The sequence below is a fragment of the Drosophila subpulchrella genome, chromosome 2R (assembly GCF_014743375.2).
Source record: "Drosophila subpulchrella strain 33 F10 #4 breed RU33 chromosome 2R, RU_Dsub_v1.1 Primary Assembly, whole genome shotgun sequence".
Lineage (NCBI taxonomy): Eukaryota > Metazoa > Arthropoda > Insecta > Diptera > Drosophilidae > Drosophila > Drosophila subpulchrella.
Window position 1 is genome coordinate 1 of NC_050611.1, and position 260,356 is coordinate 260,356.

Genomic DNA, 260,356 nt, shown 5'->3' on the forward strand with positions numbered 1-260,356 from the left:
CCGCTTTTATATTTTTCAACGCAATCTGAATAGCATTTTTCGCTGCAAATTCAAAATTCAAATGAAAAATTTATCCAGAATTTCAATTTCGACTATTTCAAAATTATTTCTTGCACTGATTTTTTTCTTAAAGCACACGACTCCAAACCGTTTCAGTCCATTTATTTCGATTAAAAGCATTTTTAATATTGGCCGAAGGTAGCAGGACCGAAATTCCAATTCAGAGTATAAGGCCAACGCTCAGCCCTCCGACTTTCGCCAACGACCATACCACGCTGAACACATCGGTCTCGTCCGATCACCGAAATTAAGCAGCGTCGGGCGCGGTTAGTACTTAGATGGGGGACCGCTTGGGAACACCGCGTGTTGTTGGCCTCGTCAACAAACTTTTTGCCGCTTTTATATTTTTCAAACGCAATCTGAATAGCATTTTTCGCTGCAAATTCAAAATTCAAATGAAAAATTTATCCAGAATTTCAATTTCGACTATTTCAAAATTATTTCTTGCATGATTTTTTTCTTAAAGCACACGACTCCAAACCGTTTCAGTCCATTTATTTCGATTAAAAGCATTTTTAATATTGGCCGAAGGTAGCAGGACCGAAATTCCAATTCAGAGTATAAGGCCAACGCTCAGCCCTCCGACTTTCGCCAACGACCATACCACGCTGAACACATCGGTTCTCGTCCGATCACCGAAATTAAGCAGCGTCGGGCGCGGTTAGTACTTAGATGGGGGACCGCTTGGGAACACCGCGTGTGTTGGCCTCGTCAACAACTTTTTGCCGCTTTTATATTTTCAACGCAATCTGAATAGCATTTTTCGCTGCAAATTCAAATTCAAATGAAAAATTTATCCAGAATTTCAATTTCGACTATTTCAAAATTATTTCTTGCACTGATTTTTTTCTTAAAGCACACGACTCCAAACCGTTTCAGTCCATTTTATTTCGATTAAAAGCATTTTAATATTGGCCGAAGGTAGCAGGACCGAAATTCCAATTCAGAGTATAAGGCCAACGCTCAGCCCTCCGACTTTCGCCAACGACCATACCACGCTGAACACATCGGTTCTCGTCCGATCACCGAAATTAAGCAGCGTTCGGGCGCGGTTAGTACTTAGATGGGGGACCGCTTGGAAACACCGCGTGTTGTTGCCTCGTCAACAACTTTTTGCCGCTTTTATATTTTTCAACGCAATCTGAATAGCATTTTTCGCTGCAAATTCAAATTCAAATGAAAAATTTATCCAGAATTTCAATTTCGACTATTTCAAAATTATTTCTTGCACTGATTTTTTTCTTAAAGCACACGACTCCAAACCGTTTCAGTCCATTTATTTCGATTAAAAGCATTTTTAATATTGGCCGAAGGTAGCAGGACCGAAATTCCAATTCAGAGTATAAGGCCAACGCTCAGCCCTCCGACTTTCGCCAACGACCATACCACGCTGAACACATCGGTTCTCGTCCGATCACCGAAATTAAGCAGCGTCGGGCGCGGTTAGTACTTAGATGGGGGACCGCTTGGGAACACGCGTGTGTTGTTGGCCTCGTCAACAACTTTTTGCCGCTTTTATATTTTTCAACGCAATCTGAATAGCATTTTTCGCTGCAAATTCAAAATTCAAATGAAAAATTTATCCAGAATTTCAATTTCGACTATTTCAAAATTATTTCTTGCACTGATTTTTTTCTTAAAGCACACGACTCCAAACCGTTTCAGTCCATTTATTTCGATAAAAGCATTTTTAATATTGGCCGAAGGTAGCAGGACCGAAATTCCAATTCAGAGTATAAGGCCAACGCTCAGCCCTCCGACTTTCGCCAACGACCATACCACGCTGAACACATCGGTTCTCGTCCGATCACCGAAATTAAGCAGCGTCGGGCGCGGTTAGTACTTAGATGGGGGACCGCTTGGGAACACCGCGTGTTGTTGGCCTCGTCAACAACTTTTTGCCGCTTTTATATTTTTCAACGCAATCTGAATAGCATTTTTCGCTGCAAATTCAAAATTCAAATGAAAAATTTATCCAGAATTTCAATTTCGACTATTTCAAAATTATTTCTTGCACTGATTTTTTTCTTAAAGCACACGACTCCAAACCGTTTCAGTCCATTTATTTCGATTAAAAGCATTTTAATATTGGCCGAAGGTAGCAGGACCGAAATTCCAATTCAGAGTATAAGGCCAACGCTCAGCCCTCCGACTTTCGCCAACGACCATACCACGCTGAACACATCGGTTCTCGTCCGATCACCGAAATTAAGCAGCGTCGGGCGCGGTTAGTACTTAGATGGGGGACGCTTGGGAACACCGCGTGTTGTTGGCCTCGTCAACAACTTTTTGCCGCTTTTATATTTTCAACGCAATCTGAATAGCATTTTTCGCTGCAAATTCAAAATTCAAATGAAAAATTTATCCAGAATTTCAATTTCGACTATTTCAAAATTATTTCTTGCACTGATTTTTTTCTTAAAGCACACGACTCCAAACCGTTTCAGTCCATTTATTTCGATTAAAAGCATTTTTAATATGGCCGAAGGTAGCAGGACCGAAATTCCAATTCAGAGTATAAGGCCAACGCTCAGCCCTCCGACTTTCGCCAACGACCATACCACGCTGAACACATCGGTTCTCGTCCGATCACCGAAATTAAGCAGCGTCGGGCGCGGTTAGTACTTAGATGGGGGACCGCTTGGAACACCGCGTGTTGTTGGCCTCGTCAACAACTTTTTGCCGCTTTTATATTTTTCAACGCAATCTGAATAGCATTTTTCGCTGCAAATTCAAAATTCAAATGAAAAATTTATCCAGAATTTCAATTTCGACTATTTCAAAATTATTTCTTGCACTGATTTTTTTCTTAAAGCACACGACTCCAAACCGTTTCAGTCCATTTATTTCGATTAAAAGCATTTTTAATATTGGCCGAAGGTAGCAGGACCGAAATTCCAATTCAGAGTATAAGGCCAACGCTCAGCCCTCCGACTTTCGCCAACGACCATACCACGCTGAACACATCGGTTCTCGTCCGATCACCGAAATTAAGCAGCGTCGGGCGCGGTTAGTACTTAGATGAGGGACCGCTTGGGAACACGCGTGTTGTTGGCCTCGTCAACAACTTTTTGCCGTTTTATATTTTCAACGCAATCTGAATAGCATTTTTCGCTGCAAATTCAAAATTCAAATGAAAAATTTATCCAGAATTTCAATTTCGACTATTTCAAAATTATTTCTTGCACTGATTTTTTCTTAAAGCACACGACTCCAAACCGTTTCAGTCCATTTATTTCGATTAAAAGCATTTTTAATATTGGCCGAAGGTAGCAGGACCGAAATTCCAATTCAGAGTATAAGGCCAACGCTCAGCCCTCCGACTTTCGCCAACGACCATACCACGCTGAACACATCGGTTCTCGTCCGATCACCGAAATTAAGCAGCGTCGGGCGCGGTTAGTACTTAGATGGGGGACCGCTTGGGAACACCGCGTGTTGTTGGCCTCGTCAACAACTTTTTGCCGCTTTTATATTTTTCAACGCAATCTGAATAGCATTTTTCGCTGCAAATTCAAAATTCAAATGAAAAATTTATCCAGAATTTCAATTTCGACTATTTCAAAATTATTTCTTGCACTGATTTTTTTCTTAAAGCACACGACTCCAAACCGTTTCAGTCCATTTATTTCGATTAAAAGCATTTTTAATATTGGCCGAAGGTAGCAGGACCGAAATTCCAATTCAGAGTATAAGGCCAACGCTCAGCCCTCCGACTTTCGCCAACGACCATACCACGCTGAACACATCGGTTCTCGTCCGATCACCGAAAATTAAGCAGCGTCGGGCGCGGTTAGTACTTAGATGGGGGACCGCTTGGGAACACCGCGTGTTGTTGGCCTCGTCAACAACTTTTTGCCGCTTTTATATTTTTCAACGCAATCTGAATAGCATTTTTCGCTGCAAATTCAAAATTCAAATGAAAAATTTATCCAGAATTTCAATTTCGACTATTTCAAAATTATTTCTTGCACTGATTTTTTTCTTAAAGCACACGACTCCAAACCGTTTCAGTCCATTTATTCGATTAAAAGCATTTTTAATATTGGCCGAAGGTAGCAGGACCGAAATTCCAATTCAGAGTATAAGGCCAACGCTCAGCCCTCCGACTTTCGCCAACGACCATACCACGCTGAACACATCGGTTCTCGTCCGATCACCGAAATTAAGCAGCGTCGGGCGCGGTTAGTACTTAGATGAGGGACCGCTTGGGAACACCGCGTGTTGTTGGCCTCGTCAACAACTTTTTGCCGCTTTTATATTTTTCAACGCAATCTGAATAGCATTTTTCGCTGCAAATTCAAAATTCAAATGAAAAATTTATCCAGAATTTCAATTTCGACTATTTCAAAATTATTTCTTGCACTGATTTTTTTCTTAAAGCACACGACTCCAAACCGTTTCAGTCCATTTATTTCGATTAAAAGCATTTTTAATATTGGCCGAAGGTAGCAGGACCGAAATTCCAATTCAGAGTATAAGGCCAACGCTCAGCCCTCCGACTTTCGCCAACGACCATACCACGCTGAACACATCGGTTCTCGTCCGATCACCGAAATTAAGCAGCGTCGGGCGCGGTTAGTACTTAGATGGGGACCGCTTGGGAACACCGCGTGTTGTTGGCCTCGTCAACAACTTTTTGCCGCTTTTATATTTTTCAACGCAATCTGAATAGCATTTTTCGCTGCAAATTCAAAATTCAAATGAAAAATTTATCCAGAATTTCAATTTCGACTATTTCAAAATTATTTCTTGCACTGATTTTTTTCTTAAAGCACACGACTCCAAACCGTTTCAGTCCATTTATTTCGATTAAAAGCATTTTTAATATTGGCCGAAGGTAGCAGGACCGAAATTCCAATTCAGAGTATAAGGCCAACGCTCAGCCCTCCGACTTTCGCCAACGACCATACCACGCTGAACACATCGGTTCTCGTCCGATCACCGAAATTAAGCAGCGTCGGGCGCGGTTAGTACTTAGATGGGGGACCGCTTGGGAACACCGCGTGTTGTTGGCCTCGTCAACAACTTTTTGCCGCTTTTATATTTTTCAACGCAATCTGAATAGCATTTTTCGCTGCAAATTCAAAATTCAAATGAAAAATTTATCCAGAATTTCAATTTCGACTATTTCAAAATTATTTCTTGCACTGATTTTTTCTTAAAGCACACGACTCCAAACCGTTTCAGTCCATTATTTCGATTAAAAGCATTTTTAATAATGGCCGAAGGTAGCAGGACCGAAATTCCAATTCAGAGTATAAGGCCAACGCTCAGCCCTCCGACTTTCGCCAACGACCATACCACGCTGAACACATCGGTTCTCGTCCGATCACCGAAATTAAGCAGCGTCGGGCGCGGTTAGTACTTAGATGGGGGACGCTTGGGAACACCGCGTGTTTGGCCTCGTCAACAACTTTTTGCCGCTTTTATATTTTTCAACGCAATCTGAATAGCATTTTTCGCTGCAAATTCAAAATTCAAATGAAAAATTTATCCAGAATTTCAATTTCGACTATTTCAAAATTATTTCTTGCACTGATTTTTTTCTTAAAGCACACGACTCCAAACCGTTTCAGTCCATTTATTTCGATTAAAAGCATTTTTAATATTGGCCGAAGGTAGCAGGACCGAAATTCCAATTCAGAGTATAAGGCCAACGCTCAGCCCTCCGACTTTCGCCAACGACCATACCACGCTGAACACATCGGTTCTCGTCCGATCACCGAAATTAAGCAGCGTCGGGCGCGGTTAGTACTTAGATGGGGGACCGCTTGGGAACACCGCGTGTTGTTGGCCTCGTCAACAACTTTTTGCCGCTTTTATATTTTTCAACGCAATCTGAATAGCATTTTTCGCTGCAAATTCAAAATTCAAATGAAAAATTTATCCAGAATTTCAATTTCGACTATTTCAAAATTATTTCTTGCACTGATTTTTTCTTAAAGCACACGACTCCAAACCGTTTCAGTCCATTTATTTCGATTAAAAGCATTTTTAATATTGGCCGAAGGTAGCAGGACCGAAATTCCAATTCAGAGTATAAGGCCAACGCTCAGCCCTCCGACTTTCGCCAACGACCATACCACGCTGAACACATCGGTTCTCGTCCGATCACCGAAATTAAGCAGCGTCGGGCGCGGTTAGTACTTAGATGGGGGACCGCTTGGGAACACCGCGTGTTGTTGGCCTCGTCAACAACTTTTTGCCGCTTTATATTTTTTCAACGCAATCTGAATAGCATTTTTCGCTGCAAATTCAAAATTCAAATGAAAAATTTATCCAGAATTTCAATTTCGACTATTTCAAAATTATTTCTTGCACTGATTTTTTCTTAAAGCACACGACTCCAAACCGTTTCAGTCCATTTATTTCGATTAAAAGCATTTTTAATATTGGCCGAAGGTAGCAGGACCGAAATTCCAATTCAGAGTATAAGGCCAACGCTCAGCCCTCCGACTTTCGCCAACGACCATACCACGCTGAACACATCGGTTCTCGTCCGATCACCGAAATTAAGCAGCGTCGGGCGCGGTTAGTACTTAGATGGGGGACCGCTGGGAACACCGCGTGTTGTTGGCCTCGTCAACAACTTTTTGCCGCTTTTATATTTTTCAACGCAATCTGAATAGCATTTTTCGCTGCAAATTCAAAATTCAAATGAAAAATTTATCCAGAATTTCAATTTCGACTATTTCAAAATTATTTCTTGCACTGATTTTTTTCTTAAAGCACACGACTCCAAACCGTTTCAGTCCATTTATTTCGATTAAAAGCATTTTTAATATTGGCCGAAGGTAGCAGGACCGAAATTCCAATTCAGAGTATAAGGCCAACGCTCAGCCCTCCGACTTTCGCCAACGACCATACCACGCTGAACACATCGGTTCTCGTCCGATCACCGAAATTAAGCAGCGTCGGGCGCGGTTAGTACTTAGATGAGGGACCGCTTGGGAACACCGCGTGTTGTTGGCCTCGTCAACAACTTTTTGCCGCTTTATATATTTTTCAACGCAATCTGAATAGCATTTTCGCTGCAAATTCAAAATTCAAATGAAAAATTTATCCAGAATTTCAATTTCGACTATTTCAAAATTATTTCTTGCACTGATTTTTTTCTTAAAGCACACGACTCCAAACCGTTTCAGTCCATTTATTTCGATTAAAAGCATTTTTAATATTGGCCGAAGGTAGCAGGACCGAAATTCCAATTCAGAGTATAAGGCCAACGCTCAGCCCTCCGACTTTCGCCAACGACCATACCACGCTGAACACATCGGTTCTCGTCCGATCACCGAAATTAAGCAGCGTCGGGCGCGGTTAGTACTTAGATGGGGGACCGTGGGAACACCGCGTGTTGTTGGCCTCGTCAACAACTTTTTGCCGCTTTTATATTTTTCAACGCAATCTGAATAGCATTTTTCGCTGCAAATTCAAAATTCAAATGAAAAATTTATCCAGAATTTCAATTTCGACTATTTCAAAATTATTTCTTGCACTGATTTTTTTCTTAAAGCACACGACTCCAAACCGTTTCAGTCCATTTATTTCGATTAAAAGCATTTTTAATATTGGCCGAAGGTAGCAGGACCGAAATTCCAATTCAGAGTATAAGGCCAACGCTCAGCCCTCCGACTTTCGCCAACGACCATACCACGCTGAACACATCGGTTCTCGTCCGATCACCGAAATTAAGCAGCGTCGGGCGCGGTTAGTACTTAGATGAGGGACCGCTTGGGAACACCGCGTGTTGTTGGCCTCGTCAACAACTTTTTGCCGCTTTATATTTTTCAACGCAATCTGAATAGCATTTTTCGCTGCAAATTCAAAATTCAAATGAAAAATTTATCCAGAATTTCAATTTCGACTATTTCAAAATATTTCTTGCACTGATTTTTTTCTTAAAGCACACGACTCAAACCGTTTCAGTCCATTTATTTCGATTAAAAGCATTTTTAATATTGGCCGAAGGTAGCAGGACCGAAATTCCAATTCAGAGTATAAGGCCAACGCTCAGCCCTCCGACTTTCGCCAACGACCATACCACGCTGAACACATCGGTTCTCGTCCGATCACCGAAATTAAGCAGCGTCGGGCGCGGTAGTACTTAGATGGGGGACCGCTTGGGAACACCGCGTGTTGTTGGCCTCGTCAACAACTTTTTGCCGCTTTTATATTTTTCAACGCAATCTGAATAGCATTTTTCGCTGCAAATTCAAAATTCAAATGAAAAATTTATCCAGAATTTCAATTTCGACTATTTCAAAATTATTTCTTGCACTGATTTTTTTCTTAAAGCACACGACTCCAAACCGTTTCAGTCCATTTATTTCGATTAAAAGCATTTTTAATATTGGCCGAAGGTAGCAGGACCGAAATTCCAATTCAGAGTATAAGGCCAACGCTCAGCCCTCCGACTTTCGCCAACGACCATACCACGCTGAACACATCGGTTCTCGTCCGATCACCGAAATTAAGCAGCGTCGGGCGCGGTTAGTACTTAGATGAGGGACCGCTTGGAAACACCGCGTGTTGTTGGCCTCGTCAACAACTTTTTGCCGCTTTTATATTTTTCAACGCAATCTGAATAGCATTTTTCGCTGCAAATTCAAAATTCAAATGAAAAATTTATCCAGAATTTCAATTTCGACTATTTCAAAATTATTTCTTGCACTGATTTTTTTCTTAAAGCACACGACTCCAAACCGTTTCAGTCCATTTATTTCGATTAAAAGCATTTTTAATATTGGCCGAAGGTAGCAGGACCGAAATTCCAATTCAGAGTATAAGGCCAACGCTCAGCCCTCCGACTTTCGCCAACGACCATACCACGCTGAACACATCGGTTCTCGTCCGATCACCGAAATTAAGCAGCGTCGGGCGCGGTTAGTACTTAGATGAGGGACCGCTTGGGAACACCGCGTGTTGTTGGCCTCGTCAACAACTTTTTGCCGCTTTTATATTTTTCAACGCAATCTGAATAGCATTTTTCGCTGCAAATTCAAAATTCAAATGAAAAATTTATCCAGAATTTCAATTTCGACTATTTCAAAATTATTTCTTGCACTGATTTTTTTCTTAAAGCACACGACTCCAAACCGTTTCAGTCCATTTATTTCGATTAAAAGCATTTTTAATATTGGCCGAAGGTAGCAGGACCGAAATTCCAATTCAGAGTATAAGGCCAACGCTCAGCCCTCCGACTTTCGCCAACGACCATACCACGCTGAACACATCGGTTCTCGTCCGATCACCGAAATTAAGCAGCGTCGGGGCGGTTAGTACTTAGATGGGGGACCGCTTGGGAACACCGCGTGTTGTTGGCCTCGTCAACAACTTTTTGCCGCTTTTATATTTTTCAACGCAATCTGAATAGCATTTTTCGCTGCAAATTCAAAATTCAAATGAAAAATTTATCCAGAATTTCAATTTCGACTATTTCAAAATTATTTCTTGCACTGATTTTTTTCTTAAAGCACACGACTCCAAACCGTTTCAGTCCATTTATTTCGATTAAAAGCATTTTTAATATTGGCCGAAGGTAGCAGGACCGAAATTCCAATTCAGAGTATAAGGCCAACGCTCAGCCCTCCGACTTTCGCCAACGACCATACCACGCTGAACACATCGGTTCTCGTCCGATCACCGAAATTAAGCAGCGTCGGGCGCGGTAGTACTTAGATGGGGGACCGCTTGGGAACACCGCGTGTTGTTGGCCTCGTCAACAACTTTTTGCCGCTTTTATATTTTTCAACGCAATCTGAATAGCATTTTTCGCTGCAAATTCAAAATTCAAATGAAAAATTTATCCAGAATTTCAATTTCGACTATTTCAAAATTATTTCTTGCACTGATTTTTTTCTTAAAGCACACGACTCCAAACCGTTTCAGTCCATTTATTTCGATTAAAAGCATTTTTAATATTGGCCGAAGGTAGCAGGACCGAAATTCCAATTCAGAGTATAAGGCCAACGCTCAGCCCTCCGACTTTCGCCAACGACCATACCACGCTGAACACATCGGTTCTCGTCCGATCACCGAAATTAAGCAGCGTCGGGCGCGGTTAGTACTTAGATGAGGGACCGCTTGGGAACACCGCGTGTTGTTGGCCTCGTCAACAACTTTTTGCCGCTTTATATTTTTCAACGCAATCTGAATAGCATTTTTCGCTGCAAATTCAAAATTCAAATGAAAAATTTATCCAGAATTTCAATTTCGACTATTTCAAAATTATTTCTTGCACTGATTTTTTTCTTAAAGCACACGACTCCAAACCGTTTCAGTCCATTTATTTCGATTAAAAGCATTTTTAATATTGGCCGAAGGTAGCAGGACCGAAATTCCAATTCAGAGTATAAGGCCAACGCTCAGCCCTCCGACTTTCGCCAACGACCATACCACGCTGAACACATCGGTTCTCGTCCGATCACCGAAATTAAGCAGCGTCGGGCGCGGTTAGTACTTAGATGGGGGACCGCTGGGAACACCGCGTGTTGTTGGCCTCGTCAACAACTTTTTGCCGCTTTTATATTTTTCAACGCAATCTGAATAGCATTTTCGCTGCAAATTCAAATTCAAATGAAAAATTTATCCAGAATTTCAATTTCGACTATTTCAAAATTATTTCTTGCACTGATTTTTTCTTAAAGCACACGACTCCAAACCGTTTCAGTCCATTTATTTCGATTAAAAGCATTTTTAATATTGGCCGAAGGTAGCAGGACCGAAATTCCAATTCAGAGTATAAGGCCAACGCTCAGCCCTCCGACTTTCGCCAACGACCATACCACGCTGAACACATCGGTTCTCGTCCGATCACCGAAATTAAGCAGCGTCGGGCGCGGTTAGTACTTAGATGGGGACCGCTTGGGAACACGCGTGTTGTTGGCCTCGTCAACAACTTTTTGCCGCTTTTATATTTTTCAACGCAATCTGAATAGCATTTTTCGCTGCAAATTCAAAATTCAAATGAAAAATTTATCCAGAATTTCAATTTCGACTATTTCAAAATTATTTCTTGCACTGATTTTTTTCTTAAAGCACACGACTCCAAACCGTTTCAGTCCATTTATTTCGATTAAAAGCATTTTTAATATTGGCCGAAGGTAGCAGGACCGAAATTCCAATTCAGAGTATAAGGCCAACGCTCAGCCCTCCGACTTTCGCCAACGACCATACCACGCTGAACACATCGGTTCTCGTCCGATCACCGAAATTAAGCAGCGTCGGGCGCGGTTAGTACTTAGATGAGGGACCGCTTGGGAACACCGCGTGTTGTTGGCCTCGTCAACAACTTTTTGCCGCTTTATATTTTTCAACGCAATCTGAATAGCATTTTTCGCTGCAAATTCAAAATTCAAATGAAAAATTTATCCAGAATTTCAATTTCGACTATTTCAAAATTATTTCTTGCACTGATTTTTTCTTAAAGCACACGACTCCAAACCGTTTCAGTCCATTTATTTCGATTAAAAGCATTTTTAATATTGGCCGAAGGTAGCAGGACCGAAATTCCAATTCAGAGTATAAGGCCAACGCTCAGCCCTCCGACTTTCGCCAACGACCATACCACGCTGAACACATCGGTTCTCGTCCGATCACCGAAATTAAGCAGCGTCGGGCGCGGTTAGTACTTAGATGGGGACCGCTTGGGAACACCGCGTGTTGTTGGCCTCGTCAACAACTTTTTGCCGCTTTTATATTTTTCAACGCAATCTGAATAGCATTTTTCGCTGCAAATTCAAAATTCAAATGAAAAATTATCCAGAATTTCAATTTCGACTATTTCAAAATTATTTCTTGCACTGATTTTTTTCTTAAAGCACACGACTCCAAACCGTTTCAGTCCATTTATTTCGATTAAAAGCATTTTTAATATTGGCCGAAGGTAGCAGGACCGAAATTCCAATTCAGAGTATAAGGCCAACGCTCAGCCCTCCGACTTTCGCCAACGACCATACCACGCTGAACACATCGGTTCTCGTCCGATCACCGAAATTAAGCAGCGTCGGGCGCGGTTAGTACTTAGATGGGGGACCGCTTGGGAACACCGCGTGTTGTTGGCCTCGTCAACAACTTTTTGCCGCTTTTATATTTTTCAACGCAATCTGAATAGCATTTTTCGCTGCAAATTCAAAATTCAAATGAAAAATTTATCCAGAATTTCAATTTCGACTATTTCAAAATTATTTCTTGCACTGATTTTTTTCTTAAAGCACACGACTCCAAACCGTTTCAGTCCATTTATTTCGATTAAAAGCATTTTTAATATTGGCCGAAGGTAGCAGGACCGAAATTCCAATTCAGAGTATAAGGCCAACGCTCAGCCCTCCGACTTTCGCCAACGACCATACCACGCTGAACACATCGGTTCTCGTCCGATCACCGAAATTAAGCAGCGTCGGGCGCGGTTAGTACTTAGATGGGGGACCGCTTGGGAACACCGCGTGTTGTTGGCCTCGTCAACAACTTTTTGCCGCTTTTATATTTTTCAACGCAATCTGAATAGCATTTTTCGCTGCAAATTCAAAATTCAAATGAAAAATTTATCCAGAATTTCAATTTCGACTATTTCAAAATTATTTCTTGCACTGATTTTTTTCTTAAAGCACACGACTCCAAACCGTTTCAGTCCATTTATTTCGATTAAAAGCATTTTTAATATTGGCCGAAGGTAGCAGGACCGAAATTCCAATTCAGAGTATAAGGCCAACGCTCAGCCCTCCGACTTTCGCCAACGACCATACCACGCTGAACACATCGGTTCTCGTCCGATCACCGAAATTAAGCAGCGTCGGGCGCGGTTAGTACTTAGATGGGGACCGCTTGGGAACACCGCGTGTTGTTGGCCTCGTCAACAACTTTTTGCCGCTTTTATATTTTTCAACGCAATCTGAATAGCATTTTTCGCTGCAAATTCAAAATTCAAATGAAAAATTTATCCAGAATTTCAATTTCGACTATTTCAAAATTATTTCTTGCACTGATTTTTTTCTTAAAGCACACGACTCCAAACCGTTTCAGTCCATTTATTTCGATTAAAAGCATTTTTAATATTGGCCGAAGGTAGCAGGACCGAAATTCCAATTCAGAGTATAAGGCCAACGCTCAGCCCTCCGACTTTCGCCAACGACCATACCACGCTGAACACATCGGTTCTCGTCCGATCACCGAAATTAAGCAGCGTCGGGCGCGGTTAGTACTTAGATGGGGGACCGCTTGGGAACACCGCGTGTTGTTGGCCTCGTCAACAACTTTTTGCCGCTTTATATTTTCAACGCAATCTGAATAGCATTTTTCGCTGCAAATTCAAAATTCAAATGAAAAATTTATCCAGAATTTCAATTTCGACTATTTCAAAATTATTTCTTGCACTGATTTTTTTCTTAAAGCACACGACTCCAAACCGTTTCAGTCCATTTATTTCGATTAAAAGCATTTTTAATAATGGCCGAAGGTAGCAGGACCGAAATTCCAATTCAGAGTATAAGGCCAACGCTCAGCCCTCCGACTTTCGCCAACGACCATACCACGCTGAACACATCGGTTCTCGTCCGATCACCGAAATTAAGCAGCGTCGGGCGCGGTTAGTACTTAGATGAGGGACCGCTTGGGAACACCGCGTGTTGTGGCCTCGTCAACAACTTTTTGCCGCTTTTATATTTTTCAACGCAATCTGAATAGCATTTTTCGCTGCAAATTCAAAATTCAAATGAAAAATTTATCCAGAATTTCAATTTCGACTATTTCAAAATTATTTCTTGCACTGATTTTTTCTTAAAGCACACGACTCCAAACCGTTTCAGTCCATTTATTTCGATTAAAAGCATTTTAATATTGGCCGAAGGTAGCAGGACCGAAATTCCAATTCAGAGTATAAGGCCAACGCTCAGCCCTCCGACTTTCGCCAACGACCATACCACGCTGAACACATCGGTTCTCGTCCGATCACCGAAATTAAGCAGCGTCGGGCGCGGTTAGTACTTAGATGAGGACCGCTTGGGAACACCGCGTGTTGTTGGCCTCGTCAACAACTTTTGCCGCTTTTATATTTTCAACGCAATCTGAATAGCATTTTTCGCTGCAAATTCAAAATTCAAATGAAAAATTTATCCAGAATTTCAATTTCGACTATTTCAAAATTATTTCTTGCACTGATTTTTTTCTTAAAGCACACGACTCCAAACCGTTTCAGTCCATTTATTTCGATTAAAAGCATTTTTAATAATGGCCGAAGGTAGCAGGACCGAAATTCCAATTCAGAGTATAAGGCCAACGCTCAGCCCTCCGACTTTCGCCAACGACCATACCACGCTGAACACATCGGTTCTCGTCCGATCACCGAAATTAAGCAGCGTCGGGCGCGGTTAGTACTTAGATGGGGGACCGCTTGGGAACACCGCGTGTTGTTGGCCTCGTCAACAACTTTTTGCCGCTTTTATATTTTTCAACGCAATCTGAATAGCATTTTTCGCTGCAAATTCAAAATTCAAATGAAAAATTTATCCAGAATTTCAATTTCGACTATTTCAAAATTATTTCTTGCACTGATTTTTTTCTTAAAGCACACGACTCCAAACCGTTTCAGTCCATTTATTTCGATTAAAAGCATTTTTAATATTGGCCGAAGGTAGCAGGACCGAAATTCCAATTCAGAGTATAAGGCCAACGCTCAGCCCTCCGACTTTCGCCAACGACCATACCACGCTGAACACATCGGTTCTCGTCCGATCACCGAAATTAAGCAGCGTCGGGCGCGGTTAGTACTTAGATGGGGGACCGCTTGGGAACACCGCGTGTTGTTGGCCTCGTCAACAACTTTTTGCGCGCTTTTATATTTTTCAACGCAATCTGAATAGCATTTTTCGCTGCAAATTCAAAATTCAAATGAAAAATTTATCCAGAATTTCAATTTCGACTATTTCAAAATTATTTCTTGCACTGATTTTTCTTAAAGCACACGACTCCAAACCGTTTCAGTCCATTTATTTCGATTAAAAGCATTTTTAATATTGGCCGAAGGTAGCAGGACCGAAATTCCAATTCAGAGTATAAGGCCAACGCTCAGCCCTCCGACTTTCGCCAACGACCATACCACGCTGAACACATCGGTTCTCGTCCGATCACCGAAATTAAGCAGCGTCGGGCGCGGTTAGTACTTAGATGGGGGACCGCTTGGGAACACCGCGTGTTGTTGGCCTCGTCAACAACTTTTTGCCGCTTTTATATTTTTCAACGCAATCTGAATAGCATTTTCGCTGCAAATTCAAAATTCAAATGAAAAATTTATCCAGAATTTCAATTTCGACTATTTCAAAATTATTTCTTGCACTGATTTTTTTCTTAAAGCACACGACTCCAAACCGTTTCAGTCCATTTATTTCGATTAAAAGCATTTTTAATATTGGCCGAAGGTAGCAGGACCGAAATTCCAATTCAGAGTATAAGGCCAACGCTCAGCCCTCCGACTTTCGCCAACGACCATACCACGCTGAACACATCGGTTCTCGTCCGATCACCGAAATTAAGCAGCGTCGGGCGCGGTTAGTACTTAGATGGGGACCGCTTGGGAACACCGCGTGTTGTTGGCCTCGTCAACAACTTTTTGCCGCTTTATATTTTTCAACGCAATCTGAATAGCATTTTTCGCTGCAAATTCAAAATTCAAATGAAAAAATTTATCCAGAATTTCAATTTCGACTATTTCAAAATTATTTCTTGCACTGATTTTTTCTTAAAGCACACGACTCCAAACCGTTTCAGTCCATTTATTTCGATTAAAAGCATTTTAATATTGGCCGAAGGTAGCAGGACCGAAATTCCAATTCAGAGTATAAGGCCAACGCTCAGCCCTCCGACTTTCGCCAACGACCATACCACGCTGAACACATCGGTTCTCGTCCGATCACCGAAATTAAGCAGCGTCGGGCGCGGTTAGTACTTAGATGGGGGACCGCTTGGGAACACCGCGTGTTGTTGGCCTCGTCAACAACTTTTTGCCGCTTTTATATTTTCAACGCAATCTGAATAGCATTTTTCGCTGCAAATTCAAAATTCAAATGAAAAATTTATCCAGAATTTCAATTTCGACTATTTCAAAATTATTTCTTGCACTGATTTTTTTCTTAAAGCACACGACTCCAAACCGTTTCAGTCCATTTATTTCGATTAAAAGCATTTTTAATATTGGCCGAAGGTAGCAGGACCGAAATTCCAATTCAGAGTATAAGGCCAACGCTCAGCCCTCCGACTTTCGCCAACGACCATACCACGCTGAACACATCGGTTCTCGTCCGATCACCGAAATTAAGCAGCGTCGGGCGCGGTTAGTACTTAGATGGGGGACCGCTGGGAACACCGCGTGTTGTTGGCCTCGTCAACAACTTTTTGCCGCTTTTATATTTTTCAACGCAATCTGAATAGCATTTTTCGCTGCAAATTCAAAATTCAAATGAAAAATTTATCCAGAATTTCAATTTCGACTATTTCAAAATTATTTCTTGCACTGATTTTTTTCTTAAAGCACACGACTCCAAACCGTTTCAGTCCATTTATTTCGATTAAAAGCATTTTTAATATTGGCCGAAGGTAGCAGGACCGAAATTCCAATTCAGAGTATAAGGCCAACGCTCAGCCCTCCGACTTTCGCCAACGACCATACCACGCTGAACACATCGGTTCTCGTCCGATCACCGAAATTAAGCAGCGTCGGGCGCGGTTAGTACTTAGATGGGGGACCGCTTGGGAACACCGCGTGTTGTTGGCCTCGTCAACAACTTTTTGCCGCTTTTATATTTTTCAACGCAATCTGAATAGCATTTTTCGCTGCAAATTCAAAATTCAAATGAAAAATTTATCCAGAATTTCAATTTCGACTATTTCAAAATTATTTCTTGCACTGATTTTTTTCTTAAAGCACACGACTCCAAACCGTTTCAGTCCATTTATTTCGATTAAAAGCATTTTTAATATGGCCGAAGGTAGCAGGACCGAAATTCCAATTCAGAGTATAAGGCCAACGCTCAGCCCTCCGACTTTCGCCAACGACCATACCACGCTGAACACATCGGTTCTCGTCCGATCACCGAAATTAAGCAGCGTCGGGCGCGGTTAGTACTTAGATGGGGGACCGCTTGGAAACACCGCGTGTTGTTGGCCTCGTCAACAACTTTTTGCCGCTTTTATATTTTTCAACGCAATCTGAATAGCATTTTTCGCTGCAAATTCAAAATTCAAATGAAAAATTTATCCAGAATTTCAATTTCGACTATTTCAAAATTATTTCTTGCACTGATTTTTTTCTTAAAGCACACGACTCCAAACCGTTTCAGTCCATTTATTTCGATTAAAAGCATTTTTAATATTGGCCGAAGGTAGCAGGACCGAAATTCCAATTCAGAGTATAAGGCCAACGCTCAGCCCTCCGACTTTCGCCAACGACCATACCACGCTGAACACATCGGTTCTCGTCCGATCACCGAAATTAAGCAGCGTCGCGCGGTAGTTAGTACTTAGATGGGGGACCGCTTGGGAACACCGCGTGTTGTTGGCCTCGTCAACAACTTTTTGCCGCTTTTATATTTTTCAACGCAATCTGAATAGCATTTTTCGCTGCAAATTCAAAATTCAAATGAAAAATTTATCCAGAATTTCAATTTCGACTATTTCAAAATTATTTCTTGCACTGATTTTTTTTAAAGCACACGACTCCAAACCGTTTCAGTCCATTTATTTCGATTAAAAGCATTTTTAATATTGGCCGAAGGTAGCAGGACCGAAATTCCAATTCAGAGTATAAGGCCAACGCTCAGCCCTCCGACTTTCGCCAACGACCATACCACTGAACACATCGGTTCTCGTCCGATCACCGAAATTAAGCAGCGTCGGGCGCGGTTAGTACTTAGATGGGGGACCGCTTGGGAACACCGCGTGTTGTTGGCCTCGTCAACAACTTTTTGCCGCTTTTATATTTTTCAACGCAATCTGAATAGCATTTTTCGCTGCAAATTCAAAATTCAAATGAAAAATTTATCCAGAATTTCAATTTCGACTATTTCAAAATTATTTCTTGCACTGATTTTTTTCTTAAAGCACACGACTCCAAACCGTTTCAGTCCATTTATTTCGATTAAAAGCATTTTAATATTGGCCGAAGGTAGCAGGACCGAAATTCCAATTCAGAGTATAAGGCCAACGCTCAGCCCTCCGACTTTCGCCAACGACCATACCACGCTGAACACATCGGTTCTCGTCCGATCACCGAAATTAAGCAGCGTCGGGCGCGGTTAGTACTTAGATGGGGGACCGCTTGGAACACCGCGTGTTGTTGGCCTCGTCAACAACTTTTTGCCGCTTTTATATTTTTCAACGCAATCTGAATAGCATTTTTCGCTGCAAATTCAAAATTCAAATGAAAAATTTATCCAGAATTTCAATTTCGACTATTTCAAAATTATTTCTTGCACTGATTTTTTTCTTAAAGCACACGACTCCAAACCGTTTCAGTCCATTTATTTCGATTAAAAGCATTTTTAATATTGGCCGAAGGTAGCAGGACCGAAATTCCAATTCAGAGTATAAGGCCAACGCTCAGCCCTCCGACTTTCGCCAACGACCATACCACGCTGAACACATCGGTTCTCGTCCGATCACCGAAATTAAGCAGCGTCGGGCGCGGTTAGTACTTAGATGGGGGACCGCTTGGGAACACCGCGTGTTGTTGGCCTCGTCAACAACTTTTTGCCGCTTTTATTTTATTTTTCAACGCAATCTGAATAGCATTTTCGCTGCAAATTCAAAATTCAAATGAAAAATTTATCCAGAATTTCAATTTCGACTATTTCAAAATTATTTCTTGCACTGATTTTTTTCTTAAAGCACACGACTCCAAACCGTTTCAGTCCATTTATTTCGATTAAAAGCATTTTTAATATTGGCCGAAGGTAGCAGGACCGAAATTCCAATTCAGAGTATAAGGCCAACGCTCAGCCCTCCGACTTTCGCCAACGACCATACCACGCTGAACACATCGGTTCTCGTCCGATCACCGAAATTAAGCAGCGTCGGGCGCGGTTAGTACTTAGATGGGGACCGCTTGGGAACACCGCGTGTTGTTGGCCTCGTCAACAACTTTTGCCGCTTTATATTTTTCAACGCAATCTGAATAGCATTTTTCGCTGCAAATTCAAAATTCAAATGAAAAATTTATCCAGAATTTCAATTTCGACTATTTCAAAATTATTTCTTGCACTGATTTTTTCTTAAAGCACACGACTCCAAACCGTTTCAGTCCATTTATTTCGATTAAAAGCATTTTAATATTGGCCGAAGGTAGCAGGACCGAAATTCCAATTCAGAGTATAAGGCCAACGCTCAGCCCTCCGACTTTCGCCAACGACCATACCACGCTGAACACATCGGTTCTCGTCCGATCACCGAAATTAAGCAGCGTCGGGCGCGGTTAGTACTTAGATGGGGGACCGCTTGGGAACACCGCGTTGTTGGCCTCGTCAACAACTTTTTGCCGCTTTTATTTTTCAACGCAATCTGAATAGCATTTTTCGCTGCAAATTCAAAATTCAAATGAAAAATTTATCCAGAATTTCAATTTCGACTATTTCAAAATTATTTCTTGCACTGATTTTTTCTTAAAGCACACGACTCCAAACCGTTTCAGTCCATTTATTTCGATTAAAAGCATTTTTAATATTGGCCGAAGGTAGCAGGACCGAAATTCCAATTCAGAGTATAAGGCCAACGCTCAGCCCTCCGACTTTCGCCAACGACCATACCACGCTGAACACATCGGTTCTCGTCCGATCACCGAAATTAAGCAGCGTCGGGCGCGGTTAGTACTTAGATGGGGGACCGCTTGGGAACACCGCGTGTTGTTGGCCTCGTCAACAATTTTGCCGCTTTTATATTTTTCAACGCAATCTGAATAGCATTTTTCGCTGCAAATTCAAAATTCAAATGAAAAATTTATCCAGAATTTCAATTTCGACTATTTCAAAATTATTTCTTGCACTGATTTTTTCTTAAAGCACACGACTCCAAACCGTTTCAGTCCATTTATTTCGATTAAAAGCATTTTTAATATTGGCCGAAGGTAGCAGGACCGAAATTCCAATTCAGAGTATAAGGCCAACGCTCAGCCCTCCGACTTTCGCCAACGACCATACCACGCTGAACACATCGGTTCTCGTCCGATCACCGAAATTAAGCAGCGTCGGGCGCGGTTAGTACTTAGATGGGGACCGCTTGGGAACACCGCGTGTTGTTGGCCTCGTCAACAACTTTTGCCGCTTTTATATTTTTCAACGCAATCTGAATAGCATTTTTCGCTGCAAATTCAAAATTCAAATGAAAAATTTATCCAGAATTTCAATTTCGACTATTTCAAAATTATTTCTTGCACTGATTTTTTTCTTAAAGCACACGACTCCAAACCGTTTCAGTCCATTTATTTCGATTAAAAGCATTTTTAATATTGGCCGAAGGTAGCAGGACCGAAATTCCAATTCAGAGTATAAGGCCAACGCTCAGCCCTCCGACTTTCGCCAACGACCATACCACGCTGAACACATCGGTTCTCGTCCGATCACCGAAATTAAGCAGCGTCGGGCGCGGTTAGTACTTAGATGGGGACCGCTTGGAACACCGCGTGTTGTTGGCCTCGTCAACAACTTTTTGCCGCTTTTATATTTTTCAACGCAATCTGAATAGCATTTTTCGCTGCAAATTCAAAATTCAAATGAAAAATTTATCCAGAATTTCAATTTCGACTATTTCAAAATTATTTCTTGCACTGATTTTTTCTTAAAGCACACGACTCCAAACCGTTTCAGTCCATTTATTTCGATTAAAAGCATTTTTAATATTGGCCGAAGGTAGCAGGACCGAAATTCCAATTCAGAGTATAAGGCCAACGCTCAGCCCTCCGACTTTCGCCAACGACCATACCACGCTGAACACATCGGTTCTCGTCCGATCACCGAAATTAAGCAGCGTCGGGCGCGGTTAGTACTTAGATGGGGGACCGCTTGGGAACACCGCGTGTTGTTGGCCTCGTCAACAACTTTTTGCCGCTTTTATATTTTTCAACGCAATCTGAATAGCATTTTTCGCTGCAAATTCAAAATTCAAATGAAAAATTTATCCAGAATTTCAATTTCGACTATTTCAAAATTATTTCTTGCACTGATTTTTTCTTAAAGCACACGACTCCAAACCGTTTCAGTCCATTTATTTCGATTAAAAGCATTTTTAATATTGGCCGAAGGTAGCAGGACCGAAATTCCAATTCAGAGTATAAGGCCAACGCTCAGCCCTCCGACTTTCGCCAACGACCATACCACGCTGAACACATCGGTTCTCGTCCGATCACCGAAATTAAGCAGCGTCGGGCGCGGTTAGTACTTAGATGAGGGACCGCTTGGGAACACCGCGTGTTGTTGGCCTCGTCAACAACTTTTTGCCGCTTTATATTTTTCAACGCAATCTGAATAGCATTTTTCGCTGCAAATTCAAAATTCAAATGAAAAATTTATCCAGAATTTCAATTTCGACTATTTCAAAATTATTTCTTGCACTGATTTTTTTCTTAAAGCACACGACTCAAAACCGTTTCAGTCCATTTATTTCGATTAAAAGCATTTTTAATATTGGCCGAAGGTAGCAGGACCGAAATTCCAATTCAGAGTATAAGGCCAACGCTCAGCCCTCCGACTTTCGCCAACGACCATACCACGCTGAACACATCGGTTCTCGTCCGATCACCGAAATTAAGCAGCGTCGGGCGCGGTTAGTACTTAGATGGGGGACCGCTTGGGAACACCGCGTGTTGTTGGCCTCGTCAACAACTTTTTGCCGCTTTTATATTTTTCAACGCAATCTGAATAGCATTTTTCGCTGCAAATTCAAAATTCAAATGAAAAATTTATCCAGAATTTCAATTTCGACTATTTCAAAATTATTTCTTGCACTGATTTTTTTCTTAAAGCACACGACTCCAAACCGTTTCAGTCCATTTATTTCGATTAAAAGCATTTTTAATATTGGCCGAAGGTAGCAGGACCGAAATTCCAATTCAGAGTATAAGGCCAACGCTCAGCCCTCCGACTTTCGCCAACGACCATACCACGCTGAACACATCGGTTCTCGTCCGATCACCGAAATTAAGCAGCGTCGGGCGCGGTTAGTACTTAGATGGGGGACCGCTTGGGAACACCGCGTGTTGTTGGCCTCGTCAACAACTTTTTGCCGCTTTATATTTTTCAACGCAATCTGAATAGCATTTTTCGCTGCAAATTCAAAATTCAAATGAAAAATTTATCCAGAATTTCAATTTCGACTATTTCAAAATTATTTCTTGCACTGATTTTTTTCTTAAAGCACACGACTCCAAACCGTTTCAGTCCATTTATTTCGATTAAAAGCATTTTAATATTGGCCGAAGGTAGCAGGACCGAAATTCCAATTCAGAGTATAAGGCCAACGCTCAGCCCTCCGACTTTCGCCAACGACCATACCACGCTGAACACATCGGTTCTCGTCCGATCACCGAAATTAAGCAGCGTCGGGCGCGGTTAGTACTTAGATGGGGGACCGCTTGGGAACACCGCGTGTTGTTGGCCTCGTCAACAACTTTTTGCCGCTTTTATATTTTTCAACGCAATCTGAATAGCATTTTTCGCTGCAAATTCAAAATTCAAATGAAAAATTTATCCAGAATTTCAATTTCGACTATTTCAAAATTATTTCTTGCACTGATTTTTTTCTTAAAGCACACGACTCCAAACCGTTTCAGTCCATTTATTTCGATTAAAAGCATTTTAATATTGGCCGAAGGTAGCAGGACCGAAATTCCAATTCAGAGTATAAGGCCAACGCTCAGCCCTCCGACTTTCGCCAACGACCATACCACGCTGAACACATCGGTTCTCGTCCGATCACCGAAATTAAGCAGCGTCGGGCGCGGTTAGTACTTAGATGAGGGACCGCTTGGGAACACCGCGTGTTGTTGGCCTCGTCAACAACTTTTTGCCGCTTTTATATTTTTCAACGCAATCTGAATAGCATTTTTCGCTGCAAATTCAAAATTCAAATGAAAAATTTATCCAGAATTTCAATTTCGACTATTTCAAAATATTTCTTGCACTGATTTTTTTCTTAAAGCACACGACTCCAAACCGTTTCAGTCCATTTATTTCGATTAAAAGCATTTTTAATATTGGCCGAAGGTAGCAGGACCGAAATTCCAATTCAGAGTATAAGGCCAACGCTCAGCCCTCCGACTTTCGCCAACGACCATACCACGCTGAACACATCGGTTCTCGTCCGATCACCGAAATTAAGCAGCGTCGGGCGCGGTTAGTACTTAGATGGGGGACCGCTTGGGAACACCGCGTGTTGTTGGCCTCGTCAACAACTTTTTGCCGCTTTTATATTTTCAACGCAATCTGAATAGCATTTTTCGCTGCAAATTCAAAATTCAAATGAAAAATTTATCCAGAATTTCAATTTCGACTATTTCAAAATTATTTCTTGCACTGATTTTTTTCTTAAAGCACACGACTCCAAACCGTTTCAGTCCATTTATTTCGATTAAAAGCATTTTTAATATTGGCCGAAGGTAGCAGGACCGAAATTCCAATTCAGAGTATAAGGCCAACGCTCAGCCCTCCGACTTTCGCCAACGACCATACCACGCTGAACACATCGGTTCTCGTCCGATCACCGAAATTAAGCAGCGTCGGGCGCGGTTAGTACTTAGATGGGGACCGCTTGGGAACACCGCGTGTTGTTGCCTCGTCAACAACTTTTTGCCGCTTTTATATTTTTCAACGCAATCTGAATAGCATTTTTCGCTGCAAATTCAAAATTCAAATGAAAAAATTATCCAGAATTTCAATTTCGACTATTTCAAAATTATTTCTTGCACTGATTTTTTTCTTAAAGCACACGACTCCAAACCGTTTCAGTCCATTTATTTCGATTAAAAGCATTTTTAATATTGGCCGAAGGTAGCAGGACCGAAATTCCAATTCAGAGTATAAGGCCAACGCTCAGCCCTCCGACTTTCGCCAACGACCATACCACGCTGAACACATCGGTTCTCGTCCGATCACCGAAATTAAGCAGCGTCGGGCGCGGTTAGTACTTAGATGAGGGACCGCTTGGGAACACCGCGTGTTGTTGGCCTCGTCAACAACTTTTTGCCGCTTTTATATTTTTCAACGCAATCTGAATAGCATTTTTCGCTGCAAATTCAAAATTCAAATGAAAAATTTATCCAGAATTTCAATTTCGACTATTTCAAAATTATTTCTTGCACTGATTTTTTCTTAAAGCACACGACTCCAAACCGTTTCAGTCCATTTATTTCGATTAAAAGCATTTTTAATATTGGCCGAAGGTAGCAGGACCGAAATTCCAATTCAGAGTATAAGGCCAACGCTCAGCCCTCCGACTTTCGCCAACGACCATACCACGCTGAACACATCGGTTCTCGTCCGATCACCGAAATTAAGCAGCGTCGGGCGCGGTTAGTACTTAGATGGGGACCGCTTGGGAACACCGCGTGTTGTTGGCCTCGTCAACAACTTTTTGCCGCTTTTATTTTTCAACGCAATCTGAATAGCATTTTTCGCTGCAAATTCAAAATTCAAATGAAAAATTTATCCAGAATTTCAATTTCGACTATTTCAAAATTATTTCTTGCACTGATTTTTTTCTTAAAGCACACGACTCCAAACCGTTTCAGTCCATTTATTTCGATTAAAAGCATTTTTAATATTGGCCGAAGGTAGCAGGACCGAAATTCCAATTCAGAGTATAAGGCCAACGCTCAGCCCTCCGACTTTCGCCAACGACCATACCACGCTGAACACATCGGTTCTCGTCCGATCACCGAAATTAAGCAGCGTCGGGCGCGGTTAGTACTTAGAGGGGACCGCTTGGGAACACCGCGTGTTGTTGGCCTCGTCAACAACTTTTTGCCGCTTTTATATTTTTCAACGCAATCTGAATAGCATTTTTCGCTGCAAATTCAAAATTCAAATGAAAAATTTATCCAGAATTTCAATTTCGACTATTTCAAAATTATTTCTTGCACTGATTTTTTTCTTAAAGCACACGACTCCAAACCGTTTCAGTCCATTTATTTCGATTAAAAGCATTTTTAATATGGCCGAAGGTAGCAGGACCGAAATTCCAATTCAGAGTATAAGGCCAACGCTCAGCCCTCCGACTTTCGCCAACGACCATACCACGCTGAACACATCGGTTCTCGTCCGATCACCGAAATTAAGCAGCGTCGGGCGCGGTTAGTACTTAGATGGGGGACCGCTTGGGAACACCGCGTGTTGTTGGCCTCGTCAACAACTTTTTGCCGCTTTTATATTTTTCAACGCAATCTGAATAGCATTTTCGCTGCAAATTCAAAATTCAAATGAAAAATTTATCCAGAATTTCAATTTCGACTATTTCAAAATTATTTCTTGCACTGATTTTTTTCTTAAAGCACACGACTCCAAACCGTTTCAGTCCATTTATTTCGATTAAAAGCATTTTTAATATTGGCCGAAGGTAGCAGGACCGAAATTCCAATTCAGAGTATAAGGCCAACGCTCAGCCCTCCGACTTTCGCCAACGACCATACCACGCTGAACACATCGGTTCTCGTCCGATCACCGAAATTAAGCAGCGTCGGGCGCGGTTAGTACTTAGATGGGGGACCGCTTGGGAACACGCGTGTTGTTGGCCTCGTCAACAACTTTTTGCCGCTTTATATTTTTCAACGCAATCTGAATAGCATTTTTCGCTGCAAATTCAAAATTCAAATGAAAAATTTATCCAGAATTTCAATTTCGACTATTTCAAAATTATTTCTTGCACTGATTTTTTTCTTAAAGCACACGACTCCAAACCGTTTCAGTCCATTTATTTCGATTAAAAGCATTTTTAATATTGGCCGAAGGTAGCAGGACCGAAATTCCAATTCAGAGTATAAGGCCAACGCTCAGCCCTCCGACTTTCGCCAACGACCATACCACGCTGAACACATCGGTTCTCGTCCGATCACCGAAATTAAGCAGCGTCGGGCGCGGTTAGTACTTAGATGAGGGACCGCTTGGGAAACACCGCGTGTTGTTGGCCTCGTCAACAACTTTTTGCCGCTTTTATATTTTTCAACGCAATCTGAATAGCATTTTTCGCTGCAAATTCAAAATTCAAATGAAAAATTTATCCAGAATTTCAATTTCGACTATTTCAAAATTATTTCTTGCACTGATTTTTTTCTTAAAGCACACGACTCCAAACCGTTTCAGTCCATTTATTTCGATTAAAAGCATTTTTAATATTGGCCGAAGGTAGCAGGACCGAAATTCCAATTCAGAGTATAAGGCCAACGCTCAGCCCTCCGACTTTCGCCAACGACCATACCACGCTGAACACATCGGTTCTCGTCCGATCACCGAAATTAAGCAGCGTCGGGCGCGGTTAGTACTTAGATGAGGGACCGCTTGGGAACACCGCGTGTTGTTGGCCTCGTCAACAACTTTTTGCCGCTTTTATATTTTTCAACGCAATCTGAATAGCATTTTTCGCTGCAAATTCAAAATTCAAATGAAAAATTTATCCAGAATTTCAATTTCGACTATTTCAAAATTATTTCTTGCACTGATTTTTTTCTTAAAGCACACGACTCCAAACCGTTTCAGTCCATTTATTTCGATTAAAAGCATTTTTAATATTGGCCGAAGGTAGCAGGACCGAAATTCCAATTCAGAGTATAAGGCCAACGCTCAGCCCTCCGACTTTCGCCAACGACCATACCACGCTGAACACATCGGTTCTCGTCCGATCACCGAAATTAAGCAGCGTCGGGCGCGGTTAGTACTTAGATGAGGGACCGCTTGGGAACACCGCGTGTTGTTGGCCTCGTCAACAACTTTTTGCCGCTTTTATATTTTTCAACGCAATCTGAATAGCATTTTTCGCTGCAAATTCAAAATTCAAATGAAAAATTTATCCAGAATTTCAATTTCGACTATTTCAAAATTATTTCTTGCACTGATTTTTTTCTTAAAGCACACGACTCCAAACCGTTTCAGTCCATTTATTTCGATTAAAAGCATTTTTAATATTGCCGAAGGTAGCAGGACCGAAATTCCAATTCAGAGTATAAGGCCAACGCTCAGCCCTCCGACTTTCGCCAACGACCATACCACGCTGAACACATCGGTTCTCGTCCGATCACCGAAATTAAGCAGCGTCGGGCGCGGTTAGTACTTAGATGGGGGACCGCTTGGGAACACCGCGTGTTGTTGGCCTCGTCAACAACTTTTTGCGCTTTTATATTTTTCAACGCAATCTGAATAGCATTTTTCGCTGCAAATTCAAAATTCAAATGAAAAATTTATCCAGAATTTCAATTTCGACTATTTCAAAATTATTTCTTGCACTGATTTTTTTCTTAAAGCACACGACTCCAAACCGTTTCAGTCCATTTATTTCGATTAAAAGCATTTTTAATATTGGCCGAAGGTAGCAGGACCGAAATTCCAATTCAGAGTATAAGGCCAACGCTCAGCCCTCCGACTTTCGCCAACGACCATACCACGCTGAACACATCGGTTCTCGTCCGATCACCGAAATTAAGCAGCGTCGGGCGCGGTTAGTACTTAGATGGGGGACCGCTTGGGAACACCGCGTGTTGTTGGCCTCGTCAACAACTTTTTGCCGCTTTTATATTTTTCAACGCAATCTGAATAGCATTTTTCGCTGCAAATTCAAAATTCAAATGAAAAATTTATCCAGAATTTCAATTTCGACTATTTCAAAATTATTTCTTGCACTGATTTTTTTCTTAAAGCACACGACTCCAAACCGTTTCAGTCCATTTATTTCGATTAAAAGCATTTTTAATATTGGCCGAAGGTAGCAGGACCGAAATTCCAATTCAGAGTATAAGGCCAACGCTCAGCCCTCCGACTTTCGCCAACGACCATACCACGCTGAACACATCGGTTCTCGTCCGATCACCGAAATTAAGCAGCGTCGGGCGCGGTTAGTACTTAGATGGGGGACCGCTTGGGAACACCGCGTGTTGTTGGCCTCGTCAACAACTTTTTGCCGCTTTTATATTTTTCAACGCAATCTGAATAGCATTTTTCGCTGCAAATTCAAAATTCAAATGAAAAATTTATCCAGAATTTCAATTTCGACTATTTCAAAATTATTTCTTGCACTGATTTTTTTCTTAAAGCACACGACTCCAAACCGTTTCAGTCCATTTATTTCGATTAAAAGCATTTTTAATATTGGCCGAAGGTAGCAGGACCGAAATTCCAATTCAGAGTATAAGGCCAACGCTCAGCCCTCCGACTTTCGCCAACGACCATACCACGCTGAACACATCGGTTCTCGTCCGATCACCGAAATTAAGCAGCGTCGGGCGCGGTTAGTACTTAGATGGGGGACCGCTTGGGAACACCGCGTGTTGTTGGCCTCGTCAACAACTTTTTGCCGCTTTATATTTTTCAACGCAATCTGAATAGCATTTTTCGCTGCAAATTCAAAATTCAAATGAAAAATTTATCCAGAATTTCAATTTCGACTATTTCAAAATTATTTCTTGCACTGATTTTTTTCTTAAAGCACACGACTCCAAACCGTTTCAGTCCATTTATTTCGATTAAAAGCATTTTTAATATTGGCCGAAGGTAGCAGGACCGAAATTCCAATTCAGAGTATAAGGCCAACGCTCAGCCCTCCGACTTTCGCCAACGACCATACCACGCTGAACACATCGGTTCTCGTCCGATCACCGAAATTAAGCAGCGTCGGGCGCGGTTAGTACTTAGATGGGGGACCGCTTGGGAACACCGCGTGTTGTTGGCCTCGTCAACAACTTTTTGCCGCTTTATATTTTTCAACGCAATCTGAATAGCATTTTTCGCTGCAAATTCAAAATTCAAATGAAAAATTTATCCAGAATTTCAATTTCGACTATTTCAAAATTATTTCTTGCACTGATTTTTTTCTTAAAGCACACGACTCCAAACCGTTTCAGTCCATTTATTTCGATTAAAAGCATTTTTAATATTGGCCGAAGGTAGCAGGACCGAAATTCCAATTCAGAGTATAAGGCCAACGCTCAGCCCTCCGACTTTCGCCAACGACCATACCACGCTGAACACATCGGTTCTCGTCCGATCACCGAAATTAAGCAGCGTCGGGCGCGGTTAGTACTTAGATGGGGGACCGCTTGGGAACACCGCGTGTTGTTGGCCTCGTCAACAACTTTTTGCCGCTTTTATATTTTTCAACGCAATCTGAATAGCATTTTTCGCTGCAAATTCAAAATTCAAATGAAAAATTTATCCAGAATTTCAATTTCGACTATTTCAAAATTATTTCTTGCACTGATTTTTTTCTTAAAGCACACGACTCCAAACCGTTTCAGTCCATTTATTTCGATTAAAAGCATTTTTAATATTGGCCGAAGGTAGCAGGACCGAAATTCCAATTCAGAGTATAAGGCCAACGCTCAGCCCTCCGACTTTCGCCAACGACCATACCACGCTGAACACATCGGTTCTCGTCCGATCACCGAAATTAAGCAGCGTCGGGCGCGGTTAGTACTTAGATGGGGGACCGCTTGGGAACACCGCGTGTTGTTGGCCTCGTCAACAACTTTTTGCCGCTTTATATTTTTCAACGCAATCTGAATAGCATTTTTCGCTGCAAATTCAAAATTCAAATGAAAAATTTATCCAGAATTTCAATTTCGACTATTTCAAAATTATTTCTTGCACTGATTTTTTCTTAAAGCACACGACTCCAAACCGTTTCAGTCCATTTATTTCGATTAAAAGCATTTTTAATATTGGCCGAAGGTAGCAGGACCGAAATTCCAATTCAGAGTATAAGGCCAACGCTCAGCCCTCCGACTTTCGCCAACGACCATACCACGCTGAACACATCGGTTCTCGTCCGATCACCGAAATTAAGCAGCGTCGGGCGCGGTTAGTACTTAGATGGGGACCGCTTGGAACACCGCGTGTGTTGGCCTCGTCAACAACTTTTTGCCGCTTTTATATTTTTCAACGCAATCTGAATAGCATTTTTCGCTGCAAATTCAAAATTCAAATGAAAAATTTATCCAGAATTTCAATTTCGACTATTTCAAAATTATTTCTTGCACTGATTTTTTTCTTAAAGCACACGACTCCAAACCGTTTCAGTCCATTTATTTCGATTAAAAGCATTTTTAATATTGGCCGAAGGTAGCAGGACCGAAATTCCAATTCAGAGTATAAGGCCAACGCTCAGCCCTCCGACTTTCGCCAACGACCATACCACGCTGAACACATCGGTTCTCGTCCGATCACCGAAATTAAGCAGCGTCGGGCGCGGTTAGTACTTAGATGGGGGACCGCTTGGGAACACCGCGTGTTGTTGGCCTCGTCAACAACTTTTTGCCGCTTTTATATTTTCAACGCAATCTGAATAGCATTTTTCGCTGCAAATTCAAAATTCAAATGAAAAATTTATCAGAATTTCAATTTCGACTATTTCAAAATTATTTCTTGCACTGATTTTTTTCTTAAAGCACACGACTCCAAACCGTTTCAGTCCATTTATTTCGATTAAAAGCATTTTTAATATTGGCCGAAGGTAGCAGGACCGAAATTCCAATTCAGAGTATAAGGCCAACGCTCAGCCCTCCGACTTTCGCCAACGACCATACCACGCTGAACACATCGGTTCTCGTCCGATCACCGAAATTAAGCAGCGTCGGGCGCGGTTAGTACTTAGATGGGGGACCGCTTGGGAACACCGCGTGTTGTTGGCCTCGTCAACAACTTTTTGCCGCTTTTATATTTTTCAACGCAATCTGAATAGCATTTTTCGCTGCAAATTCAAAATTCAAATGAAAAATTTATCCAGAATTTCAATTTCGACTATTTCAAAATTATTTCTTGCACTGATTTTTTTCTTAAAGCACACGACTCCAAACCGTTTCAGTCCATTTATTTCGATTAAAAGCATTTTTAATATTGGCCGAAGGTAGCAGGACCGAAATTCCAATTCAGAGTATAAGGCCAACGCTCAGCCCTCCGACTTTCGCCAACGACCATACCACGCTGAACACATCGGTTCTCGTCCGATCACCGAAATTAAGCAGCGTCGGGCGCGGTTAGTACTTAGATGAGGGACCGCTTGGGAACACCGCGTGTTGTTGGCCTCGTCAACAACTTTTTGCCGCTTTTATATTTTTCAACGCAATCTGAATAGCATTTTTCGCTGCAAATTCAAAATTCAAATGAAAAATTTATCCAGAATTTCAATTTCGACTATTTCAAAATTATTTCTTGCACTGATTTTTTTCTTAAAGCACACGACTCCAAACCGTTTCAGTCCATTTATTTCGATTAAAAGCATTTTTAATATTGGCCGAAGGTAGCAGGACCGAAATTCCAATTCAGAGTATAAGGCCAACGCTCAGCCCTCCGACTTTCGCCAACGACCATACCACGCTGAACACATCGGTTCTCGTCCGATCACCGAAATTAAGCAGCGTCGGGCGCGGTTAGTACTTAGATGAGGGACCGCTTGGGAACACCGCGTGTTGTTGGCCTCGTCAACAACTTTTTGCCGCTTTTATATTTTTCAACGCAATCTGAATAGCATTTTTCGCTGCAAATTCAAAATTCAAATGAAAAATTTATCCAGAATTTCAATTTCGACTATTTCAAAATTATTTCTTGCACTGATTTTTTCTTAAAGCACACGACTCCAAACCGTTTCAGTCCATTTATTTCGATTAAAAGCATTTTTTAATATTGGCCGAAGGTAGCAGGACCGAAATTCCAATTCAGAGTATAAGGCCAACGCTCAGCCCTCCGACTTTCGCCAACGACCATACCACGCTGAACACATCGGTTCTCGTCCGATCACCGAAATTAAGCAGCGTCGGGCGCGGTTAGTACTTAGATGGGGGACCGCTTGGGAACACCGCGTGTTGTGGCCTCGTCAACAACTTTTTGCCGCTTTTATATTTTTCAACGCAATCTGAATAGCATTTTCGCTGCAAATTCAAAATTCAAATGAAAAATTTATCCAGAATTTCAATTTCGACTATTTCAAAATTATTTCTTGCACTGATTTTTTTCTTAAAGCACACGACTCCAAACCGTTTCAGTCCATTTATTTCGATTAAAAGCATTTTTAATATTGGCCGAAGGTAGCAGGACCGAAATTCCAATTCAGAGTATAAGGCCAACGCTCAGCCCTCCGACTTTCGCCAACGACCATACCACGCTGAACACATCGGTTCTCGTCCGATCACCGAAATTAAGCAGCGTCGGGCGCGGTTAGTACTTAGATGGGGGACCGCTGGGAACACCGCGTGTTGTTGGCCTCGTCAACAACTTTTTGCCGCTTTTATATTTTTCAACGCAATCTGAATAGCATTTTTCGCTGCAAATTCAAAATTCAAATGAAAAATTTATCCAGAATTTCAATTTCGACTATTTCAAAATTATTTCTTGCACTGATTTTTTCTTAAAGCACACGACTCCAAACCGTTTCAGTCCATTTATTTCGATTAAAAGCATTTTTAATATTGGCCGAAGGTAGCAGGACCGAAATTCCAATTCAGAGTATAAGGCCAACGCTCAGCCCTCCGACTTTCGCCAACGACCATACCACGCTGAACACATCGGTTCTCGTCCGATCACCGAAATTAAGCAGCGTCGGGCGGTTAGTACTTAGATGGGGGACCGCTGGGAACACCGCGTGTTGTTGGCCTCGTCAACAACTTTTTGCCGCTTTTATATTTTTCAACGCAATCTGAATAGCATTTTTCGCTGCAAATTCAAAATTCAAATGAAAAATTTATCCAGAATTTCAATTTCGACTATTTCAAAATTATTTCTTGCACTGATTTTTTTCTTAAAGCACACGACTCCAAACCGTTTCAGTCCATTTATTTCGATTAAAAGCATTTTTAATATTGGCCGAAGGTAGCAGGACCGAAATTCCAATTCAGAGTATAAGGCCAACGCTCAGCCCTCCGACTTTCGCCAACGACCATACCACGCTGAACACATCGGTTCTCGTCCGATCACCGAAATTAAGCAGCGTCGGGCGCGGTTAGTACTTAGATGGGGGACCGCTTGGGAACACCGCGTGTTGTTGGCCTCGTCAACAACTTTTTGCCGCTTTTATATTTTTCAACGCAATCTGAATAGCATTTTTCGCTGCAAATTCAAAATTCAAATGAAAAATTTATCCAGAATTTCAATTTCGACTATTTCAAAATTATTTCTTGCACTGATTTTTTTCTTAAAGCACACGACTCCAAACCGTTTCAGTCCATTTATTTCGATTAAAAGCATTTTTAATATTGGCCGAAGGTAGCAGGACCGAAATTCCAATTCAGAGTATAAGGCCAACGCTCAGCCCTCCGACTTTCGCCAACGACCATACCACGCTGAACACATCGGTTCTCGTCCGATCACCGAAATTAAGCAGCGTCGGGCGCGGTTAGTACTTAGATGAGGGACCGCTTGGGAACACCGCGTGTTGTTGGCCTCGTCAACAACTTTTTGCCGCTTTTATATTTTTCAACGCAATCTGAATAGCATTTTTCGCTGCAAATTCAAAATTCAAATGAAAAATTTATCCAGAATTTCAATTTCGACTATTTCAAATTATTTCTTGCACTGATTTTTTTCTTAAAGCACACGACTCCAAACCGTTTCAGTCCATTTATTTCGATTAAAAGCATTTTTAATATTGGCCGAAGGTAGCAGGACCGAAATTCCAATTCAGAGTATAAGGCCAACGCTCAGCCCTCCGACTTTCGCCAACGACCATACCACGCTGAACACATCGGTTCTCGTCCGATCACCGAAATTAAGCAGCGTCGGGCGCGGTTAGTACTTAGATGGGGGACCGCTTGGGAACACCGCGTGTTGTTGGCCTCGTCAACAACTTTTTGCCGCTTTTATATTTTTCAACGCAATCTGAATAGCATTTTTCGCTGCAAATTCAAAATTCAAATGAAAAATTTATCCAGAATTTCAATTTCGACTATTTCAAAATTATTTCTTGCACTGATTTTTTTCTTAAAGCACACGACTCCAAACCGTTTCAGTCCATTTATTCGATTAAAAGCATTTTTAATATTGGCCGAAGGTAGCAGGACCGAAATTCCAATTCAGAGTATAAGGCCAACGCTCAGCCCTCCGACTTTCGCCAACGACCATACCACGCTGAACACATCGGTTCTCGTCCGATCACCGAAATTAAGCAGCGTCGGGCGCGGTTAGTACTTAGATGGGGGACCGCTTGGGAACACCGCGTGTGTTGGCCTCGTCAACAACTTTTTGCCGCTTTTATATTTTTCAACGCAATCTGAATAGCATTTTTCGCTGCAAATTCAAAATTCAAATGAAAAATTTATCCAGAATTTCAATTTCGACTATTTCAAAATTATTTCTTGCACTGATTTTTTCTTAAAGCACACGACTCCAAACCGTTTCAGTCCATTTATTTCGATTAAAAGCATTTTTAATATTGGCCGAAGGTAGCAGGACCGAAATTCCAATTCAGAGTATAAGGCCAACGCTCAGCCCTCCGACTTTCGCCAACGACCATACCACGCTGAACACATCGGTTCTCGTCCGATCACCGAAATTAAGCAGCGTCGGGCGCGGTTAGTACTTAGATGGGGGACCGCTTGGGAACACCGCGTGTTGTTGGCCTCGTCAACAACTTTTTGCCGCTTTTATATTTTTCAACGCAATCTGAATAGCATTTTTCGCTGCAAATTCAAAATTCAAATGAAAAATTTATCCAGAATTTCAATTTCGACTATTTCAAAATTATTTCTTGCACTGATTTTTTTCTTAAAGCACACGACTCCAAACCGTTTCAGTCCATTTATTTCGATTAAAAGCATTTTAATATTGGCCGAAGGTAGCAGGACCGAAATTCCAATTCAGAGTATAAGGCCAACGCTCAGCCCTCCGACTTTCGCCAACGACCATACCACGCTGAACACATCGGTTCTCGTCCGATCACCGAAATTAAGCAGCGTCGGGCGCGGTTAGTACTTAGATGGGGACCGCTTGGGAACACCGCGTGTTGTGGCCTCGTCAACAACTTTTTGCCGCTTTTATATTTTTCAACGCAATCTGAATAGCATTTTTCGCTGCAAATTCAAATTCAAATGAAAAAAATTTATCAGAATTTCAATTTCGACAAAAAAAAAATTTTTTCTTGCAATTTTTTTTCTTAAAACACACGACAAAACCGTTTCAGTCAATTTTTTTTTCGTTAAAAAAATTTTTAATAATGGCCGAAGGTAAAAAGAGGAAAAAAAAAAAAAGAAAATAAAAATCCAACGCAAAGCCCTCCGACTTTCGCCAACGACCCAACCACGCTACCAAATAAAAAACAAATCCGTTCTCGTAAAAAAAAAAAAAATAAGGCAGCGGGGCGCGGTAGTACAAATTGGGGAGGACGCGCTTGAACAAAACGCGTTGTTGCCCTTCTCAAAAACTTTTTTTTTCTTTTATATTTTTCAACGAAATCTGAATAGCATTTTTCGCTGCAAATTCAAAATTCAAATGAAAAATTTATCCAGAATTTCAATTTCGACTATTTCAAAATTATTTCTTGCACTGATTTTTTCTTAAAGCACACGACTCCAAACCGTTTCAGTCCATTTATTTCGATTAAAAGCATTTTTAATATTGGCCGAAGGTAGCAGGACCGAAATTCCAATTCAGAGTATAAGGCCAACGCTCAGCCCTCCGACTTTCGCCAACGACCATACCACGCTGAACACATCGGTTCTCGTCCGATCACCGAAATTAAGCAGCGTCGGGCGCGGTTAGTACTTAGATGGGGGACCGCTTGGGAACACCGCGTGTTGTGGCCTCGTCAACAACTTTTTGCCGCTTTTATATTTTTCAACGCAATCTGAATAGCATTTTTCGCTGCAAATTCAAAATTCAAATGAAAAATTTATCCAGAATTTCAATTTCGACTATTTCAAAATTATTTCTTGCACTGATTTTTTCTTAAAGCACACGACTCCAAACCGTTTCAGTCCATTTATTTCGATTAAAAGCATTTTTAATATTGGCCGAAGGTAGCAGGACCGAAATTCCAATTCAGAGTATAAGGCCAACGCTCAGCCCTCCGACTTTCGCCAACGACCATACCACGCTGAACACATCGGTTCTCGTCCGATCACCGAAATTAAGCAGCGTCGGGCGCGGTTAGTACTTAGATGGGGGACCGCTTGGGAACACCGCGTGTTGTTGGCCTCGTCAACAACTTTTTGCCGCTTTATATTTTTCAACGCAATCTGAATAGCATTTTTCGCTGCAAATTCAAAATTCAAATGAAAAATTTATCCAGAATTTCAATTTCGACTATTTCAAAATTATTTCTTGCACTGATTTTTTTCTTAAAGCACACGACTCCAAACCGTTTCAGTCCATTTATTTCGATTAAAAGCATTTTTAATATTGGCCGAAGGTAGCAGGACCGAAATTCCAATTCAGAGTATAAGGCCAACGCTCAGCCCTCCGACTTTCGCCAACGACCATACCACGCTGAACACATCGGTTCTCGTCCGATCACCGAAATTAAGCAGCGTCGGGCGCGGTTAGTACTTAGATGAGGGACCGCTTGGGAACACCGCGTGTTGTTGGCCTCGTCAACAACTTTTTGCCGTTTATATTTTTCAACGCAATCTGAATAGCATTTTTCGCTGCAAATTCAAAATTCAAATGAAAAATTTATCCAGAATTTCAATTTCGACTATTTCAAAATTATTTCTTGCACTGATTTTTTTCTTAAAGCACACGACTCCAAACCGTTTCAGTCCATTTATTTCGATTAAAAGCATTTTTAATATTGGCCGAAGGTAGCAGGACCGAAATTCCAATTCAGAGTATAAGGCCAACGCTCAGCCCTCCGACTTTCGCCAACGACCATACCACGCTGAACACATCGGTTCTCGTCCGATCACCGAAATTAAGCAGCGTCGGGCGCGGTTAGTACTTAGATGGGGACCGCTTGGGAACACCGCGTGTTGTTGGCCTCGTCAACAACTTTTTGCCGCTTTTATATTTTTCAACGCAATCTGAATAGCATTTTTCGCTGCAAATTCAAAATTCAAATGAAAAATTTATCCAGAATTTCAATTCGACTATTTCAAAATTATTTCTTGCACTGATTTTTTTCTTAAAGCACACGACTCCAAACCGTTTCAGTCCATTTATTTCGATTAAAAGCATTTTTAATATTGGCCGAAGGTAGCAGGACCGAAATTCCAATTCAGAGTATAAGGCCAACGCTCAGCCCTCCGACTTTCGCCAACGACCATACCACGCTGAACACATCGGTTCTCGTCCGATCACCGAAATTAAGCAGCGTCGGGCGCGGTTAGTACTTAGATGGGGGACCGCTTGGGAACACCGCGTGTTGTTGGCCTCGTCAACAACTTTTTGCCGCTTTTATATTTTTCAACGCAATCTGAATAGCATTTTTCGCTGCAAATTCAAAATTCAAATGAAAAATTTATCCAGAATTTCAATTTCGACTATTTCAAAATTATTTCTTGCACTGATTTTTTTCTTAAAGCACACGACTCCAAACCGTTTCAGTCCATTTATTTCGATTAAAAGCATTTTTAATATTGGCCGAAGGTAGCAGGACCGAAATTCCAATTCAGAGTATAAGGCCAACGCTCAGCCCTCCGACTTTCGCCAACGACCATACCACGCTGAACACATCGGTTCTCGTCCGATCACCGAAATTAAGCAGCGTCGGGCGCGGTTAGTACTTAGATGGGGGACCGCTTGGGAACACCGCGTGTTGTTGGCCTCGTCAACAACTTTTTGCCGCTTTTATATTTTTCAACGCAATCTGAATAGCATTTTTCGCTGCAAATTCAAAATTCAAATGAAAAATTTATCCAGAATTTCAATTCGACTATTTCAAAATTATTTCTTGCACTGATTTTTTTCTTAAAGCACACGACTCCAAACCGTTTCAGTCCATTTATTTCGATTAAAAGCATTTTTAATATTGGCCGAAGGTAGCAGGACCGAAATTCCAATTCAGAGTATAAGGCCAACGCTCAGCCCTCCGACTTTCGCCAACGACCATACCACGCTGAACACATCGGTTCTCGTCCGATCACCGAAATTAAGCAGCGTCGGGCGCGGTTAGTACTTAGATGGGGGACCGCTTGGGAACACCGCGTGTTGTTGGCCTCGTCAACAACTTTTTGCCGCTTTTATATTTTTCAACGCAATCTGAATAGCATTTTTCGCTGCAAATTCAAAATTCAAATGAAAAATTTATCCAGAATTTCAATTTCGACTATTTCAAAATTATTTCTTGCACTGATTTTTTTCTTAAAGCACACGACTCCAAACCGTTTCAGTCCATTTATTTCGATTAAAAGCATTTTTAATATTGGCCGAAGGTAGCAGGACCGAAATTCCAATTCAGAGTATAAGGCCAACGCTCAGCCCTCCGACTTTCGCCAACGACCATACCACGCTGAACACATCGGTTCTCGTCCGATCACCGAAATTAAGCAGCGTCGGGCGCGGTTAGTACTTAGATGAGGGACCGCTTGGGAACACCGCGTGTTGTTGGCCTCGTCAACAACTTTTTGCCGCTTTTATATTTTTCAACGCAATCTGAATAGCATTTTTCGCTGCAAATTCAAAATTCAAATGAAAAATTTATCCAGAATTTCAATTTCGACTATTTCAAAATTATTTCTTGCACTGATTTTTTTCTTAAAGCACACGACTCCAAACCGTTTCAGTCCATTTATTTCGATTAAAAGCATTTTTAATATTGGCCGAAGGTAGCAGGACCGAAATTCCAATTCAGAGTATAAGGCCAACGCTCAGCCCTCCGACTTTCGCCAACGACCATACCACGCTGAACACATCGGTTCTCGTCCGATCACCGAAATTAAGCAGCGTCGGGCGCGGTTAGTACTTAGATGGGGACCGCTTGGGAACACCGCGTGTTGTTGGCCTCGTCAACAACTTTTTGCCGCTTTTATATTTTTCAACGCAATCTGAATAGCATTTTCGCTGCAAATTCAAAATTCAAATGAAAAATTTATCCAGAATTTCAATTTCGACTATTTCAAAATTATTTCTTGCACTGATTTTTTTCTTAAAGCACACGACTCCAAACCGTTTCAGTCCATTTATTTCGATTAAAAGCATTTTTAATATTGGCCGAAGGTAGCAGGACCGAAATTCCAATTCAGAGTATAAGGCCAACGCTCAGCCCTCCGACTTTCGCCAACGACCATACCACGCTGAACACATCGGTTCTCGTCCGATCACCGAAATTAAGCAGCGTCGGGCGCGGTTAGTACTTAGATGGGGGACCGCTTGGGAACACCGCGTGTTGTTGGCCTCGTCAACAACTTTTTGCCGCTTTATATTTTTCAACGCAATCTGAATAGCATTTTTCGCTGCAAATTCAAAATTCAAATGAAAAATTTATCCAGAATTTCAATTTCGACTATTTCAAAATTATTTCTTGCACTGATTTTTTCTTAAAGCACACGACTCCAAACCGTTTCAGTCCATTTATTTCGATTAAAAGCATTTTTAATATTGGCCGAAGGTAGCAGGACCGAAATTCCAATTCAGAGTATAAGGCCAACGCTCAGCCCTCCGACTTTCGCCAACGACCATACCACGCTGAACACATCGGTTCTCGTCCGATCACCGAAATTAAGCAGCGTCGGGCGCGGTTAGTACTTAGATGAGGGACCGCTTGGGAACACCGCGTGTTGTTGGCCTCGTCAACAACTTTTTGCCGCTTTTATATTTTTCAACGCAATCTGAATAGCATTTTTCGCTGCAAATTCAAAATTCAAATGAAAAATTTATCCAGAATTTCAATTTCGACTATTTCAAAATTATTTCTTGCACTGATTTTTTTCTTAAAGCACACGACTCCAAACCGTTTCAGTCCATTTATTTCGATTAAAAGCATTTTAATATTGGCCGAAGGTAGCAGGACCGAAATTCCAATTCAGAGTATAAGGCCAACGCTCAGCCCTCCGACTTTCGCCAACGACCATACCACGCTGAACACATCGGTTCTCGTCCGATCACCGAAATTAAGCAGCGTCGGGCGCGGTAGTACTTAGATGGGGGACCGCTTGGGAACACCGCGTGTTGTTGGCCTCGTCAACAACTTTTGCCGCTTTTATATTTTTCAACGCAATCTGAATAGCATTTTTCGCTGCAAATTCAAAATTCAAATGAAAAATTTATCCAGAATTTCAATTTCGACTATTTCAAAATTATTTCTTGCACTGATTTTTTCTTAAAGCACACGACTCCAAACCGTTTCAGTCCATTTATTTCGATTAAAAGCATTTTTAATATTGGCCGAAGGTAGCAGGACCGAAATTCCAATTCAGAGTATAAGGCCAACGCTCAGCCCTCCGACTTTCGCCAACGACCATACCACGCTGAACACATCGGTTCTCGTCCGATCACCGAAATTAAGCAGCGTCGGGCGCGGTTAGTACTTAGATGGGGGACCGCTTGGGAACACCGCGTGTTGTTGGCCTCGTCAACAACTTTTTGCCGCTTTTATATTTTCAACGCAATCTGAATAGCATTTTTCGCTGCAAATTCAAAATTCAAATGAAAAATTTATCCAGAATTTCAATTTCGACTATTTCAAAATTATTTCTTGCACTGATTTTTTTCTTAAAGCACACGACTCCAAACCGTTTCAGTCCATTTATTTCGATTAAAAGCATTTTTAATATTGGCCGAAGGTAGCAGGACCGAAATTCCAATTCAGAGTATAAGGCCAACGCTCAGCCCTCCGACTTTCGCCAACGACCATACCACGCTGAACACATCGGTTCTCGTCCGATCACCGAAATTAAGCAGCGTCGGGCGCGGTTAGTACTTAGATGGGGACCGCTTGGGAACACCGCGTGTTGTTGGCCTCGTCAACAACTTTTTGCCGCTTTTATATTTTTCAACGCAATCTGAATAGCATTTTTCGCTGCAAATTCAAAATTCAAATGAAAATTTATCCAGAATTTCAATTTCGACTATTTCAAAATTATTTCTTGCACTGATTTTTTCTTAAAGCACACGACTCCAAACCGTTTCAGTCCATTTATTTCGATTAAAAGCATTTTTAATATTGGCCGAAGGTAGCAGGAGACCGAAATTCCAATTCAGAGTATAAGGCCAACGCTCAGCCCTCCGACTTTCGCCAACGACCATACCACGCTGAACACATCGGTTCTCGTCCGATCACCGAAATTAAGCAGCGTCGGGCGCGGTTAGTACTTAGATGGGGGACCGCTTGGGAACACCGCGTGTTGTTGGCCTCGTCAACAACTTTTTGCCGCTTTTATATTTTCAACGCAATCTGAATAGCATTTTTCGCTGCAAATTCAAAATTCAAATGAAAAATTTATCCAGAATTTCAATTTCGACTATTTCAAAATTATTTCTTGCACTGATTTTTTTCTTAAAGCACACGACTCCAAACCGTTTCAGTCCATTTATTTCGATTAAAAGCATTTTTAATATTGGCCGAAGGTAGCAGGACCGAAATTCCAATTCAGAGTATAAGGCCAACGCTCAGCCCTCCGACTTTCGCCAACGACCATACCACGCTGAACACATCGGTTCTCGTCCGATCACCGAAATTAAGCAGCGTCGGGCGCGGTTAGTACTTAGATGGGGGACCGCTTGGGAACACCGCGTGTTGTTGGCCTCGTCAACAACTTTTTGCCGCTTTTATATTTTTCAACGCAATCTGAATAGCATTTTTCGCTGCAAATTCAAAATTCAAATGAAAAATTTATCCAGAATTTCAATTTCGACTATTTCAAAATTATTTCTTGCACTGATTTTTTTCTTAAAGCACACGACTCCAAACCGTTTCAGTCCATTTATTTCGATTAAAAGCATTTTTAATATTGGCCGAAGGTAGCAGGACCGAAATTCCAATTCAGAGTATAAGGCCAACGCTCAGCCCTCCGACTTTCGCCAACGACCATACCACGCTGAACACATCGGTTCTCGTCCGATCACCGAAATTAAGCAGCGTCGGGCGCGGTTAGTACTTAGATGAGGGACCGCTTGGGAACACCGCGTGTTGTTGGCCTCGTCAACAACTTTTTGCCGCTTTTATATTTTTCAACGCAATCTGAATAGCATTTTTCGCTGCAAATTCAAAATTCAAATGAAAAATTTATCCAGAATTTCAATTTCGACTATTTCAAAATTATTTCTTGCACTGATTTTTTCTTAAAGCACACGACTCCAAACCGTTTCAGTCCATTTATTTCGATTAAAAGCATTTTTAATATTGGCCGAAGGTAGCAGGACCGAAATTCCAATTCAGAGTATAAGGCCAACGCTCAGCCCTCCGACTTTCGCCAACGACCATACCACGCTGAACACATCGGTTCTCGTCCGATCACCGAAATTAAGCAGCGTCGGGCGCGGTTAGTACTTAGATGGGGGACCGCTTGGGAACACCGCGTGTTGTTGGCCTCGTCAACAACTTTTTGCCGCTTTTATATTTTTCAACGCAATCTGAATAGCATTTTTCGCTGCAAATTCAAAATTCAAATGAAAAATTATCCAGAATTTCAATTTCGACTATTTCAAAATTATTTCTTGCACTGATTTTTTTCTTAAAGCACACGACTCCAAACCGTTTCAGTCCATTTATTTCGATTAAAAGCATTTTTAATATTGGCCGAAGGTAGCAGGACCGAAATTCCAATTCAGAGTATAAGGCCAACGCTCAGCCCTCCGACTTTCGCCAACGACCATACCACGCTGAACACATCGGTTCTCGTCCGATCACCGAAATTAAGCAGCGTCGGGCGCGGTTAGTACTTAGATGGGGGACCGCTTGGGAACACCGCGTGTTGTGGCCTCGTCAACAACTTTTTGCCGCTTTTATATTTTCAACGCAATCTGAATAGCATTTTTCGCTGCAAATTCAAAATTCAAATGAAAAATTTATCCAGAATTTCAATTTCGACTATTTCAAAATTATTTCTTGCACTGATTTTTTCTTAAAGCACACGACTCCAAACCGTTTCAGTCCATTTATTTCGATTAAAAGCATTTTTAATATTGGCCGAAGGTAGCAGGACCGAAATTCCAATTCAGAGTATAAGGCCAACGCTCAGCCCTCCGACTTTCGCCAACGACCATACCACGCTGAACACATCGGTTCTCGTCCGATCACCGAAATTAAGCAGCGTCGGGCGCGGTTAGTACTTAGATGAGGGACCGCTTGGGAACACCGCGTGTTGTTGGCCTCGTCAACAACTTTTTGCCGCTTTTATATTTTTCAACGCAATCTGAATAGCATTTTTCGCTGCAAATTCAAAATTCAAATGAAAAATTTATCCAGAATTTCAATTTCGACTATTTCAAAATTATTTCTTGCACTGATTTTTTTCTTAAAGCACACGACTCCAAACCGTTTCAGTCCATTTATTTCGATTAAAAGCATTTTTAATATTGGCCGAAGGTAGCAGGACCGAAATTCCAATTCAGAGTATAAGGCCAACGCTCAGCCCTCCGACTTTCGCCAACGACCATACCACGCTGAACACATCGGTTCTCGTCCGATCACCGAAATTAAGCAGCGTCGGGCGCGGTTAGTACTTAGATGGGGGACCGCTTGGGAACACCGCGTGTTGTTGGCCTCGTCAACAACTTTTTGCCGCTTTTATATTTTCAACGCAATCTGAATAGCATTTTCGCTGCAAATTCAAAATTCAAATGAAAAATTTATCCAGAATTTCAATTTCGACTATTTCAAAATTATTTCTTGCACTGATTTTTTTCTTAAAGCACACGACTCCAAACCGTTTCAGTCCATTTATTTCGATTAAAAGCATTTTTAATATTGGCCGAAGGTAGCAGGACCGAAATTCCAATTCAGAGTATAAGGCCAACGCTCAGCCCTCCGACTTTCGCCAACGACCATACCACGCTGAACACATCGGTTCTCGTCCGATCACCGAAATTAAGCAGCGTCGGGCGCGGTTAGTACTTAGATGGGGACCGCTTGGGAACACCGCGTGTTGTTGGCCTCGTCAACAACTTTTTGCCGCTTTTATATTTTTCAACGCAATCTGAATAGCATTTTTCGCTGCAAATTCAAAATTCAAATGAAAAATTTATCCAGAATTTCAATTTCGACTATTTCAAAATTATTTCTTGCACTGATTTTTTTCTTAAAGCACACGACTCCAAACCGTTTCAGTCCATTTATTTCGATTAAAAGCATTTTTAATATTGGCCGAAGGTAGCAGGACCGAAATTCCAATTCAGAGTATAAGGCCAACGCTCAGCCCTCCGACTTTCGCCAACGACCATACCACGCTGAACACATCGGTTCTCGTCCGATCACCGAAATTAAGCAGCGTCGGGCGCGGTTAGTACTTAGATGGGGGACCGCTTGGGAACACCGCGTGTTGTTGGCCTCGTCAACAACTTTTTGCCGCTTTTATATTTTCAACGCAATCTGAATAGCATTTTTCGCTGCAAATTCAAAATTCAAATGAAAAATTTATCCAGAATTTCAATTTCGACTATTTCAAAATTATTTCTTGCACTGATTTTTTTCTTAAAGCACACGACTCCAAACCGTTTCAGTCCATTTATTTCGATTAAAAGCATTTTTAATATTGGCCGAAGGTAGCAGGACCGAAATTCCAATTCAGAGTATAAGGCCAACGCTCAGCCCTCCGACTTTCGCCAACGACCATACCACGCTGAACACATCGGTTCTCGTCCGATCACCGAAATTAAGCAGCGTCGGGCGCGGTTAGTACTTAGATGGGGACCGCTTGGGAACACCGCGTGTTGTTGGCCTCGTCAACAACTTTTTGCCGCTTTTATATTTTTCAACGCAATCTGAATAGCATTTTTCGCTGCAAATTCAAAATTCAAATGAAAAATTTATCCAGAATTTCAATTTCGACTATTTCAAAATTATTTTTGCACTGATTTTTTTCTTAAAGCACACGACTCCAAACCGTTTCAGTCCATTTATTTCGATTAAAAGCATTTTTAATATTGGCCGAAGGTAGCAGGACCGAAATTCCAATTCAGAGTATAAGGCCAACGCTCAGCCCTCCGACTTTCGCCAACGACCATACCACGCTGAACACATCGGTTCTCGTCCGATCACCGAAATTAAGCAGCGTCGGGCGCGGTTAGTACTTAGATGGGGGACCGCTTGGGAACACCGCGTGTTGTTGGCCTCGTCAACAACTTTTGCCGCTTTTATATTTTTCAACGCAATCTGAATAGCATTTTTCGCTGCAAATTCAAAATTCAAATGAAAAATTTATCCAGAATTTCAATTTCGACTATTTCAAAATTATTTCTTGCACTGATTTTTTCTTAAAGCACACGACTCCAAACCGTTTCAGTCCATTTATTTCGATTAAAAGCATTTTTAATATGGCCGAAGGTAGCAGGACCGAAATTCCAATTCAGAGTATAAGGCCAACGCTCAGCCCTCCGACTTTCGCCAACGACCATACCACGCTGAACACATCGGTTCTCGTCCGATCACCGAAATTAAGCAGCGTCGGGCGCGGTTAGTACTTAGATGGGGGACCGCTTGGGAACACCGCGTGTTGTTGGCCTCGTCAACAACTTTTTGCCGCTTTTATATTTTCAACGCAATCTGAATAGCATTTTTCGCTGCAAATTCAAAATTCAAATGAAAAATTTATCCAGAATTTCAATTTCGACTATTTCAAAATTATTTCTTGCACTGATTTTTTTCTTAAAGCACACGACTCCAAACCGTTTCAGTCCATTTATTTCGATTAAAAGCATTTTTAATATTGGCCGAAGGTAGCAGGACCGAAATTCCAATTCAGAGTATAAGGCCAACGCTCAGCCCTCCGACTTTCGCCAACGACCATACCACGCTGAACACATCGGTTCTCGTCCGATCACCGAAATTAAGCAGCGTCGGGCGCGGTTAGTACTTAGATGGGGGACCGCTGGGAACACCGCGTGTTGTTGGCCTCGTCAACAACTTTTTGCCGCTTTTATATTTTTCAACGCAATCTGAATAGCATTTTTCGCTGCAAATTCAAAATTCAAATGAAAAATTTATCCAGAATTTCAATTTCGACTATTTCAAAATTATTTCTTGCACTGATTTTTTTCTTAAAGCACACGACTCCAAACCGTTTCAGTCCATTTATTTCGATTAAAAGCATTTTTAATATTGGCCGAAGGTAGCAGGACCGAAATTCCAATTCAGAGTATAAGGCCAACGCTCAGCCCTCCGACTTTCGCCAACGACCATACCACGCTGAACACATCGGTTCTCGTCCGATCACCGAAATTAAGCAGCGTCGGGCGCGGTTAGTACTTAGATGAGGGACCGCTTGGGAACACCGCGTGTTGTTGGCCTCGTCAACAACTTTTTGCCGCTTTTATATTTTTCAACGCAATCTGAATAGCATTTTTCGCTGCAAATTCAAAATTCAAATGAAAAATTTATCCAGAATTTCAATTTCGACTATTTCAAAATTATTTCTTGCACTGATTTTTTTCTTAAAGCACACGACTCCAAACCGTTTCAGTCCATTTATTTCGATTAAAAGCATTTTTAATATGGCCGAAGGTAGCAGGACCGAAATTCCAATTCAGAGTATAAGGCCAACGCTCAGCCCTCCGACTTTCGCCAACGACCATACCACGCTGAACACATCGGTTCTCGTCCGATCACCGAAATTAAGCAGCGTCGGGCGCGGTTAGTACTTAGATGGGGACCGCTTGGGAACACCGCGTGTTGTTGGCCTCGTCAACAACTTTTTGCCGCTTTTATATTTTTCAACGCAATCTGAATAGCATTTTTCGCTGCAAATTCAAAATTCAAATGAAAAATTTATCCAGAATTTCAATTTCGACTATTTCAAAATTATTTCTTGCACTGATTTTTTCTTAAAGCACACGACTCCAAACCGTTTCAGTCCATTTATTCGATTAAAAGCATTTTTAATATTGGCCGAAGGTAGCAGGACCGAAATTCCAATTCAGAGTATAAGGCCAACGCTCAGCCCTCCGACTTTCGCCAACGACCATACCACGCTGAAACACATCGGTTCTCGTCCGATCACCGAAATTAAGCAGCGTCGGGCGCGGTTAGTACTTAGATGGGGGACCGCTTGGGAACACCGCGTGTTGTTGGCCTCGTCAACAACTTTTTGCCGCTTTATATTTTCAACGCAATCTGAATAGCATTTTTCGCTGCAAATTCAAAATTCAAATGAAAAATTTATCCAGAATTTCAATTTCGACTATTTCAAAATTATTTCTTGCACTGATTTTTTTCTTAAAGCACACGACTCCAAACCGTTTCAGTCCATTTATTTCGATTAAAAGCATTTTTAATATTGGCCGAAGGTAGCAGGACCGAAATTCCAATTCAGAGTATAAGGCCAACGCTCAGCCCTCCGACTTTCGCCAACGACCATACCACGCTGAACACATCGGTTCTCGTCCGATCACCGAATTAAGCAGCGTCGGGCGCGGTTATTACTTAGATGTTTTTTTTTTTTTTTTTTTTTTTTTTTTTTGTTTTTTTTTTTTTTTTTTTTTTTTTTTTTTTTTTTTTTTCAATAAAATTTTTTTTTTTTTTTTTTTTCAAAATTTTTTTTTTTTTTTTTTTTTTTTTTTCAATTTTTTTTTTTCCTTTTTTTTTTGCACTTTTTTTTTTTTTTTTCACTTTCCAAACTTTTTTTTTTTTTTTTTTTTTATTTTTTTTTTTTTTTTTTTTTTTTTTTCTTTTTTTTTTTTTTTTTTTTTTTTTCAAGTTTTTTTTTTTTTTTTTTTCTCCAACTTTCATACCAACCCCCACACACGTTTTCTTTTTTTTTTTCCCGAATTCAGCTTTTTTCGGGCGCGCGTTTTAGTACTTTTTTGGGGACCGCTGGGAACACCGCGTGTTGTTGGCCTCGTCAACAACTTTTTGCCGCTTTTATATTTTTCAACGCAATCTGAATAGCATTTTTCGCTGCAAATTCAAAATTCAAATGAAAAATTTATCCAGAATTTCAATTTCGACTATTTCAAAATTATTTCTTGCACTGATTTTTTCTTAAAGCACACGACTCCAAACCGTTCAGTCCATTTATTTCGATTAAAAGCATTTTAATATTGGCCGAAGGTAGCAGGACCGAAATTCCAATTCAGAGTATAAGGCCAACGCTCAGCCCTCCGACTTTCGCCAACGACCATACCACGCTGAACACATCGGTTCTCGTCCGATCACCGAAATTAAGCAGCGTCGGGCGCGGTTAGTACTTAGATGGGGACCGCTTGGGAAACACCGCGTGTTGTTGGCCTCGTCAACAACTTTTTGCCGCTTTTATATTTTTCAACGCAATCTGAATAGCATTTTTCGCTGCAAATTCAAAATTCAAATGAAAAAATTTATCCAGAATTTCAATTTCGACTATTTCAAAATTATTTCTTGCACTGATTTTTTTCTTAAAGCACACGACTCCAACCGTTTCAGTCCATTTATTTCGATTAAAAGCATTTTTAATATTGGCGAAGGTAGCAGGACCGAAATTCCAATTCAGAGTATAAGGCCAACGCTCAGCCCTCGACTTTCGCCAACGACCATACCACGCTGAACACATCGGTTCTCGTCCGATCACCGAAATTAAGCAGCGTCGGGCGCGGTTAGTACTTAGATGGGGGACCGCTTGGAACACCGCGTGTTGTTGGCCTCGTCAACAACTTTTTGCCGCTTTTATATTTTTCAACGCAATCTGAATAGCATTTTTCGCTGCAAATTCAAAATTCAAATGAAAAATTTATCCAGAATTTCAATTTCGACTATTTCAAAATTATTTCTTGCACTGATTTTTTCTTAAAGCACACGACTCCAAACCGTTTCAGTCCATTTATTTCGATTAAAAGCATTTTTAATATTGGCGAAGGTAGCAGGACCGAAATTCCAATTCAGAGTATAAGGCCAACGCTCAGCCCTCCGACTTTCGCCAACGACCATACCACGCTGAACACATCGGTTCTCGTCCGATCACCGAAATTAAGCAGCGTCGGGCGCGGTTAGTACTTAGATGAGGGACCGCTTGGGACACCGCGTGTTGTTGGCCTCGTCAACAACTTTTTGCCGCTTTTATATTTTCAACGCAATCTGAATAGCATTTTTCGCTGCAAATTCAAAATTCAAATGAAAAATTTATCCAGAATTTCAATTTCGACTATTTCAAAATTATTTCTTGCACTGATTTTTTTCTTAAAGCACACGACTCCAAACCGTTTTCAGTCCATTTATTTCGATTAAAAGCATTTTTAATATTGGCCGAAGGTAGCAGGACCGAAATTCCAATTCAGAGTATAAGGCCAACGCTCAGCCCTCCGACTTTCGCCAACGACCATACCACGCTGAACACATCGGTTCTCGTCCGATCACCGAAATTAAGCAGCGTCGGGCGCGGTTAGTACTTAGATGGGGGACCGCTGGGAAAACCGCGTGTTGTTGGCCTCGTCAACAACTTTTTGCCGCTTTATATTTTTCAACGCAATCTGAATAGCATTTTTCGCTGCAAATTCAAAATTCAAATGAAAAATTTATCCAGAATTTCAATTTCGACTATTTCAAAATTATTTCTTGCACTGATTTTTTTCTTAAAGCACACGACTCCAAACCGTTTCAGTCCTTATTTCGATTAAAAGCATTTTTAATATTGGCCGAACGAAGGTAGCAGGACCGAAATTCCAATTCAGAGTATAAGGCCAACGCTCAGCCCTCCGACTTTCGCCAACGACCATACCACGCTGAACACATCGGTTCTCGTCCGATCACCGAAATTAAGCAGCGTCGGGCGCGGTTAGTACTTAGATGAGGGACCGCTTGGGAACACCGCGTGTTGTTGGCCTCGTCAACAACTTTTTGCCGCTTTTATATTTTTCAACGCAATCTGAATAGCATTTTTCGCTGCAAATTCAAAATTCAAATGAAAAATTTATCCAGAATTTCAATTTCGACTATTTCAAAATATTCTTGCACTGATTTTTTTCTTAAAGCACACGACTCCAAACCGTTTCAGTCCATTTATTTCGATTAAAAGCATTTTAATATTGGCCGAAGGTAGCAGGACCGAAATTCCAATTCAGAGTATAAGGCCAACGCTCAGCCCTCCGACTTTCGCCAACGACCATACCACGCTGAACACATCGGTTCTCGTCGATCACCGAAATTAAGCAGCGTCGGGCGCGGTTAGTACTTAGATGGGGGACCGCTTGGGAACACCGCGTGTTGTTGGCCTCGTCAACAACTTTTGCCGCTTTTATATTTTCAACGCAATCTGAATAGCATTTTTCGCTGCAAATTCAAAATTCAAATGAAAAATTTATCCAGAATTTCAATTTCGACTATTTCAAAATTATTTCTTGCACTGATTTTTTCTTAAAGCACACGACTCCAAACCGTTTCAGTCCATTTATTTCGATTAAAAGCATTTTTAATATTGGCCGAAGGTAGCAGGACCGAAATTCCAATTCAGAGTATAAGGCCAACGCTCAGCCCTCCGACTTTCGCCAACGACCATACCACGCTGAACACATCGGTTCTCGTCCGATCACCGAAATTAAGCAGCGTCGGGCGCGGTTAGTACTTAGATGGGGGACCGCTTGGGAACACCGCGTGTTGTTGGCCTCGTCAACAACTTTTTGCCGCTTTTATATTTTTCAACGCAATCTGAATAGCATTTTTCGCTGCAAATTCAAAATTCAAATGAAAAATTTATCCAGAATTTCAATTTCGACTATTTCAAAATATTTCTTGCACTGATTTTTTTCTTAAAGCACACGACTCAAACCGTTTCAGTCCATTTATTTCGATTAAAAGCATTTTTAATATTGGCCGAAGGTAGCAGGACCGAAATTCCAATCAGAGTATAAGGCCAACGCTCAGCCCTCCGACTTTCGCCAACGACCATACCACGCTGAACACATCGGTTCTCGTCCGATCACCGAAATTAAGCAGCGTCGGGCGCGGTTAGTACTTAGATGGGGGACCGCTTGGGAACACCGCGTGTTGTGTTGGCCTCGTCAACAACTTTTTGCCGCTTTTATATTTTTCAACGCAATCTGAATAGCATTTTCGCTGCAAATTCAAAATTCAAATGAAAAATTTATCCAGAATTTCAATTTCGACTATTTCAAAATTATTTCTTGCACTGATTTTTTTCTTAAAGCACACGACTCCAAACCGTTTCAGTCCATTTATTTCGATTAAAAGCATTTTTAATATGGCCGAAGGTAGCAGGACCGAAATTCAATTCAGAGTATAAGGCCAACGCTCAGCCCTCCGACTTTCGCCAACGACCATACCACGCTGAACACATCGGTTCTCGTCCGATCACCGAAATTAAGCAGCGTCGGGCGCGGTTAGTACTTAGATGGGGACCGCTGGGAACACCGCGTGTTGTTGGCCTCGTCAACAACTTTTTGCCGCTTTTATATTTTTCAACGCAATCTGAATAGCATTTTTCGCTGCAAATTCAAAATTCAAATGAAAAATTTATCCAGAATTTCAATTTCGACTATTTCAAAAATTATTTCTTGCACTGATTTTTTTCTTAAAGCACACGACTCCAAACCGTTTCAGTCCATTATTTCGATTAAAAGCATTTTTAATATTGCCGAAGGTAGCAGGACCGAAATTCCAATTCAGAGTATAAGGCCAACGCTCAGCCCTCCGACTTTCGCCAACGACCATACCACGCTGAACACATCGGTTCTCGTCGATCACCGAAATTAAGCAGCGTCGGGCGCGGTTAGTACTTAGATGAGGGACCGCTTGGGAACACCGCGTGTTGTTGCCTCGTCAACAACTTTTTGCCGCTTTTATATTTTTCAACGCAATCTGAATAGCATTTTTCGCTGCAAATTCAAAATTCAAATGAAAAATTTATCCAGAATTTCAATTTCGACTATTTCAAAATTATTTCTTGCACTGATTTTTTTCTTAAAGCACACGACTCCAACCGTTTCAGTCCATTTATTTCGATTAAAAGCATTTTAATATTGGCCGAAGGTAGCAGGACCGAAATTCCAATTCAGAGTATAAGGCCAACGCTCAGCTCCGACTTTCGCCAACGACCATACCACGCTGAACACATCGGTTCTCGTCCGATCACCGAAATTAAGCAGCGTCGGGCGCGGTAGTACTTAGATGGGGGACCGCTTGGGAACACCGCGTGTTGTGGCCTCGTCAACAACTTTTTGCCGCTTTTATATTTTTCAACGCAATCTGAATAGCATTTTTCGCTGCAAATTCAAAATTCAAATGAAAAATTTATCCAGAATTTCAATTTCGACTATTCAAAATTATTTCTTGCACTGATTTTTTTCTTAAAGCACACGACTCCAAACCGTTTCAGTCCATTTATTTCGATTAAAAGCATTTTAATAATGGCCGAAGGTAGCAGGACCGAAATTCCAATTCAGAGTATAAGGCCAACGCTCAGCCCTCCGACTTTCGCCAACGACCATACCACGCTGAACACATCGGTTCTCGTCCGATCACCGAAATTAAGCAGCGTCGGGCGCGGTTAGTACTTAGATGAGGGACCGCTTGGGAACACCGCGTGTTGTGGCCTCGTCAACAACTTTTTGCCGCTTTATATTTTTCAACGCAATCTGAATAGCATTTTTCGCTGCAAATTCAAAATTCAAATGAAAAATTTATCCAGAATTTCATTTCGACTATTTCAAAATTATTTCTTGCACTGATTTTTTCTTAAAGCACACGACTCCAAACCGTTTCAGTCCATTTATTTCGATTAAAAGCATTTTTAATATTGGCCGAAGGTAGCAGGACCGAAATTCCAATTCAGAGTATAAGGCCAACGCTCAGCCCAACGACCATACCACGCTGAACACATCGGTTCTCGTCCGATCACCGAAATTAAGCAGCGTCGGGCGCGGTTAGTACTTAGATGAGGGACCGCTTGGGAACACCGCGTGTTGTTGGCCTCGTCAACAACTTTTTGCCGCTTTTATATTTTTCAACGCAATCTGAATAGCATTTTTCGCTGCAAATTCAAAATTCAAATGAAAAATTTATCCAGAATTTCAATTTCGACTATTTCAAAATTATTTCTTGCACTGATTTTTTTCTTAAAGCACACGACTCCAAACCGTTTCAGTCCATTTATTTCGATTAAAAGCATTTTTAATATTGGCCGAAGGTAGCAGGACCGAAATTCCAATTCAGAGTATAAGGCCAACGCTCAGCCTCCGACTTTCGCCAACGACCATACCACGCTGAACACATCGGTCTCGTCCGATCACCGAAATTAAGCAGCGTCGGGCGCGGTTAGTACTTAGATGGGGACCGCTTGGGAACACCGCGTGTTGTTGGCCTCGTCAACAACTTTTTGCCGCTTTTATATTTTTCAACGCAATCTGAATAGCATTTTTCGCTGCAAATTCAAAATTCAAATGAAAAATTTATCAGAATTCAATTTCGACTATTTCAAAATTATTTCTTGCACTGATTTTTTTCTTAAAGCACACGACTCCAAACCGTTTCAGTCCATTTATTTCGATTAAAAGCATTTTAATATTGGCCGAAGGTAGCAGGACCGAAATTCCAATTCAGAGTATAAGGCCAACGCTCAGCCCTCCGACTTTCGCCAACGACCATACCACGCTGAAACATCGGTTCTCGTCCGATCACCGAAATTAAGCAGCGTCGGGCGCGGTTAGTACTTAGATGGGGGACCGCTTGGGAACACCGCGTGTTGTTGGCCTCGTCAACAAACTTTTTGCCGCTTTTATATTTTTCAACGCAATCTGAATAGCATTTTTCGCTGCAAATTCAAAATTCAAATGAAAAATTTATCCAGATATTTCAATTTCGACTATTTCAAAATTATTTCTTGCACTGATTTTTTTCTTAAAGCACACGACTCCAAACCGTTTCAGTCATTTATTTCGATTAAAAGCATTTTTAATATTGGCCGAAGGTAGCAGGACCGAAATTCCAATTCAGAGTATAAGGCCAACGCTCAGCCCTCCGACTTTCGCCAACGACCATACCACGCTGAACACATCGGTTCTCGTCCGATCACCGAAATTAAGCAGCGTCGGGCGCGGTTAGTACTTAGATGGGGGACCGCTTGGAAACACCGCGTGTTGTTGGCCTCGTCAACAACTTTTTTGCCGCTTTTATATTTTTCAACGCAATCTGAATAGCATTTTTCGCTGCAAATTCAAAATTCAAATGAAAAATTTATCCAGAATTTCAATTTCGACTATTTCAAAATTATTTCTTGCACTGATTTTTTCTTAAAGCACACGACTCCAAACCGTTTCAGTCCATTTATTTCGATTAAAAGCATTTTTAATATTGGCCGAAGGTAGCAGGACCGAAATTCCAATTCAGAGTATAAGGCCAACGCTCAGCCCTCCGACTTTCGCAACGACCATACCACGCTGAACACATCGGTTCTCGTCCGATCACCGAAATTAAGCAGCGTCGGGCGCGGTTAGTACTTAGATGGGGGACCGCTTGGGAACACGCGTGTTGTTGGCCTCGTCAACAACTTTTTGCCGCTTTTATATTTTTCAACGCAATCTGAATAGCATTTTTCGCTGCAAATTCAAAATTCAAATGAAAAATTTATCCAGAATTTCAATTTCGACTATTTCAAAATTATTTCTTGCACTGATTTTTTTCTTAAAGCACACGACTCCAAACCGTTTCAGTCCATTTATTTCGATTAAAAGCATTTTTAATATTGGCCGAAGGTAGCAGGACCGAAATTCCAATTCAGAGTATAAGGCCAACGCTCAGCCCTCCGACTTTCGCCAACGACCATACCACGCTGAACACATCGGTTCTCGTCCGATCACCGAAATTAAGCAGCGTCGGGCGCGGTTAGTACTTAGATGGGGGACCGCTTGGGAACACCGCGTGTGTTGGCCTCGTCAACAACTTTTTGCCGCTTTTATATTTTTCAACGCAATCTGAATAGCATTTTTCGCTGCAAATTCAAAATTCAAATGAAAAATTTATCCAGAATTTCAATTTCGACTATTTCAAAATTATTTCTTGCACTGATTTTTTTTAAAGCACACGACTCCAAACCGTTTCAGTCCATTTATTTCGATTAAAAGCATTTTTAATATTGGCCGAAGGTAGCAGGACCGAAATTCCAATTCAGAGTATAAGGCCAACGCTCAGCCCTCCGACTTTCGCCAACGACCATACCACGCTGAACACATCGGTTCTCGTCCGATCACCGAAATTAAGCAGCGTCGGGCGCGGTTAGTACTTAGATGGGGGACCGCTTGGGAACACCGCGTGTTGTTGGCCTCGTCAACAACTTTTTGCCGCTTTTATATTTTTCAACGCAATCTGAATAGCTTTTTCGCTGCAAATTCAAAATTCAAATGAAAAATTTATCCAGAATTTCAATTTCGACTATTTCAAAATTATTTCTTGCACTGATTTTTCTCTAAAGCACACGACTCCAAACCGTTTCAGTCCATTTATTTCGATTAAAAGCATTTTTAATATTGGCCGAAGGTAGCAGGACCGAAATTCCAATTCAGAGTATAAGGCCAACGCTCAGCCCTCCGACTTTCGCCAACGACCATACCACGCTGAACACATCGGTTCTCGTCCGATCACCGAAATTAAGCAGCGTCGGGCGCGGTTAGTACTTAGATGAGGGACCGCTTGGGAACACGCGTGTGTTGCCTCGTCAACAACTTTTTGCCGCTTTTATATTTTTTCAACGCAATCTGAATAGCATTTTCGCTGCAAATTCAAATTCAAATGAAAAATTTATCCAGAATTTCAATTTCGACTATTTCAAAATTATTTCTTGCATGATTTTTTTTAAAGCACACGACTCCAAAACCGTTTCAGTCCATTTATTTCGATTAAAAGCATTTTTTTAATATGGCCGAAGGTAGCAGGACCGAAATTCCATTCAGAGTATAAGGCCAACGCTCAGCCCTCCGACTTTCGCCAACGACCATACCACGCTGAACACATCGGTTCTCGTCCCGATCACCGAAATTAAGCAGCGTCGGGCGCGGTTAGTACTTAGATGGGGGACCGCTTGGGACCACCGCGTGTTGTTGGCCTCGTCAACAATTTTTGCCGCTTTTATATTTTTCAACGCAATCTGAATAGCATTTTTCGCTGCAAATTCAAAATTCAAATGAAAAATTTATCCAGAATTTCAATTCGACTATTTCAAAATTATTTCTTGCACTGATTTTTTTTCTTAAAGCACACGACTCCAAACCGTTTCAGTCCATTTATTTCGATTAAAAGCATTTTAATATTGGCCGAAGGTAGCAGGACGAAATCCAATCAGAGTATAAGGCCAACGCTCAGCCCTCCCGACTTTCGCCAACGACCATACCACGCTGAACACATCGGTTCTCGTCCGATCACCGAAATTAAGCAGCGTCGGGCGCGGTTAGTACTTAGATGGGGACGCTTGGGAACACCGCGTGTTGTTGGCCTCGTCAACAACTTTTGCCGCTTTATATTTTCAACGCAATCTGAATAGCATTTTTCGCTGCAATTCAAAATTCAAATGAAAAATTATCCAGAATTTCAATTTCGACTATTTCAAAATTATTTCTGCACTGATTTTTTCTTAAAGCACACGACTCCAAACCGTTTCAGTCCATTTATTTCGATTAAAAGCATTTTAATATTGGCCGAAGTATAGCAGGACCGAAATTCCAATTCAGAGTATAAGGCCAACGCTCAGCCCTCCGACTTTCGCCAACGACCATACCACGCTGAACACATCGGTCTCGTCCGATCACCGAAATTAAGCAGCGTCGGGCGCGGTAGTACTTAGATGGGGGGACCGCTTGGGAAACACCGCGTGTTGTGGCCTCGTCAACAACTTTTGCCGCTTTTATATTTTTCAACGCAATCTGAATAGCATTTTTCGCTGCAAATTCAAAATTCAAATGAAAAATTTATCCAGAATTTCATTTCGACTATTCAAAATTATTCTTGCACTGATTTTTTTCTTAAAGCACACGACTCCAAACCGTTTCAGTCCATTATTCGATTAAAAGCATTTTAATATTGGCCGAAGGTAGCAGGACCGAAATTCCAATTCAGAGTATAAGGCCAACGCTCAGCCTCCGACTTCGCCAACGACCATACCACGCTGAACACATCGGTTCTCGTCCGATCACCGAAATTAAGCAGCGTCGGGCGCGGTTAGTACTTAGATGGGGGACCGCTTGGGAACACCGCGTGTTGTTGGCCTCGTCAACAACTTTTTGCCGCTTTATATTTTTCAACGCAATCTGAATAGCATTTTTCGCTGCAAATTCAAAATTCAAATGAAAAATTTATCCAGAATTTCAATTTCGACTATTTCAAAATTATTTCTTGCACTGATTTTTTTCTTAAAGCACACGACTCCAAACCGTTTCAGTCCATTTATTTCGATTTAAAGCACATTTTTAATATTGGCCGAAGGTAGCAGGACCGAAATTCCAATTCAGAGTATAAGGCCAACGCTCAGCCTCCGACTTTCGCCAACGACCATACCACGCTGAACACATCGGTTCTCGTCCGATCACCGAAATTAAGCAGCGTCGGGCGCGGTTAGTACTTAGATGGGGGACCGCTTGGGAACACCGCGTGTTGTTGGCCTCGTCAACAAATTTTTGCCGCTTTTATATTTTTCAACGCAATCTGAATAGCATTTTCGCTGCAAATTCAAAATTCAAATGAAAAAATTTATCCAGAATTTCAATTTCGACTATTTCAAAATTATTTCTTGCACTGATTTTTTTCTTAAAGCACACGACTCCAAACCGTTTCAGTCCAATTTCGATTAAAAGCATTTTTAATATTGGCCGAAGGTAGCAGGACCGAAATTCCAATTCAGAGTATAAGGCCAACGCTCAGCCCTCCGACTTTCGCCAACGACCATACCACGCTGAACACATCGGTCTCGTCCGATCACCGAAATTAAGCAGCGTCGGGCGCGGTTAGTACTTAGATGGGGGACCGCTTGGGAACACGCGTGTTGTTGGCCTCGTCAACACTTTTTGCCGCTTTTATATTTTTCAACGCAATCTGAATAGCATTTTTCGCTGCAAATTCAAAATTCAAATGAAAAATTTATCCAGAATTCAATTTCGATATTTCAAAATTTTTCTTGCACTGATTTTTTTCTTAAGCCACACGACTCCAAACCGTTTCAGTCCATTTATTTCGATTAAAAGCATTTTTAATATTGGCCGAAGGTAGCAGGACCGAAATTCCAATTCAGAGTATAGCGCATCAAGCGCCAGGGCTACAACTGCATCCAAGTGATGGCCATCATGGAGCACGCATATTACGCCAGCTTCGGCTACCAGGTGACCAGCTTCTATGCGGCCTCCAGTCGTTTCGGTAACCCGGAGCAGCTGAAGCGCATGATCGACGTGGCTCACTCGCATGGGCTCTTCGTTCTCCTCGACGTTGTCCATTCGCACGCCTCCAAGAACGTCCAGGACGGCCTCAACCAGTTCGATGGAACCAACAGTTGCTTCTTCCACGACGGAGCCCGTGGGGAGCACGCGCTGTGGGACAGCCGTCTCTTCAACTACGTGGAGTACGAGGTGCTGCGGTTCCTGCTGTCCAACCTGCGTTGGTGGCACGACGAGTACAACTTCGACGGCTATCGCTTCGACGGAGTCACCTCCATGCTCTACCACTCCCGGGGCATCGGTGAGGGCTTTAGTGGCGACTACAACGAGTACTTTGGCCTGAACGTTGACACGGATGCCCTCAATTATCTGGGGCTGGCAAATCACCTGCTGCACACCCTAGATCCGAGGATTATTACTATTGCAGAGGTAAGTAGTGTGTTTGTCTGGTGTATCGTGAAGTAGTTCCCATCTCTTGAATAGAAGTAGCGAATCCTATTCTACAAAATATATTTAACATACAGAAGATAACTTTTTTTGTAAATATAATTAATGTTTACGACCTGATTGGCCTTGCAGAACACCCTTATGTCCATTACATTAATACTTTGTTTCACAATCTAAAACGCTTTTTTATTCCCCTTAGGATGTATCCGGAATGCCAACCTTGTGCCGCCCCGTTTCGGAGGGCGGCATCGGATTCGACTACCGCCTGGGTATGGCCATCCCAGACAAGTGGATCGAGCTCCTCAAGGAGCAGAGTGACGACGAGTGGAACATGGGCAACTTGGTGCATACGCTGACCAACCGCCGCTGGATGGAGAATACTGTTGCGTACGCAGAGTCCCACGATCAGGCGCTGGTGGGCGACAAGACGGTAGCCTTCTGGCTGATGGACAAAGAGATGTATACGCACATGTCGACGTTGTCGGACCCATCGGTTATTATTGACCGCGGACTGTCGCTGCACAAGATGATCCGCCTGATCACTCACGCTCTAGGAGGTGAGGCGTACCTTAACTTCATGGGCAACGAGTTTGGTCATCCTGAGTGGCTGGACTTCCCACGCGTCGGAAACAACGACTCGTACCACTATGCTCGCCGGCAGTGGAATCTGGTGGACGACGACATGCTGAAGTACAAGTACCTCAACGAGTTCGATCGGGCCATGAACGAGGCAGAGGAGCGCTTTGGGTGGCTGCATTCCGGACCCGCCTGGGTCAGCTGGAAACATGAGGGCGACAAAATCATCGCCTTCGAGCGTGCCGGCCTGGTCTTTGTCTTCAACTTCCACCCACAGCGGAGTTTCACCGGGTACCGCGTGGGCACCAACTGGGCGGGCACCTACCAGGCGGTGCTCTCCTCAGACGATCCGCTCTTCGGCGGACACAACCGCATCGATGCCAACTGCAAGCACCCCTCCAACCCGGAGGGTTACGCCGGCCGATCAAACTTTATTGAGGTCTACACGCCCTCTCGCACGGTCGTGGTCTATGCCCGCGTCAGTGACTAACTAATAGTCGAGATTGACTTCGGACCGGGTATACAAAAGAATGTTAATGCCTAAACGAATTTCATATAGTCATAGTGTTTGTTAATGTTACGAATCGGGAAGCCATCATTGAAATATATATGCTCATTGAGGTATAGTTTTCTAAAATCAGTTGTTTTTATTATGGTCTTTCTTAATATAGGACTACAAATAATTTATTTTTGCAGAATAAGCTGCATTTAACTTGATAACCTGGACAGTTTGAAAGGTTTTTGTACTCCTTGAAAGATGTTAAGGTTGCTAGAGATGCCGATCTAGCCATGTCCATGACAGACCGGCTGTCCATGTTAAAGTAGATTTAAGTAGTGCCAATGTCGCGCAAGTTCCAATTTAACCCATATGAACATCCCTTACACGGTTAATTAACCAGTATACAATTTCAGGTAGTTGTCAATAAATCTACATCTACAATAAATCTACATCACTTTTTAGATGATATCTTTGCTAGTGTGTGCCGTGCCAATATAAATGAACTGTCGCCATACGCCTACGGTCCGTTCTCTTATAATCCAACACCTTTTTTGGGTCACATTGGGTCACACGAGTATCGGGATTTGGATAAATAAATGTTATTTTGTAGTTCGAATTTTTAAAAGTTTGTTGAAAAACTTCATATTTAAGAAGTAACACATTCAATAACACTGAAAAATCTACCCGGAATTTGAATTTCCAGTTCTGAATGCCCTCATCGAACCTTTAACCGACTTTTTAAGGTTCCTCTCGCTAGTATTGAACAAATCAATATCGAATAAAGGCGTTTAAATCAGATTTCGTTTAATTTGTAAAAAACGAAACCAATTAAATACTCATTATACTGTACCAATCAAAGTAAAAGTACATATATACTATGACACAGTATGCAGTTCCACACATCTGAGAAACATGCACTATACTGTTCTAGCCGTGTTGGTCAGTTACCTATCCTGGAGGGTCGTGAGTAGCCACAGGTATGCTGTTCTTATGTTTTCGAAAACCTATTTACTATTTGCCAGCTATGCGATCCCTCCGTTGTGTACAAAATGAAAAATAACGAGTGCATGACTGTGACCGGTTTCTCGGCGAACGCCTCGTGCCATTTAAAGGCCGTTAACTGGAACAAAGCTGTGGCCCAAATGGACGTGGATCTTGTAAAGCCCTTGTATAACATATCAGTGAGCACACCTGAAAAAATAGCTTCTTTAAAAGGTTTGTCTTAACAAATTTTATTTCTTTTAGGTTCAACTTCAGGTTCTTAAAAGAGACAACAGTAATAAATTCCAACCGTTTCTTATAAATGTGGTCCTAAATGTTTGCGATTTATTATCAAAGCGAAGTTTTATGCCATATGGTTTAATGATTCTTAAAGTTGCCAAGCAATTTTCAAATTTTCTCATAGCTGTCCTTTTTCCGGTCACTTACTCGCACGAGATGCTTATCTTCCCGAAATGTCTTTCCCAAACTTTTTCCCATTGGGCCTCTACAAAATGAACGTCACAATAATGGAAAACTACGTAAGGCAGCCAAACTCACACGTCGGAGGTATTGTGTGGTATGTCCAGGCAATGCAGCCAATCCAGACCAAGAGAAATCCGAAGTTACGCGCATCCCGATATTGAATACTTGTCTATACTTTTTGTTGTGATTGACGTCATTTGTTCATGTACATTGGGCAAAAAGAGTTTAAGTACATTTCATATATCAAAGTGTTTTACATTCATTATAGAATCAACATAATAACATTTAAAGCAGCGCTCGGCAGCGTGCCATTAATCGGGTATAGGAAATAGATCTGCTCAGCCTCTGCCGGCACACGTACAACGTAGAACAGCAGTAGTCAAGCACATATTTTTATTTTCCTATCTATCCTAGCCTACCGTAAGAACTCTTGGGTGAAACATAAAACGGCAGTTCACGTAGAGACAATGCGCTAGACTACAATTTTAGTTTTAGGTAATGGCTTACATAGAAATAACCATATGTTGACTATTCTTCTACTTTTAAAATTACTTTAAAATAAGTCCCAGTGCTAGAGAATGCCTATTTTTAAGGTCATAAGTGACCTCATAAAAATAAAGGTCGTGAGTAAAAATTCAAAAATGTTGAATAAATTATATTAAATATACTTTTTAACCCAAGTGGAGGGATCTATACCATATATTCCCCTGTGAATTCGCGCATGGGTTTGGGAGAAAGAGCCGTAAAAGTGTAAAAGTTATAACTAAGATAATTTGATCTGTTGGGGCCGTTGAAGATAATATCCCTAATTTTAGCCAAGTAGTATTCTTTGGCTTGCATGACACCTCATTTGTTTAAGTCCGGTCATCCGCTTACCAGTTACACGTAAAACAAGATTTTAGTGTACCTTTTAAATGAAATGAAATTTGTGTCCCTTTGTCTGTGGGCTAGAAAGACTTAAACAGCTGTTTTAAGTTGACTGTGTTAAGTAGCTCGATATTGAAAACTTTTGTTCAACGACTTTTTAAAAAACGCGCAAATTTAGCAATAATAGGTTAAAACAAGGAAGAACGAGTGCCTCGACTATCAAATACCCGTTACTCAGCTTAGGGGAGCAAAAGGGAGATTGAGATATACATCCAGCAATCCAGATTGTAAAGATCCACCTAGCCCCGATTTCAAAATATGGTGCGGCAAACAGAATTAGGCGGTATTGGCGTTAGAGTGGTCGTGACACATTAGCGTAACAAACTGCGTACGAAGTTAAGAAATCTAAATTTAAAGTTCCAACTCTCTAGCTTTGATAGCTTCCAAGAAATCAGCATTCGAATTTACGATTTTTTGAAGTTTTTGGGGGGTTTGTGGGCGTGGCAACATTTTTAGGTCAATCGAAAGGTATTAATGAGAACAATAAAAAAATTGAAATTATTTTTCTAGCTTTTGTTTTTGCGCGAATTGTGTGCGTTAGAGTGGGCGTGGCATATTCGCTTAACAAACTTGCGCTGCTTACGAAGATAAGGAATCTTAATCTAAAACTTGAACCTTCTAGCTCTTATAGTTTCCGAGATCACAGCGTTCACACGGACAGACCGACGGACGGACGGCCAGACGGACATAGATCGACTCGGCTAGTGATTCTGATCATTAATATTTATACTTTATGGGGTCGGAAACGCTTCCTTCTGCCAGATAAGATAACAATACAATAATTATTTATGTTTAAGTTTTCGTATTTTATTTTTTTATTTTACAAAAGAAAATGAATGAGCTCTGTTGGTTTGGAATCACACAAAGCCGACAAAAAAGTGAAGTGAAGGCTACTTAAAATTTGGATATCAAAGCTGACTGATTTCCATTCCTGGCTGGATCTTACTCCTCTTCCGGCGGATTTGCCGCAGGCGGTGTTTCTCGTTTTCCAGCTGTCGGCTCCGAGTCCTTTTTGGTCTTCTCCTCATCTGTGGAGGTGTTCCCGGACTTCAGATCACTCCCCAACTTGGGCAGCTTTCAATACTTTGAACCACGGAACAGGCGAAATCCATGCGATCGCCTTAGACCAAGGGATGTTCGACGGCCGTCAGCGGATCGGCCACAGGACCACGGGATTGGTGCAAGACCCGGCCAGCCACCTGCGTAAGCGAGCAGGTAACCACCAAAAGTCGGGAGCAGCCATTGCCGGGTGCACCGTATCCATGGCTCAAGGAACAACCGCAACAAGATCATCTGGAGGATCAGTTGGATCGATTTTGAGTTTTTCTATCGACCAGCCTGACAATTAGTTCGGGGGCTCCTCACTCCAGCTAGTCGGCCAGCGCCGAGATGGTGTCATACGTCGAACGGGCCAGGTTCCGAATGCTCCGCGAGAATCCACCCAACAAGCCGCGGAGATCATCCGAACTGACAACCGTCTGCTGATCGGCATGGTGCTCCGGCGTAGGATCGTTTACGATCAGGACTATTTTACGGACGGGCTGAATCATGCCGGACACATCGATCACGGGCTCCGGCTCCTTGTGATCAATGAGGAAGGACTCATGCAGGATGATCACCAGGTGGCGGATAACAGGCACTATGCAATCGAGGGCTTCGATTGCCATGGGGGCCAGCACATGGTGCACCACGTGATCCACAGACGGCATGATGTCAGTTCGTAAATAAAAAATTTGGATTTTGGAAAACTGTTTATTTTCAAACAGTTTATAATCTGAATTGATGAAATAAAAATCTTACGACTTGGCTTTCAAAACCTTAAATTAGTCTTAACCGATTTCTTCCCATCATTTTAGATTTTTTTTTACATTTTTAGTTACAATTAAATAATGCTTTTTCTTCTTGATTTTTTTGTTCACTCTTTAGCAGTAGTTTATTATTAATAGCTGTATTAGCACTGACTATGCCAGCCCCCAGGAGTGTATCCTTTGTTAATGTCAGAGTCACAACAACTCGATCGATAACCGTCAAACTGGATTCCGAAAAGGGAGATTTAATATAAGACAATCTACTGGTTATATATATCCTAATATCTTCTACCTTATCAACAAAGAATCACTTATAATTATCAGTAATCAGACTAGCTGTAACAAAGGCGGAATCCACAACACAGCGACATTCCCCAGGGACCGCTACTCTCAGTAATTCTGTTCCTGATCACACTTAACAAAATTAACTTACATTTAGAGAAAAACCCGTTGTCAACGATCTTGATTTCAGTATTTTCTATCTCGAAAGTGAGCCAAGATCGATTCATACTCGAATTCTCAAAACCGAGATCGAAGTCTTCTCGGTTTCCCAATGGCTTTTGAGAATATGTGTTCTCGATATTGAGATGTAGTCTTCTCGGTTTCAACATCGAATCGATCTCGATTACGACATAAATCGTTCTCGGTTTCAACATCGAATCGATCTTAATTCAAGCATAAATCATTCTCATTTATTAAAATTATATATATGTTAGCCTTAAAGCTATCATATGATTATGAAGTTGATATTCATGTAGGGGCGGTGTTACAAATTCGGATAACTTATAAATGTAGTTCTTTAATGGATTTTTACAATGTATGATCTTAGAATAGAATAGTATTCTCCTTCTACTTCTGTTAAATTAATTTCGGGAATTAAAAATTTCTTAATTTTAAATAGCTTCAGGCTATTCTTATTCCAACCCAAGAAATAATTAAGTTTATAAGTAGATCCTTACATTCTAATTGGTTATAAAATGTAAAGTTGCTTACACTTCCAAGGCTTGCCTTTATTACTAATTCAAGATTATTATTTGGGATACTTTGCTCTTTTGATGTAAGTCTTAAAACTATGTACCTCAATAAATTTCTTGAAAATTATTTAACTGTTAACCTCGTAATATGATTGTTCAGTTCTTAAGCCTAGTCCTCAGATCGGCTAAGAGTTTCACTAGTCGAAAAATCTTATTCTTTGTAATGTGACCGTACAAGGCTACGGAATCTCTATCTTTGATAGTTTCCGAGATATCCGCGTTCATACTTACGATTTTTTGAAGTTTGTGGGCGTTGAAGTGGGCGTGGTAAACTTTTTTAGGTCAATCGATAGGTATTGATGAGAACAATAAATTTCAGTTAAAATTTTTATTCTAGCATCAAAACTGTAGGAGCCACAGTTTTGGGCGGCTTGTGGGCGTTAGAGTGGGCGTGGCACCCTGCTGAAATAAACTTTTTTTGTGGGTGTAGTATACCTGCAATTGAAAAAGGCCTTTGGAAGGATTCATACCGATAGCTTTAAAATTGAAAGACTAGTTCACGTAGAAATGGACAGCCGAACGGAAACGTCTCCTTCACAGCGTCGCATAAAAAGTCGTAAAATTGGCCAATGATGCGATGATGGGCAACACAGGTATTCTTTTGGGCTTATTTAATTCCCAGTCCTCATAAAAATATTTGCCAGGGCAATTTGGTTGACCTGTCCGTGTTTTCTGCTGAATCTTACTGTGTCTGCTCGGGTCTAAGTTCCATCCTACACCAACGCGCGCTGCTGTTCAAATTAAAATTAGTACGACTTGAAAAAGTTTGTTTTATACTTTTTAAACTTATGTAAGGCCCCTGACCGTGACTTTGACACTGATCTGCCGATTCCCATTCGACCACTGCGCTCCCGAATTCAGTTGTTAAATTTTCCGGGTCAACGGCCGGATAACATTCGGGTGACCATGCAAAATTGACCCACTTTAATCCTTACTTAAGCTTGTGTCTATCCAGATATCGCGTATGATATCGGTGCACCCCTGTGCCCAAAGTCGATATCGCTGTCGATCCACAACACAGTGTATTTATTAGTATTTAACAAATCGTTGTCGAATAAATGCCTTAATTACATTTCGTGTAATTTTTAAAAAACAAAACCAATTAAAAGCACATTAGACTGTAGCGATAAAAGTTAAATGATATATGACAGAAGTTCTACACATCTGAGAAACATGCACTATACTGTACTAGCCGTGTTGGTCAGTTACCTGTCCTGGAGGGTCGTGAGTAGCCATAAGTACGATACTCTCATGTTTTTGAAATTTATGTGTTATTTGCCAGCTATGTGATCCCTCCGTTGTGTACAAATTGAAAAATATCGAGTGCCTGACTGTGACCGGATTCTCGGCGAACGCTTCGTGCCATTTAAAGGCCGTTAACTGGAACAAAGCGGTGGCCCAAATGGACGTTGATCTCGTAAAGCCGTTGTATAACATATCAGTGAGTAAAATTTAAAAGCTATCCTTATAATGTTTTTTTATAATCCAACCTGATATCCTTCAGGTTCAACTTCAGGTCTTTAAGAAAGACTACAGTAATAAGTTCCAGCCGTTTCTTATAAATGTGGTCTTAAATATATGCGATTTATTATCAAAGCGAAGTTTTATGCCATACGGGTTAATTATTCTTAAAGTTGCTAAGCAATTTTCGAATTTTAATCACAGCTGTCCTTATGCCGGTCATTTAATCGCACGCGACGCTTATCTTCCCGAATCATTTTCTCCGATCGTTCTACCATTGGGCCTCTACAAAATGAACGTCACAATAATGGAGAACTACACAAGGCCGCCAAACGCACACGTCGGAGGTATTGTGTGGTATCTCCAGGCCATGCAGCCAATCCAGACCAAGAGAACCCCGAAATAACGAGCGTTCTGATACTGAACACTTGTCTATAACGTTGTTGTGATTGATGTTATTTGTTCATGTATATGGGCAAAAAGAGTTAAAGTACATTTTAAATTTCAACGTTGCTTACTCGAAATGTGTATTGATAATTCCAAATATACTAAAACTATTTACACTTAGTTTTCAAAACATCGCAAATATGAACGCTGATATCTAGGAAACTATCATAGATAGAGAACTGTACGCAACACAAGTTTGTTACAATTACCATGCTAGAAAACAAATTTCAACTGATATGTATTAGTCTCGTCAAGACCTATCGATTGACCCATTAAAAAGTTTGCCTGTAACGGGTATCTGATAGTCGAGATACTCGACTAGCGTCCTTCCTTGTTTTAATTGCGTAGTATGGTTTAAGTTGTAAGGGCTTGATAAAGTTAGCTTCCTTTCTTTTTTTTTAATAAATCCATTATTAAAAGTAAGAATACTAAACAAATCTTTAAAGTCTAATTTTCCAAGTCAAGCACGAACAAAAACTTCTGATTTAAAAACAAGAGAAATCGCTAAAGTCGATGGCCTCGACTATTAGATACCCGTTACTTAGCTTAAGGGAGAGCGAGAGGGATGGAGATATGCTTAAAGGAGCTCTGCTTTTTTCACTAACTTACCTAATCTAAGGCGCAACCTGTCTTCTTAAGTCTTCCTAGTCCTTAGCGCGCCTATTGGTGCGCAATCTCGATTTAAATGCAAAATATTGATAATTATTTGATTATTGTTTTTTTCGGGATGGGGCAACGCACAGGTTTGATGTTGAGGAAATTCGCGAGGGGACATTTCAATAAAAAAGATAGGGGTGGGCTTTCACTTCATCACAGCTTAACTTTAATTTAGAGAATGACTTCTAGCTTACATGGGTAAAACGGGGAGAGAGAGATGTTTATCAAAAAGGCCTATTCAGCATGAACACTCTCTGTGCACTAATAATTTTAGAAGAAGTTTAAATTACATTAGAGCTTACCATAATTGGCGATGTTTGGTAATGTTCGTCCTCATAAACCATGTACTCTTTCATAATAATTTTTCTTTGCCTGAATTTGTTCTGGAATGTGGAGAGTAAAAACCAAATTTTCCGCCTCCGAAAATATTCATTATTCTGTGAATTTACCGTTGTGTATAAAATGAAAAATATTGAGTGTTTTACCAATCCGCGATATTCGTCAACGCTTCCAGCTTCATTAAAGCTATAAATTGGAGTAACGTTGTAGCGCAAATGGATGTGGATCTCTTGAACCCATTACATAATTTACCAGTAAGTTAAGAGTTCTAAAAGTTTATTTTCCTAACTTTCCACCATATTCATATCCAACTTTTTAAAAGAGATTATTCAAAACAAGCTTCAGCCATGTTCATGTTGGTTGATGCCAACATAAATCTTTGCGATGTGCTCTCTAAAAGGGAGCTTTATTTTTTTAAACTGGAAATCCCTTTAAGGGTCATCTTTTCGATTTTACCCACCTATTTTCTTTCTTTTCCTTTTAATGTTTCTACATTAAAGAATTGAAACTTATTTTCAATCAATTCATAAAAACTAACATCATCAGAACGTATCTCTGTAATTACATAGAATAAAAGGTTTTAGTTAATTTTCTCTAGACTGCTTTCATAGAATCTTGATGATAATAATTTTTTTTTAAATCAGATCAGAACTGATACTTTGGGCTTTAGGTATTTTTACAGTCCAGTGACCTTTTACAGTGAATTAACCTGTTGAAAAATAAAAAACCAAAATAATTTATTGCTTTAAATTTTTAAAATTGTATTTTATTGTTTATAATAAATATATATATATATATGTAAAGTAATATTAGCTTTAGAATTTTTATCATACATAATGTAGGCTACCGAGTTGCTTAATTTTTAGCTGTTTCGTGTCGTTATTAATTAAAGTATATCTTACAGAAGTGCAACTCAATTTTGCTTATTTGTCTTAGATTACATATTTTTATATATTTTAAATCATTGTCTTCCATCGTTTAAAGTTATGTTGGGCTTAAACTAGTTTCGCTTAGCTTAATGTGTTGTTGTGTTCTTGTTGGATTCGCAACATTCTTTAAAAAAATACTTTATTCTAAAGTATCGAGCCTACAACTTAGAGTAATGTTAGGTCAGTGCTATGCTTGAATTCCTATTTGTATATGAATGGCATAACAAAATTGCAAATAAAATATATAATATATGTAAAGAATATACAACACGTTAAAAGAAACTAAAATGACAAGGATGTAGGGGTGCACGGATAAGTTTGGTTAACAAAAATAAATAAATAGATTGAGAACTTATTGAATAAATACTATATGAAATACGTTGCATAGTTGCCTGTCTCTCTCTCATTATGCAAGGAACAAATTATATTTATACGTATATGTAGAGAACTGTCAGGAGGAGTTTCAAAAGTGAGTTATCCTTCTATAAAACGGAACAATTCTCGCAACTCTAAATTAGGCTAAACTTATTTGGCCTGCACTCTAGGCAGGTTAAATAGTTACAACTGGTTTGGGTGTGTGTCTCGTCTTTGCACTTAAACGTTTAAAATTAAGCTTAGGCGTACAAATAATTTAAATTTATGATGCTCTTAAGTTTGCCTTGAAACGTGTGTATTTGATTCTTCCGCAACACCATTCGCGTGTGATTCTGTGTGTTGAACAACATTTGATTTATATTCTTGTAGGCAATTGGTTTTTGAATAAAAAAATAAATTTTGTATGCACATCCAACATTGTGGTAATATCAATTAGTTTAGCTTGGCTTATGTTTGAGTTATTATTCATTTTTTTACAGTAAACGCTTCGGTTTCCCATTTCCCGTTTGTTGGTGGCCAAATGTGACGATTTTTGAAGTATTCCAAAACCCAAGGGAAACGTTTTAATGTTGCTGACAGTACAAGGCTGACCTTCAGCTTTGTCCTATGAGCAACCGGAATCACTGCTGAATAGTTCTGAGATTTCTAAAAGAAGTAAGTGGTCGGCATTATGGTGGCACTGTTCAAAAATCGACCCATTTGGCCACCCATTAGCCCCTACGCGGCGAACAACTGAGCAGCAGCAGCAGCGGCAGCCTGTTGCTGTTGTTGCTGCTGCTGCTGTTGTTGCTGTTGGGGAGTGCTCGCCAGGATGGGGATGGCCGTGCCGTCGGCGGTCAGGATCAGGGTCTGCGTGGCCTGGGGCGCTGCCGTCGCCTGTTGCGTCTGGGTCGTCGGTTCGGTGGCCAGGGCCACGTTGCCCGGCAGCGCTATCAGCTGATGCTGGCCCGCCTTGCTGGGATGCGGCACTTGGGTGGCGGCAATTATGCTGCCGTCGGCCGATTGCAGCAGGATGGTGTTGGCCGGCAGATTAAAGCAGGTCACGGTCCCGTTGGAGGCCACCGTCTGCAGCTGTAGCGGAGGCGGTTGGGGGGCCAGCAGCATAGTGGCTGCCGTTGTGGCCGCCGCGTTGTTCGCGCTGGTCAGGTCGAGCCCGTCAGTGGTCGTCGCCTCCTGCAACTCTGGCTGTTCCTGGCTGGGCTCCTCGTCAATAATCTCCTCGACCAGGTCGTCTTCGTTGAGCTCCTCTATGATGTCGTCCTCGTTCTCGATATACCCGGAGCCCTCAACGCCGGAGCTGACCAAGTTCACGACGCCCGGAGGCGATGGCGTGGGAGTGGGCATGGCCAGGTAGTTGTCCCCAGACTTGGCCGTTACGGCCGTGCCCTTGGGTATGCGGAACTTTCGCAGAATTTGGGCAGTCGATGAGGACAGCGCGCCCAGGGCCATTGCATCCTCGTCCAGGTCCTCGTCGAGCTCCTCGTCCTCGGCCAGAAGTTCTTCTTCGGCCACGGACTGCTGCTCCACCGAGGCTGCTTCTGGGGCGACGATAACTTGGCGCTGATTGCGACTGGACGCATTGACGCGCACCAACGTGACGCCCCCGGTTCCGCTTCCGGTTCCACTTCCGGCCTTGGTGTTGCCGTTAAGAATACTGAGCTGCGGTTGCTTGGCGGCTCCACGAGCGGCCAGCAGGATGACAGGCGTCTTCTTGGCCGCCGGCTTGAGGCCATTGCTTGCGCTGCTGCTCACCACGGAGGACACATTGTTGCCGCCGGCTGCGCTGCCAGTGGCGTTGCCACTGCCGCTGCTGCTGTTGGTGTTGGGAGGAAGGATGGCATTAGTCGCATTGCTTGTGGGAGACGGCACATGGGACTGGACAGGGGCATTGGGCATGGGAGAAGTTCGGCTCGAGTAGCTGACAAAGTCGGCGAACTTGTCGACGAAGCTGGTGCTGCTGCTGCTGCCGGGGGCGATGTTGCTGCTGGCGCTGCGACTGCAACTTTTGTTGCTGTCGGCCAGGCGAGCACGGGCATTCGCCTGCTTGACGATGATTTCTTCGTAGTAAATGCGACACGCTTCCACTTGGCGACGCTGCGAATCTTCAGGTGTTGTGTTCTTGGTCTGATTCTGATTTGGACTGTTGGTGGTGGTGTTCTGGGTTCTGTGATTGCTGGGTGTGTATGGCCGCTTGAACTTTTGTTTCTGGTTGTTGTCTTGTTTAGAAGAACCTGTTGTTGTTCATGTGGTTGTTGTGTCGCATGATTATGAATTTTTGTGTGCAAATCATAGGGAATAACACAAAAACACAAACAACAGAAAATGTTGTCGGGTGAAAAAAGAAAAAATAAAAACAATTTGATTAGCATATTTGCTGGATTCTTATTTTGATTGGTGTTAGTTTTTGTTTTGACTCCTTTCATTCAATTTAGATGTTAGATATGCTTGAATCAAAGTTAATTTTGGGTTAGTAAATGATAAGACGCTCGTGAATGATATCTCAATTGGGTCGAATGTAGATGTTGGTGTATCTTAGATTGTGTTGTTTTTGGTCAGTGGTCAGTCAACTGCTTCCACAGACAATCATATGGAATTTATACATCTGTGAGAATCGGTGCAAGCAGTCCCCCAGTTTTTAGTTAGAATGCAGTAACCCGAAGTACATTGGTTAATCACAAAACAGAAAAGAGGTGTGCAAAACAAAATCAAAAACAAGGAAATAAAGCGAATAAACAAAAGTACACATACCTTTCACTAATTGTCCAATATTATATTATTAAATGTTTTGATTTATATTTGTGTTTTATTCGTATTGGGTGTGTTGGAGATCGTTTGTTTCTTAGTTGATGGCCGATGCTGTTCTGGCATACACACAACAAGTGATGATGAGGAAATGAATGAATCAGTGAATGAGGCTTGACGAGATGTCCTCAAGCAATTGAGTATTAACGGTTGTTACGCGACGGAAGTAAGTACACTAATGTTTCGATAAGTTAGTACGCTGGATTATTATCCATGCTTGGCCGCTGATCTTGGCAAACATTGAAAATGGCTTCCATTTGCGTTGCTTTTGACTGGGGTTATGGGCAAGGTTTTCACATTACACTCGTTTCGTTAGCGATCTTGTTTTTCATTGCGAACTCATGGCAGAGTCTCTTATTGGTTAAATAGAATTTTTGGTACTTTGGCTGCAGCTTTCTGTGGTGGCCGATTGTTCAGAGAGCTAGTAGCACTGCCTCTGATATATCGTAGCTACGGTTATAATGCGTGTTTTTATTTAGGCGAGTGTTATATTGTTGGGTTGTTGTTTGATTGATTGATTGATTGGTTGGTTGGTGGGTTGGTTGTGTGTACATAAAATAAAACAAGAGAAAAAGAAAGAAAAAGAACAAAATTGCATTGAAGTATAAAACGTATTCGAACACAAGTATTTCTCGAAACAAAAGGGAAACGAGTTGGTTATTATGATTAATTCGGGGGATTAATTGGGGGTAATTGCTGGCATATCGTTTTACAAGGAAGCAACAACAAGCCACACAAGGAACAGTCTATTTGAAATAGAGTGCGATACCTCTGTGGGTTTATGATTGGTAAATAAATAAATGCACAAAACTCAATTCATACGACTAAGATACAAACTGAAAAACTCTGTTAACGGCTACAAAATAATACACATACGTAAGAAGTAAAGTTTTACATAATGGATGAGTACAAAGTGTAACTAAAGTATGCATAATCCTAATTTAAAACTAAACAAGATAATGCTTAATGTATCCCCCATCCCCGTAATGTTCAGTTTCGTGTTTTTGTGGGCGGCCATTGGGTGTTTAAAGTGTTCTTTTTTGATATCAAGTACACCGTCGTCGCGCGACTCTAAATACGTGAAAGGAAGATCAGCGTCGCAATCGCAATGAAAGGGTTACGAAGGCAGAGTTAGCAATATCGATAGAGTTATAGATACAGATACAGAGATATAGTACAGATACAGATACAGAGCGGCAATCTAATCGAGCGCGTTACACTAAGAGAAGTCGGGCAGACAGAGGAGGGGTGGGCTAGTGGGCTGGGTTAGTTGGAAAGAGCGTTTACCTAATTTCTTTGGTTTCCAGCAGCGACGAGGTATTCACATCGTTCACCGCATTGATCATGGAGGTGGGCGAGAAGGGCAGGTGGTACATGGAGGCGGCATCCAGGGCGTAGGCGTCGCCGCCCTTGATCAGCAGCTCATTCTTCAGCTCCATGAACTGCTGGTGCGGATTGTGGTGCGTGGCGAAGGGCTGTTGCTGAAGGAGTTGCGTCTGCTGGTGGTGTTGCTGCTGGTGGTGGTGCTGCTGCTGCTGGTGGTGCTGTTGGTGCTGGGTCTGCGCGTCCAGCGCGTTTGCATTCAGCGTGGGCTGCGCGCCGGCGTGCGTGGTGAAGGTGTACTGGGAGTAGGGACACAGGTCGCCCAGTTCGGCTCCCTCCAACTTGGGCTGGAAGTTCTGCAGGCCGTCGGGCGTCAGGATCTGGTAGCTCTGTACCGTGCCGATCACGTGCTGCTGCTGCTGTTGCTGCTGCTCGGCCGCTGCCGGAGTGGCCGCCGCCGTAGAGCTCAGATAGGTCACGTTGTCCAGCTCGTAGTGCGGCTGCTGCTGCGCCTGGCTGGCGGGCTGTTGCGGCTGCTGTTGCTGCTGCTGGGTCGTCTGATATGTGGTCGGCGTGGACTGCTGGCGCTGAGCCTGCGGCGCCGTCGTGTATATCGCCTGGGTTCCATCCAACTGCAGGGGCACCAGATTACCAGCCTGATCCTGGATCATGATGCTCTGGCCGTGCAGCTGTTGTTGCAACAGCGCCTGCTGCAGCTCCAGTTGGTTCGAGTAGATCAGCGTGGTGGTGGGAGCCGGCGGCTGACCGCCATTCGGCGTGGCTGGGCCTCGCTGCAGGCCCACGGAGCTGGTGGCCCCCGGATTGGCCAGTGCAAGCTGAGCTCCACCAGGGAGAATCATGCCGCTGAAGTCCAACGACGGAAGCGTCTGCAGCTGATGCTGCGGCTGCGAGGGCGTCGAGGGCGCCAGCGTGGTGGTCAGGCTGTGCTGCATTTGTTGTTGCTGCTGCTGCTGGGAGTGACTCACGCTGACCGGCGTCAGGGCCAGAGACTCTCCATTCTGAACGTCATCCAGCACACTGTCGATCTGCGCCAGTCGCTTCTTGGCCGGCGTGCTGCCGTCGCCGCCCTTGGACTTGCGGACCCGCGGAGTGCGGGCGGTACGCGCCCTCTTCGACGGCGGACCGTCAGCCTTCAGAGGTGTCGTGGTGGCCGACGGGGGCATGGGCACGTCGCCGTGCTTGTCCTTCTTGTGCATCTTCATCTTGTCCGGGCGAGAGAACTCCTTGTTGCAGATGGGGCAGGCGAAGATCTTGCGGTTCTGGCCCTCGTGGAAGAGGTAGGCGTGCCGCTGGAAGCTGTACTTGTTCTTGAACGTCTTGAAGATGTCGTTCTTGGCGCAGACCAGACAGTAGGCCACTCCGTCGATGATGTGCTCGTAGCGGGCAATGTCCAGGCCGCGCACACTCATCTTCTCCAGGTACTCGCCCTGCTCGTCGTCGGCGATGACGCGCGTCTTGCGCTTGCGCTTCTGCTTGGCGGCCGCCGCCGACCCCGACTTGGGCACCATGGAGGACACCACTGTGGCGCCCGATCCCGCCTGCTCTTGGCTGATCGTGTAGCTGGTGGTGCCGGCCGCCTGCTCCGCCGCCTCGGCCTCTACCTCGGCCTTCATCACTTGATACTCCTCGTACTCGTGCTCCTGGTCCGGATCGAGCTCATGCTCCGGATCGTGCTCGAGGCTCTGCTCCTCGTACTTGACCTGCAGCAGTCCGGTCTCCTCATCGTCCTCCTCGTCGCCGACGATCCCGTGCTGGGGTTCGTACTTGATGATGTCGGCGGCTACGGCGCTGCTGCCGTTGCTCAGGCAGTCGCTGCTGCCGGGCTCGCTCTTGAGCACGTGGTACTCCTCGTACGTGCTCCCGTCGAACTCGATGATCGTGCCGTCCGTGTTGACCAGAGCAGTGGTGGTCGTGGTCGCGGCGGAGCTGCCCTGCGATACGGGAACGGGAGTGGGGGCCGCGGAACTGACCGCCGGCATTCCGCCGTTGTAGTTCTCGAACACTATGGTGGTCGGGGTTTGTCCATCCTCGCCGGTGGTGGTGATATAGTGGTAATGTGGCTGCTGCTGTTGCTGTTGCTGGGCGTTGATCGTGTCCACTCCGTTGGTGTTGGCGTTCGTGTGCAGGATGGAGGACGAACTAATAGTTGTGACCACATTGTCTTTTGTTTATATATTTTTGAAAATACATATTTGGTTCGGTTCATAAAAGATGTGTTTGAATGTAATATTTGCATAAATCAATAAATCAATTCGTAATTGAAATCGAAATCAATCAACAATTCACTCAAATCAGGTTCGCATAAAACAAATGTAGTGCAAAATGAAAGCTACTTGCGGCCAACTGGATGTAAGTATCACAGATGTGGGGCATCTGTGGCGTTTACTCGGGCCTCTTGATCAAATCAATTGGAATCGGCATTACAGGATACATAGATAGAAAGTGAGTGAATTGGTTTTTGTTTGTCGGTAGAATTTGTGTTTACTTAGATCTACTTTACAGCAATCGTAATCGTAACTCTGGTACAGTACTCGCAACTCAATACGCACTAAATAAAGTAAAATTAAATAAATAATCGACTTGAATAACTGAGGTAATAGGAGGTAGCAGGACAGAGTGTAGGGTGAAACTGGTGGTGTGTTGGCCAACGTTGGTCAGACTCCTTCTTTGCGGAGGAGCTGAGAACGGATTGTGCTTGTATTGTGTCAAGAGTGGAAAACATAATATGAAAGGTAGAAGAGGATAGTGTCATTGCTAAAAATAACTAAATCATAAACGCAAATCTAAAAATTATAAATTTCAATTTTCAAATCTGGCGCCCAAGTGCTGCGCTGAGTCTGCGCGCATGGGCAGCACTGACGCGCTCCGCAGGGCCGCACTGGTCTCACTTTTCCACCCCTGGGCGCCAGAAATTGAACTGGGTAATCTTAAGCTAGTTAATAAGTTAAACTAAAAAATACGTGATCAACAATTTTTGAGCCTTTTTCGACGCGCTTTGCACGGAGTTTCCTCGGTTGAAATGATTTGTGCATTTATTTATGTGATATTTCCAATATTCACGACATTTCGAGAAGAGACAGACACAGACCTGGGAAAGTTTGTCGCAAATTAAAGACGAGCATGTAGTGTGTGGATCAGTCGAAAGCGGTTGTTATTAATTGGGCGATGCGATTGGATTTTGATTTAGCTGAGATAGGTCGGTGGTTAATTCAGGACTTTACTTTGTCGCCTTTTCTTTCCTTTTCCATTTTATTTCTCGGCAGGGGCAAAAGGTGTGACAAGAACACGGCAAATGGAAGTCAAATTCATTGTTTGTTCTTACTCGATACATTCTCTATGGATGCGCGGTTGAATTTTGGCACAAAAAGTTTAAAAACAAAAGAATGCAATTTTGAATGTCGGATGGCAAGATGGAATGGAATGGGTGATATGGAATTGCTGTGCGACATTTACGAAACGAAACATTTGATTGGATTCGAGTTTGGCCAATTCGGATGACGATCAAATCATAAAATGGGTGAGTTTGTATTTACAATGAGCGGTTAGTGGTAATAGCTTCAACTGAAACACCAAATACGAGTACACAAGAGGGTTAAACCATACACAAAGACTACAACCAACAAACAAATAAACACAAAGCGAACAAATTCAAGGCGGACACTTACCGGCAACACTGGTTGCAACATTCCGCTGCTGCTGCTGCTGTTGCTGCTGCTGCTGTGGACTACTGGCCGTAGTTTGATATGAGGCCGTGGCCGCGGTTACGGCATGTCCGTTGGCATCACAGAGAATCTCATTTTGCAGCTGATAGACACTTCCGTCCGTACTTCCGTACTGTTGCTGCTGCTGCTGTGGAATGCCATTTAGGGTATTGGCCGCGGGCAACATGTTGACGTAGACAATCTGTTGCTGCTGCTCTTGACTAGACTTGGATGTGGATGCTTCTGTGGATACTTTTGCTGCTGCTCCTCCTCCCGATGCGGCGGTCGGTTGACTTAGCTTTGGTATCTTGCCCTCGAATTTACGCGGCTGTTGCATAAACTGCAGTGACTGCTGCTCCTTTTTGGCATCTGAAAGAGGTCAATCGGTAGAATTTAGTGCTTGATCGAGCCACGGTTTTCATTGATTGTGATTAAATGCGGTTGATATTGTTCTGTTGGTGTAAACACAAAGACACACGTGGACGGGGGGTTTCTGGGGAAGCATTGCGAATTGGGTTGAGTTGGGATGGGGGTGAGCAGTCTAAGCGAAAGAACAAGTGAAGCGGATTCTGGGGCGGCAAAACAAGAAGAACAGGCCCAGGCAGCACCAACACCTTGGATTCGGTTTAGTAAAACAGTTTTGGTTTTTGGTTAGTTTTTAGCATAGACTTAAAAGCGTGATCGTATATTTATCTGACGCACTCTTACAATTAAAACAAACTAGACGATATATTTGTACATTAAACACAAAACAGAACGATGAAACGCAGGACAAACGGCTTAAAACATTGAATTTTGACAGAACAAAAAGGCTGTGGAATGAGGAATGATGTTGCTAAAGGGGTTGGCATTCGGGGCATTGGGTTTGGGGCATTGGATGGTGGTCGAGTGAAGCTGTGATTATGTGGATGCAGTGGTGCAGTGGCTGTTTAAGCTGCTGCTCTCACCTCCGCCGGCATCTGCTGCTGCTGGGGTCAGTGGTGTGGTCACACCAGCAGTTGCTGCTGTGGGCGATGCTGCGGCAGCGACAGTTGGTGCCGCCGGAGAGGTGGTACTGGCGTCCTTTTTCCGCCTGGTCGGAGTCTTTCGGGGCGTGCCGCCGGCCTTGCCACGCCTCGCTCCGCGCGACGTGGAGGAGGTCGAGGAAGCCGGCGAGATGGAGCGATCGTCCTTGGTGCGCGGACTGCGCCCCCGACTGCTATTTCGTGAGTGGCTCTTGCGCTTGGACGCCACCCAGTCGTCGTCGTAGTCGGCATCGTACCGCCGCTTCTGCTTGCGCCGCTTGAAGTCCTCCTCCTCGTCGTCGTCCTCTGTCAACGGGAAGATTCAAGAGGCAAGGACAGAAATGAAAGACAGAGAACAAGAGCGAGAAAGGGAAAGATTATATATCAACTGCTGGGGATCGGGTCGACTCAAGGCCACCTGCCGGCCCACACACCTGTGCCGTCGTCTATGTACTCAAGCAGCTCCTGCTTGGTCTTTAGGTCCGCCGGACTTTGCAGGCTCATGGCATCCTCGTTGGCAAAGTCACCCTCTTCCGTCGCCAGATCACCGGTGTCCAACGTGAGCACACTCTCCTTCAGCATGGCCTTGACATCGTCGGGCACGTTGGGATTCTGCTGGATTTCATCCAGGTCCAGATCAGGATTACGTTCCTTAAAGCTCTTGGCCTTGGTCGGGTTGCATTGCTTCTTCATTCTGCGGAGGAGCAGAAGAAACTGGAATAAGACACGATGGAAGCGCCGGGGAGCACAAGGAAACCTACTTTTTATCACACAGCAAGACATCGAGGTGTGGTGGCAGGGGAGCAGCACTGGGCACCCCGTTCGCCGGATCCTCCGGATGCCGACCCACATCGCGCCCCTCCATCCACAGGTCGTAGCGGTCGCCCTGGAAGCGCTTGACGAACGTGTCCATTGAGATTTTGACCATGTCGTTGCTGCAGGTGCACTGCACCGCCCGCTTGCCGTACTCGATCCAGCGCTCCATGGCAAAGTTTGTGGACTCGGCGCAGTTGAAGCCGTGATTGAAGCCGGCATGGTAGCCGAACGGAAATGTGATCATGATCTCGCCAGCCTCCTGCGTGATCTGCAAGAGCCGGAATTAGTGGATCCGCTAGACGGGAAATACTACTGATACACGCACCTTACTGACGGGCACGTCGTGCTGCTTGAGGATCTGCGGCGAGATGAGCGTCATCTTGTGGCGCAGATAGGCGTTGCAGTTCTTGTAACTGGCCGGGAAGTACTGGTTGGCCACCTTCTCCAGCTTGCGGCCGCACTCCGGCGGGACCACGTACCACGTCTTCGGAGCCCCAAAGTGCAGGTAATTGATTGAGTAGAGGTCCATGTCCTCCGTGTGCCAGGCGAAGGTCGTCTTCCACATGCCGAAGTACAAGTACGCCGTGTTCACGCCGTCTATCTGGATGTTGTAGTCTTTGTTCACATAGTCTAGGATGGTGCCCAGCCGGTTGATGTTCCAGCTCTGCAACGGCAAAGGCAACGAATCGTGAACGGAAACTTAAACCCTATCCCCAGCCCTATCCAACTTACATCCTGGTCGGTGTCTGTGATGCTCCCGCTGACATCTGCCCCGTAAATGGGCGCCACATATGTGATGTTCTTCCAGTACTTGCGCTCCAGATCCTCAAAGTCAAAATGCTTGGGTGTGGCGTAACGCTCGGTGCTGGCCAGTTCGCTGAACTGTTTTACTGTGAGTGGCTTTTTCTGGATGTTAATCTGCTGGTAGTAGCCCTGTTTGCCGGTGACCACCTGGCAGATGGGCGCCGGAATCGTGACGTTCAGGGCGTCGAGATCGCCGTAACCACTGCGGCGGGGCACCCATTCCGGCGGAGGCACCACCTTGGCCAGGCCGGCCTTGTGAGCGCCCTGGGACTCCATGTAGGCAACATACTTGGGGAAGTCCTTGAACTCCTCCCAGGTGGGTCGAAAGACCATAATGCGGGGCACCTCTGACATTTTCATTTTCCCCACTGCTTTGATTTCGTTTTATTCTGAGAAGTCGGCTTTTCTACTCTTCGAGACAGCGTTCTCTCGGAATCTGATGCTTCAATCTGGAACTGTGATAGAAGCAGCATTAAAACTCCGTACTCCCGTTCGGCCCATTAATCCCGGGCAGATGCCTAGCCCGTCCGCCCGACTGCCTGCCTACGTCCGTCGCTAAGAGCTCAGAACTCAGTGCTCAACGATCGGATCGCTTGGGATCGGCTGCCTGTCACAAAACAAACAGAGGAGCGCCGAAGGAACAGCTGCCACTTTTCGAGGTTTTTTTTTTAATGGGCGCGGCAGCAACAACAGCAGGCAGGCAGGCAGGCCGACTGGCAGGAGAATAGAGGCTGGCAGGATATGCAGTTGCCCCTGCCCCTTCCCAGTTTTCGAGTGGTGTTCCTCCTGTGCTAGCAGGACCCATAATAACCCATAGGAACCCATAAAAAGTGCAACGATCGTTCTTTCTGTAACCTTAAAACTACGAAGAAGTGTTGTAAATTGAATAAGTATATCACATTTCATGCAGAACCAGCTGAAAATTGGGAGTTAACATGAAAGCGGTTTTATGGAATTTATGTATAAGACCTGAAAAGGTTAAATTAATTGCATTTTCTTACCAAACTATATTTAAATAAATTATTTAATGATCATGGGTATATTATAATATTACCAAGACTTATTTTAACAAAATAATAGAAAACGAATTGTAAATTGAGTCGAGTCTACTGCTAGATTTTTGATACTTACTGGTACTGACAGCTTTCTTAAAAATTGTTTCACTAGCAATGTTTTCGGAAATTTTTAGGTAGAATATTGTCAACTTCATTTTCAATATATCGCCCAAATTATATTAACATTGTATTAAATTAAAGTTAAGGGAACTAAAATTACATAAGCTTTGATATATTACAAGTCTGTGTGCCAAAAATAATGGTTTTAACTTAACAGTAGCTGAAATCACGACATTAAATCAAATCAAATCGAAGTTCCTAGATTCCAAGAAGAATACCGACTTAAATGTTTGTATTATAACAGTTCATTAATCTTGATAACTCGAGTTTTTGACTCATTTATCACTTTATCAGGGCTTCGGTATATCTACAAGGATTTTCATGGATACAGACCAATTGGGAACACTTTTACATATTCATTATCCCTTTTTTAAAAATGTTTTAAAGTTTCGCTTTATAAAGTAAAGTTATAACTTTCTAGCGCATTTTAAAGCGTATAATATAACAAATAAATACACAGTTCATGCGTAATTGAAGTATTTCGCTGCCTGTATTTCTGTATACGTTAAGCCTCCCAAAAAAAGCACAATAAATCAAGCTGAAGGGATAATTAATTATTGAGTGCCAGGACGAACCGTTATCCCCGCGGCAAGTCATTTATAGGGATTGAAAACGCCCAATAAGCAAATGACACAAATCCGGCGACATTTTCCCAGTCAATACCAATGGTTTTCCGTTTGTTTTTCCTATTTTCCGTACAAGCAGACTGGAAGCTCTGCAGGCCGGAGGAACAGCAAGGATAACGATAACGAGGACAACGCCGTGCGAGACATCCCAGAGAACTAGATGAAAATTTACGCAATTTTTCGGCACGCAGAAAACTGTACCACCACCCGACCATTTCAGAGAGCGAGAACTCAACAAAAAGAAGAGCGGGAGCGGAGAGCCGACGATGATGGGGAAGGGGAGGGGTGAGGGGTGAAGGGGGGCGATGACGAGTGCGCAAAACTATTTGCTAGTTACAAAGAGAGAGCAAATATGGGAGGGAAGTAACGAGAGACTTTATGCAAAGGAGCGGGCAGGATGTTCTCGTTAAAGGGGGGATATTCAAAATGGACGAGTCGCAAAGCAGCGAGTACGTATGTGCGTGTGTGTGTGTCTGTGTGTTTACGAATGTGTGATTGTGTTTGTGAAAGGACGAAATTTGGAACTCACTTGTGATGTGCTTCGATGGGTTTTTTCTGCTTCTCTAGTTTATTCGGCGCTCTTCTCCGTGCGTAAATCCCAACAAAATGGCAAAAGTACTTGTGTGACTATATGAGTAACGCTTGCTTGTTTTTGTTGTTGTTCTCGCTGCTGCTGCGTTGCTTTTGTTTGTATTGGTTTGTAGTTTATTGCACATTATTTTATGGTGTATTTGCATATGAAACTTCTGCTCCTTTCAACTAACTGTAACTAATTTGCACAATTTGATGTTTGATACGAAACACTTGAAGCACTCTTTCGTTTTGCGATTCTTGTAGAATGATTTAGCTTTGGCTTTGGTGCTTTATTTGTTTAATTTATGTTATCCTGCAACATCTGATGGCGTCGTTGTTTTGCGTTTTACAGTCTTTGACTTGGTGGCTGCTCTCTCTCTTCGAGGATGTATATATATGGATGTATATGCGTAGGTACTAGCTAACTATAAGCACTCACGACGGCGCGACATGTCTGAGCGGTCTGAGCGGCAAGCGTCGACTGAACGTCAATTCGATGCCAGGACGATGGCGACGCAGGCGTCGAAAGAATCCGCTCCTCGTTCGCACTCACACACACACTCGCGTCGCACGAGAGCGTTGTCCTTTTAATGCGATTGCTCTGGTCAAAGCATAATGCGAAAGGAAAATTGGTGTAGAGCGAGAGGGAGACGGCGCAAACAAGTTTGACAGGATGATTGTGGATAGGGAAATGCAAGCCGAGAGGAAAACTGGCCGTTTCAGTCGCTCCCTCTTTCCTCCATCCATCCGAACGTCGAACAATGCCTTTTCCCTGCTCTTTCGTTCCATTGCGAAAAGCGAGTGTGGCGAAAATGCATTCGCCATTCGAAACGCTCTCTCACAGTCGGGACTTCCTTTCGCAAATTCTCGCTCTCTAAGCAGACGGAGAAATCGCAAAGGACTTAATCCTCATTATGCATTGTCCTGGCCTGGATTTCGGATTTTGGCGAAGATCTAATCTAGGGCTTACTGATCTCGGATCGCAAGCGATCGCTCGTAGGTAAACGACAGTGGCAGGGGTTAGAGTATGAGGATCCACTTGAGACGGGAAACAAGGATACTCTTACTTGAGACGAACTCATGTGTCGGGTTTTTAAAAATTGCATATTTTTGGAAATCATTGCAAAACCAACAAACAGGATATGGATTCAGAACAGACCGGTGTTTATTTTTATACAATCTATTATGATTTTTATTTGGCATGTTCTTTATTTATCTAAACAAGGCAGTTGTTTTATTGAATCTAAATTTGAGAAAATCACATTTTTAATCGTTTTAACAAATCAATGATGTTTCAAAATTAATTTAATTAGTGAAAATAACCGATATTGTGCAAGTTTGGACCATTTTTTTACTCCCGTAGTTGTTATAAGACCCATTTGCTTAATACGTCAGATCTGGGTACTTATGGTTTTAGTATTTATATAATTTTAATAATTTAAAAATTATGCCGATCAAGAATATTTACATAAATACCAAAAAGGATTTTAAGAGAAATCCAAAACGATTACAAAACCAGCAATGAAAGGGCTTAGACGAAAATCGAAAGAAAATAAGTTAAACTAACGATCAACTAAATCCTGATCCATTACCTCTCTAGTAATAAAAACAGTCCACCCCAGTTGATTGCCCAATTCCCCAAAGCATAAAATTATAGTTAGGCAAATCCCTTATAATGTTCGATTTAATGGAACATGAGTTTCTCGAATACAAATTAGCACATCTGCATCAGCGAAGGATAACTGCAGCGAGCAATTACGTGATAACAAGCTTGGCCGCATCCTGTGAGCAGAAAACCCATACAAAAGCCAACATAAAACCATAAAAGGAGATAGAGGGAGAGGGAGATAAAGAGGAAGGAGACCGGGCTGAGTAATTACAGCCGCATAAAACGGCGAAAGGAATGGAATGCCGCGGAGCAGTATAATTTACAACATGTCATTAGTCGGGCAACGCCTAGGGAAAATGGAGCTTGGGGGAGCGGTTGGCGGAGGACGGCAGGATCAAAGCGTGACCAGAGCCCAGAAGAACGGTCATACTGCTCGACAGGACTTGGGCGAAAAGCAAAATGTGGCGGGGTGCCCAAGGATCCTGGAAACTTGTTTCTCCGAAAGCAGCTCAGGCAGAACGCAGGGAGAGCGAGCGAGAGAGAGCAAAAAGGACGAAGGAGAGAGAGCTTGCACCAAAGCAGCGAGAATGACCAGGCGGCGGCTTCAACTTCCGGCAGGAATTACTCACTCACACACACCAACGCTGCAGTTGTGTACACAATGTGGTCATTGACTGAACGGTAAAAAGCGAAAACAGGAACCAGCAGCAGCAGCAGCAGCAGCAACAACAAAAACACAACAACTGGCGATGACGTCGTCCACGAAGAACACACGGAGAACCGACATAATGCGCGTCCCCTTTTTCCACGTTCCCACTTCCCCCCTCCCCCTGCTGCCATTACATATTTCATTCCACAGACACACACTCTCGCACACACACACACACTCGTCCTGTGCCTCGTGTGATTTCACAAGGCATTTCTCTAATACAATTTCTCATAAAATTTCAATTCGAGCTCCGCTCTGCCTCAGCTGCGACAACAGCTACAAGATTATTTATGCTTTTTTCCTTGTTCCTGCCGCTGGTTGTGCTGTTGTTGTAGATGTTCCTGCCAGTTGCCCGTTTTATATCCTTTTGTGACGCTAAGCACGCGCGTCGAAGCCGCACAGTGGGCCCAAGCGAGTTTACTGAAAGGTAATGTTTTCAGATAGCTCCAAGATCTACGAATTTTGTTTGTAAGGCATATTGAAGGCATTTTATTTATATCTAAAATAAACATATTGCTTGTTTTTAGTTGTATAATAAGGCGTAAGGACTATAAAACAGACTTTAAATTATTTGGATAGCAGACAAGAAACGTCTAGAGAAAGCTTAGGAGGATTTCTAACTCAGGGTATAAGTCTTATTTTGTAATTTCCTTGTTCAAAGATGACAGGAGTAACTCTCCACGAAGGAATTATTATGATTATTTATGTTTATCCTTTGCTTGATAATATTTGAACTTTTCTATTAGAATTTTTCAGCCCACGCGTCACATGCCAAAAAGTAGGCAACGATTTCTCCGAACCTAGGACCTCATATTTTTGTGATCATAGTTAGCCTAGGCTGAAATAATTTGATTAAATATTTAAAGAACCTAAGCTTGGTTCACTTCGTGAATCAAAGTACCACTGTGCGGCGACGGCAGGCATCGACCGAAAAGCAAAGCACGCGTCCCCTTTTCGAAGTTTCCCTTTTGTTGTCCTTTATCTCAATTGCACAACTGTTTGGCTTTGGCTCGTTGCTCTGCCTTTGTTTTGTTTTTATGCTTTTCGTTCGTTACATTTTGGGATTCTGGTGCGTGTGTGTGTCGGTGTCTAGTGTTCCTGCGAGTCCTTTTTATAAGCAGGCGCCCAGCCACAGTCGTCCTGGCGTCCATTCTTTCGGTTACTGTTGTTGTAGGCTAAGTGAATAAAATAAAAGCGCAGAAGGAGGAGGAGAACTCGAGGCGCATGACAAGTTTCCCGTTGCAGGCTTTCGGCGCACACTCGCTGCTCTCTCTCTCTCTCTCTCTCTCTCTGCTCCTTCTGCTCTATCATTTTCTATATTCCTCTACGCTCGCTTCTCTCAGCTGCAGCACGCCCAGCAGCTGCCAATCTAATTAATTCTCCTTTTCGCCATTGCTCGCTCTTCTATTGCTCGACACTTTTCGCATCCCAGGTCTATTGGTCAACAAAATGGCGGCCGTGTGGAGCATAAATCAGAAAGCAGAAAGCGCAAGGATATATGGCGGATATATACGGTGAGCAAAAGGGAACTTCTCAAGATACCCGTGCCCGTGCTCAAGTGGCCACTTGGTTTTCCTGCCCGGGAAAAGTCGATCGGAGCAGGATGTGCGCATCAGGACCTTCGTCAGCACACGTACACTTTGTGCCCCAAATTAGGATCTGTGGCATTGCCAAATGTAGAACGAGGCCATGAGGCAGTGGAGTGTCCACGACAAAGTTAAGGGCCCCATTTATGTTTTCAAGGTAAGCTAATCAGCAGGGATAATTAAATTACCAGATCCCTAGGTATCCTTTGTTTCACGTCTTATACGCAGCATTGCAAATTTACTTGAATTCACTTTTCTTTCTATGATTTATTGAGAGACACAACTTAATAATCACGTTGAAATAATGTGAGATGGACTAACAAAAAGTATTCTGTGAAATTAGGTAGATAGTCGACTTACTTAGATACAAGATACATAGATACAAATACCCAACTAAAACTAGTTGATATGCAATGTGATTTGTTCTCCTCTTTCTTGAAACCAAGAATAACGAATATGGATGAAAGGCTCGGAAAAGTATGCAATAAGCTCCCGAAGATACCCCCAGTAACTTAGAACGGCACAATCGCTGTTAACACGGCATTGCCATCTTAAGCCTAGCACAATATCATGGCTGTAACCCCTTAGCCCGAACCATTTGATGGCATACCCTCAGTGGGACTCGGAAGGATCGCATCGCACCACCCACCGACGGCCACTGCGACCTCAACCACCCGGCGGGGCGACGACCTGTTGCGTTGACAACTTGTTCGCACTTCATCCACGACACGGAACCACCACACCTGACCTGCGGACTTGCGACTTCGGGCGGGATCTGTGCCAAAAGCACCACCTAGTCCGGGGGTATGTTTATCACGCTTTATGAATGGGACCGGGAGCGGGAGCGGATGCTCCTTGCTCTGCCTCAACTACCACCGACGGCTCGCTCTGTTTTGGCTCAATTTGTTTTTTCTTTTTGGGAAAACCCCTAAATGACGAAGACGTTGTGTGGATGGATGACATGCCGGCACACGCCACTCCACGACACCGAATCCATATCCGTATCCGTTGTTCCCGAAGTGGTGGGTTCAGAGGCACATGACCAAGAGCAAGAGCGGATACGGTCGGTGCCGGTGTCTGCTGGGGTTGCTTTTTGCTGGGTTTGTTTACATTTTGGGGGTTTTCCCAACGTCCTTGCACCTACGAGAAGGCCGTGCGGTTCGCTGTGGTGCGTGCGTGTGAGCGGAACCACCCCATGCGCCATGTGGCCCAGAGCAAGTGCGCCAATGTAGGTCGGTGGTTGCTCTGGCTGTGGCTCTTGCCCTGGTGGTGATTCCAAAAATATGCCCAGACATGTCTAAGGGTTACTGCCACTGCCACTGCCACTGTCACAGCTCGGCTTTTGTTTATAAACATTGCGCAAAACAGCTGATTTTCGGCCATCCCCCATTAGCTGCGCCCCGCATTCCGCTCCACACCCCCAACAACTCGGCACTCCGCAAGGATAACGTGTGCTCCAGGCGGAAAGTACTGCATCACCTGCATGCCGACCTCTTAATCGGAGAGCAGGACAGCTGGCTGGCTGGCACAGCAGCAGGCCGGCCCTTTGCGACCGACAGATGTCGATGTCGGCCGTAAGCTGCAATGGACGTTCGTGGGCAGGCAATCCAGCGAATTGCAGCCGGCACTGAGGTATCGAAGTATTGAGGCATTGAGCAGAACAGAGCCGAGGGGATCGAGACCGAGCCTACATAGATGGCCTGCTGTTGCATTGATTACTTCACGGACGGGACTGTCGTTAACATCTGGTCCGTTTTCCCTTGCTCATCGTTCTGCGATCCTCGATCCTTGGCATGTGCCACGGGCCAAAGGACATCTGCCAGCTGCCTGCTGCCAGAGGGGCCCCAACGATTCTATCAGACCCTGTTCTATAGTTCCAGTTTTTCAGCGCGATAATACGTCGTTTTTTTTGGTTACTTATAGCGGGAAACTGAAAGAGCAAATTCAAGAAGAAATATTGGACGAGTTTTAGCCGTTTTTAATGAATGACATCCTTGGCTTGTCGCAGTAGTTGAGAAGTTACTAAATTCAACTCGAAAAGTATAAAGGAATATAAGTATTTTATTAAATCGTATTAGGAAACAGAGGGGTTTGTCCTAAAAATAGAAATTTTTAGATTCCAAATAAAATTTTAAATATTCCCCTAAATTATTTTTTAAAGAACGGAAAATACATAATATGATCTCCTTTTCCTTATGATATCATAATAATAATCAATAATTAAAAAACACTTAAGTCGTAGGAGCTTGAAAATGGTTTTTGTTAAACAAAATCCATGACCCAATCCAACAATCTGGGCATCTTTAAGTTGGTAAGCAGAGCTGATATGCAGGCTCCATTGCCAGCTGCTTCTCCAGCATCAGAATTTCGATCAGCATCAGCTGCCTGACCCCACAGGAAGCCCTTCCAGAGCTCGATCAGCCAGCATAAAAAAACTTGCAGCAAACTCAGACCAAACAGCTTTCCAAAAATGAATTCTCCCAGCTGTAACTGGACACCGCAACCCGCAGGAAAAAGGATGGGAATGGGGACTGGGATAAGGCCGATCACAGGAAGAGGGGAACGAGAGCCCCAACTGGGAAAAGTTTCGAGTTGCGCTCTGAACAACTGGCAGAGGGAACGAAACCGGTATGAGAACGGGGAAAGGACTCGACTGCGATCGATGGTGATTACATACAGTTTACGAGGAAGGAGTTGGTGGAAAGGTTCGACCAGAACTGTTACACCATTTGAGACATCCGCTTTCGACTGTTGTCAAAAAGGAAGTGCAAAATGTCGCTAAAAATCACGGCTTCCCCGGACGTTTCAATGTTCGTCCTGTCCCAGTGGCAGCTGCATTAGCCACCGCGTTTGCGCAGGCGTACGTTGAACCCAGTTCCCCTGCTTGAAGGAGGCAGGTAAAAACAGACGCAGACAGAACGGCAGATGTTCGACTTCACGAGTCCTCTTTGTCGCAGGTCAGTTGCTGCCTCCAGAAGAGTTGATTTTAGTCATCCTGTCGTTGATCGGGGGCACGTCAAATGCTTGTCAAACATTGGTTTACCTTTGTTTGGTTTAAAGAAGTCATTGAACGTCGGGACATGGGACTACAAACCCGCAGATGCTATTTAGATAACAGTCCGGCCAAAAATTCGACGTCTTCTAGCAACGCTTCAAATCTCTAACTACAAACTATGGGGATTTCACATTAAATTAATTAATAATGCTATGATTTTTGAGGAATTATTGATTGGGGATATCTAAAAAACATATTTTTGGTGATCTTGTGTACCGTTACTAGAAAGGAAACCACAGAAAATTAGGAAGTTAGTTCGAAATATATTGGTTTGAAAAACAACAAAACAGCTCCAAAAATGTTTACCCGATTTGTGATAACTCACAAACAGTATAGAAACCGACTTGGAAGTTGGTGCTGATCCAAAATATATATAACCGTGAACTTAATTGCAATACCCGATGGTACAAAATGTATAATAGTCGAGTGCCTCGACTATCAGATACCTATTACTCAGCTAAAGAGAGTGCGAGGGAGACGGAGATATGCGAGCAGCAATCGGACCACATGGCGGCGATTACCTTAATTGCTTCTAACTATTTAAGCACTAACCATTTTTAGCATTTCTAGCCTTTGTAGTTTCCGAAATCTCAGCGTTTATATAGATGACAGTCAGACTGACAAACAAACGGACATGGCTAGATCGGCTAATCTGGTGAATTTGATATATACTTTATAGGGTCGGTACCTGCTGCTTGCTAAATACTTTTCAACGAGTACTATGTACCCTTTTACTCTACGAATAACTGGTATAATAAACCAATTCTAATAGTATGATTTCATAACCACTGCTCTGAAAATATGTAGGCTACCTTAGGGCGCGGTCTACCATCAGAAAAATGGTCCAATTAGCCAAGTTCTGATGTTTAGGTACAATGTGTCACAGAAGTTCGATTGCAACCTACCGTTCATAAATTCGTTCTTATAACTACCATTTCCGAAACAAAAAAGTATAACAAATTTAGCTATTATTTAGACTATTACCAAATAGATAGAGTATGTATGAACGAAGGCTTTTGTGAGCTTGAAAATCTGGTCTAATTATATATTTGAGTGAGCCTATTTATTGGATTCTTCTATCATTGTAAATTTTGCGGAATAAGATAGAACAAAGGTATATTTGTAACATACAAAATTCAATTCTTACAATTTCGGAACGGATTGGCACTTAAAATTGTTGTTTTACTTTAAACGAATACTTTTGATCCTATATTTTTAAAACAGAACATACCTTTTTTTGAAGAATTCTGAGTAGGTATTGTTTATTGGTAGTTTTAGTATTATGCCTTTACCAAGGATGATTTGCTTACAGCAGGCCCAAAAATTGAATCACAACAAAATTAATGCAATCCTTACTAAAATTCAAAAGCCAATTGATATCTTTTGTATCAGCACCCTACAACTTGTTATAGTAAAAACCCTGGAAGTCCCCGTAGCCTCGACTTATCTGTAATTCCGGCTATTTTGTGTTGAATATCCTATACTAGCCAATTAACAACATTGAAATCTGCAGTAAACCGACGCGGACTGCGTATCAGTCATCCGAAAAAGGGCAAAAACACCGGGCTGGCGACTTTCGCAAGTTAATGGAATTACTTTGAGTCAACCGTTCCAGTAAGAGTGGGCGGAAGTGGGTGGTCGGCAGGCAGCCTCGGTTGGCGAATTGAAAAATCGATTTTGCACAGCGGACTCGCTGTTGCGAATCGCCATTGGGGAAACGGGCAGTGGTGGGCGCCTTCTGGCTGGGAACTCACCCGGTTGCTGCTGCAGTGGCTCCTCCTCCTCCTCCGTCTCCGTTGATCCCCCTGGCGGGCGTCGCTGGAGGACTGCGGGGCACCTGTCTTCTCGCGTATTCCCAGCAATCCGCACTGCTGGTGCAACGGAATCGGGGAATCGGGAATCGAGGAATCGGAATCGGCGTACGTGACCGAGAAAAGGTGCACGTTCACAATGGACGCAGACGCAGTTTATTTACAATAGATTAGCTGCGCGATGCACATGTCTGGGTGCCTTGTTGTTGTTACGTTACTATTGCTAGTGTTTTGTGTCTCGTTGATGCTTAAATTTTTAAAGTTGATTTGCACCCCCTCAACGGCACTGGGTTTTAGATTTTGTATATATTTGGTAACGATTCACTCGCCATTCTTATAAGATGGCTGCTTATCAGACGCTCGTCTGCAATCCAATGAACACACATTCGAGCTGGAACATTACACTGACTGACGCGAGAACTGTCACTTGCCTCGGGGGGTATAAGATGAAGTCCTCCCCCGATTTTCGGTAAATGGCCGTTTTCACTAGACGTTTCACAAAAGGACAACACAAATTGCACCAGTTTATGTGCTTTTTTCGCCAAAATCTTGCCCTGCAAAAACACCAAAAACACAGTGACGGTAAGTGTGGCCAGATTTCAGCAGCGACCAATTCTAAATACCGATGCATGCCTATCGAAAGAGTTGCCGAGCTGAGTTGAGCCAACACCAGTTATAAAAGTAGCCAAATAAATAGCTACATTTGTTTTGTTATTTTTAATTTTCTAATCCTCAAAATTGAATTTCTCAGTAGAGGTAAATATAAGGTAATTGCTGACAGAACGCATATACAAAACTGATATAGCAGCATTATGTCGATCTAAAAATTTACAAAAACCTTTTAGCACTATAGTAATATGATTTATCCTTGCGCAGAAGAAAACAATCCTCCAATATCTCTACAATGTTTTCAAAGCTTTGACTTAAATAAATTGTATGTACCCACACATCAGACGAGCTGAAGGCTTAGCTGCTAGAGCTCTTAATTTAGTTAGCCTTTAGTTTTAACTTTAAGCTAGCTTTATATAAATAAATAAATAAATGAAATAGTATGTATTTTTTAGTTATTGAATGCTCAAAATGTATTTCCACTAAATACAAAAATATCCCAAACACAAACGCATTAGTTAGGGCAATTAACATAATAGTACCATAAGTTTAACTGGATGAAAAACAAAAAAATTTCAAAATAATTTTAATTTTTAACATAAAACAAAAATATTAGGCCCATATTTAAACAAACAAATTTATAAGCATTTAAATTTAGGAAACGAACTCGACAACCCTGGTCCTAAACTGCACACGTTTTCATCTGTTTTTTCTGCGACTCCAGTCCAACTGCATGTGAGTAATGTAAGCGGTTTATTTCATCACTTGACTTACGGTTAAACCACCCAGATTTATACCTGCGAACACCTGAAAAATGCCCGAGGCTGAGCAGCAAAACGATGTCAGTGCTCCAGCAGGAGCCGGAGGTGATCCTCCCAAGACCGCAAAGCAACTGGAGAAGGAACGTCTAAAGGCCGAGAAGCTGGCTAAGCTCCAGGCGAAGCTGGACAAGAAGGCGGCGGCTGCTCCAGCAGCGGGCGACAAGAAGGAGAAGCCCGAGGTGAGTCCCAAACACCCCTCCAAGCTCCCCAAATAAAGGTCTCGAAACGAGGTTATGTGGCCAAGTGAGAGGCAGTAATTGCTCTTATTGTTACTGGTGAAAGCTAATGTCTTTCTCCAAACACCACCCTTTGCAGAAGCGCACCAAGGAGGTAAAAGAGGCTGCCGTGTACAGTGCCCAAACGGCGCCCGGGGAGAAGAAGGATCTGAGTGGCCCATTGCCGGATGCCTACAGTCCACGGTATGTGGAGGCTCAGTGGTACAGCTGGTGGGAGAAGGAGGGCTTCTTCACGCCCGAGTACGGAGTGAGTCCAGTCACATCTTGGCCTTGTCTTTATTCTAGTCCTGACGTATCCCTTAGCGTGCATCGATTGACGCCCCCAATCCCAATGGCAAGTTTGTCATGATCATTCCGCCCCCCAACGTGACGGGATCCCTGCATTTAGGGCACGCCCTGACCAACTCCATCGAGGACGCCATAACGCGGTACCACCGCATGAAGGGACGGACCACCCTGTGGGTGCCTGGTTGCGATCACGCTGGCATCGCCACCCAGGTGGTCGTGGAGAAGCTGCTGTGGCGCGACGAAAAGCTCTCTCGGCACGACCTCGGACGCGAAAAGTTTATCGAGCGCATCTGGGACTGGCGCCAGGAAAAGGGCGGCCGCATCTATGACCAGCTGAAGAGCCTGGGCTCCTCCTACGACTGGTCGCGAGTGGCCTTCACCATGGACCCTAAGCTCTGCCGCGCCGTGACCGAGGCTTTCGTCCGATTGCACGAGGAGGGCAGCATCTACCGCAGCTCCCGGCTGGTTAATTGGTCGTGCACGCTGCGCTCGGCCATATCGGACATCGAGGTGGACAAAATTGAGATCCCAGGTCGAACTTTCCTGTCTATTCCCGGATACGAGGACAAGGTGGAGTTCGGTGTACTGATCAAGTTCGCATACAAGGTGGAGGGCAGTAACGAAGAGATCATTGTAGCCACCACCCGTATTGAGACGATGCTGGGCGATACGGCTGTGGCTGTGCATCCCCAGGACGAGCGGTACAAGCACCTGCACGGCAAGTTCGTACTCCATCCCTTCTCCACGCGACGCCTGCCGATCGTATGCGACGAATTCGTGGACATTGCCTTCGGAACGGGAGCCGTTAAGATCACTCCGGCCCACGACCCTAACGACTACGAGGTTGGCAAGCGCTGCAACCTGCCCTTCATTACCATTTTCAACGACGACGGCTTTATTATCGGCGACTACGGCGAGTTCACAGGCATGAAGCGATTCGAGTGCCGCAAGAAGATCCTCGAAAAGCTGAAGGCCTTGAACCTCTACCGCGAAACTCTGAACAATCCGATGGTGGTGCCCATCTGTAGCCGCTCCAAGGATGTTGTGGAGCCCCTGATCAAGCCCCAGTGGTATGTTAGCTGCTCTGACATGGCCGCCTCGGCCACGGAGGCCGTGCGCTCCGGCGAGCTGAAGATCATCCCGGAGCACCACACTAAGACGTGGTACCACTGGATGGACGGTATCCGAGACTGGTGCGTGTCGAGGCAGCTGTGGTGGGGCCACCGAATTCCGGCCTACCATGTCAGCTTCAGCGACCCCTCAATCAAAACGGCAACGGTAAGTTATTCGCATTGGGATCTGGTTTTGTCTATGAGTAATACCTTTGTATAAATGTACTGTTCGCTTTCTCAGTCTGAACAAGGAAGAGTGGTGCGTACAAAGTAGCGCTTTAGGATTATGAGATCCGATGATTTATATGATCAATTCTGATGTAGATTTACTTAGAAGGTTGTACTTATCTCCCCTTTTAGAACGATGATGAGCAGTACTGGATCGTGGCCCGCAGCGAGGCAGAAGCTCTGAACAAGGCAGCCGAACGATTCGGAGTGGACGCCAGCAAGATCGTACTCAAGCAAGACGAGGATGTCCTGGACACGTGGTTCAGCTCGGGCATCTTTCCATTCTCTGTATTTGGCTGGCCAGACAAAACCAAGGATCTGGAGACCTTCTATCCCACATCGCTGTTGGAGACGGGTCATGACATTCTCTTCTTCTGGGTGGCTCGCATGGTGTTCTTTGGCCAGAAGCTGCTGGGCAAGTTGCCGTTCAAGGAAGTGTATCTGCACCCAATGGTGAGGGACGCGCATGGTCGCAAAATGTCCAAGTCCCTGGGAAATGTTATCGACCCGATGGACGTCATTTGTGGCATTACGCTGGAGGGGCTCAATGCCCAACTTGTGGGTTCCAACCTGGATCCGCGCGAGATCGAAAAGGCCAAGGCTGGGCAAAAACAGGACTACCCGCAGGGAATTCCCGAGTGTGGTTCGGATGCCCTTCGGTTCGCCCTGTGCGCCTATATTACGCAGGCGCGCGACATAAACCTGGACATTAACCGCGTCCAGGGATATCGCTTCTTCTGCAACAAACTGTGGAACGCTACAAAGTTCGCCCTGCTTTATTTCACCGGCTCTGAGAAGTTCGACACAGAACTCAGTGCGTCTGACGTGATCAACCAGATGGATGCTTGGATTCTGTCGCGACTGGCATCGGCCATCGAAACATGCAACTCCGGCTTCGAGTCATATGATTTTGCAGCTGCTACAAGCGCTTGCTACGCATTCTGGCTCTACGACCTGTGTGACGTGTACTTGGAGTGTCTGAAACCGATCTTCCAGAGCGGCAGCGAGAAGCAGCAAGCCGCCGCCAGGCGCACCCTTTACGTGTGCCTAGATTTTGGTCTGCGCCTCCTCTCTCCGTTTATGCCTTTCATCACGGAGGAACTTTACCAGCGGCTGCCGAGGGCCAATCCTGCGCCCAGCATTTGTGTGGCCAGCTATCCAAGTAAGACTATCATCTGCGTTTCAAGGACAATACAGAATACCACTTATAATTTCTTTTCTTATCCTAGGCAATATATCTTGGCGAAGCACAAAAATAGAGACGGACGTAGAATTTGTACAGAAGGCTGCGCGCATCATTCGCTCCGCCCGTTCCGATTACAATCTGCCGAACAAGGTTAAGACCGAAGTGTACATAGTTTGCACAGATACGGTACCCAGTGAAATACTCAAGCGCTATGCCAGCGATCTGGCCACAATCTCCTACTGCTCCAAGGTGGTATTCGACAGCCCTGCACCACCGGGCTGCGCCATCCTGACCGTGACAGGGCAGTGCGAAGTGCACCTGCTGCTCAAGGGACTCGTGGAGGCGGACAAGGAGATTGCCAAGCTGCAGAAGAAGAGCGACCAGCTAGTGCAGACGGTGGGCAAGCTCACTCAGGCAATCCAGGCCGCCGACTACGCCACTAAGGTTCCCACCGATGTGCAGGAGGCCAACGAGACGAAGCTCTCCGAATCGCAGGCAGAGATCGAACGCATCGCTGCCGCCATCGAGACACTGAAACTGATGTGAGCAGGGAACGGTAACCGCTAGTCGGGAACACTGGTAATTGATATTTCAGCGCGCTTGGCTCGCTAGCTGCAGGTCTTAACTTAAAAATTTACAGATACGGCTCACTTGCGAAAACACTATGCATTTTGAACAGAATAGACAAATCGATTGATCTTTTATTTATTTATTACGTCCCACACATGTTCCCCAATAAATAGAAAAATAACATTCGCTAAAGGAGTTGGGTTCTTCATATCCCGAGCTACCAGGTTAATCGGGTGGCATGATCCGTCTTGCGCTTCGACATCTTTATGTACCCCAGAAACTGCAATTCGGCTACGGCTCGTGTGAAGCGGGCTCTTATTTGGGATGAAACGGAAATGATAATCAATAGCTATTACCAAATGAATCTAGATGTGGTACTCACTGGATCTGTGGATCGATTTGCTCCTGGGCCGCATCCTCGTTGTCGCTGCCACTCACCACAGATCGGAAGGCCTGCAGCCAGTCGAAGAGATTTATCATTCGCCCGCACTCCAGGTGCAGCTTGTATACCACGGAGAGATCGGGCAGAGTGCCGACCAGCTGTGACTGATCTTGAAGCTCGCAGCACTTGCACTGCATGTAAAAGTGCGGATTGTTCAGGGCAGTGTGCAGCGCCGCCCGAGGGGCTCCGATTATGTTTCGGCGCACGGTGGCAATGTCGCTAAACACGAACAGTTCGTGGATAGGAGGTGCATCCTGCAGCGGGCGGAGATGGTCCTGGACGAAAAGTGTCTCGATGAGATGTAGGGTTTTCTGCACAGCCCGAGCGAACTGAGTGGTAGGAGTATTCAGCTGATGCCGGTGCTTGTCCTCCTTGCTACGCTGCAACAGCTGTTCCTTGAGCTCCTGACGAGAAGCCACTTGAGTCAGATGATCTGTGGCCGGACGGGCCTCGTCGGGCGATGTCGTTGTAATCGTCGCCATGGTTGCCCTTACCACATCGGCTACCGACTGGCGTATAGTTTCCAGCTGTGGTCGCATAACAGCGATGCAGGCCTCGCCAAGTTCTAGGGGGGCTATCTCTTCAGCAAGGAATTGCTCGGTTCTGTCCAGGCAGCGGTTTGCCTTGGCCACAAACTCGTCCTTTGACAAAAAACTTAGCATCTGCAGGCACTCCTTGTACTCCGGCGTTGTGATGGTCGGTCGGTTAAGGCAGTTTACATACAACTCACGACGCAGCTTTCCCAGAGGGCAGCGCGGAAGATCCCCCACCAGTTCCGTGAGGAACTCCAGCGAGCTGCGAAAAAGCAGGAAGTGGAGCAGGCAGTCGCGCAGCAGCTGCGGCAACTTCTTCTTTAGGTATTCGTCGTCGGTAAGGACGGCTATGATGCGCTTGCAATCATTGATCTGCTCGACATACGGCCGAAACGAGGGTAGCCGTCGGATGGTCTCCATGTCCTCGTGGGTCAGCTGCTTAATGCGCCCCAAGGCCTTGCTGTAATCGGTGCAAAGCGCATACGCATTCCCACCAAAGAAGTGTTCCATCAGGCAGTACTTGAAGCCCTGAATGAAACCGTGGATGGAGAAGTCGTAATACAGGAATATGTGGGTCAGGAACTTGAAGGTCTTTCCCGAGAGGTGAAAAGCGTACTTGGGCGACAGCAAAACTCTATCCAGCACCTAGAAGTTGTTGAGAAAACGGGTTGAAATGAAATAACATGGATTATTTATTTACGGTGAACGATGTATATAGACTTTTTCAAAACATAGTAACCAAAATTTGTATGAACTCTTTACATTGATGTCTTTACTCTGCTACCCAAATTGAAAATAAACGTACATCCGTGCCAGACACCTATTGCAAAATAATGTAGTCTACAAAAACTAATAGAAATGCATAACTTAAATACCTTATACGGACGAAAACGCTTTTAAGTCCAATAAATGATGTTTTTGAATTTTGAGTTAACTTACAATGTCGTTTTCGTTTTATAAATTCATATTTTTTATGCTGCACTATCTGATCAATAATAATATTGCTATAACTGTCAACTATTATCTTTGTATCAGAGGACCGTCGATATTCCCAATGCTCAGTTCCAAAAATCGTTTTTGACGAGTAGTAACCAACTTACCTCGTTAAGGCCCATGGGGGCAGCCTGAGTCTGGAAGACCCGCAGGCGAATCTTGCTGCTGACGTGGTAGGGCAGAGTACCGTGCACCGCCGTCATGGCCGTGGCCACTCCCAGGACCAGGACGAACGGCAGTGTCCCGCAGTGGGCACTTAGGATCAGGATGAGATCCTGGAGGACGCTGGCGCCGAAGCACTCAAAGTCGGGCAATATGACTACCAGCTGGCGGCGCTTTCGCTCCGAGTCGAAATTGTTGGAATACCAGGACTTAAGCTGCTTCATGGTGCACTGCGAACGACGCAGACGCTTGCGATCCCGTTCCGCCACGTCCTCATCCTCCTCATCGACGTTCTCAGCCTCCGCATCGTCTTCCACGAGCCCGAAGACCAAGGACTCTACGGCAGCCTTGAGGGTGGCGCAATCCCGCGACTGCAGGACACAGACCCTTGCAGCCCGCTGGGCATGGAGTCTTTGGGTGAGCGCCGTGAACTGGCTAAGGTGATCCGGCTGATTGATGCCGGTTAGCAAGGCGGCGGTGGGAAGTACCTCGTCCATAGTGGTGCACAGCCCTTGGTCAACCACGAAGTCAACCAGCTGCTCCAGAGTGCGGGCATAGCTGCGCTGCTGCAGATCGGCAATGTGGTCGTTCACCTGGTTCCAGGCGTTGCGGTATTCCGCATAGAAGGGCTGCTGCACCACATCCTGGCTCAAGAGGCTGCTCGATCCCGGAGCAGGGCGCTTCCGCTTGCCGGCCGCCTTTTTGCCGGCTCTCGTAGCGCCATTTTTGTAGACAAAACATCCCTGGAAACCAAGCAATACGAAGTGAACCCAAGCGGCTTTAAAAACTATCCCACTCACCTTGGACACGGAAATGGTGGGATCCATTGCTGGCTATCTATCGAACTGACTGCGCCTCGTTGTCGTAGCTTCTTGGAGTCACCGTGCCGAATTTATTTGTTTAGGTCAGCTCTGTGCCAATTAAAGTTTCTTCACCGGTAGGAACGCGATACGAAATCAGCTGGCAGCTGTGTGTTTGGCGCCAACTGGCGGTAGTGTTGGATAACGGCGTTAGGGGGTATAATCTTCAGTGTTGTGTTTCAAGGCGGAATCTTTAAGTACAGGGGAATCGTATATATGTAGTTAGTAGTATTTTAATAATTGCCTGTTTTCCATACAACATCCAAGACTGGAACTAATTTAAAATCTACATGTACTTAAACAAGTACTTAAATTTATATGGAACAAATTTGATCTGTTTTCTATAAAAAGACTTAGGTCTATTTTAACCCTTTTGTTTTGAAAGTTTAGATTGTTTTTAAGAATATTAGAAAAGCTTCCGAGTACTTACCCTCCGTTGACCAGGTCCACGTATGCCACCAATGAATGGGACGGGACGTAGTTGTATCTTTGAACAGAAGCAAATTGTTTTTCCTTTCGCTGTCACACAAATCAGACCATTTTGGCGCCATTTGAAACGAGAAAAGGAAGAGGAGCAGGAAATCGAGAAACAATATAATTGCTGCCAGGAAATAGTCCTTGGTGCGCATTTCGGCAAACCTTCCACCGTTAATTATCTGCGCGTGATACATCACGAACTGTAAAGAGAATATTTATAAAGGATCACCAAGAGTTACTTGTACCAACCATTAATATGCTGATGACGATGAAGGCACGAGCGACGATAAATGAGTAGGGGACGTTAGCGACGATGTACAGCATCACAAAGTATATGGCGCCAATAATAGACACCACAGCGAGGACAAATAAGACCACAACATCCAAAGTCAGATCAAGCTTAGGGATAAAAACGTATACAAATTTCAAAACTTAACAAGTTTTAATCGAATTTATGTGAACTTTCGGTTAAAATAAAATTAAGTTGGAGCGTGTCAGCAAACCTGCTTACCGGTAGGAAGGAACCGCAAACAATAAAGAGGGCCAAAGCCAGGGTCCATATGAGGAAGCCAAATAGGAATTGATACCTGTAGTGGCGAGCAACCAACGGTGCGATCCCCAAAACGATGCATTCGAACTGAAAACATAAAATACATTTTTAAACTAGCTTTACGAATCGAATTGCGAACTTACAATTAGCACAGCAAACAACCAATTTACCGTTTTGTTGAAACGCAGTGCCTCGAAGAAAATGAAAAATACTAGGAGTATAAGGCCCAATCCAAAGAAAATGCAGCTCACCCAATAATAGAAAGTAAAAAATAATCTTAATATGCCTCTGAAAATCAAGAGGTGAGAAGAGGGCGGATGGAAGGACCAGAAATATACGTACACAAAGGAAAAAAGAACCCACTGTAACAGCGCAACGATCAAAAATATCGCGGTCAGAAGATATGTGATCAGCGCGAATTTCCTTCTTTCCCTTTTGTAGTATACACTTTTTTCCGGAATGTCTGCCATCGTTTGCTGTTTTTCGTGTGTTTTTTGTGTTTGTAAGGCAGCCTAGCCTCTGTAATAAAATTGAGTACTAAAGAATGTGTACTAGATTAGTTTCATAACTAGAAAGGACCTGGGATGAACCACAAAGAATCTTGTGTAACTTTTCCAAATATTTACAAACTAACTTGTTTTTATAATTAAAGGGGAAACAGAACTTAAATTTCAAGTTTTTAATTCAAAATTTAGAAATGTGGCAATGGGATCAGGGTATAATTGCCTCCCGCCTTCAGTAATCGATTTGGTCCAATCGGTAAGGTCGGTATTCGCGCCAAAAGCAACAGCTGATTGCGTAAAAATGGAAATGAAAATGGTATCGTTCAGTTAAAGCGTTGTACACAAAATTCCTGCATACATAAAATTTAAAGATCCCAAGTTGTAAAGAAAATAGGTTTCTTGCTTCTTGTAAAATCATCTATCTTATTCTTTTAAATATAACTGTCGTGCGAAAGGGAAAATGGCTTTTGCGTCATCGATTATTCTCCATGGGACTTATCGTCCCATTCCTTATTTCTTTCGCGCATCGCTATTTGCCTTTCAACTGGTGGCTGGTGTTTATATATTCACTTAGTTTATGGCAGATCTTTTAAGCGCAGTGGTGAGTCTGTTGAATAGCTGCGTGTACAATGTACACTGTACATGACTAAATTCCAAAACTATGTGTAAAGGGTCGCGAACAGGAAGCGATGGCCAATCGTAAAACTCTTGGAAGTGGCGTCCTCGTAGAGGATAATGTTTTTGCCACGAAATCCCCCGAGGAACTGGTGCTTTCCGAGGATCTGGACGAATTGCTGGAACTGAGGGATCATCAGTTGCCCGATGTCACAGCCAAAGGGTGGACAGAGCCTGGCAAAAAGAATAGGTCTATGGATTTGGACATCTACGACGATTTGGACGAGATGAAGCCTCAGTATTCCACCAAGCCCGAGGAAAAGGACAGATCTCTTGATCTGGACATTTACGACGATTTGGACGACTTCCAGCAAGCCGAGGACCATGTAGGGCCAAGCAGATAGATCTACTTAGACGGCGTCAAATAACAGTATTACTATATTCCAGAAAACCAAGGAGCTGCTGGCATGGGAAGACAAACACGAAATGGCGCAGGCCGAAATTCAGGCTCTAAAGACTGAGAACAAGGCGCTTGGAAAGAAGATTAAGGCCATGGAGGTCAACCTGCAGAATCTGCTGGACACGGCCAAGGCGGAGGTGAAGAGAAAGGAGGCCCTGATTGCCCAGCTGCGAAAGGAGTCAGTTAGCTATTTCGTTTTCCGGGCTTAGAAACTAACACCTTACTTTCTTATAGGAAGGACGACTTATGCTTCCGGCGGAAGCGGGTGCGAGATGTCGAAGAACCAGGAGAAAGAGACCATGATAGTAAGCGCTTGAAAGAAACCCAATCGAGGGCTTTGGCCAAAAAGGATCCGGAAACGGAAAGAAATCCATTCAAAACGGTCCCAAAAGACGATGCCAAGAAGACGACCTCGAAAGATGACATTAAGAAGGCAAGCAAAAAAGAAGACGTCAAGAAATCGGACAGCGGAAGTAGGTCCCCCAAGCAGGGACAACCCAAGACCACCGAACGGAGATCTAGCACAAACCCTCGTCGTCCTGAGAACCGCCACAAATCCAGAGATCGACGCCACAGCCGCAGCCGAAGTCCAAGACATAGCGTCAGGCGAGATCAGCACCGGAGTCGCGAGATCAGTTCACGACATGTTGGCCGGCGAAGCCGATCCCAGTCGCCCAGGTCAGTGAAACAAAAGGACATAAATTACCTTTGTTGATAGCAGCATCTGACTTTTGTTGCAGAACCAAGAAGCCAGAAGAAAATTGCCAAGGCATGAATGCCCCATTCTTCGACAAAATTAAAGTCCCGCGGGGCGACAGCCCCCACCTTGAGTTGCCCAAAACTGCAACTTACCTGCAACCGTCGAAGAAAGGCGTTTCCAAGCAAACCGATATTACTTCAGAAATCAAAACAAACTCCTTATTCGACATAAAGGAACATACGAAGGATCCTCAACCTGCAGGTGGATTTTTCTCTGAAGTCAGTCAACCGAAGCGTGAAATTATCCCGGGCTTGCACCTCATATCCCAGACGGAATCCTTGCATTTTGTCCAAGATCAAATCGAGTTGGCCAAAATGAAGCCAAAGATTGTCGAAAACAGTGATTTTCACACGGCACACGATCAACTGAAGAAGACTTCCACTAAATTAGATCCAAAAGTGTCTCAACTTGATGGTAAAATTAAAAACATTTCACCTCAACATTCCACAATAGAAGTGCTGCAGCTTGAAGGTGAAGAGCTAGCAAAAGAGCCATCGGAAGCCATGAACGTTAGAACAGACACAACCCAAAAGGGAAAAGACCAAATAGAATTGACAAAAGCTGCCACAGTCCATGCCGAAAGGGACTCTCTGGTTAAACGAAATTCAAATGCCTGGCCTGCGAAAGACATTCAAGCGTCGTCTGAACCAACCCGCTTGAACAAATCCGACATCGGAATACGGATCATCGAAGATATTCGCCTTCCGGAGATGGCCGATATCGACCATATTGCTGTTAAAGTCGACAGCCAATGCCAAACACCAACAGCATTAACAAATTCCGCATCAAGTGATCAGAATATTGTTTTAGTCTCCGTAACGCCTCAGGAACGCAGAGATCCAATATGTACCAGCTGCGTGGATGATACTCCCACGAAGACGGCCGATGTCTTATACGCTAAACCCGACTCGACGAAGCTGGACCACAACGATGAAAACGACGAGGTTATTCTTGAAGCTGCCATGGACTTGCTGACGAGCGAGAAGGATCCGCCAAACATAGTGGATCCCAGCTATCCAAACCTGAGTATTGAAGAAGATGCCATTGAGATGGCATTGGAACAATTGCACCAGCAGTCACCAGACGAAACAGTAGTGACTTCAACATCGAATAGAGCCCTCCAGACGCCCAAACAAAACCTTATTACGATTCTCACCCGGTCTCCCATTCAGCAAAGTCCGTTTAAGTCCAAGACCAAATCAAAGAAGATATCGCCGACAGCGACACCGGAAAAGCTGGCCACCGAGAAAACTCCTCTGAAAAAGAGAAAAGTCAACATGGACAGTCCGACGCAGGAACCGCCGGTCTCCAGGCTGGATTTCACCATCGACGAAACTTTGGCAACTAGCTTTGGTGGTGACGACACCTCAACAGTAACCAAACGCTGTTCTCTGGGCCACACTGATTACCAGTATGAGCAAATAAAAGACGAGGTTATTTTGAGAGTAAAGCGACGCTGTCGCCGACGACGACCACCAACTGCGGAAATGCAGGCGGGTGCTGCTAGCAAACCGATTTAAATAAATATCTAATTGATTTAAAGTTTTAATTTTGAATTTATTTCGAATACGTTTAAGTTTTGAGCCAACAAGAAAATCAAATTTGTAAACTGCTCCAAAGTATGGGTTTCCAGGCGATTCGACTCAAGTTGACCTTCAAAGCATCTTGAACCATAAATAGCCAAAGAACCCGGGGTAAATCGCGCCACCTGTAGGTTACAAAAAATATGAATTTTTTTAATAGTTGGTTGTTAAAGTATTACTTACCACTCAAACTAAAAAGATAACCAAAAACACAGGCGACTAAATGGGCAACGTAGGGTAACAATGGTGACCGGCTGTAAGATAAAATATTATCTATGTTTCATGTCTTATAGTAACAGTACGTTCATTTTCTTTTGCAGTCGCTTTAATCATGTGTGCAATATAGCTAATCAGGTCCTCATCTTTGATCACGGCAGCAGCATTTTAAGGAGAACACCTTCTGTTTGAACTTGTAATATATGTAGACAAGAGTGCCTTCCAAATTAGGGACAGTACTCGTGGGTTTCCTTGTATGATAACAGATTTAACTGCACATAAATTTAGTCGGATTGGTTTTGAACTATTATTTAAATGGTTGGAGTGAGGCGTGCCAGTCTAAATATCTACTGGGGCAGAACCTCCGAGTTTCCTGAACCACGAGAAGATGACGTACCAGCAGTACAGCGCGAGAACTGAATGTCACAATAAAAACAATGTTAGCTTTCCCATAATGACCAAATATTTAAATATTTTACTCTAGTACAGGGAGCGCAATCCCGAAATTTGAAATTAGAAATTTTTATAAATAAATAAAGTGGCAACCAGCCGTGTATTTAAATTACAAATTTGCGGGTTTTGCTATATAAATCAAAAAGGATTTTTGCCATTTCGTTTAAAAATACATATTCACTTTTTCTTTCTTCATCAAAACATTACATATTTTTAAGTTCGAGAGTGTGCCAACCCCACACCAGCGATGCACCGCGATTGTTTAGGAATACGCGTCTCAATGCTTGTGGGGTCTGCCCCGCTCTAAATAATTAGTTTACTCGATTGACACGACTTATTGGAAACTCGCACTTTGGGAAATAGGCCACTGTTCTGGACTATTCCTGAAGACTCAATGTTTATATTCTATTTTACAAGATTACAAGTTTTAGAAGAATCCGAGTTAAATCAAAGAATTTTAGCGTACATATTTAAAATTTCAAAATACTTACCGATGCCAATAATTGTCATAATTATGGCTACAACTAAGGCATTAAAGACCAGTATGCAGAGATATATTAGGAAGGCTATGTCAAAAAGTATACGAATTATGCCAGTTATTAGGTACACCATAACAAATTTCTTATTTGGCTAAAAGGGGTTGAAAAGCACATTAAACTAATGGTTATTAGAAGTCGCTGCTACTTACCACAAACACGCTAACCACAACCAAAATGCAGCCAACTATATGGGCAATATGAATAAGGATGGCGACATACCAAATAATGTCGTGGCCAAATCGGAGATCTGTAAAAAGCGGTTTAGGACACGTTTTAAGTAAGTGAGTTAAAAGGTAAGACTTACATCCGGTCAGGCCAACAACTGTGCCTGTCAAGGCCCAATCCCCAATTGCGGCAATAAGAGCTCCCCATTTAAGCTCAAGGCAGCAGCAGCGCTTCATAACAGGAATACCCATTTTGTGAGATCGTAGAGAATGCTGGATTTAGAGTTTGATTTTCAAGAGCGTTTGATTTTGATGTGTTTGATTTTGATGTGTTTGATTTTGATGTGTTTGATTTTGAAGTGCGTTTGAAGGGTTACTGGATAATTTTAAAACGTCCGATTATTACAGTTTTCGATCAGCCGGCTGCGATACAAAAGTACGGATAACCAAATGTCAAAGGCTGGAATTTAAGAAAAATGGAACAGTATTTACTGGAAGCATAACTTCTTCCGTTGTTGATCATGTTGATTTTTAAAATGTGAAGTTAAATTACTTACGAGTACTGTAACCAGTCAACTAAGGACTGGTGGCGAAATCAAACGATTGGTCAAAATAAGGAGCAGCACATCGAACCGCTTGGCGACAGTGACAATTTAGGAAGCAGCCATTAAATTTTCCGCCTTATAAGATGGGTTTGACTGTGTGGTAAATACTTATAATTTTAAATAACTCCGGCTAATAATTTTATTCTACGCTCGGCGGGCTATACCACGAAACCACGGTTAGCCAAAAGTAAGTGGCTGAAACTGTAGGAAAGGGGTTAAAAGTATTAGGAGCTAAAGTTTTTAAGTTGTTACAGAGGAGAACGGTATAGTCGAATACCTCGACTATTAGATACCCGATACTCAAAAAAAGTGTAAGGGAGATGGAGATATGCAAGCAGTGAAATGACTGTTTTCAAGATTGCACTCGAACTCCACCTAGCGTCAATTACAAAAGTTGCTCAAAGCTTTTTAATGATCGGTCCGACTTGAACCATTTTTGTCAATAAGATCAAACAAATCATACATTCATAATAAAATGAAACCTACATTTTCGAAAATCGCTGATAAGATTTTGTTTTCTAATTAAAAGAAATCTTTTTCTAAAGTCCAAAAAATGTATCTTTAATCAAGAAAGCTCTTCTTAAATCAAAAAAGCGTTTCTTAAATGTAGGAAACCATGAACTAGTCACCCCAAAAACAAGAACAAATTTTCTTATATTTCAAAATTGTTTTCTGGAAAACAGGAAGGCTTACGCAATAAAATTGTTAGGCATCACCTATTCTACAAATTTTTACTTAACCCTAAAATGTAACTAAGACTAAAAAAAAATATTTTTGTCTACAAAATATAAATGTTTTCCGAAAAAGAGAAATATTTGTTATGGCATAATCTGGTTTAACAAATCTGATTTAAGCAAATGTACACAAATTTAGTAAAATAACCTTTACAAAAAAATCTCCTAATCCTCCTAAATTTATGACAAGCTTTTCTGGAAGACAAAAGTAGGGCGATTTTTTTCAGGATACATTTTGTTTTGGGTGTTGTCTTAAAAGTTGTGGACAGATTTTAGCGCTATAGTGAGCATGGCACGTTAGAATAACAAACTTGCTTTAAATCAAAAGCTTAGAAAGTTCAGTGTAGACTCTTAGCTCTCTAGCCCTTGTAGTTTCAAAGATCACAGCGTACAGATGAAAATGGCTTGATCGACTCGGTGGCTAGTGATCTTGACGAATAAATAAAATACAATTTCCTTCTACCTGTACAATGTACAATACAACAATACTTTTCAGCAATTTAAATATACATTTTTACTGTACGAGTAACGGGTATTAAATTTGCTCTTTAACATAGAGCCAAGGAACTTACACAGACTTAGACCTATCATCCAAAAACTCGTGGTACAGTCAAACGACTTGGCAACTATCCAAGTCAGAATAAGGAGTAACACAACGAAACGCATTAGGGCAGTGGCTATGTAGGGAGCAGACATCCATTTTTCGTCCTAAAAAGGTTATGGACTTAGGAAAGGCAGTCTTCCGACCTGTATGTACTTACCGAAAGTGCGGAAGTTATGATAAGTATACAGGCGCCAATATGGAGAATAAGTACAACCAAACAGAATATATACATCGCATAGCCGAATCTATTGAAGTAAAAGTCATCCCCCGTATAGAATCTATACTCACGCCACCGAAATAATCTGAAAGTAACCGGCGCTTCGGTAAGGATTAGCTGATCGAAATCGCCTTTACGCCGTATCCCTTTAAAAATAAACCATTATTTACTAAATGCTATAATACCGTTTACCGTACTTACATGGCAAATACATTCCGCAAAGCATACTCAAGATTATGTCCACGAACCCAACTATAATGACACCGTACTTTAAGTCAATGCAATTAAGAAACTTGTCGACAAGACCCATTTTATGGAAATTTAAGTTGTACTAGGTTTGCAATTTGTAGACGTGCGACCGGCCTGATCGATTGTGAAGTAAACTGAAATGCCGTCAAAACATAAATACTACGCGATGACACCTTTTCCAACGGGCAGTGAGATCAGTGTAATACTTATAGTTCTAGATATATGTAGTATATGTAATTCAGTTGTTAGGGTCTACTTGTGTAATTGAACTCTTTAAGTTTTGTTTGCCGAACACATACTGAAAGAAAAGACATCGACTAACACCGCAAAAGAAAAATATAATAATGGCAAATTACATATATGTTGATACATAGGTTCTTTTTTTATTTATTTAATTACTTTCGTGAAACTTTAACGAGTTATATTTACAACTAAAGGAAGCTAATAACACATAACAGGAAAAGTTTTCTTTAAAGACAAAGTGTTCGGTGTTCTGAATGAAGAGAGGGTTCATATTGGGACACTTTTTGCTTTTATTTAAAATCAGGAAGTTTTGATCCTTAATCAAAAATATTTTTCTTGAAAATAAAAATAAAAATAAAAATATATATATTTTTTAATCTTTTAAAAATAGTCTGTACGCTGGCAAATTTCTAAAAATCAAAATCAATCAAATCACTCAGGTCCCTTGGCACCTATTTATTTTTTATAATTTGGTCAATTTTTATTGAACAAAATTAACACAAGAGAGAACGCTACAGTCGATGCCATCGACTATCAAATACCAGGGGCATGTACACTTTCAAAAATGAAGGCGCTAGACAAGTCCTCGCGTTATTTCTGCTTAAAGCAAGAATCTGCATGCCAACATTCTATATTTTATAGTTTCCGAAATCTCAGCGTTCATACGGACGGACGGACAGATGGACAGGCGGACGTGGCTAGATCGACTCGGCTAGTGATCCTGATCAAGAATATATAAACTTTATAGGGTCGGAAACGCTTCCTTCTTCCTATTACATACTTTCCAACTAATATAGTATACCCTCTTACTCTACGAGTAACGGGTATAAAAATATACTTTGCCGAAATCGGCCTTTGTCGTCTAAATCATTTGAAGTACATGAAGTATACTTAAAAATGTAATTAAATTTATTTCCGACTCAATTCCATCAAACCTTCTAACAAATTTAGCCTCAACATAATTTACTATTATGACTAAGTATTTCAGATTTGAAATAAATAAGTCTTCTAAGGCCTGTGGGTGAGCGGGTATCTCTCGGGGCCCATGACTATGGAACAAACAGGGTAACACTTTGCTCCCGAGCAGACATGCCCAGAGTTCTTAATCTTTCCAGGCATTGACAGATATTTGAAATACAAAAGCTTCCCAATAGTCTTATTCCTGTTTCGACTTCGAGCCCTCTTCGCCGAGTAGAATGCGCCGCACTGCGGGCATCCTGAAAACCGGAATGGAGAGCACGGCACCGGCACATGCGCCAATCCAGTAAACGATGATGTGTTCCAGGTGGCTGTGTCCGCGACAGCCCCATTTGAGGGCCGTGGCCAGGACGGGATTGAAGTATCCGCCGGAGAAGTTAAAGGCTGCAAGCAGGACATAGTTAAAGGCATAAACTACTTAAGAGTCCAGCATTGGGCAGGCGGATCGGACCGGAGAAGCGCTACGCCACTCACCTGCGACCACCAAACTGGTGCCGATGAAGGAATCAATGTAGCTCCCGAACCGCGGCTCCTTTTCGCTGATCGTCTTCGAGGCCAGGCGGCAGAGTAGCGTGGCCACGCCCTCTATGACCGCGCCCAAATATGGGCTGACCTGCAGGTCGGCGTTGCAGGCCTCAAAGGCCCGTCCGCGGTGAGTCTCGGCCAGCTCCAGCCACCAGAAGAGCTGCACCACCCGGTACACACAGCAGCCGCCCATCAGCTCGGCCCAGCTGCGCAGGGCCATCTCCTTGAAGCTGGTGCGACCCTCGACCACGTCCTCCATGTGGGTGTACGGGCAGGCGGAGGCGTCGCCCCATACGCGACCCCACCAGATGGTCAGCAGGAACAGGCAGACGGCGTACATAGACACTCCAAAGTTGTCGGCCACTGAGAACGAGATTTCAGAATGTCAGCTTTAAGGCCCTACACTGATAAAAAAAACGTAGTAAATCCAAATATTTCATATTCAACCCAAATATTTTTCGCTTTGATTTTCATCCATTGCGGTTTTTATTAAATTTAAATATGCGCATATTAACCTTTTTTTCCATATTAAATTTAAATATTTTCGGAATAGATTTTAATATTTTAAATATTTAAGTTAAATATAAGCCATATTTAAATTAAATACAATGCATATTTATATATAATACAATGAATATTTGATTTTAAATTTTAAAAATTTGAATTAAATAGTACACGTATTTAATATAAACTGAAACCATATTAAATTTGAACATTTTAATAGTTAAATGAATAACCGAAATGTTAAAATTCAATATAAGTCATATTAAGATTCAATACTAGACATATTTATTCAAAATATGGCAATTGTAATACACTAAAAAAAATTAGTACACAAATTTTATTTTTGATTTTTCGATTTTATTTAAATATTTATTTTTCATAACGGCTTGCTGGAAGGTACAAATAATACAATTATATTTATTTTACAGAGATCTGTATACAACATATTTTTTAGCATTTACATCATACATGTGCATTGGATGGCTTGAAAACTCTTCAATGTTCTTAAGAACTAATACATTTTTAATTTTTCCGCATTCATATGCCTGCAAAAACTCAGCTCAGATGGGTTTTGTTCCATTTTTCTAAGACAAGATTCCAGTCTGAGATCTGCCTCATTAATTCCGTTTTTCAGCCAAGTTTCGTCAAAATCGAGCAGTTTCCACTTTTTGTTTGGATCGCAACAGGAACCTCGAAGATGTAATCAAGTTTAATACGCTTCGTTCTGGAATTTGTATATTTGCAAGGAATGAAATAGAAAAAAGTTATTATTTATTATAAAACCTACTTTGCCTTATTCTAACTTTTAAAAATGTATTTATTTCTACGTTTTTTTACTTACCCATGACTTTGCCAGGAACGGTAAACGCACGCTGTGTGTGGGTAGATGTGTTGCAGCAAATGTACATGTGTGTGTTCGCTAAGGCAAGCTCAACTTTGTTGGCGACCAAGCAACGGTAAACGCACGCTGTGGTATATGTATGTATGTGTGTGTAGCTGCACTTGAATGTACATATGTACATAGTATGTACTACATACGTTTCTGAGAACCGAAAAATTTAAGCCACTTTACAATTATTACAAACTTCACTTTAGTTAGATTTCTTTTTATCCACTGCGTGCATATGTATGTATATATATGCGTGTGAACGCGCGCGCTATTTTGTTGGATTCTACGAAAACGAAGTACGGGTGAAATAATTTGATAATTTAAATTTAACTTTGTATGTATTTTTTTATGTTTAGGCTATTTATTTAGGCTATCACTTAAACAAAGCTCCTACACGTCCTACTTCTTTGGCTGCAATTATGAAATGGCAAGCGTCGTGCTGTGTTGAAGAAGCGGAATCAATTGTACATACATACATATGTATGTACATATGTATGGCCGAATACAGTTCAAAGAAAAAGACAAGCCGCGATATATGTATGTATGTCCTTTCTGTCTTTAAATGTAGCTGCCCACATACACACTTATTTATTTAAATAAACTTCACATCGATTTTTTGATAGCGCGATCAATTGTCCTTTTTGGCTTTGATGCCCACACATTGAATATTATATTTTTATGCCGACTTCGCTTTAATAAAGACCCGACACGTCCAACTTCTTCGACTGCAACTTTTCAATGGCACGCGTCGTGAAGTGGTAAAGAAGAAGAGTCATAGATCAAAGCAAACGCGAAATAATGAATGCGTGTAGCATAGAGCAAAAGAAAACCGCCAAAAATTATCTTAGCGCCCGCGTTTGTTTTTTGCCCATTTACATTCTTATTTACATATGAATGCCAATTTACTTTAATGTATATCAATTTGTTTTTAAAAATGTGCATATAATGTTTGGTCTGAACAGTTTATGAAATAAATCTTTTTGTAAAAGAAGTCAGCTTAAAATTAAAATATTTAATTTAAATATTTCCGTACTTAAAATCGGACAGGGCAGAAACTTATATTTAAATATGAAACATATTTAAAAGTTATTATACAAATAAGATACATTTTAATTAATAAATTTGTATGTAAATATAAAAGATATTTTCTTGAGGTGTTTTTATTTGATATAAACACTGAAAAACCCTTTCAAATTTACACTTTCAATATTATTATTAATTAAATACGGATTTTTTAAATTCTGAAAATATTAAGGATAAATATAATATTTTTTAAAATAAATATACCCAAATTTAAATTAAATATGCTCTTCTTTGATTTAAATATTTTTATATTAAACTAGGCAATTTAATATGTTTCGTATTTAATATAATGTTTTTTTGTATTAAATTTAAATATGAAATTTGAAATTTTGGATTCAATAGGCGCATATTTAAATTTACTATTCCATTTTTTTATCAGTGTACAACTTAAATCAATGCCTTTCTTGGGACTGACACTCTCGTGGGGTTTTTGCGGCATGCTCAAATCGTATCGAAAGAACGGTTCGGTCATTGGGGAAATCTTTTGGATCTCTGGGATACTATAAGCCATTAAAAGTAGTTTGCACGTGTCGCCAAATATTTTTGGGAGTTCATTTGAATATTTTTTTAACATCCTAGATTTGATTTGATTTGTAAAAAAATCTTTAAAAATGTACTTACCAATGATCAGTTCAAAGCAGCAGGCGCACAGTTCGGCAGCGGCGATTGCCTCATTGATCAGGATCGGAACCAGCCCCTCACGGGTCACCACTCGGCGGCTGACCACTCGAGCAATCTGGGCGATCGCACAGCATCCCACCATAAAAAGGACACTTACCCCCAAAGCTGTCGTCGACATGTCCTTTGTTATGTGAACGAAATAATCGGAAAATCGGATCAGAAATTGACCGTTATAGTGTAGGTACCCTCGGATTTCTTAAATTGGTATATTAAAGAAATATTCGTGATATCAACATTTGAAAAAAGAATCGTACCTCTGTACTTTTTTTAAATTGGATAAACTAGACTATTCAGACGGAGTATACCATTAAAATTTTATAAGAACACTTTGTACAATAGTGCTCCTGTGCCAGTTCAATAACGAAATATTGTAAAAAGTTAAATGTAATCACTTAAAGGTAATCAGTTGTATTGCTTTGGATTAATATAAAAGTTATGAAAATTTGTATATGGGCAAATCCGAAAAATGGCCAACCAGGCCCAAAACAAAAAAATCTTCAAAATCATCGAATTTTTTGCGTATTTTCACAAATCAATGGCCATATTTTCATAATACAGTGGAACCAAAGCATATTTCATTTGCTTTGTTGAAGAAATTTCCCTGAAAACTGAAAAAATTCACTTTTTTTCGTTTTTAGCTAATTTTAAAGACATTTTTATGATTAATTATTTCGCAAGGAAAACATATGATTTGTTTAAACTTTTTCTACCAAATCGCTTTATTGCAATCTAATAAGAAGAAAAAAATTCAAAGAGGGCAAAAAAATTTTCAATTAACTGTTAATAAAACAACATGGAAAAATCGTACGTTCGCGACCCGTACGTTCGCGACCGGTACTTAATTTAATTTAAAAAAAACAAATAGAGATATTTCCTTGGGAACAGACTCGAATGAAAGCTACATGAATCCATTTTAAAAGTAAAGTTATTGCATAAGAATATTCCGTCCCAATTCGCAGATATTTGCATTTTACTAGATTAAGCCAAAGTCGACTTCCATTTTGTGTACGTTCGCGACCGCATGTTTTTTGTCAATATTATGAAAACGATAGATCAATAAATACCATCATTTACACTAAGCAAAGAACTAACAGAATGCTATCGAATAGCAAAAAAAAAAATCAGAAAAGATTTTTTTTCTTTTTTTTATTTGCACTAAAAGCGTACGAACGTACGTTCGCGACCCCTGGAAATGCCCATATGTAGTACCGAGTACTAAACTTGATCATAGAAAATGCTGTCTTTGAAGGGCTAATTCGGGTTTTTATTGCCAATACCATTATTAAATGAGTCATTTTAGTGGCCCTTAACTCAAGGCCTCCTCCTTATCTCTCAAACCTTGAATTATTCGCATATCAAAGAACATTGTAAACTAGTGTAATTTGTGTGCGAAAAAACTATTTCCGAATCCAATGCATAGCGAAAGCACTAAAAATAAATGTTTTGGCTGAGTCTTGACCGCGAAAAGAAACCAAATAAACACAAATCAATGGATAACATACAATTTTCGACGAAAGCTTGTCTGCGAAATCTAAAAAACAACTTCGGCACCCCTTGTGCTTGTTTTTATTTTGGATATATGCACATACTTTGCAATTATAAAAGACGAGGTGGATTAAAAAAGCAGCAGGGGACCGCGTTAAGAGGCTGCGAAATCTGAATGTTGACTGAGACCTAGTATAAATGATTTATTTATTGATCACTCTCTGCTCGCTCGCCGGGAAATCATCTGGCTCTGCTATATTTATATTTATACACTGGGTCCTTACGTAATATCCGGGGGCGCGCCAGTTTTCAAAAAGTAACAGCCGGTCGCCTTTCGCAGACGGGCAGCATTGGCGGAGCAGGTCTATCGATAGGCTTTTGCACATCGATAATCAGCTGACTTTTTGTAAGAACCGTTCACATGCACATCTTCTGTTTATGTAAAACATATTAGTTAAATATGCTTTTAAAGGCTGCTCTTGTAAGGTAGCATGGTAAAGATACATATTGGGTCTAAGCAACAAAATTGTTAACCAAAAACTATGCAAGTTTGCCTCGTGTAAACAGGGCCTAACAGCTGCAAAAGCAAAACACAAATGAAAGTGAGTTGAGTAAGCATCGGCAATCAACGATTGCCCTATGTATTAAATCAGGAATCGGTGTTTTCAGTGCTGGAGCTGCCGTGCAGGATCAGACCGGCAGGATTGCCATGGAGGAGGTGCGTGTCCATTGCTACCACTCAGCCGGTGCATGGACGACCCCTCTCCACGGAGTCTGCGAAGTGCGGCAAAAGTGCGGCCCACGACCACGCCGGATTCACCGAGTGGCGAACCGTCTACAGTCTGCCGGCCATAAGGATTGTGGCCGCATTCAGTAGGCTAAAGGTCTACCAGGCGGCACTCACAGCAGCCGGTACGCCCATTGTCTTTGCCCTGGGGAGCGCCGGACAGCTGAGCACGGATGCACTGGCCATTTACGGCGCCGTGGGCATCTCCGGCCTGGTCACCCTCACACTCGCCAGCTACGCGGCCTCGAATCTCGTTGGCTTCGTCTACGTGAACGAGCAGCAGGATCTGGTCAAGCTGGCCTACGTGGACTTCTGGGGACGGCGACAGGAGACCCTGCTGGACGTCGGCGATTTGCTGCCCAGCTGGGAGCAGGGACGTCCGTCCCGACTAAGATTGGTTTCGCCCATCTGCCTGCGAAGCGACCCCAAGAAGCGGTACAAACTTCTAAATCGATTTGGCCATGTCAGCGATCCCCAGTTGTTCGAGGGCCTCTTCGGAGATTGAAAGTAAGCTGTGAGTTTCAGATAATAGTACCGGAGAAATGTATTTGTTTATTACGAAATCCTAACTTGTCTTTTTCTATCAGTTCAGTTCAGTTGCAAAAAAGCTTCAATTCTTTTGGCATTATTCTTTATTATGAGTATTTACAAAGCTCAGCGTAATTGTCCTTTACCAAAAATCGGGCCCAGTGTACTCTTTGACTGTGGATATAACCATGAAATCATCGGCTGAAAGGCGGGTTTTGATTCCCCAAAGCAATGGCCTCTTCCACCTGAGGAGATGGGATGTTAGTTCATGATTTCTGTACTTGTGATGAGTACTCACCGTATCCGGCAGCTTCCGGTTAAAGGTTTCCGGGAGCAAAAGCGAGAGGAGTCCAGCTACCAGCGATAAGCCCCCGAATAGCAGCAGGGGCAGCGGCTCGTAATATGATGCCTGACGAGAACGTAATAAAGGATTAATTTCATTGGATATAGGAAAATTACACTAAGTTCACATTTGGATCATTTACGTATTTTGAGACCGTCAAAAAAAGTCAAAAATGTTTTTCATTCATTTGTAAGTCTTTAACAGAAAAAGTTTAACTAACATACATAGTTTATTATATATAGGGCTGTCACAGAAACCGTCGAAGGCTTTGGGGACAGTTGGCTTGTAATCCAACCAACCAAAACCGTCGGTGTCACAGAATCTAAAGCTTCGGATTTGGTCTGATTTGAGGAACATTTAAAAAAAAGCCTACTGTTCGGTCGGTCTTAATTCCCCTTCTTATTTTTGAACCGGTTTTTGTGCCATTTGTTTGGAAGAGATTCCTGATTGTGCAAGCTTTGCGAAAAGTCTTGAAGCGATTTAAGGTTTTGTATATTCCAATTCTCCTGTTCAATGTCAACAAATTGGGTTGATGCTTTTGAGAAGACTATAGGATCAATCGATTGGGACTGGACTTACCAAAAGAGGCACGAAAGGTGCCAGCATTGCTCCAAAACGTGCAAATGTGGACATGACACCGACGCCGCCGCTCCGAATAACCTGAAATAAATCCGGCACAATTCAGTCGGTTGTGTTGACTCGACTAAGTGGGAGCTCCTTACCGTGGGCATCATTTCCGCAGTAAAGGTGTATATGACGGCGAAGGATGATGTGATGCCCAGTTTTCCGACAAGGAAGAGCGTCACAACCAGCCAATTGGCACCTGGGGGTTAGGATTGTTAAAGGTTAAGTTATTGATGGCCAGGAAAGCGTGAAAAAATGGACTGGGGTGCACATATCTTGTATCAGGAGCTAGGAAACTTACAACTCCATGAGTGTCTACCTTCAACTCCGGTCTGGCAGGGAATCCAATCCTCTTGCGCTTAGCGGATATGTACAGTGAATTGGAATATAATTGAAACTTAAGGGTCAGGCTAGATACTTTTATTATATATTTGGTTTGAACAAAATAATTACACACAAAGCCAAATACTTAAAACCAGGGAGCGTAAATATTACTATTCTTACCATTTACTGATCAAAAACTGCCTATTTACTTACCCAGAGTTACGAAACCGCTGCCTACACACGTGATAGAGCAGAGCAGCAAGGATCCGGAAAGGGCCAGACGTCGGCCGAGTTTCCGCAGGAACAGCTACTGGTGGGGGATGGGGTTTGGGTTAGATGATGGCACTCGGATCCTGAAGAACAAAACCTACCCAGGCGAGACTGTAGCCGGGGATCTCCACCAGGCAGACCAGAGCGAAGTTGAGGTACTGGTTGCCACTCAGACTGGTCGCGTTCAGCGAAAGTCCATAGTAGACTATTGCGTTGACAGCCCAAATAAGAAGCAAAATTGCGTATCTGGCCATCAAAATGCGAGAGCCCGCTACCTGCTTGATGGCCAACCAAATCTTATCGTCCTTCTGCTCGGCCAGGACACCCTCGGCTCCATACTCCGGCGCCGTTTCCGCCTCCAGCTCCTGCTGCTTGAAGCTGGCCATCAGCTCCATGGATATGTCTCGCCGATTTACCTTCGCGGCCCGGCGGATGATGTCGCCGGCCTGCTCCCGCCGGTTGCGGGCCAGCAACCACCGGACTGACTCCGGCACCAGCCAGAAGTAGCCCACGCAGATGAGGGGCGGAATCGAAAGCGCCAGCTGCAGTTGGCGCCAGTCGGGCAGGAAAACTGACAGTCCGAGGAGCGCCTCTCCCACTGCGTAAAAATAGTTGAGCACGATGGAGGACATTTCGCGCTTCCGCGGCCCTACCATCTCCACGCCGATGATGAAGGCCAGCGGGTAGACGCCGGAAGTGCCCACCGCGTTCAGCAGGGCGAAGACCAGGAAACTGGTGTAGTCCCAGGACAGCGCCTGCGCCACTCCCGTCAGGGCCATGAACACGATGCAGATCAAAAAGACATGCTTACGTCCGTATCTGAGGAAAGTTCTGTTAGGATACCACCCATAATTGCATTTGGAATCGAACTTCTGGGAATCAAAATCTGATTGCTTTCAAAAAATGTATCTCTTTTATAATCAAGGTTAGTTATCTTATATGATCTAAAATTATTATTTTACATTTACATTACTTTTAAATTTAAAACTTTGATCGGTTTTTAATTCCCCAAAAGTTCTCCATATTATACTTACCGGTCCGCCAGGTAACCGGACAGGGCTGTTCCCAACACCAGGCCAGCAAAGTGCATCGTGCCCACGAACGCCAGCTTCCATAGATTCTCCTGGCACTGCAGCCCCCACTGCTGCACAATGGTGCGCTCCGAACTGCCGTACACAAACTGTCGGCATCTCTCCGTCTCCGCAGTGAAATTCTCAGCGGAGCACTGGTGCAAGGGCCACGGGTTCCAAGGTTCGGATTCGGATACAGAGCGGCTTCCGTTCGCCATGAACCTGTCGCAGGTGGATGGTGTGAAGTGACCCCGCTTGCTCCAGCTGCCGGGCACGGCGATGGAGACCCATTCCGCTCCATAATCCGGTTTGTCTAAACTATCGCAGCCGGGTACATAACATCGATAGGTGGGCGATCCTGCCGTAAAAACATACGACAGGCTGTTGGCGGCCGCGAATAAAACAGGCAGGCAGATGAGCAGATAGTTCAGACGCTGGAATCTCCCGAATTCGCCTATCTCGGCGAGAATTTCGTCAAAGTCCAGGACGGACGCTGCCGCCGGAGCCGACATGTAAAAGAAAACAGGAGCTTGTGTCCACTAAACACGGGGAGTCGTCCGGATTTCTAAGGAGTGAAATAATTATGTATATGGCATTCTAATTTTAGTCACGCATTTTTTCGGTGTATGGATATATAAATAAGTTTATTTTTAAGTAGAAGATCAAAAATAGAAGTACCTTATCTATAAAATTAAATAAAAAAAGGTATTTTTTTATTTTTTGAGCTATTTTTTATTTTTTGAGCCTTGATTTTGCGTGGACTTCTAAAAGAGTTGCATCAATTGTAGTAGCCTATGTAGTATAGTAGTAGTATGTAATCAAAACTAATTACATGACTCGAACTACAAATTTCTTCGATTCTTTAATTCTTTTATTATACCCGTTACTCGTAGAGTAAAAGGGTATACTAGATTCGTCGGAAAGTATGTAACAGGCAGAAGGAAGCGTGTCCGACCCCATAAAGTTTATATATTCTTGATCAGGATCACTAGCCGAGTCGATCTAGCCATGTCCGTCTGTCCGGATGAACGCTGAGATCTCGGAAACTATGAGAGCTAGGCTATTGAGATTTGGCGTGCAGATTCCTGAGCTTCTTACGCAGCTCAAGTTTGTTTTAGTAGAGTGCCACGCCCACTCTAACGCCCACAAACCGCCCAAAACTGTGGCTCCTACAGTTTTGATGCTAGAATAAAAATTTTAACTGAAATGTATTGTTCTCATCAATACCTATCGATTGTCTTAAACAAAATATTGCCACGCCCACAAACCGCCCCCAAACTTCAAAAAATCGTAAATATGAACGTGGATATCTCGGAAACTGTCAAGGATAGAGAATTGGGATCTCAGATTAAGATTCCGTAGCCTTGTGCGCAGCGCAAGTTTGTTACGCAAATATGCCACGTCCACTCTAACGCCCAAAAACCGCCCAAGCCTGTGGCGCCCACAATTTTCATGCTAGATACAAAATTTTAACTGAACTGTATTGGTCTCGCCAATACCTATCGATTGACCCAAAAAAAATTTTGCCACGCCCACTCTAACGCCCATAACGCTTAAATCTGTCTACCGCCGATAGGTGGCGCATTTCAATCTCGCTTTGCTGCTTGCATATCTCCATTTCCATTTGGTCCCTTTACCTGAGTAACGGGTATCTGATAGTCGAGGTACTCGACCATAGCGTTCTTCCTTGTTTTTACCTAGTACTATTTTAGGTTATTACTATTTACTATGATTCCTTGTGGGCAGAAATCTCTTGGAAAATATAAATAAAACAAGGAAGAACGCTATAGTCGAGTACCTCGACTATCAGATACCCGTTACTCAGCTAAAGGGACCAAAAGAAAATGGAGATATGCCTAAGCCTACGGAATCTAAATCTGAAATCCCATTTCCATATCTTTGATATTTTCCGAGATATCCGCGTTCATATTTACGATTTTTTGAAGTTTGTGGGCGGTTTGTGGGCGTTAAAGTGGGCGTGGCAAACTTTTTTTTAGGTCAATCGGTAGGTATTGATGAGAACAATACATTTCAGTTAAAATTTTTGTTCTAGCATCAAAACTGTAGGAGCCACAGTTTTGGGCGGTTTGTGGGCGTTAGAGTGGGCGTGGCACTCTTCTGAAACAAACTTGCGCTGCGCAGGAATCTCAGGAATCTGCATGCCTAATCCCAGTATTGTAGCTCTTATAGTTTCCGAGATCTCAGCGTTCATACGGACAGACGGACAGACGGACATGGCTAGATCGACTCGGCTAGTGATCCTGATCAAGAATATATATACTTTATGGGGTCGGAAACCTGTTACATACTTTCCGACAAATCTAGTATACCCTTTTACTCTACGAGTAACGGGTATAATAATATCAAGAAAAGACTGCTTTGATTATACCCGTTACTCGTAGAGTAAAAGGATATACTAGATTCGTCGGAAAGGCAGATGGAAGCGTTCCGTCGTTTTTTGACGTGGGACCTCCATTCACAGAATTAATTAAAACAGTTTATTTTAAATAAAAACAAGGAAGAACGCTATAGTCGAGTACCTCGACTATCAGATACCCGTTACTCAGCTTAAGGGACCAAAGGGAAATGGAGATATGCAAGCAGCAAAGCGAGATTTAAATGCGCCACATACCGGCGGAAGACAGATTTAAGCATTGTGGGCGTTAGGGTAGGCGTGGCAAATTTCTTTTTGGATCAATCGATAGGCATTGACGAGACCAATACATTTCAGTTAAAATTTTTAATCTAGCATAAAAATTGTGGGCGCCACAGGCTTGGGCAGTTTGTGGGCGTTAGAGTAGGCGTGGCATATTCGCATAACAAACTGGCACTGCGTACAAGGCTACGGAATCTAAATCTGAAATCCCAATACTCTATCTTTGATAGTTTCCGAGATATCCGCGTTCATATTTACGATTTTTTGAAGTTTGTAGGCGGTTTGTGGGCGTTAAAGTGGGCGTGGCAAACTTTTTTTTGGGTCCATCGATAGGTATTGATGAGAGCAATACATTTCAGTTAAAATTTTTATTCTAGCATCAAAACTGTAGGAGCCACCGTTTTGGGCGGTTTGTGGGCGTTAGAGTGGGCGTGGCACTCTACTGAAACAAACTTGCGCTGCGTAAGAAGCTCAGGAATCTGCACGCCAAATCTCAATAGCCTAGCTCTCATAGTTTCCGAGATCTCAGCGTTCATCCGGACGGACAGACAGACGGACAGACGGTCAGACGGACAGACGGACAGACGGACGTGGCTAGATCGACTCGGCTAGTGATCCTGATCAAGAATATATATACTTTATGGGGTCGGAAACGCTTCCTTCTGCCTGTTACATACTTTCCGACGAATCTAGTATACCCTTTTACTCTACGAGTAACGGGTATAAAAAGTAAAAAATCACCAAATATCAAGTTACGAACATCAAATCTTGACTAAAACACATTTATAGTGTCAGTTTTACTCTATAACAAAAAAGTTTAACGTACAAGGCAATTATTTTATGATCAACAGATAATATGATAGATTTTATTTTCCTAACACTATTCCTTAAAAATGTGTTCTTATTTGCATTCTGTAATAATTATGGGACAAGTAGTTTAAAGCTTTCTCACTTGTGGCTGCTTTACACGTTATTAAGGTATGAAGTGAATAAATATATTTTCAGTGGTTACAATGTCTATAATCTATTACTTTTTTAATTCGTTTGGATTGTATAAATAATAAGAATAGAAACTAGCTTCGGCACTCCGATGTTTCTATACCCTTGCAGGTCGTTCCCGTGGGAGCATTGCATGTACAGAGCTTTCCGGTTTCTAGAAAACTAAAAACTTATACACATTTTAAGATAATGTTCCATTCAATTAACTACCCTTTATGTTAACCAAAAACCTCTAAGTATTATTTTGACATTAATTATCCGATATCCATATCCATAGGAATTATGGCAGCTATGTATATGATGAAGTAGTCCGATTTAATTTAAATTTTTCGAAATTCTGAAATATTCAAAGAATGATATTCCCAAGAATATAAGTTAATATGTCAAAAAACACCAAAGCAAAAATTTGTTTCACATTTAAAAACAAGAAAGAACGCTATAGTCGAGTGCCTCGACTATCAGATACCCGTTACTCAGCGTAAGGGACCAAAGGGAAATGGAAATAAGCAGGCAGCAAAGCAAGACTGAAATGCGCCACCTACCGGCGGTAGACAGATTTAAGCGTTATGGGCGTTAGGGTGGGCGTGGCAAATTTTTTTTTGGTCAATCGATAGGTATTGACGAGACCGATACAGTTCAGTTAAAATTTTGTATCTAGCATGAAAATTGTGGGCGCCACAGGCTTGGGCGGTTTGTGGGCGTTAGAGTGGGCGTGGCATATTCGCGTATCAAAATTGCGCTGCGTACAAAGCTACGGAATCTAAATCTGAAATCCTGATTCTATATCTTTGATAGTTTCCGAGATATCCACGTTCATATTTACGATTTTTTGAAGTTTGGGGGCGGTTTGTGGGCGATAAAGTGGGCGTGGCAAACTTTTTTTTTAATCAATCGATAGGTATTGATGAGAACAATACATTTCAGTTAAAATTTTTATTCTAGCATCAAAACTGTAGGAGCCACAGTTTTGGGCGGTTTGTGGGCGTAAAAGTGGGCGTGGCACTCTACTGAAACAAACTTGCGCTGCGTAAGAAGCTCAGGAATCTGCACGCCAAATCTCAATAGCCTAGCTCTCATAGTTTCCAAAATCTCAGCGTTCATCCGGACAGACAGACGGACAGACGGACAGACGGACATGGCTAGATCGACTCGGCTAGTGATCCTGATCAAGAATATATAAACTTTATGGGGTCGGAAACGCTTCCTTCTGCCTGTTACATACTTTCCGACGAATCTAGTATACCCTTTTACTCTACGAGTAACGGGTATAAAAATAATAGTTTTTTGATCATTTTTATGGGAGCTGTACGACAGTTCTATAAGTTGGAACAGACCGGACAACTATTCTGTTCCAACTTATACACTACCTGCAATAGAAATACGACTTCTGGGAAAGTTTCATCCCGATAGCTTAAAAACTGAGAGACTAGTTTGCTAGAAACGGACGGACGGACAGACGGACGTGGCTAGATCGACTCGTTTACTGATGCTGATCAAGAATATATATACTTTATGGGGTCGGAATCGTCTCCTTCACTGCGTTGCAAACTTCCGACTGAAATCATTATATACAAATTAAATGACGTTTGGAAGAAGTATCTTGTGAAGACTTTGGTAACGATCTACTCGAGTTTCAGTGAAGAATATGAAATAATTATCTGCGTGCATAACAACGCTAACTTTCGATCCGTGCTCATATTCCTAAAGGTGTCGCCTTCCGACACTTCCTCAGTGATTCGTCACTACGTGCCGTCTACAGAAATGAAGATGTAATGAATTCCGGGTACGTCATTGTCATAGTTCGTTCTTGTTAAAAGTTAAGATCGATGAATTGGCTTTTTGATCTTATTAATTTAAGCGGAGCCGCCTTCATTGCAAATAGTCGCTATGTAGTTTGGAGAATGTTCGTGCATGCATGCAATCCAATCTTCGCCAATTGAGATAAATTGTTGCCTGCTAGTGTCTTGAAAAACGGAGAGTGTTGTAATTGGAATATGTCTTTCAAGTAGGGAATATGCATGATTGATGCGTGCCGGACTAGAATAATGCATAATGGATGAACCGTGTGGGAATTGCCCCACAGGCAATCTTCTCGGGGGTTCTTAGGGTGTGTAGGAAAGAGTATCCCATTCCGTGATTTTTGAAAGGTCAGGGTCGGGCTGGATTCTACTAGTGCATCGAATTGTGGGAACTTCTGCAGGCTGCTGAAATACGTAGGCCAAGTGTCCAGATAAGACTGTCCCATTATCTAATCATTGCGAATTTTAATGATGCACCCAATGCCTCTGCCACTTTGCACTCGCTCACCAGACGGATAATTACCGGAGACTCACTTGCTAAACACTTGGCAGGTGCCTTTGGAGTAATTAATGTGCCACCATTCACTAAATATTACGCGCGTTTTAACGATATCCGGGTGGGATAGGTTGCTCCGAGTTCCGTATCCGGTCCGAATCGCGCAAAGTCTGGGGAAATACTGAAATGTCTTGACAAAAGAACATGCAAACGCACACAGAGAGGCAAACACAAAAGGCAGAGTGCAATCTTCGTGCTCAATCTTAAATCAAAGTAGCCGGCATTAAAATCAATACCGAGAGAATATTGTTAGGGGAAAGAGTTTGGGAGCTACTTTCTCTTACGGCGAAAACTGCTAAGAGAATTGCTTGCTGATCACGAATATCTTAAAACATTCAGTGCGCAGTTTATCTACAATTTTAAGAATCTTTTTTCTCATTCTTATAAGCTACAAGAAACAATATTTTCATACTTAACAAAGCATAAGTAAATGTTAACCTTTCACTTGGAAATATATAACTATAAAAGAAATTAAATTTTGGTAAAGAATCAAGTACAAAATTACATTACATGCTTTAGTTTAAGCTACACAATGTTAAAATACTCGCTTTTCGAAAATAAAAATGACTTCGGATAGGTAGTATTTTTTCGTGGCTATTAAATTATATGAAGAATTAAAAAGAAATCGATTCTCGTGAAGGTTTAAAGGTGCATAATTACTGTTTGAACCAAAAGTATTGATTCTACAATAACATTAGAAAACCTTACATCAAGACTTCCATCCGCTCATACTTAAATAGTTGATGGTCCTCTAAATGTTTAGGCTTGTTACAAATATTAAAAATTCAGTTTTTATTTTCTCTAAGGTCCATTTCTCATCCTAATGATAAGCTAAAAGGAGGTTTTAAACTAATAAGATCCTACTTTTAGCTTACCATCAAGACGCGAAAACAATGTTCCCAATATCATTGATGAAAAATGCTTATAAATAGACTCCCGCTTAGAATCACTTCTTCAGCTTGGTGAACTTTGAGGAGAACTCGTAGATGCCCACAGAGTTGTTGTTCTTCTGGTCGTACTCCACCCAGTCGTCCTCGGAAAGATCTACCTCCTCGAACTGCTGGCCATTCTCAGCGGATGAGACCCGCCATCCGATGCGGGGCGAGAAATCCACGGGCTCCGCGCCGCTGCACTCGAAGACCACTATGGTCTTGAATCTGCCGGAGTCATCCGCCGTGTAAGGAGCTGTGGAGTGGGATCAGTTAGGAGGTTTGCGGGAGATCTGGAGAAAGCCCACCGTTCGACTTCTCCACGATGTCGATGCTGTTTTCGCGACTGCACATCTTGCACTTCATGAAGAAGTTAAAGCCGGCCGTATTGCGCGAATCCTGCTGCACGCGCTCCGACTCGGTTATGTCGTGCCATTTGTCCGACTGCTCGCCGCAGTTGCTGCACTTCAGTTTCAGGAAGAAGGAGTAGTCCGGATGACAGGTCTCCAGCTTGTCCACGTTCTCCAGCGTGGCGGAAATTTGGAGGCCCACACGCACCATTTCTCGAAAAAGTCAATGTTTATACTTCAGGGATTAGAGGAAATCAGCTGATTGGCAGAGTGGCCAGATAGCAAGGCTTTGCTTTCTGTCCCCGCAGTGGCAACGCCGACAATGAGAGTGGAGATTTTTCTGCACAAAGCGTAAGAAACATAAATAAAAAGTTTCAATAAGTATTAATATGGATCTGAACCTGAAACCTTCCTTGGCTGCCGACGAAATGTTTTCCGAAGGCCCCGGCTACATGGAAATGGACGAGGTAAGTCCCCACAAAGCTTCACCTTGAGGAAAACCCAAAATATAAAGATGCATGACCATCTTGTGTTATTGAAAAAAGTGGTGCCCAAGTGAAAAGTCCTAGATCACCATCATATGGCTAATATTGGCATGACGGTCTTTTTTGAGATTTACACTTATACAGTTTAAAAGGTAGCTAAGTAAACATAATCATCCGATTTCTTGAGCACATGCAAGCACCTACTTAAATGAATTGGAAATCAAGCGGATTGGCCGACTGTATCCCATACCTTTCATAGCAAGCTTTGAAGTTTCTTTCAAAATTTTTCTGTTTCCGTCTGTGGAGTACATTATTTCAAATCCGTATAACTTATCCTACAGATAAAACAAAATAAAGTTGTACAAAATTCACCCATTTTTCTGATATCACAAGGGCATACAAAGGGCAGCATACCGAAGATAATTCTTTTCTGAATTTGAATCCTTTCAGTCCGGCGGAGCTACAGGAATGATGATGGACCATCTGCCCTCGAACGATAAGCACGTCCACTCCGACTTCTACAATGATTTTGACGACCTGTTCGACGATGACAACTGGGCCAAGATGAAATCCGATCCCAAACAGTAGGCTTCACATTGTAATCAGCGGATTGAAAGATATACTTTTTTGTTGTTTTACTTTCACAAACATCTGCGATTTTCGGTGTATAAAAAATTGATTCAACTATTGTTTAATCGCTATATTATATTCATTTGGTTCGTATAACTAACGTAAATTGCCATGTGAAGATAGTGCCGAGGTGGATTGAACTTTGGCGTAGCGTAAAATCAACAAAATGCATAATTTTGTACAGAAAACGAAACTAGTAACTAAATTTACGATATCAAACTGAGTTGCAGGTGGAATGAAGCAAACGTAATTGAGATAAATACAAATGTACACGATAACCTAATGGATCCATTGAGTGTGTTAACCAAGTTGTACGCCCGGGCAAAGCTATCCGTCCAACGGGGTGCCCAGGTAGACCATCGATACCTCGGTGTTGCCGTAGACAGCGGATACTGTGGGATAGAGCTTCTTGTCCGGCAGGCCTAGAAGAGGAAATGCATTGGTTGAGTAAGGTCATCAACTCCACTGGCGGACCGTTTCGCCTCACCTCGGAAGGCCACGCCCAGGAACTCGTAGTTCTTCTCGAACGACAGGGTGTTGTCCTCGCAGTCAAGAATGACGCGTATCCGCTCGCCCACCTGGTACTTGGGCGCGTTGTTCAGCAGCGGGTAGCTGCCCTGCATGTCTCCGTTGTGCAGCAGGTGGTTCTCGACCAGGTTCCAGCCCCAGCTCTGGTCGTCGGAGCCGAGAAGGGCCACATAGCCGTGGCACTGTAGCGCCGCCTCCTTGGTGGATATACCAATGACGGCCACGGTGCCCAGCGGTCCTTCCCAGATCACCTCCCAAGTGTGCCGACCGTGGCGGAACCCGATCTTGCCCCGGGCCGCATCTGTGCTCTGCGCCACGGGATTGCTGTCGGAATAGAAGGATGTGAGGGCATGGCTACGACCGTAAAGGGATTCGAGGTCCTCACCGATGCAGGGTGAACCCGTTGGGCTTGATGTACACATTCCGGGAGCAGTCGTTGGGGCTCCAGGCGTGGAAGTACGCCCGCAGCTTCGTCTTGTACGTGGAGACCGAGGCCAGCAGGTCGGACTTGAGGGCCTCCTTGGGCAGCTTGTTCAGGCAGTGCCAGCGCCACACGTCGCTGTTCTCGTCGTTGAGGAAGTGGTACCAACTCTTGCACACCTGCGAGCAGTGGCTGAGGTCGTCCAGCTCCAGGTACGAGAAGATCACCTCCAGGACATTGTAGTTGCACAGCGCCGCCACCGGGTCGACCATTGTGTGCGGCTGCTCCTGTGCTGGGGACTTGTTAAATAGCTGCTTCGGTTTCCCTGGGCCTGTAGTTTGTCATTTTTCCACACCAACCAACAAAAAAACTCCAGAAATTCGCAATTCGACTCCACAGTGTGGCCGTTCGCGGCCTACCAGTCGAATACCGCTCGGCCGGACGAAGTGGCCACTTTGTTTACATTCGCGACCAGTGTGGGAAAGCGACGGCGGCAGCCAGCTGCTTGCAACACTGCGTAAATTGATGCGTAAATTGGCGCGCACTGTCTGCCATTTCATTCGCACCCGCACACAGCCTGCTTTGCCTTTCCCACATGAAAACGAAAAGCAGCCACTTGGTGGAAATTTTGTGACCATTGTGCTGCGCTTAGAAGTCGTCCGAGCTCGCGAAGCCACATACCGTTCGAAAGCCAAGAGTCCGACGAATCTTTTGCCACCATCCGGTTGAAAATCGAAGCGCCGCAAGTCGCGAAAAAGGCCACCGAAAAAGGGCCGCCGTTGTGAGTGTGTGTGACCAAAGAAAAAAAAATGCCCTGCCGCTGGAGGTGAAAAATGCGCTCGCCATTTTGACTCGGGCGACAGTTTTTGTACAAGTGCGCTCGCCGCCGCCTCCGTCGTCGTCGTCGTCGTCGTGGTCGTGGTCCGCATCCGGACTTGCACACGTGCCCCAGCCCGTGGCTGCAGTGCGTCCGCCCACCCACCGCCGCCCTTCCGATTTTACCCGTGCACACGTTGCGGCTACGGCACGTAGCCCCGTCTCATTTCTGTTTTTGGCGGTCCACCTGGCGAGCGGTAAGCGGTAGCGAAAACAACAACAACTGCTGCTCCGGCTGCTGCTGCCCCACCAACAAAAATGGCGCACTCGACGGGCGGTACGGTGAAGGCCGACGAGGTGAACTTCTTCTTCCGGGACGAGCACGGTAAGTGGGCGGGATCCTGTGGCAGGATTTGGCTGGCAGTGGCGGGGCAGGGGGTGCACTCGCCCCCACACACTCGCACACACGCCCACACCCACACACACTGGCACACTCCACAAAGTTGCATGGGCAGCGTAAAACGCCATCTTTGCTTTTTCGGGTTTCTTTTGCCTACCATATTCATCGTTTGATACGCTTTGGGGGGAGACCAGCGAGACGAACCGAAAAGAGTGCTAGAAATTGGCAAAAAGTAATAATAAAAGACAGAGAGACCCCCGCGAAATAACAACTAAAATCGGTGAGCCACCCAACCCCGCCCCCTTCTGCACGCCCATCGCCCAGTTGGCGCGCTCACTCACACACACACTCGCACACTTGCACGCGCGTTTTCTCCCACTTTTTATCGGGCGGCGAACAGCTGATTATTTCGCCGCTACTGCGAATTCGCTTTGAGGATTTTGCATTAAAAACAGCGGACTAGCGATTGCGGATTTGAGCTACTACACAGGCACATGTAGCTATTAGTGCAAGGGAAAAGAATAGATTCAACTTCAAGCCAAAGTATCTGGACTGCGTGACATTCTGCAAAGCCTCAGCGAGTGCGAAAGAGAGAGAGAGATATCGAGAGAGAGCGGGGTGAGAAAAAAGGCCAAAACAAGAACAACGCTGCCACACCAACACACGTATGCAGCCACGAAGCTGAGGCCCAAAACAGGCGAGCGCAAATAGGTGTAAGCGCTGTACACGTGTGTGCTTGCCCGTAGCCGCGTTTATGCGGATTCGCCGATTGATGATACTAGAAAAATACATCATTGAGAATATGCATACGTTTTACAGTAATAACTTACCGTGAACTAGTAATAACTTACGTGAACTAGTTGTGATCAGTTCTGATATTTTGTTAGTCCCAAGCTAGCCGCAAATTTCAAAAAAAAAGAGTCGTTTTGATAGAATTTTAAAACAATCAAACAAACCTTTTGTGGTTTTAACCTCGTTTGCGGTTAGAAATACTCCTTTGTAGACACTGTTAGAAACCCAAACAAACTTGAAGATATTTAAACTGTCGCGTAAATATTCAATGTAGCAGATTTGCATCTGGAAGTATTTATAGACAAAGGGTTCGATTAAAAAAAAAAGTATTATCTTTGATCTGATATATTTTATTATTCTTATATCAAGTGCTTATATTGTTGACATTTTTGTCAAGAAGCCATCGCAAGAACTCCATTTCATACACGCATAAACGCAGTTTATCAGCGTTGGCTGCCCGCTCGAGTTGGCGACAAACCCGGTTGGTGATTAACTACATAGATGACTGGTGGGGTCGAACTATGGAGTCGCCCTCGCAATTTAAGGGAACTTCCTAGACCTTGAGATATTAGTCCCGCCGAATTTAAGACCTCGAGAGTCACCATCTGGTTGGACAGTTCGGTATTTGTCCGTGTTCAACGATGTTTAAGCCCCCCGTGAGTCTGAGTCATTTGCAGGTGTTTGTGAGAGAGCTCGTGGGTATTTATAGCGTTCGACCCTTTGCTGTTTTTGTTTTGGGCTATCTCTATTATTTTTTGGCCACTTGCTTTGTTATGATTATGCAAATATCGAGAGAGCGACAGGTGAATAATTACTACATCGAACGAAGACTATGTAAAACTTGAAATGTTTAGAAAAGCCGGTTACACATCTAGATATGAAACCAGGGCTCCCATACGAGTTGCCAATATTGGGTTGGTTCTTAGTCGGTGGGTTGTCTTGTGGGTTTCTGTAGTGAAGCTACCTTTCTTTAAAAGGTTCATATTTATACTTAAGTTTTGGGTATCTGATAGTATTGGAATAAAGTTCGAAGTTTTGACATATAAAATATTACATAAAATAAATATTCCTTGAGACCGCTAGATTCTAGCTAGACGGATTCTCAGATATTCATATTTATGTTGGTTTATCTGATAGTTGAGTAACTTGGGTATAAAGTTAGAGATTTTGATGTATAAAATTGTAAATCAAATAAATATTTTTTTAATCACTAGTTAGGAAGACTGACGGATTCTTTTATGTTCATATTTAAATTAGTTTAATAAGTATCTGATAGACAATTTACTTGGGTATAAAATTAAAAACTTAAATACGGAAAATACTATTGTAAATCAAGTAAATATTTTTTGAAATCACTAGATAAATACATCGACGGATTCTCAGATTCTTGTTGTGCAACGTTTACTTGCAATGCTCAATACCATAAAGTTTATTAGAAACACTGCACATATTCGAAAAAGATCGTCATGTCATCATCGATTCGGATTAATCCAACGGATAGGCTTCCGCTCTGTGGCAAACAATCGTGCCAAGTCACGAACTTTCAAATCGAACCATCTCTATTTGGCTAAGGTTCACCTTCGGTCACGTGCTGCCCATCTCTAATGTCCAGGCGATCTGGTTTCGGGTTGTTTGTGCGCTTCTTCATCTTTATCCTTGTCACACCGTTGTTAACACACGCACACCACCATCGCACGAGTGTGGGTACCGGTGTGCGTGTGTGTATGCACCCCAATCTTACTGTGCCGCTTGCCCTTTGTTGTTGCATTCGACTCCAGTGCGCTTCATTCGCTCCATTCTCTTCACTGGGCCTAATTCGCCGCGAGGCGAAAACAACGCATCGTTGATAGTACCACACACACTCGTGGCCCTCACTCACTAACACCCTCACACCCGTGTGTATCTGTGAAAATACATGCAGTTGCGTTATCAAAGAAGGCAATTCAGTCGCGTGTTATGTGTATATCCGAAACTAAGGAACATCCGCATCTCCGTATTTCCCATCCCGCAGGACAAATAGCCAAGATGCTGAAGCCGGCGCAAACCAAGTCCGAAGTGGAGGGCGGAAAGCCCGTGGCCGTGGTCTACGCCACCGGCTCATCGGCGCGCAACAGCGGAAATGCCAGCGGCATTGGCAACGTGGGACGCATGGGCGCATTTAGTCAGATGGTGAGTTTGAAACGGTGCCTTAAATCCAGGAGAGCTAAAGGTCAATCGGTTAACCAACAGGGTTCCAGCAATCAGGGGCAGTTCATTCGGCTGCAGGACAACGGGCTGTCCATTCCAAAAACAGAAGGTAGGACTCACGGACCATGAATGTCCTCCTCCTCCTCCACCTCCATCAGTAAATACATGTATCCCTCCTCCTAGCAGGTACTACCTACACCACCGTTTCGGCGCAGAAAACAACAGGCGCAAGCAGTGGTCTTTACGACTTGCCAGTGAAGGGGGAGCGCTACGTGAAGTTTACGCCAAATCCCTTGAAAATGAAATCAAAACTGTAAGTAGCCACCCGAACGTAGCCCAAGGAGATCCTAACGCCTTGATCCTGCCCACAGCCATGCCATTCAGAGCAACTCCTTGCACTCAATGTCCGCCTCCTCATCGTCCGTACAAAGGAAACGCAAGCCGGACAAGGCCGGCAAGGGGTTGCGCCACTTCTCGATGAAGGTCTGCGAGAAGGTGGAGGAGAAGGGCAAGACCACCTACAACGAGGTGGCCGACGACCTGGTCAGCGAGGAGATGAAGAACAATGCGTACGACAACAACTGTGATCAAAAGAATATCCGACGTCGTGTCTACGATGCGCTCAACGTGCTGATGGCAATCAATGTTATCTCCAAGGACAAGAAGGAGATCCGCTGGATAGGGCTGCCCGCCAATTCGGCCGAGGTGGGACTGGCATTCACCTGAGCACATCTGAAATACTAATGGTATAATTCTACCCTTGCCCCCTTTTCGCAGCAATTTCTCGCCCTGGAGGAGGAAAACAGTCTGCGCCGCGAGCGCATCAAGCAGAAATACGAAATGCTCCGCGAAATGATCATGCAGCATGTGGCGTTCAAGGGATTGGTCGAGCGGAACAAGCGGAACGAGAGCCAGGGCGTGGTGCCCTCCCCCAATGCCTCGATCCAGCTGCCGTTCATCATCGTGAACACGCACAAGTCCACCAAAATCAACTGCAGTGTGACCAACGACAAGTGAGCCCACTTCCAGCCATTTATTAGACATGGTTCCTAACCTCCGTCTTCCGTTACAGGTCCGAATACATATTCAAGTTCGACAAGACCTTCGAAATGCACGATGACATTGAGGTGCTCAAGCGAATGGGGTTCCTTTTGGGTGAGTGGGCTTAATAAGGCAAAGCTTTAATCGGAAGTGTAACACATATGTTGTCAATCTCAGGACTGGATAAGGGCGAGTGCACGCCGGAGAACATTGAACGAGTCAAGGCCTGGGTGCCGCCGAACCTCGGCAAATACGTGGAAGGTATGTCATTCCGCTTCCCTCCAACTCTCCTCTTAAAATGTCAAATTTCCTACAGCCTACGGAACCGGCAAGACTGGCGAAACCATGTACGAATCGGACGACGATGATAACGAGTTCAACGGGTACCTGGAGTCAGCCAACGAGTCCCAGAGCTTTGCACAACACTCGGCACAACACACCACCGATGGCGAGTTTAAGCTGGAGATGGATGATGACGAGCTCGAAGAGGAAATTGATTGAGCTGACGGTGCCGCCGACATTGCGCCAGCCATGGCCGATGCGGACGCGGATGCGGATGGAGGAGCAGATGCTGATGCGGAGGATACATTTAGTTTTACGTTTATCAACGCTTTGTTAGGTTTGCCACGCCCCCCTGGTTAGGCGGGAACCCCCTCCACTCCACTCCACTTCACTTCACACCCAATCCGACCCACCACCCACACACACAATTGGTTTTGTTTACTTCGTAATGAGACTATTAAATTATACATCTCGCAGCGACGAGGAAGAAGATTCGGTAGTTCATGTATGTACGTGCAGTTCGCATACACAGTTTGTACTTGTATCATTGAAGATTTATGTTTAAGCTCAAACGTTTTTAAAATAATTTGTCTAGTTAAGCACAACGCGTATTTTAATTCAAACCACATTTCACATATGGCAATCCCGCAAAACCACAGGCCCAAGCTAATGTTCACTCTCTTCTTAGTTGTTATGAGTCTCCCTTCTCCCCAATTGCCTTTTCATGTTTGGGTAGGCATAAGTGAAAGCGATAATGTTATGGGTAATTGTCTCTAAATAATATAATATACCAAAATTGTACACATAACAGCAATGAAATGCAATTATTTTTAGAATGCCACGAGCAGTTTGAACTGCAGACAAGAACGAACATATGAGATATGTTTAATTTGCTTACGCCCTTCGACAAAACGATTGTTTTAATTTCTCAAAGCCCACATTTTATGTTGACAACGGAGAGCAGATAATTGCGACATAATCAACCTACCTAATTAGTAATAACAATTAAAACAAGATATACATTTTCAGAATTTGTATTTATATTATTGAACCCTCTTCAAGTGAATACAAAAGCATACAAATACAAATTAGTAGAAAGTCAAGTATAAGGCGTTAACAATTAAGTGTCGAGCATGTAGTTGTGTAATAAATCGAAATAATTAATTGCGCGGATGCAAAGGAAATTACAAACAAGTGAGACGAAATCGAACCGAGTGACAAGTTAATAAAGAAGAAATTTTCATATTGTACAATATGATAAACCGAAAATCGCACCGCATTCCCCTCATTTTACTCGCACACCTTTCCGAGAGCGATTAACCTGTAAGCCCCTCTGCAACTTGAGCATTGAGAAAACATCCAACACATTTCCCGATTCCAAGCCACGACATTTGGTTAATGTTTACTTTCATTGGGATCGCTGAGTAATTAACATTTACAACTAAATGGAAATATACAAAAGGCGGAAGCTAACCTAAAATACAAGGACGTACATATACAGAAGCTGAACCAAACTAAAATTAAAACTAATTTCCGGTGGAGTTGTTCTGCTCAGGCAAAGCCCTCGCCCAGGACAGCTTCCATCGTTGAGGGCGGACCCAGCGGCACCTGCTGCCGGGCGGCCAGATTGAAGTCGTAGTTCATCTGCTGCTCCAACGGCGGAGACGCAAAGGCTGCCGCGGACAAATCCATCAGTTCGGGCTGTGGCTGGACGGGCTTCATGTGGTCCTGGATCTCCTGACGCATTTGCTGAGGCGATTTCACATAGCTTATTGGAATGATGCCAGAGGTCTGACCGTTTGTGGTGGCCAGGGCCCAACCGGTGTTGAGCAGGTTGAGGGTCTGCTGGATGTCGCGGGGGGCCACATGGAGCGTTTGGCCGGCGCGTAGCGAAAGCTCGCTCTGGCTGCGTCCCACGAAGTCGTAAACGGCCTGGGTCTGAATCGGTGCCGTCCACTTGGCTGGATTACGGGCTGGGCGGGATGAAAACAGGCATTATTCGCGGTCTTATCTTAACAGGCCTTATCGGCCAGATTATGGCACATGGACGGAGCAAAGTGCTCTCGATTAGATAAACGGGGCTGTGCAATGTGCAAGGCTTACCTTCTTCCTGGGCGGTGTTCGTCACGGTGCCCAGCAGCTTCATGATCAAGTAGGGAGCTGTGAAGATGAAGCTGATGAAGGCCAGGACCGGCCAGGGTGAGCTGCCCTTTCGTGGTGCTTGAGGTGTTCCTCCCGCCTGGGGATTGTTGTCGCTTAGGGCCTCGGCAAAGGCCTTTTTAAAGGCCACTGACGAAGGATCCAGATTCGATAGTCGCAGCCAGAAGAGGATTCTTCAATGAGATATATTTTAACATATGGCATTTCCCACTCCTGCATCACACTTACTTTCTGTAAATCCAGTTCAGACCTCGGAAGATTGCGAAAGTAGTCCAGAACTGGGCAAACACACTGCGCAGCCGTCCAAAGTTCGCCGCCACGCCGAGAATGGCCCGAAAAGAGCTGGTCAGCGCGAAGAACGTTGAGTCCAGCATGGAGGCAATGTTGCCGATGGCCGACACCAGGGATTCGATGCTCTGGAAGGCCGGTCGCGAGCTGGCCTCGGCCATCTGAATGAATCGCTGCTCCGGATCATTGGCGCCCAAGGCTCCGAATCTGTTGTAACCCCCGCCAAAGCCTCCGCCGTAGCCGCCTCCGTATCCGTAGCCGCTTCCAAATCCACCCATTCCCCCGTATCCGAAGGCTCCACTGTTGAAGCCGCCGAATCCGCCGAGACCGTAGTTGTTTCCTCCGTATCCACCGCCGAATCCTCCGAGCTGTTGTGTCTGCTGGAACGGTGACTGCGGCAGAGGAGGGGGCTGCGGCGGACCGGGCAGCGCCCTAACGTTTCCGTACGGAGTGCGCAGCACTGCCTCCGCCGGATGTCCTCCGCTGGACACGCCCCCTCCTAAGCTGCTCGAGGGCGGCAGCAGGGGGGCCTCGTTGATCACCGCACTGCGCAGGTTGTTGTTGTCGACCATGGCGACGGGTTCCGACTGACTCAACTCCGGACAAAAGGAAAATTGCTGTGAACTTTACCCTCCGCAGGGCAGTTGCTTTCGCACTTTCAGCTGCGGCACTCGATTGCCGACTTTGGCCGTCGAATGGGCGGGCGGTAGGTGGCCGCTTCGTGAGGGTTCGCTTGTTGTTATTGCCCCGAACTCCAGCGGAAGCTTATCAAAGAATTCTGGCGAGGTTTGTTTAATAATTAATCAATTTTTAGCAGTTGTACCGTTTTATCTGTTTCCAGCTAGATTCAGCGGGATATGGCTAGAAATGGACAACTAGGGATGGGACTTTAACAAGGTTGCCAGATGAGGTTCCCATTTTCCCGCTGGAAGTAATGATGGGGCCTTGATTAAACATCTATAAACATTAAAATTAATATAAAATTCAAAAACTTTAGCTCATCACAAACCACTTGACTGTCTATTTTTTTTTTTCAAATTAAAATCTTTAGCTTAATTTCTAAACATTCCGCAGACTACGGAATATCCTAACTGAAATAAAAGATAAAACTTTTTAAAGCCCTGCCGGGCACTACCAACTCAAAAATGAACAACAGCTGCTGAACCAGTTCGCCACAATATGAGTTTTGATGCTGATTGTGATGAGTTTATTCAAAACAAACTATTCCGGACCAGGGGGAAATGTGGTAAGCCAGCCACCAACAGGTGTGCTCTGGAGACCAAATGTTAATCCTACATAATCCACAGCAATATATGCGCGCCAATCCGATGTCTACGTCGCTGTGAAGCAAAAGTCCACTTTCCGAGCCACTGCATCCACTTTGGCCATGGCGGAGAGCAACAACAATGTGATAAGCATGCGGCATGACATTTGGTTCCACATATCGATGCACATTGACCCGGAGGACGTGCAGACCTTCGCCCTGATATGCAAACAAACCGCCCGACTGGTGGCTTCGCGGGCCTTCTGGCGCAATCTCTACCGGCGGCACTGCACCGGAGCCACCTCCGGTTGGAATCTGGATCTGCCCGCCCAGCTGCAGCTGGAGCAGATCCGCAACTGTGATACCCGAGCCCTCAGAGCCCTCGTCATTGAGGCTCTTTTCCACTGCCACCGTCCGCTGAAGGTTCGCCTGGAGCTGGGCTACAACCTGGACTGGCTGGTGCAGCGCATCTTCGTGTCCTGCTGGCAGACGCAGTATCAGTGCCTGTGGATCATGTGCTACAAGTTCTGGAACAGACAGCCGCAAGTGCAGCACGAGTCGGAGATGGATAGCAGCGAAGTGGTGAATGATTGGGAATCCCTGGCAGAGGATGATGCGGGGCAATTAGTGCCCACACTGGGCAATCCCAACGAAGGGGTGGTTCTTCTTATCGTGCTGTGCCGCCACTTTGTGCCCACTCCCAATCAGTTGTCCTACAGCCAGCAGCAGGCACGCTACCGACTACGGGCCACCCGGGAACTGCTATGCACGGACATGCGAGCCAAGAACCTGGAGCTGGACTTCTCTGAAGACGGGTGCCAAAACGTATCTGTAACCGTTAAGTATGCTCGCATCGAAAAGTACAAGGTATTGCCCTGGTGGCATCCAGACTTCCAGAGATTCGTGAAATAAAACCCCCACCCCGACTTGATGCAACGATAACAACCTGCAATAGGTCACTAGCTTCTACTTCTTATCTACATTATTGTAGTGTTCGCATCTTATCTTAAGTTGTACCGCCCAAACAAGTGTTCAACATCGTAAACAATTGTCTAGCATTGATCGTTTTATTCAAACGGACTCTGGAATTACAAGCTTCTGGAGGGAAAAAATCACATATGCATACCGTACAAGTAAAACAATCAGGTGCATCGTCGTTGTAAAAAGCGATTTTGTTTAGGGACTACAACTGGAAGAAGACTGTTCATATATACACACACTTTTATCTTAAACATAACATTGGGTGCCACGAATACAAAACATGCAGGTGGTCGTAGTAAATTCCGTTTCTCGGTGTTCGGTGTCTTGTGATTAGAATTAGTGGAAGCTTTTCCGGGGATTATCCTACACTTTGCCCAGAAGGTCGTGGCCATAGGGCTTCTTGCGGTAACCCTTGAAGGCGAACAGTTTAAATGCCAAAACCATCATCACAATGCAGAAGGCGTACAGCAGCATGCCCATCCGCATGTCCATGTCGGTGAATACGCTGGAGATCTGTCGCTTCTGCCGCATCTTATCCGGCGTGGGATGCAGCAGCTCCTCGCGCTGCAAGCCGAAGCGGCTCACGAACTGCGGATTGTGTATGTTCTTGAGGAAGCCCAGCACGGCGTCCTTGTTCCACTCGATCTCCAAGTTCTCCGACTTGGTGCCGGGCGCCCGGTAACATTCGCTGCAGCTGTCCGGCGAAGGGAACTGCTTCTTTGGGAACTCTGGGTCCTCGGTTTCGTCGCCGGCGAGCCGCTGGTTCACCTCGTTGTGAGCCGCCCACAGCCAGAGAACCGCCTCCTCCTTGTTCGGCACGCTCCAGATTTTTCGCCTCGATGCCATTGCCTGTGAATTGTACACAACATCAATTACTCAATGCGTTCAAGTAACAAAAAACAACTGTTGGCACAGCTGCAGATCAAAAGCCTAGTAAACGACGGTGGTACCTCACGTTGGGAACCCCAAAGTCAATGGAAAAGGTTGATAAATGTAAATCTACCCGCCTTGATCACTGGGCTTTTGGAAAATCATTTGTATGAACTGATCAATGCTTAGCTGGCAACAAATCGTTTGTAATAATGGACGGAACCGTTCAATTGTACTCCCTAAGCAAGCTCTTTATCACATACAAATGGTCTGTTATTAAACTTTACCTTATTGGGGTTTTTAAATATCACTTTTCAATTTTAGTAGTCAAGAATGCAAATCCTAGCTAAATTAACTGGTCAGTTGAAGGTAATCAGTAACGTCCCTCAAAGTATAGTAAACTTCAGCTAGTGGATGTAGTGACAGTAATTTATTTGAAACCAATACTCCCTTGTAATCTACGAACACGACTTACAAATAATAAGCCTTCAGAGAAAGTAGTCGTATGACTCACGGATTATAAATAACAAATAAAATCTCGCTTTAGAGCTGGCTGAGAAAAACTGACATTCATAAACAAAGTGACTATATATCGTGGCTACTCGATTAGTGCTCGGGTTATACAAGCCGAGTACGTGTAGCAATCAATCAATACAAGGTAAGCACCAAAGAACACAATAGATTTGCTGGTCTGAAGACTGCATTTTTTAATTAACGCAGCATTTAAATAAATACAAGTCTGGCTGTTTTATTGGTCTAAATTTGACGTTAAATTAGTTTTCTGGTGAAAAAATCGAATTTCATGCATGGAAAATTCCGGCAGTCAGCACTCAGGTCTTTTGTTTGGTAATCAACTATCCTCCCCTCATAACTATCCCCTTCCTAATCAGCAGTATTGTGGTCATTGGCACGTAGCTCTCCGCCCGCTGACTCACCTGAAAGTGCTCAGAGCACTCTGTGCAGCCGAAAAAGTTCTTGATGTAGCCGTGCATAGCCTGCAGGACCTCCAACGGATCCTGGGACTCGTCGTTGCTGGCCGCCTGAACGGTCATGAAGTGGAACAGGGTCCACAAGGAGCAGCTGAAGCCGCGCAGGCGTGGACTGGAACCAGTGCATCCCACAAAATGGGTGGAGGAGAAGACGGGAGACAGTTGACTCTCCAAACGCTTCAGCTCCTCCTCGAACTGGCTGCCCGTCAGTTGATCATTGAACTGCACCACATAGTCCTTCAGCTTGGTCACCAGCTGATGGCCATTGGCGCCCAGCGGGTTGTAGCGCTGCAGCACGGCCAGGAATCGCTGGAGGGCGAGCAGTTTCTCGCCGCTGATCTCGCTCACCTTGGGCACCTCGTTGTGCAGGATTGTGCGAATGGCCTGCTCGAGATCCGCCTGGTATACGAAGTGCTTGTTTCGGTGCACTTCCTCGATTATTTCCTTCTGCCCAGTTGCCTTGGTCGCCGGCTTGGACAGCTTCTGATGTGGCCTTACGGGTCTGGGGGTAACATTCTTTTTGCCCAGCACTTCCTGCAGTTTTTTGGCGTAGGATTCACCGTTGGCAAATTCCGGGGCGTACGCCGTAATCTCGCCCTTTCGATCCACCAGGCTAAGGGGCAGGTTGGCAGGATCAATCTTAAACTTGGCGGACACCGCAGGATCTATGACGCGGCGTACCTCCACCGCAGGCCATTGGGTCATGAACAGAGCCACCTCGACGCCCAGAGTGGTGTTCTCCGGTTCATGGACCACTGCCACGTACTGCCTGTCCCTGCTGAGGCCTTCAAACAAACTGGTGGCGGAATCGTTCTCCGTGAGGTAGCGCAAATTCGGCCAGTAGGAGTTGTTGTGGCTGCTGGTCAGGTTCTCCGCGGCCACCATTCCCGCCAGCAGCTCACGGATCTCGGTCACATCCTGCGTCATCAGGTTCTGCCCATAGTGCTTGGCACCAGGCTGGAAGCCGGGGCCCAAGTAGCGCAGCGTGGGATAGCCCATCACCTCGTAGTCGCGGCAGACGCCATTGTTCTCCTCGGCGGCGCAATCGATGGCCGCCACGATGAGGACCTCCGACCAGGGCAGCAGGTGCTCCGCCACCGTCTTGTAGGTGGGTGCGAACCTGCGGCAATGTCCGCAGTATGTGTTGTAGAACTCGACGAGAGCCCCGCGATTTTGGTCCAGCACGGTGGCATTGAAGTTGTCCACCGTCAGGCGCACCACCTTGTCCCCGTCGTCGTAGAGTCCCAGTGAGGGGTCCTCGGGAGCGGATTGCTGCTTGAGCAGCGCCTCGTAGCGCGGAAGGGGAACGCCCGCGGCTGCGAAGGCCACCAGAAGGGTGACTACGGCTACAATCGCCGGCTGCACCACCGACATTTTACGGATTTTCCGAATTTGCGGGAGCGGCTATGATTCGTACGGAATGCGATGTGGAACGCGACTGGTGCGATAAGATTCTCAACTTCAGCGAAGCATTTGGAATGTTTTACGGTCGCAAACGGTTTGATTAACTGCTGCGCTCCCTCTGGAGATGTGCGCGTGACTGGTTGCTCACGCACGCACGTGTGCCGATAGAAACGAGATAAAAAAATGTGGTATAACTTAACATTTACATTTCTCTTTTTTAAAGTTATAAAAACCAGATGAATCGAGAAATGTTTTAACAATTTCACCCAGGAAATTTACTTAGCTATTATCGAGTTACGGAAAACTAACCATGCACTTACACATCTCTAAGTCTCAAAGAAATTTGTAGCGGCGAACTAGACTTACTGGAACCAGTAACAACTAAAGAACTTTCTGAACCAATAAAATGTTATTGTTAAGGGTGTAGTTAAAACACTGTTAAAACACTGTTAATAAATGTTGGATTTTTAGGAAGAGACTGTGTATGACAAAGAAGAAAGATATAATACAATTTAAATTATTTTTACTGTTTTTTGACAATAAGGTTATTTTTAAACATACTAAACAATCACACAAAAACACCTCTAAAGAGGTAAGTGGTCGTGACGATCGCACCTTCATCACACAGATGTTTTGATATACAATTTTGTGACGAAAACTGATTGTACAACCGACTAAATAAATAATCTTTCTAATTTCTAAAACACACTTTCACATTAAGATTTTTAAGGTCTTGGTATGCAATCTTCTTAGTTTTTGCGATACCTTTCGATTGGTGCTTCATTCGTTACTATCAGACCATCACAGCCGATTTTTAATTCTGCGACTATGTACAGTAGTCGCCTTTACACATTCTCCTGGTGCGCTTCGTCACTACGTGAACTACCGTCCACAGTGATAGACTTATCAGCTATTTATTAAATATGGCATTTGACATTTAAAGTCGCTACAGTAGTTCCAGAAAATAGATTTAAATCAAAATTCTTTTAAGAAAATTAAATGAATCAGAAAATTCTAAGCAATAATAAATAAAACCAAAAATGTTTGCTAATATAAATTTGCAATCAAATATTTCTAAACAGCCCACAATCAAAAATGGTAATTTAAACATACGAGTTTGTACACATTTAGTCTTATTTAACGTTGAAACAGTGGCGGATACACAATTTGGTTGTAAGGAGGATATGAAAAAAATTTGTTGAAAAGAAATAACATTTTTTTAATAAAATACATTTTACATGTATTTTTCAACCCAACAGGGGCATCTATCTTCCATATCCCCCGTGGATCCGCGCACGTCTTGAAGTATAAGCATTTTAATGATTTTAAGAAAAAATTATTCATATGGAAAAATAACTTTTAGCAACATTGTTATTATAGAGAAACTAAACGACTTTGTACTGGAAAATTCATTTATAAAAAATACATTTCTTAAATTTTCAATCATATATTTCCAACCAGCCCACAAACAAAACTTAGTAATGGGTTCGCGACATTTATTCTTATTTAGCATTGAAACTTAAGCGCTTTAATGATATGAAAAAATTATGATTCATACGGATAGAATTTTTATGTAATTATTCGTAAGTCCTAAAAATAATATAATACTAAAAAGTTGTTGATAAACACAACTGTATTTATACCCGTTACTCGTAGAGTAAAAGGGTATACTAGATTCGTCGGAAAGTATGTAACAGGCAGAAGGAAGCGTTTCCGACCCCATAAAGTATATATATTCTTGATCAGTATCACAATTTTGTGACGAAAACTGATTGTACAACCGACTAAATAAATAATCTTTCTAATTTCTAAAACACACTTTCACATTAAGATTTTTAAGGTCTTGGTATGCAATCTTCTTAGTTTTTGCGATACCTTTCGATTGGTGCTTCATTCGTTACTATCAGACCATCACAGCCGTTTTTTAATTCTGCGACTATGTACAGTAGTCGCCTTTACACATTCTCCTGGTGCGCTTCGTCACTACGTGAACTACCGTCCACAGTGATAGACTTATCAGCTATTTATTAAATATGGCATTTGACATTTAAAGTCGCTACAGTAGTTCCAGAAAATAGATTTAAATCAAAATTCTTTTAAGAAAATTAAATGAATCAGAAAATTCTAAGCAATAATAAATAAAACCAAAAATGTTTGCTAATATAAATTTGCAATCAAATATTTCTAAACAGCCCACAATCAAAAATGGTAATTTAAACATACGAGTTTGTACACATTTAGTCTTATTTAACGTTGAAACAGTGGCGGATACACAATTTGGTTGTAAGGAGGTATTAAAAAAAAATTTGTTGAAAATAAATAACATTTTTTTAATAAAATACATTTTACATGTATTTTTCAACCCAACAGGGGCATCTATCTTCCATATCCCCCGTGGATCCGCGCATGCCTTGAAGTATAAGCATTTTAATGATTTTAAGAAAAAATTATTCATATGGAAAAATAACTTTTAGCAACATTGTTATTATAGAGAAACTAAACGACTTTGTACTGGAAAATTCATTTATAAAAAATACATTTCTTAAATTTTCAATCATATATTTCCAACCAGCCCACAAACAAAAACAAGGAAGAACGCTATAGTCGAGTACCTCGACTATCAGATACCCGTTACTCAGCTAAAGGGACCAAAGGAAAATGGAGATATGCAAGCAGCAAATGCGCCACCTACCGGCGGTAGACAGATTTAAGCGTTGTGGGCATTAGAGTGGGCGTGGCAAAGTTTTTTTTAAATCAATCGATAGGTATTGACGAGACCAATACATTTAAGTTAAAATTTTTTATCTAGCACGAAAATTGTGGGCGCCACAGGCTTGGGCGGTTTGTGGGCGTTAGAGTGGGCGTGGCAAACTTTTTTTTAAATCAATCGATAGGTATTGACGAGACCAATACATTTCAGTTTAAATTTGTTATCTACCATGAAAATTGTGGGCGCCACAGACTTGGGCGGTTTGTGGGCGTTGGAGTGGGCGTGGCATATTCGCGTAATAAACTTGCGCTGCGCTCAAGCCTACGGAATCTAAATCTGAAATCTCGTTTCTCTATCTTTGATATTTTCCGAGATATCCGCGTTCATATTTACGATTTTTTGAAGTTTGTGGGCGGTTTGTGGGCGTTAAAGTGGGCGTGGCAAACTTTTTTTTAGGTCAGTCGGTAGGTATTGATGAGAACAATACATTTCAGTTAAAATTTTTGTTCTAGCATCAAAACTGTAGGAGCCACAGTTTTGGGCGGTTTGTGGGCGTTAGAGTGGGCGTGGCACTCTTTTGAAACAAACTTGCGCTGCGCAGGAATCTCAGGAATCTGCATGCCTAATCCCAGTATTGTAGCTCTTATAGTTTCCAAGATCTCAGCGTTCATACGGACAGACGGACAGACGGACAGACGGACAGACGGACAGACGGACAGACGGACAGACGGACAGACGGACAGACGGACAGACGGACATGGCTAGATCGACTCGGCTAGTGATCCTGATCAAGAATATATATACTTTATGGGGTCGGAAACGCTTCCTTCTGCCTGTTACATACTTTCCGACGAATCTAGTATACCCTTTTACTCTACGAGTAACGGGTATAATTAGTAATGGGTTCGCGACATTTATTCTTATTTAGCATTGAAACTTAAGCGCTTTAATGATATGAAAAAATTATGATTCATACGGATAGAATTTTTATGTAATTATTCGTAAGTCCTAAAAATAATATAATACTAAAAAGTTGTTGATAAACAAAACTGTATTTATACCCGTTACTCGTAGAGTAAAAGGGTATACTAGATTCGTCGGAAAGTATGTAACAGGCAGAAGGAAGCGTTTCCGACCCCATAAAGTATATATATTCTTGATCAGTATCACAAGCCGAGTCGATCTAGCCATGTCCGTCTGTCCGGATGAACGCTGAGATCTTGGAAACTATAAGAGCTACGCTATTGAGATTTGGCGTGCAGATTCCTGAGCTTCTTACGCAGCGCAAGTTTGTTTCAGTAGAGTGCCACGCCCACTCTAACGCCCACAAACCGTCCAAAATTGTGGCTCCTACAGTTTTGATGCTAGAACAAAAATTTGAAATGAAATGTATTGTTCTTATCAATACCTACCGATTGACCTAAAAAAAGTTTGCCACGCCCACTTTAACGCCCATAAACCGCCCACAAACTTCTTAAAATCGTAAATATGAACGCGGATATCTCGGAAAATATCAGAGATAGAGAAACGGGATTTCAGACTTAGATTCCGTAGGCTTGAGCGCAGCGCAAGTTTGTTATGCCACGCCCACTCGAACGCCCGCAAACCGCGGGCGTTCGGATGAAAGCTGAAATCTCGGAAACTATAGGAGCTAGGCTATTGAGATTTGGCGTGCAGACTCCTTACGCAGCGCAAGTTTGTTTCAGCAGAGTGATACGCCCACTCTAACGCCCACAAACCGCCCAATCCTGTGGCGCCCACAATTTTCATGCTAGATAAAAAATTGTAACTGAAATGTATTGGTCTCGTCAATACCCATCGATTGATCCAAAAATTGCCACGCCCTCTCTAACGCCCACAACGCTTAATTCTGTCTACCACCGGTAGGTGGTGCATTTCAATCCCGCGTTGCTTCTTCCATATCTCCATTTTCCTTTGGTCCCTTTAGCTGAGTAACGGGTATCTGATAGTCGAGGTACTCGACTATAGCGTTCTTCCTTGTTTTATTATTTGATTCCTAGCATCAGTAGGCCTTGAGCTCGCTAAAGATATATTACTAATCTTTATAAAAATGCTATTTATAGTATACATTTTATATAGATGTAGAGTTCTTTTCGGAATGAAATCATCCTACATTGGAAATCATCCTACATTTTGAATTTGAAGACTCCGTTACATTTCACCTTTTTAAAATACATTACTGGTTCCTTTTCTTAACAGTCTCTACAGATTAACATTTCGGCCGTCCTAACAGTTTTACCGTTAGCAGAACTGCCGAAAGGCGCTTAGCAACACTATCTCAGCTGGGGGCGTAGAAATAACGGGAGCAAAATGATTTTGCGCTCGTGGGATCGGGTTAAGCCCCGATCTATGTCGGACTTCGCATGTTTCCTCCTGGTGGCGATCTTCGTGCCCGTGACGTACGTCTTCCAGGTGACCATTGTGATGCCGGAGCTGTTTGCCATGGGCGGCGTTTGGTACACTATACTCTGGGTGGCCAGCCTGTTCCTCATCTTCAACATCACCTCCAACATGCTGGCCTGCATGCTGGTGGATACGAGCATTCGAAGTGGGTAAATAGCAGACATACCGTGATTCCTGACTGAGATTGTCTTTATAGAGGAGCTCCTGAAGCCACCGGTGGATCCCGGGCAGTTGGCGCGTTGGCACATTTGCCACGATTGCCAGACGCTGGTTCCTCCTCGCTCCTGGCACTGCGAGGTGTGCAATGTGTGCGTGCTGAAGCGGGATCACCACTGTCGGTTCACCTGCTGCTGCGTCGGACACCACAACTACAGGTACTTCTTCTACTACCTGGTCTACATGATCATCGGATCTTTGGCGGCCGCAATCTTTGAGAGCATCTACCTGTGGTACCTCCATCCAGACATCTACTGGCGCTGGTCCACACTGTTCACCATCTTTGGGCCCGTCGTTAGCCTTTTGCTGTACCCCAGCTGGGAGACCTTCTATGTGGTCATCTACGACCTCACCCTGCTGGGATTTGCCATATCCTCGCTGCTGCTGGTCTTCCACTGGTCCATAATCAAGAGCGGTTCGGTGACGAGGGAGCGCGGCACCAGAAAGTACGATCGCGGCTTGCGAGGCAACCTTGAAATGGTGCTCGGCAAGCGGATGCATCTCACCTGGCTGTCGCCTTTTCTACGCAGCGATCTGCCTCACGATGGGGTCAACTGGGAACCCACAGCCGCCTTCTCTCCGAAGGAGGATTAGTTCACACATGTGCCCTTACCATTTTTGGCACCAACATCGGATTAATATGGAATAAGTGGCGTTTACTTATATTTATTTTATATCAAGATACTAATCACTTAAATTGTATGGTTACTTTAAATTTTAAAGTTTAAAACCTTCTAGTCGATACCTGTACCTCAATATGTATATGATTTTACTTCTGTAGTATTTAAATTTCCTGTTCATTCTTTAACTCAATACTAACCATTCACTTGTATTAATATGAAGAATATGACCAAGGGGAATTAGCTTGTAGTCACATTTTAACAACATACAATTTACATATATATAACAAGTACAAAAGCATTTCATTGACATAAAGCTTTACTAAATATCGAGAATAATGTGTATTTAAAAGGTCTGTTTAAACATTGGTTTTATTGAACCAAAAACCGGGCTTTAGTTTCATGGTAATTTAACAAATTTCTTTACATCAATTAAAAAAGTATATCATAAACACAAGGCTGTATTACTTATCGAGGAAACTTTCGCCTACCAGCGATTTCAGCTTGGACAGGTGTGCTTCGTTGAGGGTAAATCCTTCGTGGATTCGTTTGGCCAATGTCCTGGAATCGATGTTGTTTTCAACGGCGTATTGCAGGGCGATCAGCGCCTGACTGGGTGACTTCTCCTGGACACTGGCCTCCACGAACTCTTGCAGAGCACTTTCGGCCGGTGTTCCGGGAATCCTGTGCTGGTTTTTGTCGATGTGGGATAGCACCTCGGTGGCCTTTTCGTAGTTTCCACCGCGAACGAGCAGCGTGAGGATGTCTCCCAGCATTTGACCGGTGAAGGAGACCTTCCGGAGGCGTCTGATTGAGTCCTCTACCTTCTCGTACATATCAAGGGCCACCTTGGCGCCCTGCTCTGGCAGCTGTTGTTGCGCAGGGGATTCTGGATTTGGCTTGTTGTCCACCAAGATGCGGAGAACACACAGTAGAAGGCTCTCCCGGTGCGTGTGATCGAACACCACCATGTCGGACCAGATGCGTGGCACGTGCTCCACACCGCCATTGATCTCAATTGCTCTCAGGATTTCCTCCATGATACCCGGTTCGGGGATGTAGATGTTGGGCACCAGCAAATCGTAGGTCTGCATAAAGTCATCGATCGACTCGGTTTGACAAAGCAGCGCTAAGTAATTGCGATAGTAGATGGACTCCTTAAAAGAGTCGCCTATCAAATCATAGTTCTTGCCCGTGTGCAGCAGCTCGTCCACCTTCTTCGCCAGCGCTTTGTCGTGCAAATGATTGCGACACACGTCCATGGCAGTGGCAAAGAAGTACGTGTCCTTGGGATGCTGAACCTTGAACTCTTTGCCTGCGATATCATTAAGAATGTCTACAATAACGTGCGACACTGGTCCTCTTTCTCGGCAGAAGATGATCAGGAGGTAGTAGTAGGTGCCCAGGCTAGGACTGACATCCAGTTGCTTGAATTCCGGCAGAACCTGGAGGGCCGCGGTGCGTGCCAACTTAAAGTTGCCGAAGGTGCTGATGCACTGAAGAACCGCGTTAAGGGTGCCCAGATTGGGCCTTAGCTTCTGCTGCGACATTTCCTGCAGGAGCTCTGTGCATAGTTGCCAACGCTGCTCGGCCGTGTCCTTCAGGAAGTTTACTATTTGGATAATGGAATTAAAGGTGTTTGTGTCCAGCTGGATCTGTTTTTCGCCGGCTTCCTGGAGCAACGCATAAGCACGCTCGCACTGCAAGTACTTGGCCATTCCTCGGATAAGGGAGGCGTAGGATTGCGGCGTCTTTGGTTCGATTTCGGAGTATAGTTTCTCTGCCAGATCGCCGTCTTTCCAGGTCTTGCCGCTCCGCTCACGGCGGCGGTTGTTCTGCATAAACCAGCGCTCCTCGATGTACTCTTCCGGCAGCGGTTCCTGATTGTTGTGGAAGCACACCAGCTCCAGAAGACTTTGCTTAAGTTCGGGGCTGATTGCAGTTCCATTTTGTTCGAGGAGGTTGTACACGAGGACAGCATCCTTGAGCTCACCCTGGGCAATCAGTTGGCGGAGGGAGCTCTCCTCCACCTGGGAATCCTCGGTGTAGACCATGCTGGGGGCGAATTTCTCGATGGCAGGCTGAGCCTCTTGGTGCTGAGGGATGGGAAATGGTTAGCTTGTGGTAAAGCTCCTGCTGGTCACTCACCATAAAGAGCTCTCGGTGCTCCTCCTTGATCCAGTTGGCTGCCTTGCGTCCCGACTCCTTGGACAGGGCATAAGTGCGCTTCGCCGCATTGGACATGGGTATTAGGAATGGGTCGTCATGGTACTTGTAATGCGGCGCAGTGTGGTCCCTGCCCACGGTGGCGGCCAGGGCCTGGAGGATATCGGTGGGCGAGCGCTCGATCCGATTGGGAATCTCAATGGGGGAATCCTCCGCCGGCACCGCTGTTGTGTAATGTGCTCCGCTGGAACTCAAGCTGCGCGCGATGCCAGCCCTGGGCAGCAGTCTCAACTGGCGCGAGAGGTACATTATTGAACAGGTTGGACACAAAATAACCCGATTTTCAGTTATAAAACTAAAAAAATTAAATGTTTTTCTGGTTTTGAGTGGGGAAAATGCAGGTGCTTCTTCTTGTCCACAAAGTGTGGCTGAACAGCTGTTCGTAGCAGCCGAGTTAACAGCGAGGTTAACAGTGGTCGTTACCCGCTACACAGCACTATATCAGGGCTACTGCAAATAAAGTAAGCGCTAGATTTGAAATGTCTATCTTATCTTCTTTTAATCAAGTTAAAAAACATATATTCTCGGAAACGAAGTTACACGTATAATACGTATTTGTTGCATTAAACATAACATAAAAATTATCAGTTTTATTTCACTATATATATATTTGGAAAGCCTTTTCTGTCTCAAGACGGCCACGCAATCCGATTTAGTTTCTGATCGGCTTTCAAGGCGATCGTATGTCGGTTTTCCTACCTGATCTTTCTGAGATGTCTCAACCCAGGCCGATTTTGTATTACGACAATCGCAGTCCGCCTGTACGCAGTTGCCTTATGCTAATCAAACTTCTGGATATCGAGGTAGAGCTAAGGTTTGTCGATCTTTTCAAGGGCGAGCAATTCCAGAAAGATTTCTTGGAGGTGAGTGAGGCTAATTTATGCGGTTTAATTTATGAGGAGTGAGCATTTGAATTTTTGGGGAATGTATAGGGTACGATTTTTAATAAAAATAAATAATAATATATACAAAATTATATTTTGAATTGCATGCTTTTAGTTGAACCCCCTGCACAGTGTTCCCACTTTGGTGCACGGCGACCTGGTGCTGACCGACAGCCATGCCATACTCATTCACCTGGCGGAAAAGTACGACAAAGGCGGAAGCCTGTGGCCCCAGGAGCATGGAGAACGTATGAAGGTCCTGAACCTCCTGCTCTTCGAGTGCTCCTTTCTGTTCCGCCGTGACAGTGATTTCATGGTGGGCTGTTAACCAACTTTAGACACTACATTTATTAATTACTTTTCTGGTCTACATATGTACATGTTCCGCAGTCCGCGATTGTCCGCCAGGGATTCGCCCAGGTGGACGTGGCTCACCATGAACGCAAACTGACCGAGGCGTTTATCATCATGGAGCGCTACCTGGAAAACAGCGATTTCATGGCCGGGCGACAGGTAAGAACCACCTCATCTGATTGCGATTGCCTGTCGGAGTGGCGGTTCAATTAAGTTTAGAATTTCACCTTTGTCGCTGCGGTTTCAGCTGACGCTCGCCGACTTATCCATCGTGACCACATTGAGCACCGTCAATCTCATGTTTCCCCTGTCGCAGTTCCCACGTCTGCGGCGCTGGTTCACCGCGATGCAGCAGCTGGCTGCCTACGAGGCGAACTGCAGCGGACTGGAGAAGCTGCGTCGAACGATGGAGACCGTCGGGGGCTTCCAGTTCCCGTCCCCATCCTCCACCGCCCGCGAGGAAGGGGAGTAGCTCCGGATGGTTATTAAGATCCGTGTTTAATTTGACTTCGGGTCGGCTTAACTTCCTGTTTGCACTGCAGGCGAAGGGCTCACAGTGGAATCTCCAAAATAGGCAAGCACATAGCTCGATCTTTAAATTCGAATATTTTCATTTAGATCTGTAAATTCAGTTGCTGCATTACAAACAGTAAGCGGATGAGTAAAATGCTTCTGGTATAAATATAAACATTATGTGAAATGAAATACAAATACTGTTTGCAATATTTTAAATCAAGATAATGTGCATATATGTACAATAATAAATCCATTAATATACCCACAGAGAAGAGAGCAAGTTAATTAAAATTGCGAATCAAAATATTTCAAACTACAAATATACATTCAGATTTGTAATTTTCAAGGCATCAACTAATGTAAAAATACGCAATACAGTTCTTATATTTCTAAAATAGTGGGAAACGTTACAATATCCAAATGTTTTAAAAAATAATTAATTAAATGACAAATTTTTTGGTTTCATTCCACTTTTCTGCTAAAGACAATACGACATTTTTTTGAAAATGGCCACGCACCCCTAAAAATATAAAAGTATACCTAACCCTTTATAATTTCCCCGAATTTTGAATATTTGTGGGTGCAGGCTACAGACCTTTCGCTGCAAATTGATGTTTGCTGTGGGGGAGGAATACATGTGTATGCCAATTTCAAAGCAATTTAGCGCTTGGCCGCGACCCTTAAACCTGCTCATTAGCATATACGCGTATGACCCTTGTTTACTCCAAAAATGTTGGCAAATATTTGACTGCTCTGGACGTTTGTGCCCTAATGACAGCTTGTCAGGCCTAATAGCCGTATCGAGTGCCCTCCAGTTGAGCGGGGTAATCCTCTTTGGGGGCCAGCCGCTAATTGCTCCGCTCGAAGCTCGAGGAGCCAGTAACTCGATCCTGGTCAGCCAACTCGAACAAAGTTTAACGCACGCATCACGCTCCCCATCCGCATCCGCATCCATCTTTACAACTTGGTGACTACGTGCACCTGGTCCTTTCATCGGATTTCTGCTCCTTTGGCCCGACTTCTCAACTGCCAACTGTCGGGGAAGTGCAGCGATTCCCATTGCTTTTTGTGGGTGCCCCAGCAACATATTCCCGAGGCACGCGGCAAACTTTGCGCCCTGCAAGTTTTTCAATTTCGCCGGCGTTGTCTCAACATTTATCTGCCCTTCACGTTGCTAGTGCTTGTACAGAGATTTTTTTGTCATGGTCGCTGGGACGTTTTAGCTTTCTGTCAACGGCCATCCAAAAGCGCATCTGGGTCCCAGATACATACAGCTGAATTATTTAACTTAAGTTTCGCAACACTCTTCTGCCGCAGAGATTAGCAACTTTGTCAGGGGATTTGCATCAACTTGCCAGTTTACCTGGGACAGAGCGTCGCAAATAACCATTTGTAAAGGCGGGAGGGTTCCAGAATCTGAACAGATTTAAATATCTCACGTAAGATATTTGACAAATTTTTTTCATTTAAAAGCAGGTATAGTACATTAAGTAACCCCTAAAGTATTTAATTAAATTCTTTTCAGGTCATAAATTAAAAAAATCTAAGCGACTTCGAAAAATTTCCATTTTATTGATAATAATAACTATTATTTAATTTGTTAAATTTGAACCGATTTAAGAATTTAAATATTTTTAGTCCTTTTAAGCCGTCTGTATAAGGGAAAAAACTTTTTCATCTTAAGAGCATTAACTGTATATATGTACATACAAATATAAAAAAAAAACACGAAGAGAACTTAGACTTAAAAAAATTCATATTTATAATAACTTTTATTTAATTCAATGAATTTGATCAGAATTTTGAATTTATATATTTTTAACCCGTTCAGGACTTTGTGAAAGGAAAAACTTTTCCATCTTAAGAGCATTAACTGCGTCGATTCTGTATATTCTGAATTTTTTCTATAAATTTTTTGTCTGTATTTGCATGTTGCTATGAATTCGATTAAAGGCCACGTTGCCCCATACAGGCGACTTTATTTATGGGCCATTCCAGCGCCGGACGATGATGATGCAATGCCACCCACTGGGACATGTCCCAGCCTCGCGAAATCGAATTGATATTTAAAAGTAAATTTACTGTATATACTTCGCGGAAAGGCAATTTAATTTAAATCATTATTATTGTTGTTATGATGCTAAAATAAATAATTAAAAGTGAAAGGGTAGGGACTTTTCAACCTGCATAAATTAGCCACAGTAAACACAGATAGAAAAACAATGGGAAAAACATGGAAATAACAATTTATTTTTGCCTATAAGCGGACGATCTTTTTTTGGCTTGCAACAGATGTAGAATAACATAACAAAAATGGTGGGACAACATTAAATGTTGCGTGAAACCATTGAAAAGAAAATAAAGTACTCAAAAACTGAATTTTTAATACTATTATTTTCACTCAATACGGTTTTGACTTGAAATGATGAATGCAGTCACAAATATTTAATTTTATCTTAGTAAGCAATATAATTATCTGTGCTTTTATATTTTTAAGCACCTGTTTCAGATACATATGTAGATACCTCTCTTAGGTGCCCTATGTGTTCACACACTCCCTGGCAATGGAAATCACCATAATTAGGCGCATAATGGCTTCAAATTAGCATAGCTGTTAAAAATTGGAGCCCAGCCATGATAGAACCCTAATGCGGCACACATTGCCAGTTGCAAATCGAGTTACGGGTGACAGACGACAACTTTTGTTCCAAACTTTTTTCGGAACGAGGGCGGGAGGGTCCAGAACTCCTTGAGCCTAATGCTGTCGAAGAATACTTTGTGCAAATTGATTTAGTGAAAATGCTGCTTTGAAGTCCGCCCTCAGCCCTGCCAGTCAATTTGTCAAAATGGAAAGTTTTGCGAGGCGGGGCAGGGGATGAAACCTCATTACACGGTCCTAGTAAGTAGCCTAGCAGCCAGCTTTAAAGTGTTAGCCAGGAAATTCAATTAGGCCCGGCCATTCCGCAGTGCCGATTCCCCATTCGGGGCATTCCGAGACCAGAAGTCGGCGGTGCGTGATGCTGAAATATTGAAAAAGTTTTCGCATTCGGCCACTGGGACAAGCGATTTCGGGTTTAGCTCTTCGATTACTACTTGGGGCAATGATTGCTGATTTTATTTTGGGTCAGACATCTCGCCCTTGGCCACTGCCGAGTTGGCCATAAACTGAAGTCACAGTCGAATTATTGATTAAAAATGCTGGCCGCTCACTCGTCGAAAGTCCAGTCCCATTTCCAGCTCTTACTTTGCCGCCCAACTTACCGCCAACGCACATATAAATTTCTATTATATTATTTTCACCTTTCATATTCTTGGCCATCTGCGGGGCAGACCTTTTTGTTGTGGTTAAGTGCTAGGCTTCGTGGTTGCGGTCCTGCTGAATTTCTAATTAACCTTTTTTACGTTTTCCGGGGCGGAGGCTGGGTCACGCCCACACCGCCAGCATCATTTGTCGGGGCCCTCGTGTCAAGATTTGCCGAAGACCGTTCGGTCGAATGATAAGTATTGGGTGAAAGCCAACAGAACACAAGAGAACAGAACAAACAAACATCTGACAACCAACAAACAAAAAGTTCAAAAGATTTTGTATCAGCAATTATTGCTGAAGCAAGTTTGGAACAAAAGGGAAACTTCCTTTCAAGGGGAATCGGCAATACTCTCTGGACTATAACATTTTTATTAAGTCTGAAGTCTTAATACAAATATAATAAGAAATGTTATAGTTTATAGATACAGTCTAGGAAAAAACTTAACTGAATTTCTATATTAAATTTATCTAATATTTATTTTAGGGCGGTTCGAATAGTATGGGTCCGAGAAAAGTGACACATAGTGACTTTTAAACTTATGGTCTAAGACCCCCCAAACCCTATTAAAAGTACTGATTTTGGGGAAAAAATATCATAGAAGACAACACATTAATATTAAAATTGTAAGCAAAAAAATAGGGGTCTCAAATTTAGTAATACAATATTGCTAAAAATCCTTTAAAGATTACGTTCTCTCCATAGAATCCCCAAATCAACCCCCCGTAATGTGGCTACCTGTATATCCCAGTTTATTTGAATGAGATACTTAAATCTCGCAATGCTCCTTCTGCAAAAGTGTAGGGATCAAGTCAATAAATAAATGTAAATTAATGCAAAGGTTAGTCAAAAGTAGCACCAAAGCTCTTCCCCCTTTGGGTTTTGGTTTTGTTCGGTCGAGTTGTGAGGACCGCGATATTGGCAGAAGGTAAAAATTCAACGTATATCTTCTCTCAGCATTGTGCGACCAATGTTTCTTCGACGACAATGTGAAAATACGAAATTTATTTAATTGCTTTTGTCGCAAGGAGCGGGAAAACGTCTAGAGAAATTATGGGAAACTTATAAATAACTATTCTGTGCCATGACCGCGGCGAATAGAGTGTTTATTTTCGTTAACGGGATGACGACATTGGGCATGATTTTCCAATTAAACGTTGAGCTTAAATAAATAATGGGTCTATTCTGGGGCGGCCAGCTCACTGGCGATGCGGCACGAATTCAGTATCTGCTCAGATCGAGTCGATGCTGTTTTCTGTTTGTTTGTAAGTGAAATTGCAGTCTGCAAACTCAAACGCTTGACTCAATTTCCGTTTCCGCCCAGCTCCACTGTAAGCCAGCGGAAGCGGCACAAATGCCAGCAAGTGGTTGCTGCCCCAAGGCGGGACCTTTGCCCCTCCGCTTTCCCCTATAGGGGAAAACCCATTCCCTGCCCAGCGACCTCATTTTCGCTTGACTTCACTTCGGATATGCGCTGCCGTTTTTGGACCATTGTAGGCTGGCCATTTAGGACGCAGGACTTGGCCTTTGTTGAGTTTTTATGCTGATTTATGGGGAAATAATCCCGGCTAACTTAGCGCCTGGAAATGGTTTCCCGCCAGGATGTTTGCACACTCGAATCTAATTTTCCCGGCCGCACATGTGTGTGTGTCCCATGTCCTTTGTGCAATTTGGCCAAAACGACGCCGGCTGACGAGGATGCATGAGCCAAGGACCCAAGGGTCCGGATAAACATTTAATCAGCCGTTTGTTTGAATTGCAATCCAACTGGGCGTCTGAGCTTTTCGAATCCTCGAGAGTGCCATACCGTAATTGAATTTGATTCTTTCACTTACAGCTCCGAGTTTTTGCCCACCCCTCGGCGAATGCAATTACAATAATTTAATTGCCATGAAAAATGGCGCACATCTGCGGGGCATTAATTAAATTTTTGTGAAGACAATAGTCAAAACCCGGCCTAGGGCAAATTTAATTCACTTAAATGGCAGCCATTGCGGTTTACTTCAATCCGCGAGTATTTGTTAATTAAAATAAAAAGACGACGGCCCGTCGAAGTGCCGCGGGCCAAGCAGGCGGTAAAAATAAACGAACACGCCATCTGTTTTGAGAGAAAAACCAGAAAAGCCTGGAAAATCTCAACTATTTCTGTTCCACCTGTTCGGAACTGAGAATTTAGAAATAGTCGCGCTACCCATAGCACAAATCCGTCGAGCCTTTTACGTGTATGCCGGGGCCTTTCGCGTGTTATCGAAATTGTATCCGCTCTAGCAGAAGATATTCCCCTCCCGAAATAGATGGCGCTTTGGCCGATTTGTTTGTTTGGTTTTCTCCGACTGAATTTATAAAATATTCATTTTTGTTAGGGGGACGCGAACTTTGGCCGTTCCAATTCGCCTTGACTTGTCCTCTTCACTTTTTTGCCCTCTCGTCGAAATTTGGAAGAATGTTTGGGTGATGTCCTCTAACAAAGTGCTATTCAATAACACAAGGCGCATAATTCAAGTTAATTGTCTGGTCATAAAATAATCGCTGGCCTTGTGTTTTACAATGCTTGTAAATGGTTCTCTTTTGCTGTGGGGATTGGTAATCTGATTTTATATGTATTAACAGATTATAATTGCAATACATTGCTGATTTTATGGGTTAAATGCAGAGGCGAGTCTTAATAGGATTTATGAGTATGTCGAAAATAATTTTTCCATTAATTCATTAGGATCAATGTTTGATTTAATATTTTTTTAATTAAAGGCCTTTCAATATAACGATTAATCATAACCGGTTTACTTCAGCTATAACGATTATTAATTAATTAATTGGTTATTTAATTTGGGTTTTTTTTGATTAAGCTTACAAAAACTAACGCAATCCAAAAATCTTTTAATCTCTTCAAAGGTTTAAAAAAAATACCATCAGAAATGCTTTGTATGAACGTTTTTCGTGTTATTTGTCGCGAAATAAAAATTCCCTAAAAACTGACTCCGATGCAGGCCCAAAATGTATTTGGAATCAAACAACTGCGTTTTGTTATATGATTCCAGAGATTGGAATTCAGCCCTTGAAGTTTGAGCCCTGTATGAGTAAACTGATCTGTTTTTTAAACCACAAAAACTCGACTTACTTCAAACCCAAACGAGTTGGATATTTCAGTTTGAGTGAAATGATTTTCAGTTACAATTTTAACTAAACTCAAAAGAAATTAAATGAATGAGTTTAAGTAAGCCAGTTCCCATGCCAGTTTAGTTATAATCAGTTGTTATTCAGTTATTTAAAACTTCGCCAAGCAGTAAGATTTGGATAAATTTCTAGTTTACTCAAACTGATACCTGCTTTAACCAAATCCAAAACAACAAAAAACTAAATCCAAAAAATACTATCCAAACAGAACTGAAAATATTTGATTCTAACTAATCAAATCAGAAAATTGTTTGGACATCCAAGCGCTGTTTTGATTATATTCCTTCAGGGCTTTAAACCAGACCTTGAGTGGACAACAAACAATAACCGAAGTAAAAATGAAATCTTGAATAAAATGTGTTTATTAATTTTGGAAAAAAATGTATCTTATTTTTAAGTTATTATTGAGTTAGATAAATTTTGGGGCGTACACGCCGTTTTATAAAAAATGCTTTCAAAACAAAAAATAATGAAATAAAGAAACATTTTTAATAAACATGAAGTTACTCGAGAAGTTTAAAAACAAAATTGCTTTTGAAAACTAAATGTTAATATTTTTGAGTATGTTCTATTCCCCTGTCAGCTCTGGAGGATGTGTCTTTCGATGGGAACCAAATGGCTGCCACTTTTAATTATGACCCAATGCATGCCGGTGGAAACTACGAGCAACGAATGCAGGCGCCAAAAATGAGTTCAAAATGACAGCAGGACAGCAGCTTGCTGGCCTGGTCAAGTCCGAAAAAATGCGGCTAACATGCAAATGAGCAGCGCATTTTGAAGAGCACAAGGTACACAGACACATTTCCATCGATTGGTAATGTGTGAAAATTATTAGGCATTCGTTGTGGCTGCTGCTTTGGATTTTTCCTTTTTCTCGGCCGATGATGATCTAATTTTATAACGCACGACTCATTAGAGGGAGGCGGGCATGGTCCGCGCTTCGAATATATAGAACGCCCACGCCTCGCAATTTTCACACACTCGACTCCGAATTCGGATATATTTTTGGAAAATTCTTGAACGAATCCGTCGGAGAACGCTCTCTCGCGCTTTAAAAGCCGCATACGCCCCGTTGGCCGGCATCAGTGTTAGCTTGTCAGAGCTTTAGTGAAGATCCCACAGAACCCGAACCCAAAACCAAAAACCAAACATGTCTCTTGAGCGTGCCGTTCGTGCCAAGGTGAATACTTGATCAGTGAAAAAAAAGAAGATCCTTAAAATATACCACAAAAAAGTGATAAAATGTGAAAGCTAAGGACGATTTTTGTGCGATGTGCCTAAAATTTTATTTGTTTTTATTTGACCCACCTAGATTGCCGGCAAGCGCAATCCCGAGATGGACAAGGAGGCCCAGGAGTGGATCGAGGCCATCATCTCTGAGAAGTTCCCCGCCGGCCAGGCCTACGAGGATGTGCTCAAGGACGGCCAGGTGCTGTGCAAGCTGATCAACGTGCTGTCGCCCAACGCCGTGCCCAAGGTCAACTCCTCGGGCGGCCAGTTCAAGTTCATGGAGAACATCAACAACTTCCAGAAGGCCCTGAAGGAGTACGGTGTGGCCGATATCGATGTCTTCCAGACCGTCGATCTGTACGAGAAGAAGGACATTGCCAACGTGACCAACACCATCTTCGCCCTGGGCCGTGCCGTAAGTTTGATATCGTATTGAATCTACCTGTTCCCGTCTAACTCTTGGACCTTGGACCTTTGCAGACCTACAAGCACGCCGACTTCAAGGGTCCCTTCCTGGGCCCCAAGCCCGCCGACGAGTGCAAGCGCGACTTCACCGAGGAGCAGCTGAAGGCCGGCCAGACCATCGTGGGTCTGCAGGCCGGTTCCAACAAGGGAGCCACCCAGGCTGGCCAGAACCTCGGCGCCGGCCGCAAGATCCTGCTCGGCAAGTAAGCTGTCCGGGACTGGACGCCAACCCTTTTCTACACATATGCTAAGTGAACTACCCATATATTTTGTATGATGAAACATAAACACAAAGATATTCCTCACCAAAGCAAAACTCAACACCAAAACACTCACACAAAACTACACACAGAAGCAAAGCAAAGGCTTGTCGCCTTTAATTAAGTATACGCCTAAGTTAATCTATTTATGAGTACAATAAAGTAATTCAAAAATCCCAGTTTGCGACTTTCCGATCACCTCTATAACCTTGAGCTCTCTACGTTCTTGCTGTTGATTTTTGTGTGGGTGTAGAGACTTTATTTTTCTGCCTATGGTGCGTTCTAAAAATGAATTCCATACGTATAGATATATATATCATCGTATCAACGTTATAAAGCAAACGTAAACACACTCCGATGAGTGTGTGCGATGTGAAAAATTCCGCTGAAGCGTGGCGAGGTCAGAGCACCAGCGATGGGCAGAGTTAACATCAAGATGGGCATCTATACATCGTCTATATGTAAGGACAGGAATTCGCCCCAAACGAATGCCGAAACTCACCTGTCCGAGGCGTGAAATTGTTCACTCTAAATCACACAGACAAATATGTATTGCAGGTGCAACTATGATGGTGCCAAAAATGAGAAAAGCCAGATAGCTCAGAATATTTCACGCCTTCAGCTGGCACTTTTCTAATTTCTTAATTTATTATAGTCTGTCAGAGGGTCCTGTTAATGGTTTTTCCCCTTATGCTAGAAAATAGCTTGTTTGGAACAATCTCGAAACCTACATTTTATTTCTGTGAATTCATAATGCAGAAATATGTAACTTCTCAAAAGTGTGTCCCCAACGAAATATTTCCAGCTTCCAATTAATGCATTTCATTCCCAAAATAATTTTTTTTATTTATTTAGTCAGAAGTTGTTCTCACTATTATTAGTTCTGGCTAATTGAAGCGTACTAAAATATTTCCAACTCAAACAGTACTCAAGAAGGATGACTAAGAATAAAGCGTGCCAAATTCCGAATTCCTATTTTAAGACTTTCAAATTTTCCAACAATTGGTCGCTTGAAATATAAATGAAAACAACCAAACGGTATTTCCCCTTGGCTTGTTTTTGTTCAACATATAGTAGGAACAAATAAAAACAGGCAAATAAATAACAAACTTGACACTGAAATTGTGGGGGAAATATATTTTCTTATAATGGTTCATCAAGAGATTTTCTGTACCGATTCAGGGTTATTATTGATGCATACACTTATGAGTAGGAAGTCTTGAGATATTCTCTTAACCACTTAACCCTGTTGTTTATATTATTTAGGAATGACAAATGCTGAATTATTTTTGTATAAAAATGTATTTGGTTGAAAAGCGTAGATAACCTTTCAGAATATTATACTCTTCGTAGCTCGTTCGCTTTCCATCACAGATTGGAGTCGGTTTGAAATGGATTTCAGGGTTTCCCTCAGACTGGAGACACTTTCCTCTTTCTCCCGAATGTAAGCCACCGTTCGATCGTAGTCGTACATCAAGGCGGGCAACGACAGGAGACCTCCCTGGAAGGCCAGATCATTCATCTGGCCCCGTATCTTTTTATGCACCACCTTCGCGTGACAGAGCTGAGTCTTCAATCGGTGTTTAACCTCGTTCTTTTCGAGCAGCTCGTCTTCGAGCTTATAAAGTTTGTTTTTAAGCGCAAGGGACTTCTCGCGAGCATGCTTGGTCAAGTGCAGGTCCGTGTGGTATTGGTTGCGCTGCTTTTTCAGGTCCAGGTTTCGCTCTAGGTGGGTTTAAAATTAGTATATTAGTCGAATTGAAAAAAGTTCTGAAATCCTTACCTTCAATCTTCTTTTCTAGTGCAAACACTTTAGTTTGTACAGTTATAAAGTCTCTCATGCTTACACCATCGCACACGGTCTCTATATCTTTTATTTGCTGGGGGAAGAATGTATATATTGGGTTATAGTTTTACCAAATACGGGCCAACAGAAAAATACCCGGCCAGAGACCGTAGCATTTAAACTCATTCGAAGAAACTAAAAGTACATTAAACTGACCAATAAATTTGTGGTAAAAAGGGGTGCTCAAAAAATAATACTGGAAATGGCTTACAAATATATTCTTGGACGTTGATGCACTATGTTCAGTACGCGCGGAGCCCAAAGCCGATTTGGGCAAGTAAACGAAATCGCGGACATGGAAAAAGACGATATAACAATAGACAGTTTAAAAAACATGCACACATAGATGGTTAGCAACATAGAAATTTATAAGTTATCTGAAGATAGAAAATTTATAAGTTTATCGTAATTAGTTGCATTAGGGCTATCAAACAGTAAGACGTGACACAGTGCATTATAGTCGTATGAATGAAGTGCAGACTTCGGAAAATAAGGTAAATAAATATTCTAAAGAAACTTACGGACAAGAAGTTCACTTGAATACAGACTGACAAAATTGCGGATAAAATGGCGGTCAAAATGTCAGTTAAAATGGCGGTCAAAATGGCGGACAAAATGGCTGATACCCACTTCTGTGATGCGGCTCAACGTGTGCTTATGCGAGATGAGCAGGAGTCGGGTGTCGCTGACTTGGTTCCGGTGCTCCGCCATCAGCCGCAGCTCGCGGGCCACAAACCGCTTGAGGAAGTCGGTCTCGGCGTCCGGGCGAACCAGGAGACGTCGGATGGTCTGCTCCAGGTGCTCCTCCGTGCTGACGGCGATGTGCATGGCGTGCGAGAGGTCCAAGAAGGCAGTGCCCATTAGAACTCCGTATTTTTGCTTCACGCTGGAGAGGCGCTCTTGGGCGTAGGACAAATAAGACAAGGCGTTGTCATGACGAATGCAGTAGCTCGCCTCGTCCGCGAGGGACAGTTTGTCGAAGGGCCGCTTGTTCTTGAGGCGGCGGTAGTACTCGATCATCCGCTCCTCGAGCATTTTGTGAAGGTCGTTGATCAGGATGTGGTCGTGCACGGCACTCTGCAGGGCGGTAAGTAGCTTCTCCTTGTCCAGTCGGTTCCGGATATACTCGTCGGTTCCCGGCCGATCTATTACGACCACACTTCTTATTAATTGGTTGAGGAACTGGCGAACAACCTGTTGCGTCTCTATAACCCTAAGTTCTCTGTCCACGTTGATGACGGGCGTTTCGCTCTTTGCCTCCGGGGCTGGAAAAAAGGTTTCGAAGTCCATGTATTTTTGGGATTCCTTTTCGGTGGACTCTGTTATTGGAACGTCGTCTATAATCTCCAGGGACGACTCTTGGAGCGACTCCGAATCGCCCAAGACAGTCCGGGAATCGCTGTGCGTTTTACTGGATGCCTCCTCCGCTGCTTCGGAAGTAATGCTTTCATTATCATCGTCTAAGGGATCCCTAAAGTTTTCAGGCTTATCTATTTTTGAAGACCGGCCAGTTTTCCGTTGGACAACCGGCTCGCTCGACAGCGAAATATCAGAGATACTGGGCACCAGCATCAGCGATTGGACGGCCGTCTGCAAGGGATTGATGCTTTTGGATCGCTGGGTCTTTGGGTCCTCTGACTCGGATTCGGAGGAAGATTCGATTGGTTCGATCAAGTCTTCGTCCTCAGCATCAGCTACGATCAAATTCTTTCCGAACGAGTCCAAGTCCGATTGTCGGGAGGTCCTTTCGGAGTCACTGCCGACATCATCCTCCAGCTTGGTCCACAGCAGCTGCTCATCCTGTTCCTCGAAACTGCCCTGCAAACTTTTCCTGTTTTCTTCTTCGATCTGACGTTCGCGTTCCAGCTCCTTTTCCTTTTCCTCCTCCTCCTTGCGCTCCTTCAGCCGCTCCATGGCTTCCTTCAGCAGCAACCTCTTTTCCTCCTTTTTAATCTCCTTCATCACCATCTCACTTGTCCTCGAAAAGGACGAAGCTCGTTCGGGGACAACTGAAGTGGATTGTCTACTATCTACCGATAGAACTTCGACAAGGTCTTCAGAAAAAACTCTGACATTGTCTTGAGGGACCTCTTCCTGCACCATTTCCGCTTGAGGTTCTTCACTCGCTTCAGTTTCCATCATGTACCTTTATATATTTTATTTATTTATGGTTTCGTTTTAATTGTAGTTTTTATAATTATTTTATATGCCTTTCCGTTTTTTTGTTGTTTTTTAGTGTTACTGTATTGAGTTGTTGTGTACTCGTGTACATTTGTTTTGTGATTGTAACCTTTGTTTGACAGACATTTCAAAGAGTAAAGATGATCGAAAGACCAAACCCTACATGCCTAATAGCTAATTTTAAATATATTATACTTTTTAGCGGTTTCCAATCAAATAAGAAGTAGAATTTCATTTACTCTTGCAGCTAAAACCATATTATGCATTTAAACCAATATAAATCATAAACTCTTCTGGTATGTATATATTTAAAAAGACTGATAGCACTGGGTTACAAAGTATAATCAATGAAATACTCCCAAGTGATTGGTTTCAAATTCTGTTAGTGTTTGACCCCTGAATCCAGATGGCACAGTTTTTTTTAAAGATTCTTTATTGTTAAATGTTAAGGTTTGCACTTTTTGTAAATACCCAATTCGTTTTATTTTATTTTAAAATCAAAGGAAAAGAGCTTAAGTTTAATTGGACAAAGAAAATGAGAGTATTGAAGGACTTAGTGGGATCCAAATAAATGCCAGCAAATAAAAAAAACTGGGAGTGACCAAAATTCCAGAAAAGTTGGATAAAAGCGTGTGTTAAAGATAGGTGTTTGAAATTATGTTCGGTAGATAGACTCAAAATTTTGTTTTTATTCCAGGCGACATTTCTAATACAAAAAGTGTTTTTGTCAGTCGGGTTAAAGATTAGATACATTTTGTCTATTTTCCCATTTATTGCCACTTTATAAAATGCTATACCCCAGAGCAAAAGAAAATATGATGAATAAATGATAAATAACAAATTAGTAAATTTTTTCATATTTTGTTTAGTCTCTTTATGGCAGCTGTATAATGTATTCCTCCCATTTTTATAAAAAACAAGAGAAAACGCTATAGTCTATGATTTCGACTATCAGACACCCCTTACTCAGCTTAAGGGAGTGCAGGAGGGAATGAGATATGCTTAAAGCAGCTCTGCTTTTTTCACTAACACGCCTAGCCTATAACGCCACCTAGCGCCACCTGTCTTGTTTATATATAGCGCCACCTGGCCTATAGCGCCAAATAGCCTATAGCGACCAAAGCGGCTTGGTAGCGTATTAGTGAAAACAGCTGATTTTTTGCAATCTCGATTGAATGGCAAAAATTGGATTGTTATTACTTTCAAATGATTAGTTCGATTTCAATAAAATTTGGTTTATAGGTGGGTATTGATACCCACCCTGCTGAAACAAACTTGCGCAGCGCAAGAAGCTCAAGCTCTCTTAGTTTCCGCGACCTCAGCGTTTATACGGACGGACAGACAGTGATTCTGATCACTCTACAAGTAACCGTTAAATAATTAACAGTAACGAAGTCCTACAATTTTTTAAAGCCCTGGAATGGAAGAGAAATATGAACAAAACTCATACTATCTAAAATGTAAAGAAAACTTTTTTATACACCAATTTGCAGTTCATTGAGAAATTGGTCTAAACAACAAGTAAATACATAAAAGCCATCTGCCAATACTATCCAAACGTTTGCCGCATAACCTGTTGCCATTAAAAATCAGCCCTTTTGATTATTGGATAAATCGTAGTGTTTATTGGAGTCGTCGGATGTGAGTACTTTCTACAGACTTCTGCCTTCCACTTGGTCGACGCGACGTTGGAGTGCCTTCATGGTCTCCCTGAGCTTGGCCACAGTCTCCTGCTTCTCCTTCAGTCGCTCCACAGTTTGGTCGTAGTCGTACATTAGCGATGGCATCGCCAGGATGCCGCCCTGGTAGGTCAGCTCCCTGGTCTGCTGGCGCATCTTGATGCGCTCCAGTTTCACGAGGTAGAGACGTTTGCGCAGGAGGCGCTGCTTATCGATGGCATTCTTCAGCAAGCTCTTCCGAACCTCAAACTTTTCCCCCAGTGCCAGCGCCTTCTCCCGGTTGTGTCGGGTGAGGTGAACGTCCATGAGGAATTGGGTTCGCACCTTCTTCAGGTCGAGATTGCGTTCTGGGGAATCAGGAGCTTGACCCATCGATTTCAGAGTGTGGGTAACTAGGGCTTACCTTCGATTTTCTTCTGGAGGGCAAACACTTCATTTTGTACGGATATATAGTCCTTGATGTTGACGGTGTCACTTAATGTGTCCAGAGCTGTAATTTTCTAGAGGATAAAGGTTAAGGACTTGCAGGTCTTATTTATTATTTTAAAGAGGGGCTTGAAATGCGTTGATAGGAAGATTGGGGTTGCGAGCTCAGTTTAAAAGCTAGTTAGTTAGTTAGTTGATCAGAGTAAAAGCGTAAGCCGATCGGACGACTATATCCAATAGCTCCCATTCGTCATGGATCAGTGATGTTTATCTTTCCCCTGTCTTTTCTGTACTTACATCCATTATGTGGGCCAATGTGTGTTTTCTGGTGATCAGGAACAGCCTGCTGTCACTAATCTCGTTCCTCTTGACGGACATGTGCCTCAGCTCGCGATCGACGAGGCGGCGCAGGTGGTCAGAGTCCGGGCGAACGAGGTATTTGTGGAACAAGTGCTCCAGGCGTTCCTCCGTGATCGAGGCGACGCTCTGGGCGGAGTGGAGATCCAGGATCACTCTGTTCATCTGGACGCCGTGCTTCTGCTTGGCCACGTTCACCCGTTCCTTTAGACTGTCGAGCAGGGCCAGTGCGTGGAAATAGCGGGCTTGGTACCGTTTCTCATTTTCCTCCGAGAGGGAGACGAAGACCCGGGCGTTCCGTGTGCGCTTGTAATATTCGGTAAGCCGGTTGGTCATCATTTCATTGGTGTATTTCTCGATCATATATGTATCGAGTATATTTTGGAGACCTTCCAAGAGCTTTTTCTTGTCATATTTCGCCCGAAGCACGGTCTCCTGGTTGTGGTAATCCGATTTATTGGCCGTCTCCTCGATAAGATCGAGAATTAATTCACGGACCACATTCTTGACCGTACGTGCATGCAAAATGCCTACGTCCTCTTCATCGAAGCGTTCTGCGAACTCCACCTTGTTTAAGGCGCTGAAATCATCCAAAGTAACGCCCTTCTGTTTAGGGGTAGGCGTGTCAGGAAGTTCGGCGAATTCAGGTATGTCGGAGATATCGGAGGAGTCGTCCTGACTGTCAGGAGCCTCCTCATCATCGTGCTGCTCGTGGTCCAAATCCACTAACGATTCGGATGCCGAGCTGGAGCGGGAGCTCAGGTTTGCTGTGGGATCGACGAATAAGCCCTGATCAGGGTGGACGCTAATCGCGGACTTCTCTCCCGATAACTGCACACTCAGTTCGTGCTCCTCCGATATGTCCGACAGACTGGGCACATCGAAATCCCTCAGAAAGTTGTTCTTCAACTGGACGGAATCAGGGTCTGCCGGCTTCAACGTTCTCATAGATATCATGCTAATGGCAGCGATGCTCATCGCATCCTCCGAATCGTCATACTTCGGATCCTTGTAGAATATAGTTTTATCAACGGGTGCATTTGAAAAGCCAACCGGAAATAGGTCCACCGTTCTGTGGGCCTGGATTTTCTTGAATAGGTCCTCTTCAGAGTCATCGGTTGTCACTATCGACGCCGTGTCCAATTCGTCATCGATGGGCTCATCAAAGTTAACCATGACTTCTTGTTTCTCTTCCTCTTCTTCCACTATTTCCCCCATTTCTTCTATGTTTTCCCCTGTGAAACTTATTGTTCTGATCGGTTCTTCCGACAGCGTAAAGCGGGTGCTGGCCAAGTCCTTTAAACGCTCTCTTCGCTCCTTTTTCAGTTTCAGCTTTCTTTCTTCTGGCGAAAGATCATCTGTAGCTTCTGTAGCCGTTGGTTCCACATCTTGTCCAGATGTTTCGCTACCTAAGTCTTCGGCGATTCCAGCTTCATTGCCCTCCTCCGTAGCCTCCAAAACTGCGGTTGGGTCAGGCTCCTCCTGTAAAACGGGTTCCCCATCTGTCGGTTGGACGTCCTCCTCCGGCTTAGGGATCTCCTCAGCTACCACCGTTGACTCTGGAGCATTGTTAACTTCCAACTGGTCTGTTGCACCATTTGTGGTCTCGACGACTTGCAAGACTTCTTCCACGGTTTCGGTGTTTTCGGCCATTGTGAGTATTTTTGTATTTTTTTAGTTTATTATTTTTTATGGTTTATTTAATTTTTAAGTTTTTTTGTTTGGTTTTTGTGTATTTTGTGGGTGTATTGTGTTTTTGGAGTTGTTTGTGATTCTGACAGTTAACTCAAAAGATTTAAGGGAAAAATAAATTGTAATAGATTGTCTTAATAAATTTAAATATATTAAGATATTTTTTTAACTTTACTATATTTTACTATACAGTAAAAAGATTAAAAAGATTTAAAAATATCGTAAAAGTACAAGGTGGCATACTTTTAGGCTTGATATAATAATTAGTACACATGCACACTGTACATAATATGTATTAATTTTACATGTTAAGCTATATATATTTTAATAATTTGTTTAATATTGATCAATTTAATTCACCTAAAAGTTAATGCCTGCAAAATCGCATTTTTTATCTGAGCCTTCGACCGTCTTGTCCCAACTTTACCTGCAACTTCCCATTAAACGTTGCTCGAAATTAAAGCGAATCTCCTCGTTCTTTAGCACCATCTGGGGTCCAATTGGAGGTCCTAAGTAAATCTTGCGACGGCTTTAAAGTTGATTGATCGTTGCCCATTGTGTGCGTGAGGTTATTTTTTATTTCGTAGAGTGCGGTAAACTTTATGACATTGATAAATTTTTAATAAATATGACAAAATGTTGGTGCTTTAATTCACTTCATCCCGCCGCCCTTTCGGGCAGCACCAGGTGCCAGGCGATTTACATAAAAGTGCTGCAGTGCTGGAGAGTGTAATTTGCATAGGAAGCACTGCAGCACTTGGATGGATTTCGGGTCTTAATACTTTCCGTTTGATTGTCTTGGCGTGGAAATTGATTCAGCAAAATGCCAAATTGCTTTAAATTATGCATGAGCCTGCGACTTTCTCCCATCCCTCCGGTTGCCTTTGATGTTCGGAGGACATCTGGGAATCATATTCAATAAGCCGGATCCGACGAGCAGGCAAATAACGTTTTTATGACAGACTCAGAGGGCCAATCCCCTTTGATGGCTGTTAAATAAATTTGTTTTCGATGCCGTTTAAGCCGTTGCCACGCCTTCAGGTGAATAATAGGCAAGTTTCTGATGGACTTTTAATAGTAGGGCAAACACCGGCGTCACAATAATTGCCCCTGGACATTCGTCAGCGGGCACATATGGCTTCCTATTTCGCAGTCGGTTCACGTCCTTACCAAAACCGAGGGAATCCTTTTGCTATTTATCATTCCGTCCGAAACTTTCCGGGAATCCTTTTCTTTTCCGCTCCTCTGTTTGTCTGCATTAAGTGGCATTTTCGGCTTAGGCGTCTACAGTATCTGGCGGATACTTAAGAGAACTCTTGAACTTGACTTTCCCTTTCCACAACGCTTCAATTACGATAGCTCGTTGGGCGAAATTGTAATTTACGAGCGTTCTTATACACAGCGAGAGAAACAGAAAGCCTCTTACAATTTAAGTCTCTGAATTTAGGCAAGTTTACTTTCAAATAAAGTTTACTGAAAATACAAAAGAAAGAGGCAATTTATAATAAGAAAAATTACTTTTAATTAATTACAATTTAAAGGGGAATGTATGTTAAAATATAATATTTTACTAATTATTCGATTTTTTTGCTATGTATCTTATCTGCCGTCTTGCAATAAATTAGAACTTGTCAACAAATTTAATCAGTTTTTTTGACTTTAAATAGTATTTATTCTTTAATTAAAAAAACGAATTATAGCTATTCAACAGCAGCGCAATATTTCTAAATAACAAAGTGAGTCAGTGCTTTCATATGAAAAACATTGTTTGCGAAATAATTATTTGCTGATAAGGCATTTATACCAGCCGACTTCTAAAAACAGATCTGGGTGAAGATGTAAGTCAAAGCAAACTAATTTGCAACCTTTTTGAACTTTGCTTTTACATGGAACTGTAAAAATTAATTATTGACTTTTTTTTAAAATTAAAACTTGGGTTCGAGGTTCAAATTTCTTTGGTCAACTATTATGATTTTAACTAATCTTAAATTTTTTGATCAATAAAAGTAAAAACCAGAAGGATTCGAAAAGCCGAAGTTTATATACCCTTGCAACTAAAACTGTATGCTTTTTAAATCACACTTTCATAACAGATACTGTACTAATGGTATATATTCGACAGATTCGAATATGATTATAGCGATTGTTCCTAAGACAGCTTTATCAAATAGTCGTCTGGATTTTGATATAAAAAAATTTGATATTTCAAAAAATGAAATAACCCAGAGTAGAAGAGAAAAGGATCAAAAGCATTTTATTTTTTTGGTTTAATTTGATATTCCGAAATCTACTTCTTCAAGCATTTTTTCAATTATGTTCCCGACCTTTCCCGTAGGGCTCCTTAAGTTAGGATAGAGGATAAAGTTATCCGATGTATGTGCCACCTGCTGTAGAAGAAGGATTTTCGGAAGTTTTAATCTCGCCAGCGTTAGCACTGAGAGACTATTTCACCAACCTAATTAGTACAAATAAATGATAAATTGCTACTTTTTTTTTTTACTGTGCGAACGTAATTTCATATTTGTTCCTCCGCTTTCAGGGAGCGTCAATAATTACAAATTGCGCGTCGGGGTTGATCTCTGGTGATCCGTGGGCTTATCAGCCTGATTTCGCCCGCTTTGCTTTGGCAGCCTGATGGTGCAACGCATCCCACAGCCCCTCAATTTGTTGTCATGAATTATGCAACTCGAGTCTGGAATGCTGGACTCGCAATTGGCACAAGCTCGGAAATTGCGCAGTGCGGCGGATGCTGAGAGAGTGTTATGTGCAATCTATATGCGATATATACACACAAATTGCGTTTGATGGAGGCTTTAATTACATCTGGGCCCGTAATCACAAAATCGCAGTATTTGTGGAAACGATCATTTTGAGGTTTCTTCTAAAATCTTCGCCATCGGTCATATTCAGTTTGAAAAAGTCAGTCTAGGCGCAAAGTGTGCCAGAGGATCACAGAAAGGTTTAACTTTACAAGGACTTAAAAAAGAATAGTCAATGCAGCGATCAGTGTTGCTGCTGGGTATTTTCGCCATCCTGCTCTGCGCTGCAGTGGCTCTGCCCACAGGTCTGTCCAGATCCGAGGAGGATTGGCTGGAAAAGATGCTGGTGGAAAGCGAAAACAGCGGCGAACTGCAGGACCTGGACTACAGCAGCGGAAATCATGCCGTCAAGCGATCTGCCAAGGATTCGAGCTCCTCCGAAGAAAACAAGAAAGATGCCAAGGACAAGGCGAACAGCTCGGGAAGTTCCTCATCCGAGGAGAAGTTAACAACTGGAACCGCCGTCCATGCAGATGAAACTACAACTGAGCCCCCCGCCAGGAAACGAAGGGAAATTGTAACAAGACGTCCGAATATGGAAATGGATCTGCTAAGTGACCTGATATCCAAGGACTTGCAGGAAATTTTAACAATTGACCTGAGTGACAAAAGTGACCTAAGTGATCCTGTAACCATAGACTTCGTGGAGCGCAACTACGAAAACTTTTGTCACAGACTGGAGGAAAATAGCGTTAAAAGACCTGATCTCTATATACACTATTTGTGGGTGAAAGAAGTATTTTGTGACGGACGGGAACCTAGAAGAAGGCGCGAAGCTGCCGACAAGGATCAGCAAAAGTATAAAATAACCAGCGAGGAGTCGGAAGTGGATTACCAGGCCGGGAAGGAGCTGGAGGAGGAGATGGCACGGGCTACAGCGGATATTCTAAAGATCTTAAACAGCAAGGATAACACTAGCATCGAGGACTACGCCCAGGGGTGCGAGGTCATGGAGGTCAGCTCCAAGGAGGCCAACGAGGCCACGTATGCGGAATAATTTCTCTAAGCCTAATGAATTTAAATAAACACGAAAAAAGCTGAAAAAAACATAGGCTTGTTCTTTCATTCTTTCCTTATCAGTTATATATTTCAAAATTTCAGGGTACTGCGACTTGTGAATGAGTAACAGCTTAAAAATGTATATGTTTTGTTTCGTTATCTGGAAAAAATTATATTCGTATGTATGTTGCCTTTTACATGTAAATTTCAGATAAAGCTGCTGAACGACTATTAAATATTGAGAGTTTATTTAGTTCCAAAAGAACCGCCGATAGGGCAAGGTCTTATACATATTTCTGCCAGGAAATTCGATTTCAATAAATGAAACTACCAATGTTATTGCTCTTAATCTCAGTACTCGTGCTGAGTACGGCAGGTGCTCTGAAATGGGAACCTGAGGACTCCAGAAACAATTATAAAGGTGCGATGACCAAAGAAGAAATTTGCGTTCTATGCTCGGTATTGCAAAAACGTCACGGCGATAAGGAAGATTTGAAGATACTTTGCGAGATGGCATGTAAATTATAAGCCATAGAGAAAAGAAAATAAGTAGATTAAACTTTAAGTCTTTAAATTGGTTAATCATAATCAAATAAAAGAAAAGTATATAAAATAAAATTCTAAGTCTTTGAGTTGGTTACAATTTAACTTCGTGGAGCTCAGTAATACGTACTATACATCAATACCTATAAGATATCACTGTGCAACATTTAAGGGTTTTGGAGTGTTACCGCAGTTTGGATTTCCCCTCCTGAAAGCACTCATGGAAACGAATCAGACTTCCTTTAGATAAGATGAGTACTTTGAGATTTAAAATGTGCATTTAATACTTTTTAAAAAACGACTGAATTTGAATTTACCTCACTTGTCATAAGGATTGTTGTCGAGATTTTCATTATGGTCTCAAAACGGTTTCATATTTTCATCACGACATTATACCATTTATATAGGATTTTAAAAAGTTTTTTAAAATGTTCTCCATTTGACAGAAGCAAAGATATGGCGATGCCTTTTTATACCCTTGCAGAGGGTATAATGATTTCAGTCAGAAATTTGCAACGCAGTGAAGGAGACGTTTCCGACCCCATAAAGTATATATATTCTTGATCAGCATCACTAGACGAGTCGATCTAGCCATGTCCGTCCGTTTCTACGCAAACTAGTCTCTCAGTTTTAAAGCTATCGGGCTGAAACTTTCCCAAAAGTCTTAAATCCTTTGCAGGTAGTATATAAGTCGGAACCAGCCGGATCGGACAAATATATCTTATAGGTCCCATAGGAATAATCTAAAAAAAATTTTTTTTTAACTATATCTTTGGTGTTTTTTAACTTATAACCTCCTAATTAGTTTTGAATTTTGAATTAAATTTTATCGAAATTGGACGACTATATCATATAGCTGCCATAGGAACGATCGGAAAATTGGTGGAAAAATAATAGGAAACAAATTATAGATTCGGTGTTTTTCAACATATGTATAACCTCCAACGCTTGGAAATAACATTTTTTAATTAGTTCTGAATTTCGATTTTTATCATATTTTGTGTTTTTAAATTTAATAAATATAGCTGCATGGGTATATAAGCCTCGGCTTGCCGAAGCTAACTTCCTTTCTTGTTTTTGTTAAGATTGTGTATAACTTTAAATTACATGGTGTAAAAAAGAAAACAAAATTCTCCTTAATTATTCTTTTTTTCCAACCTTTCAGATAAAAATAACTCCCATAACAGCAACTTATACTCCAAACTTAAAAAAAAAAATTCAGTCGCGGTTTTCTAAAAATCGAAATTTTTAATTTGTATACAAAATTAGTATAAATTCTAAACATAATCCTTCAACAAGGATACAAATTTTGACGTGGGACCTCCATTCCCAGAATTAGTTAAAGCGTTTTCGACCCCATAAAGTATATATATTCTTGATCAGGATAACTAGCCGAGTCGATCTAGCCATGTCCGTCTGTCCGTCTGTCCGTATGAACGCTGAGATCTCGGAAACTATAAGAGCTACAATACTGGGATTAGGCATGCAGATTCCTGAGATTCCTGCGCAGCGCAAGTTTGTTTCAGAAGAGTGCCACGCCCACTCTAACGCCCACAAACCGCCCAAAACTGTGGCTCCTACAGTTTTTATGCTAGAACAAAAATTTTAACTGAAATGTATTGTTCTCATCAATACCTACCGATTGACCTAAAAAAAAGTTTGCCACGCCCACTTTAACGCCCACAAACCGCCCACAAACTTCAAAAAATCGTAAATATGAACGCGGATATCTCAGAAAATATCAAAGATAGAGAAACGGGATTCCAGATTTAGATTTCGTAGGCTTGAGCGCAGCGCAAGTTTGCTACGCGAATATGCCACGCCCACTCTAACGCCCACAAACCGCCCAAATCTGTGGCGCCCACAATTTTCACGCTAGATAAAAAATTGTTACTGAAATGTATTGGTCTCGTCAATACCTATCGATTGATTTAAAAAAAACTTTGCCACGCCCACTCTAACGCCCACAACGCTTAAATCTGTCTACCGCCGGTAGGTGGCGCATTTGCTGCTTGCATATCTCCATTTTCCTTTGGTCCCTTTAGCTGAGTAACGGGTATCTGCTAGTCGAGGTACTCGACTATAGTGTTCTTCCTTGTTATACCCGTTACTCGTAGAGTAAAAGGGTATACTAGATTCGTCGGAAAGTATGTAACAGGCAGAAGGAAGCGTTTCCGACCCCATAAAGTATATATATTCTTGATCAGGATCACTAGCCGAGTCGATCTAGCCATGTCCGTCTGTCCGTCTGTCCGTCTGTCCGTCTGTCCGTCTGTCCGTCTGTCCGTCTGTCCGTCTGTCCGTCTGTCCGTCTGTCCGTATGAACGCTGAGATCTTAGAAACTATAAGAGCTACAATACTGGGATTAGGCATGCAGATTCCTGAGATTCCTGCGCAGCGCAAGTTTGTTTCAAAAGAGTGCCACGCCCACTCTAACGCCCACAAACCGCCCAAAACTGTGGCTCCTACAGTTTTGATGCTAGAACAAAAATTTTAACTGAAATGTATTGTTCTCATCAATACCTACCGACTGACTTAAAAAAAGTTTGCCACGCCCACTTTAACGCCCACAAACCGCCCACAAACTTCAAAAAATCGTAAATATGAACGCGGATATCTCGGAAAATATCAAAGATAGAGAAACGAGATTTCAGATTTAGATTCCGTAGGCTTGAGCGCAGCGCAAGTTTATTATGCGAATATGCCACGCCCACTCCAACGCCCACAAACCGCCCAAGTCTGTGGCGCCCACAATTTTCATGGTAGATAAAAAATTTAAACTGAAATGTATTGGTCTCGTCAATACCTATCGATTGATTTAAAAAAAACTTTGCCACGCCCACTCTAACGCCCACAACGCTTAAATCTGTCTACCGCCGGTAGGTGGCGCATTTGCTGCTTGCATATCTCCATTTTCCTTTGGTCCCTTTAGCTGAGTAACGGGTATCTGATAGTCGAGGTACTCGACTATAGCGTTCTTCCTTGTTTTTAAATTATGTTGTAACGAACTGTTTTCGACCGTTCTACGCGCTACTTAAACGACGCGACTAGCCCAGAGATATTGTACGTTCGTCCCACCAAATTTATGTTGCAAAATGTAATATATCCGATTGGGACAAATCGGAAAACTTTATTGTTTGTCTTGGGCTGATAGAATTCATTTTTTATAGGATCATTGACAAGAATATTAAAATTAGATAAAAAGATAAAATGGGCTCCCATTTAAAGAAGCGATGTAAGCCACCGCAACTAGCTGACGAGGTCAAAATTCTAGCCAAAGACAAACAATAAAGTTTTGAACAATAAACAAACAATAAAGATTTGTCCCAATCGGATATCTTGCATTTTGCAACATAAATTTGGTGGGACGAACGTAGATTATATATATACATATATATATATTTGGTATGTATGTTATTATTCTTTAAAAATTATATTATAATAATAAATTGAACTTGATCGAATCCAATCGAGTCCAGTTTTGAATTACGTGTCAATTTAAGGAGACTGCGAGCAGCTGATATGCCCGTTATCTACCCGACTCAATTAAATTTGAGTCATTAATCACATAATCGCCACGGATGCGATAGTAACATATATTGTTGAGGTTTCTCGGGTAGCGTGTGCAACTGGTCAGAATCAGTCCGAAAAAGTCAATCTAAGTAAAAGCACCAGCAAGCGGAAGCCAGTAAAAAGGAGTTTTCCAGAATACAACAGGGATTTTAGCAATGCGTCGATCTGGTCTGTTGCTCTTAATTTCAGCCTTTGTGCTGAGTGCGGCAGTGGCTCTTCCCACGAGTAGGAAGGAAACCCAGGAGGTGGATTACAGTGGGCCCTCGCCACTGGACCTGCAGCTCGATCTCGAGGAGCTGGGTATACGCAGGAGAGCCGCCGAGGGTGATAGCAGTTCTTCGGAGGAGCTTAAAACCGGTGCCGAGGAAGAGGCTACGGAAAATGTTGACAGCTCCGCGGAATCTTCATCTTCGGAGGAGGAGCAGAAAACGGAGAGTGCAGCCACAGAGTCCGCTGCCAGAAGGCGTAGGTCAGATGAAAAACATAGGAACCTGTACCTCCTTGCCACCATTTGCCCAAATGCCGATACCAGCCATTTGGAGAAGGGCAGTTCCTTAGATAGAAGAATTGAAATACGCGATATGTATGCAATTTGTGACTCCTTAAAGCAATAATGCGATCGATTTTTGATTAAAAAAACTAAAAAAGGCAACATTATGAACACAAATAAAGTAAAATAAAATCCCAAACATACCAAATTTGTGAAAATTCTCTCCCTTAGTCACTGTTACCCTGACCCATTAGTCATCTGCGGCCTTATCAGCTTTAGAATTCTTATCAAGACAGCGTCGTCAATGTCAGCAAAGCTCAGGCAAAATATGTCAGTTCAATGTTTGTTTATGCATTAATCTCTTTGATTTACTAAGAACTAATAAAAATGAAATTTGAAAACGTTTATATATTTGACAGGATGTTCTAGAAATAAAGTAGTACTTAATTTTAGGAAAGACATTTATTTAACAAACTTATTTTCTTATGCAAAAAATATAACATTGCTTGAATGTTTCACATTTAAGGAAGAATATTCAAACAGTTTACTTTGACACCCTAGATCTCAAGATATTGAAACAAGAAATATTTTCTGCCCAAAAAGCAATGCAGGTATTGCCTTTTTATAAACGGCTTCTTTGTGACTCGTGTCATCTGCATTTTGCGTTCGTTCCGACGTTTGGGATATTGAAAACTTTGCTCGCAAATTTGGCTGCCGGCTTTATCCCTTTGTCTGTCTTGTGGCTGTCACCATTTGTTGCTGTTCTTGTGGGTGATAAGGCACGTTTTGTTCCCTCCTTTATGACCAGGCCAACAAATTTTGTGCGAACTATTCCTTGAACAAACTACAGGCATATGCAAACCCACATGTGCAGTATGTCCTGTGCTAATCGAATTTTTTTATCAGGTGTGTGTGACTTGTTGTGGGGCTTTCTCCTGAAATTCTTTCACATGAATTTCTGATTTTCCATTCTTGTTTATTTGACAAGCGAATACTTTGCTTGTGAGCTTGGCACGTTCAAGTTGCCTGTTTGGCCGTAATACTTGGGCGTTGACATGTTCCTGAATGAAGTTGAACACAATGGCTTTAATTTACTTACAGTTTCTTTACAATTCCAATAGAAATCGATTTCTATCTATTTCACCATTTTATTATTTTATTTATGATACTTTGATTGATGTAATAAGCCAATACAAAATAAACACCTTATCTAGCTGCTTTAAGTAATCCATATTTATTGATTTTCTTACAAGCTTAAATGTGAGTAGCGTGTAAGTAGCCTTGGATTCCATAAAGAAATTAAGAGGTTCAACATCTGTTATTTTCTTCAACAATCTCATTACCAACTTTAAGTCTACGTGGCTTTATTTTAAGGCTGTGCAAGGTTTAATAATTGTATAGCATTGCTAAACAGGGAAACAGATTATGCTACCATTCCGATGTTTATTACTATAGTGGGCTCTTTGGTGTTTAAAGAGGCTTTAAATCATTAGGAAAAACTATTCAATTTGGCGAGAAGTAACAAAAAATGCAACAGTTCTGTGGCGGCACATTATCTAAAAAAAGGAAAAACTAACCAAGAGGAGGAGAAAAAATTGCGAGAGAGAACGAGGCAAATGGAAAAGATGCAGCCACAAAGAAAAACTTCTCGAAAATTATTTTAGTTGCCCAAGTCGAGTGCAGTCGTGTGGTAGTGAAAAAGAAGCACAAACAAAAAAAAACAGGCAGTGGCAAAAAGCGTTAAATACACTTTCCATAATTATCATTCATAGCTGAGGTCTTGGTTATTTGAAATTTTCGGAGTTTCCGTAGTTTTCAGCGCTTTGCAGACCAAAATTTAATGACATTCGGATTGTGCAATGCGTGACTGCTGATTATATAAGTCGCACAATTGGCCAAAGTTCAAGTATTCAAGTAGGTCTTTCTGTCGAACTGGAAGTTGCAAGTAAGCGAAATTGAGGTTGTGTCAAAAAGCCGGCAAAATTCGAATAATATTTTTGCACGGGCGGATTTTTGACAGGCGAACGCAAACAAGCTATTGGGAAAGCAAGAACTACTATTACGAAAAGAGCAACTAAAAGTTTCGCAGGAAAAGAGCAATAGAAAGTGGAAAATAGAAAGGCAAGAGTGCCGCCGGCAAGAGTGCCAGTTTATAAATAAAACCAGCGGGTAGGAAGAGATCCGGGGTCTCTTCGGAAGAGTACGGGTAAACAAATAACAATGCCGGAGCCACTGGGACTTCTCTTTTCGACGCCGGAGACAAAGGCGAAGGCGCCCATTATCAAGGTGTCCTGCGGCATCGGCGACACGGATGGCTATCCTGCCTTCGATGTCGACTCGGAGGCGTACGCCACCAAGGACGACAGCAGGTGGGGATTCCTCATCACCGGCGGAGCGGAGTTCCACATGCCGCTGACAGTCTTCCAGGTGAGTTGGGGTTATATTTACTGGTTATGGTTGTGATTGCCATCGGGCTGGGACAGGGATTCGATAAAGGGTGGTGGGGGCTTGGGAACGGAACCATCTGGCTCCAGTGAACCGATTTTATTGATACAGTCAAACATCTCGTAAAAACGCTATTTTCCGCTTCATTCATCAATATTTTAGAAACTAGAAAAAAAAAAATTTTTTTGTTAACCATAGTGCCGAAGTACTAAAATCATTTTATGACAGTATTCTTATATTTTGTTTATATGGTATGTTAGTTAAAATAGAAAAATATTAATTGTTAAATAATTAAGATAGAGCCTTGATGTTAATAATAGGAATACGATGCAGAAAATCTTTTTTATGCTTAAGCCAGTGGAAACTTATAGAACTACTTAAGCTACGGATTGAGCTACTTAAAACGTTTTTTAACAACGATTTCCGTTTTACTCTTTTATGCGAAGAGCCATAGTAAAATATTTTTGTTATTGAACTTAAAACTTGAAAAATGTTAAAATTGCTGACTTACGTTTCAGTTACAGAATTATTACTGTAGCACCTCCCGCGCTGCAGTTGAGGTTTCGTCATTGTTTCCAATTTTTGGTTGCGGGCCAGATCGGCAACAACCCAACCCACGTCAAATTTGAATTCCAATTATGCTATGACGAAGTCGCATCGAATGCAAATTGGCTGCCGCCAAATAGAAGCGAACATTTTATTGTTTGTGGCATCTGCACCTGCCGCACCCCGTCTTCAGTCCTAAGTCTTCAGTCTTTAAGTCTTTTCTAGCCTTTTAGTTGTCGTGTCTGTTCTCCCCAGTGGCTCTTTTCGGCTCACTTGAGTCTCGAGTGAATGTACAATATTTGGGTTAGCCGAGTTCCACTACTTCTTGGTATACTTGTACAAAATGCATACGGTGGGGGTCATAAAAAACATAATGTATATTACTCATCTATTGTGAAATTAAAAAAAAATAAAATTACAGTTATTGATAAACAGATATAATGTCAACTAATTTGTGCAAATTAGGTTTTGTTTTTTAGACATGTGTATACCTTATTAAAATGACACGGACTGTATCGTATATGTATACAAAGTGATTTCCCATAAAGCGAACCTATTAGTATTGCTTTTGGCTTTTGTGCAACATTTTACTTTTGACGTTTCGCGTTTAGTCTCAAAGAAAATATCAGTTGTTGTTTATTTTTGAATTTAAATCATTTTGAGGGCAACGAATGAACAGTTTGATGAACTCAGTGCTCGGGTTGCAACTAAAGGGAAAAATATGACGTTTTACCAAGCTAGTTGCCAATAATAAAACGCAAGAAAGCTCTAAATTCGGGAAAAATTAATGCATAGTATATTGGTTTTATGTGATTTAGGATTTTTGATTGCAAAGAGAAAAAGTTAAATGTTTAGGCGCAGTAGATTTTCTTCCGAGGGAACACACCAAGTCGAGTCTGGCATATTCAAAAACGCCGCATTGTGTCTGATTTGCTTTCAGTTTTTATGGTTTTTCATTATTTCGGGTCTTTTCTTTTGGGAGCAGCCGTTCAGTCAGCTCATCTCGTATACATGTCATCTGTATCTGTCGTTCGCGCATCGCGTATATTTTCTGAACCTAAACTCAAAGTACGCAGATATCCATTCAATTGCGCCTCGAAACTCGCACCGTGCGGTTTTTGCGGCTGTTTGATCTGCGAAAAGTGAGAGGACCCGGCGGGTTTCGGCATCGCACGCTCCCAGTTTCAATCGACATCCTTTGGTCCTTGCAGGTGACCCCCAGCGGCCTGGCCGATAAAGCGGGCATTCGCCTGGGCGACATCATACTCGAGATTAACGAGGAGGACGCCTCGCAGCTGACACTGTCCCAGGCCCACGAGAAAATCAACTCGACGCCCAAGAAGATACATTTCCTGCTGCGCAAGTAGGTTGCCCCAGATGCACTTGGCACGCGGTGTGTCTGGGAGGCTTTGGGCCGTTTAACTTATGTAACGAGCAAACTACTGTCTGTCCCCATTCCCCGCAGCATGGACGAGGACGATCCCATGGGCCAGTTCGAGGCCGGAGAGGAGAAGTCGATTGTGATGCGGGTTCCGAAGCCTTTGCCGCCGCCCAGTGGTGAGTACTTAGGCCGCCCGGGGCTCACTTTATTTGCATGGCTCCCCAGAACACTTAATTTCCATCCCTGACTGCTCAAAAAAAGTGGCATGAAGTTGTGGTTCATCCCTATAACGTCGTAAATGCTAATTTAATGTTAATACAAGTTTTTGAATCCGAATTCCATATATATGTTTCTTTTCCGATACTTACTTTGTGTTGTGTGAACTCTTGCAAACTTATGTTTTTTTTTTTAATCAGAATAATGCGAATTATAATAAAATTTATTTAATAACAGTCATTTAAAAATTTGCTACATGTCAATATAACCCAACATAAATGTACGTATGTAAAATTAACATTTTATTAAATAAAGGTGAAATTTGTGTTAGATCTGGCTAGAATTACTAGAATGAAATACTTACAAACATTTTACATCCTTTAAGAATACAATAATCCTTAAATTCTGATTTGTTTAAAAGCCATAGATCAAATCAGGCTGGGAATGTATACTTAAATTCTGATCCCTTGTTTTCCCGAGCAGCCCCGTTCTCACTTGGCTTTGTATCTTTTTGTAGACTTCCACCCAACCCCCCTGCTTGGCTCGCGTTGTTGGCATCCGATAATGTGGCAAGACCCCCCGGAGCCGCCGAAGCCCAAGAAAAAGAAAACCAAGACCCAGCTGGACGACGAGGGCAACGAGGTGGTCATTGAGCTCAGCGAGGACGAGTCGTCCGACGAGGAGGAGCAGGTGAACCACCCACACGATTGCATGCCAACAACCCCGCCATCGAAATTAACCTATTCCGTTTTCCGTTCTCCATTTTCCGCCGTGTTCTGCGTCCCCGTGTTGTGTCCCCGCGATCCAGGAGCTGCCCCACCATCGCATCATCCGGAACATCCGGCGCTTCTTCGCGGAGGTGGGCGACAACCAGGAGCTGCGCAGCAACACCATCGAGAACATGCTGATGGCCCTGCCCAGTGCCTCCAAGGCCAAGTGAGGAGCCGAGTTCCCAGCTTACCGTACCGGCTTAACCCCGCAGCCCTAACTCCGCACTGAAAAATAATATAATTTATAAATGGAGAATATTCAGAAGAGACGAGCTCCTCATTACATTGAATTTAACATTTGACATTTAACGCTAAGTAAAAGTTTCAAAATAAATTTCTTAATATTTTAAAAATTTATTACATCTTTGAATAAACCAACAAATACATTTAACATTTTTAGAAAGAGATTATAACCTTTTAAAGGCTATCAGCAGCTGTAAATTAAAATCCAGAATACTAGATCGGGAAACCAAATGGCATATTACGGATTGAATGCTTAGGTTGTTTAGAAAGGATTAAACATTTGATTTTATTTTCTTATAATAATATTTTTTTGAGTAGTAAATCTGATTATTATTGTCAGCGGAGTTGGGATAATTTCAATTTAAAACACACTCTATTAAAATCTTTAGATTGCATAAATGTTTTTAGATTTGTATAATCGTCCAATATCTCTGATACAAATATTCTTGACTTACATCCCTTTTTTTCTGTGCACTCTTGTACATAATATCGAATATTTTGTGTCTGTGTTTGTTACTTTAATAAAATCGAAGTCCTCAAAAATGCAACTGCCCACTGATGGATTCCATTTAGGACGCATCCGAGCCAGCTCCATTGAGATGCGGCTTCTGGAGATGCAGCGAAAGCTGTCGGCCATAGCCGAAATACCGAGAATCCTGTGCTCCACCTTGGCCACCGTGTCGCAGAGCTTTGGCCGGATGAGTGATTCGGAGGTGGACGAGGACGAGGAGGCCTATGTGCAGCGAAAGTTCTCCTACGACGAGGATGCCCTTGACTTCGAGCTGAGGGATGGGGATCAGGCGGGTGACACTGAGAGTGACGAGGATGATTTGGTGCAGGTGCAGGAGGACGATGATGAGCAGGAGGATGTCCCCAAAGGTGGCAGGCAATCAAAGCTGCTGAAGGATGTTACCCCGGAATCGGATTATGCATCGGAAGCCAATTATCCGGTAAATGAGGCAAGCGATGACACGGAATCCGATGACGAGGAAGAGCCTGCCAGCACGGTTTACTTTATGAGACTGCCAGCGGCACCAGCCGAGGATACGTATTCCTCCACGGAGGACGAAGATGACAGCGACTTCTTGAACACCACCTACACCTGGAACCTCCGCAATGTGCCCAAGCTGCGTATTAACGATGCCGAGGCCGAAGGTGAACTGCCAGTGGGACATCAGGCGAAGGAGATGCCTCAGGAGAAGCAGCCGAGGGAGAAGGAGCCTTTCATGGAGAAGGAGCCTTTCTTGGAGCCGGAGCCACCAAAGGTGCGCCCGGCCACGCCCACACCGCAGGCACCTTCCCAAGAGTCTGCTGAAGGGCAGACACAAAAGGTAATGGGATCTCTTGTTTCAAACAATATATTCAGATGTACACCACGTATTCTGATTATTCAAAGCTAACCAGTTAACTTTAAAAAAAAAAATTGAATTATATTAGTAATAGAATTTTAGTAGTGTATTTCATTTAACAGTATTTAAATGTATTAGCTTACAATTAAGTATATTTATTTTGAAACATTATTTTTTATAAGACTTAAGTCTTAAATACCCGATTATTTGCGAGAAGATAGATAAAACCATTATGCCATCACTACTTACAGCTGCTCTTCAGACTGGATAAGCTGGAGCGATCTTGGCCCTGGGCGGACCGTGAGAAAATCATATACAAGTGAGTGGGAAATGAGGACACATCAACTTCCCAGTTTAACACCCACACATTTCAGGCAATCCACGTGCCATTTGGTGGCACGAAAGCCACTGGGATTGGTGGGGCAGCGGATGCAGCTGCTGCTCAAGGACAAAAAGGAGTAAATTCGTAGAGGGAGCAAGGAGTCGACCCCTCGTTAAACAGTTCCTGCCATTAGCCTAAGTCTAACCCATGGGGGGAACAACCCGACATCGGAGTGTGGGTGTGAAGCGGCCAACTTTTAATTGAGTTCATTATGCAAATACACAGGCGACAACAGCAGCCTCAACTTTAGCAGCGCTTCAATTAAAAGCCGCACACCCAGGCGTATGAGAAACTCTATTCAAACACACTTCACACCCAGCCTTTCACTGGGGCAAAATTTTTAATTAAAGTGCACTCTCCCGGATGCCGAAAAATCACTGTCAAGTCAAACGCGCAGCCAGAGTCAAAATCAAGACAAAACCACAACCGAAACCCAGACCCAAACCAGACCAAACCCAGCTCTCCAACTGGCACTTGCAACTTGGCCAGGTTTATGCATTATTTGCGACCCGACCCACCGCACCATAAATTCCGTCTGAAGGCCAACGGAATGCACTTATCCCTCCGACAACAGGACGTGCGAGTCACGCAGGATACAAGGACGGGCGATGACGATGCCAAAATTCCTTGAGATTTACCTTTATTTTAGGGCTTTTGCCCAAGTATCACTTAAAAACCAGCCAAGTTCGTTTCATCTTTTCGAAATTAAACGGTTTTATTAAATTGTATTTTAGGTTGAAGCTCAAACTAAAAAGTTTAAAACCATTTCTTAAATATTGGTTCACTTTTTGAAAAGAAGTTGCCTAATATTAGCAAACCTTTTTAAATTTTAGACATTTTTAAAATTTTTAGGAATATTTTCTGTCTTGGAAAATGTAATTTAATAAATAGGTTACCAGAAAATGTATACGAAGACAATATAACCCATTTCATATATTAAATGAAAAGTTTTTAATTATTCTACAAACCTGTAACGCAACTTCATGATAATTGTTTGCAAATGCAAGCAACATTAAGTCAGTAAGTGAAACAAGATCCTTGCTAGTTGCATAACACAAATGTTTTCCCTTGTGTGGGGTTTCCTTTCGGTGGCAGCTACGAAAACAAACAGCTCCGGAATTAAACAGCTCATTTGCCTGCTGGCTGATGGGAAAAGTTTACTTCGGCGGGCGAACGTGGCGAATGAGCCACATCAACCTGGCTGAAAACAGCATCATGTTCTCTATGCTTTCGGGCGCGAATAATCCGTAGAATTATGAGTTTCTGAGGGCAGGAGTGTGATAGTGCACAATGTGAAACTGCCACTTATCGCACACACTTTACATGCATAAAACATTGTGCCGCACAATGGGGAAACAGCGAGGACACGTGTCTGCCACACAAACACAGTCGCAGTGGCAGTCACACCCACCGCCACCCACTTGCAGGGACGTCATTAAAAAACCACCAACGGAAATGGCCAAACCAGAGCCAGACCTCAACGGACAATGCTCAATAAGTGTCAACAAATGTTGACAGCACTGCAATGGCTTTGTTGCAGTTGAGTGTCCTGGTGGCCAGAACACATTTTCAGCCAGGTTGCCGCAAAGTTTACGGGAGAAAAGCTGACACACCGAGATTCATAAACAGTGGGCTTCTGAAAATGAGAAAATAAATATAAGACTATATTACTTTTTGTACTGCTCATTAATCATTTAGCAATGTCCTAACTTACAAGAAATTTTATTTATTTTAGCTTACTAACAGCTTTTGCTTTGCATAGTTAATATAAACTTTCTTTAATTGTAGTGCGTCTAAAAAATACTATTATTTCAAAAACAAGTTGTAATTTTGATCAATTGGGAAAAGAATACAAGATATAGTTATAACAAGAATAGAAGAAAAAAAGGAGACGTCGTCTCCACATATTTTTTATTATTATATTTTTACTGCCCAATAATAACTACAATTAATTCGAGCACTTTACTACTTGTGTGTAATGGAATCTTTGAAAATGTAGGGTTGCAAATAAATAATAGTCCCCTTATCATTTATTCATATAAATGCAAATGGTATTATCAGTAGTTAAATACCATCAATTAGTAAATGTCTAATACTTACCGGTTGTTACGAACTTTGTGTACCCTAATGAAAGTGCCAACTGCTATTATACCATTTCCAACTTTATAAGCTTTGTTTTTACTGAAGCCCACCAATTTACGGCAGGGCAAAACATGAATTAGGCCTCAATTTGTGGCACAAACTGCTTTGGGTTAAATGGAATTCGAAAGCACCTGTTGTGCTTTCATCACCAGGACGGCTGACCTGGCCAACGTCCATGGGGAACAAAGGTGGGGAACTCACTTCAAATGGCATTCATTAAATGAGCATTAGGTTCGGGCTGCGATGTGGTTCTGGCTGTTGCTGACAGACGTATCCTAGATTCATTAAACAACCTGAAAGTTGACTAATTAGCAGAGCAGAGCAAAGTCAGTGGAACTTTGAAATGTTCAGTAAACATTCATATAATTAAAATTTTATTACATTTGCGTACATTCATAGACACACTAAAAGCGATTGCCAGAAAGCTCAGCTTACCACAGAGAGAGAGATATATGTGGGGGAGGGGAGCTGGGAACTACTCCTAGGGTACACTTAACACTTAAGACAACAATGATATTTAATATCCACATAAATTCTTACATTCATAGGTACAATAAATATGTTCTCATTCAAGTGGGTCCGTTGCCGGAAAAGGCTGAAATTTATTTCGCTTTTGCATTCTGAGGAAACCGAGGAAAACTGAAAATATACTATAAAAACTTAACATTTAGCATGTGCAAAATGTGGCGAAATGCATTTCAGCCTTGCCGGCGAAGGAATTTATTATGGGTGTTTAAGAAGTTGTCCGGAGGTTTCCTACAATATCTCGGGTGTCTGAAAGTATGCTATGCAATATGCGTTGTCATTTTGCATATCGTAATGTTTTGAAACGAGTTTATAATAAGATAATCTTATATTTGCTTCTAAATTAAACAAGTTAAGTGTTTTTGAAAGCACAGAAGTATTTTAGTGCTAGTAATATTACTTTGAATAAATTTCGACGAAGTCTTTAAACATTAAACGACAGCAATACTTAGTTAAATGAACAATTGTGCTCTTTTTAGCTGCCTACCAAAAGACACCCGAGTTATTATTTGTAGCCTCAAGGAATTTCAGAAACATCCCTTCGCGATAGTAACTGGGTTCAATGGGCTGTTGCTTTTGGTGGGGTTGCGGGTTCTTGACCTGTTTTGGTTTTGGTAACGGTGGCTTAAACTATGAGATGTTGTGTGACTCGAAGGGGTTAATCTAAAGCGCCTCATCGGCCATGTGCTGTTGGCCAGCTCTCTCCATGCGAACGATGACAGTGCCCCTGCCATTGGGATGATTTTCCTCCTCCTCCCCGGTGGCTCCTGCTCCTGCGTCGGATGTTCCCGCCGTGCCCGCCTCTGCAACGTCCTCCGCGATGGTCGTCATCATTGTCGGCCTGTCGGCGGCACCTGCTCCTGGCCCGGTTTTCGCCAGGGGAGCTGAACCTCCGCCGGCGGGCTCCCCCTCCTCCATGAGTGGCTGGCTCTGGCGGGAGTTGTCGATGGTTTGGCGGCGCTTCAGGAACGGCATCCGGCCGCGCCAGTCGTCGAGGAAGGACGACGAACCCGCCAGGCTCTGGCTGCGGGCTCTCTGCTGCTCCGAGGACGACTGCTGGCCCTGGTGGTGATGTTGGGGGCCCGAGGAGGCGCGTCGCTTGGCCGACATGTCCTTTAGTCATACCTTCTCCTCTCCTGGCAGGGGCGGTCCGCAGCGCACGAACTACAATCAAAAGAACTGAGAATTTGCTATCATGGTGGTTGGCCAGTTGGCAACGGTGCGTCGGTTTCTGTAACTGTCTTATATAATCTTTCTGTTTTCATATGTACTATTGGTATTATTATTTCTTTTCATAGCTGCATGCGATTAATGCGTATCTATAGTATAGGCCAATAAACTGTGAGTGCTAAAGTGTGCTAGTGCTGCTGCATTACTCATACGCGCCGTAACCCGTGGTACACAATTAGTAGAGAGAAAGGATGGAAGAAAAGCATGTGAAGCTTTTAGTACAAATCTTACCGAGACCTGAGTGGCTGTGTAGGAATTGGTCCGCGGTCGGTTGCTGAAGCACATCATCCGCCACTTGCGCTTCATTTGGGCAATCACCTCGCCGTTGAAGAAGCAGAACAAAGTGGCCACGCACAGACCCTGCAAAAATAGAATATGTCTAGAGTGAGCGCGCAGACCAAGTTATCGCCGGGGCTTATCGTAGTTGTCCTTATTACAATGCCTATTACTTTGGTCCCTTTTGTACCCTGGCCCTGCAAGCGGGTATCATAATTTGGTATCTTTGCCCATTCAGTTGTCTTGGTATCTCGTCTAAACGAGGTAATGGAATAAATTACTTTGACTTAAAACATTCTTGGATACTTTAAGGGGAAGTCATTTTAAAGCCCTAGTGACTTTTTGGAACCCCTATTTAATGTGTGTTAAGCAAACCCATTAACACTGTACTTACTTTGCATACAACAAATGCTTTTCCAAGGTATACAAATAGTCGATACATGCTGTTTCCTACCGCTCCCTTCTTGTTGGTCGTCAGTTGGACCTAATACAAAACATAATACAATTTTGCTTGTTCCTTTGGTTATTCCCCCGCCCCTCCACCGAAATGGCTCGGTATTCATTTCGCCTGTCAGACGACCACTTCAACGAGCCGTGAGTCCTTCGTTCGTCGGTCCTTCCCGATCCGATCCCACTGTTTGCCATTTGTCTTGCCACTTTCAGCCTGATTGTCGCAGCCGGCATTTGTGTGGGCCATATATATATGTAAATATTTAATGTATGGCCGGGTACGTGCATTGACCGCCGCCTGGATTTCTGGTTAGCAGTTCGGAGCGGGGCTTCTTTTGATTGCCACTACTCACGGAGGCCCATCATGGACTCAATCAGCCACAGTTGCCATCCACTTACTCCTCCATTTTTGCCTGCCTTTCCATAATAAAAATGGGGATAGTTGCCTCACAGCATATTGCAAGTAAGTCATTTGTTGTTTGATTGCAAGTGAACAACTTCAGTTCCACTTAAAATGATTGTCGATACATGGATGTGTGGACTTTCTTCTACTCAAAACATAATTTTTAAAATATTTCGAAAACTGGAGAAAGTTACCGAGTAATGGTGGCGCAAGGTGACTTTTTTTTACCTTATCGTTTTTAAAAGTTTTTGATTTGTTCAAATTGACGGTCTTACTTATAATGTCAGTATAAGTAATGTTAAAATTAATTTTCTTGTATTACTTATATATATACATATTGCAATTTACTATCTGCTTTAGCATACACAGATTTGGAATAAGAGAATGGTGTCGTATGCAAATATGCAGTGAAATCATATAATTACTAAAGGTAAATCTGATTTCTGGTAGGGTGCAAATGGGAACTGGGGCTATAGAAATTATGTAAAAAATATTTAATTTTCGTAAGAGACGGCTTTGTCGAGGTAACGAAAAGCTCTAGGCTCCTGATCCTTGACCCTTCACCTTTAAGGCACATAGATTATTTTGAAGACCTGCAAATAAAAGGCTGGCGTTTAGATTTTACTAAATCGATCACAATCAGGGGTGTTTCTAAAATACCTAACATCAAAAATGGTCAAACATTTTAAATTTTACCAACTTGTTCAAAAAATATGTCGCAAATTTGGAGGCTGTTAAAGGGATCTTATTATTCCTCGAAAGTATTGCAGTAATGCTGAGGCCAAAAACTTCTGCAGTTACTTACTTTCAAAATTTATAATCATAAAGTTAGCACTTATTCTTGCATGTGGGTTATTTGCTATTTCTGAAACTAAAACTGTTATGTTATGATGCTTCTGCACACATTGTAATGTAAACCTGTTCCTGTTCTTTATAGTTTGTTGCTGTTTAGTTGCTTGGGTTCCGGAAAACGCTTGACCACAAAACGGATGGACAATGTGTACTGCATGTAGAGCACAATACCCACCCAATATGTGAACAGGACGTTGGTGTATTCAATTTTTTCATTTATTTTGCTGCCCTGCTGCGTTGTCTTCTTCTTCTCTTTTGTCCCATTTATAAAGCTTCCGTTTTAACTATTCTTCTTTGTTTTTTTTGCAGTTTTAGTCATTTATTAAAAGTGCTTCTCAAAAAAGTTGGCGGATTAATGTTTTTTCATATATTTTCATGGGACTTCCTAAAGCTGTCCAAATACTCTCGCTTAATTACAGACTTGGCCATTACTAACTTAATTTAATTTTCAAAAAACCATTTCTCCCAGCCAACTGAAAAGCTTATGAAAGTCAATTAGTTGAATTAAAATATTTGGAAAGAAGTAAGGACTATAAGAGCATTCCAAGCCATTTTAGTAGAACTATTCTGTTGACATCTGACGTTTGTTTTTCACTTTAGCTTTCTGCCAAGCGAAAGTTTTTAATTCAATTAAAGTAGAACGTGTTTTGTTTGCACATCTGTTAAATACGAATGTCCCTAAGCCCCCGGCGGAAACAGAGGAAAATCTCTGTGGGAAGCTTGCAATTGCAGCAAGTTTCTGATTTCGGCACGAAAACAACCAAATAAACACGTTTACATGCGTATAAATTCTCATCGCTGGCTAAGTAGTTTCGGGCTTTTCCATTTCCCTGCACTGCAAATCCCCTGTTCCCGACTCAAAATTATTTGGTATTCTTTCCGGAGCTTAAAACTTGCGGGGAATCTTTTACGACTGTCGACATCATCAGCGCGGCTGCCACAATAAATCCAAATTATATGCAACCACTGAGTTCAGCGGGAAAACTTTGCCATCTTTGCAGCAAATAAGGCAACAGGAAGCAGCGCTATAAAAAATAAATAAACAAGACAATGGAAAAAGCAAAAGAAAGTCCCTGGCGGCTGGCTTTAAAATTTCAGCTCGCGAATAAAAGATTTCATCAATCGATTGACACCGACGAAAGTGGCTCAGGCAGAGGTGACATTGTTTAGTTACTGACTGCGGCTTAGGCACACCCGAGAAGATTTAATGTTTATTCGCAAGATAATGGATTTTTCTTTTGTTTTAGGGCTGCTCATGAATAGGTATTTGAAGATGTCTAGCTAGTGTACCTCTATAAGCTGATTAAATTTGACCTCGATATAGGTTTATTTTACGAGATATACATTTTCAGACCATGTCCAAATCTTTAAAATACACAATTCAAAATCGAAAATTACACATATATTAATAGCTAAATTTTCTATCTAAGTTAACGCTATAATCTTTTTTTAAAAAATTTTCAGTAAATAAAAAACTTTATCTTCCACAGAAATGGAGCTTGGCAGATACATATTGTTTAAACTCCAACTGCAAAACATTTAATAGAGCAACAGTGTGACAAAATTCTTTGGGGACTCAACCTCAAGATGCGAATGTATCTGCCCGATGAAAGTTTCCCTGCGTTGTCTTTAAGTTGCGGCCAGGAAGAATATGTTAACTGACTGTAAATGCCGCTCTATCGGGACTGACTTGGCCGGGGGTCAAGCTCGAGCTGCTTTTACGAGCTCCTGCGTCCTGGAGTGCATTTCATGCTCAACTTGCCACATTTTTCTAGGGGATGTTTTGCTCCAATCTCGGCCAGCAATTTAATATGCTGTGACCAAGCCAAATGCCAATGGCGAAAATTCCACATGGCGTGTACTTTCATTATTGATTCGGAAAGACCCCGGATCTAATGAGCTGGGGTTGCTGTTTGGTATTTCAGTTATTCTGGCTTATTTGCATTTCCAGTTGTGGATCCATGAGGCGAACTAACATCATAACTTTTAGCCATCTCAGAGTCGTAAAGTGATTTTATGAGAGCGTGCAAAACAAAAGCCGGAAAAAAACGAGAACAGGAACGAAAACATTTTACTTACTTGAAACGAGGCCGTAAACGCCGAGATGATTTCGTATGTATTCTCCCAGGGATGTCCGGGTGCAGGACGAAAGGGCGTTACGATGTACTGGAGGCCGAGCAGAGGAACCAAAAGCAGCGTGGCCCTAAAACAGGATGGGCGGGTGAGTTATAATGCCATGTTTTCCTTTTCGTGTGTATTAACATGCAAGTCAACGCGGCGTATGCGTAATTTAAAATGTAAAATGAACCAAACTTCCAAGTGCAGAGCGAATAAACAATAAAAGAGCTGATGGCTGGAGGGAGAACTCTAAGGAGCAGCACGCTACGATAAATACAAGGGAAACAAAATATAATTACGCATTCGCCCCGTGGGCCAGTCGACAGTTCTTTTTTTCGGCTACAAACGCTTCAGTCGCGCCAGTTATCTTTTTTTGGGGGCGGGAGTAATCTCTCAAGGGGCAGGGTAAAACTTACCGAAAGGCCTGCAAAATGGTTCGCGATGGACCGCAGCTGCCCTGAATACTGGCCGGGGCATTCAGCTTCAGAAGGACCACGCGCACAATGTTGCACAGGAACAAAAGGTTGAGGAACATGGAGATACACACAGGCACCACCAGAATGTTGTCGTAGTCGGTTTGGCTCATCCAGCAGCTGCAAGGTGGGCGAGGAATACGAGATGAGTCAGGGGTGAATTGCTGATTGATTTGATTAGCATTTTCAAGGCATCGGATTTACTAAATAGTTTTACCACACATGGAAAAATCGGAAACCTATTTTGATATTGTCAAAATGTATATTTGATTTTTACGAATTCACTTGGACATTCACTTTGACATAAAAAATATATTTTAAAAAACCACTTTAAATGCTAAACTTATTAAAAATACGTTTCACTTTAAAATATCATTTTAGGTGTCTAAAAGTATGCAACATTATATTTTGAACACAAAAGTACAATGAATTCATTCCGAGAGACAACTATCATTTTTGGCTGCATACTTTTAGGCAGCTAAAATAAAATTTAAGATTAATATCAAAACCGCTGTGATTTGTGTTGCAGCACCATTGTCTGGTGTACCTATAAATTTTAATCCTTTAAATCACTTCTTATTTATGGTGGGTTCTATTTTCGCTGTGTAGGCACTCCTATTAATTATTCACTTACTGCACATGCTCCTCGGGCGTGCCGCCCAGACCGCGGGCCATGCTATAGACGAATATGACGACGGCCGGGGAGCCCCAGCCGAAGGCGATCAGCCATTTGACCAGCCTCTTCTCGGAAATGAACGCGGCCACCAGGACGGTGTGCAGATAGAATCCCTCGCAGAGCATCCACGAGTAGTTGGACAGCAGGAAGTAGTGCAAAGTGATGTGCAGGACCACGCAGCGCATCTGGGGAGTCCGCGGCATGCGGAAATCGGAAACCGAAGTTGAATCGCAGTTACGCATACGCCAGGTGGGCCCACTTACCGGACTGTGGTGCAGCAGCTCCGTATTCGGCATGACCAGCAGGTACCAAACCAGCCAAAGCGAGTTGTTGGCCGCAAAGGAGGCGAACAGGTTCATGTGCAGCGTGATGCGGGCGCACTTCAGGGATCTGGGCAATCGAAAGACAAATATGCAGATGAATTACTTTGGGCGGGAATTTGTGGTCATTTTTTGTCGGCAGAAAATTGCAAGTTTGTCCATTGACCAATTTGCATTCGGCTAGGGGCCAGTGAAGAAGATTGGATAGGACAGCAGAGGCTGAAAAAGTCTGGTCGACAAAAGTCCAAAGTTCATTTCCATTTCTCTCTTGCTCAATTGCATTGATTGCTGGCATCTGGTCAAACTGAATTTTAATTTGATTTCTTCCAGGCAAATCAATTCGAAGGATTAGATTGCATTCTATTATCACAATCACTTCTTTATCATTATTTAAATTTTTGAAATTGGAAATATATCTTCAACAGGTAATCTACATTAAGTGTTATGAAGAAAATAAATCGATTTTGTTTATACAAATTGTATGCAAATTATTAAACTGCTTTAATTATAATTATCGAACCATAAAAATAAATTAAAACACTTTCAAGGCAACAAATGTCGTTTCAATAAAGTGGTATCAAATGAATTTTAGTTGGTAGTTCTAAAAAAATTGTTAAAGATACTCGAAACAATTTGATTATTGATTTGAATTTTATAATATAACGAAATGAAAACCAAGTATTTCTTTTCATTTAGAGACCCACTACGACTTAATTTCTCAATTTAATTTTACTTAAATTGAAATTCCCTGCTTTTCATTGCGGCTGTTTAAAGTGAATGTGTTTTTCGGGGAGGGTCTCTGGTTTCCCATTCATTTGGTCACGCTCCTTTGTCATTAAACTTTTAATTATACACTTTTTAGGGCGGACCAAATTCCCACACGTCTCTGGCCTCATTTTATTTGCCGTTGGCACACAATTTAAAACACTTCTGTCAGTCGGTCGTCCTGTCTGTAGCATCCCTCCCTGTCTGCTCCTCCATTATCCTGAGCCCCATCTCTATCCGAATGAGTGATAAACAAACCGAGCACTAATTGGTCTGCAGGCACTGGGAAATTAATCGATATCCTGCTTCGGGTCCCCAAGAGCAGACAAAACTGGGGAGAAGAGACAAAGTATTTTCCCATTTCCGGCGTCAATTGTGCCGCATTAAGTGAGTGCAATGAGCATTTGGGCCAGCACCCAGGTTGGCAGTTGATTAAGCCACTGTCGCATTTGTTTGCCGTCGATAAATTTCGTTTTTGGCGCCAGTCGTCATAATACAAGTCGCAGTATAACGACCATCGAGCCCCATTACCCACGAGTGGTTTTTCCTGCTCCTAACGAAGCCGTCATCTTACGGCCAAGACAAAGGAGTGAGGACAGTCCTTACTCATACTCACTTGAAATAACCCAATATGCCCAGGGACAGCAGGATGGCCAGCAGCGAGGTGCCGTAGCCAACCTCGTAGATCAGGTTTACGCTGTGCCTCCACTAGGGATATAAACACAAGGATGTAGAGTGTTCTTATTAATTAATAGCACTGGAGAACGGGATCAGCTTACCTCGAGGTCGTCGAGATTTACGCAGGTTGTGTAGTTGGACCATGTTTTATTGGTCTGCGGATGCTTGAACCACTCGCCATCGAGGCCACACTCCTTGTGGGCGAATCCTGTTGAAATTACATTTTAATGTGTCAATTCACAATAAACAAAAATTGTAGTTCCCTTTAATAATTTCCTTAATTAAAAAATAATTGACTGCGGTGCCTACCACACTTTTTACACCTCTTAAATAAATATTTAAATGAATAATTGAACTAAACTTATTTTCTTTTTTCAGCAACATTTCGCTTAATCCGGCACTACACAAATATTTATTCTTACTAAATATGTGTAATTTTATGATTGACCGTTCGATAAATATTCCAGCTCATATTTACATTTTGCGGTGGGCCGGAGAATTAAATTGTATTAACCATTATTTATTGCAACTGCCACCAAGCTAGCCGCAAACAAGTTGCGGTTGCCATTCGAATATGACCTTATCAATTTGTTGTATGAATTTAAAATTGCATAATCATTCTGTTGTTGTTCAGGTCATGTGATTTTCAAGTCAAACAAAGCCAAAAACTTTCTTTTGCTTGTGGCATGTCGAGTGCTGTTCGATTGCGAATTACCAAGTTTTCAGTGCAATTTACCGAGTGGCACTTGTCGAAAAAGTGCAAGAACATTTCTGTGAGGAATTTCACAGGTGAATTTTATCAGGTCGTTCGTTTCTCGTATTTTTTTCTACCGATGATCTTTGCCCGAATCCATTTATCGCCTTTTGGCACGCAGACGGGGAAAATCACGTATACGCGCTGTGTGGCAGATAAGTAGGGAGTTGGCGTCCGTAGCTCACCACATCGACATCCGGAGACCGGAAGTGCCATAAAAGTTAATGGCGGCGCAGTGCCAAAGCACATAATCTTGTACAAGCTGGCGGCGACCCCAAAAGGCAAAAAAAGAAAAGGGGAGGCCAACGGGCAAACCACAAGCTAAATGTAGTGAAAGTAGCACTTTCTTGGCGCTCGCCTTGTTTTCTGCTCTCTGTCTTGACAAAAAAAGTCATTCAACTTTGGCTATTTTCGTTGCCCTGGTCATGGCCAAAACGGGGCTAGGGCTTAAGTTGGCTTGTTCCATGTTGCTGGGCGCCCCATTAATGCAAATTGACATGCAGCGCATGATTTATTCCACAAATGGCTTCAAAAATATTTATACACATTTATGCCGATTTTCTAGAGCGTGCGTGTGCTATTTTAATAGTTGCTTTAATACCCGGGTTAATCAACCTTTGAAGAGCATAATTAATTAGTTTTCGTCATGTGCTCAGCTATTCAATTGATTAATTTATATAGCTCTCATCGATTTAGTATGAATTAAATGCAAAATACACAGAACGGCAAAAACATGAGTAATTATTCGAGTCACCTTAGGATAATAACGCACATTGTCATTAATGATCCAAGAATGAGTTGGAAAACTATACGAGTAGAAGCTTGCATCTGTAATTATATTGTTGTGGCCGTCATTAACACCTTGACAAGGGTTTCCCCTTTTAGAATTTACTAGGAGAACGAAATCTATTTAAAAAAATTTTATGAAAAGATGCTTCCTCCTCTTAATATATTATTGTGGCCATTATTGATACCTTGACGAGGATTTACCCTTTTAAATTGTACTCCGAACAGCAGGTAGTCCATTTACAAAAATTCGTCAAGTCACTGTGAAATGTAAAGCTCTTTAGCATTTTAAATACATACACACTTGACTTTAACTTTGCTCAGCAGCCGCAATCAATTTAGCCTTGTTTTCACCGTTACATCTGATTCCTGCGAGATCCCGGCCAATTGTGTCAAATCAGGCGAAAACATTTCAGCATTTTGCCGAGCTCCTTTGGATAATTTAGTGGCCCTAGGAGGTTCGAGGAGCCGGCTCCCTTTCGCCTGTGTGGTTATGTGAATATTTTATGTTTCCATACGACACGAAATCAAAGCATAACCATAACAAGTTTCCAATTGATTTGGCATGGCTGCGAGCGTATTTTCTGTTTTATTCATGTGTATACAGCGATGAGCTTAGGGATGAGGCCAATTAGAGGGTAGTCTGTCTACCCATCTACCCACCCCACCGCATTGCCCCGTGCAAACACATCTCCCCTTAGAGGGGCAGATACGTATACAATTTTTCGTGTCATATGCAGATCCCCTGCTGACCCCGAATCGGATGTAGCTTTGCGGAATTTAATAAACAATTCAGCTCCTGCCCTGCGTACTTACTTGCTGGATCGAATCCCGTGATGAAGTCCGGGCAGAGTTCGTAGGCGGAAGTGCCGGCGGCCGTATCCGGCCAACAAAGCCAGCCATCAAAGGTGCCGGCGCAGTGGGGTCCTGCAGAGCCTGTTGGTCGGGGGCAAAGGGAAAGGTCAATTTAAAGTTACTCGTGCATAATGGACACCGAAATTGCAGTTGGCCGGGCCCAGACCACGCAGCGAAAAAGCACTAAACTGCATGGCCATCACTAGTTTTTATATTTACTCAACAGAACTTTTAAATTATATTTACTATCTTACTGAAATCTCAATTTCGCTTCGTTTTTTACCAGCAAAATGAATGGGTTTTTAAAGTGAAATTCATAAAAAATCCAGCAATTTTCATTGGGGAGAAAGGGGTAATGAAAAAATTGTACTTCAATAACAAGAATCGAGTTGGACAGCACGAGTTTGGTCACGATAATTGAGTTTTAACATTAAACGCGGTGTATCTGGTTAAAGTAACTTGCAGTACTCTCGTAATTGTGTATGAACAAATTCTGACGGAATAACCTTCTCTCCTAAGTTGCTTTATTTATAAGCCTTGTTTAAGGGTTTATTTTGTATTTACTTTATTAACCTGGGAATAAATATAAATATTTCATTTAAATTGGTTTTTCATATGGGAAGCACATGTTGAAGTACACTGGTAAAAACGCAGTAAACGCAAAGTTTTTTATTTTCTCCTATGATTTTTATCCAAAATCCTAAAAGTAAATATGACTATCCTCTTATTTATTTTTACTTTTATTCGAATAGTTTTATATTTAATTATGCAATGTAAGGAATACATGTTATACTAAGTCTACAAGTATAATTCAATATGCAGAATTTAAAATATTTTTTTAACATGAAATAACTGCTTCTTGGCTGATTATTTCTTCCAGTGCAGGACTTACCCGCCAGTTGACCGCTCCCATTTAGCCGCGCTTCGCAGGCGGCCCGAAGTGCATCAAAGTCCGGACCGCTCTCCGCCACACTTTCTGCGATGGACGCGGCGTTGCTGCCACTCCCACTGAAGGTCGCGTTGGGGCTGCTGTTGCCGTTGCCAATCTGCTCGCTCATGGCTGCCTTCGACTGATGCACTGCGTCCGCTGAAATGTGGCAAATAAGTTTCGTTAGTCAATCAAATTGGTTTCCGAGCGCTCATAAATGCGGGCGCCATTGTGTGTCCGCCTCCCCATAAGTATTTTGCGTTTTACGGTCCATTTGGAAGCGAATTTAATTGGTTTTCCAACAGCTTGCTGGTGTTAAAGGCCCAGGATGCATACTGTTGCAGTGATTTCAACTGAATTATTTAGTCTGCAGTCATTGATTTTTTACATAGCCGTATGGGTTGCGTGAGTAACCTAATTGAACTTAAACAATTGCATCAGCTTTTTTAAAAACAGCATTTGTGGCAGATATCTAAATATAAGTGGTGTTTTTCAATTAAAGAAGGAATAACCGACCACAGTTGATTACAATTTTATCTGCAAAGTGGGGGCTTTAATATGATCGTTATGCATAGTAAGTTTCGCCACTAAAAAATAATATTCATTAATCCGTGGATACCAGATTCTCTAATTCGTGACTGAACAAATATAACATGGCTATATAATATTTATATCTATTATGAAATGTAGTTTATCAGCTCAAAAAGTTATATATTTAATAGGTTGAAGTGCGGCAATTCCTAAGTATATTTGTTAATAGCTCCGAGCATTAACTGCACTGTTCCTTAGCATACTTATTTTATAATATCTCCCCTTTGATTTCGAAATAATTTCTAAAGTCATGTATGTATTTGGCTTATCCTGTGCACTTGCACATTTCTTTAAAACCACATAAATATTTAGTAGTTTCTGTGTGCATATGTCTGTCAACTGCAATGAGAATCGCCTGCGTAGGTTGACAATGTTTTTGTGGACAGCAAACAGCAATAAGGTGTGTGCAAATATTCACTCTTCGAGCACAAACAAATGTTTGTGCCGAGATGTTGCCGATGCACATGGCGTTGGTCCTGGCACTGTTGTGCATTCAGGCGAAAACCGGCCATGTCCAGTCCAAATCGAAGATTTTCGATTCTGGATATTGGACGATGAAAACGAAACGACAAATTGCTGGCATGTGGCAACCGAGAACTGTCAGGTGGCTTCCCCCTTTTCCATTTTGTAATCTTATCGTTTAGGCAAATGGCTGCCTGCACTTAAATTGCAAAGTGACAAGAGCAAACGCCACAAAGAGTGCCAGGAACGCAGAAAACTCTGCTCCAGAAGCGAACATCATAAAATCTGGGATTGCAAATTGGCTGTGCAGAAATGGGGGATTCCCCGAGGGTTGGGTAATGGCAAACTGAATGCAGTTTGTGTGCACAACACTTGCGAGCGAGTGGCGTTTTATGACAACTCTCTGCCATGATTGCTCGGTGTTCGCTGCTCTGCGACTCTTGTTGTAATAATACTGCAAGTTTTATATTTATTACACGAATTACCCGAAATCGCATAACATCACTCAGGGCAACTCGCTGGTGGTGCTCTCGATTTTGTTAAGCTCATCTCCCAGCAATTTAATGCTTAAGCTGAGCAGACAAATTTGGTTATTAACTGGCCGTAGCCGTAAAAGTGGCGGGCTTGGGCCCTTACATTTTACGACTTCTCGGTACAAACTGGCCCATAAATCCCCGACATGGAACCTGAGCATCAGCCATTGAATAAACAAGCGATTTGGTATTCAAGTGGGTTGGAAAATAGTTGGGTGATAGATAAAAGTCGGATAAATCATCTAAAACGTTCAAGCCAAAACAGTTTATTGGAGACCCCGAGGGTTATACAAAATCCGTAAATCAAGGTTAAAGAGATTTCGTGCGATTGTAGGTGAAGAAGAATACTTGCGAGCCTTAATATATACGTAAAAGAATGAAAATTATTTTTAGCTGTGGATAAAACCTGAATAAGTTCAGTTAAAAAAGTTTAACAACCCCTTTTGATAGTATTGGATTCCATTGGTAGAATCCTATTAAAGGCTAAAAGTAAGCTCGACAATACTATGTCCTCAAATATATATCTTTGTTGTGAGCTATTATGAGAACGAAATCAAAGTCGCTGGTTTTCTATACAACAATTCTTTATAACCGATTGTTTTTTCTATTCACCGATTTATTTTTGTTGCAAATTCTGGTTTACTGGTAGATTAAACTCGACGAAACCAAGGTGATTGTGTGAATCGAAGTTAGAGGTGGTGGCCCTAGCATACTTTCTAGCGTGTCTGCTGAAATGTATCAGCTCGTGTTTTTAATGTTCCTTCCTGAGGGTCGGAGGTAAGGCCCTCAAGGTACCCACCCTCCTATCCGCACACACCCCCTTGATCAGCTAATAAAAATATTTTTACGACAACGCGCGAAACTCACGCAAAACGTTGGCAATAACAGAAATTAGCAATAAAAGCGTGTGGAAAAGTGCCGTAGGCGAAAAGTAGCGGGAAAAGTTGGTCTATAGGGAGGAAAATGAGGCAAGGGCCAAAGAAAAGCAGATGCGTACGTTAAACAAGCTTGACTTGACTTGACTTTGGCATCTAATGCCCGATGTCAGGGATCCGTAAATTGCATTTGATAAAAGCGAGTGGTGGTGAACTTCAATAAAAACGGGAAAAGCGGGGCAATGGGAAATTGCGGGGCGGTGCGGTTGGAAAAGCATAAAACTGGCAAATGTATTTCACTTTGTGCATGTGCGTTACATGTGTAGGGGCATCTATTTTAGCACTCAGCGGAGAAGTGTCGACCCTGACCACGCCCCTGCGGCCCTTCGCCCCTTTTCGGAAGAACGGGCATAGTGAAAAACTTTGTTCGCGAAATGTTGGCAAAACTGTTGTGTATTAAAAAACGTAGCCAAGCGAAATTGTGCCGTCTGCATCTGTCAAAATGTTTTCAATGGTTCGTTTGGTTTGGTTTGGTTTGGTTTCGGTTTTCCGTGTTGCACACACGGTCCCCCCGACGTATGAGTAATGAAAATGTTTGTTCGCCGATTTCCAATTCGTTGGCTGTCATTTGTGAATCGAGCCGGGCTCAGTGGAGTGGAACCCAACTATTCCCGTGGACAGTTTATCTTTATTCCGCGCTCAGCGCAAAACATCTTTTAGTTTTTGCAGCAGAAATTTATTAGGCGCATAAATCTTACAACGATGTCTGCACCAGCTTTATAACGCCCACATGGCGAGATCGTTGCATGATTTATGACGGATTTTCCTTTAAATTTCGTTCGCTTTTTAAGCAAAACAAAAGCATAAATTATTAAATGGGATGGTGGGCGGCAATTAATACAGCCCTGAAATGTAGCACGAAATAAAAGAATCGAGTGTGGAATAAATCAAATGCATTATGCTTAAAGAGATTGTGTTAAAAGCCCAACATTTCCACAGAATTGTATATTTTATGGAGTGTTTTTTAAAGGGTGAGGATTGGCAGAACGGGCTTTTAAATTGCTTAAATAGCATTTCGCCTAAAACAACATTTTTCCCGTTGCGACAGCCGTGCCAGAAACGTTTTAGCCTTGGCCCGTACAGAGGCATTCCATTTGGATTTGGCCGGATTGTTATTGATGCACTGAATCGTTTTCCGTTTTCCAGCACTTTTGTTGCAAATGGAATGACAGCGCATAAAGGCAATTTATGAGTTTCCAATTTCGCCAGCTCCTGTGGACTTCAGCCGGGGATTATAAGTAAAGTCCCTTTTATTGAGCAGAAATTTTATTTGCTCTTAACCGTGGCCAATTGAGCTTGAATGACTTAAGGATTAAATGAAATATCAATTAATTTATTTAATGCCTCTATATGTGGCCGTTGAAATAAAATAATCGTGTAGATATAAATATGCAAGGAAAATGTAAAAAGTCTCTGGCTTACTATGCTCGTTGTATTCGCTTGATAGCCATCCAATAACGTCAGATATTCGTCCTGCCCGAGAAAGGAATTTATTCAGAAAGGAATGGAAATCATCGTGTCTCGACTGACAGATACATTCTGCTTAAGCAGCCCATTCAAATCGCATTTTGTCATCTTGTATGCTTCACCAGCCGCAGTGTCCGGGGAATGTATCCCAGCCCAGGACCTTTTGTCGGGGATAATAATGCCAACTGACAGCTGCCAGGGGTGCGATTTGTGAGCGTGCTGGCTGATTTATTTAGCGCTGCACTCGGCAGCGAGGAAAGGAGCTCATATTTCAAATAAATATAAAGTGTAAATACGGAATCGGTCAACAGGCGCTGAGGTCCGACGAAAGGGCCCTCACAGGGACACTACTTTCACCGCCGGCCGGATGTATCTGTTAACCGGGGATTATGCTGGTTGGGCGGCGTCAAATATCTGGGGAGGGCGATAAAAACGTTGCCAGAGATTACGAGTACAAGCGATTTATTTATTTTCCACACACACTTGCCCGCTTGGCTCCGGATTTAAAACCGGCGAGCGTGGAGCGTGAAAGCCGAGCCCTAATGGAATGGAATAATTTATAAAACTGGTCCGAAAAGGCTGGCCGGCAATGAATTAAAGAAAGATGAGGCTTTAAGCCAGTGAGCCAGCGAGCCGGCCAGAAGGGAGTTTCCACGGGCCGGCGCAAAGTGCATTTGTGCCACATTCTTGCTTTGTGAGTGGCGTTTTCTCGCTTCCTTTGAGCTCCCCTGGACGAACTTTGTCCTGGTTCCTCGTTTTCTGCTGGTCTGGGATAGAGGTGGGTTTCGCTGGGCCCTGAAATGAAATACGTGCCACACGTGCTAAATGCCTTGTTCTCGCTTCCTCGCAGCAACAATTGCACAATTTGTTCGCGCTCAAAATTTGCATATGTCTAAGCCGAGGAAGGTGTGGGATCTAAAATGGACTTTGTTTGCCGTCTGTTCTTCGCTCTTTCACAAATGTCTTGCGGTCTGCTCAAAAGTGCTCAACACACCCCATAAACAAGTACACTTCTGGCCGGAAAAATAGCTTTAAAGATATTGTATCTTTGTTTTTTAAGTCCAAGATAAGATTTAGCTGTGTTGGTAGGGTTGAACCGGAATGTGATTTCACTTTAACCTTTTAACGTTTAATTGTAATAATACTATAGAATTTTTTGTATATTAATTGTTAAGTCAGACGTAAGTGTGCTAAAAGAATATTATACTCTCGGTGCTGTTCTGCGAATTTCGCTTAGTCAATTTTTAAAATTAAATCTTAAAGTTAAATTGTAGTTAATACTCGTATTATCCCCCTATTTTCGTTAAATGATTACCGTACCTTAAAGAGAACCAAATTATACTGATAACATCTCGAAAACCATTAAAAAAGTGCTATTCCTTTGAATATAACTGTTCATTCAAATATACCATCTTAACGACATGAAAGCAGCTGCTCAAAGGCACATTGCATGTGCCGTATCCTTTTCAAAGTGTGACAGTCCTGGCAACAAGCAGGACCCCATTCCCCAGCTTTTATTTAACTTTGTCATTTGGGCAAAGCCAGTGAGAAAATTCTTACTTTAACTGCGCTTATTTGTTGTGCTGCTTATGTACTTTGATTTCAACAACTTTTCCTCGAGAATAAATGTACTTTCCCTTCTTTTTCGCGGCTCAAGTGCACATTTCTTTCATTTTGTTATTGTTTGGCCAACTTTTTGTGAGTTGGGAATTTGTTTTTCGGGTGGCTCTTATAATAATTCCAGTCGAGGCGTGTTCATCTTAAAATTTGATTATTTCTTTGCCGTTGCTAGGACGGAGATTTTCGACAAAGACTTTGTAGTCCAATTGAAATAAGAAGAGGGCAAAATGGTTAAAGTGGTTTACTTAAATTCAAAAAAAAACCAAACGTCTTCTAGTGATCTTGTGGTCGTCTTAAAAGCATTCAAGAACTGAAATTAATTGTAATCAACAAGTAATTGTTACATTTGTGAGTATTACTAGGTCGGAGTTTAATATTAATTTCCAAGTTATAGCATTTTTTGTTATATCTTCCAAGACAGAGATCTAATTTATCTATATTCAAGGGTAGATTTTGGCGTATTAAGCTGCCATTATTTCCTATTCACACCCCAAGCAACAGCTCACAATTAATTTGATTTCACTACAATCCCATCTTAAATTAGAGGCCGAAACTAGGGTTTTCCGAGCACGAAGCCAAGATAATTATTTGGCCAGCTCACGCACTTTCGCTTCCTGCGAAAGCTCAATTCATATCAATAACATTATTTTGTGGCTGGCCTTTATTTTCCGTTCGCTCAGCCAGGACCTGTTTCTCTTCTTCTTTTGGCCCCCAATTTTGGCAACACAAATTGGTGTAGGCAGTATTCTCGTTGGATACCCAAACTCACGGCCTCGCCGCACTTTTCACTTTTCATATCAGCAATTTTCTGCACGTCTCGTTGAGTTTTGTTTAAATGTGTTTACAATTGACTACACCCGGGTGAAGAAAACCCGTCGAAATTTCTGGTGAAAGGTGGAGGGGCCAAAGCCATTGTCAGCCGCCCAAGTCGGATTGTTTTGTCCTCGTCACCTCCATTTCAATGCCACGCCCTTTCCCCAAAAAGCTTCCCCTCTGGCACTCAGCTAATGTCAATTGGGAAGGCAGTTTGATTTTCATATTCCATTTCATTTGCAATTTGCGTTGCCTTAGACAATTGTTGCTCTATTCATATGGAAATTCACTTTCGCCGGCTAAGCTTCTCCAGAAGCGGCTGTTATTGTTGATGCTTTGAGGCTGTCTCCTAAGCTTTTTTATTTTCTTATTTATTTCTTTTATTTCACGTGCAGCAAGTATTCATTCGGAAATCAATTTTATATTTGAGTTTTCTTGAAGCATTGAGGAAATATTGTATTTACCAATGATTTTAAGTAATACTTTAATCTATTAAATGTTTTTAACTGATCTGCATATTGAACTATTTTTGTTAAACTGTAGGGTAAGTCAAAGTTTTTCATAACACAACGAATAAGAGTTTATTTACGCAGTTCCAGTTTGTTCGGCACGAACGTTTCAAGCGTTTAAAGTTTTATTTATGCGGACAGAGTACAAAATTTGCATAATGTTTGTATGTTTTTTTTTGTTATTTAAATTACTTCTTTTATTGCTTTTTTAATAATAAATTATTTTAATATAGCTTCAAAGAGAAATCGTTTATGGAAACAATGTAGTATATTTAATAAATCCTATTTAGTTGTATATTTCAGCTTTGATTATACAATGTATTATTATCTTGACAAATATTAAAAAAACCTCACTAATGTATTTATGTTTTCTAAATATAATCGTTTTGCCTCTTGGGGTGTGGTGGAATTTCTATTAATTTAGTTATATTTACCCTGCTGTTATCTCTATTTACAAAGTAGTTTTTTTAATTTATTGGAACTACTATTATTTCCGCCTCCTTTATGTTGCCTTGACCTATTTGTGTTGCTGTGACTTCTGATTCAGCTGGATTTTCTTTGTAGCTGCTGATGTTTCAACTGTTGCTCTGTGTGGAATGCTACCCAGAGGGACTTTGTGTAATTGTCAGTGGTTCACCCTGCTCCGCCTGTCCCTGGCTGCATGCATAATGGAGGAACAATAGTCGTCAGTCGAGGTTCAATAACTCCGACTGATGCGAGAATGTCCGGGGCAGCTGAGGCCTTTGTGCTCGAGCTGCTTTCGATTTCACAAAGTTTGTGCCTAATTTTGCATATGACCCAGACAAAGGAAAAGTTTGGTTAGGACTCTTGGTTGTCCGACTGGAATTTGCTAGTGATTTATTGCCATTTGTAACTGCCATGCAATTGGTTTCGAATTTGAAAACACTTAGAGTGTTTAAAGTCAAAGTAAACCGATCCGGAAACAAAGTTGCCAACATAATTTGTTTTGCAGGCCAAACTTTTTAATTAAATCCAAAAGTTCTGTGTGAAGTGGTCAGTGCTGGTCTAAGGTAAACTAGGGATTCGGGCCGAATCTAATCTATATCAATAACAAGCGGCAAACTGCGTCACCGGAGATACGACTAGCTGCCCAAGTATCTGGTGGAATCAAAAATTAATTAAATGTATCTTTGGCCGATGGCGCGTGCTAAGTCTGAGTTCGCTTGGTTCGACCATTCATAGCACTTGTTGCGCTATCTCTTCGGGGTCGGATCATAAACTTTCCCGACAGCTGGGAACTTTTGTTTACCGACTTTTTGTTAATGAAACCAAGCGAAGATACTGCTAACGAAGTAGCAGAACTTGTTGGCTTAATTAATTCAGTTGTAGTGTAATTTTTCTGGCCTGAACTCCTGCGCCTCTGGTATTTAATTAGGCTTCCGATGACAACGGCATGAGCATGAGCATAAATCTGCGTGCCAAACAAATGAGTTCGTTTGTGAACCTCCAGCACAAATGTATCTGCCAGATACAATCACAATTCCATTACAAGCCAGTCAAGCGTGCGTGTGTGTGTGGTTGTGTGTGTACTGGCCAACAACTCTTGGCCACATTGTGTGCTCGGCATTAAGTGCTTATCTGATTTGCCTCTCGCCCACGAGACAAGACCGAAACCAAAAGCAAAGCCGAGTTGCAGCCGCAAGCCATGTCAAAGGAACTTTGGGCTTTGAACCTTTCGCAGCGCGTTATCGAAAACTGTTTTGATTGCACGCCTCGGAGCCAATTAAAGCGATGTTGCCAATTTATCGCAGTTGCCCAACGGAGCAACTGGACGACCAGAGACTGTCGGATAATTCAATAAACCTTGCCAAATTTATCTCCCTGGGTGACTTTGTCCCCAGCCGAAAATCTCAGCTCTTGTGGATTCGAGGAAGACGTCTGCTCCTGCTCCTCTCTGTGTTTATGCATTTAGCAAATTATGGGCATTATGGCACATGTTTAACCAGATTCCCCCTGCTTGGCATATGCTGAATGAGTGGCATGCAGATAAGGCACAGAAAGAAACAATGTATTTTCCTACGGCAAAAAAGGTCTTACTTTTAAAATAAGAGGGGACCGTAATACCAAAAAAGTGCATTTAAACTGACTTGATAAGGTATAAATTAAAAACAAAAACTTTTTAGAACTTTTAAAAAATAATAAGTAAGATATATATAAGTATTCTATAAAAGCTTGGGTACCCCTATTTAAGGGAGAGAATTCTTTAAAGAATTCTATGTTATACCCGACTATAATATTATAGTGAATTGTTAGAAGGAAGAAATCGGCCACCAATGCGCTAAGTCTTTTGGTTTAGCGAAATAATTTATTTAGTTTTGCAACTTTTTTTGTGTGCAGCCTTTACGATCCCGCCACCCCGATAAGCAATGAAGCCCGGGTGCTGTATTCTCCTCCAACGAGCTCAGTATAATTTTCCATATTTCATGCTGCATGCAACAATGAATGCCAAGTGGGTTAAACGAATGCAACATTCGCCCGCATGCGGAATAATTCAGATTGGCTTTTGCAGCAAGAAACTTCCTGCGTTGCAGTATTCACCATAGCTTTTTACTTAATTAAATTCTCCTGTTCCTGATTATAGTTTGCTCGGTAAATTTTCTTGCATTTTTTTGAATATAAGTGGGGTATTCTAAGCTTAGTATGGATTTATTGACAGCTATTTTTATTCAGTACACAGTGAATTTATTCGCCTTTTGTAGGTTTTCTATGTGGATATATAAGCTAAACTTTTTGATTTAATGCCTTATTTTGTGAGTCTTTTATAAACATTTCGAAATTAATTAACAAGATTTACTACCACAAGTACCTTTACAAATTAATAACTTGTGCTTGGGCTAATAATGAGATAATGACACCAAATTATTGGCTTAGAGAGTTATTTATGAGCTATGTTATAAGCAGAGAAATATTTAATGGCACCATAAAACCGCTCCTTTAAACAAATGGCTTGTAGTCAATTATACTCCAATTTGAGTAAATGCCTAGACCTTGGCGCTCTTAGCACACTTCACACTCAATTTACCCCAGGAGAGGATGGCCAAGAAGGTGCTCCAGCTCCGCCTGGGAAAAGGAAAATCCTAAGTGAAGGGAGCAGGAAAATTCAGTCCCTCGGCAGCCGTGTCAAAGGGAAGCGAAATGTCGAAATGAATTTTCAGACAGTGAATTATGTTTTCCTTGGCCACACTCCGTGCTCCCCCGGCCGTTTTTTGTGTATTTTATGCCATGGGGCGGCATCTTAATTACCTGCAATTTCGTGGCCGCAAAGCGCACACAGAAAAAGGCAACAAAAGGTTTGAAATGTGTGGGCGGGGCTGGGGGGCTTCCACCAAAAAGGACGCTCCTTCAATAGAGCGTTTTAATTTCAATGGGTTACTATGGCCGTGGGACCTGGCTGTCGAAAAGGGATATGCTTAATGTATGGATTTTGTTTGCCAACTCTTTGTGCTCCGTCTCCTTTTTTCGAGCGCGCCTTTGGAAACTCAAGCAATAGATATAATACGCCATAACTTAGCATAAATTACGCGGACGTGCCGGAGGGGGCGGCATAATTGCTGTTTATGCATACTTAATCAACTGACCAAAGTCGAAGCGCAAAGGATTTAATGACGGGCTGAAACTCCGGGTTCCGCTGATTGGATCAGCTGGCTGAAAGAACAAAAGCGGAATTATGTCGAAGCACGCAGCCCGCAAAACTTCAATTAGTTTCTGGTTTAAGTTTCAGCCCCCGACTGATTGGTTCCACTGGTAGCCGAGGACATCGATGGCCACATCCCCGATCCTGATGGACTGGGGAAACGACACTTGCTGCCAATCCATCTGCCACTCACTCGAGACAGCCGTGCGAAGATGGACACTTGTTAAAACAATCCTGCGTAGGAGTTGGAGGTGATGTAAAGCTGCACAAGAAAAAATCTGACGATCAAAGATTTATTTTTATCACACTTCTGCAAGATCTAAAACTATAATTTGCCGTTATTAAAAAACAAATACCTCATAAATAAATTATTATTAAGTTAAGTATTACAAAATATTATGTTTTTGTTTAATATTCTAGTTATTAGCTATAATTAAACAAGTGAGAATGGAAAATTAAATTCACCTACTCACCATAACTATTTTCTGATACTCACAATGTGCAGGTACTCAATGTTTATATCGAGTATATATTTAACTGCTCGTATCATATTCCGCAATGCTATTTCGTTCTATGTGGCTAGCTAAAAATGGGCTGTGGCAATGCCCCTCGGGTGTATTTATGAAACATTTTGCATTATTTATACCACTCTGGAACTCATTAGCCGGGATTTAGCAGAGGTCGAGCAGTGGGAACAGCTTTAAAGCCTTCGCCAGAGCACATTAAGAGCAGCTGACCTTTGACCGACTTAATCCGCAGCTCACTACAGCTCGCCAGCTCAGTGGCACTTGACTGCTGGAATCCGTTCGCAGGACACTCGAGCAGATCCTGTCGCATGAAAGAGGGCTCTAATTGAAAGGGAATTTCCTGTAAATGCGTCCCTAATTAATGTTGCAACATTTGTTGCTAAAAGTTTCGACTTTTGTTCCCCGAAAACAAGTAATTAGAGGGCCAGCTGCTGGCGGTTTGGCCATTAAACAACCCAATAAACAAGCTAATGAACATCAAATGGGACTTGTAACACGAAAAACTCGAGACCAACAAAGGCGACAATTTGGCAGTGGACTCTTGGCCACAACTCGGTTCCTCTATTACACGTTTCCCTTCTGCATCTTTAATTAAGTTATGCGCACTTTTTTAATTGCTCATCGCAAGCGGATCCGACCCAGAATTGTGAGGGCGGGTGGCGAGTGGGTGTTCCCTCATGCTAATGCAATTTTCATGTTGCATGTTGCATGTAAGAGCAGCCAACGCAACGCCAAGTGAAATGTGCTTATTTATGCCATGTGACGCCCGTCTTGCATTTGGAACCTTGCCACATGTGCGTCGTCACATAAATATTACGCATACGCAACATTGCCGGCAGGTTGGCCGCAGCCGCTAACCTGGTTTACCCAGACAAAGCAGGGGGCCAACTTATGATTAGAATTGCATTAGGGCCCGGCATTTGCCTTTGTGGGCAGACAAAAGTTTCGCCCCCGAAAGAGGCGGAGTTTGATATTGATAAAATGTGTCTGAAAGGGATTTTAAACTCCATTTTTCAATAATAAATTAAATCAATATAAAACCCTATCTTTACTGACTGTAATTATCTTATCAATGTTTTGAGTAAATAATAATCCTCATGTCTGCATTGGTTTTCCTAGATCAGTTTAAGCAGTGGCGGATCCAGAGACGATTCTTGGGGGGGGGGGGGGGGGGGGGGGAATTGAACTTATTCTTCGATTTGGGGTTCAAACTTATTATTGCGAGAGAAATACAGTACAAATTATAAAAAAAAAATTATCCATCCCCATTTTTAGGTAAACAAAGTGGTTATATTTGAAAAGTCAACCATATGCATGCATTACAGAGTGCATGCATTTTCAGGTTCTGTGGTTCCAAGGGGGGGGGAAATTTCCCTATTTCCCCCCCCGTGGATCCGCCACTGGTTTAAGTAGATCTGGTGGGCCATAAATTTTAAGTAAGGAAAATCTATCTCTTTTAGTTTAAAAATGGATTGTAAAAGTTTTTATTACATTATGTTGTAAATGTGAAATTTGGTCTATGTATAAAGCAAGTAGTTTGACTAAATTATTGATAAACTAAATGTCGTTTAATTATAAGCCTAACTAAAGAATAAATTATGCGCGAGGAAAATAAGTCGCTATCTATTACATGTTTTAAAAATAGTACTTACACACAAAAGTTAAAGACAATCCTTTGCTGCGTAGAAGAATGTGGATATCAGTTGCTTCTGTAACCATTTGTCAGCTTGTAACTGAACCGTGCTTCAAACAGTTTGCAACTTTTCAGTTAGCGAGAAGTTTGGATTCCGCCCACAAATTCCCACGTAAATCGGCACAGTTTGTCAATGTGTCAGCACAACACTCCCCGAAAATAGTTTTAATTGAAATTACCGATGCCACGCTTTTTGGCTGGGGCCTGTGGCAGAGTCGCTGCTTTCTGGAGACGTGCCCAGAGGCTTCCATTTGAAATGAAAATTTAATGACAATTTGATTTGCAGCTGTCAACACTTTTGGCCAAGATGCCAAGAAGCCAAGTGCCAATTTGACAGGCGACTTCCGGCGCACTTGCTAGTGATGTGATGTGTCAAAAGCGGGGCGTGTTAGCCAATATATTCTGCGGCTCAGAAGTGTCTGGGCCGTTAATGGCAACAAGTGTCTGACAAGGGCCTGAGCATGAGCTTGGCAATTTGCGCCTGATTTATGGCTGCAGCCGGCAGAGGAGCTCCGCCGCGTTATCTAAAGAGCATATCGATGTTCGCCGCTCGCGATGCTGCAAATCATATTCAAAAGCGGGCCGAATCGGAAGTGGCCACCAGGCAGCAAGCCGCCAACAGGTGTCCCTGGCCATGTTCGTGGCTGCTAATTTACGGCCATCTGCGGGGTTCTCGGAGCCAAGCCCACGCTGCAATTGATTAATGTCAGTGCTGCAAATTAAGCTGAACACACGATGCCCCTTGACTTGGCTGTTTAACAAAGACAAGGCTACACACGTGTAAGCCACCTTGGGTGGATGCGACTGGATGCGGATGTGTGTGATGCTTCATTAGGGCCGACAGCGGCACAAAGAAGCTCCTGCCAGCTGGTGGCTCTGTGGTGACGTGAACTGTCACCGGCAGAAGGAGCCGGGGAGCCGAGGAACCCAGGAAGCAGCCAAAAAGCCAGCAGGTGGGCCAAAAACTACGGCCTGTCATCAGCAACCAACGAAGCAGAGGCCGCAGAACGAAACTATTTTCCCCACTCGAACTGCGACTGGCTAAAGCCGCTGGAAAAGCTGCTCCAATAATTCCTTCAGCTAACGATCTTTGTTACGGGGCCCACGACTAAATGCCGGCGCAAGAATGCAAGCCGAGCCTTATCTCTGTGCACTGAGGAAATTACTAATGATCTGGACAGACATGGGATAAACGTATCTGAAGATAGTCTCTGATTTTATGAATCTTATTATTAGGCATATTAGGCATTTATTGGCATATCCAATAAATTGATTTCTTTCCTATTTATTTTCCGATGACCGCTTTAGATACAGTCGTACGATCTGCCCCTTCCTCCAATCTGACTTACGTATTTATATACTAACTACAATATAAAGAAGACTTTTGGCAAATGTTCAGACAGGTAGTTCTAAAACTGAAAGTCTAGATTGCGTGGAAACTGACTGATGGATGTACGGATTGACCGACGGACTGACAAACGGACTGATGGCTAGATAGACAAGGTTGCTGATGCTGATCATGAATATATAGGGTAGGAATGCCCACATCACTGCGTTGTAAAATAATAAATAAACAAGTGATTGTCGATTCATAAAGAATGTTTGCTTATATCCTTTTTAAAACCACTTATATTTTTATAAGTTATAATAAAACCAATATGAAAAATTAAGAAAATTCCTTATAGTATGATTATTTAAGAGTAGTAACTTTTTTAGTAACATACGTTTAAATGTTGTTTTTTTTTAGATGCTAGTACAATTCAGATACTGTTTTAAAGATAAAAACACCGAATATGTAATGCTAATTACTAAATAAAAGAAATTAGGTTAGTCGGATCTTGCTTGTAAACACGACATAAAATACTGGCCGTTAGCAATTTGTAATCTTAATCGTGTGAATAAAGCACTGAATTTGATATAAAATAACTAATTAAGAACGTGAACTCTCCAATTTAGATGCCTATTTTTGCGGCAGTGTGTGGGGGAAATCACGATTCTTCCTGCAGACGGGGACCCAGGAATGGTCATGACAACGAGGCCCGGCTCTCTGGCTATCTGGGCATCGGGCTATGTGGCATCAGCAGATGCTGCTCCACTGCTGGCCGCTTTGAGATGTTTAGCCAGCAGACAAATAAGTTGATGTTGATTGTTTTTGCCTGACTGCGGCACGTAAACGATACTGACAGTCCGGGATCCATCTGGCCAGGCGAAACTTAATTTCTACATTTGCCGGCAGATAAAGCGCAGAGTGGGTAAACTGGTAGCCGCACAGTGGGCCCAGTCGGCGGATTCGGCAGTCGGCCAAGACGCAGAGCACGCATCTCTTCCATTAGACGCTTTTAGAGATTGTTAAATTCCAATTAACAACTTTTTCTGCCAGTTGGGCCGCCGATTGCCAGGGCATCCCGGCCTAGCTGCCTTTTAAGGCCACTCCAGCTCCAGGTTCCCTGGTTCCCTGGTTCCCTGGGAGCGAGAACAAGTTGTTTTGGCCAACGTTAATTGAACCCGCACACACTGGTCCATGTATGTTGGTAAGTGTCGTCGCATAAGCTGCGTAGTTTGTTTGTTTTGGCCGGCATTCGCGCCGTGAGTCACGTTGCCGCGATGTTCCTGCATTGTAATGCTTTATGGATCCCATAACCATTTATTTTAATTTTCCTGCATTTGCCTGCGGACAGAATGGCCTTAACAATGACGTTGGCCGTGCGATCTCATCATCGTTTGATCATCGTGCCCACTTCGAATCTGGCCGCACGCGGGGTAATGAAAATTAATTGAAAAATTGATTGAAATTGTGCACTGAGCAGTTCAATCAGCGCTAGCCTTTTGTTATTGTTAAGACCTGTCTGTTTTCTTTTTTTCTTTTTCGCGGTGGCAAAAGCTCGTGCGGTGGAAAATTGCGATTCCAGTGCTCGCTGAACCCGAAATAGCTAAAATTTGCAATTAATTTGAAAAATTCTTCATATGATAAACACTGATGATGCCCAAATCTACATCCGACTGCCTGTTGTGTAACCATGCTGTTGAAATTTTTGGACAGCAAATTAATTTGGCAGCCGGCAAAATAGGATGTATCAATCAATGGGAAAAAGCCACAATTGATGGGAAATTGATAACAAATAGGGAAACCGGAATTGGCCAATATTTGAGGGAGCTGAGAGCTTCGGCAGACATTATTTGATTTTGATGTTGTTTACACGAACGTGTACATCACACAAATCATTCATAAATCGCTTTCAATAAACAGCTGGAATAAAATCGTTGACTGGGAAAAAACAGCGTAATACCTACTTATTTGGTCGAAGTGGTAACAATTTGAAAAACGTTCTTTGATGGCTAAATAAATAAGTTGGTCTAAATGGCTGCTTTTATTGGGCAAAAGAATGTTAATGTCTTGTGCGGACTAACACGAGTTATATTTAGAAAAGTATTCAACTTTGCTTATTTATTATTTCTATTATGATGTTTTTCCAACTTTTCTGATCAAAATTCTGTAACCATAAAACGGTAATTGAATAATAATTATAAATTTGGCCATTAAATTAATACAATATAGCTTTGTTGCTGAATTTAATGGTTTTTTAATTGACTGCACCTTTTTCGTTTGCTTGAACTAACGGCAGCAACAAATAAATTGTTTATGGTATTTAAATAACACACTTAAGGGGCATTCGAAGTCGTTACTTTTGCCTTATCTGATTTCTGTTCTGGTGCCAGCGATTTCAGTATTTGCTCTAGTAGAAAAAGATACTTCCTGAATTACTAGCTCAAGAGCAGTGATTTATTTCTCTGGAGAGTCATCCATTCACTGCAAGCTCACAAATGCAGCAGACTACTATAAACTCGTATATTATCTCTGACAATATTTACTCATTAGCCGCTGCATTTCGCTCACGTGGACATAAACAAAACAACGAACAAAAAGTAAAAAGACCAAAACGGTAGAAAGAATAATCTATTTTGTAAATGCATTTTCTGGTCCGAAATATTCCCTGCAATCTTCCCGGCTAAGAGATAGCGCTTCGCCAGAATTTATTGTTTAAAGTAAAAGCTAATGCAAACCCACGCCACCGTTGTATCGTGTATACTATACGTAGTCTATGTATCTTGGAACAGTATCTATGACATCTACGCTGCATTCCGGGCGCCACGTAAACGCCTAATGGCAAACGGCTAACAGCAAATAGCGAATTTAGCCGGTGGCAAATTGTTTGCTTTTGGCCGCCAGGCTCAACTTGTTACAGTGACAAATGACGGCAGATATATCATGATCATCGCACAATAATGATAGTGTCGCGTCGTGCTGTGAAATCATCGTCGATTTGCAGACTGCCGATTGCAGATTGCCGACTGTGCGCCCAACAATTAAAGACATTTCGACCAGATCGCAAGATTTATGGCCTTACAACGTGCGTCAGCATGGAGCTGGAAATCAAAAATCAAACGGACGAAGAGAAATGCTGCTCCATTGATTTATGCAGCTGTGCCCGGATTTGATAGCCAAACAAAAGTCAGTTCACACGCTGAATGGAAGGGCCCAAGTCAAATCCTTTGAGCGTTTTTCCCCAATCAAGCATTTGCATAATGGCCACGCATAGGGAGCATATCTTAAACATTTCATTCATTCTTTGAGACCAAGTTCTGAGGACTTCATACAAAAGAGTCAGAAACGCATAATCCGGTTTTCACTTTCACATTTCTAACCTTAACAAAAAACTACACAACAACTTCAATAGGGGTACGTTTACAAAAATTCAAAAAGAATTGTTATTTAATTTAAAGTAAGTAACGTGAATTAAAGATAAAAGACCACTATTAAGTCATTTTAAATAACTTTGTCTCTGAGCTTAGGAAAATTTAAAATTGTTGTATAAAAATTAAATTAATTTTGTTACTTTAAATTAAATGTCTAAATCACTGCAAAAACTTAGACAAAATTAGCCAAAAATTGTAACGGTTTTGTATAACTATTAAGTTGTCTTAAATTCCCTTTAATTATAGAGGGGATTCCCAAAAACCAAAGAAATGTGCATATAGTTGTATTAAAAATGGGGGAAAATCCAAAGGGAAATAGTCCCTTGAAAGTGTACGCCGGAACACACAGGCCTCATAATTTCCGGTCCCCAGCAGCGGCATGTGTGCGTTTTGAAATATTTCTCCATTGTGAGTAGGCTTACCGTGGAGGAGGAGGTTGGCACAAGGAATTCCTCCTAGGCAGCCCGCCGCATATCCTGCGGCGATGCAGTGCTCGGCTCCCGACTTTCCTGGCTTTTCTCCCAGGCCAGGATCCCGCTGCAGCCAGGCGGCGCTCGTTGACGTTGTCAGCAGTTAATTGAATTAGTTGTTAATTTATGGCTATGTTTTAACTGGGAATTTTGTGAATGTGCGCGGGGAGCGGATCCCTAGGAATGGAGGGGATGAGCGGGCTATGCCAAGGACTCCGGCTCGCTTTTGTGACACCGGCGGCGTCGGAGACTGGGACTTGACTTGATTAAACGCCTGCCACTTAAATTGGCATTTAAGCGACGCACTCGGGCACTCACACCTCGCGGCAACCGATGACAATGACTTCGGGGAAATAATAAAGGAATAAGTAGAGCACACACTTTTCAATGGCAGGGGCTAAAACTTTTATTGTACACCCATTTGGGTTTAATGAGCGAATCGCGCACTCCGTTCGAAAATGGCTTTGAAAATGGTTTCGAAACCGGCTCGGATGCGCGAGGAGCGTTCCGAATACGCGGCAGTTGGACGGCAACTGAAATCCGCATGCCACACGGCTCGCAGCCGGCGTGGCTGCTGCTGCGGCAACATGTTGCTGCGGGCGACCCATCGGCAACATTGCGAGTTGCTGCTCCGACTCTTATCACTGCACTGTGGTCAAAAAGCTCTATCTATACCGTATAATAGATTCTTTTTTTTAATGAAAAACACGGAAGTCACTATGTGATGAACGCTCATGTAAACAATTACTAACTGGAAAACTTTTAAATACCCTAATCTCAGAAAATAACGCTTTAAGGGAAAACCGGGTTCTTTAACTAATTCAAAATAATAATAAAAACATATATATTTAACAAGAAATATTTTACAAAAATAGATTTTGGTCGTTATTGATATACCATCATTTGCTATTTAATTTAATGAACGGAATCATATTTTCTTGCTTGCACTTTTAGACTGTTAAAATTTTATTTACCTACGATTAATCTGGCAGAATTTTTTTTGTATCCTGTTCATTACAATTTTAATTTCTCCCATACAAAAGTTATTCTTTCCATAGTGCAAGACTTTTCCGAGCTTTGGCAGAGCTTTCCGCTGCGACGAACGGCTGCAAATTGGGCACCGGGCTCTTTTTGTTGCCCGCAACTTGTTGTGTGTCTCTGAAGAGGCTGATAAGAAGAATTGCTCCAAATCAACCGAATTTAAATGCGGCTTTATTGGACTCTGCCGCCCATTATTATTGTGAGTAGGCGCCGCTCATAAAGCCCGAGTTTAATTGTCGCTATTAATCAATTTAGCAGCAGCCAATTTCTAATTTTAACTCAAATTATCAGCAGTCAACATTTTTGAAAAGGGGAACGGCTTTAGAGTAAACTTGCTGTAAACACTTGTTGATAGTCCAAGAGGAAATAGGGTTCCAAAAGCACCATAATACAAAGAAAGTACGTTTGGGTGCTGTCTTTGCTAATCTTAGAAAAGGATAAAAGTACGTTCTCCAATCTTTCCCAAAACAAGCTTTTGGAAAGTTTAAATAATCCTAGCAGTTCACTAATTTCACAAACATCCTGCTTTTTAAAAACTTTTTTAACATGACGGTTGGTTTTTAAACAGCGTCGATTTCAACGCAGGCGTTAAGATAAAGTTTGAGATTGGAATCTAATAAATATGGGAACCACTTGATAGATTGTCTCACACGCTGTTTGAACACCTAGATACGCTGGCTTCTTGAGATAATATATCGCTTGTCTGGTAATTGTCACAGACAAATGTTGACACTAGGGCTGTTCTGATAAGTCCGCAATTATCTGTAATTGATATGGCAAGCTTTGGGAATAGAAAACGAAAGCCCCAAAGTCTCAAATGATTGTATGTGCCAAATAAGTTCCCCAGGCGGATCTCTTTGAATTCCCTCCGCTAATGCTTAGGCAAACATGTGCAAGTCTTTCGTTTTAAGCTCTTTTTAATTCCAACTATTTGTTTAGTATACATTATCAAAGAAGTTTTAACCGCTTAGGACACAACGTAGGTAAAAGCAAAACCAGCCTCATTCTGCCGGTAAATGTCGTCGCTGTTGAAGAGAACCATCAAAGGACCGGGATTGTTGCCTAAATAAGAGATAGGTGGTAAGATTATGAACTTGTAGATAAAATTATTCAAAATGTAAGTGCTTGTAAAGATGTCACTTAAACAATTATAGTTTAATTTAAATTATTAAGTATTTTAGTTGGGAGTACTTTTAAGTATTAATAATTATTGTAATTTCTTGTGAATAGCTTTGAATAGCAGTTTGTGTATTGTTTTCATTATAATTTTGAAAAAAACAAGAGAAAACGGTATTGTCGACGGCCTGGACTATCAGATACCCGTTACTCAGCTGGAAAAAAACGCCTACTATCGTTCATTCCCATCGGCTGTTTACGAGATTTCAATAACCCGCCACATAACGTGAAACCTAGGTGGCGCTGGAGAAATTTCGTAAGCAGCCGAATTTGTAAATGAGTTTATCTTCATCCCTCTCGCACTATAATTAGTTTGCTTATTATTAATTATTGTTTGTCTATAACTTTTTAATGAATGGTCCGATTTTTATAATTTTTGGCATGTATAAGGGTATTGATAGTATGAACAAAATCTCATTTAATTTTTACAAAACATTAAAAAATGTGGGCGCTAGACGGGCGTTATGGGCGATTGTGGGCGTTAGAGTGGGCGTGGCACCTGGTGAAACAAACTTCCGCTGCGTTATGGGCGATTGTGGGCGTTAGAGTGGGCGTGGCACCTGGTGAAACAAACTTCCGCTGCGCAGGAAGGCCAAGAATCTGCATTTCAAGTCCCAACATTCTAGCTCTTATAGTTCCCGAGATCTTTGCGTTCATACGGATAGACGGACATGGCTAAATCGACTCGGCTAGTGATCCTGATCAAGAATATATATGCTTTACATACTTTCCGACGAATCTAGTATCCCCTTTTACTCTACGAGTAACGGGTATAATAAGATTAGAAAGATTGATCTCGACAGCCTTTAGACTGTGCCAATAATATTCACAAATAGCTTTATTTTGAAATGTTTTTCCTTTAGGAGATATAGGATATAGTCGTTCGACCGGTAGGAACATATACCCTGATCCAGGTATGCATCAAGAAAAGATGAAACAAGGAAGAACGCTATAGTCGAGTACCTCGACTATCAGATACCCGTTACTCAGCTAAAGGGACCAAAGGAAAATGGAGATATGCAAGCAGCAAAGCGAGACTTAAATGCGCCACCTACCGGCGGTAGACAGATTTAAGCGTTGTGGGCGTTAGAGTGGGCGTGGAAAAGGTTTTTTTGGAACAATCGATAGGTAGGACGAAACCAATACATTTCAGTAACAATTTTTTATCTAGCATAAGAATTGTGGGCGCCACAGGCTTGGGCGGTTTGTAGGCGTTAGAGTGGGCGTGGCATATTCGCGTAACAATCTAGCGCTGCGCTCAAGCCTACGGAATCTAAATCTGAAATCTCATCTCTCTATCTTTGATAGTTTCCGAGATATCCGCGTTTATATTTACGATTTTTTGAATTTCAATCGATAGGTATTGCTGAGAACAATACATTTCAGTTAAAATTGTTATTCTAGCATCAAAACTGTAGGAGCCACAGTTTTGGGCGGTTTGTAGGCGTTAGAGTGGGTGTGGCACTCTTCTGAAATAAACGTAAGAAGCTCAGGAATCTGCACGCCAAATCTCAGTAGCCTAGCTCTTATAGTTTCCGAGATCTCAGCGTTCATCCGGACGGACAGACAGACGGACAGACGGACATGGCTAGATCGACTCGGCTAGTGATCCTGATCAAGAATATATATACTTTATGGGGTCGGAAACGCTTACTTCTGCCTGTTACATACTTTCCGACGAATCTAGTATACCCTTTTACTCTATAAAAAAAAATTCATGTCGATTATTTTTCACTGCGCGAAATGTCTTTAATTTTTGCAAGTTATATCCGATCGTTCCTATGGGAGCTATAGGATATAGCCGTCTGATCGGGGAGCTTTTCAAACTTGATCGCTAGCCTATAAGCTGAGCTCGCAAACGGTATTGAAACAGACGAACAACCGGACGTGGATAGATCAAGGATATATATACTTTATAAGGTCGGAAAAGTCTCCTTTACTGCAATAGAAACTAATGACCAAATTATAATACTTTTGCAAGGGAATAATAAGTCTACCTATTTAAATTCAAGTTCTTTAAACTTATTTGCTTTATGTTACAAGAAACTTGTTCACTGGTGTTAGGTGAGCTTTGCCCCCCACGAAAGCTCTATGAAACTTACTCGATATGACCACATCCTTTTTAATGGAGCCACAGAAGTAGGTGGCGTGCTTGTGGCTGTCTTCAAAGGTCGCCTGTGGCACCATGAGGAAATCGGCATCCAGATCGTTGGTACTATCGCTGCTATAGCAGTTTTCATCGGTCATCATGGTAGAGGCGGAAACCACATCACCAACATTAAAGTCGTAGGCGCGAATGCTGTTTAATAAATTGTAAGAAACAATTTTAAAAATATTAATAAGGTGATACTCACGTAAGAAGCTTGGTTCCCGTTTGGCGACGGAAGCAGATGGCGTAGTTCATGTGGGACGGGTAGATTCCATTTCCGTTGTTGTAGTTGAAGGACTTGACTGTTCCCTTGGACGAGGGGAAGTACTGCAGGCAGCCGGGCGGGGCCACATAGTAGCCATCCTTAATGGTGGTGGAGCGACCCTCGATGATGGCCTCCTCTTCCTCCAGATCCAGGGATCGAACGGAGGCTCCCGCTGGGCACTCCAGCTGGGTCACTGTCATGTCCCAGGAGGGCACGGGCATTCCGGTGGCTCCAGCGCGATCGGCCAAGCCAATGAGCAGATCCACCACAGAGTCACCATCGGTGGCATTGAAGGGCACATAGATGTGCTGCCAGACCTCCGTGCCGCACAGTTTCAGTCCATTAACCACGAAATAGTCACGGGTGCACTCGGCGTAGGTCAGGCCCGATGCATCGGATTCCAGCGTGGGTTGGGCCAGGTTCATGGCCCAGTCAATGCGCAACTGGCAAACGTACTTGCTGTACGCCTTTATGTGATACTCGCACTCCCGCGGGGGGTTAGTGGGGTTCACCAGGTTAATGTTCTTCGAGGAGGTGGATCCTCCACAGGTGGGCGTGGCCACCGAAGCGGCTTGAGTGGCCGAAGCCGCCACCAGGAGCAGCAGGGTGCTAGCTATGCAGTTCTTCATCGTTCTGAGTCTCCAAAGCGGTCAGCCTGTGGGTTTTTATGGCTGCCGGCAATCTCACCTGTCGCTCCTATCGCGCCCAATTGTCCAGGTTTCAGTGTCAATAACCATGATCGATTGGTTTTATCGCTCCGCTGGCCCAAGGGGGCACTTGCAGTCTGATTTCATTCATTTTCATTTAGAGTCTCTTTATTATTAATTAGCCACGGAAAGAGAATTTAAAAGGTTTTATCAGCTTGCTACATTTTTGACAGGTTTGTTATTTTAAGAGCTTTGTTTATAAATCAAATCTCAACTATTGTTCTTAAATTAGAGAAAAATGCAGTGGTATTTTATATGCCTATTGTCCAAGTTTTTGTTAGGAACTGGCTGATTACTTTTTGTATGACCTATTTATTATCTATATAATCAATTTCGATTTGTATATTCCCAAAAAAAAAAGTTTTAATACCGGTTGTTTTAAAAGTATACTTGAAGCATTACTGAAATCAAAGTATACATTCAAGACTAGATAATATAAAGTCCATAGTTTTCAATTTAATTTCTATAGTATATTAGAGTCTAGAATTTAGATTTGTGGAGTTATTATTAAACTAATTAATTTCAATTTAATTTAATACTTTGGAATGTATTAGTTTAATACTCATCTTATCGATGCCAAATTGATACTCAGTAGTGTAGAATAATGTAACAATCACTATTTTTTCGGTGTATGTAAAACAAAAATATTTAAATTAATACGATGGTTCCCCTTAAAAAAGTGACTTATTGGTACAATCTAAGTAAAGAATGTAAGATCTATTTTTTTCAGTTACTCGTAGAGTAAAAGGGTCTGTATATCAACGTTATCACTAGATGGGTCCATCTAGACAGTTATTAAGTACACAGGTTGATTGTTATCCTTATGTGCCAAATCTACTCTAACATTCACAAACGTTTTTTAATAGTGTAAGTAAAATTATTGTTTATTTTAATGTCGGCTTTTTGAAGTTTTTTCAAATTTTATTAAATAATTGTCAATATCTATCGGCCTTCCAAAAATGACAAATGATAAAGCGGACTGCTAACTTAAAGTTAAGTTGGTTTGCGGAGTAACAAGTGTATATAAGTCGAATCACTCGACTACAGCGTTCTCTCTTGTTGTCTTTAATAACATTTTTTAAAATAAATACAATACAATTCTTTATTTCAATTATCTTATCGCAATCAAAGTCTCCTGCAAGTATGCAGAGGCAAAACAACAAATTCTAATTTAATCCCAATAAAACCCATCGATTAGCGATAAGATTTGATGTTAACCTATTTGACAGCGCAGTTATCAGTTAAATGTGCAAGTTTCTTGACAGCCATCAGTTGATTGGCATTTTTTTTAGTTGTTTATTAATAGAACGCTTTTCTGGAACTGCATTTGTCGAAGTTCTTGCCCAATTCGTGTTGTGCAATTCGCCTCTAATTGGGAACTTGTCACTTTCACACACCCTCCAGTATTGGTTTCCTCTTTTTACTTTTTGACATCATCATCATCGTTACTATCGATCGTCACCTTCATTTATGGCGATGATAATGAGATAGCCAGCCAGCATTCTTCACGACACCCAGAAACCCAGTCCCAAAACTCAAAAAGTTAGCAAACATAACCCAGTTTTGACAGATCTAATATCAGAGTAATGGACACTTCGTCGAGGTTCAACGACTTGATCGGTCGGCGATGGGCAAACAAGTTAATAGGCGCAACTAGCTCGGTTTGAATATTCATGCCGGTAAGTGACGAACCGAGCTTCTTACCAAATATTGACACGCCATTGCTTCTAACACGAAAATCTCATCACCGCATCGCTGCCAGCGCCGCTGTATCTTTCGGATTCTTCGGCCCAAGAAGTGCTATAAAAGCGGTGCGACCCCCAAAAGATCCACACAGTCGATGTGAAAGTGCGTGGGTGCAGAGAACTTGAGTGAAACCGAGGATTGGACATGATTGGATATACGTTGCTGCTCCTGGGATGTTTGGCGTTTGCGCAGGCGCAGACACTGAATGACACAAGTGGCCTGGCTGTCCAGGAGCCTGGCCTGTGGCGCCAGGGAAGGCGGAGGAGCGTCTTGGCGGACAGCTGCGTCACCAACAGCGGCACCACCGGCACCTGCCTCACCCGCTTCAAGTGCATGCGGCAGTCGGGCACCGTCAACGGGTACTGCGGCACCTACGGTGTTTGCTGTGAAAGTGAGTTGAAGAAAGTGATACAAAGAGTGGGAGCCCTAGAAAGTGGGTTAATAAATAAACTAGAATATTTATATATTTATCGGTCAATAAATATTCTAGTTATCGGCTTATTATAAGCGTATCCTTAAAAAGGAAGGTAAAGTCATTACTACATTTGAATGAATAACTACCATTATTTGGAAGGAATTTGGTTTAAATCTGTAAGTTTAACTAGGATAGCTTCAATAAATTGTTATTTATTTTAGAGACAAAACCTTTAAACCTATGGTTTAAAAATAATCTCAAAAGGACGACTTTAAGTACCTATTCCGTTAGTTAAATATTTTTTATAAATACGTGATCATTTTTTTTTGACTGTGTTTAAAAGATGTTCAAAACATAAAATTATTTTTGTATTTGAGTTTTAATTATTATTTTGTATTATTTTTTTATTTTTACATTTTGATGACCTGTATATGACACATAAAGCAAACTGAAAGTTTCTCCTCTCTTATAGCAAACCTACAAGTGGGAGCTTCTACGCGTCAGAAGCGAACTATAATCAAGAATCCTACCACAATATCCAGCGAATTGAATACCTACACGATCGAGGCCTTCAGCAGCAATGTGCAGCAGTTGAGAATAGATTTTGAGCAGTTCGTGATGCAGCAGCCCACCGATACGGATGGAGTTCTTGAGTGCCTGGACTATTTCGAGGCGGGCGGCTTCAAGTTGTGTGGCGTGAACGATGGCCAGCACCTGTACCTGCCCTTCAATGCTGCCGCAGGCGTTGATCAGGTGACCCTCACGTTTGCAGTGACCTCCACAGGAACCGCCCCCGTTTGGAGGCTGGTTGTGACCCAGCTGGAGGGCCCACCCGCGAATAGCCGGCGGCGTACCAGCACTTCTGCCGGCTTGGGCACCTCCACCAATTCTCTGCAGGATCTGCGCGACATCTTTGCCACACATCACGCCGATTATGAGCTGCTGGCGCCGCCGGGATGCCAACAGTACTACACGGATTCATCGGGCACCATTCGCAGCTTCAACTTCCAGACTTCAGTGATCAGCAACTATATGCCCGACTTGAGCTACAATATCTGCATCAAGTCGGCGACCACCGCGAGTATGATTGAGTGAGTAAAGGGTATGGGGCAAAAAATTCGAGAGTTATACTAATTTCAAAAGATCCTTAAATTAGGAACATACATTTCAAAAGCTGTCCTTTAAAACCTAAAAAATATTTGTGGCTTACCTAAAAAGTATTTCAAAAGAAGTGATTGCTTACTATCAACTGAAAGTAATCATTTTAGATATTGTTCGGATTCTTAAATTCAAGTGATTAATATTTGATCAACTTTAAAGAAGTATACCTTTTGAAGTTAACAGTGACTTATTTCCATTTTAAGTCCCATTTTCCCTCTGTGTCCTAACGAAATGGTTACTTACAGATACTCCTTCAGCAAGTTCTCGATGTCGGTGCAGTCGGATACCAGCGAGGGCTACGACGAGTTCTGCCACGCCACTGTCCACACGTCCGGCAGGCAGGAGGACTACTTGATGATACCGCAGGGCATTCTGGCCAAGAACATGGCCTACCAGCCCACCTACTACTGCGGCACCAACGACAACCTGCTGGTGTACGGTGAGTGGTTGGAGTTTTGGGGAATACCCGTTGAAAAAGTGCTTGATAACCGCTTCCATCTTGCAGCCTCGCCGCCCTATTTGATGCACTTCTCCAGCGATGAGATCACTTTGAATCGGGACGTGGAGACGGGCTTCAGTATGACGTACCGCCTGAGGAACTCGCTCCTTTAAAAGCATGTACTTTGAAATAAGTGGATAGTTTCTTGCCTAGAATTTAATAAACTCGAATGTCTTTAAGAGCATTGACCGTCTCTGAGCTTGTGTTTGGTATTCTGTTAATGAGCTTGTCAAATCAAGGGATTATGACAATGCAGGGGTGGGGGCAGTGGGGCACACACAATCAAACGCACTCGCAAAAAGTTGGACAAACGCATTAAGGAGCTTGTGCGGTCAGCGACACGATTATCCTTTTAGTTGCGTAATTAGTGTGATTAAAGTCAAGAGCTCCGAGGCCCGATGGGGTGCCAATACCCCGAAGCCCCGTTCCGCCAATGGAGCTATAATGCCGCAAGAGAACAACGGCAAACAAATAGAAATGTATAAAATGCGCCATTGGCAGCTGTGAGAGCTGGGAATCGAACCGAGTCGGTAGCCCACGGCCCCTTCCCCTGGGGCCTTTCACTTCGACAAGGTGCTAGATTTGGAAGTCCGCTAATTGACGGCCAGCACATTCTTCTAGCGATCATGGCTCATTTAGCAGCGCCGGCAGCGAGAATCACTCTCGCCCACTCACTCCAATCTCTCCTGGTGTAAATTGTAAAATAAGCCAATCAGGCACATGCCCAATGATTGGTTGAGGGAGGCTCTTTATGGCTGGATTAGCGGGCTCGCACCTGCTGTGGGTAGCCCTATTAGGCGGGATCGGGGGGAAGCTTTCTAACAAGCCCAGTCTTCCCCTCCATAATGGTGGCCGAAAAGGGAGGGATTAATAGATAAAAAAAAGTACTACAAAAGTACTACTTGTTTAATGGTTGCAAAAAACTTAAAAATACACAGGCAGAGGTTTGGCAATAGTTAACGCTGAAGTTACCATATCTGATTTTCTGTGTCAAACCTAAAGCCCTAATAAACGATATTTTATTATCTTATTTTCTGTGTCAAACCTAAAGCCCTAATAAACGATATTTTATTATCTGTAAATGGCTATAACACCATATTATTAATTTATTGACTTGAGTTAATAATCAAGGGTATCCAAAACTATTAAAGAAACAGCGTTTAATTTTAAAGAGTTTTTAATGAATGAAACTCAAATCTTTTGTCCTCAATGGTTTAAATAATTTGCGTAATTACTTAAATATAAAAAGCACAAAAATGAATATATTTTATAAAGAAAGCAATTATAGTCTTTAAAATCGACAATCCCTTTAAGTAATAGTTCTCTCATTCTAGGGCATCTAAGGGTCGTTGGGCTTTCCTAATTTGTATCTGCAGCTTTTTTTTACTGTAGGTGGCAAACAACAAGCCATAAAGCAAAGTTCCCTTGGAATGGCTTGCAGCGGCTTTCCCAGGTACAAACTGCTAAATGTTGCTCATAAATTAACGCCAAACTAAACTGCTGGTGGGTGGTGGGCGGAGGATGGAGGTTGGCCAGGACCTCCTGAGGTGGCTAAGGCTAAATGCTGTGAGTGGCAAAAGATCGACGACAGCCAGCAACTGGCAACGCGTCGCAGCTGCAGTGAAAATAACGAAAATGCATTTTAAAACCCCCGAAAGCGAACGAGGCGAAGGACGGAGCGAGAAAAACCCGGGGAAAACAGGAAAAACACACGGGGCGTGCAGAAGGAAAAGGGCAGCGTTCCACTGGACTGGCCAGTCTCTCTCTATCTCCCTCTCGCTCTGCCTTTCTTGGTCGCCCAGCGTGGCTGTGTGTTTAAGTAATGATTTTGCAAAATATGCGCAAAAGTGCCAGCACCAACACCCGGCAATATGGTGTCCTAAATGGAGTGTAACCGGAAGTGCGAATAGCGTGCAGCTGGGACGACCAGTTGACCAAGATAAGATGCCGCTTCGAACGGGGCTTAAAGCCCTTAAAGCCGGCTCGCATTGATGGCTAATAAGCAAAAAGGGGAAACTCGGACACACGAATGCAAGCCAATTTGTCATGGTCAACAGGGGTGTGAAAATGCATGCCAAAGTGGCTCCCACAAAGCTGCAGTTTTTGGTTCGCGACAGTGCAAATGGAAATTGTAACGGACCATGTACGGTGCACTGAGAGAAGACGATAGTCACATGTATGGATTTAAGAAATAAAAGTTTACAAAATATGATATGCTTTCTAACATAATGTATTCTTTAATTTACTTTAAAATGTGAAATACAAACTTTTTTTTTCCTATATAACTGAACTCTGATGTGAAATATTCTTTTAAGGTGCCTAAAAGAATGCAATGAAATAATAATACATATATTTTATAGTATACTTTCGGACACCAGGCATGTCTTTTTCGATTATCCCATACAAAATGTATAAACAAATAGGTACTTCAAATCTGAAATGTATCTCTGTTGTAATTATAAAAATGTCAGGAATTGATGACCCATTTTGATGGTATTTTCGCCGTGCATGCTGTCTCATTCCCTGCCGCTCTACCCCTCTCTTTCTCGTCGTGCTGTTGTTGTCTTATCAACACATTGTTGCCAACATGCAGGCTCATGAAATGAAACGAAAATATTGAAGCTGTCCTTTGTGGCGGGCGGTCCTTTATCGAGCGCCGCCCACCGAAATGTCCTGCCCCCATAGCATTTCTAAAGACAAAAACTGTAAATTCGAGATACAATTGCAGCGCAGAGCAAGAAAGAGAGAGCGATACCCGGGTGGTGGGGCACAGAGGAGAGGGGAGTGAGGCGGAACCACTCACGTGTGCTCTGTGTGCGAATTTTTGTTGATTTTCATGGCATATTTTACACTGCCCGTAAATACACACGCGTACGTGTGTGCGAGGGTGCAAGGAATAAAATTGAAATGAAATATGCAAACATGAAAAATATGCGCCAGCCCGAAAATATGCTACGAAAAAATTGCCAGTTCACAGAGAGGCCCCGCCGCACCCACACAGCTGCACATTCGGATTCAGATCCAGATGCACACCCACACAAGCACACCCGCTCCCGCACCCACACACCCACACACTCGCACTGGCCACTCGGCTGCGATTTATTGCATTATCAATAAAGTGAATAAATTTTGAGGTTATTGTGGCGTGATAACGGCAATTTTTGTACTTGCTCTTGTTTCTCCAGCATTCCAACGCGCGCCTGTGTGCGTGGGCGGGCGTATCTGTGTGCGGGCGGCCTGGAATGGTAATGCTGTGTAAATGGCGCTGTTAATTAAAAAATCACACCCATGCGTATCGCCGTTGCCAACAATTAACTGATTAAATGCTTAAGCCGCTTGGCTTAAAGACTTCCCATTCAAATTGAACGCATATAGTAGGGATTTCGCCAAGGGTTATCGAATGCAAAATCGGTTTACTTGAATGGACAATGGGAACACTGAAGGATTCCATTTTTTAAAGCGCCCTCGGTGATAGCTATTGTGACAATTAAAATGTAGATACTTAAACCAACTCCAAGGAGCTAAAGTCACAAACATTTCGTATCTTCAAAGTGTTTAAGATAAATATTCATTGTTTTTAGCATTATTGAAATTCTGATTAATGTAACAAGTGTATTTAAAGATGCGAAAAAGAAAGCAATATGTAAACAGGAATAATAATATAATTCGGCTGACATAGTTAACAAGTCAACAACAATTGGATGCAAAATACTTGATGCATCCGAAGCTTATTTTCTATCAAGACAAATGCTTTTGAAAATTAAAATCAAGCCAAATTAAATAATATTATTAATATATTCATGTCTGAGTTAAAATTATTTGTGGTTTGAACAAGTTTAATTATCAAAAGATAATGAATAATTAAATACTAATTAATCGAATCTAGGTCAATAGAAAATGATTAACTAGTTCAAATTAAGCATTTTTACTCAATCAGGTTTTATCGATTGGTGAGTTGATAATTTGTACACAGCTTAATTTCTCCTCTTAATTGGCAAATAGTTCTTTAATTAGCGGCTAATAATCCGCAAATTTGGCACCTGCTGATTCAAAGCCTTTGCCCGGCGTTATGGCAATGGTACACGTATCTAAACATCGCTACGGTCATATGGTTTTATCTACCTCGAGACCCACCGCGAGTTCTTCTTTGTTTACATTCCCACAAGCCCAGAATCCCAGAATGAGTCAAGGAAACCTCACACTACTTATTGGCCTGCTAATTCATGCGGAAATGCAAATGCAAATTCAAAACCAAATCCAAAACCGAAAGCAACACCAAATCCGAAATCCCGTCCTACGTCGTAGAGTTTGAGATTGAATCTGAGTTTGAGTTTGAGTCCGCATGCAAATCGAGTCGGCGACACGGTATCTGTTTGAACTATGAATTTCTCGCCGTTTGTGTTTATGGAAATTTGGGGAATTATGCAAAACGCTGACTCACGCACACACAGCCCGTTTGTACTCTAACACCTTTTGTGTGTGGGTGCTGGCCGGCGATTGTTTGCCCCTCCTGTATGAGTTATAATATGTTAATCGCTACCGTTTGCTGTTTGCATATTGAATAATTGCCGTTATGTGTGGGCGTTTCGGGCCTTTGTTTGTGGCTGGTCAATAGGTTCCATTATGGAAAAATTGGCGGGCACATCAAACTGTCAACAGATCAAACAACGGCGACAATGCCGCGCCACTTTCAACATTAGCTATTCGATGATCTGGCGAAAGGGGTATCTCGCCGCAGGGGTTGACATGGCAGATGACGACGGTGGCGACAAAATGGGCGCATTATGGGCCGCCCCCGAGCCACCCAGCCACCCTGCAAACGGGCGAGCCGAGCTGCGTTTTAATAAATTTGTAAACAGATTTGTTAATTTCAGCATAAAATTTTGATGAGAATTCAGCCATATTGTGCACGGCGCTGCTCTCCTGGAGAAAGCTCCTATCTCTCTCTGCGATGAGTGCGGGTGTGCGGGTGTGCGTGCGATGGTGTTAAGTATGCGTGTTCAACACAAATAACGATAAAAACACAAAGTTAACTGCAGGCAGGCAGTAACGGGGAAAAGCACTGAGAGAAACCGAGGAGGATAAGATGAAAAAATTAAAAATCTAATAGTACGGTATCATCGGGAGGACAATGTAACAGTTTAAATAAAAATCTTATCTGAAGCAGGAAAGAGGTATTTGTAACCCTTCTTGTATTTAAAATTTATTTATTTAAATTTTAAATTTCGTTGATAGGTATAGTAAATTAGATACCTATCTTCCACACTTAAATTGTCAATTTTAAATACAAAAAATGATACTTTACTATCGAAAATGGTTGTGTATGTATTTGTTTTTGCTTTGTTCAATAGTTAAGCCACTATTAACATGGTTAACTATTAAAAGTAGTTATCCTAACGAAGTCTTCTACACAAAAGTATGCAACCTTATAAATTTTCTCCAATGTGTTGTTTATAATTCCCGACTGATTCTTGCGTCTCTTACACCTAGACTCCCAAGATGAACTCTGAAAAGTTAAGACCTTTCTTAAAACATATATTCTCTTAAATTATATACATCCACACTAGCCGGAAGACACTTTTAAAAAGCGAAATTTCAAATGATTTGTTTATATTTACTAACAATGTTTTAATTAAATATATACATTGATTATTTTTAATGGATTGGATAACTATAAATGTAGTTATTTAACTAGAATTCATTGGTTGGTTCCATTCTACCCCTTTTATAGTTACATAACTATTTTTTATAGTAACCCTTATGTTTACGTATTACGTAAGAGAAACTGATGGGTAAGATTGACAGTTCGATGGTTGCTTTTACTATTACATTAGTCAACTTTCCCAATTGATTTTTTTGTGTGTACTCTTTTTTCACTTCTGTAACCAACTAATACGAAATGTAAGCAAATCAGCATTATATATAATGGTGTATTTTGTACTACTTTATAGGCCTTATGCATTTTGTCAAAACCTGTGCGCTTAAAATATTATATTTTTGTAAGTCGATGCCAAAGTCAGTCTCGTTTTTTTCGGTGCAGGAAAAAGCGAGCGTTGAGCCGGATTTTTAAGGCAGGCAAATGAAACTCCTGCCGCAGAAAGAGTGTGCCTGTGCGTGTGTATCCTTTAAGCACAGCATCACCATCAGCAGGAGCAACAACAACATTGTGGAGGAAAGGCGTAAGAATTTAATGAAAATCATCAACAAAGTGAGGGCCATTCCGGGGCGGGCTGGGGACTTGGGGGCGTTTTGGGGGCTGGAAATGTAACCAAGTTTATGATGAGCCACGAAAATTAAGACTACAAATGTTTGTTTGGCTTAAATGAGTTTCTCCCGCCTGGCGACAGGTTGTTGTTGTTTTTCTTGGCCCGAGAATAAAAATAAAAGCGGCTTGATGTTGTCGTCCTGCCGGCATGTTGTGTGCTTTTTTCCTGCTTTGTGTAAAGTTTAAATGCCAGCGAGACAGTTTACATAATGAATGAAGGGGGCGGTGGTTGGCTCTTTATGGCCATGTTAATTATTAGATAGAATTTGAAATGAGATTTCTGCCGAAATGGTCAGCAAATGTCGGTTGGCCGTCAGCCGGTCGCAACGATTCCCCATAATCATAAGCGTAATGGCCATGGCCAAAACAGTGTCAATGATGCCCGAAAAGTTGGCGCAATGGAGCACGAAACTAATAAGGATAATGCGCGGGTCCTTCCGCCGGCATTTCGAGGAGCGGAAGCGCGAGACATCAGCAAAAAATAAATTCCGGCCCTCTCCTAATTGCATTGCAACAGTTTTCGTGTCGCTTCTGCTGCTGTGACTGCAATTATCGCGAGTGTGCGAAAAACTGCTGCATCCAGTGGGCTGGGTGGGTGGTTGGGTGGCTGGGTGGGTCGGTGGTGCGGCAGTGCGTGAGGGTGGCTCTGGGTGGTGCACCATAAAAATGCTGCCTCATCTGCCTTCAGCTTTCGGCGGGTGCAAAGTGCCACAAAAGCAAGCGCATAAAACGCGACATGGCGTTTGGCAAACATTTTCCATTTTGCGAGCAGCTTCCAGCAGATGCGAATGATATTTGGCTTCCGCTTATGCGAATTTTTTCAGTCAGCAGCTCAGCCAGCAACCGTAATTGTAATGAAATCCTGCAAAAAGATAATCGCCAAGCCACATAGGGATATCGAAACGCGTTTAGATTTTGGTCCATGTTCAAGAGTGTATCAGCAAAGATTGCTGAATCATTAAATTTTACTCATTTTTATTTAAAATCGTAAATAGCAAACTGAGCTAAGGCACCACAAATCAGTTTATTTTTAAGATATTTATAATCCACTTTAATAATGAATCTGTAAAAATTGAAGTTTGTACGTTTTAATATTGTAAGTAATTACGTAAGCCCGTGCACAGTTTATCCATATTATTGATTAAATTTCAAAAGCATATTAAAAGCATACTACAATTTTTTCAATTCCCTTAAATGTTTTTCTGGCTTTCATTTTTATAAAAGTGTACAACCGTATAATGTCGAATTTTTCCGCCACACGTTTTTGCCCGGCTCAAGTGTAGGCAGCACAATTTAAATAAATTCGAGCTAATTTGTAAAAAGTTTCTTTGGCTTCGCGCTTGCGTTTGCTATCGCCTTTTTACGATTTAAATATGCTGGGCTATTAAATTTACTTTTTGGGGGTCGGACCAGAGCTGACAGTTCCGTACGCCTCATTTCAATTTGTTTCATGCTGTTGGCTTGTTAGCCGCCCGCTGGCGTGTCCTTGGTGCTTAGTCCTTGGCCCTTAACCCCTGGCCGCCCCGTGGCCAAAAACTTGCGCTTGGCTATACATCAATGGTGGGCAGTCACGGGAAAAGCGTCGACAAGCGACTGTCAACATCAGTGTTGCCACAATAATCTACATGGAGGCAAAAAATAAACGACAAAAAAAAGGCTAAAAATAGCTGTAATATTACTTTTAGAAAAAGGTTTTAGTAAGATTAAAACTTAAAAAAAGATTTAGATTTTTGTTAAATTGCTTCAAATGGGGAAAGGAATATTGAGCTTCAAACATGCTCGACATCCTGTTAAATAAAATTAGCCTAAAACTGGGCAACAATTTTAGATTGGGAGCTGTCTAAACTTCTAGTAGAATGCTTTTGCACGCCAGTTATGTACTTACTTTAAAATTTATTTAAATTTGCATACAAATTAAGTGCTAGGTGCCAGTATTAGCAACATTTCAAGCAGTTTTTGAGGCTAAATAGCCAGATTTATGGTGAAAGGCGTTTTCAGAAATCAAAACGACACCACTGAGCTGCGTGTTTCCGCCTCGCGACAGAGATTAAAATTTTTCAATTTTCCCCCTGTTTTGTTTGTTTGAGGGGGGCGGTCCCGTTATCATTGGGTACTTCCCCTCCTTAGTGGCAAGCGGAGATTAATGTTTTCGGGCCGCGGTAACAGTGACTAGCTCAATCCGCAGGAAGGGCCGCTGCTCATCGGGCCTTATGAGTTTTCCAATTACCTTAATGTGCATAAAAAGCAAGGGCAGCCGCAAAATGCACACGCAACTCTTAAAACGTGAAACGAGCAAGGGAAAACGCCGTGGAAAACAAACAGAAATGCGTTGAAAATTTATGACATCTTGTTTTTTATGGCCAGGAGCAGAGGTCCGTGGAGCGTGGAGTTCGCTTTCGATACGCGCTCGATTGGCCCACGGCCCTGGGGCAGCAGGGGGGCAGAGGGGGATGCAGGGCAGTGTGTGTGTGTGCTGTCAATTCAATCAAACGTTTCATACATCAGCGGACACGGACACACCGAGGCCCCTTGGCCAACACAAACACACTCGCAGCTGGCTTTAACCCTTTAAGCGCCGGATGGGCAAAACTGCGCGCATAACACTAACCAAACACGAACGATGCCACTAAGCGACAGTAAAGTGCAAAATTCGTGCACCAGAGTGCATGAAATGTCGATGAAATTCATAAAAACTGCTCACGTTTTATTGAAATAAAATATTTATGTAATGGACAGTGAACTCTTTGCGTGGAGAAAGGGCGGTGGGTTGGGAGGGGTAGGGATTGGGTCGGAAGGGTGGATACGGGCCTGGCCATTTGCTAAAGGTTAACATGCCCGGCGGAGTGGGCCACTGAATGGGCAGCGGAATCCGCATGCAGATAGGTTGCTTCGAAGCTGTTCTCAAAATCGTTCAAAAGGAAAAGTAAAATGAAGCTTACAAACTTTTTTTGGAAGATTATACTTTTTGTTAACTTTCTCTGTCAGATTTCAAATATAACCTTACAGGGACTTACAAAAATAGGTCCTTTTCTAAATTTTAAACTTTAAGCTTCTAAGGACAGATACACTTTATTAAATATTTTTTAACAATGTCCCGTCTAAATGGTGGTAGTCCTTTAGTTGGCTCAGGGTTGAATAACTATTTGATTTATCATCAGATTTGTTTTTACATTTTCTTTATCATAATATTTTTAAATTTGCTAAGGTCCTAAATACATTTTATGCTTATACTAATAAAGTAATAAATTAATATAATCGAGTCTATATATGTAAGTCCTAGATATTATGTATAAAATAAATTTCTCCCAAGAATCAGATGTTTTCCCAAATAAATGATATTCTTACGCCACTTAAAAGATCTAATCTATACTACTACAACTATACAAGTAAATTCTGGACAAATAATAATCTCCCAAAAGCGGGAGGTTTCTGGGTGAATTCAGAACCCGAAACGCCCTGCAACCCATCCATGGAATTGTGTGTGGGTTGTGGTTGCGTGGCGGACTTTGTTTGCTGTTCGCCGCAGAATGTGTTCACCTTGCTGTTGCTGCTCCATTTGTAGCTGCTGTTGTTGTTGCTGCGGTCACATTTGAAGTCGTAAATTTGTCGCACGTAAAGGTTTAAGCAGCCATGTTATCCCTCCCCGTAAGCCCCTCCAGCCTGTCGCAGCTAAAAGGTTCATCAGATAGCCAAAAAAGAGGGCAAAATTATGTTGCTTCTCCGGCTTCTGATGCTGCGGCTGCCGATTTCCGTGCAGCGATGGCATGCCCCGGAGCCATCGCCCCCGGCGAAGTTCTCCGGGCGGAGTCAAAAATTCATTGAATTGCGGCCGCTGCATTATTAATAAGCCGAAAAATTGTTGTTGCCTGCCACTTGCCCGAGGAGGTGGCCTTCTTGGGGTGGTGGATTGCAATTGAAACGTGCGACGGCAACTTTTACAGTCGTCTTGCATTTATTTCAATTTGCTGTCTGCGTCTGAGCTCCCCTGCCTTTTCCCTTGCCCGGCCACAATTCTTTTGTCTTAACTGCCTGTCGCCCATTTCTTTCCCTCGGAATTTGCCTGCCGCACGAAGCTGCCGTTTTCCCCCGTTTTTTCCCGCTTTTCCTGCTCCACTGGCCCCTGGATTGGGCTGAGTTGTAGTTATTGCTGCGGAGTCCTCGGGAAATTGAGAAGTTCTTGACTTGGAGCATCTTGTCGTCGTCCTCGAGCTAAGCTGTACTTTTATACAGTGCGGTTCGGGAGAGTAGCCAAAAGGCAAGAGTTGGCTGGACTCAAGGATCTGCTTACTCGGTTTTGATAATTAACTTTGGGTTATAAACTAAAGTATTGGACTACTTAACCAATGATTTCTCGCTCTTTCGACCTATTTCAATGAACTTATAATGGTAGTTCTACTGCTTAATCCATTTTATGTTGTTGAATTGCGAAGAAAATGTGTTATTTAAACACATACGTGCTTCATTAAGGACTTAAACAATTTGTTTTTGCCGTATTTCATATTTAAGCCACAAAAAAGGAAGATAAACAAACCAACAGTTTGATGCTGGTGCAGTAATTGAGGTATTACAATTCAAGAGACACTGGTTAAATTGGAATTGCAAGTTATCCCAGATTATTTTTACACACTTTCGTGTAAATCCTTCGAAAATTCATGTACCAAGTAAAAATATTCCTTCGAAAATATTTATTTCGTTGGCATTAATCTGTAAATAACAGTAGGCCAAAAGGACCCAAAAAGACTGTCGCACAGGGGCAGTGGGATTCTTGACCTATGGCAGGCGGCAAGTGTATCGCATTGATTGATTTTTCATTACATATCCAGGCGGCATCCGCTGGGGGTCGGAGGCTGCAGGTCCTGGCATGCATGTTTACCACTTCCGGTTGCCGCAGGCGGAGCGGTGCAACGATTGCAGCGCAGTGGCTGCCACATTGGCAATTGTGACAATGGAACAACTGCATTTTTGGCCCGCACACACTGGCCGAAACGGGGAGTGGGGCTGGCTGGCCAAAGGAGGACTTGTTTCACATTTCCGTCACACATGCAACTCGATTCCGTTTCGTTACGCCCACATCCACATTTGGCCCATCCTCATCCCCATCCCCATCCCCATTCCCTGCACGGCTGCCGATCTGGTCATGTCAATGTGGACAACTTCACTTTAAGCGAGGGACCAGCATTGGGCTGGACGCAGGACGCAGGACGAGAGGACAAAGGACAAAGGACGCGTGGCTGGGGCATTTGGATGCCAAACGCCAGGCGAAGGCTTCTCCATGTCCTTTGACACGCGCTCGATTGCAATTTCTGTTTGCATCTGTGTGGGCACGCGGAAAAATGTTCATTCTTAGCTTAATCCTCTATGCGATAAGAAATATGGCCTTGCAATACCAGCTTTGAGTATATTTAAAATGAACCTAATGATGCAACAGCATAATAACCACGCAACAAGCATTTAATATTAGAGTAATGATTACAAATATAGAATGATATGGGGGTGAAGCGAACACCACCTATAGTTTATATATTTACTTGTAACTTATTTATCAAGATTTAAGTTCTAAACATTTATTAACAGATATCCTTGTTTTCGCAGTGTAACTGCAATGCAACCAAAATGTAAGAAATGCCTGGCAGCAGCAGAACAGCCGAAACTCCCGTCCGAAGGACCCCCACAATTTGGCTCAAATGTGCTGCACACTGTTTGGGCTATTTCATTCCATTCTAGGCCTCCTGCAATTCGCTTTAAAGTTACATTTTTCATTTGCCCTGGGTGTGTGTGTGTGTGTGGGCAAATATGCAATATCCTGTAGCTGCAGCTCCTCCTGCAAATCGAGAGCAAGTGCCAGTGTTTGTCATTTTTGAGGCTGTTAATTTTAAACTAAAATCGATTTTTCATCCGAGCAGCTGCCGAATGCCCGGAAAATATTGGATGCCCTGGCCCAGGCGGGGTCACGGGGGCGTTGGGCGTGGGGGCGTGGCATTCCCCTGTGTGCCATGGCAGTGGTATGTTTAACCTCGTTTGCAGCAGACACTTGTCTAATGTTTTATTGCTGTCTCACTGGCCAGCAATGCAATGCAGTGCGATGCAATTGCAATTGCATAAGACTTAAATTAATTAATTTGCCACACATACACACATTCGGGAAGGGAACGGCGTAGAGGGGAACCCACACAAGTGCACTGACAGGACAAATCCTTTGGCAAGTGTCTGCCTAATGAGCTGCAATTGCTCCGCCTGCTGCTCCTGATAAAAACCGAAAGAGGGCGGACACAGTGACTCCTGCCGGCCAAAAGTAAAAAACGTGGCCAAGAAGGAGGCCCCCCAGAGCAATTTGTGGCAATCAGCAAATGGCCAAGGCGATGCTGCTGCTGCTGCTGCAGCTGCATTAGCTGCCGGGCGACACTTTTGCGTTTTTCGTAATTAAATTAGTGCCAGTGTCGAGCATTAGTTACACTTTCCCACACTCGCACACCGACCACTTGGGTCTGGCAGTTTAAATTCGCCACAAACCTCAGACGGCTCCCCTTCATTGTCAGCAACTGATTTTCCACACTTTTGCGAGCATTTTAAATGTTTATTTGTTCGCTCGTTTTATTTCCTTGGCCAGCTTAGTTGTGTGGCATCCTGCGGTCAGGAGTCTGAACTTTTGCCTCTGATTTCGCACAAGTTTGGGCATTAAGGACCAGACCAGACACGGAGATCCGATCCGAGGACTACGCCATGGTTATTAGAATACTTGTCCGAGAAAAGCGGCTACAATGCAATGTACACATTTTTCCACAGCCCAGGCTCAGTTTCATTTGCTCGCCGTGACCCGAAAGCATTTTCCAATTGCGGATTCACTATCCTGTTTGTTTGCCGTTACTTGTCGGCCTGACTGCAAAACTATTTTCGAAGATTTACGACGAAATTGTTTCGGGACTTTTTGATTTCGTTTCGTCGCACGTTGCAACTGTGCTCGCTGCTCGATTCTGGTTGGGTTTTCGGGTCTGGGGGACAGGGATCGGGACCCGAAAAAAAGGATTAGGAAGTACGTGCATGTGACCATCGGAGAGCTGCGGGTTCTGGCCATTTGTCACCCCCGTCCAGAGCAATTTAAAGTGTCCTGGGGCAAGGGGCACACTCGCACACACACTGGCACCGTGTCCTTGCTGCCAACTTAATTACACGTTGCCAAACGAGGAACCTGGCTCCCATTTTCACTTTTGCCACTCGCTCTTAAATTCAGACGCCCGATTATTATCTGCTATTTGCATCCTTTCGAGTGCATTTTAATACGCTTAAGTGCACGGCGAGTCCCTAAAACTATGCAATGAAAAATAGTTCAACAACTTTATTATGAAATTTCTGCAAGTCAGGCTGCAGTCAAAGCTCAGAATAAATAAAAATACCATTTGTACCCGGCATGTGTGTCTGTGTGTGTGTGTGTGTGTTAGCCGACTGAAGCGCTTGGCAAATAGAAAACAACACAACGAGGGTCGGAAAAGCGGACGACTATGGCTGGGAAAACAGCCGGCGACGGAGACAGAGACAAACTGACGAGTGTGCTTAGTGGGCCATGCAAAGGTTTAGTTTCCACTCTTTGCTTTTTTGTTCCCAGGCCCTGGCTCTGTGCTCCTGCCAAGTCTGAGCCCTGTGTAATTGCTAAGAATGCAGCTGAAAGCAGCTTGATATGCATGTGCTTTGGCTCCGACTCAGATGGAGATGCGCTGCCGGGGAACAGCACAAAGGCAGTCGGATCATTATTAAGCTGCGACGCAAATCCAACGGATACTGATGGCTCCGGCTCGGGGCACATCTCGGAAAAATTGCTCAGTCCAGAAGCTGAGGCCCGGGCCGGATGTGCCCGATAATTGTGTTAACATGGTTCTTAAACCGAGTTTTTATACCCGTTACTCGTAGAGTAAAAGGGTATACTAGATTCGTCGGAAAGTATGTAACAGGCAGAAGGAAGCGTTTCCGACCCCATAAAGTATATATATTCTTGATCAGGATCACTAGCCGAGTCGATCTAGCCATGTCCGTCTGTCCGTCTGTCCGTCTGTCTGTCCGGATGAACGCTGAGATCTCGAAAACTATGAGAGCTAGGCTATTGAGATTTGGCGTGCAGATTCCTGAGCTTCTTACGCAGCGCAAGTTTGTTTCAGTAGAGTGCCACGCCCACTCTAACGCCCACAAACCGCCCAAAACTGTGGCTCCTACAGTTTTGATGCTAGAATAAAAATTTTAAATGAAATGTATTGATCTCATCAATACCTATCGATTGACTCAAAAAAAAAATTGCCACGCCCACTTGTACGCCCACAAACCGCCCACAAACTTCAAAAAATCGTAAATATGAACGTGGATATCTCGGAAACTATCAAGGATAGAGAATTGGGATCACAGATTTAGATTCCGTAGCTCTGTGCGCAGCGCAAGTTTGTTACGAAAATATGCCACGCCTTTTCTAACGCCCACAAACCGCCCAAGGCTGTGGCGCCCACAATTTTTATGCTAGATACAAAATTTTAACTGAACTGTATTGGTCTCGTCAATACCTATCGATTGACCCAAAAAAAAATTTGCCACGCCCACTCTAACGCCCATAACGCTTAAATCTGTCTACCGCCGATAGGTGGCGCATTTCAATCTCGCTTTGCTGCTTGCATATCTCCATTTCCCTTTGGTCCCTTTAGCTGAGTAACGGGTATCTAATAGTCGAGGTACTCGACTATAGCGTTCTTCCTTGTTTATCTTGAATTTGTGTGAGGTACTTTAGAGAAGCCTTCCTGGAAAGGTATAAGCATATGCGCTTAAGAGACCCAACCTTTACTTTTTAGTAACATAGCAAAGCATGTTGCTTGGAAGAAAGTTATTAATTTGTCGGGCATTTCAAAAACAAAACAAGTAGAGAATGCTGTAGTCGAATGCCACGACTATGAGATACCCGTTCTCCCTCAACGAAGTTTAAATCAAATATACCTTCGAAAAGAGGTGAAGAAGCATCGATGTTTGCATGTGAATTTACTGTACACCTTACATTTGGATCTACTAGTGTGACATGACTGAATATGTTCTTGCTATATAGTGACCTTTGACCTGATAAGCCAGTTACCAGGTAGCCAGTTAAGGTACCAACTGTTGGCGAAATAAATAAATAAATAAATAATATCTTCTTGTGTAGGTACTGACAAATAACCACCACAAACTTGTGCGGCTTGTGGGCAGTAGAGTGGGCGTGGCACTCCGATGAAATAAACTTACGCTGCGCAGGAATCTCTAGAATATGCCTGCTTAATTCCAACTTTTACCATAGGTGAAAGTCAATTGAGTATCACATAACACACACAAAAAAAAAAAACAAGGAAGAACGCTATAGTCGAGTACCTCGACTATCAGATACCCGTTACTCAGTTAAAGAGACCAAAGGGACATGGAGATATGCAAGCAGCAAAGCGTGATTTAAGCGTTATGGGCGTTGGAGTGGGCGTGGCAAATTTTGGTTCAATCGATAGGTACTGACGAGACCAATACATTTCAGTTAAAATTTTTTATCTAGCATGAAAATTGTGGGCGCCACAGGCTTAGGCGGTTTGTGGGCGTTAGAGTGGGCGTGGCATATTCGCGTAACAAACTTGCGCTGCGTACAAGGCTACGGAATCTTAATATGAGATCCATGTTCTCTATCTCTAATAATAATAATAATAATAATAGTTTCCGAGATATCCACGTTCATATTTACGATTTTTTGAAGTTTGGGGGCGGTTTGTGGGCGATAAAGTGGGCGTGGCAAACTTTTTTTTTGGGTCAGTCGATAGGTATTGATGAGAGCAATACATTTCAGTTTTCAGTTCAGTTTTATTCTAGCATCAAAACTGTAGGAGCCACAGTTTTGGGCGGTTTGTGGGCGTTTGAGTGAGCGTGGCACTCTGCTGAAACAAACTTGCGCTGCGTAAGAAGCTCAGGAATCTGCACGCCAAATCTCAATAGCCTAGCTCTTATAGTTTCCGAGATCTCAGCGTTCACCCGGACGGACGGACAGACGGAGATGGCTAGATCGACTCGGCTAGTGATCCTGATCAAGAATATGTATACTTATGGGGTCGGAAACGCCTCCTTCTGCCTGGTACATACTTTCCGACGAATCTAGTATACCCTTTTACTCTACGAGTAACGGGTATAATTATTGTTTGTTTGAATCCAACAACCTGGCCTTTATAGTTTCCGAGACGAACACACAGACAGACGGACATGGTTAGATCGACTCGGCTTGCGATCCTGATAAAGAATATATTTACTTTATAGAGAATGGCTATACATTCCATTGAATACAATTTTTCCTTTTACTCTACGAGTAAAAAAAATAAAAGTAAAGTAATGAATTGTGCATGGCATAAGCAACCTATGACTTTTTTATTCCCTTTCAAAGAGTTTTATAATTTCGACCCTTTTAAGTACATATATTATAAGTATATACTCGTATTCTTAACCAGCATCAACGGCCGAGTCGATCTCTCAATTTTAAAGCTTTTAAGATTAGACTTTCTCAAAAGTCATATTTTAAATGCAATTAATCCGGTCGGAAATAAAGCGGATCGGACAAAAATAATAGAAAAAATTCTAGCTTTATTTCTTTCTTTTTATATTGTTTCTACTCTAACACCTTACAAAAAAATGTTTATTTAATTGGTTCTTAAACGTTTGACTGTATCTGTCAAAGATCAAAAAAGTAATAAGAAAATAATATAACAAAAACAAAAGCTTCCTTGGTTTAGATCAACTTCGAATTTTATTTAAATTATATGATATTAGGTAAGCTTAATTTTCTGTTTAGACTAAAAGTAGAAAAAATATTCACAAAAACAGTCGAAAAACGTATTTTAAACCGAAAAAATGGTAACACAAAAGCATATTTAAAGAGTGAATGGAGTCCAACTGCAACTAAACTTACATCTCTTGAAAACATTTTTAGACTAGATATATGTGACACTGTCCTCACATCTTGAGTTCAATCAGAATCGTTTTGATTACTTTTCACAAAGTTAGGTGGAAGTTTTAGTGCGGTTTTCGTCAAAGAAAGCAAGGATATGTATGTACAACCTAGGCCAATTTATTTTTAAGTGTAAATATTAATTTAAAGAAAAGTACTTTCTCTGTGAATCAAAATGTCCCAATATCAATTATTAAACCTAAGTTAATTTCCACAGTTCGTGGCGTAAAGTGCAATCTGGTCTCATCAGCTGTACAAGGTAAAAAGATAAATATTTAATTTGCAGTTACCCATGGCTTGTCGACTTATCCCTTAATAAGAATTAGTATTTGAATTTGCTCAGCAATTTTAACGCTTGGACGGGCAGTCATTAAAGCGAAAGTCGCCATCGCAACCGGAAGCGGGATGGGCCGGGCGGACGTGGGGGAAGTGGGGGGTGGGCGGTGAGCAAACACAAACTAACAGCCCAAACACATCCGCACCGTTAATGTGCCTGTGCCTTTGTACGGGTGGCATGTGGTTAGTGGGTGGTGCCCAGGGGGTGGTGCTTCAGGGTGGGGTGGGTGCCGAGTGGGTGGCACCCACAGTTGGCAAGTTGCATGCGCTTAATGCAAATCCTTGAAACCACTTGCGGCCCACTCGAAATTTTTAATTTTTCCCACAAAAGCCGCACTCGACAGAACTCGAGGCGCATCAACATCAACTGTGTGTGTGCTGGCTGATGTGGCATTGCCGCTGCAACTTGCAACTGTTGCAATGGGCATGAAACAGAAACACTTTGGGCCGCCATGCACCTAGGCGGAATTACAAGTGCGCGCCATGTTCGTTTGTATTTCCCGCAGCTGTGGGTGTGTGTGTCGGCCAGGATCCTGGGTGTGTGTGCCACAGATAGCAGGAAGTTGCCAGGACGAGGAAGGACTTGTGGGCCGAGTCGAGTCGGAGATGCGGTGGCTCCCAGTGTAAATAGCATAAAAAATGCGAACGCATCCGCCGCATTCTTCCCGACTTTGGAAATCCCTTGCCGCAGGCCTTTCGGATACAAGATATCCATCATATTCCAAACTTGTTTGTTTACTATCTCCTTTGAGTTTTTTAAACAAGATAACAATCATAAGCCATGCATAAATAACTGCATAATCTGTGCATGTGCAAAAAAGCAACCAATTAAACTGCTAAGCTGTTCGGTAAAATTAAAGGATTTATGCGAATACAATTTATTTAATAAATGATTTGAATTATTAGGTGATCCATAACTAGGAGTGGAATTTTCTTGAAAATTGCTTGCTTCAAAATATAAAATTTAAGCTATAAACTCAACCATGTCATTATGCTTTGCTCCTAAAGATGGGCTATAAATTAGTTTAATTGTATTAAAAAATTTTGTGATATATGAGTAAGCTATTTATTGACCAAAACTAAACCGAATTTGTTCGAACCCTCAGAGGACCATCCCAGGATGCGACTCCTTTGCAGGGTATTTGGCAAAGCACCGAGGCTCTCTGCTGCAATTGTGTGCTGCTGCATCCTCCCACTAAGTGTGCAGTTGTGTCCGTGAACAGGCGTGGCACACTCGCGCGTGTGTGGGTGTGTGAGTGTGTGCTTATGAGTTCCGCGCGAGTGTGTGGGTTCTGCGGGGAAACTCACTCATAACGCGCTCGGTGCTCATTGCATTCGTGAACTTTATTAATAATGGCGCCAAACAACATGAACACCGCCGCACCAGAGCCGCGGAGCATCAGCTCAGCACCAGTATCCCCGGGATCCCATCATCCGTGGCCGCGTCCGTCCGGGAGTTGAAAAAAGGTATGCCAACTTGTAACATACATATAAATATATGGCCGGCGCACAAAAAAAGTGGCACAGAAAAAACCCAAACGGAAAAGGAGAGCAAGGAATGTGCACTGCAAATTATTATTTTTCGCCCGCGGCTGAAGGAGTCTGGGTGTAGTCTGTTTAATATGCGCTGGTGTTTTCCCTTTTAGGGCGTGGCAGCCGACTCTGCGTCTGTGTGTGTGTGAGCCGAGCCGAGCGGCAACTTCAACACTTTAAGAGCCGCCTAAAAGCAGGCAAGTCATCAACGCCAACGACAACGATGCGATGCGATGCGATGATGACCATAATGGCGATGATGATGGCATTAATAATTACAGCCAGCATGCTCGCAGGAAGCCAAAGACATTCATCTTTTGCCAGCCGAAACTGGGTTCCGGAGAGGGATGTGGGCATCACTCAGTCAAAAATTTCAGCGCGTCAACTCGAGTTAGGCGACGTGTGTGTTGGTGTGGTGTGCGAGTGTGCTAATTACAGCTGACAGTTGGTGTTTTTCCCTCCCCCACTTACATAACTCTCTGCAACACTTGTAAAAACCGAGTCTTTCCAGCAACCAAAGTTGATAACTTAACAAAAATCTGAGTTGATGTTTTCCGGTGACCAATGTGGAGTTCTAATGATGATTTATTAAAGTTAAAACTGTTTCTTAGCGAACTTGAAAGTATATCAATTTTTCTAAGGAAAAACCACCACAAAATGGTTGACCAATAGAGATTTTACAAAACAAGTAAGGATTTTAAATATAGCACTCTTTTCCAAAATCGTTGATTTTTAAGTGTATTTAATACAGCTTAAATATTAAAAGCCAAAAATATATAAACTCAATAAATATCTTATTTAACACGTTCCCTTCAATATCAGACCCAAAATAATCATATTTTTCCTGTGCAGCACTTCATCCACTCCTTTTTGGCATTTGCGCGCCACGTGACGTATGAGCAATGTACGTGGGGCAATTAATGAGCGGGGGCGGGGGCGGAGGCGGAGGCAAGGGGGCGTGGCGGCCAATGAGGTGGGGTAAAACTCGTTTATTGATTTCTGTTGCGCCTGCCTAATTGAATTTATGTATTTGTGTTCAATTGCATTGCTCCGCCAGTCCTTTGCCTTTGCTGCGCCTGTTTCATTAATTAAGTGCGCCCTGACCTGGCAAAAATCAAAAAGTTAACATTATAAATTACAAAACAGCGGCACGAGTGGCCTGCTAACTGCGAACTGAGAGCTGGGAAATGGGAAATGGGAAATGAGGAAGGGCGGAAAAGGGGAAGCGGAAAAGCGGGAAGCGTACGGACAAGGAGCAGCCGAAAGCTGCGCTGCGGAAAACTGTCAAGAGTCTCATTAATTGAACAAAGCATTCGAGTGTGCGGTGGAGGGGCGGCAAAGATTGGCCGCTGCAAATTACCAGCGGTTCGAGTGGAAAAGCGGGGCAGTCGGAAAAGCCGGGGCAAAACTGACCAAGAGCAGCAAATGAGCAACCAATTTTTATATAGAAATGATGACAGCCCGTGGTGGAAAAAGTGCGAGAGGGAAACTGCGGGAAAAACTGTGGCAACTTGGTCCGTTCTGTTTGTTTCTCGTTTGACTGGGGAAAAGTTGGCCCCCCCGCTTTCCCGCTTTTCCGCTCTCCCGCTACCCCCCTCCCGCTCGCTGTGTTTTGACTTTTAAGCAGTTCTCGGGCAGCCAGCGGAGCGACAATGATGATGCAGGACAAACGTCGGGCGGAAGGAGGGCGGCAGAAGAAGCAGCAGCAGGAGCGGGACCATGGCGCTTTGTGTGCTTCCGTTTCCGATTTCGTTAGTTTTTTTACTTTGCCAGGACGACAACGCTGCTCTGTGCTGCCCTCCCCCTGTCCCTGCCCCTGCTCCTCCCCCTGCCACTGCTCCTGCTAGTATTTCACTTTAGCCAGCTTCCTGCAGGACCAACCCGCCCCGCCCCTGTGGGAAAAGGGACGCCCACTCCCCTGCTTATGCAATGAAATGTTTCGCAAAGCGGCACTTAAGCGTACTTCTTGCCACAGCAAATGTGTTTTGGCCCGGCTCTCGGACTGGCAATTTCATTTCTGAAGTTTACTGGCCAAAATGGGGGGGAGAGAGGCGGGAGGGAGGAGCTGCATCAGCGTAATTGCGGTTATTTCACCTGTCGAAAATAAAACAAAATGCAGCCAGGTGAAAACAAGTTGCAATTTGTAGTTGCAAACAGTTCAATTTCACTCGTTACCCATTCCGAGGGCCGACCCCAGTTGACAGGCCACGCCCACCGAATCTGTGGCTGGGCGGAGCTAGCCAAGCGCTTTAATTCCAAACAGAAAAAGTCAATTTTCTGGTAAATTTGTTGGGACTCGTTAGAACTCCTCAATCACTTAGTTTTCTATTTCCGAGCCGTTTTACTTTCCGTTCTGTGTGTGTTTCTGTGCCCGAGTGTTTGCCGAAGGAGTATCTATGTGTGTTGGCCCGCCCTCCTTCGATCCTTTTGGGGCATTTCATAAATGCAGCCATAAATCAGGTTTCAGTTGGCCACGAATTGATTTTTTAACTTTTGTCGCTGCCTTCTTCCGGCGTTTTTCTCGTTTTTCTCGCTTTTCCATTTCCTTTCTCTCGCCTTTCTTTCACGCATTCTTTATCGCATTTCTCTGGCTTGTTGCTTGTTAGCCTGTTTGCCGTTGGCCTTTAAAAATATATTGTGCTCAATATTTCATGGCCTCTTATTCGGGCTCTTGGCTTTTAATCAATTTTTGTGTCATTTCATGCCAATTATTTTCTTCTGTTTCTTCCCCGCCTCTTGCATGTGGGAAATCTAGCAATAAGCGTGTGAATTTAAAGTTCCTTACTTGGCCTTTGAGCTCCAAAAATTTTATATCTCATTGGCAACGTGTGTATACCCCTGCAGAGGGTATAATGTTTTCAGTCAGAGGCTTGCAACGCAGTGAAAGAGACTTTTCGACCCCATAAAGTATATTTATCTTAATAAGCATCACTCGCTCTAGCGATGTTCGGACAACTATGTATATCCTATAGCTCAGATAGGATGTATCAAAAAAGGAATTTTCTTTTAATGTAAAAAAATTATAACTTTTGTGCTTATTGACATATTATCTTCTACACTTGGCAATATCATTCTTTTAGTATTACAGAATTTCGAATAAAATTTTTAAAAATCGGACGACTTTATCATATAGCTGGCATGGGAACGATCGGATATTTAATGTCAAATTAATACAAAGACCGTTATATAATAAATAAATAATAAATTCAAATGGAACATTATCTTAAAATTTCTGTAATTAGTTTTTAATTTTGTAAAAAACGGAAAGATCTGTACATATGTACAGTTCTCCCACCGGAACAACCTGCAAAGTTTGCCGAAGATGGCTTCCTTTTTTGAATTGAAGAATTTTGAATTGAAGTTATTAAAAGATATCGTTAATTTGTCTTTTAGCATCACATATGTACTTGTGATTCTTATAGAAATTAAATAATATTTTAGCATTCACTTAAACTTTATTTTATTTAAAATTTTAAAATTGTCTTAAATATACGTCGAATTTTGTGTGATATCGTTTTCTTAAAACACAATTTACAGCCACGTTTTACTGATTAAAAATGCTTTCAAAAATCCGTAACTAAATTTAACCCTTACCTAACATTGCATTTAGAAATCTTTAAGAAACAGAACTAATAAATTTATGGAAATAATGTATGAAAAAGTATTATATAAATAAGGTTAACGATGACCAGGCTCTACGACTCTCCCGAGCTTGCAATGTTCATGCAGTCGAATTTACTAAAAGTAGTTATGAACTATCATTTAAAGTTTATTTGCTACTTAAATGTTATGGCTCATGAAAGTAAACCTTATTTGAATGTCTAATTCAATGGTTGAACAATAACTTGATTTGTTGAGCTATTAATAGCCATTTGGGATCCTTTCCCCGCCAGCCACTTTCGCTTTTCTCTGCTTTTAGCTTTTAATGCCAGCTCGGTGAGGAGGGAAAGGCTTTCTCCGACACTCTCCACCTGCCTGCCCCCCTCCCCTTCCCCTCCATTGGTTATTGTCTTTGTTCGGCATTGTCCATCGATTGCTCGATAGCACTCGACCGAAGCGTTGAAGTGCAAGTGCAAGTGCAGCTCCACTTTGCCGGGCAGAAAAAAGGAAGACAAGGATGAGGGGGCGGAGGAGGGGCGGGAAGATGGAGCTGCTCTTGGCCAAGTTTAAAGTGGATTTCCGGTTGGATTTGTTGCGGTTGCGTGTCACTGGCATCTCCTCCGCCCGTGTGGACTATTGACTGCATTCGCTTTTATGTCTTCCGGCCAACATAAACACTTTACTGGCTGTCGAGCAGCGGAGCAAAGTTTCGCTGACAGTCATGGCCGCAAAAAGAAAAGCCCTGTGACAAATGTCCTGGCATGTGAGTGCAAAATGTGCGTGTATGTCGGGGGGTGTGTGTGTGTAAGTCGACAACTTTTAAAAGTTTCACAGCTAAACGCCCTGCAGTAGGTGGCTCTTACCTGGCTGTCGGAGTGCGGCTGCCATTATTGCGTTTATTGGCTTAAAGTGTTTGACAATTCATTAAGCTGCAAACGGGCGCCGAAATTGCCACTGCCACTGCCGTGGCCTGGGCGTAAATTGCATTTACCCTCTGGATCTGGGGATCTGGGGATCAGGCGGAACAGACACGTTAATTTCTACTCTAATCTCGGCCAACAAACTTGGCTACGACTCCTCGATGTGTCAACAAATCGCTGGAATTAAATTGGTTTTGCATAAACACTCCGGGGGCAAAGGCAAGACAGGACGACAGGACGACAAGGACTTGAGACCCAAAAGTATGCAGCATCAAATTGTGTTTTATTTTGCTCCAAATATTTCTGCTGAGCCAAGCCGGGCTCACACACACACACACACAGGCACCCGCACACAGCACACACGTGTCCAAACTATAAAATAATAAACCGAATTTGTTGTGCAAGTTTAAGTGAAAATGTTAAGAGTAAAGTTTTGTTCCACCCCGAAAATGAAGACAAACATTGTTATCACCTACGGAACAGAGACGGTGCCAGGGGTTCCCCGAGACGGGGTCATGGGCGGGGGCCGGGCTCAAAGGGGGTCTACGTGCAAATAAGTTGAGCAACAGAGCAAGGCAAAATATTTATACAAATAGGTTATGCAAACAAACTTAGACAAAGTCACACAGGCACGGCCGGAAGAAGCAGAGCAAGATGTCGGGCCAGGAAGAAGACGGAGTACAAGGCGGGGTGGGAAAGCGGGAAAATGTGGAAATGGGGCTGGCTGGCTGGGAAAACAGCACGCACACGACATGGGACTTCGTCCTGGCGCCAGGACCGCTGCAGGACATAATGAAGTTTGAGCTCGACTCAATGAAATGTCAACAGCGGCATGACGATAGATGATAATGGTGGCTGATAAAAAGCGATGGGGATGTTTTAGAAGATGTGGGATGCTGGGCAAATTGGTATCATGCATTGCCAACTGCATCGCAGACCCCACTAATTAATTGCCATAAATTAATTATGATTCGTTGGCACTGAAACCCAGAGCTAGACTTGCTCACTTTGACTATCGATTACGGAACTCCAGCAAACGCAGATATGTAGAAGTTATGTGGGGGCCCATAAAACATCCAACCGCAAAACATATTAAATTTATTATCAATAAATTTTCATTAGTTTCGTGTAGCAGTTAGAGAAGTACAGAGCGCACTCCCCCATATCCTCTGTGGCACTCCAACTATAACGAGCTCTGTGGGTCGTGGCCAGTTGACATAATTTACAATTTTAGTCATAAAAAGCACAAGCACACACACGGAGACACCAGCAACAATGCCACAACAGCCCAGTAAGCCACCCCTGGTAGCCCTTCCGTAACCCCTTCCGCAACCCCTTCGCAGCCCCCGAAGCCCCAACAAAAGCCTTCGACAAACCCCTTTAAAGTTTGCCGTTTGGCTGTGCCAAAGTTGGCCAACAGCGAATCAACAGTAAATGAAACATCCATGGGGGAGTGGGGGTGGGGGTGGGCAAGCAAGGGTTAAAGCACCCCCCTGCAACTATTATTTCGTTTTGTTAAATTTCCCAAATCTGATTTCTGGAAGCTAATAAATTCGGAGGTTTCTGGATTTAATGGAACGCACAATTATGTTTGTCTGCGATATTATTTTAAGCCTTTCACTGAAAGCACTAAAAGCATAATTAAATCCACTACTATTTGATAAATGAATTTTTACGCAGCGAAAAATGGGAAATAATTTGATTAAATCGCAATTTAGGTAATACTCGCTTCAGTTTTCCACTGAATAGCGACAGTGAAAGCTTTCTCGCATCGCAATCCTTCGACTGGGTTATTTTTGCTGGCTTCGGAACCCGTCAAATTCCCTAATCGTTATCGGTTTTCGACTGTTGGGTATTCCTCAAAATCAAGTTAGGTTTTTATTGAATAAAAATTGTAAGCCGAGACTTTTTGCATTTCCCCATCGTCATTCAACGCAGCATCAGGGGATGGAGGACCCACCCCAGATACAACTACCACTACCACTACAACAGGCCATGATGATGATAGCAACAGCGACGCCATTTTATTTTCTCTTTGTGCCATTTTTTTAGCTCACTTTCTTTGCAGCCAGTTGTTGTTGCTGGCGTATTATAATGCCAACTCATATTGCGCTCGTTATCCTTTTGTGTATCGTCGTGCAGCGGAATTGACCCTTTTTTGCCGCTGCGTGATGTCACCGGGGCTGTCAGGGGCGGGGTGCAGGGGGCAAGGGGCAGGGGGCAGGGTCAGGACCTGGGAAAAGGTAACACGCGGCGATGGCAACGGCGGCGGACTGCTAAAGTATCAAAAGTGATGGATGACAGGTTAATATGCGGCGACATTTTCATGCTGATGCTGATAAAATTTTCGTTTTGCATGCGGGCACCGCAGCTAGTGCTGCTATCATGGGCGGCGGCGGGGGCCCAGAGGGGGCTCTGGGTGGGGGCACGGGCACCACAACCGGATCACGGCCATGTCGACGGTCCTGCTCGGTGACATTTTAAATGCGCAGCAGACAAGTTTAATTTTACACAGCCCCGGCAAACGTTCAAACAAATTAAGCGGAACATTTTCTCTACACCCTTTCCGCCCCCCTCTGTCTGTCTCACTTACCATCCGCCGAACGAGTGAGTGAGTGAGTGAGAACACGAGACAATTGCATTAAATTCGCCTGCACAACGGTGCGTATGCGTAATGTTTAATTGCCGTCAGCAGCTTCATTAGAAGAGCTGCTAAATAACTGCCAGTCAACCAGGCAGCGACCCTCCCCCTACCCCTCCCCTCGCGATTGTCCTCGTCCTGCAGGAGCAGCAGCAGCAACAACATCCTGCCAGCTCATCTGCATGCCGTTTGAATGTGCAACACGAAATGGCTAACTGACTGGCTGGCAACCCGAGTACCCGGCTTCCGGGGAGTCCCCTTTTAGCCCGGCTGAGTACAGACGAAAAAAAGTCAACCAAATTGGCAGAAAAAGCGATTCTGCAAATAAGAGAACAAAGATGAATGGGTTATAAGAGCTTTACGAAACATGATTAATGAATTATATAAACAAAGGTGTACCTGTGTCCATTACATTTAAAATTGATTTAAATGGGAAATTTAAATGTTTACATAATGTTTTGTTTTAAAAAAAGGCCACTTATATTATTTGAAATTCATTTTTTTAAAACATATTCATAATATTATAAAGTAATACATTATATTACTTAGGGAAAATATATAAGAATATTTCCGAAGATGTGGTTACTAAAATACCTATGTTACTTTTTAAAAACTAGGAACTTTGATTAGAATTGTTCTGTTTTTCTCTGTTTAGTAGTTTGTTGCAGAAAGGGCCTGCGACTCAACGAGCGGCATTCGAATGCTTTGGAAAAACTTCCGCTCCATTAGTCTGCCTGTTTCCGGCAGCGTTTTCCTAGCACAATTTACGCAAATTGATGTCATCGCAGGGGGCCGATCCTCCCAGAAATTGCCCAGTCCTCCCGGATCCAATCTTCCCAGAGCGTGCGTAACTCGGCAAATGAAGTGAATGAATGAGTGCATGTTGCAGGCCGGATGGCTACACAGCCGAGGGGCGCCCAAAAGGGGGGCGGCCGACCAAGATGTGTTGACATATTCCACAGGGGGTGGCTGCAGACCGCCCTGCGGGCTCTTTAAGCCCAGGCACGGGGCGGGGATGCCCTCGAACACCTGGCAGTGGTTCAATTGGCACTGCCAGATATGTACCGAGACACTCGTAATTTAACCAGATTTGCTCGGATGAAAACAACTTTATTCTCGGGCCGCAAAAAGTGCAACATCACGGCAAAAAAGCAAAAGAGCGAGCTCAACTTGAGCGCAGCAAGCACTGGCAAACAAACAAACAAACAGACAGACGGACGACAAACTCGCAGGCAAACTCGCAGACAGAAGGCAGCGAAAAACTCAGCCAACACAGCCAACTTAGACTTCGAGTGAGTTTCGAAAGTCAAGTGCGTGTCGCTCTTGGCAATCCCAAAGTTTGCCATGTGTGGGGGGGCGGGACCTGATTTACAAATATTTACCTGGCACCGCTAATGCCGGAGGCACTGCTCTATGCACTCGCTTAATCAACTTCAGATGGATCCTCCTCCGCAGAACGCAGCTCCGCTTTAAGCGAGTGCCGCAAACGGATTGAATTTGCTCGACCGTGTTAAAGCCATTCAACTAATACATTTTAATTATAGCAATTAGCCTATGGCCCAGCATTTGAACCAAATGGCAGTATCCTGGCACATATAAGTCCGCATCCGAACGAGGACATCGCTGGACATTTAATTAGCTGCATAAATTACGCGGCCGGTAGTAAAGCTGTATTAGCTGATTAGATAATGATAGTGAAACAATTCGTTTTTTAAATTTCCATCAATGACCATGGGTTTCAAATGTACGACTGTCAAGTTTATTTCCTGAACATAACCAATTGTTGTCTAAAAAGGCTTTTAAAGGGAAAATATTTTTGCAAGCTTTCAATTTTTTATGAAAATCCTTTTCAAGCCTTAAGCTATTTAAGTGATTTGCTCAATAAAATGCATTCTTTATTCATAGGAATGACCAAATTATTAATTCACAATGTTTAATGAGAGAATGTTAATTGTTCATGACTTATTAATTTGATCAATATAGGAGAGTATGCAAAGTATAAGTGTGCCTTTTGCTTGCAAACTCCTGCATTCCTTTCATTTATTTATATTCGTTTATTTACCTGCAACAATTTGCATACTAATGCGCCGCAAAAGGTTATCCTTGTCGCAAACAAACACACATCTCGCAGCTCACAACTTATGAATGTGACACAAAGTGGTCGCAAAGTCCTGACTGCAAATGCGAGTGGAGTACGAGAACGAGAACGAGCAGCCGAAAGTGGCTGGAACTGGCGCCAAGTTCATTTGGCAGTGGCTAAATCTCGGCACCTTTTGGCCTGCTTTGCGTGGAGTTCATAAACCAAATTGCATTTCATTGCCGGAGCTGGCAGCCACGTAAATTCGCCAGTTACTTGCGCTGCGAGTGGAAAGTTGCTAAAGTTTTAGCCGCATAATCTGCCCGGGCAATGCCATAAATATCCCATGGCTTTGCGTCTGGAGGATGCGGATGGGGATCCGCAGGTGTGTGTGTTTGTTTGCTAGCCTGGTTAGCAGGTTAGTGGTTGCAATCGATCTATTAAAGGGCCCGGGAGCTCGTTATTAAAGGCCGCCTGCTGAGTTCATTATTCGCCGCTAGATCCGCAGCACGACCCGAACCACCACCCACCACCCACTTTCCGTGCTCACTCGTGTGTGCAAGCCATCGATTAAGCCGAGCAGACGGGCGGCGTACCTGGCGTATGAGCAATGCTCTTAGCCAGGACCACTCACCCAGCCCCTTGATATTTGCTCCGGCCCGGGGTTTTTATTTGTCCGATAACTTGTGGGCCTCGCGGGAGACGGCAGCACTTTCAATTGAGAGACAACAGCAGCACCTGGCGGAATTCCTCACGCGACCCTCCCTGTTCCGGCGTATTCCCTGAATTCCAGCTGCAGCTTAGCCCCGCAGAGGATCCTTCGTTCTTTTCACTTGAATTGCCAGCAGCATCGATTGCACGTACTCCTCGTATTCCCAGCACCTCCCCCAAGGCCCCCGAACTGCAATAAACAAACGGATCCAAGGGGAGCCGGGGTCGTAGGTGGGGTTGGGGGTCGGGGTCGGGCGTACGAAAGAACAAACAAAAGTGCACAATTCCCGGGCGATTACAAGTTGGGTCCACAAAGTGTCGGCATCTCTAGGTGGCGGTGGAACTCTCAAGTTTGATTCTTGGCAAACATTTAACATTTACCGCAAGCACAGCAAAGTTTTCTGTGGCATTGTTTTTAATTTATCTAAATTGAAAAGTGCAACAAATCGCGCAACTTAAGGATGACCAACGAAACCAACAAGAACCAAGTGCCAGACAGGACATCCAGGGGGTGATTTGCTCGCCGGCTGAGTGGGTGCCTCGAAGGGCGGCTAAGCTTAGAGAAAAACCTTACCAAATATTGATTGCCAAGCCGAGAAATATATGCATTATGAACCAATATCCTGAGCTCTATTTTAACAGATAATTATCGATGGATGAGGGTAAAGAGAAATGCATTCCTGAACTTAAAAACATCTTCGCTTGTGTTAGACCAAACTTCTGACTAAAGTCAGTACAAGTAAAAATAAATGCACTTACTTTATTTTACGAATAATTACACCCATTACTTCAGAGATAAAAGGGTATATTGAATGTTCCGATGAGGCATGCCGATTCTAGAGATTCTTGCGCAGCGAAAGTGCACTTCAGCAGGGGGTAAGACCCGCCCTAAGGCCTTAAACCTCACAAAACTGTAGCACCTTAAGATTTAATGCTAGAATAATTAGATTCTTCCAAACCTATATATTGCCCTAAAAACAAGTTTGACACGCCCACATACGAACTTAACGATAAAGTCTTTCTGCCGCCCACATTTTCAAAGAATTTGTATTTTCGGACCGGAAAGTTATGAGCAAAATAAGTTTTCGACCCTAGGCGGCCGTTTCGAAATCGCAAACAGTCGATCTGACACCCACATTATGAAAGCCAGATAGTTAACATATGACATGTAGATTCTTCTACTACCAACCACGCCCCCTCTAGCGCCCACAAATCGCAAAAACGACAAAACTTGGGAATATTTTAACTATTGTACATTTTATTTTAGAACGGACCATAAGTTCATAAGTTAAATTGATTAGCTGAGTAAGGGGTATATTATAGTCAAAGCATTGAAAATTATTTGTCAGGACTTGACTAATTTCCCTTTTACCATAATTTGATATTGGTAGAAGATAATTATGATTTATCGAAAACAAAGTTTAGCCAACCAAGAGTCACTGGTGAAGTTGGTCAACCGAGAGACGGGTATTTGATAATCGAGGCATTCGGTAAAAGTTTGCCTTGTTCGTTTAAGGATCCTGTAATCATTTTTACTGTATCAAGTGGTTAGACGTTTATTAGACCACTTCGTAAAGATCCTGGCCATTCGGCACGTTTTATTGGAAAAGCTTAAGAAATGTATTTAGTTACATTTATGCTTAAAATTTGTTTTTCATAAAATGTGTATCCATCGAAATGTCCAAAGAAATCCACATATATATTTCCTATATTATTGAAAAAAATTATTCTTCTTCGTCGTTTTTCATCATATTTTTTTCCACTTCGGTATGTATAATTTTTTTTAATATTTTAGAATTCCGAATTAAATTTGATAGAAATCGGACTACTATATCAGGATCGGGAAATTAACGTCAAAATAATACAAAAAGGCAATCGGAAAGTCAAGCCTATTTATTATAAGAAGTCCTTCAAGTGCGTATCCACGGGCGGATTTGGGGGATATATCTAAATGTGGTGAAAAATGAAAGGAGTTATTGTATTCCAAAAGTATGCAACAAAAAATTTGTTTTGAAAATTCCGCTCATCCCCACAACAAAATCCAGAATCCGCCACTGGAATTTTCATGTATCTCAAGGTATAATATTTTATAAAACTCGTTTTTATTTAAATATCACTGAAGTTAGCAACAAACCTTAACAATGAATAATGGTGTAACTAACATTGACTATTTCTAATAACTGCAAGGGGATATACAAATTTTGGCTTACCGAAGCTAACTTCCTTTCTTGTTCAGACTCATAGTGCTGTTTTTACACTTCTCTAAATTCAGATCTCTTCTCAAGACATTAAATACAATATTTAACATTTTATTGGTGTCCTAGGATCAGTGTAATATTTTCTCTGAGTGCACTGTGTGGAGGTAGACAGCCGCAGAGCGTAAAGAGCAAGACATTTGCTGAAATAAAATTTCAATTTGCTTGAATTTCATTTGTGTGTGTCCGTCCGACTGAGACTTTTGCTCCCGTGATGGTGGGCCGCTGCGATGGTATGTGTGCCCTGAGTGTCTCTGTGTGTGTGTCGCTGCTTTATCGCCTTGCCAGTTAACGTCAGCTTGGTTTACCGTTATGCTTGGCTGCGTCCCGCGTCCCGCGTCCTTCGTCCTTCGTCCTGCGCCTTCAGGCCACAGCCACTCGAACTTGCCAACTATTTGCCGTGTGTATCTGTATCTGCTCGAGTATCCGTATCTGTGTGAGCGGGCAATCCTCCCGGACTCGTGTGTGTGTCTGATTTGTATGTGTATGTGTGTAAGGAGCAGAAGTATTCCCGCTGGTGACGTTTGTTGATGGTTTCCAGGTGAATGCACGAATTGCGTTTTCGTATTAAATAATAAATGAATGTTGGATTGTTTTTTCGCCCCTTGCCGGCAGTTTCTTGGTCTTCGGTCCCTGGTCCTTGGTCCCTGGTCCTTGGTCCTTGGACCCTGATTCCTGATTCCTGATACCTCCTGATTCGCTGCTCTGCCATAATTCCAGCTGCCCTCGCTGATTGCCGCTCTTGTTCTGGTTATCGTTCTCGTTCTGGTTCTCGTGCTTGTACTTATGCTCCATGCTTTCTGGCCCGGGACATTAAATGTGTACTTTGCTTATTCCTATTCCTTAAGTGCCGATGGCTTGTTTATTAAAGCGTCTGCAATGTCACCGCGGGGAATTGCGTACAGTTATTGGTCCCAGCTCATTGTTGATAATTAAAGCGAGAGCGATATGGATATGTGTGCGTACTAGTGGATCGACCAGGGGCTACGGAACCGAGGGCAGAAGGCCCGGAGCAGGGGTAACCGCCACTCGCTGATAGATTAACCCCACAGAGAATGTGGCAGGGCCCGCTGGGCGGAACTTAATTACCCGCCAGGAGGTGACCAAGAAAAGTGCTCGTCAAAGCTCTTCTGCTCGCCAATTTTATGGCTTCATTATGAGGTTCCTGGCTCCTCTCAGTGTTGAATTTCATTCGATGATTGATGGCTTACCTAAAGCATGAGCTACAGTTTTTTTTTTATTGATCCAAAGAGTATGACTCAGCTTAACAATCAGGACCTTGACTGAAAGAGGTACAAAATACGTAATATATTTATTATTTTAAGTAAAAACAAAAGTAATATTTATAATGAAAATAATAATAATTGTTATAACATAAAAAAAATACAAACACAAACGGATGGCGTGGCAGAAGTTTTAGATGCAAACGCTTTATACAAATGTTAAACTTTTGCTTTTTAAAAACTTTAACACGCCTTTTAAAATGTTCTCTTGAAACTAAATACAAATATAATTAACAAATAACATAACACTATTCCACTTGGATTATTATTAATGGCTTGTGCACTTTTAGAATAAAAGTTACTAAAGCATAATATTTTTATGGAGCATTTTAATGCCTTCACATTACGAAATATGGAAATGTAGTGTCGACTATTAGAAACCGCCCCTCAGCTAACCGAATTTTAAACAAGAAACAGTTTGTTGACCAATTTTAAAATAAATTTCAGGGCATTCTTGCCGTAAGCATTCAAAAACTACTATGCTTCTTAAGAAGAACAGAATACTTCGAGAAGGCAGAAAACCCATGAGCTAGGGAAACGGATCTTTCAGAGATCATGTGGTATCACAAGGGGCCCATTGTGGCCTAAGTGAGGGGACTAATATTTAGTCTCCAACCACTCCTACCTAACCTAACCTAACCTGCCCTGGTAGCGGTACTACTGACATTTAAGACCTTTTTGACTTCATTACTTAGTAATACATAACTTTTTAAATAGTAGTGCGATTGGTATGATTAATGGAATGTAGATTGGCATTAATTAATACGATCAATTTCAATTTACTCCAAAACGAAATCTTTGAAAGTGTGACCGCCAGACAGACTCCTCTGAAATAAACTTTTGCTGCTTAAGAGCCCCCAATATTATTCAATGGTTTAATTTGCAAACATTTAAGCGCAAAATTAAATATACAATTTTTTTTTAAATAGTACAAATTAAGTTATGTTTTAGGTAATTGTAGATAAACACTACCGACCGCAATTGCCAATTATTTGCGTTATTTAAAAATCGTAAAAAACTGTGACTCCCCAAAGAATTCAATAAAATACCGATAATTGCTTTACCATAAATGCAGCTTTCGCTCAGTTATGTTTACCCGAGGGAGATAAATAGATCAACGTATTCATCGGGATGACAATATTGAATTCCGGTAAATACTTTTGGTATTGCATGGCAAAGAGCAATTAATTAATTCCGCAACCACAAAACGCAATGTAAATGTTTAAATATCGCAGCTTGATGAAATTATATCCCAAACATAGACACAGGGAGTGAAAAGTGGGGGCACTATCGACAATTTAATTTCGTTTTTGCGCACGTTCAATTTGCAATTTACTCTTGCAGAAAGAATGAAACCAACAGCAGTTGGGTGATTTTTGTGCAACGTTAGCTGCTAATTTGAAAATGATTTTGCACAGAGCCACATGGGAATGCGGATTTGCAGGGATACGGATTCCAGATTCCTTTAGTTTGTTTTCTGTTTTGGGTTTCCATGCACGGCGGACAAGGATTCATTTTATTCTTATTCCATCGCACAGGTGTGCGTCCATACCTCTCTTTGGTTCGGGGGATTTATGGTGATTTTATGGGGATTACTTGATGAATTGGTGATACGAGCCCTTATCAGTTCTCCGTCCAGTTGTCTCATAATGCACACGGGGCGAGAGAATGATAAGGGTACGAATGCACCGGCCAGCCCTTGGGACAGCCTAGTCTATCCTTAATTGGCACACTTTTTTGCGGATACTTACCCCACGTGTCGATTATATCCCTCAATCAATCATTTGCGCATCTGTGAAGTTGCCAGCCGAAATGGCTAAGCGGCTGACAAAACGCTTTCGGGGGTCGGGGAAAGGTGTTAAACAGCAGCTGGCGGAGGAGCAAATGAAAAGCCAAAAACCAAAAGTGGAGAGAAGCCCTTGGCTGCTAGCTGCCAACTCATGTGCATAATTCATTTGCATAACGCATATGTATATATAAATCAACTGAGCGCACACATATATAAATGTATGTAGATGCGGGCGTATAAATAATTCAACAATCAACGGAGCTCCAAAAGAGGCTCTCGCCAAAAAGCCCTTGCCGCCTTTCAAATATTTTTCAAACGCTTTTAGTTGGAAACTTGCTAATTGATTTACTCGCCCGTTCGAGTAGTCCTCTCCAGAGTTTTCGGTTGGGTAGCGACTTCAAGTGGACGTGGCTATGGGTACTTTCCAAATCACATTCGGGGCCAAATGCCAAGCGAGGCATTTAAAATTAGCTCCGAGTCCAAATCCAAATCCGAAACTGAGTTCCCGTCGCAGTCCCGGCCTGTCTCTGGTAATATAATGCCCCTGATATTGCGGATATAAACTAGGTTCTCGGTGGCCCCTGCTCCCTGCTCGCTGCTCCTCGCCTCCTGCTCCACGCTCCACTGTGTTCACCTTCCATGCCATTCACGTTCACGTTCCGGACCCCCTGTCTCGCTGCTGCACGTTATGAATTTTCAAATGGAATTTGCTGTAGCCGTTGTTGCTCTGCAATAAATCAAAACTATGCAACAAAACGCGGAGCAACTCCTGCAGATCCTGCCGCCATGCCATGCCATGCCATGCCATGCCAAGCCAAAAGGATGCCAGAGGACTTATCTCTGCCCCGTAAAACGCTGCCATGTATGTATAAGCCAGCCAGCTGGTTTGGCTCCTGCCCCACTGCCTCCCTGTCGCTCTGCTTTTTTCACTGTTGCACTTTTACGGTTATAAATTCCGCCCCCAGACGGTGGCGGCGGGGGGCGTTGGGGGGCGTGGCACATAAAACCGGACACATGCTTTTAATCTTCGGCGCAAACATGCTCACAGCTCGCTGATGCATGGCAAAGGATGCTGATGCATG

General features: G+C 42.6%; 31 protein-coding genes, 2 long non-coding RNA genes, 109 other non-coding genes and 38 pseudogenes across 181 annotated transcripts in view; 161 read left to right on the top strand and 19 right to left on the bottom strand.

Annotated features, from left to right (window-relative positions):
- The first annotated feature begins 257 nt into the window (after positions 1-257).
- LOC119552283 lies at positions 258-375 on the top strand (annotated as a pseudogene).
- A 275-nt stretch (positions 376-650) lies between these two features.
- On the top strand, positions 651-768 carry LOC119552276 (annotated as a pseudogene).
- Positions 769-1,040: 272 nt separating this feature from the next.
- LOC119552308 lies at positions 1,041-1,160 on the top strand (annotated as a pseudogene).
- A 272-nt stretch (positions 1,161-1,432) lies between these two features.
- On the top strand, positions 1,433-1,552 carry LOC119552266. Its single transcript, XR_005219639.1, has one exon. It is a non-coding gene; the product is annotated as a 5S ribosomal RNA (ribosomal RNA).
- Positions 1,553-1,825: 273 nt separating this feature from the next.
- On the top strand, positions 1,826-1,944 carry LOC119552205. Its single transcript, XR_005219581.1, has one exon. It is a non-coding gene; the product is annotated as a 5S ribosomal RNA (ribosomal RNA).
- A 273-nt stretch (positions 1,945-2,217) lies between these two features.
- Positions 2,218-2,335, top strand: LOC119552280 (annotated as a pseudogene).
- A 272-nt stretch (positions 2,336-2,607) lies between these two features.
- Positions 2,608-2,725, top strand: LOC119552267. The gene has a single exon (XR_005219640.1). It is a non-coding gene; the product is annotated as a 5S ribosomal RNA (ribosomal RNA).
- Positions 2,726-2,999: 274 nt separating this feature from the next.
- LOC119552287 lies at positions 3,000-3,117 on the top strand (annotated as a pseudogene).
- Positions 3,118-3,388: 271 nt separating this feature from the next.
- On the top strand, positions 3,389-3,507 carry LOC119552320. The gene has a single exon (XR_005219654.1). It is a non-coding gene; the product is annotated as a 5S ribosomal RNA (ribosomal RNA).
- A 274-nt stretch (positions 3,508-3,781) lies between these two features.
- On the top strand, positions 3,782-3,901 carry LOC119552216. The gene has a single exon (XR_005219592.1). It is a non-coding gene; the product is annotated as a 5S ribosomal RNA (ribosomal RNA).
- A 273-nt stretch (positions 3,902-4,174) lies between these two features.
- LOC119552218 lies at positions 4,175-4,293 on the top strand. Its single transcript, XR_005219593.1, has one exon. It is a non-coding gene; the product is annotated as a 5S ribosomal RNA (ribosomal RNA).
- Positions 4,294-4,567: 274 nt separating this feature from the next.
- On the top strand, positions 4,568-4,685 carry LOC119552249. Its single transcript, XR_005219623.1, has one exon. It is a non-coding gene; the product is annotated as a 5S ribosomal RNA (ribosomal RNA).
- Positions 4,686-4,959: 274 nt separating this feature from the next.
- On the top strand, positions 4,960-5,078 carry LOC119552361. Its single transcript, XR_005219692.1, has one exon. It is a non-coding gene; the product is annotated as a 5S ribosomal RNA (ribosomal RNA).
- A 272-nt stretch (positions 5,079-5,350) lies between these two features.
- Positions 5,351-5,466, top strand: LOC119552314 (annotated as a pseudogene).
- A 274-nt stretch (positions 5,467-5,740) lies between these two features.
- On the top strand, positions 5,741-5,859 carry LOC119552373. Its single transcript, XR_005219703.1, has one exon. It is a non-coding gene; the product is annotated as a 5S ribosomal RNA (ribosomal RNA).
- Positions 5,860-6,132: 273 nt separating this feature from the next.
- On the top strand, positions 6,133-6,251 carry LOC119552384. The gene has a single exon (XR_005219714.1). It is a non-coding gene; the product is annotated as a 5S ribosomal RNA (ribosomal RNA).
- A 273-nt stretch (positions 6,252-6,524) lies between these two features.
- Positions 6,525-6,642, top strand: LOC119552242. Its single transcript, XR_005219617.1, has one exon. It is a non-coding gene; the product is annotated as a 5S ribosomal RNA (ribosomal RNA).
- A 274-nt stretch (positions 6,643-6,916) lies between these two features.
- Positions 6,917-7,035, top strand: LOC119552219. Its single transcript, XR_005219594.1, has one exon. It is a non-coding gene; the product is annotated as a 5S ribosomal RNA (ribosomal RNA).
- A 274-nt stretch (positions 7,036-7,309) lies between these two features.
- On the top strand, positions 7,310-7,426 carry LOC119552271. Its single transcript, XR_005219644.1, has one exon. It is a non-coding gene; the product is annotated as a 5S ribosomal RNA (ribosomal RNA).
- Positions 7,427-7,700: 274 nt separating this feature from the next.
- On the top strand, positions 7,701-7,819 carry LOC119552220. Its single transcript, XR_005219595.1, has one exon. It is a non-coding gene; the product is annotated as a 5S ribosomal RNA (ribosomal RNA).
- Positions 7,820-8,090: 271 nt separating this feature from the next.
- On the top strand, positions 8,091-8,208 carry LOC119552213. Its single transcript, XR_005219589.1, has one exon. It is a non-coding gene; the product is annotated as a 5S ribosomal RNA (ribosomal RNA).
- Positions 8,209-8,482: 274 nt separating this feature from the next.
- On the top strand, positions 8,483-8,601 carry LOC119552285 (annotated as a pseudogene).
- A 274-nt stretch (positions 8,602-8,875) lies between these two features.
- Positions 8,876-8,994, top strand: LOC119552221. The gene has a single exon (XR_005219596.1). It is a non-coding gene; the product is annotated as a 5S ribosomal RNA (ribosomal RNA).
- Positions 8,995-9,268: 274 nt separating this feature from the next.
- LOC119552289 lies at positions 9,269-9,386 on the top strand (annotated as a pseudogene).
- A 274-nt stretch (positions 9,387-9,660) lies between these two features.
- Positions 9,661-9,778, top strand: LOC119552214. Its single transcript, XR_005219590.1, has one exon. It is a non-coding gene; the product is annotated as a 5S ribosomal RNA (ribosomal RNA).
- A 274-nt stretch (positions 9,779-10,052) lies between these two features.
- On the top strand, positions 10,053-10,171 carry LOC119552222. Its single transcript, XR_005219597.1, has one exon. It is a non-coding gene; the product is annotated as a 5S ribosomal RNA (ribosomal RNA).
- Positions 10,172-10,444: 273 nt separating this feature from the next.
- LOC119552244 lies at positions 10,445-10,562 on the top strand. Its single transcript, XR_005219618.1, has one exon. It is a non-coding gene; the product is annotated as a 5S ribosomal RNA (ribosomal RNA).
- Positions 10,563-10,833: 271 nt separating this feature from the next.
- Positions 10,834-10,950, top strand: LOC119552292 (annotated as a pseudogene).
- A 274-nt stretch (positions 10,951-11,224) lies between these two features.
- LOC119552224 lies at positions 11,225-11,343 on the top strand. The gene has a single exon (XR_005219599.1). It is a non-coding gene; the product is annotated as a 5S ribosomal RNA (ribosomal RNA).
- Positions 11,344-11,615: 272 nt separating this feature from the next.
- LOC119552250 lies at positions 11,616-11,733 on the top strand. The gene has a single exon (XR_005219624.1). It is a non-coding gene; the product is annotated as a 5S ribosomal RNA (ribosomal RNA).
- Positions 11,734-12,006: 273 nt separating this feature from the next.
- LOC119552211 lies at positions 12,007-12,125 on the top strand. Its single transcript, XR_005219587.1, has one exon. It is a non-coding gene; the product is annotated as a 5S ribosomal RNA (ribosomal RNA).
- Positions 12,126-12,399: 274 nt separating this feature from the next.
- On the top strand, positions 12,400-12,518 carry LOC119552223. Its single transcript, XR_005219598.1, has one exon. It is a non-coding gene; the product is annotated as a 5S ribosomal RNA (ribosomal RNA).
- Positions 12,519-12,792: 274 nt separating this feature from the next.
- LOC119552251 lies at positions 12,793-12,910 on the top strand. The gene has a single exon (XR_005219625.1). It is a non-coding gene; the product is annotated as a 5S ribosomal RNA (ribosomal RNA).
- Positions 12,911-13,184: 274 nt separating this feature from the next.
- On the top strand, positions 13,185-13,303 carry LOC119552234. The gene has a single exon (XR_005219609.1). It is a non-coding gene; the product is annotated as a 5S ribosomal RNA (ribosomal RNA).
- A 272-nt stretch (positions 13,304-13,575) lies between these two features.
- On the top strand, positions 13,576-13,694 carry LOC119552302 (annotated as a pseudogene).
- A 271-nt stretch (positions 13,695-13,965) lies between these two features.
- Positions 13,966-14,083, top strand: LOC119552294 (annotated as a pseudogene).
- A 272-nt stretch (positions 14,084-14,355) lies between these two features.
- LOC119552246 lies at positions 14,356-14,474 on the top strand. Its single transcript, XR_005219620.1, has one exon. It is a non-coding gene; the product is annotated as a 5S ribosomal RNA (ribosomal RNA).
- A 274-nt stretch (positions 14,475-14,748) lies between these two features.
- LOC119552257 lies at positions 14,749-14,867 on the top strand. Its single transcript, XR_005219631.1, has one exon. It is a non-coding gene; the product is annotated as a 5S ribosomal RNA (ribosomal RNA).
- Positions 14,868-15,140: 273 nt separating this feature from the next.
- On the top strand, positions 15,141-15,259 carry LOC119552269. Its single transcript, XR_005219642.1, has one exon. It is a non-coding gene; the product is annotated as a 5S ribosomal RNA (ribosomal RNA).
- A 273-nt stretch (positions 15,260-15,532) lies between these two features.
- On the top strand, positions 15,533-15,650 carry LOC119552252. The gene has a single exon (XR_005219626.1). It is a non-coding gene; the product is annotated as a 5S ribosomal RNA (ribosomal RNA).
- A 272-nt stretch (positions 15,651-15,922) lies between these two features.
- LOC119552281 lies at positions 15,923-16,041 on the top strand. Its single transcript, XR_005219648.1, has one exon. It is a non-coding gene; the product is annotated as a 5S ribosomal RNA (ribosomal RNA).
- Positions 16,042-16,314: 273 nt separating this feature from the next.
- Positions 16,315-16,432, top strand: LOC119552245. Its single transcript, XR_005219619.1, has one exon. It is a non-coding gene; the product is annotated as a 5S ribosomal RNA (ribosomal RNA).
- A 274-nt stretch (positions 16,433-16,706) lies between these two features.
- On the top strand, positions 16,707-16,825 carry LOC119552293. Its single transcript, XR_005219649.1, has one exon. It is a non-coding gene; the product is annotated as a 5S ribosomal RNA (ribosomal RNA).
- A 273-nt stretch (positions 16,826-17,098) lies between these two features.
- On the top strand, positions 17,099-17,217 carry LOC119552207. Its single transcript, XR_005219583.1, has one exon. It is a non-coding gene; the product is annotated as a 5S ribosomal RNA (ribosomal RNA).
- A 274-nt stretch (positions 17,218-17,491) lies between these two features.
- LOC119552311 lies at positions 17,492-17,611 on the top strand (annotated as a pseudogene).
- Positions 17,612-17,883: 272 nt separating this feature from the next.
- LOC119552300 lies at positions 17,884-18,000 on the top strand (annotated as a pseudogene).
- A 273-nt stretch (positions 18,001-18,273) lies between these two features.
- On the top strand, positions 18,274-18,391 carry LOC119552268. The gene has a single exon (XR_005219641.1). It is a non-coding gene; the product is annotated as a 5S ribosomal RNA (ribosomal RNA).
- A 274-nt stretch (positions 18,392-18,665) lies between these two features.
- On the top strand, positions 18,666-18,784 carry LOC119552304. The gene has a single exon (XR_005219650.1). It is a non-coding gene; the product is annotated as a 5S ribosomal RNA (ribosomal RNA).
- Positions 18,785-19,060: 276 nt separating this feature from the next.
- On the top strand, positions 19,061-19,178 carry LOC119552253. Its single transcript, XR_005219627.1, has one exon. It is a non-coding gene; the product is annotated as a 5S ribosomal RNA (ribosomal RNA).
- Positions 19,179-19,448: 270 nt separating this feature from the next.
- On the top strand, positions 19,449-19,565 carry LOC119552288 (annotated as a pseudogene).
- Positions 19,566-19,836: 271 nt separating this feature from the next.
- Positions 19,837-19,955, top strand: LOC119552316. Its single transcript, XR_005219651.1, has one exon. It is a non-coding gene; the product is annotated as a 5S ribosomal RNA (ribosomal RNA).
- A 271-nt stretch (positions 19,956-20,226) lies between these two features.
- On the top strand, positions 20,227-20,344 carry LOC119552254. The gene has a single exon (XR_005219628.1). It is a non-coding gene; the product is annotated as a 5S ribosomal RNA (ribosomal RNA).
- Positions 20,345-20,617: 273 nt separating this feature from the next.
- Positions 20,618-20,734, top strand: LOC119552306 (annotated as a pseudogene).
- Positions 20,735-21,007: 273 nt separating this feature from the next.
- On the top strand, positions 21,008-21,126 carry LOC119552327. Its single transcript, XR_005219660.1, has one exon. It is a non-coding gene; the product is annotated as a 5S ribosomal RNA (ribosomal RNA).
- A 273-nt stretch (positions 21,127-21,399) lies between these two features.
- Positions 21,400-21,518, top strand: LOC119552225. Its single transcript, XR_005219600.1, has one exon. It is a non-coding gene; the product is annotated as a 5S ribosomal RNA (ribosomal RNA).
- A 273-nt stretch (positions 21,519-21,791) lies between these two features.
- LOC119552338 lies at positions 21,792-21,910 on the top strand. Its single transcript, XR_005219671.1, has one exon. It is a non-coding gene; the product is annotated as a 5S ribosomal RNA (ribosomal RNA).
- Positions 21,911-22,184: 274 nt separating this feature from the next.
- On the top strand, positions 22,185-22,303 carry LOC119552350. Its single transcript, XR_005219682.1, has one exon. It is a non-coding gene; the product is annotated as a 5S ribosomal RNA (ribosomal RNA).
- A 272-nt stretch (positions 22,304-22,575) lies between these two features.
- LOC119552353 lies at positions 22,576-22,694 on the top strand. Its single transcript, XR_005219685.1, has one exon. It is a non-coding gene; the product is annotated as a 5S ribosomal RNA (ribosomal RNA).
- A 273-nt stretch (positions 22,695-22,967) lies between these two features.
- Positions 22,968-23,086, top strand: LOC119552226. The gene has a single exon (XR_005219601.1). It is a non-coding gene; the product is annotated as a 5S ribosomal RNA (ribosomal RNA).
- A 273-nt stretch (positions 23,087-23,359) lies between these two features.
- LOC119552354 lies at positions 23,360-23,478 on the top strand. Its single transcript, XR_005219686.1, has one exon. It is a non-coding gene; the product is annotated as a 5S ribosomal RNA (ribosomal RNA).
- Positions 23,479-23,751: 273 nt separating this feature from the next.
- On the top strand, positions 23,752-23,869 carry LOC119552295 (annotated as a pseudogene).
- Positions 23,870-24,142: 273 nt separating this feature from the next.
- On the top strand, positions 24,143-24,261 carry LOC119552227. The gene has a single exon (XR_005219602.1). It is a non-coding gene; the product is annotated as a 5S ribosomal RNA (ribosomal RNA).
- Positions 24,262-24,534: 273 nt separating this feature from the next.
- LOC119552255 lies at positions 24,535-24,652 on the top strand. Its single transcript, XR_005219629.1, has one exon. It is a non-coding gene; the product is annotated as a 5S ribosomal RNA (ribosomal RNA).
- A 272-nt stretch (positions 24,653-24,924) lies between these two features.
- Positions 24,925-25,041, top strand: LOC119552279 (annotated as a pseudogene).
- Positions 25,042-25,314: 273 nt separating this feature from the next.
- LOC119552356 lies at positions 25,315-25,433 on the top strand. Its single transcript, XR_005219687.1, has one exon. It is a non-coding gene; the product is annotated as a 5S ribosomal RNA (ribosomal RNA).
- Positions 25,434-25,706: 273 nt separating this feature from the next.
- On the top strand, positions 25,707-25,824 carry LOC119552209. The gene has a single exon (XR_005219585.1). It is a non-coding gene; the product is annotated as a 5S ribosomal RNA (ribosomal RNA).
- Positions 25,825-26,097: 273 nt separating this feature from the next.
- LOC119552286 lies at positions 26,098-26,217 on the top strand (annotated as a pseudogene).
- A 274-nt stretch (positions 26,218-26,491) lies between these two features.
- Positions 26,492-26,610, top strand: LOC119552228. The gene has a single exon (XR_005219603.1). It is a non-coding gene; the product is annotated as a 5S ribosomal RNA (ribosomal RNA).
- A 274-nt stretch (positions 26,611-26,884) lies between these two features.
- On the top strand, positions 26,885-27,003 carry LOC119552229. The gene has a single exon (XR_005219604.1). It is a non-coding gene; the product is annotated as a 5S ribosomal RNA (ribosomal RNA).
- Positions 27,004-27,276: 273 nt separating this feature from the next.
- Positions 27,277-27,395, top strand: LOC119552357. Its single transcript, XR_005219688.1, has one exon. It is a non-coding gene; the product is annotated as a 5S ribosomal RNA (ribosomal RNA).
- Positions 27,396-27,668: 273 nt separating this feature from the next.
- Positions 27,669-27,787, top strand: LOC119552358. Its single transcript, XR_005219689.1, has one exon. It is a non-coding gene; the product is annotated as a 5S ribosomal RNA (ribosomal RNA).
- Positions 27,788-28,061: 274 nt separating this feature from the next.
- LOC119552359 lies at positions 28,062-28,180 on the top strand. The gene has a single exon (XR_005219690.1). It is a non-coding gene; the product is annotated as a 5S ribosomal RNA (ribosomal RNA).
- Positions 28,181-28,454: 274 nt separating this feature from the next.
- On the top strand, positions 28,455-28,573 carry LOC119552360. The gene has a single exon (XR_005219691.1). It is a non-coding gene; the product is annotated as a 5S ribosomal RNA (ribosomal RNA).
- A 273-nt stretch (positions 28,574-28,846) lies between these two features.
- LOC119552362 lies at positions 28,847-28,965 on the top strand. The gene has a single exon (XR_005219693.1). It is a non-coding gene; the product is annotated as a 5S ribosomal RNA (ribosomal RNA).
- Positions 28,966-29,238: 273 nt separating this feature from the next.
- On the top strand, positions 29,239-29,357 carry LOC119552363. The gene has a single exon (XR_005219694.1). It is a non-coding gene; the product is annotated as a 5S ribosomal RNA (ribosomal RNA).
- Positions 29,358-29,631: 274 nt separating this feature from the next.
- Positions 29,632-29,750, top strand: LOC119552364. The gene has a single exon (XR_005219695.1). It is a non-coding gene; the product is annotated as a 5S ribosomal RNA (ribosomal RNA).
- Positions 29,751-30,022: 272 nt separating this feature from the next.
- Positions 30,023-30,138, top strand: LOC119552315 (annotated as a pseudogene).
- Positions 30,139-30,412: 274 nt separating this feature from the next.
- LOC119552365 lies at positions 30,413-30,531 on the top strand. Its single transcript, XR_005219696.1, has one exon. It is a non-coding gene; the product is annotated as a 5S ribosomal RNA (ribosomal RNA).
- Positions 30,532-30,803: 272 nt separating this feature from the next.
- Positions 30,804-30,922, top strand: LOC119552366. The gene has a single exon (XR_005219697.1). It is a non-coding gene; the product is annotated as a 5S ribosomal RNA (ribosomal RNA).
- Positions 30,923-31,196: 274 nt separating this feature from the next.
- LOC119552230 lies at positions 31,197-31,315 on the top strand. Its single transcript, XR_005219605.1, has one exon. It is a non-coding gene; the product is annotated as a 5S ribosomal RNA (ribosomal RNA).
- Positions 31,316-31,589: 274 nt separating this feature from the next.
- Positions 31,590-31,708, top strand: LOC119552231. The gene has a single exon (XR_005219606.1). It is a non-coding gene; the product is annotated as a 5S ribosomal RNA (ribosomal RNA).
- A 274-nt stretch (positions 31,709-31,982) lies between these two features.
- Positions 31,983-32,101, top strand: LOC119552272. The gene has a single exon (XR_005219645.1). It is a non-coding gene; the product is annotated as a 5S ribosomal RNA (ribosomal RNA).
- A 272-nt stretch (positions 32,102-32,373) lies between these two features.
- On the top strand, positions 32,374-32,491 carry LOC119552247. Its single transcript, XR_005219621.1, has one exon. It is a non-coding gene; the product is annotated as a 5S ribosomal RNA (ribosomal RNA).
- Positions 32,492-32,764: 273 nt separating this feature from the next.
- Positions 32,765-32,880, top strand: LOC119552312 (annotated as a pseudogene).
- A 274-nt stretch (positions 32,881-33,154) lies between these two features.
- On the top strand, positions 33,155-33,273 carry LOC119552367. The gene has a single exon (XR_005219698.1). It is a non-coding gene; the product is annotated as a 5S ribosomal RNA (ribosomal RNA).
- A 274-nt stretch (positions 33,274-33,547) lies between these two features.
- Positions 33,548-33,666, top strand: LOC119552232. The gene has a single exon (XR_005219607.1). It is a non-coding gene; the product is annotated as a 5S ribosomal RNA (ribosomal RNA).
- Positions 33,667-33,939: 273 nt separating this feature from the next.
- LOC119552368 lies at positions 33,940-34,058 on the top strand. The gene has a single exon (XR_005219699.1). It is a non-coding gene; the product is annotated as a 5S ribosomal RNA (ribosomal RNA).
- A 273-nt stretch (positions 34,059-34,331) lies between these two features.
- LOC119552277 lies at positions 34,332-34,449 on the top strand (annotated as a pseudogene).
- Positions 34,450-34,722: 273 nt separating this feature from the next.
- Positions 34,723-34,841, top strand: LOC119552369. Its single transcript, XR_005219700.1, has one exon. It is a non-coding gene; the product is annotated as a 5S ribosomal RNA (ribosomal RNA).
- Positions 34,842-35,114: 273 nt separating this feature from the next.
- LOC119552309 lies at positions 35,115-35,232 on the top strand (annotated as a pseudogene).
- Positions 35,233-35,903: 671 nt separating this feature from the next.
- LOC119552273 lies at positions 35,904-36,022 on the top strand. Its single transcript, XR_005219646.1, has one exon. It is a non-coding gene; the product is annotated as a 5S ribosomal RNA (ribosomal RNA).
- Positions 36,023-36,294: 272 nt separating this feature from the next.
- On the top strand, positions 36,295-36,413 carry LOC119552370. The gene has a single exon (XR_005219701.1). It is a non-coding gene; the product is annotated as a 5S ribosomal RNA (ribosomal RNA).
- Positions 36,414-36,686: 273 nt separating this feature from the next.
- Positions 36,687-36,805, top strand: LOC119552233. The gene has a single exon (XR_005219608.1). It is a non-coding gene; the product is annotated as a 5S ribosomal RNA (ribosomal RNA).
- A 272-nt stretch (positions 36,806-37,077) lies between these two features.
- LOC119552256 lies at positions 37,078-37,195 on the top strand. Its single transcript, XR_005219630.1, has one exon. It is a non-coding gene; the product is annotated as a 5S ribosomal RNA (ribosomal RNA).
- Positions 37,196-37,468: 273 nt separating this feature from the next.
- On the top strand, positions 37,469-37,587 carry LOC119552372. The gene has a single exon (XR_005219702.1). It is a non-coding gene; the product is annotated as a 5S ribosomal RNA (ribosomal RNA).
- Positions 37,588-37,861: 274 nt separating this feature from the next.
- LOC119552374 lies at positions 37,862-37,980 on the top strand. The gene has a single exon (XR_005219704.1). It is a non-coding gene; the product is annotated as a 5S ribosomal RNA (ribosomal RNA).
- A 273-nt stretch (positions 37,981-38,253) lies between these two features.
- Positions 38,254-38,372, top strand: LOC119552375. The gene has a single exon (XR_005219705.1). It is a non-coding gene; the product is annotated as a 5S ribosomal RNA (ribosomal RNA).
- A 274-nt stretch (positions 38,373-38,646) lies between these two features.
- Positions 38,647-38,765, top strand: LOC119552235. The gene has a single exon (XR_005219610.1). It is a non-coding gene; the product is annotated as a 5S ribosomal RNA (ribosomal RNA).
- Positions 38,766-39,039: 274 nt separating this feature from the next.
- Positions 39,040-39,157, top strand: LOC119552258. The gene has a single exon (XR_005219632.1). It is a non-coding gene; the product is annotated as a 5S ribosomal RNA (ribosomal RNA).
- Positions 39,158-39,430: 273 nt separating this feature from the next.
- Positions 39,431-39,549, top strand: LOC119552376. Its single transcript, XR_005219706.1, has one exon. It is a non-coding gene; the product is annotated as a 5S ribosomal RNA (ribosomal RNA).
- A 272-nt stretch (positions 39,550-39,821) lies between these two features.
- LOC119552236 lies at positions 39,822-39,940 on the top strand. Its single transcript, XR_005219611.1, has one exon. It is a non-coding gene; the product is annotated as a 5S ribosomal RNA (ribosomal RNA).
- Positions 39,941-40,213: 273 nt separating this feature from the next.
- Positions 40,214-40,331, top strand: LOC119552215. Its single transcript, XR_005219591.1, has one exon. It is a non-coding gene; the product is annotated as a 5S ribosomal RNA (ribosomal RNA).
- A 272-nt stretch (positions 40,332-40,603) lies between these two features.
- Positions 40,604-40,722, top strand: LOC119552377. The gene has a single exon (XR_005219707.1). It is a non-coding gene; the product is annotated as a 5S ribosomal RNA (ribosomal RNA).
- Positions 40,723-40,995: 273 nt separating this feature from the next.
- On the top strand, positions 40,996-41,113 carry LOC119552260. The gene has a single exon (XR_005219633.1). It is a non-coding gene; the product is annotated as a 5S ribosomal RNA (ribosomal RNA).
- A 274-nt stretch (positions 41,114-41,387) lies between these two features.
- On the top strand, positions 41,388-41,506 carry LOC119552378. Its single transcript, XR_005219708.1, has one exon. It is a non-coding gene; the product is annotated as a 5S ribosomal RNA (ribosomal RNA).
- A 273-nt stretch (positions 41,507-41,779) lies between these two features.
- On the top strand, positions 41,780-41,898 carry LOC119552379. The gene has a single exon (XR_005219709.1). It is a non-coding gene; the product is annotated as a 5S ribosomal RNA (ribosomal RNA).
- Positions 41,899-42,172: 274 nt separating this feature from the next.
- Positions 42,173-42,291, top strand: LOC119552237. The gene has a single exon (XR_005219612.1). It is a non-coding gene; the product is annotated as a 5S ribosomal RNA (ribosomal RNA).
- A 273-nt stretch (positions 42,292-42,564) lies between these two features.
- Positions 42,565-42,683, top strand: LOC119552380. The gene has a single exon (XR_005219710.1). It is a non-coding gene; the product is annotated as a 5S ribosomal RNA (ribosomal RNA).
- A 273-nt stretch (positions 42,684-42,956) lies between these two features.
- LOC119552274 lies at positions 42,957-43,075 on the top strand. Its single transcript, XR_005219647.1, has one exon. It is a non-coding gene; the product is annotated as a 5S ribosomal RNA (ribosomal RNA).
- Positions 43,076-43,346: 271 nt separating this feature from the next.
- On the top strand, positions 43,347-43,465 carry LOC119552238. The gene has a single exon (XR_005219613.1). It is a non-coding gene; the product is annotated as a 5S ribosomal RNA (ribosomal RNA).
- A 274-nt stretch (positions 43,466-43,739) lies between these two features.
- On the top strand, positions 43,740-43,858 carry LOC119552381. The gene has a single exon (XR_005219711.1). It is a non-coding gene; the product is annotated as a 5S ribosomal RNA (ribosomal RNA).
- Positions 43,859-44,130: 272 nt separating this feature from the next.
- Positions 44,131-44,248, top strand: LOC119552261. The gene has a single exon (XR_005219634.1). It is a non-coding gene; the product is annotated as a 5S ribosomal RNA (ribosomal RNA).
- A 274-nt stretch (positions 44,249-44,522) lies between these two features.
- On the top strand, positions 44,523-44,641 carry LOC119552382. The gene has a single exon (XR_005219712.1). It is a non-coding gene; the product is annotated as a 5S ribosomal RNA (ribosomal RNA).
- A 273-nt stretch (positions 44,642-44,914) lies between these two features.
- On the top strand, positions 44,915-45,032 carry LOC119552262. The gene has a single exon (XR_005219635.1). It is a non-coding gene; the product is annotated as a 5S ribosomal RNA (ribosomal RNA).
- A 273-nt stretch (positions 45,033-45,305) lies between these two features.
- On the top strand, positions 45,306-45,424 carry LOC119552383. Its single transcript, XR_005219713.1, has one exon. It is a non-coding gene; the product is annotated as a 5S ribosomal RNA (ribosomal RNA).
- A 271-nt stretch (positions 45,425-45,695) lies between these two features.
- Positions 45,696-45,814, top strand: LOC119552385. The gene has a single exon (XR_005219715.1). It is a non-coding gene; the product is annotated as a 5S ribosomal RNA (ribosomal RNA).
- A 273-nt stretch (positions 45,815-46,087) lies between these two features.
- On the top strand, positions 46,088-46,205 carry LOC119552248. Its single transcript, XR_005219622.1, has one exon. It is a non-coding gene; the product is annotated as a 5S ribosomal RNA (ribosomal RNA).
- Positions 46,206-46,479: 274 nt separating this feature from the next.
- On the top strand, positions 46,480-46,598 carry LOC119552239. Its single transcript, XR_005219614.1, has one exon. It is a non-coding gene; the product is annotated as a 5S ribosomal RNA (ribosomal RNA).
- A 273-nt stretch (positions 46,599-46,871) lies between these two features.
- LOC119552263 lies at positions 46,872-46,989 on the top strand. The gene has a single exon (XR_005219636.1). It is a non-coding gene; the product is annotated as a 5S ribosomal RNA (ribosomal RNA).
- Positions 46,990-47,261: 272 nt separating this feature from the next.
- LOC119552210 lies at positions 47,262-47,381 on the top strand. The gene has a single exon (XR_005219586.1). It is a non-coding gene; the product is annotated as a 5S ribosomal RNA (ribosomal RNA).
- Positions 47,382-48,416: 1,035 nt separating this feature from the next.
- LOC119552290 lies at positions 48,417-48,535 on the top strand (annotated as a pseudogene).
- Positions 48,536-48,807: 272 nt separating this feature from the next.
- LOC119552270 lies at positions 48,808-48,925 on the top strand. Its single transcript, XR_005219643.1, has one exon. It is a non-coding gene; the product is annotated as a 5S ribosomal RNA (ribosomal RNA).
- Positions 48,926-49,197: 272 nt separating this feature from the next.
- On the top strand, positions 49,198-49,315 carry LOC119552296 (annotated as a pseudogene).
- A 274-nt stretch (positions 49,316-49,589) lies between these two features.
- Positions 49,590-49,707, top strand: LOC119552241. The gene has a single exon (XR_005219616.1). It is a non-coding gene; the product is annotated as a 5S ribosomal RNA (ribosomal RNA).
- Positions 49,708-49,982: 275 nt separating this feature from the next.
- Positions 49,983-50,101, top strand: LOC119552240. The gene has a single exon (XR_005219615.1). It is a non-coding gene; the product is annotated as a 5S ribosomal RNA (ribosomal RNA).
- Positions 50,102-50,372: 271 nt separating this feature from the next.
- LOC119552264 lies at positions 50,373-50,490 on the top strand. The gene has a single exon (XR_005219637.1). It is a non-coding gene; the product is annotated as a 5S ribosomal RNA (ribosomal RNA).
- Positions 50,491-50,761: 271 nt separating this feature from the next.
- LOC119552386 lies at positions 50,762-50,880 on the top strand. Its single transcript, XR_005219716.1, has one exon. It is a non-coding gene; the product is annotated as a 5S ribosomal RNA (ribosomal RNA).
- Positions 50,881-51,151: 271 nt separating this feature from the next.
- LOC119552282 lies at positions 51,152-51,272 on the top strand (annotated as a pseudogene).
- Positions 51,273-51,543: 271 nt separating this feature from the next.
- Positions 51,544-51,660, top strand: LOC119552299 (annotated as a pseudogene).
- Positions 51,661-51,933: 273 nt separating this feature from the next.
- On the top strand, positions 51,934-52,051 carry LOC119552313 (annotated as a pseudogene).
- A 269-nt stretch (positions 52,052-52,320) lies between these two features.
- On the top strand, positions 52,321-52,438 carry LOC119552301 (annotated as a pseudogene).
- Positions 52,439-52,709: 271 nt separating this feature from the next.
- LOC119552303 lies at positions 52,710-52,828 on the top strand (annotated as a pseudogene).
- A 257-nt stretch (positions 52,829-53,085) lies between these two features.
- LOC119552284 lies at positions 53,086-53,204 on the top strand (annotated as a pseudogene).
- A 273-nt stretch (positions 53,205-53,477) lies between these two features.
- On the top strand, positions 53,478-53,594 carry LOC119552310 (annotated as a pseudogene).
- Positions 53,595-53,865: 271 nt separating this feature from the next.
- Positions 53,866-53,983, top strand: LOC119552212. The gene has a single exon (XR_005219588.1). It is a non-coding gene; the product is annotated as a 5S ribosomal RNA (ribosomal RNA).
- Positions 53,984-54,258: 275 nt separating this feature from the next.
- Positions 54,259-54,377, top strand: LOC119552208. The gene has a single exon (XR_005219584.1). It is a non-coding gene; the product is annotated as a 5S ribosomal RNA (ribosomal RNA).
- A 273-nt stretch (positions 54,378-54,650) lies between these two features.
- LOC119552298 lies at positions 54,651-54,768 on the top strand (annotated as a pseudogene).
- Positions 54,769-55,042: 274 nt separating this feature from the next.
- On the top strand, positions 55,043-55,160 carry LOC119552278 (annotated as a pseudogene).
- Positions 55,161-55,432: 272 nt separating this feature from the next.
- Positions 55,433-55,551, top strand: LOC119552388. Its single transcript, XR_005219717.1, has one exon. It is a non-coding gene; the product is annotated as a 5S ribosomal RNA (ribosomal RNA).
- Positions 55,552-55,823: 272 nt separating this feature from the next.
- LOC119552317 lies at positions 55,824-55,940 on the top strand (annotated as a pseudogene).
- Positions 55,941-56,210: 270 nt separating this feature from the next.
- LOC119552265 lies at positions 56,211-56,330 on the top strand. Its single transcript, XR_005219638.1, has one exon. It is a non-coding gene; the product is annotated as a 5S ribosomal RNA (ribosomal RNA).
- A 270-nt stretch (positions 56,331-56,600) lies between these two features.
- Positions 56,601-56,717, top strand: LOC119552297 (annotated as a pseudogene).
- Positions 56,718-57,367: 650 nt separating this feature from the next.
- Positions 57,368-57,486, top strand: LOC119552389. Its single transcript, XR_005219718.1, has one exon. It is a non-coding gene; the product is annotated as a 5S ribosomal RNA (ribosomal RNA).
- A 274-nt stretch (positions 57,487-57,760) lies between these two features.
- On the top strand, positions 57,761-57,879 carry LOC119552390. Its single transcript, XR_005219719.1, has one exon. It is a non-coding gene; the product is annotated as a 5S ribosomal RNA (ribosomal RNA).
- Positions 57,880-58,150: 271 nt separating this feature from the next.
- On the top strand, positions 58,151-58,267 carry LOC119552305 (annotated as a pseudogene).
- Positions 58,268-58,516: 249 nt separating this feature from the next.
- LOC119551328 (1,4-alpha-glucan-branching enzyme) lies at positions 58,517-60,303 on the top strand. Its single transcript, XM_037860627.1, has 2 exons — positions 58,517-59,072; positions 59,290-60,303. The coding sequence occupies exons 1-2, from the start codon at positions 58,548-58,550 to the stop codon at positions 60,154-60,156; spliced, it is 1,392 nt and encodes a 463-aa protein (XP_037716555.1). The 5' UTR covers positions 58,517-58,547; the 3' UTR covers positions 60,157-60,303.
- Positions 60,304-61,077: 774 nt separating this feature from the next.
- Positions 61,078-61,790, top strand: LOC119549474 (annotated as a pseudogene).
- Positions 61,791-63,341: 1,551 nt separating this feature from the next.
- On the bottom strand, positions 63,342-63,845 carry LOC119549475 (annotated as a pseudogene).
- LOC119550828 lies at positions 63,342-64,330 on the bottom strand. Its single transcript, XM_037859773.1, has one exon. The coding sequence runs from the start codon at positions 64,263-64,265 to the stop codon at positions 63,927-63,929; it is 339 nt and encodes a 112-aa protein (XP_037715701.1). The 5' UTR covers positions 64,266-64,330; the 3' UTR covers positions 63,342-63,926.
- A 2,338-nt stretch (positions 64,331-66,668) lies between these two features.
- LOC119549476 lies at positions 66,669-67,265 on the top strand (the record flags this gene model as incomplete). Its single annotated transcript, XM_037857576.1, has 2 exons — positions 66,669-66,839; positions 66,903-67,265. Coding segments are annotated over 2 exons (534 nt in total), but the record flags the coding sequence as incomplete, so codon positions are not given.
- Positions 67,266-69,042: 1,777 nt separating this feature from the next.
- LOC119549838 (probable lysine-specific demethylase 4B) lies at positions 69,043-91,787 on the bottom strand. Of its 14 annotated transcripts, XR_005219431.1 has the most exons (10): positions 91,165-91,639; positions 80,006-80,532; positions 79,599-79,937; positions 79,219-79,541; positions 78,892-79,151; positions 78,401-78,763; positions 77,418-77,822; positions 73,696-75,913; positions 72,355-72,858; positions 71,701-71,837 (listed from the first exon to the last, which is right to left on the bottom strand). XR_005219431.1 is itself a non-coding variant. In XM_037858120.1 (9 exons), exons 2-9 carry the CDS (start codon positions 80,435-80,437, stop codon positions 70,324-70,326), a joined length of 5,433 nt encoding a protein of 1,810 aa, XP_037714048.1. In that variant the 5' UTR covers positions 80,438-80,532; positions 91,165-91,787; the 3' UTR covers positions 69,043-70,323. The 14 variants fall into 14 exon arrangements, 13 of the variants coding, with proteins under 13 accessions (XP_037714048.1, XP_037714045.1, XP_037714046.1 ...); XM_037858120.1 differs by lacking the exons at positions 71,701-71,837; positions 72,355-72,858 and adding an exon at positions 69,043-71,416 and having other exon boundaries at positions 91,165-91,787; XM_037858117.1 differs by lacking the exons at positions 71,701-71,837; positions 72,355-72,858 and adding an exon at positions 69,043-71,419 and having other exon boundaries at positions 91,165-91,787.
- LOC119549839 (valine--tRNA ligase) lies at positions 91,786-96,463 on the top strand. Of its 2 annotated transcripts, XM_037858131.1 has the most exons (8): positions 91,786-91,803; positions 92,489-92,565; positions 92,620-92,830; positions 92,967-93,134; positions 93,191-94,453; positions 94,529-94,546; positions 94,648-95,677; positions 95,745-96,463. In XM_037858131.1, the coding sequence occupies exons 3-8, from the start codon at positions 92,645-92,647 to the stop codon at positions 96,245-96,247; spliced, it is 3,168 nt and encodes a 1,055-aa protein (XP_037714059.1). In that variant the 5' UTR covers positions 91,786-91,803; positions 92,489-92,565; positions 92,620-92,644; the 3' UTR covers positions 96,248-96,463. The 2 variants fall into 2 exon arrangements, with proteins under 2 accessions (XP_037714059.1, XP_037714060.1); XM_037858132.1 differs by lacking the exons at positions 91,786-91,803; positions 94,529-94,546.
- Positions 96,395-99,342, bottom strand: LOC119549841 (origin recognition complex subunit 3). Its single transcript, XM_037858133.1, has 4 exons — positions 99,202-99,342; positions 98,347-99,144; positions 96,654-97,891; positions 96,395-96,585 (listed from the first exon to the last, which is right to left on the bottom strand). Exons 1-4 carry the CDS (start codon positions 99,226-99,228, stop codon positions 96,489-96,491), a joined length of 2,160 nt encoding a protein of 719 aa, XP_037714061.1. The 5' UTR covers positions 99,229-99,342; the 3' UTR covers positions 96,395-96,488.
- Positions 99,311-100,812, bottom strand: LOC119549842. Its single transcript, XM_037858134.1, has 6 exons — positions 100,631-100,812; positions 100,432-100,576; positions 100,250-100,375; positions 99,988-100,137; positions 99,692-99,938; positions 99,311-99,452 (listed from the first exon to the last, which is right to left on the bottom strand). The coding sequence occupies exons 1-6, from the start codon at positions 100,756-100,758 to the stop codon at positions 99,412-99,414; spliced, it is 837 nt and encodes a 278-aa protein (XP_037714062.1). The 5' UTR covers positions 100,759-100,812; the 3' UTR covers positions 99,311-99,411.
- Positions 100,813-101,252: 440 nt separating this feature from the next.
- LOC119549523 lies at positions 101,253-104,168 on the top strand. The gene is made up of 5 exons (XM_037857638.1): positions 101,253-101,392; positions 101,463-101,792; positions 101,854-102,044; positions 102,101-102,544; positions 102,607-104,168. Exons 1-5 carry the CDS (start codon positions 101,369-101,371, stop codon positions 104,144-104,146), a joined length of 2,529 nt encoding a protein of 842 aa, XP_037713566.1. The 5' UTR covers positions 101,253-101,368; the 3' UTR covers positions 104,147-104,168.
- Positions 104,163-108,172, bottom strand: LOC119549526. 6 transcript variants are annotated; one of them, XM_037857646.1, is made up of 6 exons: positions 106,139-106,320; positions 105,722-106,041; positions 105,567-105,664; positions 105,370-105,508; positions 104,393-104,841; positions 104,163-104,334 (listed from the first exon to the last, which is right to left on the bottom strand). In XM_037857646.1, exons 2-5 carry the CDS (start codon positions 105,831-105,833, stop codon positions 104,765-104,767), a joined length of 426 nt encoding a protein of 141 aa, XP_037713574.1. In that variant the 5' UTR covers positions 105,834-106,041; positions 106,139-106,320; the 3' UTR covers positions 104,163-104,334; positions 104,393-104,764. The 6 variants fall into 6 exon arrangements, with proteins under 6 accessions (XP_037713574.1, XP_037713573.1, XP_037713572.1 ...); XM_037857645.1 differs by having other exon boundaries at positions 104,393-104,463; positions 105,567-106,041; XM_037857644.1 differs by having other exon boundaries at positions 105,567-106,041.
- Positions 108,173-108,349: 177 nt separating this feature from the next.
- On the bottom strand, positions 108,350-114,621 carry LOC119549525 (aquaporin-11). The gene is made up of 4 exons (XM_037857639.1): positions 114,483-114,621; positions 112,834-113,014; positions 109,686-110,099; positions 108,350-109,595 (listed from the first exon to the last, which is right to left on the bottom strand). The coding sequence occupies exons 2-4, from the start codon at positions 113,009-113,011 to the stop codon at positions 109,390-109,392; spliced, it is 798 nt and encodes a 265-aa protein (XP_037713567.1). The 5' UTR covers positions 113,012-113,014; positions 114,483-114,621; the 3' UTR covers positions 108,350-109,389.
- A 178-nt stretch (positions 114,622-114,799) lies between these two features.
- On the top strand, positions 114,800-117,332 carry LOC119549812 (transmembrane protein 186). 8 transcript variants are annotated; one of them, XM_037858088.1, is made up of 3 exons: positions 114,800-114,980; positions 115,032-115,679; positions 117,202-117,332. In XM_037858088.1, exons 1-2 carry the CDS (start codon positions 114,975-114,977, stop codon positions 115,668-115,670), a joined length of 645 nt encoding a protein of 214 aa, XP_037714016.1. In that variant the 5' UTR covers positions 114,800-114,974; the 3' UTR covers positions 115,671-115,679; positions 117,202-117,332. The 8 variants fall into 8 exon arrangements, with proteins under 8 accessions (XP_037714016.1, XP_037714014.1, XP_037714017.1 ...); XM_037858086.1 differs by lacking the exon at positions 117,202-117,332 and adding an exon at positions 115,758-115,893; XM_037858089.1 differs by having other exon boundaries at positions 114,801-114,980; positions 115,032-115,672; positions 117,202-117,294.
- On the bottom strand, positions 115,780-118,874 carry LOC119549807 (organic cation transporter protein). 4 transcript variants are annotated; one of them, XM_037858075.1, is made up of 8 exons: positions 118,289-118,874; positions 117,356-118,073; positions 117,198-117,291; positions 116,962-117,018; positions 116,759-116,859; positions 116,616-116,696; positions 115,992-116,102; positions 115,780-115,938 (listed from the first exon to the last, which is right to left on the bottom strand). In XM_037858075.1, exons 1-8 carry the CDS (start codon positions 118,834-118,836, stop codon positions 115,888-115,890), a joined length of 1,761 nt encoding a protein of 586 aa, XP_037714003.1. In that variant the 5' UTR covers positions 118,837-118,874; the 3' UTR covers positions 115,780-115,887. The 4 variants fall into 4 exon arrangements, with proteins under 4 accessions (XP_037714003.1, XP_037714004.1, XP_037714005.1 ...); XM_037858076.1 differs by lacking the exon at positions 116,962-117,018; XM_037858077.1 differs by lacking the exons at positions 115,780-115,938; positions 115,992-116,102; positions 116,616-116,696; positions 116,759-116,859; positions 116,962-117,018 and having other exon boundaries at positions 117,196-117,294.
- Positions 118,875-125,102: 6,228 nt separating this feature from the next.
- On the bottom strand, positions 125,103-125,871 carry LOC119549814 (UPF0587 protein CG4646). The gene is made up of 2 exons (XM_037858092.1): positions 125,572-125,871; positions 125,103-125,519 (listed from the first exon to the last, which is right to left on the bottom strand). The coding sequence occupies exons 1-2, from the start codon at positions 125,822-125,824 to the stop codon at positions 125,281-125,283; spliced, it is 492 nt and encodes a 163-aa protein (XP_037714020.1). The 5' UTR covers positions 125,825-125,871; the 3' UTR covers positions 125,103-125,280.
- Positions 125,872-125,923: 52 nt separating this feature from the next.
- On the top strand, positions 125,924-126,821 carry LOC119549815 (COP9 signalosome complex subunit 9 homolog). Its single transcript, XM_037858093.1, has 2 exons — positions 125,924-126,080; positions 126,549-126,821. The coding sequence occupies exons 1-2, from the start codon at positions 126,003-126,005 to the stop codon at positions 126,684-126,686; spliced, it is 216 nt and encodes a 71-aa protein (XP_037714021.1). The 5' UTR covers positions 125,924-126,002; the 3' UTR covers positions 126,687-126,821.
- On the bottom strand, positions 126,784-128,130 carry LOC119549811 (F-box/SPRY domain-containing protein 1). The gene is made up of 3 exons (XM_037858083.1): positions 127,642-128,130; positions 127,216-127,580; positions 126,784-127,150 (listed from the first exon to the last, which is right to left on the bottom strand). Exons 1-3 carry the CDS (start codon positions 127,947-127,949, stop codon positions 127,056-127,058), a joined length of 768 nt encoding a protein of 255 aa, XP_037714011.1. The 5' UTR covers positions 127,950-128,130; the 3' UTR covers positions 126,784-127,055.
- Positions 128,131-128,225: 95 nt separating this feature from the next.
- On the top strand, positions 128,226-134,450 carry LOC119549808 (transcription factor Dp). Of its 2 annotated transcripts, none has more exons than XM_037858079.1 (9): positions 128,226-128,878; positions 131,697-131,854; positions 131,915-131,981; positions 132,056-132,185; positions 132,244-132,577; positions 132,650-132,885; positions 132,945-133,027; positions 133,091-133,174; positions 133,230-134,450. In XM_037858079.1, exons 1-9 carry the CDS (start codon positions 128,812-128,814, stop codon positions 133,412-133,414), a joined length of 1,344 nt encoding a protein of 447 aa, XP_037714007.1. In that variant the 5' UTR covers positions 128,226-128,811; the 3' UTR covers positions 133,415-134,450. The 2 variants fall into 2 exon arrangements, with proteins under 2 accessions (XP_037714007.1, XP_037714008.1); XM_037858080.1 differs by having other exon boundaries at positions 128,227-128,878; positions 132,059-132,185.
- Positions 134,451-134,585: 135 nt separating this feature from the next.
- LOC119549809 (probable peroxisomal membrane protein PEX13) lies at positions 134,586-136,499 on the bottom strand. The gene is made up of 3 exons (XM_037858081.1): positions 135,584-136,499; positions 135,299-135,528; positions 134,586-135,168 (listed from the first exon to the last, which is right to left on the bottom strand). Exons 1-3 carry the CDS (start codon positions 136,213-136,215, stop codon positions 134,747-134,749), a joined length of 1,284 nt encoding a protein of 427 aa, XP_037714009.1. The 5' UTR covers positions 136,216-136,499; the 3' UTR covers positions 134,586-134,746.
- Positions 136,500-136,772: 273 nt separating this feature from the next.
- On the top strand, positions 136,773-139,322 carry LOC119549810 (transmembrane protein 183). Its single transcript, XM_037858082.1, has 2 exons — positions 136,773-136,889; positions 136,951-139,322. The coding sequence occupies exons 1-2, from the start codon at positions 136,823-136,825 to the stop codon at positions 137,817-137,819; spliced, it is 936 nt and encodes a 311-aa protein (XP_037714010.1). The 5' UTR covers positions 136,773-136,822; the 3' UTR covers positions 137,820-139,322.
- LOC119549806 (sulfhydryl oxidase 1) lies at positions 137,961-141,259 on the bottom strand. Its single transcript, XM_037858074.1, has 2 exons — positions 139,694-141,259; positions 137,961-138,737 (listed from the first exon to the last, which is right to left on the bottom strand). Exons 1-2 carry the CDS (start codon positions 141,119-141,121, stop codon positions 138,252-138,254), a joined length of 1,914 nt encoding a protein of 637 aa, XP_037714002.1. The 5' UTR covers positions 141,122-141,259; the 3' UTR covers positions 137,961-138,251.
- A 4,789-nt stretch (positions 141,260-146,048) lies between these two features.
- LOC119549331 (probable palmitoyltransferase ZDHHC24) lies at positions 146,049-147,362 on the top strand. Its single transcript, XM_037857311.1, has 2 exons — positions 146,049-146,430; positions 146,482-147,362. The coding sequence occupies exons 1-2, from the start codon at positions 146,193-146,195 to the stop codon at positions 147,093-147,095; spliced, it is 852 nt and encodes a 283-aa protein (XP_037713239.1). The 5' UTR covers positions 146,049-146,192; the 3' UTR covers positions 147,096-147,362.
- Positions 147,363-147,466: 104 nt separating this feature from the next.
- Positions 147,467-149,723, bottom strand: LOC119549330 (protein PTCD3 homolog, mitochondrial). Its single transcript, XM_037857309.1, has 2 exons — positions 149,270-149,723; positions 147,467-149,217 (listed from the first exon to the last, which is right to left on the bottom strand). Exons 1-2 carry the CDS (start codon positions 149,594-149,596, stop codon positions 147,586-147,588), a joined length of 1,959 nt encoding a protein of 652 aa, XP_037713237.1. The 5' UTR covers positions 149,597-149,723; the 3' UTR covers positions 147,467-147,585.
- A 272-nt stretch (positions 149,724-149,995) lies between these two features.
- LOC119549332 (glutathione S-transferase E14) lies at positions 149,996-158,182 on the top strand. 2 transcript variants are annotated; one of them, XR_005219404.1, is made up of 5 exons: positions 149,996-150,210; positions 150,347-150,547; positions 150,622-150,744; positions 150,833-151,159; positions 158,164-158,182. XR_005219404.1 is itself a non-coding variant. In XM_037857312.1 (4 exons), the coding sequence occupies exons 1-4, from the start codon at positions 150,031-150,033 to the stop codon at positions 151,055-151,057; spliced, it is 729 nt and encodes a 242-aa protein (XP_037713240.1). In that variant the 5' UTR covers positions 149,997-150,030; the 3' UTR covers positions 151,058-151,655. The 2 variants fall into 2 exon arrangements, 1 of the variants encoding a protein (XP_037713240.1); XM_037857312.1 differs by lacking the exon at positions 158,164-158,182 and having other exon boundaries at positions 149,997-150,210; positions 150,833-151,655.
- A 418-nt stretch (positions 158,183-158,600) lies between these two features.
- LOC119549333 (muscle-specific protein 20) lies at positions 158,601-159,714 on the top strand. Its single transcript, XM_037857313.1, has 3 exons — positions 158,601-158,760; positions 158,893-159,225; positions 159,291-159,714. Exons 1-3 carry the CDS (start codon positions 158,731-158,733, stop codon positions 159,480-159,482), a joined length of 555 nt encoding a protein of 184 aa, XP_037713241.1. The 5' UTR covers positions 158,601-158,730; the 3' UTR covers positions 159,483-159,714.
- A 1,104-nt stretch (positions 159,715-160,818) lies between these two features.
- LOC119550492 (trichohyalin) lies at positions 160,819-163,650 on the bottom strand. Of its 2 annotated transcripts, XM_037859184.1 has the most exons (3): positions 162,012-163,650; positions 161,319-161,415; positions 160,819-161,260 (listed from the first exon to the last, which is right to left on the bottom strand). In XM_037859184.1, the coding sequence occupies exons 1-3, from the start codon at positions 163,521-163,523 to the stop codon at positions 160,866-160,868; spliced, it is 2,004 nt and encodes a 667-aa protein (XP_037715112.1). In that variant the 5' UTR covers positions 163,524-163,650; the 3' UTR covers positions 160,819-160,865. The 2 variants fall into 2 exon arrangements, 1 of the variants encoding a protein (XP_037715112.1); XR_005219482.1 differs by lacking the exon at positions 160,819-161,260 and having other exon boundaries at positions 161,903-163,650.
- A 1,514-nt stretch (positions 163,651-165,164) lies between these two features.
- Positions 165,165-167,797, bottom strand: LOC119550356. Its single transcript, XM_037858980.1, has 3 exons — positions 165,965-167,797; positions 165,645-165,741; positions 165,165-165,588 (listed from the first exon to the last, which is right to left on the bottom strand). Exons 1-3 carry the CDS (start codon positions 167,675-167,677, stop codon positions 165,215-165,217), a joined length of 2,184 nt encoding a protein of 727 aa, XP_037714908.1. The 5' UTR covers positions 167,678-167,797; the 3' UTR covers positions 165,165-165,214.
- Positions 167,798-170,625: 2,828 nt separating this feature from the next.
- Positions 170,626-171,584, top strand: LOC119549201. Its single transcript, XM_037857032.1, has one exon. The coding sequence runs from the start codon at positions 170,711-170,713 to the stop codon at positions 171,530-171,532; it is 822 nt and encodes a 273-aa protein (XP_037712960.1). The 5' UTR covers positions 170,626-170,710; the 3' UTR covers positions 171,533-171,584.
- A 4,121-nt stretch (positions 171,585-175,705) lies between these two features.
- On the top strand, positions 175,706-176,348 carry LOC119549203. Its single transcript, XM_037857038.1, has one exon. The coding sequence runs from the start codon at positions 175,806-175,808 to the stop codon at positions 176,262-176,264; it is 459 nt and encodes a 152-aa protein (XP_037712966.1). The 5' UTR covers positions 175,706-175,805; the 3' UTR covers positions 176,265-176,348.
- Positions 176,349-177,796: 1,448 nt separating this feature from the next.
- LOC119549202 (PDZ and LIM domain protein 7) lies at positions 177,797-184,225 on the top strand. 4 transcript variants are annotated; one of them, XM_037857036.1, is made up of 6 exons: positions 177,797-178,567; positions 180,343-180,494; positions 180,597-180,688; positions 182,315-183,072; positions 183,342-183,409; positions 183,465-184,225. In XM_037857036.1, exons 1-6 carry the CDS (start codon positions 178,361-178,363, stop codon positions 183,550-183,552), a joined length of 1,365 nt encoding a protein of 454 aa, XP_037712964.1. In that variant the 5' UTR covers positions 177,797-178,360; the 3' UTR covers positions 183,553-184,225. The 4 variants fall into 4 exon arrangements, with proteins under 4 accessions (XP_037712964.1, XP_037712962.1, XP_037712961.1 ...); XM_037857034.1 differs by lacking the exons at positions 182,315-183,072; positions 183,342-183,409; positions 183,465-184,225 and adding exons at positions 181,246-181,418; positions 181,537-181,855 and having other exon boundaries at positions 177,830-178,085; positions 178,161-178,567; XM_037857033.1 differs by lacking the exons at positions 182,315-183,072; positions 183,342-183,409; positions 183,465-184,225 and adding exons at positions 181,246-181,418; positions 181,537-181,855 and having other exon boundaries at positions 177,830-178,567.
- Positions 184,226-184,406: 181 nt separating this feature from the next.
- LOC119549204 lies at positions 184,407-185,411 on the bottom strand. Its single transcript, XR_005219389.1, has 2 exons — positions 185,187-185,411; positions 184,407-185,108 (listed from the first exon to the last, which is right to left on the bottom strand). It is a non-coding gene; the product is annotated as an uncharacterized LOC119549204 (long non-coding RNA).
- Positions 185,412-187,125: 1,714 nt separating this feature from the next.
- On the bottom strand, positions 187,126-216,254 carry LOC119551047 (calcitonin gene-related peptide type 1 receptor). 5 transcript variants are annotated; one of them, XM_037860161.1, is made up of 11 exons: positions 215,686-216,254; positions 197,668-197,862; positions 196,737-196,856; positions 194,482-194,588; positions 194,319-194,410; positions 192,881-193,007; positions 192,576-192,802; positions 191,885-192,061; positions 191,430-191,553; positions 187,607-187,729; positions 187,126-187,303 (listed from the first exon to the last, which is right to left on the bottom strand). In XM_037860161.1, the coding sequence occupies exons 2-11, from the start codon at positions 197,831-197,833 to the stop codon at positions 187,259-187,261; spliced, it is 1,308 nt and encodes a 435-aa protein (XP_037716089.1). In that variant the 5' UTR covers positions 197,834-197,862; positions 215,686-216,254; the 3' UTR covers positions 187,126-187,258. The 5 variants fall into 5 exon arrangements, with proteins under 5 accessions (XP_037716089.1, XP_037716088.1, XP_037716090.1 ...); XM_037860160.1 differs by having other exon boundaries at positions 187,601-187,729; XM_037860162.1 differs by having other exon boundaries at positions 187,176-187,318; positions 187,601-187,729.
- Positions 216,255-217,673: 1,419 nt separating this feature from the next.
- On the bottom strand, positions 217,674-221,010 carry LOC119550471. The gene is made up of 3 exons (XM_037859160.1): positions 220,305-221,010; positions 220,053-220,249; positions 217,674-217,836 (listed from the first exon to the last, which is right to left on the bottom strand). The coding sequence occupies exons 1-3, from the start codon at positions 220,991-220,993 to the stop codon at positions 217,742-217,744; spliced, it is 981 nt and encodes a 326-aa protein (XP_037715088.1). The 5' UTR covers positions 220,994-221,010; the 3' UTR covers positions 217,674-217,741.
- A 196-nt stretch (positions 221,011-221,206) lies between these two features.
- LOC119550802 lies at positions 221,207-225,030 on the top strand. The gene is made up of 6 exons (XM_037859736.1): positions 221,207-221,244; positions 222,476-222,750; positions 222,834-223,208; positions 223,705-224,323; positions 224,639-224,832; positions 224,899-225,030. Exons 3-6 carry the CDS (start codon positions 222,962-222,964, stop codon positions 225,003-225,005), a joined length of 1,167 nt encoding a protein of 388 aa, XP_037715664.1. The 5' UTR covers positions 221,207-221,244; positions 222,476-222,750; positions 222,834-222,961; the 3' UTR covers positions 225,006-225,030.
- Positions 225,031-256,103: 31,073 nt separating this feature from the next.
- The window catches only part of LOC119551895, a 10,613-nt gene continuing 6,360 nt past the window's right edge, over positions 256,104-260,356 (bottom strand). The window contains exons 2-3 of the long non-coding RNA XR_005219558.1: positions 259,237-260,356; positions 256,104-257,485 (exon numbers count right to left, since the gene is read on the bottom strand). The exon at positions 259,237-260,356 is cut by the window's right edge and continues 909 nt beyond it. This is a non-coding gene — a long non-coding RNA (uncharacterized LOC119551895). The remainder of the gene's footprint in view (positions 257,486-259,236) is intronic.

Excerpts from the sequence above, each read along its gene's own strand:
- LOC119550492 (XM_037859184.1), bottom strand. The coding sequence starts at position 163,523 with ATGATGGAAACTGAAGCGAGTGAAGAACCTCAAGCGGAAATGGTGCAG. Across the intron at positions 161,416-162,011 it reads CGTTGAGCCGCATCACAGAA|CAAATAAAAGATATAGAGAC; the intron begins GTGGGTATCAGC and ends TTCTTCCCCCAG. Across the intron at positions 161,261-161,318 it reads ACTAGAAAAGAAGATTGAAG|AGCGAAACCTGGACCTGAAA; the intron begins GTAAGGATTTCA and ends AAACCCACCTAG.
- LOC119549810 (XM_037858082.1), top strand. The coding sequence starts at position 136,823 with ATGAGTTTTGATGCTGATTGTGATGAGTTTATTCAAAACAAACTATTC. Across the intron at positions 136,890-136,950 it reads CCGGACCAGGGGGAAATGTG|CAATATATGCGCGCCAATCC; the intron begins GTAAGCCAGCCA and ends CATAATCCACAG.
- LOC119549814 (XM_037858092.1), bottom strand. The coding sequence starts at position 125,824 with ATGGTGCGTGTGGGCCTCCAAATTTCCGCCACGCTGGAGAACGTGGAC. Across the intron at positions 125,520-125,571 it reads CATCGTGGAGAAGTCGAACG|CTCCTTACACGGCGGATGAC; the intron begins GTGGGCTTTCTC and ends CCCACTCCACAG.
- LOC119549333 (XM_037857313.1), top strand. The coding sequence starts at position 158,731 with ATGTCTCTTGAGCGTGCCGTTCGTGCCAAG. Across the intron at positions 158,761-158,892 it reads AGCGTGCCGTTCGTGCCAAG|ATTGCCGGCAAGCGCAATCC; the intron begins GTGAATACTTGA and ends TGACCCACCTAG. Across the intron at positions 159,226-159,290 it reads TCTTCGCCCTGGGCCGTGCC|ACCTACAAGCACGCCGACTT; the intron begins GTAAGTTTGATA and ends GGACCTTTGCAG.
- LOC119549332 (XM_037857312.1), top strand. The coding sequence starts at position 150,031 with ATGTCGGTTTTCCTACCTGATCTTTCTGAGATGTCTCAACCCAGGCCG. Across the intron at positions 150,548-150,621 it reads GCCGTGACAGTGATTTCATG|TCCGCGATTGTCCGCCAGGG; the intron begins GTGGGCTGTTAA and ends CATGTTCCGCAG. Across the intron at positions 150,745-150,832 it reads ATTTCATGGCCGGGCGACAG|CTGACGCTCGCCGACTTATC; the intron begins GTAAGAACCACC and ends CTGCGGTTTCAG.
- LOC119549201 (XM_037857032.1), top strand. The coding sequence starts at position 170,711 with ATGCAGCGATCAGTGTTGCTGCTGGGTATTTTCGCCATCCTGCTCTGC.
- LOC119549806 (XM_037858074.1), bottom strand. The coding sequence starts at position 141,121 with ATGTCGGTGGTGCAGCCGGCGATTGTAGCCGTAGTCACCCTTCTGGTG. Across the intron at positions 138,738-139,693 it reads AGTGCTCTGAGCACTTTCAG|GCAATGGCATCGAGGCGAAA; the intron begins GTGAGTCAGCGG and ends TACAATTCACAG.
- LOC119549808 (XM_037858079.1), top strand. The coding sequence starts at position 128,812 with ATGGCGCACTCGACGGGCGGTACGGTGAAGGCCGACGAGGTGAACTTC. Across the intron at positions 128,879-131,696 it reads CTTCTTCCGGGACGAGCACG|GACAAATAGCCAAGATGCTG; the intron begins GTAAGTGGGCGG and ends CCCATCCCGCAG. Across the intron at positions 133,175-133,229 it reads CCTCGGCAAATACGTGGAAG|CCTACGGAACCGGCAAGACT; the intron begins GTATGTCATTCC and ends AATTTCCTACAG.
- LOC119549331 (XM_037857311.1), top strand. The coding sequence starts at position 146,193 with ATGATTTTGCGCTCGTGGGATCGGGTTAAGCCCCGATCTATGTCGGAC. Across the intron at positions 146,431-146,481 it reads GGTGGATACGAGCATTCGAA|AGGAGCTCCTGAAGCCACCG; the intron begins GTGGGTAAATAG and ends TTGTCTTTATAG.
- LOC119550828 (XM_037859773.1), bottom strand. The coding sequence starts at position 64,265 with ATGCCGTCTGTGGATCACGTGGTGCACCATGTGCTGGCCCCCATGGCA.
- LOC119551047 (XM_037860158.1), bottom strand. The coding sequence starts at position 197,833 with ATGAGCGAGCAGATTGGCAACGGCAACAGCAGCCCCAACGCGACCTTC. Across the intron at positions 193,008-194,318 it reads GGCATATTGGGTTATTTCAA|ATCCCTGAAGTGCGCCCGCA; the intron begins GTGAGTATGAGT and ends TCGATTGCCCAG. Across the intron at positions 192,062-192,575 it reads ACGCCCGAGGAGCATGTGCA|CTGCTGGATGAGCCAAACCG; the intron begins GTAAGTGAATAA and ends CCCACCTTGCAG.
- LOC119549838 (XM_037858117.1), bottom strand. The coding sequence starts at position 80,437 with ATGAAAATGTCAGAGGTGCCCCGCATTATGGTCTTTCGACCCACCTGG. Across the intron at positions 77,823-78,400 it reads AGCAGCAGATGCCGGCGGAG|ATGCCAAAAAGGAGCAGCAG; the intron begins GTGAGAGCAGCA and ends GACCTCTTTCAG. Across the intron at positions 75,914-77,417 it reads TGTTGCAACCAGTGTTGCCG|ACAATGTGGTCACAACTATT; the intron begins GTAAGTGTCCGC and ends TATAAACAAAAG.
- LOC119549809 (XM_037858081.1), bottom strand. The coding sequence starts at position 136,215 with ATGGTCGACAACAACAACCTGCGCAGTGCGGTGATCAACGAGGCCCCC. Across the intron at positions 135,529-135,583 it reads CTGAACTGGATTTACAGAAA|AATCCTCTTCTGGCTGCGAC; the intron begins GTAAGTGTGATG and ends ATCTCATTGAAG. Across the intron at positions 135,169-135,298 it reads GAACACCGCCCAGGAAGAAG|CCCGTAATCCAGCCAAGTGG; the intron begins GTAAGCCTTGCA and ends CATCCCGCCCAG.
- LOC119549815 (XM_037858093.1), top strand. The coding sequence starts at position 126,003 with ATGGATCTGAACCTGAAACCTTCCTTGGCTGCCGACGAAATGTTTTCC. Across the intron at positions 126,081-126,548 it reads GCTACATGGAAATGGACGAG|TCCGGCGGAGCTACAGGAAT; the intron begins GTAAGTCCCCAC and ends GAATCCTTTCAG.
- LOC119549523 (XM_037857638.1), top strand. The coding sequence starts at position 101,369 with ATGGCAGATCTTTTAAGCGCAGTG. Across the intron at positions 101,393-101,462 it reads CAGATCTTTTAAGCGCAGTG|GGTCGCGAACAGGAAGCGAT; the intron begins GTGAGTCTGTTG and ends CTATGTGTAAAG. Across the intron at positions 102,545-102,606 it reads AGCCGATCCCAGTCGCCCAG|AACCAAGAAGCCAGAAGAAA; the intron begins GTCAGTGAAACA and ends CTTTTGTTGCAG.
- LOC119549807 (XM_037858075.1), bottom strand. The coding sequence starts at position 118,836 with ATGTCGGCTCCGGCGGCAGCGTCCGTCCTGGACTTTGACGAAATTCTC. Across the intron at positions 117,292-117,355 it reads CCGGCTACAGTCTCGCCTGG|CTGTTCCTGCGGAAACTCGG; the intron begins GTAGGTTTTGTT and ends CCCCACCAGTAG. Across the intron at positions 115,939-115,991 it reads ACCGGAAGCTGCCGGATACG|GTGGAAGAGGCCATTGCTTT; the intron begins GTGAGTACTCAT and ends CCATCTCCTCAG.
- LOC119549842 (XM_037858134.1), bottom strand. The coding sequence starts at position 100,758 with ATGGCAGACATTCCGGAAAAAAGTGTATACTACAAAAGGGAAAGAAGG. Across the intron at positions 100,577-100,630 it reads TGGGTTCTTTTTTCCTTTGT|AGGCATATTAAGATTATTTT; the intron begins GTACGTATATTT and ends CTTGATTTTCAG. Across the intron at positions 100,138-100,249 it reads TTTGCGGTTCCTTCCTACCG|CTTGATCTGACTTTGGATGT; the intron begins GTAAGCAGGTTT and ends TTTATCCCTAAG.
- LOC119549202 (XM_037857036.1), top strand. The coding sequence starts at position 178,361 with ATGCCGGAGCCACTGGGACTTCTCTTTTCGACGCCGGAGACAAAGGCG. Across the intron at positions 178,568-180,342 it reads TGCCGCTGACAGTCTTCCAG|GTGACCCCCAGCGGCCTGGC; the intron begins GTGAGTTGGGGT and ends TGGTCCTTGCAG. Across the intron at positions 183,073-183,341 it reads CTGAAGGGCAGACACAAAAG|CTGCTCTTCAGACTGGATAA; the intron begins GTAATGGGATCT and ends CACTACTTACAG.
- LOC119550471 (XM_037859160.1), bottom strand. The coding sequence starts at position 220,993 with ATGAAGAACTGCATAGCTAGCACCCTGCTGCTCCTGGTGGCGGCTTCG. Across the intron at positions 220,250-220,304 it reads ACGGGAACCAAGCTTCTTAC|CATTCGCGCCTACGACTTTA; the intron begins GTGAGTATCACC and ends TTTATTAAACAG. Across the intron at positions 217,837-220,052 it reads AAAGGATGTGGTCATATCGA|GCAACAATCCCGGTCCTTTG; the intron begins GTAAGTTTCATA and ends TCTCTTATTTAG.
- LOC119549330 (XM_037857309.1), bottom strand. The coding sequence starts at position 149,596 with ATGTACCTCTCGCGCCAGTTGAGACTGCTGCCCAGGGCTGGCATCGCG. Across the intron at positions 149,218-149,269 it reads AGCACCGAGAGCTCTTTATG|CACCAAGAGGCTCAGCCTGC; the intron begins GTGAGTGACCAG and ends CCCATCCCTCAG.
- LOC119550356 (XM_037858980.1), bottom strand. The coding sequence starts at position 167,677 with ATGGCCGAAAACACCGAAACCGTGGAAGAAGTCTTGCAAGTCGTCGAG. Across the intron at positions 165,742-165,964 it reads CATTGGCCCACATAATGGAT|AAAATTACAGCTCTGGACAC; the intron begins GTAAGTACAGAA and ends TTTATCCTCTAG. Across the intron at positions 165,589-165,644 it reads CCTCCAGAAGAAAATCGAAG|AACGCAATCTCGACCTGAAG; the intron begins GTAAGCCCTAGT and ends CTGATTCCCCAG.
- LOC119549811 (XM_037858083.1), bottom strand. The coding sequence starts at position 127,949 with ATGGTCGACCCGGTGGCGGCGCTGTGCAACTACAATGTCCTGGAGGTG. Across the intron at positions 127,581-127,641 it reads AACGGGTTCACCCTGCATCG|CAATCCCGTGGCGCAGAGCA; the intron begins GTGAGGACCTCG and ends CTATTCCGACAG. Across the intron at positions 127,151-127,215 it reads CCTGGGCGTGGCCTTCCGAG|GCCTGCCGGACAAGAAGCTC; the intron begins GTGAGGCGAAAC and ends TTCCTCTTCTAG.
- LOC119550802 (XM_037859736.1), top strand. The coding sequence starts at position 222,962 with ATGATTGGATATACGTTGCTGCTCCTGGGATGTTTGGCGTTTGCGCAG. Across the intron at positions 223,209-223,704 it reads CTACGGTGTTTGCTGTGAAA|CAAACCTACAAGTGGGAGCT; the intron begins GTGAGTTGAAGA and ends CCTCTCTTATAG. Across the intron at positions 224,833-224,898 it reads CGACAACCTGCTGGTGTACG|CCTCGCCGCCCTATTTGATG; the intron begins GTGAGTGGTTGG and ends TCCATCTTGCAG.
- LOC119549525 (XM_037857639.1), bottom strand. The coding sequence starts at position 113,011 with ATGTCGACGACAGCTTTGGGGGTAAGTGTCCTTTTTATGGTGGGATGC. Across the intron at positions 110,100-112,833 it reads CTGCTTTGAACTGATCATTG|TGGCCGACAACTTTGGAGTG; the intron begins GTAAGTACATTT and ends TCTCGTTCTCAG. Across the intron at positions 109,596-109,685 it reads CACCAGTTTGGTGGTCGCAG|CCTTTAACTTCTCCGGCGGA; the intron begins GTGAGTGGCGTA and ends TCCTGCTTGCAG.
- LOC119549526 (XM_037857643.1), bottom strand. The coding sequence starts at position 108,051 with ATGGGTCTTGTCGACAAGTTTCTTAATTGCATTGACTTAAAGTACGGT. Across the intron at positions 107,888-107,942 it reads TTGCGGAATGTATTTGCCAT|GGATACGGCGTAAAGGCGAT; the intron begins GTAAGTACGGTA and ends TTATTTTTAAAG. Across the intron at positions 107,629-107,681 it reads TCATAACTTCCGCACTTTCG|GACGAAAAATGGATGTCTGC; the intron begins GTAAGTACATAC and ends TAACCTTTTTAG.
- LOC119549839 (XM_037858131.1), top strand. The coding sequence starts at position 92,645 with ATGCCCGAGGCTGAGCAGCAAAACGATGTCAGTGCTCCAGCAGGAGCC. Across the intron at positions 92,831-92,966 it reads ACAAGAAGGAGAAGCCCGAG|AAGCGCACCAAGGAGGTAAA; the intron begins GTGAGTCCCAAA and ends CACCCTTTGCAG. Across the intron at positions 95,678-95,744 it reads TTGTGTGGCCAGCTATCCAA|GCAATATATCTTGGCGAAGC; the intron begins GTAAGACTATCA and ends TTCTTATCCTAG.
- LOC119551328 (XM_037860627.1), top strand. The coding sequence starts at position 58,548 with ATGGCCATCATGGAGCACGCATATTACGCCAGCTTCGGCTACCAGGTG. Across the intron at positions 59,073-59,289 it reads GGATTATTACTATTGCAGAG|GATGTATCCGGAATGCCAAC; the intron begins GTAAGTAGTGTG and ends TATTCCCCTTAG.
- LOC119549841 (XM_037858133.1), bottom strand. The coding sequence starts at position 99,228 with ATGGATCCCACCATTTCCGTGTCCAAG. Across the intron at positions 97,892-98,346 it reads CCCCCATGGGCCTTAACGAG|GTGCTGGATAGAGTTTTGCT; the intron begins GTAAGTTGGTTA and ends AACAACTTCTAG. Across the intron at positions 96,586-96,653 it reads CAAATCGATCCACAGATCCA|AGCCCGCTTCACACGAGCCG; the intron begins GTGAGTACCACA and ends ATCCCAAATAAG.
- LOC119549203 (XM_037857038.1), top strand. The coding sequence starts at position 175,806 with ATGCGTCGATCTGGTCTGTTGCTCTTAATTTCAGCCTTTGTGCTGAGT.